Genomic DNA, 277121 nt, shown 5'->3' with positions numbered 1-277121 from the left:
TCGGGATCCGACCCGGCTGGCGCCATGCAAGCGGGGGGCGATTAGCAGAGCCCGCCTGCAGTATGCGGCTGCCATTTGAGATGAAAATGTGGTTGATAGGTTGAATTGTGAGGAATTAACATGTATGATGAAGATGGGCTAATGAGTCAAAAACAATCAACAAAAGGGGGAGAGAGATGTGTATATATGTGAATGGGAAATTGAGTGGAAAACTAAAAATGGAAGATATTCATAAACGAAAAAGGCGGGGAGATATATATTTGGTGGTTGTAATATTAGGAGACAACCAAAAATTATGGCGAGCAGTCCAATTGATATAATGGAAGCTAACTTCTTTCAAAACAAGCAAATACTTAAACCTTTTGAAATAAATAAAAGCAATATTTGAAGTTTAAAAAGCTAAATTAGAGGGAGAAAACAAGTACTTAAAGCTTTAAGAAATAAATAAGAGAGTTTACTATTAGATGAATATTTCTTTAAATTAAGAGAGTTTCGCAAGATTTTTTAAAAAATACACTTACTATTGGATGAATATTTCTGTCAAATAAGTTTCTCATAGTATATAATTTGATATTACTATTTAAAATTACGGTATTTTCCTCTTATAAACTTGTGAAATTGTATGCTCTCCATTTCATAACTCTATTTTCTCTCAAATCTTCAACCGAATATCATCTCAACCTTTTTGTTTCACACTCATTTAATAAGAAAATATTTTATCAGTTTTTCGGTGTGATTGACACAAATTACTATCAAGTTCTTTTTATTTAAGTCCATGCGATTTATGAAAGACGAGGCATTGGATTTAAAGAATTATTGCTTTAATAATAATATTATTAGTAGTATCTTATGATGACGCATTCTTGCGTATGTATGTCACAAAAACAAAAAGCATGTCACAAAATTTACTTATGTGTATATTTTCGTTTGTAATAGAAATATTATCACTATAAAAAACTTATGTTTTAGGGTCACAAAAATTGAGACGCAATTACTAGCGTTTGGAAATTTTTATAAATAACTATAACTTATGACGTAAAAGAAAGTGTCCCTCAGTTAAGGGCAAATTATCTTAATTTTTTATTTTTTTAAGAAGGTTTCTATTTGTGTCCCCTAATTTTTGCTGAGATACTAATTATAAGGGCACTTTATGAAGCGTTGGTGGTATAATTACACGTACAAATTAGTGTCTTCAATAGCATTAAAAAGTGTCTTTACCCGAATTTTTTGTTGTAGTGTATCGATGTGTGCGTGGATGTATTTTATTGCAACATTAACAAATTTTTTTGACATACCTCAAAATCTTACTAAAATGATAAGGTAATTAACTGAGAATGGACGATAAGGTAGTAAATTACCCTTTTCAAAATCAAATAACGTAATTACTCGTATCTAATTATATTCCTATCAATAGTAAACATTACACAAGCACAAAAACCAGTGTACAATTAATTAACTATGAACCCCTTACTCTAAAGTAATGAACAAAGTTGTAATTAAGCTACCATAATCTGTGAAAAACGCGAAGCAAACGTAAATATATAATGAAAATTTTGTTATTCTTATTTATTAAAATGATATTGAGGTTAGCAACGATAATAACATATGCAAAAAGTCTCCTTTGTTGGAATAGTAACTATACATTGTGCTCCAATGGATTTTAAGGAGCGGCTAGTTAGAAGCGTGTTGCAATAGTCTCTGCATTTTCCTCCCGCCCCGACTTCACACTCGACTTTCCCACTCGTTTGACAAACCTTGTTTTCGGCTTCTGGTCTCTCTCTACCTGCAAATTTTATCAACTCATGAGAGATCGAGAGGGAGAGACCGAGAGAGAGATGATGTGCTTACCGGCTGAGGTGAGCGAGAGATAAAGCATGACTAGGAAGAGAGACGCCACGAGCTTAGTCATTACAAACTTGTGATGTATTGTAAGATAGCTAAGCTAGTGAAAAAAAATGCTCTTGTTGAGATTGATTATATAGGAAATACTCTGCTTATTATATTAGATGAATATTTCTATCAAATGAGTTTCTCTATATAATTTGATGTTATTTACAATTATGGCTTTTTGCCTAGTATACTTGTGAAAATTTATTGTCTCGATTTCTTAACTCTATCTCCTCTCAAATCTTCAACTGAATACCCTCTCAACTTTTTTTTGTATTGTTTCATTTACTAAAAAATACCTTATTAATTTTTTCGTATGATTGGCAATTTGGCGCAAATTAATATCATGTTCGTTTTATTTAATTTTGATTTAGTCTCATAAACCCCTAGTCCTAATAAGAAACTTCATTAATTTAAGGTTGAATTGTCCGTAAATAAATGGAGTTCACAAAATTTTAGTTTTTGACTAAAATATTGTGGTAAGAGAAAACAAGTGAATCACAACCTATAAAGCTTGGAAAGTGATATTGCATGAATGTACAAACTCAATAGGAAGAAGTGAAATTGATATAAGATTCAAGTCTACCTAAGGCCACAATTTGAAAGCAATAAGTGACAAAGAAACTAGATGTTTGTATCTAATAACAGCCTCTAACAAGTAATTCACTAACTAAAAATTCTCTATTGTATCTACATGCAGTCGACGGATCAGCTCCAATTCGAGGATTGATGCTGTTATCGTCCACAGCTATATCCCGATTCTGATGGTGGAGTAGTGAGTGCCAATCTCTATGGTTTTACAGCTTCTCGGTTGAAAACAGGGTAATAAGTATCCAGCTCGAGCTGTTCTAGGATCTGCTGCGTGCGCCAAAGATAAGATGAGTGCCCGTCAATAAATTCAGTCGCGTCGACCTATGTTAGATCGGAAAAGAGCAGGATGAGTTGTTATTTGGTGTTCCGAGATAAGCATATCATGTAAAATTTGAACTGAGTTGCAGAGGCCTTTACATTTTCAATGCCCGGGACATCAACCGGCAGAATTCCAGCCAATCCTCTTGTAAGGAGACTGTTCAAAAAAAAGAGAATCATTTGTGTAGTAGATATCATAAGCAGGTTAAACTTTTGAATAATGGTTTGAGTTCATACTTGGCACGAAATGCCATTCCGAGCATCCAATCATTTGTTGAATATACATTGATATATCTCCCGGCCACCATCTGCAGAATAATATACGGCTAACTTCAGACCATGGAGAGTCATTAATGGAGATAGATCTCTTTCGTAAACGACATTGCATCCCTATAATAATAGGTGCCAAGCAACTACCTTTCGAGTAGCTTCCCAGTTTGTGTCTTTAATCGCTATGGGAGCTCCAAGAAGAACAACTCTTTCCACGAGCCCAGCTGATTCAAAATCAAGGAAACGAACAAACTCCGACAAATCAGATATAACAAAGTTTAAAAACAAGAAATAGATAAAGCCAAAGCAGAATGGAGAACATGCCGCCTAGCAATTCAACTGTGAGTGTAGGTTGGAAGAAGTAACTGGATAAGAGTTGGAAGGTTTACAAATGAAAAGAAAAATATTTCTACCGACTTAGCTTTTCTGCTGCACGTTGAAATTAATAAGTCCTTAAGTCTATAGCCGTATTGGCTGGTGCAAGGGGTCTGTTTGGGCTCAAACATGAACAAAATGCACAAATATCAAACCATGACTTTCTTTATATCATCTACATGCTTACCATTAGTTTCACTTTCCGCCAAAGTCTCAAGGCAACTCAGAATCACTCTCGCTCCTAATGAGAAACCCACGAGAGTCACTGGCCTGGAAAATTGTGAACACCATAAATTAAGGTTGGAAGGATAGCAAAAATTACTACTCCGTACTTTTCTTAATGGATATACCTGTGCCCTTGCAAACCCTTCAGTAACACTTCTGCCAGCATTTTTCCTGCCTTATCAGATCTATAAAGTAGCAGAATATCACACACATCAGACTTTTCCACAATATAGGTCCCCTCCTTTTAGTTGTATTGAATTTAGTAAATTATGTACATCTATGTTCATTTGTGTTAAAATTAAGTCACTTGTGTAAGACTTGGCTCCCTATACTGATATTTATGTTAAGTTGGGTCATTATACTACACCAAAAAACAAAGACCTGATTTTTACAAAGGATAGTTTAGAGATGTAACATATACATGAAGCGTGATGATCAAAGTATAACTAATTTTAAATGCATAACTAGAGAACCCAAATTTAGTTCACTATAAGAGCAATTTAGTTCACTATAATGTATAGTGAACGATTTACTCCGTAAAGGATTTAATTCACTATAATGGCGTTTTGGTTCACTCCACGTTTTCAAATTTGTGTTGTGAACTAAAACGTCTTTATAGTGAACTAAATTCGTATTCTCTAGTTATGCATTTAACTAGTGGTTGCCCTATATCACTTCTCTATACATGAAACCTAATAATTATCAAGAATTTCAGCATTATTTGAGCCTACCAGAAACGTCATCTATTTATCTTGACTCAATATGACAAAAAAAGCATCTGAGTTGTCACTATTTTATGACATTGTCAAAGTCAAGTGGGAAGAAAAACCTGTCTATGGCAATTGCCCACTTGCTATCAATAAAACTAGTAAGAGAAAGCAATGCTGCTGGCCATGCCAGTGCTGTCATAAGGGTACTTAATACAGTCATCATGGCGCCTTGTTTCATCAATTCCATGGCTATTTCTGCAGAAAACAAGTTACCATGTTCAGGACTAAGAGTGATTCCAATGGCCTTAGCTGATAGATTTTTTATATTTAACCAGCAGAAACAAAATCATTTACTTGAAGTAAGCCAGTCTTGAATAGCAGTGCTGACAGCAATTAGATGCTCCGACTCCCACTGCAGTGCGTACCTAAAGATACAACAGGTATGCTTTCATAAGAAGTTAAGTATGCTTTCACTGCTAGTGGAATCATAAATGCCCAGAATAATTAAATCTTGGGTCAAGTTTATTACTTTACATACTACTACAAGACAAGCAACTAGATAGATTGTGGTTTAAAGGGCCACAAAATTGTGCTTGGTCAAATTATTTGCATTAGACCACCATAACATGGAATAATACAGGTGAATACGACGTTTAATAATCACGGAAAGCAATAAATTGCAGGAAAAGATACCTTTCCAAGTTTTCATGTTGTGCTTCCCAAGGGCTCAAAAAGTCTTCTTCCTCAAAAACGAATCCTGATATTAAGATCTCAACAGCTAGTCGCTGACAAGAAAATTTGAGTAAGGAGAGTGGATACTATAAAGAAAGGAAGAAACAACACATAATTTAGTTATCTCAGGAATCAAGATAACTGCTTCAATTTCTACTAAACAATCATTAACAAGACAACAAATATTATCATAAAAAAAAAGACAACAAATATTATCATAAGCTATTATTTTTTCTTCTACATTACCAAATTCTATCCAGCTGAAGAAACTCACCCCTTGATTATGGTTATCCCCTATTGTTTTGAACTCAAATTCTTCAACATCACCAATTCTCCTAGCCACTTTGGTACCTGTAAGTCCGGCTCCAGCCGCTGTGCCAAAAGTAAAGGCAGTGAAAATATAAATGGGTAGACAAAATTTGCAAGTAGTTATCAACCAAATTTATTTAGTAGAAAGAAATAGTTAATTTAATGGAGAAAAACACTTTGAAAGTCCATCAAAGTTGATAGATGATGACAACGGTCTCACACCTCCAAAGGAAGCTGCAACAGCCACAGAGCCTGCAACGCTTCCAGCAGCAGTAGCTACTGCAGCAAACCCACCTGCCCCAATAACAGGAATAATGGTCCCTAATGTCGGTGCTAAAGCACCGAACCCAGCTGCAATTGCTGGAGCAGCTAAACCTTCAATGACAAAAACAAACTCGAAACTCAGTATATCTACCCAACATATAAAATTACAAAATATATGAAATCATGTTTGCCATCATCATCAATAAAACAATGAATAAAGAAAAAAAACACACCTCCAGTAATTGCCATCAAGGTACCTCCTGTTAGTGCAGCAGCACCAATGATGCCTCCACGTTTCCACTTCTCCCACGATGTGCCGGTGGAATTTCCTTCTTCTTTGGATTCCTCCTGTTTCAAAATTGCCATCGCAGTACAAGCAACCATAATTTCAATTGCTTCCTGCAATTTTTAGCTAAATTGTCAGAATCATTTAGTTTAGTAAGAATCAGCAGAGAAAAGACCACCGCAGCTGCAACTCGCTCTGAAATGTTGAGAGAACACTTGGAGCTAACAGGAATATACATGAAACAGGTCAGAGATCTTATAGTCGGATGTTCACTTTCTTTAAGAGGGAGATTATTGCATAATAGACTAGCAGAGACCTAACCCTTCAGGAGAAAACATCCTATAACATAAAGCAAAGAAAAGGATCTAATGCTGCGCGGAGATGAACAAATTATTTTTTACATGCAGTCCTACGATGCATGCTAATTTTGATGTGCCATTCCAAGGGATAATTCCAGTATATCTGAGGATCAAAGAAATAAATTCTTTATGCAATACATTTAAAAACCAGAACATATGTAAGTATACCATTTTTATCCATTTGACATCAAACCATGTTGCCAGCAACCTCAATGCTACACGATGTCTGGAATCATAGCCCTTTCTTCTTTTGGCGGACTTTTCGTTATCTTCAGGCAGATCTGCCAGACAAGCTGAAAGAAGCTCATAAAGAACCAAAATTTTCGTCTGGTAACTAACCATTTCTGCCTCTTCCATTGGCCTTCCATCTGATTCAATGATATTTGTTCTGACTGCTTGCTCTGATTTAGATGTAGCAACATCTTTCTCCAGCTGAGAAACATCAGATGGATCCCTCTCTTCTGGTTTCGATTCTTGAGTTTCCTCTGGGGCTGAAAACTTCTCCCGACACGTATACTCATACTTTAGTTGTCTTTGCTTTTTGGAGTCATGGTCTGCAGGCGATAAATCCAATTTCGAAGACATAGCATCGACAGCGTCGACTAGAGCTGTTCCGTTCTTAGCAACTTCTGATGGCACATTACCACTTTCCTCCGCAAGTAACCTCAAGAACTGGCGATAGAGCAAGAATGAAACCAATAGAAATTTAGAACGCACCCACTAATTCCAGCAGATCCCTAGCAACTGAGACAATACTAATACGACATAAGAGTTGTACAATCTCTTAATATACATGGATTACCTTGTGTTATGTTTTTCTACCTAGGCTAATAACTAATGGTGATGTGAATAACACTCAAATCCTTTATCTATCACGACAGAATACTAATCTATGTGGTTTAAGATTAGATAAAGCATCACAAATTTATTAGCTGAGAGTAAAATTGCAGTTGAAAGAGCTAAATCTGAGAAATGAATAAACTCACAGCTCCAAGATGATTCTTTGCTGGTGAAGATCCAGCAGATTCCTCCACCCCACCCCACGATTTGCTATCAATTTCAAAAAACCTGAAATCACAACATCAAGGCATCAACTATTTGTGAAGTAGACATGCATTTATTCAAATAGAAGGTCGGCATTACTACGCTTCTCCGAAAAGGGGGGGAAATTAATTACTGGAAGACAGGTTGAAGGAGGGCGGAGGATCGATTGCCCCAGAGCTGAGGGTCCTCCGACGGACTGCCGTCATCGGCGGAGGCGGGAAGGCCGAGTGGCTGAGTCTGGTGGATCTGCGCCTGGTTCAAGGCCATAGCAAAGAGAGCTGACGCCGAGTGTTTCTGCGGCGGCGTCAGCATCGATTTCGATGATGATGACATTTTTTTGCCGTTTTTGCAGTTCGAATTGGCGCTAATTGGAATTAAACATGCGAAAATGAAGATTAATGCAGAAAATCGAGAGAATTTCCAGAGGTAAATTGATAGGGAATGGTGAGATTATACAAAATATTCGAGTGAATGAAGCATTTGATCAGATGGAATGATGATTCAGCAGTTGATGTGTTCGTTTACGATTTTCTTTGTTTTTCGTTATAATATGAAATTATACTTTCTAGATATACTATAATCTATTATACAAAATAAAAACAAAGACTCTTTAACATATACGTAACCAGATATTTTTCTGTGGTATATAATCCAAATTTTAATTTTTAATAAAAAATTTAGATTTACCAATATTTTACCAAAATAAAAAGGGTAAAAGACATAATAAAGCTAGAAAAGCTCAACAGATATTCCTATTGTATGTTGGTGCAATTTCTATTGCTATACTTCCAATATACTCCATATATTTGGGATAATAGTCCATTTAAATCATAAAGTTTAATCAAATTTTAGTCTGTTTTATAAACTTCATAATTTAAATGGCTATTATTATTTCAATTTCAAAGTTCGTGGGACTTAAATTAATGCTTGACATATATCGGGATACACTAAATATCTACTACTTCTGTTACATAGTAATAGAGTCATTTTGATACGTTCAATAGTAGTAGAGTCACTTCTTTTTTAGTAAAAGTCTAACATATTTTTTATTAATTATTGTACTATTTTATTCTTACTTTATTTTCACTGCTATGGAACGATTATGAGAGGGAGTATTCAGTGCAGGCAAGACGCTTTCAAATGGTCAGGAACGATTATGAAAGTACATATGGAAACATGTGCAGCTCTTACAATTCATAAAGTCATTTGTGAGGCTATCTAATTTAAGACAATGAATAACATTATACTACTACATAGAATTGTGACAATTACCCTTTTCATAGAATTGTGTCTATGTATGTTACAAGTTGAAGTTGAAGAGAATACCAATTAAGAACACAATTACAATCAAATCACTCAACAATCAAAATAGATCACAACAAACTAGTGAGCCACTCATGCCCATCAATGAAACTAAGTGATATAAACGGTTGAGCCTCTTCCTTGGTGAGCTCCCTCGCCCACGTCACCCTCCCTCCGAAACTCGCCCCGGGCCCTGAACACTTGAACTGCCCATAGAACACCGTCCTACACCAAAAAAAATCGTTAACATTAAAATCTGTCTCATTCCCTTAAAAGGCCTTATAGTTAAACTGAAAAGAAATTAATTAATTAATTACATTTGTCTTTGTTTGTCGCCCTAGTCACTCCAACCTCTAGGGGTGATCATCTTATCCATGTAGGTGTAGGCGAAGACGACGCGGGAGAACGTGCCCCATGCCCGGCCAAGATAGGGGCGCCCGACCCGGTGACCTTGCAGTTGACGAAGGAGAAGCCAGTTTCTTCGAGCATGCTTTCCCTCTTCTGCGCTGTTAGAGCGCCGTACTTGTCGGTCTTGGCGTGGAGATGGCAGCTTTCATAGAGAGACAGCCCGTTTCCAAAGATGAAGTCGACCGAGCCTTGGATGTAGCATTTCTTGAAATAGTGCCTCCCCTTGTGGTCGTAGAGAGTGTCTTACGCCCCTACGAATCTGCAGTTTATGAACGCCGCCATGTCGGCCGATATCCGCAGCGCCACCGCCTGCTTCCCCGCCGCCCCTGCCGACGGAGGCCGCACCTTGTTCTTGTTGGGAAAAAATGAAATAAATTAATATTACAATCTCATGTCATATAAAGATAGAATTGAAATTACTATATAAATAAATCTCACTGACTGCCCTATAGTCATTAATTGCTTGTAAGATGGAACCTTACGAACTTAGCATAGTATCAGAGCGTATACAGACAATGGAAAGAAAATGTTAACTTACCCAGTAATATAGTTTGGTCAAAATAGAAAAATAACTAACTCAAAAGTATAATTGAGCTTCAAATTTGGTCCAACCCAAATAAGGAAAAAATGGCTCACCTTAAGATTTGAAGAAGAGTGTTAGACACATAAAAATACAATTAAATATAACAATATTCGACATTAATGTAAATAGAGATTTGGACCACTACAAGTTACGTGGACTATTCTAACTACCCCCATTGATTTTAAGATTAGATCATTCCTTCTATCAAAAGTGAAATCTCATCTACTTATATCGATTCTCTAATTATTCTAACTCATGATTAGCATCACCTTAACTCTTAAATTATGGACAACCTTAAATATGATGTTCTTCGCGACGAAATGAGGCGCGTTGACAGCGAACGTGACAGCGAATGTGACAGGAATTTCAATCTTCTCCCTATATATAAATATACACATTTAACACCAACATTGCACTAAATCTAACAATGTACTACTACAAATTAACAAATGTAAAATTACCTATAGGTCCCTGGAGCAACCGAAATAACTGCCCGGCATGGATTGAAGAGAGGCAGAGAAGCAATGGCGCTCTTGATAGTGTTGAAGTCTCCTTTCTTGGGATTCTTGTGAACCTTAATGTTCTTGCAAGGATGGGAGATGTGGTTGGCCTCCATTGCGATAGAATGGTTGCGGCCGCTCATTGAAGTTGTTGTCGGAATTCGCAGTGCAGTTCATCAAGAAGAACAATAACATGAAGAGATTGAGTGCCATGAATTGTGTCCAAGAATCCATGCTAGTTTTGTAGGATGCTCTTATCCAAGAAAGATAGATGCATAGTCTTATTTTAAGTAGGATGGGGGTGGGGGTGGCTGCAAGGTCTTCTGGTTTTGTATTTGTTAGTTATGTCAGATTTTAGTCCCATCACTTACTAACTGTCAAACCCTGTTTTCTAGTGTCATTTTTGAGGACCAAACTCATGTTGAAATTTTGTATTCCACTGTCAAAATTATAAATCTACAACCTTATTTTACTTGTAGTTTTGGTGTTGATATATCCAACTAAGTGCCTAAGAGCACCCGCAACGCGGTGCCGTCGCCGTTCCTATGCCGTTCCGGAGGAACGGTTTCGCGGCGGCACGCGTTGCAGCGTGCGTTCCGTCGCCATTCCGTGCCGCCACCGTTCCCATGCCGTGCCGCGTTTCGTTCCTCCGGAACGCGGAACGAAACGTTCCGCCACGCGCCGAGGCGACGTGGCGGACTCCCATTCGACGCGTGAAGCCCACTCGCTGCCCCGCGAGTGGGCTTCGTCCCGATGACGCAATAATTCATTTTTTTTAAAAAAAAAATCGAATTTAATAAAAAAAAATAAAATTTTTTTTTATTAACGGTAATGAGACCGTTAATTTTATAGCCGTTTGTTTTTTTTTTATTATTTATTTATTTACTCTATAAATACTCCTATTTCATACTCATTTCAATCACAAACACACATCTATTTCTCTCTATTTCCACCCCAATTTTCATCTCAAATCAACTCTATTTTCCTTCTCCCAAATTTAATCAAACTAATGGATCCTTATGAACAAATGCGTCAAATATTGGAACAATCACTTGAAGAAGATCGACGACGGGAGGCGGAAGAAGCCGCTCCGCCCCAACGTCGCTCCCGTACGTACATCCATCGTAACCGGGAGGAAGCCGCCGCAAGGTTAGTACGCGACTACTTCTGCGATAACCCGGTTTGGGGAGATACGTACTTCCGTCGCCGTTTCCGCATGGGGAAACCGTTATTTCTCCACATCGCGAATACTTTGGCAGCCCAGGAAGAGTTCTTCCAGGAAGGGTTCGACGCGGTCGGACGTCCCAGTCACACGACGCTGCAGAAATGTACTGCAGCAATCCGCCAGCTTGCGACTGGACAAACGGCCGACATGTTCGACGAATACCTCCACATCGGAGATAGCACTGGGCGAATGTGCTTGCTCAAATTCTGCAAAGGCGTCCGGGCAGCCTTCACCGACGAATTTCTCCGGAGGCCAAGCACGGCCGATTGTCAGTTCCTTCTCGACCTTCACGAAACAGTGCACGGATTCCCAGGGATGCTCGGCAGCGTCGATTGCATGCACTGGCAATGGAAGAATTGCCCGGTGGCGTGGAAGGGGTCCTACACGAGCGGCCACAAAGGTACCCACCCAACCGTTATACTCGAGGCCGTTGCCGACTACCGCCTTTGGATCTGGCACGCGTACTTCGGGGTCCCCGGGTCGAACAACGACGTAAACGTGCTCAACCAGTCCGACCTCTTGACCGAAGTTTTGGATGGTAAAGCGCCGGCCATCAACTTCGTCGCCAACAATCGGCTTTATAAAATGGGGTACTATCTCGCCGATGGCATCTACCCGAAGTGGCCTACCTTCGTGAAGACGTGCAGTGGGTCTGCGAACCCAAAGCAGACTCTTTTTGCGCAGAAGCAGGAGGCTGCTCGCAAGGATGTGGAGAGGGCGTTCGGGGTTCTCCAAGCGCGCTTCAACATCATCAAAGCCCCGGCTCGTACGTGGTTCATGGAGAACATGGTCGACATCATGTATACGTGCATAATCTTGCACAACATGATTGTCCAAGACGAAGGACCCGAGGCGGGAAATTGGTTCGACCCCGAATCCCCCGGAAGCTCAACCGCAAGTAGTCCGCCTCGAAGTGGAGCGCATCCGTCTATACAAGAACGGTTATCTATTCGTGCAAGGACACGCGACTCTAGCGCCCACACCCAACTCCAACATGATCTAATTGAGCACATTTGGGCAAACTTTGGCGGATGAAATTATTAAAATTGTGTACTTTTATTTTTTTATGATTTTAATTGTGTGCTTTTTATTTTTTTAAGTTTAAGTTGTAACTTTGTTTTAATGTTGTGTGTTTTTTAATAAAATGTGTTTGTTTTTTTAATTGAATTGAGTTGAAATTAAAAAAAAATGAAATTGAATGAATAGTAATTTAAGGAACGGTTAAGGAACGGTTAAGGAACGAGGGTTGCAGGTTCCGTTCCTTAGTTAAGGAATGGAGTAAAAAAGTACAGTGGGGCCCTCAAATAGTGGTTTAAGGAACGGTTTAGGAACGGTATAGGAACAGCGTTGTGGATGGCCTAATTGTCTTGGTTCCCCATTTTATATGGGTTCATTAACCAGTGTTAATAATACTAATTACATCACATTTCACTTAATTGGATGCAATTTGCTTGAGATATTAATTGTAGGAATTAAGACAACGTCTTGACATTTGTAGCAAAATAGTATTATTCTTTTAATTGTTGGGATTTGTTGTAGGATTCTCCGTTTGTGAAATGACGGGATTTTCCCTCCACCACACCGAAAAATGACATTAGGCAGTTATCGTCTTTTTTCTAAATTACAAAGTTTTTACATGATTGTTACACACACAAATTAATTGTACTCGCAAATGGCGAGCACAACACGACGTTACAAGTAAATTTTGGTAAAACAATAACATAGAGAGCTGGCATATTTACATTATCTCTTTTTCATGGATGGAGCCATATGAACATATTTTGCAGAGATTGAGAGTTGACAAATACATACAAAAAGGTGTCTCAAAAGGGGACCATTCAAAAACAATGCATTTTTCTTTTTGTTTTCTTTTTTGCTTAAAATCAAGAATAAAAATGCACTGTAGACCCAACAAAGGAAATATATAAAAGATTGTGTTAATGGTGTTTGACATGTTTATCATGATGAAGAAGAAGAGAAGCTAGTTAGAATAGGTTGATGCTTTTAATTAATTCGTTTCTTTGTATAGAAAGTAAAGCAAATTAAGATTCAAAGTATGTAAAGGAAAGAAGAAGAGATTGGTTCATTTTAGGTAGGAGAATGATGGGTTGTGACAGAAGCCTGTCATGTTGCAAAACACCATTGTCTTCATCTTCAACTACATATGACATAACATGAGATGTGCTCATCATTGAAAAAAGGGTTTATATTATCTTAATTTATAAGCATGCTACGTGTTTTTGTTTCGTAAAAGTTCTCGACATTGCACCTTCGACTAGTATATTTCTTAGATTCCACAACTCATTGATGCGAAGGACTCGGAGATCAGGAAACCCATAGCGGATCACCATTTCTGGACCGGTGTATACATTCCGTTGTTTGAGTTGTTCTAGGCAGTGCAGCTCCCTAAGAGCATGAATAACCCCGTCCCCAGTTCTGGCCCCAAGTCCCCTCCAAGTCATCATTCTTCTACAGTTGTGGCCCAGGCCCCAACTGCTCTAACCCTGCAGGCCGCAACCCGGGCCGCAACTAATAAATGACACTATTCACAACTTCAACATATTTTACTCGTAAATGCAATACGTTGAACAATTCAAGCCTGGAAAATACATTGTTCAGTCGAAAAAAGAAAATTACAAATCCTAGAAAAAAAATATTAAAAATCCTAGAAATTTTTTTTTATTAAGCCCTAGAAAATAAAAATTACAATTCCTAGAAAAAATAGTGAAATAATTTAGAGGATAGTAATGGAGAAATTGGTGGAAGAATGTTGAATAAATGGGTAAAAATAGACAAAAAAAAAAGAAAAATAATTTTTTTGGGGGTTTGCGGCCCGTCCCGTATCACGCTAACCCTAGGCCGGGTCGGACCCCGAGACCGGCCCAGGCTGTGACTCTCCTCCATGCAACGCTTGTGACGGGCCGGGACTCGCGATTTGCGGCCCGGCCCCTTGCGTTATTCATGCCCTAAGTAACGGCATGGGGTTTTCATTAAGACAGGTATTTACCAGAACCAATACTACCAAGTATTTATTGGCAATTGGTAGCCTAGCTAGGCGTCCATCTAGTCTGAGTTTCTTGAGTCCATTTAGAACACCGATCTCGTCCAAACATGACATGCTTCTGAAACGAAAGCCTCTCAAGGTAAAGTGCCTAAAGCTCATCAACTTAGCTAGTGATGCAAAGAGCTTGCATACATCTGACTTTTCATCAACTTCTTCAACGCCTAATTTATGGAGACGACTCATCTTCTCCACACTTGAGGCCTCATACGTCCAATCATAAATCGAGATGTAGGTTAGAGTCTCAAGATTCTGTAGTGCATCTACTCTCAAAGGCTTCTCGTAAATCACATCAAACATGTAAAGATGACAAAGGTTATCCATTTCCTTGATTATATCGAGAACCGCAAGTTTTTTCAAGTCTCCAAATGAGTATGGAATTTGTTATATGTAATTGTTTTTTTCAATTACATACAACAAATTTGTGGCCTAATCCAGCATCATTCTCAGCTCATTTACTACCTCTTTCACATTCCCTTTATCTATATGGGAAATGCAGCTTGAGGTAATTTCAACCAGGAAACTCTCTAGTGATGGCCTCCGACATGTTTCTGGTCAAATTGCAAAGGCGAAAATTGTAAGATTTTAAAGGCGTATAAATTAATAAATTAATAATTAGCAATGTAACAACAGCAACAAAATATGGTCCAACATAATCATATCACTTTTGGTGGACGGATGGGTATTTTCTACTAAAAATAAAATGTCTCAATTTATGGTGGGATGGAAGCAACTTTAAACAGGCCCAAGATAAACTCCTAAAATTACAATTTCCAAAAACAAAGAATCGAAATTAATTTATACTATTCAAATCATTTTTTTGTTTAGGTGATCAAGTTCTCCCTTATTATGGCCCACTCCACTCTTTGCTAGATTTTAATACGTGGATTCAAATCCATTGTTTAAATTAATTATTAGTAAATTTAAAAATGGTATAGATTTTAATACAAATTTAATAAAGTATAAAAGAGATATAAAGTGACCAAAATAACTATTATTAGTAAAGAATGAGACCAATCTTATTGGAAACTTTTTAAAAAAATAAACTTATTAAAATGTATGTGGACTAATTTTGAATAACTGGATCAAAATGATAAAAATGAAATATTTTTTCGAGCAAGGGAGTGTGTTATACAGTAGTATTTAAATTTTTTGTATTTTTTGGACTTGTAGTTCTGAATGGGAGAGGAAATAACTCTCTCCTATTTCATAGTATTAACATTTAAGTGACAATTAAAAATGATAATGGGCAGGGTTTTGATTGCTGGATCCAAATCTAAACCCTAATTTTTTATATAATTTGGATCCGATCCAGATCCATTGCGTCCAAAAAATGAGATCATATTCAAAAGTCAAAAGTTTCGTGAGTCTAGGATTATATTTTAATATGAATTCATAATATTTCTGTTTCAAAATAATTCCTATATGTGCTCAAATCAGTATAACATCATAACAATCATTTAGAACAATATTAACACTTTAAACCCTAAAACATTACAAGAATCCAAAACATGTCATTAAATAAAACTAATGCTATAAAATTCATTTAATATTGAAATTAAAAACACATAAATTTTGTTAACTCATGACTCAAGTTTATTCAGAAGCTTTAATTTGACAGCACAGTTTTCTTGCAGCTTGATACAACGTTGAATCGTCAAAAAATTATTACTGAAGATTAATAAAAGTGGGAAGTATTTTACCGTTTAATTGGATTGAATACAATTTTTGATAATCATGTGAATTACTGAAACTATTGAAAGAAAAGAAAATACCTTTTTATTGTAAATATTTCTTCCTGTCTTTGCTGGTGTGTGACCGATTTTCCGATTTAACTCTTTTCCTTTATCTTTGCCGGCGAGTGTGATATTATAAATTGATAATGGGATTTAGAAGAACAACTCATAGACTTACACAGTCAAATTGATTGGGAATTAAAAAATAAGCCATGTGAAAGGAAGCATAGCATGTGAATGCAGTCACATGCTATATTATTGAATAATATTGATGTGATGATCTTGGCTGCATCACTAATTAATAAATTAACTTTTAGTAGTATTATATTAATTAATACTCCAAATGTAAAATATATTTTCTACATTTACAAAAAATAGTACTCCTACTAGAGAGATGTTAGATTAGGATTTTAAAAAATTAAAATACTAGTAGTAATGAAAATAAAAATAAAAATATTTTGTTGCCGGGACTTAACCTGAGTCTCTCAGATGAGAGACAAGTATCCTAACCAACTAGACTACAACGCATTGCTGAACTAAATATTAAAATAATATTATATAACAATAAATTAAGGAAGTCTACCAAAAACCGTTCTTTTTTTCACTTCTTACTCTTTTCTCACTCTCTCCTCTCTTTCAAAATCTTCTATCCACTAGAGCGGAGCCTCTTCTCTGCTGCCAGGTACTTCTCTGATTTGTTTAATTTTCATTCATTTTCCCTTGTTTGGATGTGAAAGGTGACTATCAGCCCAGAAAATTACAAAGTAATACAAGATAACAACAGATCTAACTACTCAATCATCAAGCAACTTCAGATCTTGAAGATTCATTTCCTGAAAACACTTAGCACACATATCAAAAGCATTTGGATACAATAATAGTGTAACAGGAAATAGAACTAAAACAGAAACAAGGAAATCTATCGAAGAAATCAAATAGGCTCAAGTTGCACTAGGTACAACTGCACAGGCCTATTTATCTGACCCTCCAGTCCCTTGTTCACCGGTTGATTTGCCACTCAGGGAGAAAACTATAGCTAGGGATGTCAATCGGGCCGGCCCTACTCGGGTTGCGGGCTAATCGGGTTGTGAATTCTTTCGGATTGTAAAACTTCAACCCTAACCCTAAAAGCTCGGGTTTCGGGCTCTCCCAGCAGTTAAGCGAGTTGCTACCGATAAGATTAACATGCGATCAATCCAATTAATAATGATGAAAATTAGTTATATTCATAAAATGTAAAATATTTAATTATGATAAATTTGAGATATATGGTCAAACTCAATCATAAACATGATTAAATACTAATATTTGAGATATTTTGTGAAATTTTAATGCATGTTTTAGAAATATAAATATTTTTTAAGTAAATTTGAAGTTTTTAATTTATTTATCAATTATTATATTAATAAAAATTCAATATATAATTTGTATATTTAATATAAAATTGAAAGTTATTTTTTTAGTTTTCTATATTATAAAATTAATCAATGAAGTGTCGAATTAGGAGTAAAAAATAGAATAATAGAAATTTTATCGGGTTTTCGGGTCTGGCCCTAACGGGTCGCAGGCTAATCGGGTTTTAATTTTATCGGGCTAGAAATTTCCAACCCTAACCCTATAAATTTGGCGGGTTATTCGGGTCAACCCACGGGTTGCGGGGTACATAAACATCCCTAACTATAGCAGTTGACAGATCTGCTCTACCGTATCCACTATAACCCTAGATCCAGCAACTGATCCGCTGCAGAATCAACCTAGGATCAAAGCCACAGCCAAACACCGTACATCCAAGTCTCCAGTACCTCAAGAAACCACTACACTTGGCCTATTGCACCAGACCAGAAACCAGGGGTTTCCAAACACTCCACTCACTCACTGACTCAGTGTATAAACACACGCAGAACAGAGGAAGAAGAGATCAACACTCTCAAGCTCACAACACAGAGAGATCTCAGAAGAAGAGGATGCATCGAAACCTTAATATCATCACTCAAGGTCAAAGAGAAGAGCGAGGCAGAATCGAAAGTGAGGAAGGGAAAAGAGGGTTGGGAGTATTTAAATGACTCAGCTTCAACACCCCACAAGATGCTGCCACGTATCAAGGGTTTCAAGGAGTTGGGCTCAAGCCCAAGTTGCAACTTGGGCTGGTTACTGATGGAGCAGGCGGGGCCACATTTAAGGGCCATACTATTACAGGATGCATTACAATTGTATGGGGCTGCATTTGTAGTGTTATTAATTTAGCTGAATTTGAGGTAGCACAAAGTTTGAAATGTTGATGGCAAAATCGTGAAATTCCAGGTCTAATTTGTTTGCAGAATAAAACTTTGCATCGTTGGGGTCGACGACTTTGAATTCCGACGTTCGTTTATTGTTTGCGGAAAAAGTTCAGCTAGTGAATTAATCGGTAGAAGGAACGAGCATAGAGGTATTTGATAGGAAAACTTTAGAAATTGAGCTAAGCTTACTGGTTGTGAAAATAGATTGGGAAGAAACAAGATACTATTAGAGTTTTGTGGGCTTCGATCTCCGGAACAAAGACTACATTTTGATTAAGGCTTGTTGGAGAGTGAAAGGCTGCAATTATTGTATTTTCTTGTAAATGTTATAAATAAATAGAATAGCATATGAAATTTTCTGTGGTTGAAGGAGTTGGGATGCATTGGTTTGCATTTTTTTTGTATTGTGCTTCTTGCTTATGGAGACTTCGTATGCAATGTAAATGTGTTTGACGTCAAAGGTGAAGAGTATTCATGGCTAGGACTTTAACCATTCAACATGTCAATGACTAGTTAGTTGGGAATGTCTGGCATAATGTTGCATAAATTTTTTACTTTAGGCACAATTCCGTATGATCGATGGGGCATCCCTCTGATGCATGTCGTGTTAGAAATTTTCCCAACTTGTTTAAATTTACCTTCTTCTTGTCTTACATTTTATTGATATCATTGTCAGTACAAGGGCACCTTAGGCTCTTTAACCTATATCTTGCTTTTTTTGTCTTATGGTTGTTTGTGCAGCCTTTCATCTATCACATAAATTATCAACAGCTTACACTTATTAAGGAGCAATGTCATCCGGGTTAACTTGTGGCCCCTTGAGATATAGCATGGGCTTACCTGCAAGAGGGCTACGGTCGCATAAGAAACAGTTCATGTTTATGCCTAGTTTTGGGTCATCTGCAAATATTCTCTTTTTGAAAAGGTTAAGTCATCTGTTCACATGTAGAATTGTAGATTTTGTATGCATAACATGATGTCACTAATATCTTGTTTATACAATCATGTAGAAATGGTTTGGCTGCATCAACTTGGAGATATAAACAGAGAGTGGCTTCTGTTAAGTGCGCAATGGATGCTACCTTTGGGGATTCTAGTAATGAATCAACTGGTAAAATACTAGTAAATTTTATAATTTTCTTCACGGCCCATTATTCTATAAGTTCATAACCTTAGTGATCCTGTCCTCCTTTAAGGAGTTCTGTTTGATACAAATTCCTATCTCTGGAAATTTTCTCAAGTTTCTCTGAACTTCAGGCACAAAGGATGGGTTAGCGCTTTTATACGGATTAAGAAAACTATGCCAAATTGCATTAATATTCAGCCTCTCATTGATTCAAGCAAACAGAAACCTTATTTATACTTTCTACTTTGTTTGTAACTTTTACTTATGGATTTAATCTTTAAGGTCGATGGTAAATTTGGTATCATATGTTTATTGCTGGTCCCAAATGTAATATGTGAAAGTATGCCCGGTATTTCTTAACTATTGAATATAAATGACTGCTAATCGTACATGATCCACTGCATTTACAGGATTCTACTAGCTAGGTTCATATAAAAAACTGTAAAAATCTTTCATGTTGAGGTCCAGATTGTAATACTTGGCATGCACTTCAAATTTGTGTCTTCACGACATGGCTTTTGATTACATGTTTTGCACTTTACTTATTCATCACTGCTTGTTGCACTTGCTATGTAGTCATATTAGAATTATCAATAACCCTCATGTGGAGGTCAGTCTTTCTGAATCTTCGTTCTGTTTTTCCCTGTTGATGCAGTTATATTTCCTAGAATTAATGTCAAGGATCCTTACAAGCGACTAGGAATCAGTAAGGAAGCTTCAGAAGATGAAATTCAATCTGCTCGGAACTTCCTAATGCAAACATATGGAGGAGACAAAGCAAGTGCGAATGCAATTGAAGCAGCACATGATAAGATCATTATGCAAAAATTTTACGAAAGGAAGAACCCTAAGATCAACGTCAAGAAAAAGGTCAGGGAAGTAACCCAGCATAAATATGTCCAGGCTGTCACAAGCAGGTTTAGAACCCCATCCACAAAGGTCGTTGTAAAAACCTCCATAGCTTTCTTGGTACTTGGAGTGCTAACTGTACTCTTTCCAACGGAAGAAGGCCCAACACTTCAAGTTGCTATCTCTCTGATACTCACAATGTACTTTATTCATGATCGCCTCAAGACCAAGCTGCGTGCTTTTCTCTATGGGTAAGTCCTCACTTTTTTCTAGTTGATACAATGCTATTTTTGTAAATCAATTACACAAGCTCACTTTTGGAAACAAATGGTTGGTTTCTTGCTGACAATTGCTTTTATATGCGTTCAGTGCTGGGAGTTTTGCTTTTTCGTGGCTTCTAGGAACTTTCTTGATGGTCTCTGTGATGCCACGAATACTCAAAGGGCCAACAAGCTTGGAAGTGACGACGTCATTGATAAGCTACATTATCCTTTGGGTTTCATCTACTTATCTTCGATGATCACCTCTTTTATGCATAATCAAAGTTTTCCAGATTCATGGTAGCTTCTTGCGGTAATGGAAGAATTGATGCGCTTGCAGTTGGTATTCTTTCGCTTACAGATTGATCGATAGATTTCTCTGCAATTTATTTGAATTTATGACGTAGCGAGGGCAATTTTCCATAGATGAGGCTAGAAGATTGTTGAGTTTTGTTACATGAAACCTTGAGACTACTCTATGTATTAATCTTACTTAATAGAGTTGCTACTATATCACCAAAGGGCTGATTCACTGTTTTGTCTGCGTTTATATCTCTGCAATTGCATCAAGTTTCAACAAGAAACGTTTCTCTTTTTTGTAGGATTGTTTCATCTGTAAGAATATGGGCTTAATTCTATTTTTGGCAACAGAAACATAGGTTATAGTTTGTGGATGATTCTATTTTTTCACATCCAAAATGGGTAGTTCAATATTCAACTTTGCCTGAATCAAGATTCAATTTTTTTATACGAAATCAGAAAACTTGATTTAATATATTTATTCGAATAACTGAGGTGAAAAGGTTCGTTAAATTGGTTATTACATTTCACAATCCGAAAAACCCAATTCCACTGCATTTCCATTCCACATTCAAACTCAATCTCTCTCTTCCTCTCTCTCTCTCTAGCCCTCCATTTTCATAAGGGCTGAGAAGGAGAGGAGTCTGAATCATCATCAACCAGTTTCCTAATACCAATCACAATCCAACATTATATGGAAACGATCTCTTGATCAGACAGACTTTCCCAAGTTTCAGGTAAATTCAATGTTGTTTCAATTTGTTTCTGAACCCCTTGATTCATCACATTTCACATTAATCCATTAATCAATCATCCATGAAATATAGAAATTCACCAAAAACATGCAACGTCGAAAAGGATTGCGATTTCTCATAAACTGCCATGATCAAATTAGTATATTCATGTAATCTTGATTGGTTGTTGCAAGATTTGCATAGTTTTTCGTTCTCGTTGGCAAATTAGTAATGTAGATAATTGTGATCAGGAGTTCAAGGGGAAGAGAGAAAATGGAGAGTGGAGGGGAGTTGATCAAAGGGAATGAGGAAAGGATTTTGGTGTGTGTGAGATTGAGGCCGTTGAACGACAAGGAAATCTCGAACAACGATGTTTCAGATTGGGAATGTGTCAGTAGTGATACTCTTGTTTACAAGAATGTCAGCCATATTGCTTCAGCCACATCCACCTATCCCACATCCTACACATTTGGTAACAGAATCGAAACCCGCCTTTGATATTAGCAAATGATCATGATAGTACTGATGCATTGGTGTTTGATCTTTGATGTCTTTGTAGATCGCTTGTTTGGGAATGATAGCTCCACGAAAACAGTATACGAGCAAGGAGCCAAGGATGCTGCTATGTCAGTTGTCCATGGAGTGAATTGTGAGTAATGTTTTTCTCTTTTTCTGTTTTGGTTGAATCTGTGTTTGATACTGATGAGTGTCTCTCTAGCGACTATTCTCGCTTATGGTGAGAGGAGCAGTGGGAAGACGTTTACGATGACTGGGATCACTGAGTGTGCTGTTGCAGATATATATAATTATATACAAAAGGTGCTCTTTATAATGCTAATATTGCAGATTGAGAAAGTAATGTTTGGTTTGCTTATCTGATAAGTGATGGTTTTCAGCATCCGGAAAGAGAGTTCGTTGTGAAGTTCACTGCTATGGAGATATATAATGAATGTGTCCGCGACCTGCTTAGCACAGATAACGCCCCTCTAAAACTCGTAGATGATCCAGAGGTGAGCCCTCAAGACCTATATTCTCAAACACTACCACATGCATATTCAGTCGTCTAATACACACGGTTTTCTGTAGAGAGGAACCGTAGTAGAGAATCTGACCGAGGAAATCTTGAGGGGCCGAGATCATCTCACTGAGCTGATGTTTATCTGCCAAGGTAAGGAAATTGTTCATTTGTATTTGCAATGAATGATTTGGTTAGAAAGGGACTGAATTTCATCGGCCCAGTCGTTTGCCTCCTAACTCGAAATGGAAGTTAGATTTGTTGGAATAATCAGTACCTTGGATTCTGAATGTTTCTTTCTGTCTACGGTTGCTGCAGCTCTAAAACAGAATGGAGACGCGTCGCCTAATAAACTGAGCCTCCGATCTCACCAGATTATTAGACTGGTATTACAAATTTCTCTGAGTTTCTGCATAACCTCATCTGAAAAATAGTAATAACGATTAACGATGATTGTTTCTGCAGACGATTGAAAGCTCTCCACGCAGCAATTTAGAGTGGGACGGCTCCAGCACTCTTGCAGCCACTTTGGTATGCATTATTCGACAATGAAAGCAGTAGTAAGACTTGATTCATGGCTTCCAGGATTCAATAATTTGAATGTGATGCAGAACTTCGTTGATCTGTTTGGAACACAACGAGCGTCCCAATCATCGTCTACTGGAACAAGGTCTAAAAAAGGCAGACACATTGATCAAAGCTTGCAGACTCTGGGAGCTGTAATTAGCAGCCTGAGGTAGTTAATATGTCAAATATAAACAGTTTGAAAAACAAAATCTGCTAAAATACTCGAATTCTGTTGTTTGCAAACTATACAGCAAGGGAGGAGAAGAAACCGTACCTTATAAAAACTCCAAGCTAACTCGAATCTTGCAAACATCGCTGGGAGGAAACGCTAGAACTGCCATCATATGCACGATGAGCCCTGCTCGTAGCCACATTGAGCAATCAAGGAACACTCTTCACTTTGCGAGCTGTGCAAAGGAGGTACTTACCAATGCACGTGTCAATGTAATCGTCTCCGACAAAGCATTGGTGAAGCATCTGCAGAAGGAGCTAGCAAGGCTCGAGGATGAGATTAGAGGTAGCCCTTCCAGAGTCTCGCCTCAAAATTTCTCAACATTACTCAGAGAGAAAGATGCTCAGATTGAAAAGGTAAAAAGATATCTTGTGACAGAATGCATATATCTTGACAATTTTATACATTATACAAGAAAAAATAAAACTGCAGCTGGAGAAGGAGGTCAGAGATCTGATTCTGCAACGAGATATTTTCGAGTCGCAAGTTAAAGATCTGTCAAAAATGGTTGGAGGCACTGGAAGTTCAATCACACAGGTAAATGCATTAAGGTACCTTATCATGCTTATCTTTTCGAGTTGATGGTTTGTTCGGTGTTTTTCAGCAGTCGGGAGTGGGGAACTATCCTCACTTACGAGTGCAACGGTCACCGGATGCATACCACCAAGAGAAAATCAGTTGTAAATTGTCATACTCCGATGCTGAGGCCTCAGATATCTTCAGTCGCAGCAATTCAGAGTGCCGTCCTGCGAAAGTTGCATATGTTAATTATGGCAACAGCAATGCATCTCCGAACACCCTACCAAGTGCTTCACGCTATACCGAGAGTGAACTGTTTTATGGTTGGCACGAGATCGACAACCAAACTAGTTCAGATTTGGAGGACTTGTGCAGGGAGGTGAACTGCCCTGACAAGGAGTATTGCGGACGCGCAGAGAATAATTCCAAATTCTCGTATTTTCAAGTCGACACTCGATTTCCTGTTGGAAAGGTGCAAGTGCCACCCAGAATAAGGATCTCCAAAGAAGGCGGAGAACGTGACTCAGAGGGAGTGATCAAAGGTGAAGAACCAACTTCAGCAACGTCTGCTAAAGAGAGCGATGATCATAGCTCCACCGAGACTCCTGAGAGCACTGTGTCATCTCTTCGAAAGAATTCTCTTTCGCATGATCAAGCTAGGATCGGATTTATCAATAGAAGTATGCAGTTGGTGAGGAGCCTGAGCTGCAACTCTAGCCATATCTCCGGATCACCTTCTCCATGGTTCAAGATCACAGACTACACACCGGAAAAAGAATGTCAGAGCTGTAAAAGGAAGATGTGTGAATTAAACTCTGGTTCCAGCTCGGAGAGATGCCAATCTCGCCCCAAAGGCTCGTCTGGTATGGAGAGTGCCACACCAGCAAGAGGAACTTCGAGAGGCGGTGAGTGTGCTCCTGACACGAAGGAAAAAGGCAATGATCTTCCCACAACTGAAGGAGAAAACACTAAAAAAACAGTAAGTTCATTTAAATTTCTGAAATTACTATGATTTTTGTTTCTTTTTGAGATGCATGTTTGAGTGCAGGAAAAGGGGAAGGATGTGAAAGACCCCTTCAAATTAGAAGATAAATTCAGAGGTCTAACAAGTTGGCCAGTAGAATTCAAGAGGATTCAAAGAGAAATAATTGAACTTTGGAATGCTTGCAATGTTGCATTAGTCCATAGAACATACTTCTTCATGCTCTTTCAAGGCGACCCCACGGATGCTATCTATCTCGAGGTAGAGATCAGGAGGATGAAGTTGTTGAAGGACAAATTCATTCAAGGGGAGAAGGTTGTTGTCGATGGACAACGCCTATCGCTCTCCTCAAGGTTCGATTTCCAAGTTACCTGACAACACTAGAAAGTTATGAACCGCTTCAAGTTTAGATTGGTTCAGTTTCTCTTTTCTCGTGATGAACAGTGCGAAGGCCCTTCGTCGGGAGAGGCGGATGTTGAGCGACCAGATGATGAAGAGGATGACGGAGAAAGAAAGAGAGAACCTCTTCACAGAGTGGGGAATCGCTCTCGACACCAAAATGAGAAGGCTGCAGCTGGCTAATCTGGCTTGGTCCAAGCCGAGAGACATAAACCACGTCAACAAGAGTGCAAATCTTGTTGCAAAGCTGGTCGGGTTTCTTGACCCAGGCCAGACTCCGAGCAAAGAGGTGTTCGGGATGAATCTAACACCCAAGTACTCCACAGGAATCTGCACTTACAAACCCAGTCTTGGATCTCTCCTATGATGTTCTTCACTACATACGGCTGCATCTGTAATAGTTTATTGGCCTGTAAAATAAGGGCCCTCTAAAATTTTGCACACATTGCTCTTTCTTGTTTTTGCATTTAACAAACATTAAAAATTTTACATAGATTATGCAATGTTGCTTAACATTGTCTGCTTGCGGCAGGAAATAGACAATGGAATAGAAAAAAATAATTTAAATAAACAATCAAAATGCAAATTTTCACACATCAGAACTTGCAGTCTCAATCATGATTAACTAATTCAAAAGATTTTTGCTGATTCTAGATAGGCATAGTGGCATTCCTCAATTACTTTGCCTTCTCTTCTTCAGCTTTAGGTTTTTCTGCATCCGATGCTGGCTTCTGCTCCTCAACCGAACATGCTTGGGGCTCCAAAACATGTTTGTCTTCTACTTTCTCTGATGTTTCAGTCTTGGAATTCTCAGCAGGTTTCTCTTCGATCACGTTCTCATCTGTATCTGCAGCCTTCTCCATCTCAGGTAACTCAGGTTTCTCAATTGATACCTCACATGGCTTCTCTTCTGAAATCTTCTTTTCAGCTTCTGAGGCTGGTTCCTGCTTCTCAGTTGCTATTGTTTCCTCAGGTTTCTCCTCTGGTGTTTCCATAACCTCAGTCAATTTTTCATCGGTTCCGTTCTTCTCAGGTTTCTCACTTCTCTCAGCCTCTGGTGTTTCAGGTTTCTTCTCCGGAGATTCAACCGGTGTAACCTCGGGTGTTTCAGGTACCTCCTCCGGTTTCTTCTCGGGCGTTTCCTCAATCTCAGTCGATTTTTCGTCTGTTTCCTTCTTCTCAGAATCCAGAGCTGGACACTCAGCCTCTGGTGTTTCAGGTGTCTTCTCTGGAGCTTCAACCGTTGTACCCTCAGCAAGCTTCACTTCCTCTACTTTCGTTTCTTCATCCAAAGCTGGTTTCTTCTCCTCAGCCTTCTCCGTCTCCAGAGATTCAGGTGCCTTATCAGCACAAGGTATCTCTACTGCCTTGTTTTCCTCAGGTTTTTCTGTCTCAGCAGGTTTGTCTTCAATTTTCTCTGCTTCCTCAGCAAGTGGTGCACTCTCTCTTTCAACCTGCACTGCAGCATCCGCAACTGCTTCGAGCTTCACCTCAGCTGCATCAACATGATTCACATCCTCTGATTCTTTGTCATTACAATCTGCTGAGCCCTTCTTCTCTTCAACCTAAACAATTCTCTAAATATCAGATTAACCATTCAAAGAAGAGGCCTACAAGGAATCAAAAAAAACCACAACCACATACTTGTTTTTTGGAGAATTCACTTATGAAATTCAATAAGATCGTGTCATGTTTCATTATTCTATATTCAATCTATAACGTAAAAACAACAGAATCCAAAGGATTGACTTGTTTGTCGTCTACCAATCTGTAGCAATAAATAATTTCCAACAGTTGCACAAGAAAAAGACATTGATATTATCCAAACAAGTGATGACTACGCCTTGTTTTAGCCGTGTGTAAAGGCAAAAGAAGACAGTAAATAAAGTTTCAAAAGTTGATGCTAAACTCCACTGACATTCTAATCAAGCAACAAAAGCATGCCATATAACATATAATAATGAGATAAAGTAATACCTAAAGTTGAAAAGCCACAGTAAATCACTTTTGAAATTGGAAACATCACGACTCATGAGAATTGCGTGATTCCTCATTTTCAACCAATCTCAGATTTCAATCGGAAACTTAAAAAACGCACTTCACAGTTTACATCCATCAATCAAACTTAATCTCCGAGCTAATAACAATAAAGCGATAGTGCGAAATCTAATACGGCAGATACAGTAACGAAATAGAAGATAAAAACAGAATACAGTAAAAAAAAATCAAATGTAAACGCATATATTTATACCGATTTCACCTCTTGGAGCAAATGGCCAAGCGATTGACGACGAGTCGCTTCATCATCCACCGGCGGCGCAACATCCTTCTCCACCACCACCTCCTCAACGAGATTCACCTCCCCCTGCTCCACCTCGCACTTCACGTCCGGCGGCGGCGCGGTGGAGGTGTCCTTCAGAACCGCGAACTTGGTAGCACACGCTCCCATTCTGTATATCTGTCTATGTTAACAATTATTTGAATTTGTGGAAACCCACGCAGCTGTGTAGAGAGAGACGAAGAAGATGAATTAGATGAGAGAGAAAGAGAGGAGAAGAGTATATATATAGGGCGCTAAATGAAGGGGTGCAGTACACCTCTCTACTCCGACATACATTCGATAATTTCTCGGAATATAATTGGGGTCACTTTCTTCCATAAATTCATACACTTTGACTCATTCCATTATTTTCATTTTTTCAACCATTTTTCAGCTTGTAATATAAAATCCAGGTAATATTAACCTAACCTATATTAATTTAAATAAAGGTTGCCAATTTTTTACATTGTTTTCAGACTCAACAAACAATTTACGAATAATATATTATACTATATCCAAACGAATTTTCTCTCAATTTGAAAATTTCGTCGTTCATTTACCTCAAAAATGTGACAGTTGGATTTTTGGACTAACATAGAAGTAAATGACTAGTTTATATCCAGTGTGAATTTTCGGAAAAACAAATTGATTTTGCTTGGATTCTCGTATTAATATGGAAGTATTCATAGGATCAATACAAATTGTCAATGATTGGTTTCCAAAGAAAATGACATCCAATACATATATTAGCAAATAGAAATAAAAAAAATATCATTAGCAATAGATCACTATGTGCTGTATAGCTTTAGTGGTATTTCTCTTTTTTGAAAGGATTCCTCTTTCAAAAAATAAAAGATACTACTAGTACCTTTATGTGATGACTACTATGATTTGATTGAATTATATAAATAGCATAATTATATATGTCAATTATAAACTCTTGATAAAAAAAAGAATTTATTTTACAATCCAAACTTTAACATTATTTGTATAAAAAAGTGACATGATCTTTAAAAAATAAAAATAAAAACCTGAGCTTTGATAGTAATTGTAATAATAGGTTGAACCGTTTTTTAAATTTTCATGAAAGTTTAAACTTTTTTAAGATTTATGGTATTTTTACAAATAATTCCAAAATTCAGGCCATAAAATACAATTAACTAGAAAGTTGTTTGAGATATGCAATTCAATTAATTGTATGGCAAAAAAACACTTTAAAACGGCATAGTAATTTATTGGTAACGAAGAGTCACACAAGTTTTCCGACAGAAAACTGATTTTATTAATTTTCTGATAAAATTACAAAGTCAATCATAGTTTTAATTATAACGGTAACAGTTTAAAATTTATTTGTAATCAATACCATTTGCATGACTAAATATAAATGTCGAGTAGTAATTGATAAGTAATGAAGTTGGTTTGTGTAAAAAAGGAATTGCATAAGATATTATTTCAAACCAAAAGTTTTGTGACAATAATGCTAAACCAAAAGTAGCGACACTTTCCAGATATGTGATTACAATGTACCCATTAACCTACTTTTTTCAAGTAATATTAAATATGTTAGTATATTTTATATTATATTATATTATTTTATTTTTATAAAATACAATTCATAAATGTTAGTAGCAATTTGTACCTAAATACTCTTTTCAAGTTGCATAGACTTTTCGTGCTCGCACGACTATCTAGGAAAATAATGGAAGAGAGCTCCAAAATCAACCTTAATAGTCATTATAAATTTATAATCATACCAACTTCATACATCATTATTTTGTATTAGTATTAATTTAATAATAGTACAAAATTTGAACGAGTATGAGTTGGCCATGTTGCTACGGTCGAGACTTCGAAAACATGTTGGTTATGTTGTTGGACCCATGGCCATTTCTTTTGTCAACTGCAAATATGAAATTCTTAAAATAATTAAAATAACATAGTGGAATCCAGGTTGAAATAATTTTATTATGAAAACTGTGACATAAGATTTTGTTATTAATCTAACGATATCTAATAAGCCAGCCCACCTACCCTAATATTTGGGCTTTGAATTGGTCCATTTATGAAATTATGGAATTAAACCCCAATATTCAATTTTAAGATAATTATACTTAATTGACCCATCATAAAGATTCTCTATTTTTTCCTCAATCCTATATAATAGGAAAATTAAATCTCTTTTACATCAAAGTGTACATGTAAATTAATACTCACTTTTTATTTATTTTATCATCCTAATTAAGTAGAACTACTAGTATAAATTCAAATAATATTGATTAGATCCGAATTATGTATATTATAAATAGGCGTTGTGCAAGAGTAACATACTACCAACAATCACATATATGTAAATTTATACACATTTTTGATTCAAAAGAAAAGAAACATTAAATTACACCCATTACATTAGTAGGGATAAACAAGAATCTAAAAAAACACCTAATCTTCATTGTTTAACTCTAATTAAGACTTAATTATCGTCTTTGATTCTTCACCCTTCAACTCTCCACACGCTTTTTCCTCATCAAGATTTTGGTAGTATGCCGCTTTTGCCCTTTGTTCCTCCTTGGTCTTTCCCCACAACACAAAATATAGCCCTCCAACTTGTAAAAGTGCTCCCAAAACACTATCACAAATCAAACACATCAAAATCAAAATAAAAGTCAATATAATATGCATGTGCTCCAAAAAAAAATTGTCTTCTTCACATCTAGATGTAGACGTGACAATTGGTTTAGAAACATCCTCGTATGAAATTTAAATTTCTCCTTTCAAAAAGATTTCCATTTAACTTCCTTTACCTCATCCTAGGATTAATCTTACCCGTTAAGTATTCTTGTAATACTTTTGTTTTGGAGTTGATACAAAGCGCATTCTCATGTATGTAACATTCATTGGTAAATCAGAGGCGGTTCAAATTAGTCAGGATGACCTAATTTCTCTTTAAAATCGGCCGAAAATACTTTAGAAATACAATTTCTCATTAAAGTCAAACAACTTCTCATTTTCATGTTTGTTCACTTCGGGCTACAATATATTTTCATCGAATGAATTTTCCCAAATTATTTTATGGATCCTTAGATAATATTTTCATGTTTGGTAGACTCCCAATTTAACCTCGGTGGTGATTGAGCAATGGAGCCACCCTAAACTATTTAATTAATCTAATTAATTATGTCATAACACATTTCGAGGTGATAATTAAATTTAAGGAAATAAATAATTAAAATTAGTATACCTTCCCAAAGTGATAGTTTCACCCAAGATGAATGCAGACATGATTAGTGTAATAACCATGATTAGAGGAGTGGTCATGGCCAAGAAAACTGGACCTTTCTTCTCAACAACCCATGCAATCATCAATTATCCAATTTATTAGTAATCTTGAAACTTAATTCATTTTTCCAAATTCATTATTAAAAAATGTTTAGCTTTGATCGATGCCCTTTTTCTTTTCAAATAATTAATGTTTATAAGCTGCCAATTATGTCGAAGTGATTTGTGTCCCAAATTTTTTTTGCTTAATTAACTTATCTAAAAGAAGCACTAAGTCAACAAAGTATGATTTATCATGTCACATCCAGAACCTTTGTACTAGTGTCAAGGAGCTTAGACATTATTATATAAAATTGGTCAAATTATGTGGGACGGCCCAAAATGGAAAACTGGGTCAAATTATGTGGGACGGAGGGAGTAGTTGTTTGGTCCACCTCAATTAGTTATTAAAAAAAATAAAATATATGCTAAATTAACCCGTCAAAATTTATTGTTTCATCTATTTTTTATTATATTTATGCATGATTCCCGTTCTTTACTAAATGATTTCTTTGTTCAAGTATATGACTTATTTGATAGTATTATATTTATAGACCGATTCATGCTAGCTCGTTCCTATTTTCAATCTCTTTTAATGTTCGGTCACAATTTTTTTGGTATATTTTAAAGGTCATACCACTTTTGTAACTCGACCTAAAACCTAAATCATAAAGCGTAATTACCTCCTTTATCCAATAACCCACTACTCTAAGCAATTATACATCTAATCAAGCTAAATTTTCTATAATAATCATTAATTTCAAAATATATTATATAGAGCAAGGAACAAGTACTTTCTATTTGATCCGATTATAAACATTTCTTTTAGTTTTCAAATATATATTTTTCTCTCTAGCATTTAATATAATTCTGATATTATTTTATTCATTAAATTACAAACATATCCTCGTTATGATTAACTTTTGTTTACTATTTATTGAGATTAGTAAGATTTAATCTCATCCACTCATTTTAAAATCTAAGGGTGGATATTTGATCTTGATTTTGGATTATGACGCTATAATTAATATAAGACGACTTTAGACGATTATATATTTACTCAACGACTTAATTTGCAAATAAAAATTAAATTATACTCCCTTTGTCCATAAAAAATATGACACATTGTGAATGACACGAGTTTTAATGTGAAATTGGTAAAGTAAGAGAGAAGAGAAAAAAAGTACGAGAGAAGTAGTGTTAGAGGATTGTGGGGTCCATATATTAGTAAGAGAGAAAAGAAAAAAGTAAAAGAGAAGTTGTTGAAAACTTTCCTTTTGTAGATGTGCTCTATTTTTTGTGGACAATCAAAAATAGAAAACGTGTACTATTTTTTGCGGACGGATGGAATAGTCATTATATATATAGTGTATATATGAGAAAAAATTCAGTGGTTCATCCATACTTCAGCATTACGTGGTGGTGATGGTCTATCTATTTTTATGATAACGAAAGGAGTATTTATTACAATTCACTTGTTCTATAAATCAACAATCACTCTTTATTTCCACCGCCGCCGCCTCCTTTCTCCGCCGTTTTACCATCACCAAACTATGGAGGCCAGTGCCCCCTTATTCCGCTCTAGTTCGGTATCAAGGGAAACATTCTCGCCGCCGCCACCTATCGGAATCTCGCCTTGCCACTCTCCGGCGCCGGATATCTTCGCCGGACTGGGGGTCGGGATGGCGGTCACCTTGGGGCTCATAGCATTCGTCTTCATTATCCACGCCTGCTGCTGGAGGCTCTGCCGCCAAGTTGGCTGCGCCGAGGAAGCCTGCAGGAGCGGGCCCACCTTGAACGTCCACGGAGGCGAGGACACGCCGCCGTTTGAGGAGATTCTTGTGATCATGGCCGGCGATACGAAACCCACTTTTCTGGCAACTCCGGCATCAACCACCAACTTTTAGTTTAAGAAACTTACTAGAGTCTCAGGTTCGAGTATATCATGATGCGGCTATTAAATTTTTGTTCAAACTTTTAATAAAATAATGAGAAAGTCGAGATTTTTTTTATTAAGCCTAAGAATGGCATTTTTGTTGATTTTTTTAATGTTAATTTGGTTGAATTTAATCGAGAGAATCATGATTGTTGAATAGTTTGAAGATGTGTATTTGATGTGCTTATGAAACTAGATTTTTATTAACCCTGAGAATGTGTTACGAACTCAATTCTCACATCGGTTGTGAGAACAACTGATGTGGGGTATATAGACTAAATGAGCTCTCTCTCCTAACAGGCTAGTCTTTTGGGATGAGTTCTCATGTTTGGTCTGTATCAATTGGTGCTTTCATTGAGAGCCCAAACGGCTCGGAGTGGTGGCCAGACAGCGAACTCGCCGTGACCAACGAGTACGTTTGGGGCTGCTCGGAGTGGTGACCCACGGAGTGGTGGCCGGGCAAAGAATCCGCCGTGACCAACGTGGCCGTGACCAACGAGAACTCGGAGTGGTGGCCAACGGAGTGGTGGCATGGCAAAGAACCAGCCGTGACCAACGAGGACGTTGGCCCTTAAAGGATGGTCGAATGTTACGGACTCAATTCCCACATCGGTTGTGAGAACAACTGATGTGGGGTATATAGATTAAATGAGCTCTCTTCTAACAGGCTAGTATTTTTGGGATGAGTTCTCCTGTTTGGTCTATATGAGAATGTATGTTGATTTTTTATAGATGTATCATGTATATATGAGTCATCACTGATACTCCGTCATTTAATGATTTGATTCTGTTTTTGGTTTTTCTTTTTCTATTTTTTTAGAATTCTGATTTTATAGTAGCGCTGTATAAAGTTTTTAACACAGGTCCGAACAAATGAGCATCTAAATTGATGTTTTGGAATTCCGAAGATGATATTCATAATAATGTAAAATTGAATTAGTAAATTAATTGTTGTTTATGATTTTATTTTATTTTGTGAAGCCATATTATTTCGTATGATTGAGCGAGGAAGAAAGCGTCGCATAAGAAGAAGGGGAACTGAAATTTTGATTATTTTTATTTTAAAATTGGGGATATTATCAACGGTTTGTAGACAAAACAAGAGCCAAGAGATAAGAGTTGAGACTTGAGATATAAAAAAATTGAAATTAGGGACACCGGTGTTGGCAAATGCACAAATAACAAATAATCACAATCAATATAAAAAAAATTGAAACTAGCATATTACACTCCTACTTTAGAGTAATATATTAGGAGTACATATGATAAATTGGTTTTCACTTGGAAACTCATGAAATTTTATCAATCGAATCGAAACTAACAGTGTTGTTAGTGGTCTAGTTGATAGTAATGATAATTGATAAGATAAAACTACATAAACTTCTAGTATTAATTCGATTAGAACATTTAAAAATTTCATGTGTATATTAGTCAATCTCAAACACAAATAAATAAAATGATAGCAATAAATAATACTCCTTCCATCCCAACTTAAAAGTTCTATTAGTTAGGACACGCGTTTTAAGAAATGTAAATAAAAATTAGTTGAATAAGTTAGTGGAATATTAGTCTCACTTATATATATTATTTTTATAATAAAATGTGAGTTGAATAAGCTAGTAGAATTTGAGGTCTACTTATTATTTATAGTAAAAATGAAATAAGACTCTTAAATTATAAGACGGATGAAAATGACAAAATATAACTATTAAGTCCGGACGGATTGAGTATGATCCAACTTAAATTTTCTTTATCTTCGTGAAAAGATTCCATTTTTATTTTGAAAATGCTACTTTGTTCAAATTGCCTGTTTAACTACAAATATTTATACTTAGTACAGCCGTCGATCCCATAAATCGTGTAGCCAAAAAGCAAACCCGCTAATCACTCAGATCACCATCTCAGCCGTTCATCACCAAAAAATCCAACAGCTCAAAACATTTCCGCCAAAACTCAGAACCTCGAAATTCGGGTAATTCAATTGAACACAAATTGAAATTCCCTCCTTCCCTATCGCCTACAAAACCCTAGAGATCCACACACCAAAATTCCAAGCGCTCCATTTCCCCAAATCAAATCCAAATCTCACACCGAAAATGTCTGGGCGCGGCAAGGGAGGTAAGGGGCTGGGCAAGGGCGGAGCCAAACGACACCGTAAGGTGCTCCGCGACAACATCCAGGGCATCACGAAGCCGGCGATCCGGCGTCTGGCGAGGAGAGGCGGTGTGAAGAGGATCAGCGGCCTCATCTACGAGGAGACCAGAGGTGTTCTGAAGATATTTTTGGAGAACGTTATCAGAGACGCTGTCACATACACCGAGCACGCTAGGAGGAAGACCGTCACCGCCATGGATGTTGTCTATGCTCTGAAGAGGCAGGGCCGAACTCTTTACGGCTTCGGTGGCTGAGCTTTTTTCTAATTTATTGATATTTTGGTGTCATTTAATTTGGTGATTGTGAAACCGGTAAGGTTTGTAGATCTGGTATTTGTTGTTATTTCATCAAGGAAGATAATACCTTCATTAATTTGTTTTAGCACACATTAACGTTTTGAAGATGTAGATTTGATGTGCTTATTTAGTTATTTCATCAATTGGAAATCATTTACATTTACATTTACATAAATATTGATGTCCTCTTTGATGCCAATCATACCATAGAGGAGTACAAAGAAAGGCAAGTGAGATTTTAATGATTTTTAGTATGTACTTGGGAATATTAACTATTTATTCAATTTCATTTTTTATTTTTATTTCCAATAAATTTAATTAATAAAAGCACACTTCATTAAATAAAATAAAATTACAACTTAAAATTCTAAAAAAAAAAAAAAACCACATTAATAAAATCCTAAAAAATGCATAATTTAAAATCTTTTGTTCACTCTCTCTAAATTCAAAATTTCAAAACTTAAAGAAACATAAAAAGATATCATCAGTTACGACGTCTTATTCCGTGGGATCAAAGCTCAAGGCAACAAAAATTTGCATCGATAGACGTGGGGAGGTGAAGGATTTTATTTCGAATATGGGAGAGAGCTCCAACGAACTTTTAGTATGTGGATTCCAATGATACATGGAAATTTAGGGTGTTTGATTTTTTTATTCGACGCATTTGCTCAAATGAATCCATGAATTGATTAAATTTGGGAGAAGAATAATGTTTTGAGATGAAGAATGTAGAGTGTTTGAGTGAGAATAGAGAGTTTTTTTTTATGGTGGATTAATTTGTGGGAATGATTTGATATTTATAAAAGTGATTGGGAGCTTAAAAAAATAAAATAAAAATTAAAAATTTGCAAAAAAAAGCTAAAAACGGCTGGTATATTTTTTGAGATTTTTTTTTATTTTCGAAATTTTCCTGAATTTTTTAAAAAAAATTATTTTTTCGGATAAAAATGATGCCCACTCGCGGGCCGGCGAGTGGGCGTCACGGACGAACCGGAGCTCGCCACGTCGCCAACGCGCGTGGTGAGATGTCTCGCGAGACTTCCCTTCGCGGTGAGACAAGGGACGGGATGAGGACGAGACCAGGACGAGACAGAGCCCGCAACGCTGTCTCGATGCGGTCTCGTCTCTCCGAGACGAGATAGAGCCCGCAACGAGACGCGTTGCGGGTGCCCTAACAAAGATATAGAGAAAAAGTGGACATAGTGTGAGATAAAATTTTCTATTTTTCTCCTTTTTAAAAAAATTGGGCCTAAAACCTCATGCTTATTAATAACTAGTATTCACACTCGAGCTATGCACGGGACATAAGAGTTTCAAATAATGAATATAAAATATAATAAATATATAGAAAATAAGAATTGAAAGCAATATGGAGATTTAAAAAAATATAAATGTACTTATCTTGTCTCACTCAAAATGAAGAATTTACTACTCTTAGTGAATGAAACATTTATGCAATTTTAATTTATAATCTAAGTGAAGTAAAAACAATAAAATTAATGACAAAAATAAGATGTGTGACTAATGATCTAAGAGTATGAATTAATTAGAATAAGATATACAAATAAAGAAAATATGTGTGAGTAAAGATGTTTATTGAAAGTGCTATGCAAGTCATTAATCCAAATAAAAGGCAAATTAATATATAAATTTAATAGCTTAATTTATAAAAAATTAATTTGAGAAAATATATGGAATATTAAACATATCCACATTAAATATATGAATAATTTAAAACTTCTTTGAGAAGTCAAGTTAGAAAATTTGTATTATCCAATAATCACATTTTAGTTGACTGTTTATTTCTTTATTTTAATTTCAGACTATAGCATAACTTGATATACATTGCCAAAGACTAAATGAATTTTTTTATATTGGAAAGAATAAATTTCTTACTTCCCGCCACATATACGTATAAAAAGTAAATTACTACTATCACTTAAAATAACGATAATATTTTATGCATCTTGTTTGTTTTGAATAATGTGAAAATTTACACTACTCTTTATATTAAGAAGTTATACAAACTTTATAAGTTAGATTTAATTTTAAATATATATTATGTCACATTATTCCTTCGTTTAATCTATAAACTTAGTAATATTGTTTAATTAGAAGCGAATTAAAATATAAGAACTAAAAACTTTAATTGAGTAAATATAGGATGGAAATTGTAAGCATTACATATATGTGTTGTCGTTTAGCTTGTGAATTAATTCGGAGAAAAATATTGCAATAAATGATTAAATCTCAATATTAACCTAAATATATGGGAAGCAAACTAAACTCTCTAACACAATTCCAATTTAACTCAAATATAAGTCTAATTAATATATAAATTTAATAACTTAATTATAAAAAAATTTAATGGTAGTGCACTATTTAAATGTGTTTTAAAACTTCTTCAAGAAGTTAGCATTTTATTGGGCTATTATTTGTCCAATTGATTTTGCCTTAAAAAATTATTTTTGAATAGAAGACACCTCATCTTTCCATTTTCGCTCCAAATATGACATTAAGGACTTTTCATCAAATTTGCACTTTAGATTAGGATAGATTACCGGAGGAGTTTTACCAATTGAATTACACTTCAACATCCATTTCTCGTTCCAAGGGGAAGAGAGTATAAGGACGTATTGTAAGAGCATTAGCAATGGGGCGCCCTAAGGCGCGCCCTATGGCGCGCCACATCATCATTTTATTATTTTGTTTAATTAATTTAACGGTTTTCAAATAACAAGTAACGAGTAAATAAAAAACGGTCTAAATAACAAACGACGAAGTTTTAATAAAAAAAAGTTACATCATTGAACTAATAAAAAAAACTAAGTCGGACCAATTCCCAACTTCCGACGCCGCTCATCGAGTAACGCCCGGAGATATTCGGCTTCGTCGGGGTCGGTACACTACTTGAGGGCCCTGTGCGTCTGCAACATCGTCCTTGCCATCGACGTTGTTGCTAACGACTCAAACGCGGTGGCCGTCTAGGTCGGGAGCTCTACCGGGACCGGAGCTTGGGTTGCAGCGGTCGACAATGAGGTCGCGGTCGCCTTCCCCTTGACCTTCGCAGCCTTGACGCCGGGAGGACGCCGAAAGGATACCGGTGTGCCGGAACTCCCTTCATCCACGTACGTCCGGTTGAGGTCAACCGGGTGACTGCCGCTACCGCTGCTCGTATAGTCACCAACTTCGGTGACCTTCGTCCTCTTCGGCGCACCAGTGTGCAGAATTCCACCTTGGAACTTCTGCTTCTCCCTCAAGAGCGCCCAGATGGCCTTGTGCTTGAAATCGCCGAACATCGACCGGTACGACAACATCGCTTTAGTGCGCACATCGCTCGCGCTCTCGCCACTCACCTGTGACCGCGTGAACTTCTCGAACTCCGCCGCGTACAAGTTCACTTGCTTCTTGACTTGATCCCAGTGCTTGCGGAGTTGCTCACGCTTGCGCTTGTACGCGGTCGGCGGCTTGACCGAATTGTAGAGGTCCGCGATGCGTTCCCAGTACGCGATCTGTCCCTTGTTGTTCGCGAATATCGGATCTTCAGATATATCTACCCAACACCGAGCCAAAGTGAGAGTTTCGTCGTCGTTGTAGTTCGTACGGCCGAGGACGTACTCATCGCAATCACCGGGAGGCGGCAACTTCTGCGCCCGCTGCCGGTTCCGCTTCTTTCTGGCTGGGGCGGAAGCGGTCGCGGCGGGGTCGGGATCGGCCGCTGCGGTTGGGCGGTGCGGAGACGGCTCCATGTTAGACAACCCATTCGTAATGGGTGTTGGTGTCGAACGAACGATAATCGCCGGGTTCTGTACTTGGCCAATGCGCCCCTGCGCTAAACGTAGGACTATTGAGGCTTGAATCTATTTCGTAGTAATTATGTAAATGTAAGTTTCGAAAATGAAATCGCGTGAAATGAAATGTTACAAATGAACGATATTTATAAAAAAATGAATCCGCGTGTCATCGTCCGCGGTCGATCGTCCGCGACCTCCACAATGGGGCGGACGATGGATGGCGCGGACGATGCGCCATCGGGCGTGCCATCGTCCGCCCATTGCGGATGCTCTAAGCGTCCCAATCTTTGTGTCTATCCCTTGGCCAAGTGATGGAGGGTGTAGGGTGTTCCCTTCGTGTGCGACAACTCTGTCTCTACAGAAAATTAGAGAATAAATGAGAAGAGAGTAAAAAAATATAGAGAAATCATTGTTGTGGATTATAATAGGAAGGAAATTTAGAGAAGAACAATGAATTTAAAGATACTGCAAAAATTTAGTGAAGAGGAAGCTCCGTTGATGAATTTTGAATTTGAAGAAAACTGCAAACTAGTTGTTTGGAAGAGGAGAGGGGACGGCGATTTAGTAAATCTAGGAATATTTTTTATTTATGATTTTTATTTCATTATTTTTCAGTTTTTATAAGCTGTAAACTAGTAATTAATATATTTAATACTATGTGCTTGCTTATTTTATGTAACTAATTTAGCTTTGGTAAATCCTGTAAATATGTTAAATTTTTAAAAATGTTAACTTGCATAGTTAATTGATTTAATTCAAGTTTTATAAATTTTGTATTCAATTGTAACAAAAAAAACAACAAAAATGATAAAAATAATTATTTAATATATATTATACAATTATTATTTAAATATTAGTATATATTAGTATTGAATTTTCGGTCCGACCCCACGAACTATCTTTTCTGGGTCCGTCATTTGAGTTAGATGACTTAGATCTATGTGATTTTAAGACTAATTAGCTTTAGCAAATATCCTATTTATGTGATCATTCATGAAATATGTGTATGCGTATGCTTGGCATGAATATAGAGATTCATCCTCGCATTGTGTTAGTTCTACTCATTTCAGTATAATTCATATCCACAATTTGTTAATAATGGTGTTTTGTTTATGAAAAATCATTTTTTAATACTCCACAAATATAGTCCACTGAGAGAAGACTGAATCTGTGTTAACCCGATTGAGAAGACTGTGTGTTTACTTTGCCCAGTTGATGAAGATTGTAAAATGGTTGCCTCAGTATGTGATAATTTGCCCAATTCCCACTCAGTGTAGAATGCCAATGTAACACTGTTCAAAGGGCTTCGACTATAGGTGGAAGAGAACGGTGGTCATTTAAATTTATTTGTATTTTGTGATAATTCTACATATATTGGGTGTATATGGAGTATTTTTATGCATTACTAATTTCTACATATATTTATAGGAAGCGGTGGAAACAATTGCTCTATCCCAAAGATAAATTGAAATATGCAAAATTTATCATTTTCTTCAATTGGAATTAATATATGAGAAATTGCCATTTAATTACAAATTATGCTATCATTCAATAATTTAATTTATCATTTTCTTGAAATTAACATACTTCCTTCCTTCTCATAAAAATATATTTATTTCATTTTTAGAAAGTTATATTATTTAAATAATATAGGTCCCAGTTAAATTAATACAGAGTAGTATATTGGAAATTGACGCAGATAGACTATACGTATACCGAAAATTATTAATTTACTTTTTTTTGAAAATGAAATGTTTACCACTGCTCTTGGTTGCACTATAAGAGCATCTCCAATGCTGGCGGACGTCAAATAGCCGTCAAATAGCCTTCACACTGCCACATCATCAGCACTACAATTCTCCTGCCACATCAGCTTGCCACATCAACTGGACATCAAATAGCCATCAAATAGCCTTCACACTACCTATCCACATCACTAATAACAATTATATAATTTAATTTACAATTGTATCAACATACATAATTTAATTTACGAGACAAATACGGAAAATTCGAATAATAATATTAAAATTTAAAAAGTACATTACTTTTAAAAAAAAGTACAACAATTTAAAAAAATTACAAAAAGTAAAAAGTACATTAATTTAAAAAAGTAAAACAAAATCACTCATCGCCGCCGTCCTCGTCTCCGTCGTCGCCCAACGCTTCTTCACTGCCGTCGCCGCCGCCTCCGTCGCCACCTACGCCGCGGCTATTCCCGCCGGTGTCCCTCCTCATCGCCTCCAGTTCTTCACGCTGGCTCTGGAGCAATACGCGAAGAAAATCCTTCACCTCGGGGTCCACCGCCGCTTGGAAGTCGGCTAAGGTCTTCACCATTTGAGCGCGCGTTTGTTGGCGCGCGAAGAATTTGAGCTCCTCGGTAGACCTGCCGAGGGGGGATGCCGAATGGACATCCTGGGAACTCGGTGTGCCCCCCCTCGCAACCTGCTGCGCCCGCCTTTGCCCAACCGGGCGAGGTCGGCGACCGAACGACCGAGGAGTCGGGACCTCCTTGGCCGTCTCGGGGAGGTCTGACGAACCACCGCTGCTGCCGCTATAATCTCCGGTATAGTTCAGTCTCTGCCTCTTCGGCCAGCCAGCGTCGACGCCTGCCCGGAATTTCTCCGACTCGTTGAGCACAACGTAGCAGTTCCAGTAGGTGAACTCATAGTACTTCTTATCCGGATCGGGGTAGGCTCTTTCCGCAATCCTCCTGCAGTCTTCCTCTGTTTGGCCACTGGTCTGCATGCGGAGGGCGTTGGCGTACAAACCCGAAAATCGAGAGACGCCAGCCCTGATTCGGTCCCAGCACTTCCGGACCTCCTCCCCGGTGCACGGTCTCCCTTCAGGGCAAAATGCCCTGTAGGCTGCAGCTATCTTCGCCCACAAGTTGACGATCCTCTGGTTGTTTGAAACGAGAGGATCGTCGCAAACACTCACCCACGCCTTGGCAACCGCAACGTTCTCCGCGTCCGTCCACTTCCTCCGGCCCCGGATTTCGGCGCGGGGCTGCGACGACTCGCCGACCTTCTTCGCCTTGCCCTTCTTCTTACCCCGCCCTACTCCCTGGCTTTGAATGAGAGTTTCAGAAACGTCGTTAATATCAAAACCCAAGTCCGCTAAGGAGAAGGTCTCCGAATACTGTGCATCCGTTGGGGTCGATGTGTGCGAAGAACCGGTGGAAAAATCAAAAGTCGGCCGATAGGCGTTGTCCCCCCCGTGCGTCGCCTGCGACTGTGGAATCATATGTTGCGCCGGTGGCATCATCTGCTGCGCCGGTGGCTGCATGCCGGGTGCCCACCCCGGCATCATCTGCATAGGGGGCTGCATGCCGGGTGCCCACCCCGGAATCATCTGCTGCCACGGGTACACGTTGTAGTACCCGCTCATTGGAGGCCAACCACCTCCCCCAGGAGCCGGGGAAGTATGGGACCCTGCCCCGGGAGTCGGGGGCGTCTGAGACCCTACACCGGGAGCTGGGGGAGTCTGAGACCATCCCCCGGGATTAACTGGAGTACCTTCGTAGTTGTTCTCCATTGCTCGTTATTGATCTTGTACAGAAAGTAAGGTAGAGAGAGAGTACTCGTTAAAACAAGTGGTGCGAATGAAAATGAGGTTCAACGCGCGTATATATTGTGTTTTGCGAAAAAAAAAAAAAAAAAATATTTAAATCCGACGCCGGTTTGGCGCCGATCCGGGAGCCACAATGGCGCCCGTGAGGATCGGCGTGGGAACCGGCGTCAGCGCGGGAATCGGCATGGCGACGCCGATTTTGACGCCGATTTCGCCCACGCCGGTTCCAATGGTTCGGCGTCAAACCGGCGTGGGCGAAAAATCGGCGCTCCGGTGGTGACGCCGACCATTGGAGATGCTCTAAGGCCAGAGCCAGAGAAGATTTTATTCATATCATTTCTCAGAGAGAAAGAGCAGTGAAGGACATCGATGGCGGAATTCAAACAGAAAGCTTTTGGTTTGGCAGCGACAGACACCTCCGGCGTTCTCTCTCCCTTCCATTTCTCTCGCAGGTATTCACACATGTTTTCGCTTCCGTGTGTGTTCACATTCGCAAACCAATCGCTGCTGATTCTAGACATCGAGATAGACTATTTGCTATATGCTTATATCGATGTATAGATTTGAATCGGCACTCTGCATGTTACTTCAATTTTTAGCTAGGTTTACTTTTTCGCTCTCGACTTGTGGATGCTCTTTCCGTTTTTGGCAGATTGTTTATGTTCATTGATTGGAATGAGTTTGTGTTGATCAAATTTTTGGCTGAATTTAGTGTGTATTCATTGAAAATTAGTAGATTACTCAGTTTTGTTTCTGGAAACATCGATTATGTTAGACTCCATGGAATCGTTGTGTAGATCATAAATCTCCAATAGAAACATTTTAGGTGCTAGATAGCGATAGGTGCGACTGATTGTTGGTGCTGCTCTCTGTTTCGTTGATTAATTCAATTCTGGATATTTAGGTGATTTTGTTGTGTGATGTAACACCACTCATTATCTTTATAATAGTACTTACCACTATGTGAATGTGAAAATAAATCGAGACAGGGAAAATGGAGATGACGATGTCACAATCAAAATACTCTACTGTGGAGTTTGCCATTCTGATTTGCACAGTGTGAAGAATGATTGGGGACTCACTCAGTATCCTATTGTGCCAGGGTATGGTTAAATTTTGTGAATACCTTGTTTAAGCCACTTATGAAGTGAGTCTGCTTAGGTAGCCTTCATTTTAATTGTTTAATGTTGGCAATGTTTGTTGCAGGCATGAAATTTCTGGTGTTGTGACCAAAATTGGCAACAATGTTGAGAAATTCAAGGTTGGTGACAGAGTCGGGGTTGGGGTGCTAGTGAACTCATGCAGGACATGTGATGTCTGCCAACAAGACCTTGAGAGCTACTGCCCTAAAATGATATTCACATACAACTCCACTGATAAAGATGGCACGACGACATATGGTGGTTACTCTGATACAGTTATTGTTGACCAACATTTTGTGCTTCGTTTCCCTGAGAACGTGCCATCAGATGCTGGTGCTCCTCTGCTGTGTGCTGGAATCACTGTCTACAGCCCAATGAAATACTATGGAATGACTGAGGCTGGAAAGCATTTGGGTGTTGCTGGACTTGGGGGACTTGGCCACGTTGCGGTCAAGCTCGGGAAGGCTTTTGGGCTGAAAGTTACTGTCATCAGTACCTCCCCGAGAAAGAAAGAGGAAGCCATAAACAAGCTTGGTGCTGATGCTTTTGTTGTTAGTACTGATGCTGCTGATTTGACGGTAAATAGAACTACTACTTACATTATAAATCACTCGCAAACTAGACTAATGATTCATTCAATTTTTGGACAGAGGATTATATGTCCATATTCTATATTTCCAACAAATTAGTTTCTATCTGAGATGGATTAGACAAATCATGTACTATTCTCAAGTATCTTCATTGTTGCAGGCTGCAACCGGCACAATGGATTTCATCATTGATACCATTGCTGCAGTTCATTCATTGGCTCCATTGCTAAGCCTGTTGAAGATGAATGGAAAACTTGTAACAGTGGGATTGCCCGATAAGCCCCTCGACCTTCCTATTTTCCCTCTAGTTTCCGGTAAGAAGACTTGCTACCTTTGAACACAACCATCTGCATCTCCAGATTACATCTTTTCGATGCTATCTCAGATCTGATTAAAAGCACTTGCTGAGAAGCTGAGCTTTCAACTCTGGGTTTTTTTTTCAGGTCGAAAGATGATTGGTGGAAGTGACTTTGGCGGTATTAAAGAGACGCAGGAAATGCTTGACTTCTGTGGGAAGCATGGCATAGCAGCTGACATTGAACTGATTCGTGCAGATGAGATAAATGCTGCTATGGAACGGCTTGCCAAATCCGATGTTAGGTACCGTTTTGTGATCGACATTGGAAACTCCATCAGCAATCTCTGAGATAGGTTCCATGCATCGAACCAAACAATTTATCCGTTTATGAACTCTATCAAAATATTTCCTTTATCATGGTATTTCATCAAGGGTTAGAACATTGCTAGAGATGTTAAGATACCAATTGCTATGAAATCCATAATATCTCGCTCCTATTTTGCATTTTACTATTGTCACGGGTATGATATTATGCAGTAGTGTAAACAACAAACTAAAGTGCTGAAACTGCAAAATGCACTTCTTCTTATGCTCAATTTAGTGCTTGTTTAGAAGCTAGTATAGAAAAATAAAACAACTGCAAAACAATAGCTAATATCACTAAAACTCCAAATCCCTGCATGCCTATCCAAATCATGAGCATCAACATATCTAAGTGGTAGTATCATGTTTTTTTAGCAAAGTTTTACAAAAATGACTTGGTATGGCCCATTACTCTAGAAATTTTCTTACGGAATCCTTATCCACCATATTATTTACTTCTGGCTCTAGTGAACGAATAATCATCGAGTCCTCCCTCTTCTACGAAAAACGCATACAAAGAATTAATCCATTCATCAAATAATAGTTTGCAAAGTATTAATTCATTCATCAAATAATGAAAATTGGAAACCATCGATCACCGCCTACGTAGTGAAAAGTTGAATATTATCCAGACCAATATTACAATAAAGGCCCAATTATGAATTAAAAAGGCCCAATTATGAATGATTCAATATTTAGAGAAGCGCCAAATTCCCAAACCACAACTGAAATCTCAACCGCTTCTCTCTCCACAAACTGCCATGGCGTTTCTCTTCCCTTCCGCCATCCTCTTCCTCCTCCTCTCCTCCTCCACCGCCTCCGCCGCCAATTCCCCCACCAGAACCCGTGAATTCGACGACATGCTTCAATCCCTCCGTAGCTACGGCTACGCCCTCTTCACCAACGGCATCGCCACATCCGATCTCAAATACGAGCTCCTCTCCGCCGCCGCCGACTTCACCCTCTTCGCCCCCCGAGACGAGCTCCTCTACGCCCTCGACATGGCCGCCGACGCCGCCTTCTACGTCAGCACCCTCCGCTACCACGTCATCTCCAGCCGCCACACCTTCGCCGGCCTCAAGAACCTCTCCGCCCCCTTCCTCGACACCCTTCTCCCCGACTACGCCGTTTTGATAGGAAAAGTCCGCGACGTCGACGCCGACAGCGACCGCGCCTCCGTCGGCCTCATCGTCAACGGCGTCCGGATCGCCTACCCGGACCTCTTCCTCGGCTCCAGAATCGCCGTCCACGGAATCGAAGGAATCCTCCTCACCGGTCTCAACATGAGCCGCGATCTCGAGTACGGCTCCGGCCATTTCCCGCCAATCGGATCTCCGGCGCCGGCGCTCCACCCAATTCCTACGCCGCCGTCGAACGAATCGAATATTCCTGCAGAAATGCCCAATTCTCCGACTCCGGCACCGGCGCCGATGATCGGGAATATTCCGGCGAAGGTGATTCGGAAGGCTGATACGCCGTCTCCGCCGGCGTCTACTTTTATTGGGATTATTCCGGCGAAGGGGATTCAGAAGGCTGATGCGCCGGCTCCGGGTGTGACTGGGAATATTCCAGCGCCGGAGATTGGCCGGAATGATGTGCCGCCGGCGGCGTCTCGGGAATGGGCTGCGACGCCGACAATCTCACAGGAGCAGATTGAGAAGATGAAGAGACTGCGCATGAAGACGCCGGGGAAAAGGGGAAGGAAGGGGCGGCGCCGCCACCGGAGGCGTAAGGAGCTCCGTGATCTGTAAACTGCTTGGGTTGTATTGGAATAATCCAGATATCTTGGGGTCAATGTGTCATTTGTTGGATTTGCAAAAAATGGATTCTTGCTTGACAAAATATTTAGTGCTTCTCTTCCTTTCAAAATGCTGCTGAATGTGAATTTTTTAGGATATTGATCACTATGTTCATCTATAATGTTACATCCTCTTTCCAATTTTAGTCTTGTATCATATATTTTGTATTTTATATCGAACTGTCGTACAATATACTCATATAGATTCTTAAACAAAAGGAAATTAAAGAAAAACATATAGAGCAACATATGAATTGATAGCTCATTTGTGCTTAGGAGGAAACATATATTGAGATAATGAAAACAAAATTAACAAAGACAGGTGCAAAGTAGGATTTTATTGGTGAAAATGAAGATGTAATTTAAGTGAGGGCGTCGCAGTAGCCACGAAGAATGTCTCCTTGTTGAGTGGAATAACCAAGAGAGCTCATCATTTCGGGCCAGCAATCATGCTGGATGATTCTTATGGCCTTGCAACAGCCCGGCCCGAGATATGTCTCTCCGTTGAGGAAAAACATGACAACTTCAGTGGTGCAAGACTGGAGGTGGAACATAGACTCCCAACAGCTTGTTCCCTCCACCTCCTCTAGCATTCGGGCCGCGACACACGTCGACAAACAAAGAAGGAGAGCTACGGAGACGAACTTCAACGTGGGATATGCATATGCCATTGTGTAATAGTAGTATGTGTTGTGTGTAGAGAGTTGTTGCCATCGGAGTTATATATAGTTGGATGAGAGAAAGAGAGACATAAATTTATGTGTAGATAGATAGCCAAGGGACACTGCGGTTTTCTTGTAGTAACTGATGATATGAATTTATTATGCAAATTCATTGATTTATCGACGATTCATTAATCAATCAATTTTTTGTATTTAGTTTAACTAAAGTACTCCAATTAATGAATTAGTAAGTGTTTTTTAATGTAAGGGCCCAAGATTATGTAACCACTTCTTTTTACATTGAAGGCCCAAAAGATAAAGCCCAAACCCTTTCTTCTCTCTAATCTCTCTCGGTGTAAACAGGCCGAAATTAGGAAGCTTAGCAATGGGATCGGAGAATCTACCGAGGAAGGAGGCGAACGTGCTCCGGGGGCACGAAGGGGCGGTGCTGGCTGCGCGATTCAACTCCAACGGCGAGTATGTACTTAGCTGCGGCAAAGACCGCACCATACGCCTTTGGAATCCCCACCGTGGATTGCATATCAAGACCTACAAATCGCACGGCCGTGAAGTCCGCGATGTCCATGTCACAGGGTACGGAACCTATACGAGTTGATGTTGGCGTTTTTGTTAGATTTTTTTTGCTACCTTGTACATGCTCCGTGTGTGTGTGGTTTGAAATTATGATTTTGTTTGAAACAGGGATAATTCGAAGCTCACCTCGTGCGGAGGCGATCGGCAAGTGTTCTACTGGGATGTGGCGACTGGTCGTGTTATTCGGAAATTTCGCGGTCATGATAGTGAGGTCAGTTTAATCTATAGCATCTTTGGCGGTTGAATTGGTTTTATGAATTTATTTCTGAGAATTAGGGTTTGAAATGAAATGTGCAAGTGGAGGCATCTCATTTTCTTCCTTGCATTAGTAGTAGGTAAATAAACTTCGTAAAATCTACTTTTTGGAGTTTCTTCTGGTGAAATACTGAGATTGTAATTCGTAACAAATCCTTCTTTCTTCACAACGTGTCTTCTGTGATCATGTATATTGTAGCAATTGGGGAATTGCGTTGGTCACAATAGTAGCTGGAGGTGTTGATAAGACTGCATGTGTGTGTTTTTCAAAAGGATGGTAAAATGGGAGTGATGCATTTCAAATTCTTCATTCGTAAAACAAATATGGACACGGGGATAGATTGATTTTTAGTTGACATTCCTCTACCTTGTTACCAGGTGAATGCTGTGAAGTTCAATGAATATGCATCAGTGGTTGTCTCAGCTGGTTATGACCGTTCATTACGTGCTTGGGATTGTCGATCTCAGAGTACTGAGCCTATTCAGGTTTGTTGTTTTGTTTTTTAAGAAATGAAACTGGCTACCTCTTATTTCATAACAGTAATCATTTTCCTTGTCCTTAAATTCCCTGGTACTTGTGTTTTTTTGGATGTCTCTGCAGATTATTGATAGCTTTGCAGACAGCGTCATGTCTGTTTGTTTAACAAAAACTGAGATAATTGCTGGAAGTGTTGATGGGACTGTTAGAACATTTGATATTCGAATTGGTAGGTATGTTTCTTTAAAAATATGATAACACCTTATGAGTGTGTCTGTGTGTGTTTGTTTTCTCCTCCCCAGCCCGTCAATTGCATAGCTCATTGCTTATCCAGGATCCTTTTCATCCATGATTGTTTGCGATCTAATTTTGACCTATTCATGTATGTAAACAGAGAAATATCTGATGATCTTGGGCACCCCGTGAACTGTATTTCCCTCTCAAACGATGGCAACTGTGTATTAGCCAATTGTCTTGATTCGACTTTAAGGCTTTTGGACAGGTGAATGCTGCCGAGTTCATAAGTATGTAAATGCTTTAGGTCTTAGGTGTTGTTTCTCAAATAGATCCCTCCTGTCACAGATCAACTGGTGAATCGTTGCAAGAATATAAAGGCCACACATGCAAGGTTTTCTGTTTAAACTTTATGACATCTTTCTCGTTCTGATTTTTTACAATACAACCAACAACATATGAAGGCCATCAGCTTGATTTAACGTAGCTCATTGTTGTATCTTCGCCAGTCATTCAAGATGGACAGCTGCCTAACAAACTCAGACGCTCATGTGGCTGGTGGCTCAGAAGATGGTTATATTTACTTTTGGGATCTTGTAGATGCACAAGTGGTGTCCAGTTTCCGAGCACATTCATCAGTGGTAAAATTGTTATTTCATGTTCTTGAGATACTTTCTTCATCTCGGTGTGCTATCATTCATGAGCCAATGCAACTAGTTAAATATAAAGATTGTGAAGAAATTGCCAAATGGCCCTCTACTTCTTGTTTCACATAGATAGATTTCCAATGTTTTTTACTTGACTCATCTCTGTATATAAGGCATACTATAATTTTTGGATGCTGCACACACATATTTCCTAATCTCAGCTCCCCTCATTTATTCTACTGTCTATCTTTGTTTTTGCTTATTGGTAGTTAGTTATATATTTTGCCTGGTCTTTTTTGGCCCGACAGGTAACCAGCGTGAGTTATCACCCAAAAGACGATTGCATGATTAGTGCCTCTGTTGATGGCTTGATTCGGGTTTGGAAAGCTTGAAATGACTACGAGTAGAAGGCAATGAGGAACGTCAGTTCGCCATTGCCTTGTTATTTGGTCTCGACTTATGGTGGCAATTGCTGAAAGTTTCATCCAATCCCTAGTGAAGAAATGCCAAGTTTTATGAAGCAGTTTTTTTATAGCATGGTTCTTGTTTTATTAGTTCTTCTCTATTTTTTTTCCTTTTATTTTTCTAATTTCCTTCTCACTGTTTGCGAGGGTACATTTGAACTTGGTACTTCGTCATATGTAAATGTAAAATCGAAGCTAATGCAACCATTAAAAAAAAACTTGTGGTTTCTATCATATTTTATGTGAATTGAGTTAGGCATGGTCAACTTAGATACTATAAATTTCATTTAAATTTGTGATGTGAGCATTTCTTTTACCTACCGTTTAATGTGTTTTTTCTATAATCCCATGATGAAAAAACAAAGATTTCCATTAAATAAGAGAACAATGTAAAATTATGTTTTAGAAAATAGAAAAATAAAATCATGGCTCAGATTTGTTATACTCCATGAATGATGAAAATCTATATAAGTACATCGTAAAATTTTATAAGGTAAATTTATTACTATCAGTTTTCCAGCTTTAAAGGATTTCTAAAATATTTTATGCACGACTGAGTTGTTGCATTGAAAGGAATTGTAGCATTTTACAAAGAAAACGAATTGAATACAAAAAGAACATTACAGTTAATTGTGGTTATAATTACAATAATACGTCTTTTACATACATAATAATTTACGACAAGACTTGTTTGATTATTTCTCACACGTAACCCTATTAATTTCACATTTTTAAATATAGTTGCTCCCATTTAAAGTCATTTTCCCATAATTACCATACGTTTTGCTTGTAATAGAAGTTGTTGGTTGGAGTAGTTTAAAGAGAAAAACATTGTTATATAGTTCGAGATTTTAATTCATCACTTTACTTTCTTGCTAAGGAAAAACCAAAAACAAAAGAGGATAATAACGCCAATAACCTAGTAGTACGTGTGATTTGGCAATAATTCAATTATTTTTCCTTTTATTGAGTGCAATAGACTTTACTTTGCAACTCAAATTTCATACAACAATTGGTAAATATTTTTACAGATGTCGCATTGCCCTCGACAATTAAAGATCTCACCAAATATTTTCTAGTGGTGGTTAATTGATTAAAAGCAAAAAGGAGAAATAAAAAAGTGTGTGAATCATACAAAATTTGAATCTTCTGTGACACACTTCACTTAATGTTTTAGGTATGTAACTATAATTCACGTTTTCATTATATTTGAATTCTGTTTAACTTTAAATAGGATGGGATTAGATACAAGTAACAAAATATCAAAACAAGTACTCAGAAATTTACTAAATTAGAAATTGAATTGAACTTATTTTGTTAGGGCATCTATGGTGTTTGGTACAAACTACAAAGAGAGAAGTTAAATTACTAGAGTACTATTCCTCAATTCTTTGATTCTAAAAATTTAAAAACGTAGTTAATTATATAGTTAATTCCTAATTAAAGTTAAGTTCGGACTTAGTGATCTCCTAATCATTCATAATTATAATTATAATTTAATTAAACAGTAACCAGGGCCAATTAGGTTAGCGCGTGCTAGTGTAGTCCAAATAAATACTCCCTCCGTCCCGGACTACTTGCACTTATTTCCTTTCTGGGCGTCCCAAGTTATTTGCACTCTTTCCATTTTTAGTAAAAATTATCACCTACAGCCGCAATTGTTGACTTTGCTATACACTCATTCCTTAATCTCCGTGCCGAAAAGGAAATGTGCGAGTAGTCCGGGACGGAAGGAGTATATAAAAATTGGACGTATGTATAGTTTCGATATTATATGGAAAAATATATTGTCTAACTTTACATCATGGACACAATAGGCTTCATTTACAAAAAACAAAATTAGAAGGAACTTAGTAGTATAAGCTATAACCTAAATGAAACTAAAATAATGATAAATGAAAGTAGTCACAACGAGATTATTTTAGTGTAAATATTAGAATACTACAATCAATTGATAAAGTGCACCCACCAATATAGTGGCCAATTTTGGATTTGTATCTGTTGGTACATGTGTGAATTTATTGGACTAGTGCTTCTGTGCAAAACAACAATTGGCAATATATTTTCGAATTAAAATCAACCATGTACACTATTAGATAATGTTCGTCACTTCAAAAAAAAACCCGAAATTAACTAGAAAAAAAATCACAGATTTTGTCACGGCAAAAAGTCAAAACTAGGTGCACATGAAGACCTAGCATTTCTATCTCAATAACAATAAAAGCGGCTCGTGGCTTTTCCCTCATATGCGAGCTAGCTCGGCCTCTCTATCCTAGCCTTTCCACAACGTGTCTCGCATTGGTTCTAGGCTCGTGGGAGGGCCAAAGGCACCGTTGTGGATGTCCTTATATCAATCCCATAAAATATGATCTTCCACAATTTTAAAAATATACCAAAACACAAAAAGTGCTGCCACAATTTTGAAGATCACTGGAAAACACTAAAATAAAAATAGTGAGAGATGAAAGGAAATCACTGCCCAAAACCAAAATTTCACTTTCCCTCCCTTTCTTGCACTCTCTCCCTCCATATTTCATCACACTAGGAAATTTCTCATACCAAAACTGTGCATAAAACAATGACCCAAAGCCAAAATTTATAACAATACTACTCTCAGTAGAGAAATGACAGAGGAAAACAACAAATTTTGTGCTGTACCAAACCCAAAATGCCCACTATTTCTTCTGCAATTTCTACCTCCTCTACATATGTAGTATATATTTGCATACATACACAATCCTTTTTTAAATATTAATGACCATAACCTGAGTGGGAAGCTAACAACATTTCAGACACACCATTATGAATAACTCCATCATGTATCTAAATTTTCTCACATAAAATTACACTTTCCTAATAATCCTTTGTGCACAACTTCTCTCTCTCTCTCTCTCTCTCTATTGATGACATTGCAGAGAGTTAGGTTGTAAAGAATGATGCATCTTTGTTTGCATTTTAGTTAATTAGTTGCCATTTTCAAGAAACACATTAGCCACCTTTTGGTTTACTACGACTTTCCACCCTATTTTATTCACTTCCCATCGTTTTCATCCCTTTTATCTCACCACCTCTTGCTATTTAACCATCACTCTTCCTAAATTAAATGTATTCTAGTCCAATACTCAACCTTTGTGGCGCATGAGCTGCCATTTTCCTCTCTCATTTTACTCAAACACCACAATCTTGGACCTCCATTCTTTGTTTTCTGCTTACTTCTTTGAGTGTAAAATCTCACTTGTTTTATGGCCATTGAAGTACATTTTCAAGGATTGAGTGCTTCTTCATTTCCTTCCGTTTTCTTTTTTCTTGGACTCGAGCAATTAAAAATTTAAGCTTTCGAAGATTGAAGGCTGAAGTAGGCGTTTTTTTGTGCTAATTAAAAAAAAGTTGAGATTTTTATATTGGTGGAAGTGATGAATACTGGAGGGAGGCTTGTGGCTGGTTCTCACAACAGAAATGAGTTTGTTCTCATCAATGCTGATGAAATTGGAAGAGTAAGATTTTTATTGGCCAACATTTATTGCTCTCTGTTTTATTTGGGTTAGTTGTAGAACTCTAGAAGTTGTGTATGGCTCACGTGAGAATTATTTAGCATTTCTTGAAATGCATATTGATGTTAATAAATGTGAGTTCAAGTTCATAGAAAGTGTGCAATTTAGTGTTAATCGATAGGAGTCCCAAATTATGTGCATAGATAATTTGTTGACTTATTTATCAAATGCTTCTTAGATTCAATCCATTATACTAGTAGTACTTTTATTTATAGGTATAGTTTCTCCAAAACAAAAGGTAGAATTTGTTGATTTTAGGGTTAATATACTTGCTGTTACTATTTGTTTATTTTTAGTTTTCTGGGAAAAGTTAATGTGGTTTACAATGTTTAATTAAAAATGTGTAAATACCCTTGAATAATTGTGAGTAAATAAATTACTCTTTATCATGGTTCTTTTGCCTGGATTCTTGTGTTGTTAACTGAACTTTGATTTTCTAATGTCATTTTTTCTGAACTTATCTGTTGCTATTTTTTCCACGGAGATGGAGCTAAAAAAGTGAGCTGAATGCAGTTTAAAGTTATTATCAAGTTCTTTAGTCCATAGCAAGTGATTAAGAAGCTAACCACAGTGAGACTTCTCATGGTTATCTTTTGTGATTCCTTAGATCAAGTCTGTTCAAGAATTGAGTGGAGAAACATGCCAAATTTGCGGAGATGAAGTGGAGATAACTGTTGACGGGGAACTCTTTGTTGCATGCAACGAATGTGCTTTCCCTGTATGTCGAACTTGTTATGAATACGAGAGAAAGGAGGGGAGTCAGGCTTGTCCTCAGTGCAAAACCAGATACAAGCGTATCAAAGGTTAGTCTAACGACTTAACTTTTCCTATTTTACTGTTTGTAAAAGCCATAGATGGTAAACTCCTTGATATGTTTCTGCTTGGATGAAACCACAATCTCTGGTCTGTTTATGCTACAGGTAGTCCGAGGGTGGAAGGTGATGAGGAAGAATATGAGACGGATGATTTAGAGCACGAGTTTGATTATGGCAATCCTGATGCCCCAGGCTTTAAACAAAAAGTGGGTGTCGTACCCTCTGTCCCTGCTGGTTCAACTGGATCAGCCACAGCCTCATCTTCTCAAGAGTTTGAAATCCCTCTTTTGACATATACTGCAGAGGTAGTCCAATAAATAATCACTCCTGTGTGTGTGTGTGTGTGTGTGAATGTTTTTGGCTTTTATGTGATCTGGGATTCTGGTTTCTCTAGGATGCTGAGATTCACTGTGACCAACAAGCTATCATCGTGCCTAGATCTATGGTTCCTGAAAAAGACATTGCCTTATATGGCTATGGAAGTGTTGCATGGAGAGATCGGGTGAAGGAATGGAAGAGAAGACAAAATGACAAACTTGAAGTGATCAACCATCAGCAGAGTAATGACAATGGTGATTTAGATATCAGTGAAATGGATCCTGATTTGCCTATGTGAGTATAGTTTTCTTATCATAGAGAATCAACCTTACTCCTCAGATCATAACATAACAGATATCATATAACTACTTCTCTCACTAAACAGATCTTATTCTCCTGACTTGTGACTTATTTGTCCCTTTACAATGTCTTGCTAGGATGGATGAAGGGAGGCAGCCGCTGTCGAGGAAAATACCCATATCTTCAAGCAAGATAAGTCCATACAGATTGATAATTATACTCCGCCTGGTGGTTCTTGGCTTCTTTTTCCACTATAGGATTCTCCATCCTGTCCACAACGCGTATGGCTTGTGGATGACATCGGTTATTTGTGAAATATGGTTCGCTATATCATGGATACTCGATCAGTTCCCGAAATGGTACCCAGTTGAGCGAGAAACATACCTTGATCGGCTTTCTCTTAGGTATATGTGTCTGCCTCTCAAGAGTCAAGACATCATTTCAGTTTAGATATTTGAGCAGCTGAATAATGATTTAATTTTCAGACTATCAACTGTCTGTGTTACTTACAGTAATCACAGTTTCTGGTATTCGACTGCTTGATGGTGGATGACTTATTTGGCTTCATTTTTTTCAGGTACGAAAGAGACTTTGAAGGAGGAAAATCCTCGGAGTTAGCAAGCGTAGACATCTTTGTGAGCACCGTTGATCCCATGAAAGAGCCTCCTCTGATAACAGCAAACACAGTTCTCTCCATTCTTGCAGTGGATTATCCAGTCGACAAAGTCTCTTGCTATGTTTCAGATGATGGCGCAGCAATGCTTACATTTGAAGCACTTTCCGAGACATCTGAATTTGCTCGTAAGTGGGTTCCTTTTTGTAAGAAGTTCAGCATTGAACCTCGAGCCCCAGAATGGTACTTTTCACAGAAGATGGACTATCTGAAAAACAAAGTGCATCCTGCATTTGTGAAGGAAAGGCGTGCAATGAAGGTTTGTAGTCACACGTGAACAAACTCATATCATATCCATGCTCATGAACATAAAGAAAAAGATCGAGAAGAGGTCATTAAGGCCAAAACTTTTTCTAACTTTTTCATGTATTTGTTTGTTTTGGTACCAGAGAGAATATGACGAGTTCAAAGTTCAGATCAACCGTTTAGTAGCCATGGCAGAAAAGGTCCCTGAGGATGGCTGGACAATGCAGGATGGAACACCTTGGCCAGGAAACAACGTCAGAGACCATCCTGGTATGATCCAGGTTCGTGACACAAACCTTGAGTAGTATCAGTTTGCAGTAATCAAGCATGTCACATGAATATGGAACCAACTTGGAAACTTCATCGAATATTCTTAGTTATGTTTTACCATGTTAACAGGTGTTCCTCGGTCATGATGGCCTTCCTGATGTGGAGGGGAATGAGCTGCCTCGTTTGATGTATGTTTCCCGTGAAAAGAGACCTGGCTTTGAGCACCATAAGAAAGCCGGGGCCATGAATTCTCTGGTAAATATCAACTGTATATTACTGCCTTCGTCCCAGAAGCACAGTTCACTATTCCTATTCATTTTACCTTTTCACGTACATAAACTTACTATGTCCGAAAATGCGAGGTGGACTATTTTTGGGATGGAGGGAGTATTTTTTTATTTAAATTATTTCTCCCCTTTCACTTTATTGAATTCTGCTGTTTGTAAAATGTCCAGGTCCGGGTTTCGGCTGTCCTGTCAAATGCTCCTTATCTTCTGAACGTCGACTGTGATCACTACATAAACAACAGCAAGGCACTGAGAGAAGCTATGTGTTTTATGATGGATCCCACTTCCGGAAAGAAAGTAGGCTATGTGCAGTTTCCCCAGAGGTTTGATGGAATAGATCGCCATGATAGATACTCAAACCGTAATGTTGTGTTCTTCGATGTAAGTGTAGCTCATTTTTCCGGTTCTATTGCTCTCGTCATCATCCAGCAGTTCTGACATCTTCAACTCTAAATAGATCAATATGAAGGGTTTGGATGGTTTGCAAGGACCTATATATGTTGGAACGGGGTGTGCGTTCAGAAGACAGGCTCTTTATGGATGCGATGCTCCTACAAAGAAGAAGCCACCAAGCAAGACTTGTAACTGCTGGCCAAAGTGGTGTTGTTTGTGTTGTGGTTCTAGAAAGAAAAATGGAGGAAAATCGAAGAAAGACAAGAAAAAGAAGACGAAGCAGAGAGATGCCTCCAAGCAGATACATGCTCTTGAAACCATTGAACAAAGGATCCAAGGTCAAATTTTTTTTTCCATATGCATCTTTCTTCTAAATTTCTTACTTGTTGGCACTTAATGAAAAATCGGAACATCTTTACGACAGAGCCAAATATAGCAAGTCCAGCTCCCATCTCCCAGGAGACACTCGAGAAGAAGTTTGGGCAGTCGCCAGTATTTGTAGCTTCAACGCTATCAGAAGATGGTGGTGTTCTGAAGGAAGTTAGTTCGACATCACTCTTGAAAGAGGCCATTCATGTTATAAGCTGTGGTTATGAAGACAAGACAGAGTGGGGAAAGGAGGTGAGTCGTTTAGTTTCTTGTTTTTGGGTATACTGTGACATGTTTTCAAACGACCGTCTAAATGTTAACATGCTAAACCAGGTTGGCTGGATTTATGGCTCTGTCACGGAAGATATACTTACAGGGTTCAAGATGCATTGCCGTGGCTGGCGCTCAGTTTACTGCACGCCTAAGAGGCCAGCATTCAAGGGATCAGCTCCCATTAACCTCTCTGATCGTCTCCACCAGGTTCTGCGATGGGCTCTTGGGTCAGTCGAGATTTTCCTGAGCAAACACTGCCCAATCTGGTATGGCTATGGAGGTGGCTTGAACTGGTTGGAACGGCTTTCCTACATAAACTCTGTTGTATATCCATGGACTTCTATTCCACTGATCGTGTACTGTACATTGCCCGCCATCTGCCTTCTCACTGGAAAATTTATTGTACCCGAGGTATATGATGCTATAAAATATATTACTATGATTCTCTGTTACAAGCATATTTTATACTAATCACTTTTCATAAATCCCTTATACCTCAACTTGCAGATCAGCAACTATGCCAGCATTGTATTCATGGCCCTCTTCATCTCCATTGCCTTGACTGGTATTCTTGAAATGCAATGGGGCCGTGTTGGCATTGACGACTGGTGGAGAAACGAGCAGTTTTGGGTTATAGGAGGAGCTTCCTCGCATCTCTTTGCGCTTGTTCAAGGATTACTCAAGGTTTTGGCTGGAGTGAGCACCAACTTCACGGTAACCTCAAAAGGAGGAGATGATGGAGCTTTCTCCGAGCTGTACTTGTTCAAGTGGACATCACTGCTGATCCCACCTACTACATTGCTCATAATAAACATCGTTGGAGTTGTGGTCGGGGTTGCAGATGCCATCAACAACGGATATGACTCTTGGGGTCCGTTGTTTGGCAAGCTGTTCTTTGCGTTTTGGGTCATAATGCATCTCTATCCATTCCTCAAGGGATTGACCGGGAAGCAAGAGAGGTTGCCAACGGTTATTGTGATCTGGTCGATTCTGCTGGCTTCGATAGTAACCCTTTTGTGGGTGCGAATCAACCCCTTCGTGTCGAGAGATGGGCCTGTACTCGAACTGTGTGGACTTAACTGTGATGACTAAGACAACATTTGCACACAGTTTACTAAGTAGTGATGATGGAGTTTTGTGTAGTGTAGATATGATTCTTGGTGTGTGTTTGAAAAATGGTTCTATTCATTATTTGTTAGATATATTTATGCTTCGTTGTGATGGTTCTATTGATTTTGTTTTTCTAGCTAGTTATCTTAGTATTCAAATGAGGTGACAAGCCACTAGTATGCATAAAGCTCTATATCATTCTTTGTATTATTACTTTGATTTTTATATTGTGTTCCTTAAGACTTGGATTTTTCTTATATGTGATTCTAATTTAGAGTAATTCTAGTGTTTAAATTTCAAGTTCCATGTTGATACTGTTGCATATGACTGATTAAAAAGATACTAAGAGGTGTGAAGAATAAAGTGGAATATTAAAGTATTTATTGAGAAAAATACTCCTAACAAATTTTACTAAGGGAGCATGTGAAATAAAATATATAGTTGTATTGGATAGTCAAGCTCAACTCTGACCCTCTAAAATTATTTCGGGAAGCGTGAAAGAGGAGATGTACATTTGATACTTAATTACCACACTAACACGTGTTTAATACCACAAACACATTTGATACTTTAACACAGTCTTAGACTCTATTTTCACTGATTATCAAGCAAAATTTCTAGCACTTAAAATCTGATTTTAAAAATTATAGAAATAAGAAAAATATGAAATATATGTCAATGTCAACTACTATTATACTAAGATTATCTTCTGTAGAAACACGTAATATTATTTAATGTTATTGTTTGATAAATGAAATTAAAATTAGGGTTGGGTCGATTCGGTATATTGTATTGAAAATTTTATATGGTTATCGTATTGAAAATATCGATATGAAAGAATTTCATATCCTATCGAAATTTCGGTATGAATAATATCTATACCGTTACCATATCAAAATTTCGGTATATCGTACTGAACTACATTAAACCGTTCTGAACGGTATAACGAAATTAAATGAATATTTATTTATGATTTTAGGGTTTCCAATAAATATTTTGTGAATATATAAATAAATTAAATTGATATCTATTTATGATTTTAAACTTTTAATCTTATAAAAATAAATTTTATTATTATTATAATCAATACGTATATCAATATTATCGGTATATCGAAATATAAACGGTATGTATCGATAGTTCTATACGTATTGATTTTTGATATATTTCGATATACCGATAATATTGATATATATCGTATATTCAATATAAAACGGTATACCGCGGTATAAGAAAAAATTTATATCGTTATTATATCGAAAACTTACGATATGGTATTGTATCGTACCGAAAATTCGATATTTTTTTGGTACGATACGATCGATATACCGTTTTTTCTGTGTATTGATGCGAAGCATATTTCCTATATTTTTTTCCCTTAGACTATACATTTGTATATAAATTACGACTCATCAAATCGTGTTTTCATTGAAGTTTAGGATGTAAAAAGCTGGAGGTTCGCCAGAAGTGCACGCTCAATGCTCCCTGAGGATTCCAGAACTAACACCCGGTCGGGTGATTTCGCTCCAATAAAACACCCGGCCGGGTGAAATTTGTAAAGCATGCGGAGTCCAGAAGCTTCGCCAGGTCGGGCGATTTCATGTTTCGAAACGCCCGGTCGGGTGATTTGACACCACAAAACACCCGGTCGGGTGAAATTCATACGAGTACCCAGAAGCAATTTGCCCGGTCGGACGATTTTCATTTTGATTTCGCCCGGTCAGGCGTTTGGAACTCCAACTGCAAATTGGCAGTTACTGGAGCAGTCCGGAGAAAATTGAGAAAAGATGGGAGACGGTCCAGAAGAGAGGAGAGAGTTTTTGGAGGACGAAAATTGAGAGCAAAAGGTTGAATTTTGGAAAGAAAATTGAAAAGAGAAGGAGACGCAACTGGAGAACAAGGATTGTCACCAAATTGAGATTTCATCAAACAATTCATCTTCTCTGAATTCGCTCCATGGTTTCAAGGATTTTCATCTCCATTATCTTTGTTCTTAGTTTGATCATGTTAGGCTAAGAATTTTGTGTTGCTCCAAACATGTTGTTAGACAAATAAATTTCATGATTTATCCTATGTTCGTTTCTATTTCGTGATCGTCTTTGCTACTTGAACATTGAATGAAATTATCTCTCAAGGTGCATCTTTTGTGATAGTTACTTTCTTATTTTGATGCCTCTTTAGCTTGAAATAAGATGGACCAAAGTAGTATCGAATTATCATTTGGACTCGTTTAGATGACAAATTGATAATGGATGTTGAGCTTTTTTAAAACTGTTCTATGAATCTAGCGCTTCCGTAGGATTTTTAGAATTGTGAAACTTGGTTTAAGAATATGTGTTTAGCTATTCTTTGACCATTTGGGTTTAGCATGTTTATTGTCTTCACCTTAGTTTGCTTTTAATTGTCCCGCATGTTGTGAGATAGAAACGAATATATAAGATAAATACTCTTGTTGTCTACAATTGTTTGGAGTAACAATTTCTTCTCTTCATTCATCTTGCTCATTTTATTTTTTGTAATTGTTGTTGCATGATCTTTAATCAAATCTCCAATCTAAAATACTTTTTAGTATATGTTTTGTTTGTTTTAAAGTTAAACAAACTTACCTTCCATGTGGATCGACACCTTAAATAACTACACACGAAGTTGTAATCTTGCAGTGAAGTAGTAATATTTGGGCTAATTAATTGAACTTGAGGGCAAAATTATCTTGTTGTGATAGACCCTGTCCCAACTTCTCTCTTTTATTCCCCTGCGTGAGTGCGTCAGTAACTGCCAATTTGCAGTTGGAGTTCCAAACGCCCGACCGGGCGAAATCATAATGAAAATCGCCCGACCGGGCGAATTGCTTCTGGGTACTCGTACGAATTTCACCCGACCGGGTGTTTTGTGGTGTCAAATCACCCGACCGGGTGTTTCTTCTGGATTCCTCATGCCTTACGAAAAACACCCGACCGGGCGTTTCGAAACATGAAATCGCCCGACCGGGCGAAGCTTCTGGACTCCGCATGCTTTACAAATTTCACCCGGCCGGGTGTTTTATTGGAGCGAAATCACCCGACCGGGTGTTAGTTCTGGAATCCTCAGGGAGCATTGAGCGTGCACTTCTGGCGAGCCTCCAACTTTTTACATCCTAAACTTCAATGAAAACACGATTTGATGAGTCGTAATTTACATACAAATGTATAGTATAAGGGAAAAATATAGGAAATATGCTTCGCATCATGTATTTACCCAGCTCTAATTAAAATGTCAACAAGAATGTAAAAAATATCCAAAATTTCTTTTGTGCCTTTATTATTGATTCAATTGCAATTGTCACACTTTAAGGGAAATTTAGATGTAAATATAAAAAAAACAAATTGACTCTTTTGCTCTTATTACATTAATTAAAGAAATAACACAACATCCATTAACTATAATTGAGTCGTATTATTTTGAAATAGAGCACTAGTCGGTTTACGTCGTCGACCAATTTGAACATGGGATAACTGCATTAAAAGTCACCAACTTTGCCCGAATTTCGGTTTTTCCCACGAGCTTTAAAATTGGCGTATAAAGTCACGAACTTTGCATTTAGTCGCCGATTTCCCATGATTATTTTTCCGGCGAAATGGTGAGCTGACGTGTCGTTTTTAAATGATGTGGCGTCTCGTGGCCGCTTACATGGACATCATGTAGTGACTGTGAAAAAATTAAAGAAATAAATTTAAAAACAAAATTCAAAAAATAGAAAAAACTTAAAAAAACTTAAAACACAAAATTAAAAAACTTAAAATTTTAAAAAACTTAAAACACAAAATTAAAAATACTTAAAAAACTTAAAACAACTACTCCAAAAAAGTTTAAAAAACTTTAAAAAACTTAAAACTTAAAACACATAATTAAAAAACTTAAAACACATAATTAAAAAACTTTAAAAAAACTTAAAACACAAAATTAAAAAACTTAAAAATTTTAAAAAACTTAAAACACAAAATTAAAAATACTTAAAAAACCTCTACCAAGCCTCTTCCAAGCCTCCGGCGAGGCCGCCGGCACCTCCGGCACCTCGGATTTTGACCCTCCCATGGCCACATTCCTCAAACGATGCTGTAGTCCGGAGGTACGATCGGCTGTGTGCTGGAGGACGATGGCGGCGGCGGTGGCGTTGTCGACGATGAATTGAAAACACTGCGAGCTCTATCAGGGAGCCCACATTTCGCATAGAAATCAACCAGGCTCGACTTAACAACATCGTTATCTGCAAAACTCGACGCAATAAACTGCGCGTGCGATTGCTCGCCGACTTTCAAAGCATTATAGCCAGCGCAAGCGTTAAACAAGGTGGCGTAGATGAAATCGTCGGGCTGGAGATTTCCTCTAGAGGCGGCGGCGGAATATAAGAAGAGAGTTTTTTGGGGGAGATTGGCGTGGTTGTGTGAGGTGAAAATGGAGGCCCAAGAAGCTAGGTCTCTGTGGGACATTTCGTCGAACAGCTGGAGAGCGTCTTTTAGAAAGCCACATTTTCCATACATGTAGAGTAGCGTCATTTAGAAAGCCGCATTTTCCAGCTGGAGGTCGAAGCCGGATTTTCGAAGCCGGATTTGATGACATGGGCGTGGAGTTTCTTGCCCTCTAGTGGGAGACGGAGCTTTATGCATTGCTTTATTTGATGCAAAATCTCAAAATGATGATTCATTCAAATGAGGAGCGTGGCTGGTGGTGGCATTGTCGACGATGGAGCTGGTGGCGGTGCTGGGAGGCGGAGGAAGAGGGTTGGCGGAGGAAGGGAGGAAGAGGAGCTGGAGGCAGGGCAGCAGCTGCGTAAAACGACGTCGTTTTACGATTTTCCTATGCCGGACACGTCAATATTCAGGCATGCCACATAGGATTTTGAGTTGCCGGAAAACACAGGGTCGGGTCGGGTTGGGAAATACCAGACTAAATGCAAAGTTCGTGACTTTATACGCCAATTTTAAAGCTCGTGGGAAAAATCGGAATTCGGGCAAGTTTGTGACTTTTAAGGCAGTTATCCCTTTGAACATAGAAAATCGAACAACATTAAAATTAGATCAAGTAATAGTATTTCCAGAAGGTTCAAATAGCCAATTCAAGATGAGAGCATATTAATATGACAAAAAAGGTGTAGGAAACCAAGCCAATGGGAAAATGACCTCTCATCTGCTGAAAAAAGAAGATTATTGCATCTCCAATTTCATCAATCACAGACACTATCTACTAAAAATATTAAAACTCTTCTTTTGATGACCAAAATTTCAGATTCTCTTGTTAGTTTGGTAGTGTTATCATCCTGCTAGAGTAACTTCTCCACGGGCATGCTTGCAGCATCTCTCGTTGCTGTCAGGGCATTCAGAACAAGGACGGAAAATTCGAAAAGGTATCAACAAACTTGTGCAGAAATGAAAACTCAGTAGCACGGTTAACCGGTTGTAGAATAGTCGAAAATCATAAGCAACTTGTCTCAGTGACTCAACATAGTTCGTAAGTAAAATCCTACACAAACTTAGATATTTTGAACTCTAAGGGGTTGCCGGAACTTCAAATTTTGAAGTATATTAGAATATGTTCAATTTTCAGTCACAGAGAAATTATTGAACTTACAATTAAAAAAAAAGACTACTACTATAGATGACAGAAGAAAGGTAAATTTTTGCATTTTAGAATGACTATAATGAACCAATCATAAAACTCTAAAACTTGGCATCACAAAAAGGAGTCCATCCCTCAATAAAGCACACTGGCATAACAAATTCTTTGAGCTCTAGAACAACTACATTAGCAGTAAAAATATGACTTACAGAGGTTATGATTTAAAGACAAGAAGGAACATAAAAAAGAATTCATGTTGGAATGAATAAATATACTTCTTTGAGCCCTAAATCATCATATTATGGTATCAAGACATCAGTAGAACAGATAAAGTTGAGACTTACAGTTCGAGGACAATGCTGGATCGATCTTCTAGCAGACTTTGATTCCTGGAGGTCCAAATCTGGTAATGACGGCAAGGAAATTGCCGTCATTAACACAGAATGCTCAAAGAAACTACAAGGAAATGCTCTGATTAGCAAATCAAATTTATTTATCCGGTCCCAATTTTCTATTCAGCCAAAACAGTATATACGAACTCACAATTACATAGCAAATAAAGAGCATGAACTGCTTGGTCTTGTACAGAGAATCCAGCTTCCTTCCTCAATGATTGAGGTCAAGTATGAAACACTAATTCCCCAGCAAACCTGTTTCCAGAGGCCTCTCTATTCAGAATATCATATAAACAACAAAATGATTGTACCGAGCAAAAGCATTCTACTTACTTGTCTCTCTCCAAATAAGCATTACGTCTCGTAAGAATCAGATTCGTGACTGAAAGTGCCTCGTGTCTTACTAGTTCATCATTGCTTTTAGTAGCAATTGCGCACATACGTTCAAGTAAGGACATTTGATAGACAGCAGATACAGATGCTACACAGCTATGATTAGCAGACCCACTAAAACCAGAGGTTTTATCATTTGACAATTTGAGTGCAGATGGAAATTGGCCCTGCTTCAACATCTCTGCTATATAGCCTTCTTCCTCTGCACCACATCTATTTGTATCAGATTCAGCATTTCTAGAGATGTATACATTTACCCTGGAACATACACTAGAGAAATCAAAGAAAGTAAAAAAAGAGCATTAACACCTGAGACATATCAATTTTTTTATCAATTTCTGGGACGAAGTAGAAAGAGAAACTATACAGCAAAGATTCAAGCTAGAAAGGAGAGAACAGCTTCAAAAAGGAAGCTCAGCCTAAATGCCATTAACATGACAAGGACATATGAAAAACTCAAAAAAGCAGTAGCACCAAGAACTATCAATGCATGAACCCACAACATTCTTCACAAGCTTACCACTCCACTCATAACAACTAAAAGGAATGTTAAGTTGAGTTTTCTAAAATCAAGCCAAGGAAAATATCCTAAACCACAGAATTCAGTTCCAATAATCTCTTCTAACACCACACCAGCTATTTATCAGTATTTATCTTCCTAATGGGTAAGCAAACTGAGTTGTCAAATTCTAGTTTTGCATACACCTGTAAAATATGTGTGTTAATGGCTAAAATGTTGATTTGATCTGATTTTGCAACCGAAGAAATATTTGTGTATACATGGCTTGATGATTAATTGAAATGGCATATTCATGAAGGAGAAGATCAAGTCTACCATGGAAGGCCGGAACACCATCCTTCACAAACACATAGAAACGTTCTCAGCAAGAACGAGGCAGTAAACTCGATTTCTGATGCAGTCCAGTGCTACTATTGAGATGGGAGCATACGATGCCTGGAATAGAAGGCAAACCACAAGCTACTATAGAATAAGTGAAAAGTTTCGCTTTTTCTTTGAATGTGTCCACATCTGTCGACATGTATAACTGGTTTAATATACATCCAACTCACACAACATATATTCAACCATATGAAAGTGAAAGTAGTTATTATGCATGCTAGTGAGTTAAGAGCAAGTACTAGAATCCGGATAGTCAGTTATTCACAATTCTATAATCTCATTAACCACATTATAAATTTATAATCATCGAAGAAAAGTCATAATTTTGTTGTTTAGATAAGTCTTGAGCAACTAAAAGAAAGCTTTCAATACATTCTATGTTGATATTGTAGCATATGACTGAATGTAAAGCCACCTCACATTCTCCATATATTCCTGGATTAAAAGGATACTAAGAGGTGTGAAGAATAAAGCGGAATATTAAAGTATTTATTTAGAAAAATGAAAATGTCATGACTAAGATTCATCACAAGAAGAAATGTCCATATCATCTTTCAACTGTAAAACTAAGTAATCCAATGTCTCAAATATCCTACACCTATTAGGATGGAACCGATCCTCAACTGTAAATGAATAGCATTTCCCATCAATATGTACAACACTTTGGCCAGGGATTTTGGCCACTTGCTTGGCCTTCATCTCCATGCGCATAGCAGCTACCCCACTCCACTCGTTAGCCAATGCATATACATTAGCCATTTCAACGTAAGGTGCCGCAGCTCGTGGCACCAGTCGAAACAGATGACGTGCTGCGTGCTCAGCAATCTCTAAGTCGCGATGGATCTTGCAAGCACTAAGCAAAGCACCCCAAATCCCTGCATCTGGTGAGACAGACATCTCTTGGATGAAATGCAATGCTTCTTTAAGCTTCCCCCGACGCCCAAAGAGGTCGGCCACGCACGCATAATGATCCAACCCGGGATTCAAATGGTACTCACTAGTCATCATGTTAAAGATCTCCCACCCTTTCTCCAACAATCCAGCATGAGTGCAGGCTTGAAGAACAGCAAGGAAAGTTACATGATTTGGCTTCTCACCAGACTCCAACATTCGATCAAAATGATCCAATGCCTCTCGGGATCTCCCATTAAGGGCGAATCCAGATATGAGAGTCGTCCAGGAGACAACATTCTTCTCATCCATTGCAAGAAAGACGCTCTCAGCGTGTTCCATGCTTCCACATTTCGAGTACATGTCTATCAATGCATTACAGACCATCACATCCTTCTTTAGTCCCTTTGCAGAGCTGTAGGCATCGATCCATCTCCCAACATCAAGCCCTCCGACTTTACCACACGCTGCTATGAGATGGAAAACCGTGACTGAATCAGGCTTCTCGCCAGCAGCCTCCATCTCATGGAACAGGGATAGCGCCTCATCCAAATCACCCTTATCTGCATACGAGCCAATCATCACAGTCCACGTAATGCAAGATCTCACACTCATGCAGTCGAATATATACCTCGCGGATTCAATGGCACCACACTTTGAATACATGCAAACAAGGGTGTTAAGCACGGTGATATCCGCATAACACCCAATTTTCACTCCATGGGCGTGAACAAGCATCCCACAGAGTAAAGAATCCGACTGTTGAGCCATGGATGAAAGCAAATTAAGAATCGTGCTTGCATCAGGCTGGTATTCATCACGAAGCATCCGGATGTATACCTCAATCGCCTTCTCCCACTCTTCAAAATAAGCAAATCCAGCAATCAAAGCATTCCACGAAACTACACTCAAACAATCAGAAGCAATGCCAAGGAACACCTTCTCAGCCAAGAACATTTCGTGGCACTTGGCATAGCCAGCTATCAAAGTGTTGGCGACCAAGACATCCTTTTCGACCCCACATTTCATCCCAAAGCAATGAACACCACCCAATAACATTGAATCCTTCAATCCAGATATCAAATGAGTCAATCCCATCAGAGTAACCGCATCTGGCATAACGCCGGCAGCCCTCATTCTACTGAACAGCAAAGAAACCCTATCAAAGATGCCCGCTCGAGCGAAACCCACAACCAACGCATTCCAAGAAGCTACATCACACACAGGCATTTCGTCGAACACACCCTGCGCGCAACCCAACCGACCACATTTCACATACATATCCACTAGTGCAGTATGCACATACACATCCCAACAGTAGGGCTTTTTGACAACATGGGCATGAATCATTGTTGACAGATTGAGGTCTGATAGCTTCGCACATGCTTTTGCGATAAAAGGATAAGTTAAATTGTTGGGATGTAAATGAGACTGTTGTTTCATTTGGGCAAAAAGAATAAGCGCTTTGTGAAAATCACCATTGTTGACTGCTTGCCTTATGCAGTAATTCCATGAGGTGACTGAGAATCGGTTGAGAAGAAGAAGGGTGTGGTTTGATACCATGTCCCACTGTTATCTAAAGCAGCATCCAAAAATCAAAGTAAATACCTGTCACCAATTCCATTGATATATTGAATCGGTTGATAACTAACAATGCAATTGATCCATAAGCTTCTGTTTTTCATGCATTTAAATCTTTGCAAACAGAATTTGCTCATCAACTATCGATCCATCCATGGAACCATACCACTTTACTCTGCACTCAGCCATTCCCAAAGTTACTAAATTTGTCACATAATGTGGAATATACTACCTTTAAACCCAAAATGCCTTACTGGAATCACTTATCCTTCGCCTTCTCGTTGCCAGTGCTATCTCTCGGGGAAGAATTACGTAAAGGAATTACAAAAATATCCTAGAGATGCCGGAGTTCGTCAACGGCGGCGGAATCGGCCAGATAAACGCTATACAGAGAGATGAAAGTATGCGTGGGTGTGTAGATGAAGAGAGAGGTGTTCAGACAGAGAGAGACAAGGAGGGGCTGCCACGTTTGACAGAGGAAGGTCTTCGCCGTCGGAGGGCTGTGTGTATGCGAATGGCGGTGTGTGTGTGATGATTCCCGCAAGTCCAAACCCCTTTTTCTTTAATCTTTATTTCATTTTATTTTTAAAAAAAATCCTATACATATAACTTGGATATTGTTTTCTAAAATTAATATAATTACATTTCTAATCTCTTTACTTTCCTACTAACCTTTATTCTAATTTTAGGTTTACATAATTTCATTTTTAGCAAACATTTTACTATCTTGTATTTTCTCCACTCTAACCTTTATTACATCAATTTTTAAATCTCATGCTATATTAGGACCAATATTAGGACGAAGGGAATATTTCTCTATAAAAAATATCATTTAACGGTGCAATTACATGACAAAGAATATGAATAACGAATGTTAACAAATACTAGTAGTATCCAGTATAAAATAAACTTTCATATAAACTTTTCCTGAATAATTTCTTAACCTAATGAAACTAAATTCGCAACAAAAACCAGCTGCACAATGGAATTAGTAATCAAAGCTGCCTTCACAAACAATATCCATTTAAATGGAGGCTCAATTCATAATATTAGAACTGTAACGGAAATCTGGAAAATTACAAGATTATATGATCTGGAACGCTTAGAACTAAGCCTAGCATAATCAAATTCAACATGGTGTTGTTTCGAGGATGGGGACCCGGACGTCAAACACAAGTCGCAATTTCACCGGTAGACTTGATCAGGGAGCACCTTTGAATTTGGCATCGTATTCATAAGGTTGCTGCATCAAAAAATACAAGAACCATAACAATTAGACCAATAACAACATTATAATATCACGAGTGCACATAAAGAACCATATTCGAAAAATAAACCCCAGAAAACTACTGTCACTAGGATCACAGTAGTGAAGCAGCATAGCAACAACAGGCAGTCCCATCTGGATTTATCGCATTCTGATGAACTACATAACTTCCTTCCGCAAGAGAGAATTGTTTGTCTTACTCATCAATCTCCAAGGCGGAAAAAACTTGTTTGCGCGGCTATTAATACGTTATGAACTTCAGCTAAGCTAAATGCATGAAAGTAAGACTTCCACAAGTATCTTAAAATATACTAGTAGAACTAACTATATTGAACAGAAAATCCAAATTCTTCTTTATTCTGCAACTAGAGTCAAGGCATCCTTTGGAAGAGGGTTGAGGTACGGTTGAAATTTTTTGGTTCTGTATGAAGCTACACCAAATGGGCTTTAGCTTCTGAAGACTTTTGAATGCTGTACGAGGACGGACAGAGATATGCATGTCTCTATTCAAGTGACGAAACATGATATCACCACAGACTAGGTAGGTCATTAACCTAAGGATCAACTCCACATCTCCCCCCCCCAATAAAAAAAAGAATGAAATCAATTCAGACAGTAAATGGGACCCAAGACATTTTACATATATATCACACATTCAAGGAGAAAGATGGGGACTTGTTGCAGAAAACTACCAAGAATATGGCCGAAATCAATCTGCGAGCAAACCATCTCTTGTGCATTGCCTGTTGGGCACGTGATGCAGCTTCCACACTTTCAAACCTCAAATAAACATAACCGGCACTGTTCCTGTTAAGTAAACCAAGGTATGATTAGATTTCCAGCGCAACAATGGCTACTTCAATATAACCATGTGCAGGTTAATACTAGGATCAATATGCAACAACTGAAACCTGAAAAAAGGAATTAACAACTAAAATGATTGCTCGAATTGTACTCGAATCTTCAGAGATTAAAAAACACATCATATGGAACAAGAATTTCTCTTTTTCAGTAATTTTGGGCTGAGATTGCTGGAGAGGGGGAACGGGAGAGACCACTGTGCTCATTTTCATTAAAATCATGGGGTCGACAAAGTACAACCTTTGGAAGTCAATCATGCCATTTCAAAGTAAGTGTAAAGTCAGTGAGTCCCCTTACTTGTCAACATATGCATGCTTCACACGACCATACTTGGAACATTCTTCTTGCACATCATCTCTAATGTCCAGATCAAACTCAGGATCAGACTGCAATATGATAACAAAATAAATCACTAACATGCAGCAAGTAAGAAGAGATGCAAGTCTCACTGAGACCAGAAACATACAGCAACACTAACCTCAGTGGCTGGATCGAACATATTCTTCAACAACAAACATTCACTGGGTGTTCCAATAGGTTCTGGAGCCATGGAAACAGCCTGGGCAGGAAGGACTGCATTTGGAAGGACTGCTGTTGGATTGATGGGCATGGTGATAGCTTGCTGTGAAGGAGCCGCTCCATTGAAGGCAGGCACTCCAAGGGTCCCTACAACACTGTGGAAGAGATATCAATTCAACATTCAACATAAACCAGAAGGAAACTACTGATCAAACAAAATCCTGCATACGTACCTTGAAGCTATACCACTGCGGTCGAGCTTTGCCATGAGCATAGCTCTGGATTGAGCATTCAGAGCCTGCAAAGATTAGACTTGGCAATGAGACAACCATATAAAAAGTTGTTACCAGGTTCATGTTGGAAGGAGCAGCAATAATGATCATTCCTTAATAACTCCAAAAGAAACTAACAAACAATTCCAACACCATGCACAAGCAGATATCAATTTAAATTGCCCGGACATGAATTCTTAGTGCAAAATTGATCATTCCTCTAGTTTACATTGTAGTTGTGATTTTTCTTTGGTAGTCACTCACCAGAAGAGCATCTGAAGAAAAGATGTCTCCTCTGGATAAGTAATTTGGTTTCCACATTCCACCATATTCAATATACACCATTAAAGTATTAATGACTTTTTTTCGTAACGGGGCTCTGTAACATTGTAATGTACAAAAAATCTTGATTCAAAGATTAGAAGAAATGACGAGGACGTACATCAGGGCAAGTTAAGACTAATTCGTCATTCAAAATTCAAAAGCGCAATGTTAACTAGGATATGTTAGGAGCCGCCATTGCAAACCTAAGAACAATAAAAAAATATTTCAAAACAATATTATCACCCAGGAAATGCGATAAATATTCACTCACCAAACCACCTCCATCATCATCATCAAAATCTGCAGTTTTTGTTCCAGAATCTTGAACTCCGACATGATCAGTAACTGAGGATACCTGAAATTGACACAAAAAAAAAGTGTGACAACCAGAAACTGTGCATAATTGTCTTCCTAAAACTTATAAGTTGTTAGGTGACACAAACTGTTCTGAAGAGACTGTCAATACCATTCAAAACATGGAAATCTAACAGCCAGCCCAATTACCTTAATGGTCCGACCAGCAATATCTAGCTTCCCATTCAAACTTTGTGCCGCCTTTGCATGTTCAAGTTGCCCAAACTGTAATAATGTTTAGATAAGTAAACCAGATTTTAAATACATAGAACATCCCATCGACAGATAAATAATTCAGTCAATATGCAGGAAATACTGACTTGGACAAACCCGAAACCTTTGCAATGTCCAGTCTCAGGATCTGTTGGTAGTTGAACAAGCTCAACAGGCCCAAAAGCCTCAAAAATCTGCAAATGATCAAAAGTCAATAGTTACATTTACAAATAAATAATAATAATAATAATAAAGGGTGATTAACCAAAAATAGGCCAATAGTATCAAAAATTAATATTTTGGACATTCCAAGAGATGACACAAAGCAACAATATGCAACAGCTTCAGATATCTACAAGAGTATTAAAGATCAATCTTTGGACATTAGAACGAAAAAATATATATTTATAGGACCGGCTAAAAGATATTACAGACAACAAAATGGATAAGACCATAGCAGAACAAAAAGTAAAGGAAACAAATCTCCAAGTCCCACAAATGGTGGGTTAAGAAGGAAAAGGTTATTCATTAGTCGTGGTAATGGACCTAATGGTAGTACAACCAAATGCATGACAGATAAATTGACAACACCAGGAAGAAGCATAAAGATATTACCTGTCTGAGCTGAAACTCTGTCATGTTGAAATGTAAATTTCCTACATAAAGCTTCCTGTCTGTTGCACCATATGGTCCAGTAACTGACCCACCAGCAGAAGTGTTTGATTGAACAAGATTCTTTTCAGCCTCTGAAGGTTTCACCATTACAGGTTGTCCAAGAAATAGGTGCCCAGATAAAGCTATAGCCATTGGTACAGACATAGCATCATAAAATTCAATGTACCTGCAATCACAGTAAACAATCTTAATTGTGTGGAACAGACGTTTACAAGTAAAGGCTATGACGACTTATAAACACAGTACATTTAAGCCTTCTTGCAAAATAAATGATTTACTTGATTTTATTTTATTTTTTATTCTAAGTCCAGTATCAGGCTATCAGTAGAGGAACATCCCGCATAAGCAGAAGATGGACATCCACATCAAGCTTTTCCAGCATGCAGGCAGCAGGTTAAGGAATGGACTTGGACATAGAAAGATACAATACTGAACCTTATTATCTTCATTTGATATAGTATAAGAGTGGAAGTATCAAGTCTTCAGAAGTAAAAGGCATCCTATCCATAAAAATAACTGGAAAAACAACAATTCATACTATAACACAATATACAAATTTAATAGTGTGAAATGAAAAATCAAATTAAGCATTACATACCCAACTCCTTTGGATCTCCTCGAGTTTCGATCCATAATCAATTTAACATCCCTGACCTGAACATACAAACAGACAAGCATGATATAATTGCATGCTATCGTATTATCAAAATGGGGAAAAAGATGTATTGAACTTGGAGGTCAACAAAAATATAATACAAGCTTTAGAATACAAGGTTCAACACGGGGAAATTCGTAACCAATTACATGAGCCAATTGCCTCAGGTGAAATCATATTTTTGGGGATTTTCACATTTCTCAGAAGAAAAGTGTTAAAAATCACCAAATGGTGGCATTACAAGGTGGAAACTAAAGGGAGTTCTAGATCATTAAATCAAAAGTGCCCCTATCATCCTTAACCAACCTTTCCAGCTTGTGAAAAGAACTCAAATGCATCCCTCTCGGTCGCCTTCAGAGGCATCTACAATTAGGGAAGAGAGAAGAAAAATGATTAGAAATGATGAGATAAACAATAATGCAGGATGTATGAGGATTTCAGCATAGGATTATTGAGATATACACAATTACAGCCCAAGTAATACCTGATACACGAAAACAGTTCTCTGGTCCCTCTCTGGATCGGCTTCAGGCTCTACAGCTTCTCTTTTGTCCTTGAATCTCCTGCACAAATGACTCCAAGTAAAATGAGAACATATATAATCATAGAAAAAGGTCACCATTCCAATAAATGCAGCCTTATTAGTGTCTTTGAGAATATAATCTCAAACCCATCCTTACTCTCTCCCAAAGTTCATGTACTTTCACCCCACACACTCGTGCCAGCACCCTTGTATGAGTTCCAAAAACAAGGCTATTCTTAAAGCAGACCAGTGGTTTTAATATCAATTCAACGAAAACAAGAACTAACTTATACTTTTACATATTACATGGTGAGCCTCTCCATCAGACACCAAAATGTAGACATCATCTCAAGCACACCAATATATCAGAACTATAAAATCGCAACTATTACAAGTCTACGTAGTTTAGAAATGCAGGCTTAGAAGCTTTACAACATTGCCCCCCATAAAAATTTGGGATTATGGCATGTATATTCATAGATTACTATGCTTTGTCAAATGACTGCAAATTCCAGAAAGGTCATAGATTAAACCTAATCGCAATATCTTATATACACATTCACTAAAATCCCTGTTCAGAGCAAAAGGAATGCCACAGTTATGGAGATAAAGCATTTTCGTCTTCGAAGTGAAGAAAAGGATGGAAAACTGATACAGCTTCACCACAAGCCTTGCCGACCTAAAAATTGAACACACCATCGGTCAACATCTCAGTTTAGAGGCATGAAATTAACCTTAAATCCAGCTGTGCATAAACATTAGAAGGATGGAAGGGTGAGCCAAATCTAATAGCCCAAATCAAAGAAACAAACAGACCTTATTGGACCCATTATGTGGTAATTCACTTTCTTCTTTGAAGAAGCCTTCACAGGGTTTCCGCATTGTTATCCCATTAAGATGCAAATAATCCATCTACGAGTTTAACTCAAGTTAGAATGCTAAATCCTATATGATAAACTCACTATTCGTTTCTGCAGAATATCCTTAAATGTATTTCCCTAAGATTACCATTTACAACTCTCCCGAGAGAGTGGAAATTTTTTAGTGAAAAATAGATAGTGCAGCAGGTCGTGTTCAATAAAACCATGGCATATATAGCAGGGGCCAGGGAAGTAACTAGTTATTCTGGCTTCTACTATACATGATTGCTCCATTTGACCAAGGCCTTAACTCAGCTGCTAGCTAGTCTTGAGGGCAGTGAAGTGTAATTGAAATACAGAAATAAAAGGATAAGGACACTCAGAAAATTAAAGTAAAATTTAAACGTCCAGCAGTTCAAGAACTCACGACATTGGAATCAAACAATCCACTTAAAATGGATAAAAAATGAAAATTGTTGCATCAATAGTAACCAATCAAAATGACATCGGTAAACCAGTGTCTTCAAAAGTTAAGCCCCGCCATGTTCCTCAGGAAAAAACCAATGCAATATGATATCCAACATAACACCCGTTTACTTAACAACATAGTTTTGTGACCATACTGAATTTCAGTTGCTAGGCATTCAAGGGCAGACCACACGATGGAAAAACAACACTAGTAACAGAAAAGAAACAATAAATTAAAAACAGAACCAAGAGAAAGCTGCAAGATATCACCTGCTCTCCTCACGCTCCTTATCCCTCAACAACTCCCTCTCTCTTTCACGGTCCAACCGACTACGGCTGCGGCTCCTCCTCTCCACGTCCCTCTCTCTGTCACGGTCTAACCGACTCCTGCTGTGGCTCCTCCTCTCCCTCTCTCCGTCACGGTCTACCTGACTCCTGCTGCGGCTCCTCCTCTCCCTCTCCCTTTCCTTATCCCTATCTCTCCTCTCTCTCTCCTTTTCCTTATCTCCATCCCTCTCTTTCCTCTCCTTGCCTCTATCCCTATCCCTTTCCCTATCTTTATCCTTCTCCCTCGAGCTCCGCCTCTCTCTCTCTGAATCCCGTTCTCCACTCCGATGCCTCGAGCTCCTTTCTCTGTCTCTGTCTCTATCCTTATCCCTTTCTCTGTCCCTGTCCCTGTCCCTGTCCCTGTCCCTATCCCTTTCTCTTTCGCGATCCCTATCCACGTCCCTACCTTTATCCTTCTCTCTTTCACGGCTGCTGTCACCATTCCTCGATTTCTTGCTACTGCTTCTCCTCTCCTTCTCCTCTTCATCGAGTTCATCATCTTCACTCCTGTCTCTCCTTCTGTACCCCTTCTCGCTCCTCTCTCTCTCCTTCTCTGTCTCTGGAGTCTCCTTCGGTGAGCCATTGGTTTCTTCCACCGCTTTCTCGAGGTAGTCGTACTCGTCGAAATCCATCCTGATCGGAAATTTTCAAGCTGCCGGAGGTGATAACTCAGCCACCACACTTGAAATGATTGGATTGTGTTGTCGAAACCCTAGCTAGTCGGGAGTAAATTAGGGCTTTTGAGAAGATTGTAGAAATGATGAAGGACAAAATCGTAAAATGCAATTCTGGTTACTTAGACATTAAATTTTGTAAATATAGATCAAAATATATTAGTGTAATTTACATTCCAAATTTTTCATATTAATAAAATAAATCATACAGTATTATGTCTATTATGTAAATATAATTTAGTTTTATAATGCGGAGCAATAAATTTAGTAGTACTACTCCCGTCTATTTTAAAAGAGAAAAAAAATATATAAATGCGAAGAATTATGAAATTTATCGGTTACAAAAATGATGATTGCATCATACGCCCTTCATATTCTAAAGGGCAAAATAATCATTAGAAATATTTTATATGTGATTTTTTCTTACATGATTTTTCCTATTTCGTGAACCTAAAAAATGCAAATCTTATTTTACAAAGACTAATTTTGAATGTTTACTCTGATTCTAAACAACATGAGGTCTGATTGACATTTTAGTTTCTACTGGTATTAAGGGGTGGGTAGGTACGGTATACCTTATCGAAACCACCATACCGTATAACTTACCGTAAATTCGGTATGCGAAAAAATCATACCTTTATCTTACCAAACTTTTCGGTATACCGAATTTCGATATACCTTCTTTTCAGTATGGACAATTTTCATACCGATATCATACCTCATTTTCGGTATGCCGTACCAAAGTTCGGTATACCATACTTTTACGGTATACCTTACTTTCAATATCAATGAAAATTGAATATTTGAGTTTTTAGAATACTATTTATATTTTATAGTAATTTAAATAATATACGGGGTATTAAATACTAGTATATTTTATTCATATTATATTATATTTCACAATAAATTTTATAATTTAAAAATATATAAAATACTTTATATATTATTATATTCATATTTTACGTTATATACCTTAAATTACGGTATATACCAAATTTCGATATGCCGCGATATATAAAAATTCATACCCTTACCTTTCCGAAATATTTCAGTAAGGTATCATACCGTACCGAAAATTCGGTATTTTTTCGATACGATAAGGCCGGTATTTTGGCATTTCGGTATTTCAGGAAATATGTCAAGAGGGCTCGAACTCGGCACCTCATGCAATAATGTCTAAGCTCCTTGCCGCTAGGACAAAGGCTCCGGACTAGTTTCTATGATGTGTTTATGCGACCTACCTTTACTTTTTTGTCACATAGGAGACTAAGGAGACTACAATGGAAACATGGGCTTCCAATATTTGAGACACTTAAATAACACATGAATAACACGGCTTGGACTTATAAATAAGGCGCTTAATTCCATGTATTGGTCTATGTTTAGTACTAGTATTTGTTTTGAATGGATATTAGTTTATATTTCAAAAAATAATTAGAATACGTACAAAAATCAGATAAGACCAAATATATGTAATAAAAATACACTTTTTTTTATAACTCCAACATTAAAATACACATTTAATAGTATGATATATGTCATCACTTATAGATTTAATATTCATATATTATGAGCAATGATAATGATGCACACCTTATGTGAGCTTCTCATGTGATCATCATTCTTGTTTAATGTACATTTAACGTTGTTCGTTTTAGTTTATATACTTAGTTTGATTCTAATACATTAAAAAATGTTATTGAAAATTTTAATTTTAAAAAATCATAAAAATCAAAGCTTGATTTGTTATTTTATTAAGTTATTTGAAAATATAGAGAAAGCGAACAAATCAAGCTTTAATTTTTATGAATTTTGTGAAATTAAAAATTTTAATAATATTTTTTAATGTATTAGAATCAAACCAAATACATAAATCAAAACGAACAACACTGTATAAGATATCATTCCTCCATATATGATTATGTAAACAAGAATCAATTGGCTTCACACTAAAATCTGTAACTGTATGTCCGTGCTCAAGCAATTAAAATCAGTACTATCATTCGAAATTGTACAATTTTTGAATTTAAAACGAGAAACATATAGTCTATCGACTAGTTCAGCCGACATGTTACCGCGTGCTATTATAAGATGCCCGTCCACTTCTTCCCATTCACATTACAACATTAATCCAAACAACTTCTTATTTTTTTGGGGTTATAAACTCCTTATAAATTATAAATTGTTTCTTATAAATTCATCCCAACATTCCAACCAACACTTGTCATCCATTCCCATATTTCCGAACCCACATTCTTTTTATCGAAGTAATCAAGAAACCGACCCTTTAGAGATCGACCAGTTTCGTTTTGACGGCTAGTATATATGGGTAAATTTACTATTTATTTCCCCTTATTTAGAAACTTCAAAGTCACCACCAACTTGCAGTCGGCTAAAGAAGCTCTCTAAAATAACTTCTAGAATAAATAACTCTTCGTATATTGTGTTCGAGAATGTTTCCTCATATTTTTGTGAAATGCTATATTAAGGAGTAGTAACTTTTCATTGTAGTGTTTCTTTACTTGAACATTTTGGCTGTGGTGAAGGTGGTGAAAAGTCCGAATATAGGTGATGAAACGATGGATTCTTCGTTGTATTCTCCGATGCTGTATGGATTCGATAGAGAGCAAGAGAAGTCGGTCATGGTGTCGGCTTTGGCCCATGTGGTGGCCGGAGACGAGGCTGTGGGAGGAGGAGGAGGCGGCGACAATGGCGGTGGCTCGTCACGTTTGAATGACCTTGAGCAATATGGTGATTTTCACTTGTGGAATACCAACTCTATGTCACCTTCAAATTCACCTGGTAATTAACTACCCAATATTTATTTCTTGGTTTCATTGAATATAAGAACATACGTTAATAGTGGCATGCATGTTATTCTTTAAACACATTAGAAATTCATGCAAAAATAGTTTCAACTTATGCTCGTGTACAATATGTAGAAGCTGGTTCAAACATGAATACTTCAACACAAGCAACAACAGCAGCAATTTACTCCTACTCTCCAACACCACCGCCTTCAAGTGGCGGTGGAGGAACTTCGAGAAAGTACCGAGGAGTGCGGCAGCGGCCGTGGGGGAAGTGGGCCGCCGAGATCAGAGATCCCCACAAAGCAGCCAGAGTGTGGCTGGGCACCTTCGACACCGCGGAGGACGCGGCCAGGGCCTACGACGAGGCGGCCATCCGTTTCCGAGGCAACAAGGCCAAGCTCAACTTCCCTGAGAATGTCACCCTCATCCACCACCCTCAGCCTGCAATGGCCTACTCATCACCCTCTGCATCCCAGCCACAATTTCTGTGGACTTGTTCCAGTCATCAGGATAATTCAGCCGCTCATAAATGACTAGAATGTCATGCTCATCTTTTTTGGTTGAATTAGTCACTTTACATTACATGAAATAAATACTGAACTTATTATCTATGAATATTCTGCTTCCGGTCAAAGGCATTTAATACACCATCAAGAGATCTTCTTTGTCCACAATCCTTCACTGGAGAACAGTCGAAAATCAACTTTCACAACACACACATTTGGAAAGCATGAATTTTTCAATCAAATTAGACAGGACCCAGAAAAGGAATAATAAGAATGTAACATGAGTCAAGTTAAAGAAAAATCATAGCCAAGATCAGAGTTGGATTACAAGCTTGAACTATTTGAGCACATAACAAGTAGTGCAAGTGTGATGAGAGAAGTAAATGTAGATCTTAGTTGACTGAGCAATTTCTGAGTATCAACACGTCAGGAAAGACTTTTGATATCAAAACCAAAGGATGGACAGTGCAGGTCCATCAACGGTTATGTTCCCTGCCATTAAAGTAGAAACTGCTTCTGGAAGGCCAAAAAGCATCAGGAAATATGAATGAACCTCTCCACTTCGGTGGCCAGTTTTCAAGCTCTAAGTGCAGCTTTGTGAACCATCGTCTCCTTGTGAATTTGATGGCAACTTTTCTCTACGAGCTCGAGCAGCTTCTCCAAGTTCGTAGACCATGAATTCAGGATCTCATTGCTGTCCTTGGCTGTCTGGAAACATACCACGCCCATAGGTCTGTCGATCTTTGCTACTAGCGCTTTGGAGACAACCATGTCAGAGAGATGTTTCTCGGCTTCCTGCATCGTGAAAGATGATCACATGCAAAATGCCAGAGCATTAGAACGAGAAAAGAGAATTAGATAAAAACTAAGGTAGCCGGCATATTATAGATGTCCAAGATACTTTAAGGAGTGCGGACTAAAAATTCGAAGACTGAAATTAAAAAATAATATATGCAGTATATAGCTAATTTTGACCCAAAGTAGAGGCTTAAGAAAAATAAATTATTTACTATTACTAATATGCTCATGTTAGAAAAGTCTACTAAACCCCAGCCCTACCATGCCGTTTAGAAACAACAATTCTTTCTCTGATTCAGTATATCAGTTTCAGTATCAAATGAAACATTGATGATCTTATTAAATATTTATGAGAAACCAAAACTAAAACTAAAGTTACACAAAAGTTTACAGGTTCCAGGAAATAAATTGTTATACAGAGAATGAGAAAGACCTGGAGGTTGAGGCATAACAAATCTGCCAGTCTCTTCAAGGTTACCCGGGAATAATATTTCGAAACAACATGGATATTCTGCAAGAAATCACAAAAAATAAGACACAGGAGCTATAGAAGGAAACTTGCAATACTATCACAAGAGTCGGTATGCAGAAAAAGAACTCGACAAACACCAAGTATTGGTTATCAGGAGTATTACATGTTCTATCACTCTAAGTCTGAGATCTTCAGCAGCCTTTTCCCCCAGTGAACCGCCAAGCATATTCTTCTCATTCTCAAACTCATCTTTGAACGTATTCCATAGAGATGTCCATATAATGACCTCCATGGTAACCAACTGCTTCAATAGTAACCTAGTGGCAGGGTAAACAATTAATAAGACCGGTTCTTACTCCATGCGGACGTGGTAGAAACAAAATGAAACCAAAATAAATAGCAATATGGATTTATAAAAACTTACCTGAAATGAGGAATTTCGGAAAGGTTCTTATCCTCCAGGGTTGAGTTGAGGAGGCTAGACTGCATAGGGTCATGAGGTGACAGCACAAGATACCAGCATATTTTTCTCAGCACCTTCAGTAAAAGCAACAAACACAAAATCAATTAACACCACAGATAGGAAAACATCAATCTGAAGCAAAAATTTAACCATAAATACATTATGATAACATGAGAATAACCACAGAGTAGATGTTTTACTGGTATCCAATGGGCTGGGTCCTCTTTCACGGATGGAATCTCATATATTGATTTGTAACATCGGCATATTTCAAGGTAATCATTGTTGTGCGAGTAATACCTACACAATTGTAGTTAATCATAAGATTTGGAGCACATGCCAAACTTTAGATAGATCTAGAGTATTTAACATCACGGGTTAAGACAAACAAGGATAGGAGGCAGGATCAGCACCAATGGGAGAAGCATAATCTGATTCAATCATTTAGAACCATACTTTTTAGGAAGTGTCTATAGAATCAAAGCCAAAATGCAACAATTTCAAAGTGTATACATCCATAATAGTTTATACTCACATTAATCGGTACATATGTTAGTGTATTCATCAAGATATGTATGAGGGAGATCAATGATTGATTGATTGTTATACACTGTTCATGTCATAAAGAAACATTCTATTGGAGGATCCTTACACAAAAGTACAGAATCATAGGGAAAAGAACCTGGAGTAAAACAAAACAAATTGGTATATACCGGATCATTAATTGGTAATATATGCGCTTTAACTCCAGCAATGATGGAATATCAGCAGGAGCCTCTTCAACAATACTCTCGCCTTCTTTGGTCTTCTTTTCTTTTGAAGGATCAGCTTCAAAAACTCTAGGACTTATCTTCCTTGCAAGTATTTGTGCACGCACATAATCCTGGCGATCTAAACACAAACGGACCTGCAGAAGAGGAAAAGTAGACATCACATTAAGCCATATCAATTGTCATGGGGTTTCATTAATCCCAGCACATATTCAACAGATATGGAAATGAGAGAAACCACATACTTGCTCGAGAATGAAAGCTATTTTTTCAGTTTTTGCCATAGCGCCAAATGTCTCAACCTGTAGTTCAAATAGTAAATATATATATATATATATATATATATATATATATATATATGGAATGCCGATAGTCAAGTATGTTGGTGAAATCAGCTACAATGTAATTTAACATATCATGAATTATCCACCAACCGCAATTTCTTGCATCAAATCTGCAGCTTCAGCTATCTGCCCTTGTTCTTCCTTGATCTTTGCAAGCTTCTTGATCAACCTAGCCCTCTCTATCTCAACATATATCTGTATAGTGAAATAAGAACATAGAAATAAAGTAGAAAACTTGAGGTCCGAAGACAAGGTAGATGTAGAAAAACTGAGTGTAAAAATCACCTTCCCAGCAGATACACTGTTAAGTGTCTTTATAAGCTCTATTTTAGAATCAAGATTTGGTGTTTTATCAATATATTGCATAGCTTGATGGACCATTGCTTGTACAGCCTGCATAATAACAACAACAAAAATACAGAACAAATAATTATTCTCCAAACGCAGACACAAACGTAAATCAGTAAATATGAGAATTCAATCTTTTTATAATATAGTAATTGATATGACTCAGCATTTTGGATATGTTCGGTGGCTGAAAGAACTTTGCGCAATAGAAGCTAAAAGTGCATTCATTTCTTCAATCTACGTGTGTATCCATATTTTACAGTGAAGAAAGACACGATAGGCAACAGATGAGAGCAACAGAAGGCTAAGACATGTTAAACGTTTCAGTTACTTGAGAGGCAGCACAAAATGTAACCTGCATCTTTATTCTTTCATCTTCTGTTTCATACAGCGTGTCTAGAAACCTCTAAAAGCTGAAAACTAGATTTTAGCCAGTAGTTAAAGCACAAAAAAGTTGTTATTCTAAGTGTTTTCTCAGCTGTTAGCTTTTGTCAACTGAATACAAAGTAGAATCTGCTAATTCCCACACTGTTAGCAGCACATTCCACAAACTTGATTTTAAAGTTCTCAAAATACACAGTAGAACACAGGCTAAATTGTCATTCAGATGTAAAAGTGACGTTTTATGGAAAATCTATTTACTAATTTTTCAGCTTTTCACTTCGTTTAAAATGCTACTTATGCTTTGAAGCAATTATTACATACTCTACCTGTACGATCAGTAAACCAAATTACCAAAAACACATTTTTCGAACAAATCAGACATATGAGTGAACCATCTGTACTTGGACGTCTGTCACAAGGTAGAGCTACAGTTAACTGACCATATCTAAGATATCACCTGATCTCCACTGGAAATGGTATGCAGCAGCAATCTCAAGAGTTACAAATATCACAATGGTGCTATTATGCAAGCTACCTAACTTGACTCAAATAGCACAACAAATCGCAAAATAAACTAGGGTCGCATTCAACACCCCTCAGTCATTCCAGCTATTTCAAATTCAAATCATTCAACTTTAACTAAACAACATACTATAATCATTATGAACGTAATATCAATAAATATAAACACGATAAAATCGAAAATCAGACCTGCTTTAACTGCCCCCGGCGCTTCGAGATAAGCACAATCTGCTCGTTGAGCGTCGCCCACGCGCCGGCATCGATGCATAGCTGCAGAATATCAGTGACAGCCTTCCTTGTTCCTGCCACGTCGCCGATTTGTCTCATTTGTTTCTCCACATTCAGCAACGCCTCTATTTTAGCCTCCAAACTGTTCCCTCCGTTTTCCTACCAAAATTCAATCAAAAGTCACGCCGCGAGATCTAAATTGAGAGATAATTGTTCAATTGAAACTCCGTGATTAAGAACAGCTAACCATTTTGAGTGATTGCAATCAAGGATCAGAGGAGATTGTAGCAACGATTTGGAGAATGAAAATTGTTAACTCTCTTTTTCGGATTTTTATCAATCTTTATTTTCCTATTTCTTGAATAGAATCAAAATTTCTTGGAAGAGGGGACACTTACTAATTGACCCCCACACAAATGAAAATTAGCATTGAATGCCCCAGACTTTAAGCAATTTGTGTTGAGTCCCCAAATATATGGGATTTAAGACAAATCTCCCTCGAGCATTATCATGTTTGAAATAATTGCAATCCAAAACTCAAATTGTGGATAAATTACAAATTATATTCAACTTAGAGCATCTCTAATGGCGGCGAGCAGACAGACTAGCAGATTCCCGGCATTGGCCGGTCCGCTCATCGAACCATTGGAACCGGCGAGCTCCATTTCGGCGAAAAAATCGGCGACCCGACGCCGATTTTCGGGCGCTGGCCGATCTGCTCGCCGGTCGGCTGGCCGCCATTGCAGGCTCTCGATCGGCGAACGATCGGTCAGCTCAATATTTTTTCGAAACACTATATATACGCGATTTGCACGTCATTTTCATTCGCACTGCTTGTTTTAACGATTTTTCTCCCTCACTTAATTTTTGTACAAGAGCAATAAAGCAAAATGGAGAATAACAACGAGTCTACTCCAGTGACGAGCGGGTCTCAAACTCCCACGGGTACTCATGGGAGGTGGATGGGGTCCGATGGCCGGGTACTACAACATGTACCCTTGGCAGCAGATGATGCCCGGTATGGCAACCGGGGGTAGTATGCCGGGATGGCAGGGGATACAGGGCGGGCAGGGGTACCAGGGATGCAACCCGGGATGCAGATGATGCCGGGGTGACAACCCAGGATGCAGGGGACGTCGGGGGGACAATGTCTATCGCCCCAGTCTTGATTTTTTGACTGCTTCTTTGCACACATCGACCCCATCGAAGACGCAGTTCACTGAGTGTGACGGACACTCCCGTTCAAACGGGGGGAGTAGGGCAGGGTCGGGGCGCACCAAAGAAGAAGAAGGGGAAGGGGAAGGGGAAGGGGAAAAGAGTGGTCGGCAAGTCGTCGCAGCTGGCTGATGGAGGAAGTGGTTGGATGCGGAGAACGTCGCGCTGTCCAAGGCTTGGGTGAGTGTTTGCGATGATCCCCTCCATTCGAACAATCAGATGATCGTCAACTTGTGGTCTAAAATATCAGCAGCCTACAAGGCTTTTTGCCCGTAGGGGAGGCCACACAGCGGGGAGGAGTGCCGGAAGGGGTGGGACCGAATCAGGGCTGCGGTCTCCCGATTTTCAGGCTTGTACACCAACGCCCTCCGCATGCAGACCAGTGGTCAAATTGACGAGGACTGCAGGAGGATAGCGGAGAAAGCATTCCCCGTGCCCGGGCTTTATAAGGAGTTCACCTACTGAAACTGCTATGAGGTGCTGATGGACTCCGAGAAGTTTCGGGCAGGCGTCGATGCTGGCTGGCCGAAGAAGCAACGACTGAACTATGCCGGTGATTACAGCGGCAGCAGCGGCGGTTCCCACAACCTCCCCGAGGATGTTCAGGAGTTCCCGTCCCCTCCATCGTTTACTCGCCGCACTCGCCTGGTTGGTCAAAGGCGGGCGCAACGGGTAGCGAGGGGGGTCGCCCAGGGGTCCCAGAAGGTCCAGTCGGCATCCCCCCTGTTGGCAAGTCGACAACCGAGCTCGCCTTCTTCGCGCATCAACAAACGCGGGCTCAGATGCACAAGATCTTAGCTGAATGGAGGGCGACAACTGACCCGTGGAGAAGAGGTTTCTTCACTCAATGCTCGAGAGTATGCGAGTCGATTTGGATGCCGTCTCGGCACAGTTGGGGGCTCGGACACGGGCTCAGATGCCGCAGTTTTGGGGGTCCCGGATAGCGGCGGCGAGGAGTGAGGCGGAGGCGGGGGCTCGTGTGTGGAAGAGGGTTTTTTTTAAATTAATGTATTTTTTTTAATTTTACTATTATTATTGAATTTTTCCGTATCTGTCTCGTAAATTTAATTCCGTATTTTGTGTGATTGTTAATTATTTGTTTTTTATAATTTTGTGTATTGTGGCTAGCCTATTGATAGCATATTGCTTGTCCAGTTGCTTGTGGTAGGAGGAGTTTTTAGTGTTGATGATATGGCAGAAGAAGTTTGTGGTTAGTCTATGACTGGCCTATGAGTGCCTATTACCACTGGACTCTTAACAGCTTTTTAATAATGTACACTATTTTTAAAAATCTATATTAAATCCGATATTCAGTTTGTTCCACGAATTTGGAATTATCCTACATTCAAAATTGATTATTAATCCTAAATTTTGAAATTTATTTTGACCAAATGAAGCCCAATTTTGATCCCGCGCAAACGCAAGCAAATTAGTCTCAAAAAAATTCAGTGTGTTTTTGACGACGAAATGCAGCAGCCAATTCCCGTCGACATTCTCTCCGACTCCGATTCCGATTCCGAACCCGGCCGAAATCGCCGGAGTCTCCGAGACGAAGCCATTGACCTCACTACGCCGCCGCCATTCCCTCAATCCAAGAAGAAACAAAAAACCGACACCTTTTCAAACCCTAGTAACTCCACCGTCTTCATCATTGACGATGACCCCACGCCACTCAAGTCAAATACTCCTCTCTTCGTCGCCGATACGCCATTCTCCGATGCGTCCATCCTTAAATGCTCTCGAGGAGTATCCTCCTTTTCAGGTAATTTCCCAGTCCCCCTCGTATTTCTGAAAATTCAGGATTGGGCGTAATTGGATTGTGGTATTTGAGTTGCGTGCAACCAAATATCGAGGGAGTTCAATCTGAGTGGTATACAGTTATTCTTTTTGTAAAGACAATGCTTTGCTGTTTAGCAACTTGAAGATTCTTTGGTTTCTGCATTTACCGGCTTTCGTGTTTTATGGCACAAGGTTTAGCACCTGAGGAACTTGTAGTTGCCGAAACTCCAATTTCTGAACTCCCGAAACCTAAGGTTGCGATCAGCACAAGAATCTCCACTGTCGAAGATGCTCGTCCGTTTGTTACAAAACACAACTCTGGTGGTGAGTTTAAATTGTTCCTATTTGCTAATCCAAGTATCAACTTTGCATATGATGTGCTTTCTTTCAAAATATTACGTGCTTGTGTACATGCTTTGGCTTACGCTTGGTCACTATCGTAATTTTCTCAAAGCAGTAGTTTGAAATCCTTATGCATAATCCTTATGTTAAGACAATGATCTGCTGTTCAGCAACTTGAAGATTCTTTGTTTATGCATTTACCGGATTTTGTGTTTTATCGCACAAGGTTTAGCTCCTGAGGAACTTGTAGTTGCCGAAACTCCAATTTCTGAACTCCCAAAACCTAAGGTTGCAATCAGCACAAGAATCTCCAATGTTGAAGATGCTCGTCCGTTTGTTACAACCCACAACTCTGGTGGTGAGTTTAAATTGTTCTTGTTTGCTAATCCAAGAATCAACTTTGCATATTAGGCCCTTTCTTTCGAACTATCACGTGCTTGTGTACATGCTTTGGATTACGCTTGGTCACTATCTTGTAATTTTCTCAAAGCAGTAGTTTGAAATCCGTATGCATAATCTCTTCGTTTAATAAAGGATGCTTGATATGGAGAAATTTCCCTGAATCACGCTTAAACAACCAAATGAATCTAAAATGGATTATGTACTTGCAATTCTTGTAATCATATCTATGTCTTTTGTTTTAGAAATCAAGGGATGGATATGTGTAGATTCAGATGATGAATCTGAAGATTTTGGTCGAATTGGAGCTATGGATGATAATGCAAGTAGTTTTGCTGCTAGATTGGCAGATGAGACAGAAATTGCATCAAGATTGGTTGAATCCTCGTCATTTTCTTGTGGTACCGATATCCATCTGTTTCTTGATGCTATCATATAATTGAAAGTCACTCTAATCAAACCCTTTTTTCATAAAAAGGAGAAAGAAAAGAAAACAAATCATTGAGTTGCTCATAATTGATTTTCAGGGACTTCCTTTCAACTTCAAAAGAAAGACACACAGAACTCAGCTAGAATGCATATTTTAGAAGACTGTTCAATTCCTGGAACATCAGAAGATGGCATATCTGAGGTTAGTTACTTTGAAATGCAATTTCATGCTCTTAATGATACCTCTCCTGAGTCTCCACTCTCCTCTATAGTTTAAAATTGAAAACTCCGATGCTCGGAAATTGCATTAGTTGACACCTACTGCCTCACAATTTCCCTTTTCTTTTGTTCATATCCTGCTAAGCACACTTGTCTAGTTTATGCAGATAGAATTAGGAGACTTATGAGAATACAACTGCAACTTCCTTTTGCAATTTGCTATATCTACTGCTGCTGTTTCTCTGATTTTCTATGGCCATCTACAGATATGTACATTGACAGCATACTGAAGCAACTAGGATCATTTGTGTGAATCATTGATATTGTATCCTGCCTCTGCCTCAAGCTATAATTGTGTTAGTGATAGTGATGCTTAATATGCCTTGTTGAAAAAAATGGTTTTACTTCAATACTTCTGTTTGAGATGTGTTTATCCTTCTGAGTGGCTTTAATAAAGATATAATGTAGGCACATGTCAGTCATGATGACAAAGCTAGTAAACAAGATGATACAGATCAGATTTTGAATCAACAGGATAGCAATACATGCTTCTTGAAAGAGAAAAAGAAAAGAAATGACACAGTGAAAAAAAAGGGAACAACCAAGGAGGAAAGACTTCGTCTGATGGAAGAAAAGAAAAGGCTCAAAGAAGTAAGTCCTTGCACACAATCTCTTATTAATATCTTAAATAAGAGATGGCTCTCTTTCTTCTATTGAAGTTATCATATGGTTAATAGCTGCACCACTTGATTTATCTTAAATAGCAAGAGAAGATGCTTAAAGCTGCTTCAAAGGCTGAGGCTGCTGAGTTGAAGAAACTGGAGAAGGAAATGCAGAAATGGGAAAAGGGTAAATATGCTCTCAAATCCATTGTTGCTGAGATTGATACTAAAGTGATTGAACTGGGAGCAATTGGAGGTAGGATATTAGTTCTTTTTTCAAATAATAATCTCTTGTAAAGATTGCATTTTAGTATTTGCTTATTTTTCTTTACTTCTATACTTAAAAAACTCGGGTTACTTAATTTTGTTAGTTGCCTAAGTTAGTTTGTTACTTTCTAGTATAGGACATCTTCTCACTAGATTTGCTGAAAAGGGGCTCTCATATCGGATAACATCAAATCCAGTGGAAAGAACTATTGTATGGAATATGGCTGTTCCTGAAGAAGTTTCTCTGGTAATTATTTGCTTCACTACTCAGTAGCTCTTCTATTACCATGAAATCTATGTACATACTGGACTTTTCTGATCCCTCTCCTGCTCTAGTTTCTTGCTATTGTCTTCTGATTTAGTTGAGCTCTTGATTCCACAAGAATAAACAGGATAGCATGCCCCTTTCTTCGATATTATCTATATGTCTAGCATCACTCGAGAAATCATGAAGATGTCATTACAAGTGAATGTTAACTGTGAAACTCTGGCTTAAAACACGAAGGAAACTTGCGTGTTTTAAAACGCTAAGATGGCATTACAAGTGAATGTTAAGTGTAGTTCCATGTTAATTAAGATGTTAGTGACATTGCCTTATGATTCTGTTGGTGATCACTGCAACACTCCTACTTAATTTATATCTCGTCATATAAGACTGTATTACTCCTATAGCATTATTAATGTGTATTGGAGGTTAAACAACTTCAATTCAATCAAGATTGACTCTAATTATTTATTGGCAGATTGCTCCTGAAAGAATTACGGTCTCTTATATTCTAGTTGTATATGAAGCTGAAGAGTTCTGTAACCTTGTCGTGAATGAGAGCCTGATGAATCATGTTCAGAGTGTTCAAAATCGTTATCCTCATCACACTGTATGTTACGTCACAAATAAGCTTATGGCCTACATCAACAAAAGGTTAGCGGAGTAGAAGAAAGTGTGCATCATTTTTTTTTTCTTACATGGTCATTTTATTAGGAATTCATTCAAGACATCTAACAATGAATAACCTGAACATATCATAACTACTAATATTATGAGTTTTGTTTGTTCCCCTCTCCCCCTGAAAAGAAAGAAATACAGAAAAAAAACAAGAAAAAGACATGTAATGGCCTTCTCGGTTTAATTTTTTTTATTTATTGCACCCCTAAATGATTTGCACATTTAAATTCAATCTTGTTGTATCCACTTAAAGATATCTATGGTGTGGCTGGTGTAGGGAACAAGCACATTACAAGAACCCTGCTAACAACCCTGGTTGGAAGCGACCTGCTGTAGAGGAGGTTACAGAAAAACTATACTTTGAAAGAAATGGAATGATGTGCCATAATTTGGCTTATCGGATTTTCGAACTGAATAAACCTATTTTCTTTTTTAGGCCTTTGCGAAATTGACCACCCATTTTTCTAAAGTACATTCAAGGCAGTGTGTTGATGAAGCTGAATTAGCTGAACATGTGGTCGGTCTAACTTGCAGCCTCGCAAATTGCCAATTTAGGTTAGTCGCAATTGATGATTTTTGCTGGCAAAGTAAAATATATGTATGCATGCTGGGCTGCATCAATATGACTTTCAATATGAGGATGAGTTTAGTATGCAGTGATACTTGTATTGGTACAACCAAAGTGAGTGCAAAAAATTCATCATTTGGTTGTTTCAATACAGTGTGATGACTATAAGCATCAAACCAACTCTCCTTAGAAGGCTTATTATTTTAATCTTGGCATAATTAATTCGTTCACCCTAAAGCATCCAATAAATTTAGTGGTAGAAATTGACTATCGCTAGTGTGGATTATACTTATAATTATGCTTAATCTCATATCCTCCGATTTTTAATACAGGAAAAGACTGACGCGGTTTTCAGTTAACGCAAATGGATCTGCTATCCCTAGAGACTGTGTGGATAGGAATTTAATTAAGAAAAATTTGTGGTAAATACCTTCATCCAAACCAAATGATCAAGTATTTACTTTTTCGTCATTCTCAGGAAGTTCTGTATCATAAATACATAGTATTTTTTTCAGAGTGTTGGAATGACCCCAAGTTTTATTGGAAGAATTTGAATACATGCACCTTTTTAGCTAGATATAGAGTTGTCATCTTATGCTTTTGCAAGAGCATGCTGTTTGCCTATATTGTCAGTTTTTAGGTTAAGTAAATATTGTTGTAACCTTTAATCTGTACTTTAACTCTTGAGGCTTGTGGGCTAGGCATACTTCTCTTGAATTTAACTGTGTACTCACTAGAGGTAATGGTTAAAGGTAACTGCGTATCAGATTAGTTAGGCTACTTATTACTAAACATTCGGTCAGTGAACTTTAATTAGCACCTGCTGTAACTCTGGTTGGAGATTTTTATGGTTAAAAGATTCAAATTCTTGAAACTTACCTAACTCTATTGACCTTAGGTTTTCGGACTGGGTTATTAACTCTACTCAAAAGAAAAATATAACTTAACTCAAAAGTCCCTCATTGAATCTGTAGCATGTGTGTGTGTGCGCTTTTGCTATTGTTTTGTTGTCAGGTAAGAGGATGGTATTTACAGTTTATTTCATCATGCAGGCTAAAGGTATTGGTGGCTATCCCTAAGGTGCAGCCACGGTTCGCTATAGCTATATGGAAGAAATATCCTACAATGAAATCTCTTTTAAGAGTTTACATGGATCCAAGAAAATCTGTGAGTCTTGCTCATGAGAAAATAAATGTTTTCTCCTTGTCATCTCTCGCCTTATTTACTTAGAAAAATATACTATTGCTGCTAAAATTCTGAAAAATGAACTTATCTTTCCGCCAATACTGTTTCCTTTGATGTAAATAGATGAGTTTGGACCGTCGAAGTTTTAGAACAATGTTATAGAACGCTGTTTGTGTATCGCTTTTCAGTTAATTATCTTGGTTATGCAAACCTTATTTATCTTTTCAAAAACTCTCAGGTTCACGAGAAGGAATTTCTGCTCAAGGACTTAACCACAGAAGGCTTACTCGGTGATGATAGACGACTCGGCGAGGTTTGTTCTAAGAGAATGTACAGAATCCTTATGGCTCAATCCGGACACATCAAGGCAGACGATGTTGAGGATGGGGCCGATTTCTTTAATCTCTAGCGACGCTATCGATAATCAGATATGCATTATGGGAACAGTTGAGGCCAGCAACTTCTGTATATGATCACGTGTTTCGAAATTCAAATCAAATCTATGTTCTCTTTCTTTAGCTTCTGTGGCCACTGTGTATTGCAAAAATCCCACAATGGCCCCTCTCAGACTCACTCAATGCTGCTCGAAATCAACGACAAGATCAGTGTGATGCTAACCCTTCACCATGGGAGAGTCTTGTAACTTTAGAGACATACATCTCTCCATGAGCTGCTATTGCACTAGAAGACATCTTGGCTTTGCAAAGTGAAGCATGTGTTATACCCCACCAACTGATCAAGCTAGTTTCTTCACACACTGCTGTGTGATGGTTTCTTTGGAGACACAAGATTCAGAAAACAGAGGACAGGCTGGCAGGCAGGTGAGAACAGTGTGGACCCCCCTCTCTCCCCTTGAGGATATAGTCTGGTTATACTATTTGCTGAGTAAAGAGGATGCTTTGACCTGCTTTAAACAGAGCATGCTTGTGTGGTTAGGAAGGGCTTGTGACTTAGAAAGTGACATTATGGATTATTCATTTCAGCAGTTTCTGTTTATTTCTTATGACTATAGCACTATAGGGGTGACTTAGCATTGTCATGGTTTGAATTCTACAGTATATATGAAGTTACTCAGAGTTTATATATATGTTGCGACTGTGGATTACTGTTTACTTTCTTATTAAAAAAGTACAGGATGGGGCTGGTTGTAAGGCCACCTGCATCGCGTCACGCGGGTGGCTCGTAACCCGTCATGCCGGGACGAGACGGCGGCGAGACGCGTTGCAGCATCCCGTCTCGTCCCCAGCATGCCGAGACGGATGGCGAGCCGTCTCGCCACGCGCCAGCGCTCCGGCGCCATGCGTGACGCCCACTCGCCGGCCCACGAGTGGACATCGTCACGCTGGCGCAATAAATCATTTTTTTAATTCGAATTTAAAAAAAAAATCGAAAACGGTAATATTACCGTTTTTTCTTTTTTTATTTTATTTTTTTACTCTATAAATACTTCTAATTCATCCTCATTTCACATACAAATACACATCTATTCTTCCTAAATCATCTCCATTTCCTCTCTAATTTTCATCTAACCTTTTATCACAAAATGTCCGGCGACGGAAACTCTGGCGATGGCAGTGGCGGCTCCGACGGGTTTGACATCAACGCGTTCGGCGACTGGGGGCATGTACAATGTCCTGGGTGGTGGTTCCAGTTCGTCGACGCCGGGGGTACCAACCACCCCATTTTGACGTGGATGCATACGCCCGTCCCTCCGCCCCGAGGTATGCGCAGGGATTATCCCAGATTCAGGAGGATTATTCGGCTGAACCCACTCCGGAAGGAGGCCGAGGCGGTGGAGGCAGCCGAGGTGGTGGAGGAGGAGGCCGAGGCCGTGGAAGCTCCAGGGCGGAGGCGGACGAGGAGGAGGAGGAGGATCTAGGCCGACATCCGTACAACCCCAAAGAAACGCTAGCTGTGTACAACGCCTGGATCAGCGTCTCGTACGATCCCATCGTCGGGAATCAACAATCTCGGAAGTGTTTCTGGGAAAAGGTCACCGAGGCCTACCACGTGATTAAGCCGAAGGGGTCCCGCCGCCACACATTTAAGATGCTCCGCGCTCACTTTGACCGAGTCGTTAGAGAGGTCAAAAATTTTTGCGCCATCTACAAGAGTGAAGCGGCTCATTACCAAAGCGGAGCCACGGGAGCCGACATTCTGAGGTCGGCTTTGCGAGTCTACTTCGACGACACCGGCAAACAATTCAAACATGTCGATGTTTGGGAGGTCGTCAAAGACGAGGAAAGGTGGGCCGGCGGTGTCCGGTCCAACCCGGGCTCGACCTCGAAGCGCACGAAGCACACGGCGGGTGGCCAATACTCGTCTAGTGAGGGCGGTTCGGGCAGCGCCGCACAAGAGTTTGCCTCGCAGGAGGTTGAGGGCACGGCAGACGATGTCGGGGAGTCCTTCCGTGGGCGCCGTCGGCCGCAAGGGAGAAATGCGGCGAAGGCGACTAGAGGGAGGAGGGGCCGAGCCGAATCAAGCCAGGCGGGCTCAGGGGCACCTTCGAACTCCCTAATGTCCATGTACATGACCGCTACAATGACGGACACTTCCCACATGACGCATCCCTAATACTAAGCCTATCTTGCCGGAATTGAGTTTATGGCAAGACAACTTGGTATTCCGCCTCCAAGTGGCTTCAGTGTACCTCCACCGCCTTCGGGGGATGATTCACTGGAGGAGTAGTTTTTTTATTTTCTATAAAATTGTATTTTAAATTATGTAATTTTTATTTTTTTAGGATTTTAATTATGTATTTTTTTTATTTTTTTGAATTTTAAGTTGTAATTTTATTTTATGTTGTAATTTTATTTTATTTAATGAAGTTTGTTTTTATTAATTGAATTTGTTGGAAATAAAAATAAAAAATGAAATTGAATGAATAGAAATTTAAGAGACGGTTAATGGACGGATAAGAGATGGAGGGTTGCAGGTTCCGTTCCTTAGTTAAGAGATGGAGTAAAAAAGTACAGTGAGGTTCAAGAATAGTAATTTAAGAGACGGTTAAGAGACGGATAAGAGACGGCGTTGCAGATGGCCTAAGATTGGTAATAAAATATATCTATTGTACTCCCTATTTATTTAGATATATTCGTTGTATTTAAGAAGTTAATATCATACACAAATTCAAATTGGTCCCAAGTGCAATGAAGTAGTAGGACCAGATTTAGGTGGCCACTGAGGAGAAGTAAAAGGATCTCTCTTTCAATTGGTTATGAAAATCGCAAATTATGATGGCCATTTGTTTTGTAAATTTTATGTATAGTGTGAGAACCATCGTATTCATGCTAAATAATATTCATCTTCCTTAAAAAAGAGTGAACCTCACATTCTATTAACACTCAATTATAAAAAATATTGTCTTCTTTAAAAAAAGTGAACCTCACATTGTATAGTGGTTTTTCTAATAATTTTTCATTTAGGAAACACATGCTAAAAGTAAATAAGACTCTTAATCGTGGATAAAAGGAGTATACTCCGACTCCTAGTGCGGCACCTGGAAATCACTTGATTGGAAATGGTAGGAAAATGGGGGGGAAAAGAGTTAGGAGACAAAACAAGGGCAACCAATTTAAGGGTAGAAAACATCCCCATTTGCCTGATTTAAAAATGGAGGGTTTACACTCCCACTATTGTTGTCTCTATATTAAAAGCCCTTTGGGCCCCACCACCCCATCCCTTTCACAACTCACTAAACCACTATTTTTAATTTACTTCACCCAACCAACCTTATCATACTCATACAACTCCCACTTAGGCTTATCATTTCACATAATCAATCAAGTGCTTAAGCATATATATATTCATTTAAACAATTTCATTAAAACGACTCAATTGTCTACATATCTAGGTCATCATTTACTATAGACCTTATTATTCGTGGCCTTCTGATTTGATGGGGTAGACTTTTTTGGGTGTATACATACACCTCAATTCATACAATATTTCCATTTAGATCGTCCATTAAAATTAGTCTCTATTTTATTTGTAGTAAATTTCTTTTATTTAATAAGGTGGGTGTCATTTTCACTAACAACATCCACCACTTTTTTCTCCCTATTTCCCTCTTTACTGATTTTGCATTAAAATATGTATCGTCCACAATTAAACCTTTTTGTGGAGAGAAGTATGATTTAGTACATAGGATTGCTTCTTAAATAAATAAATAAATGAACAATAGAAGACAACTAAGTGCAATAGAGAGATGATTAATGGCACACATGAATCTTTAGAGAAATCTTTCTATTTTGAAATCAAGGTCACAGTCATGGACCATGCAAATGCAACCCACCCACACTAACGTACGCATTTGTCTCACCTTACTTCCATATATTCACTTGCTTCCTCTCCCAAATACTAAACCATTTGGCTTCTTTTCAGAAAAAAAAAATTTGATGGAGAAGAGCAGGTCATTCCCTTATTACTCTTCTTCATATGCAGAGGCAAGATTCGACTTTGAAGATCGGGCCAAATCGTACAGCTTCAACGGGCCACCCGACAACCCGGAGGTGAAGAGGAGGAAGAGGGTGGCTGGATACAATATGTATGCTGTTGAAGGTAAGCTCAAGTCATCCCTCAGAAGCAGCTTCAAGTGGATCAAGAGCAAATTCACAGAAAACCACTGTGATTCTTGAACTTCATCATTACAAAGCCAAAGACAAGTGGTCTTTTCTTTCCTCCATTGTTCAGAATTGTAATATTATGCTACTACTTGTTTCAGCTAGAATGAAGTGGGAATGTGGGATTGTGTACATATCCTTTTCTCCTCCTGGCTTTTTTACAACTGATGATGATTCTATATGAATGAATAATGTCTTCTTGGCTTTACTCATGTGTGTATTGATGAAATGGAATTAGACATATAAGAGTCAAAAATTATCCAAGGCAGGTCAGACTGATTTCATGGCTATAAATCTGGAGTTGAGTAACAAAGATAGAGATCAAAGATGTGTACATTATTTTGTTGGTTTCAAATGTATTAAAAAAGACAGAAGAGAATATGGAGTTAGTGTTTAATAACAAAAAATTGAATCCCATACGGAAGAAGCTCATCTTATTGTGAAAATCATATGCAGTGTGTACCTTAAGTAAACAATTTTCTAAATAGAGAGAGAGTTTGAACCATTCTTCTGTCTCAACCAAAACACATCTTGCTCAAGAGTGTTGAACAAATGTAAATTTACTTGAGAAGAACCGGCATTGCATTAGAAGCTCCTCGATGATTCCAATTTAAGACCACAGCAAGTTTCTCCTCTTGATTGCTTTCTTGGAGAATCAAACATCATATTTACGCAGATTAATGTTGTCTCAACCAGCTCCAGCTGCATTCAATAGCCAATCGAAGGGTCATTCTACCAACATACAAATGTATACTTTGTTAGTTTGTAGACTTTACTTGTAAGAATGCATAATTAGTTAGTCTGGAGTATGAAGACTCTAGCATTGAGAGAACTTTAGTTATTTCAGCAATTGATAAAGAGAGAACTGCAACCTGATTGATCCCTGAAAGGCCACAGTCTACTATCCTCATCAAAGGTTTCTACCGGACGAGCCAAGCAATCTTTGTCCAATCCTTGACAAGAAGAATCTTTGGGAAAAAGCATTCCATTGATCGTCTACAATGAACAAAGATAATGTTCATTTATTACCTTATCACATATCAACCATAACATGATATGCAACTCCAAAAATACAAAGAGTAAAGATAGCTCAATATGAAACTAAGAAGGCTTCCATTGATGGAAAAAAATTAAAACTTGAGAATTCAGCTTTTATCAAGTTGTCAGAACCTTCCATTTTTCAAGGCATGTATGTTGATCAAGCTATATTTCAGCAATTGATAGTAACCATAAAATTATTTCCAGCCCCAGTTTTTCACTGTTCGGATGGTACAGAGAACCATTTCCACTGTCTAGAGTCTCAATATCTTGAATGATTTGGTTATGTTAAGCATTTAGTTGCTTTTGTACCTTTAGACTTACATACATGTGAAACTAACAATGTAGTTACAATTAAAGTTCATCAAGGAATGAGAGCTGGACATACCTTAGCAGCCCTTGGAACTTGTGATTGTTTTGACCTTGTACCAATTCTGCATCCATCTGCACCAACTCTTCCATTTGAAATTGTGACATTTCTGTTTGACTGAAACTTCTGAATGGGAAAAGCATGGCATGTCTCTTCAGCATCTAAAATGGATAAGTTTGCCTCATGCGATGGTTTTGGCTTTTGGGAAGGTGCAAGACGCTCAAAGCTTGATTTGATCTCTTTTAATTCCACCTTACTACCTGCATTGGCCTCCAACGATGCCTCAGATAACAAGCCCCCAATGCTTAAGGTAGTAAAATTATCATCCCATGGAGATTGGAGTGGTGCAAGACCTGCTTCCGCTGATTGTGAATCTGACTTTTTCAATTTTGCAAGTAAAGATGCTTCAGAAAATAATCCTCCAATGCTTACATCACTGGATCCAAGAAAAAGAGGTTGCAAGGATGATACATTTTCCTGTTGCGTGCTTGGACATCTCATCTTACCCAAGAAAGAATCTTGAGAGAGCAGATCAAGGATGCTCAAGTCAGATGTTGGTGCAATTGGCTGCACGTTAGATCTGCTTGTAGAACTTGGATATGATCCACTAATTTTCCTTTGCAATGATATTTCAGATAGGAGGCCTCCAATGCTCAACATGGTCATATCGTTATCCCAAGGTACACTCGGGCAAACTGGATCAGTCTCAGTCGTCGCTTTATCATCCTAAAAAGAACAAATACAGACATTTATGACCTAATAATCTCTCCAACAAGGATTATAGTCTAGAAAGTATCCATCCGCCAGTACTACAATAAATATGACTAAATGCAAATTCAGTACATTTCAAGATGCAAGGGTAGAAAAATTCAAGATAATTCTAAGTGGAATAACAGTATAGAAACATTCAGACAATTTTTTGAGATATAAGTGGCCGAGATAATTCTTCCTGGCTACTACCAATCTTCATCATATATCTGCAACTCCTAATTCAACATATTCAGATTCCATTTCCTTTCTGTAATTCAATAACATACATCCGATTATATCAGCAATTTTGAACTCTATAATACATCGAATATTTTACCCAGGTCAAGGAAGTGTCCCATTTCACCAATCCTACACAATCCACTTTCTATGAATCTTCATCAAAACTATATACATGTACCTATTTTATCATCAAAAGCTCCATTCTCAGAACAAATAGACGCAAACAAACATACGAATTGTGATTAGATGGACATGAAAATTACCACCAAACCAGTATGTGCATCTGAAGCTTTCAGCTCATTCACATCTGAACGCAAAGTTCTATCAGCATTTCCTTGTATTTTAAGGACATCACAAGATTCATTTGTTTGTGCCTTTTGGTGATTTGGGATCACCAAAATTCTGGGTGAGCCGTTTTTGTCCTTAGAACCTGTATGAGCCTCTGGAAGACTAGAATTGCAAACTCTGACAAACATCTCAGGCTGATGATTGCACAACCAACCATACCTGAAAATCAAAACAATAAAGTTGCATATTCAAACTCCAGGAAAAAGGTTTCTACACTGACTACACAGCAAAACGATCTGGGTTCACACCTTAGGCGGAAAATGGAAGGACTGCCCACATCAATATACACCTCCCATACACTGACGGCACTGTCATTCTGTGTCCATCTTCTGCATGATTCCAACTGTTCCAACTTTGTATTGTAGGGAAAAAGCATGAGTTGACCTGTCACTGCACTTGAAGAGCTCCACTTAGTATTCAGGTGCCTAACAACTGATGATATCCTTTTCCGAGCACTTAGAGTGAGCTCTAGAAATGGATTGTGTCCATCCTGCAATAAACCAACAATGCAGTGCATTTTCTCATCCAATTTTATAATTTCTTGTATGGAGGTGGGGCAGTCGGGCAAATGAAACTTTTCATACCTTCTCTAATCCTAAGCGAACCTGTTCATTTATTGGGAAGAGCTGCAGCTTAATTTTTCTAGATGGAACCTGCAGTTTAATTGGATGATCTAAATGTGGCCTCGTTAGACACTCTGCAGTAAAGACACAATAATATGAGAGCCTTTAACCATAAAAAACAGACTAAATAAGATAAACACGAGCTCCCAACATAATAAATCTGGATTTTTATGAAACGATGTTAATAAACGCAAGAAAGCCTAATTGAGCATAAATACAATCAGGATTAGATTCGCAAGAAATAAGACAGGATGAAAGGTGTAAAAAAAGCTGCTGCCCATGCCATGTACAATACACATGTTAGTTTATCCAGTTGCCTAACCTGGAGAGCTCTGAGGCTCCTGACCAGTTACATTGGCAGGTTTCTTTACACTAACGCCTATGCATTCATCCTGGTTTATGTTTATATCAACTCTCTTTCTCTTTTGTGGTCCATATGACTTCATGGAAGATTATCTGCAAATGAAATCAGTTGTTTGAGAATAAAAGTAGACAGGCTGAGAATTTCTCATCTTTCACTGCAATGACACCACAAGGTTAGCCCCAATTTATCTCGGAGTTATTTATACATTATCAGATTTGTCAAGCGTGTATGCAAAAAAATTATCTAAAAAATTAATCAAACAATACAGGGCTCGCGGACAGAAGCATCAGCTACACCACTTCCAGTTGCTTACAGTTGAATTGGCGAAAAACGGTACTGATGTTTACCATAATTCGATTAAAAACGGAGCTATGAGAAACAATTCAAACCAGATGATTGATTAATTAATAGATCGCCTCTTTCGGATTTACACTTAAACCAGCAAATTAATACAAATATAATTTGATCAAAGGTTATGCCGGCAAAGGGCATTTTATAGGTCTGCCATGAACAGCCACAGATGATTAATACAAAATTCGCATATACAGAGATCGGGATACGCGAGTTACCTTGACGAGGCATGTACAGCGATTCTGTTCGGTGATAGCAGGCGTAGATCTGGATGAACTGTGCTTGGATGCGCGGAGTGTGAAAATCGGCGGCGGCGGGAATTATTTGGAATTTTGGAAGTGAAATCACCGCCTTAATTTGAATTTTATTGGAAAGAAAAAGAAAGAGATGAATAAAACGAGATAAAAATACAATACTCTTGCGTAGGGATTATTCAGTTCTAATTAGATTATCAATTGCTATTTGCTAATTCACTCTACAACTAATTTAAGACCATAGGATTTTAGAAATCTAGTAGTCTAAAATTTGACAAGTGTAATTTTTATTTTTATTAATTAAATCAAAATAGATAAAAAAACTACCAAATTAGAGTTTTGAATGAAAATGTCAATATAATGTTTTGAAAATATCAACACAATGCTTTGAGAATGTCAACAGAATGATATTCTACATGTATTATATTGATATATTTTATATACTGGGTTGACATTTGTTGCTGACGAAAAAATTGAAAATTTTCAAAAAAATTTGATCTCGTTAGAATCCTTATGAAATTATCATTAATTTGATATATGTTGTGCGAAAAAAAATTTAAATCGAGAAAATTAATGTGTTTTAAAGTTATATAATATTTTTCAAAAGTTAGTTACGACTAATTTATTATAAATTGACTTTAGTACCCTTATTGACGTTTTATGTTGATCGCATTGATATTTCGGGACCCTTAATTTAAATATCTGAGGGTTATTATTTAATTGTAGTTAGCAATTAAGTATTGAGTTAACAATATAACACTCCCCGATAATTAGGGTTTCAATAATGTGAGATAGGAGCATAGTGCCTTCCTTACCTTGGTGCTTTCGTGGAAGTATGGGAAAGAAATTAGCAATAGCGGAGACCTCGTTGCATAGAATTGTGACCATGTTGAAGAGATATATTTTTTGTATTCTTAATCCTTATCAAGCAAGAGCCTCCAAATCCTTTTCATGTATCTGCGAGAGACTTGAGTTGTGTATATTTTTTGTAAATTTTCAAGTCCGATCAATCTCAAGTCTGACTTCGCGGTCAAGTCCATACTATATAATTTGATTAATTTTGTGGTTGAATGATACTCACTCAAACAATCGAGTCGTTAATCACTGTTTGACACAAATCAAGGAAACAAGATCCAATTTTCCCTCCCAATTGTAATTGCACTAAGAGCATTCACTATAACACGCCCGCGGCTATAGCCGCGTTTGGGGCGGAAGCGGGGCGAAAGCGGGGCGCCTTATAGTGGCGGAGTTGTCCGCCCCGGAGGTGGACGCGGCGAGGGGGGAGGGAGGCGGCGGACGCGGGATAGCCGCGTGCGGGGCGAGGACGCGGCGATGGAGCTATAGCCGCGCCTATAGGCGCGGCGCCTATAGTGTAACGAGGAAGAAGCCGCGGCTATTCGGCGCGAATTTTTTATTTTTTTTTTACATTTCAATTCACCTATAAATACATCTCACTCCATTCATTATTTTCACACCATTCGATGAATACCTACAGATGGGTGAGACGACTAGCCTCACGGTGCTTAGGCAGTTCTGTAAGGGGATCCGAGAAATTTTCGGTGGGGAGTTTCTACGGAAGCCCAACCCGGATAAGTGTCAGCGCCTACTTGATATGCACGGGTCGGTGCACGGCTTCCCCGGAATGTTAGGAAGCATCGATTGCATGCATTGGGAGTGGAGGAACTGCCTTGTGGCATGGAAAGGTCAGTTCACTACTGGATTCAAAAGCAAACATCCAACGATGATACTGGAAGCCGTGGCAAACTACCGTCTGAAGATCTGGCATGCGTATTTCGGCGTGGCAGGTTCGAACAACGACATCAATGTTCTTCAGTCGTCGCCTCTCTTCAACGAGGAGTGCCGGGGGAGGGGCCAGAAATCAGCTTCGTAGCCAACGGTACGCAGTATAGTAGGGGCTACTATTTGGCAGATGGAATTTATCCGCGGTGGCCCGTATTCGTGAAGACTGTCCGCCAACCGGTAGGACCGAAGAAACAATATTTTGCGCGCAAACAAGAGAGTGCTAGGAAGGACGTTGAGCGGGCTTTTGGTGTCCTCCAATCGCGGTGGGCTATTATACGGTGTCCGGCACGAGTTTGGCACGAAGATGATGTCGCGAATATTATGTTAGCCTGTATCATATTGCATAATATGATAATAGAAGATGAAGGATTTGCGGCAGAGCGATGGGCGCCGGAAGAGGGTGCAAGTACAAGTCACGGTGTCGCCTCCGCGCCGATCCAGATGGGCGTACCACGGAGCAATGAATATTTGATCCAACGCTTCGCTGATATGCGCAGGACCATATCACATAACACACTGCAGGCCGATTTGATTGAAGAAGTATGGGCACGTAGGGGAGGTAGTGGCGTTGTGTAAACTTGGTAGTGATTTGTACTAGATTCAATGTAGTGTGTGATTTTAATTTTAATTTAGTGTGTAATTCTAATTTTAATTTGTATTGTATTTGTATTTGTATTTTTATTTTTATTTTTATTTTTATTTTTATTTCGTATAGTCGGCCTTTCTTAATCCACTAATTAGAGCCCGATAAATTTGTTAATAATTACTTGATATATTATAAAATGAAAGTTGATTATAAAATTTTGGGGCTATTGGAGTTGTCCACTATAGTGGCGGAAATAGAATTTTGGGGCTATGGATAAAAAATTGGGGCTATGGACAAAAAACTGGGGCGGGGCTATTGGGCGTGTCCACCTTATAGTGGACACCCTAATACACATAGGGGTGTGTTATATTGCTAACTTTTTAAGTTGCTACCTTTGCTAACTCATCAACGCAGTGTATTAAAAATGTCAACACGGTGACATTAAAATGTCAACACAGTATATTGAAATGTCAACAGAATTATGTGTTCACATATTAATGCATTGTGTAGATATTTTTAATACACTGCATTGATGAGTTAGCAGAGTTAGAACTTAAGAAAATTAGCAATTAATCACACCCACGTATCAATCAAACCAGATCCAATTCCCTCTCCTAATTGCATATGCACAAATCCTAAGTGATACACACACATCAAGGAAACCAGATCCAGTTCCCTCTCCCAATTGCAATTGCACTAATTAATCCACACACATACATTAATTCTATACTATTATGGTTGATAAACTAAAATTTACATCATTTAATGACTTGCAAAAACCGTCAACCTCAATCCCTCATTCATTATAAATCACAAACCCCTCTCAACAAAAATCACCACACATAAAATTAAACTTTTTTTTTCAAAAAATGGAGAAAGCAATTATTTTCATATGCATGCTACTCCTCACCACATGCACAACACCAGCGCAGTCAAAGTACTACGGCAAAAGTTCGACGTACAAACCCGCCAAGCTGAAAAAAACACACCTCCATTTCTTCCTCCACGACGTCCTAAGTGGTGCCAAGCCCACGGCGGTCCGCATCGCGGGGCCGAGGACACTGATGGCGTTCGGGTCGGTATATGCCATCGACGACGTGCTGACGGAGGGACCGGAGGCAACGTCGGAGGTCGTCGGAAATGCTCAGGGGATGTATATGTCGTCGAGCCAGGGAAAGAATCTGACGTTGGTGATGTGCATGGATCTTGGATTCACGGCAGGGAAGTTCAAGGGGAGCTCGCTGAGCGTGTTATCGAGGAATCCGGTGACAGAGAGCCACCGTGAGCTTGCAGTGGTCGGAGGCCGGGGGCAGTTTAGAAGGGCTCAAGGGACTATTTTTGTGAAGACTCATACTGTGAATTATACTAATGGAGATGCTGTGCTCGAGTATAATGTGGAGGTAGTTCATCTTTGAGGGCTGGTTTTGAAGCAAATTGTAATGTAAAACTAATGATCAAGAACATCAACTCATTATTGATTGAGCCTACTATAATATCAAATTCAAACCCAAAACTATGATTTGAGTTTCACCAAGTACCAAAAATCAGTGACCACAATAATCACTGAGACAAGAAAAACTAAATGAATATATCTATATAAAGGATATTTCGACACATTCGATGTTCCAAAAACATAAGAAATGGAGAAGGACAATACTAGACAAACATAAACACCAATAGAAACCATGTCTCCCTTCAAACTATTTAATCCCTTTTCAACTTCAATACCCTCTTTTTCACACTTCAATCGATTTCTTTTACACTCCCGACTTCGCACTTTGCTTCTTTTAGTACCACCAACGTCATCATATTTCATCGCTTTCTCATCACCGGAGGGGATTCTCCTACTCCAAAACATACATTGGACTTCTTCAGTAAGGAGAGTCGTGACCTGGACTATCAGAATGCATATCCATTAAAGTGTCGTTGGAACTGAGAGGGTTGGCGTCTCTGTGTTGATTGTTGCTGTTCTCATTGTTCCGTGTGGCATTGTTCGAGGAGAAACCACCTTGTGATAAGTGATAGTGCTGGAGAGTGCGACGAACTGGACTAGAGAGAGCATTTGAAAACACATAATTCTTACTTTGATCTAAATTTCCTGCGCGAAGTCCTTGTCCAGTAGTTGCAGGACCAAATGCATTAGAAGATATGGGAATTCCTGTTTGCGGTAACTGGATTAAATTATTAGGCTGTTGTTGAGGTTGAGGTTGAGGCTGCGCTTGCTGCTGCCTATGGGACGGGGGAGGTTCTTCTGTTCCATAATCAAGTTCGTTCTGCATATGTTGAAAAGAACAAAACAGTGTCACAACGTTAGTCCATCCAGCCTCTAACTAAGCTTCCATATTAGAAATCGGCTAAAACAGAAAATACGGGGAAATGACAAAGAAAGAATCCAAGCTACTTGAGCTTCAATAGCAAACTCTGAGCCATCTACCAGCTATGAGACTTCATGGTAATAGCAGTGATGTCAGTACCTTCTTTCCTGTCACAAGTTATATTTCCGAAGAAAGGGGTCTCATTTCAACCACAAATCTAAAAAAAAGAAATGATGGACCAGACAAGACAACTATGACAGAAATGTACTCCCTCCGTCTTACAATAATATGCACTCTTACCTTTTTAGTCCGTCCCACAAGAATATACACTTTCCAATTATGAAAACTCTTTTCACTCTAATGAGGTGGGACCCAATGTGGACTAACAATACTTTAATTACTTTTTCTCTCTAGCTCTCTCTAACTTTCCCAATTATGCATTAAAATCTGTGCCGAACCCAAACGGCATATTCTTTGGGGACGGAGGGAGTACAAGACTATATTAACTACCAGCTGAACAATAGCATCTGAATTTGTTTTGTGACCTTCACCACAAACATATATATTTATAAAGAAGTAAAGACGCGCATCAAGTTAGTACAGGTCTGTATCTCTCAAAGTCACTCTCCCTGCCAGATACCAAACTAGTAACAAGCTACAGCAATTGAAATAAATTGTTGTATTCAAAATACCAATAAAAATTCATCAACATAGAAGACAATGCTTAACAGCATCAGCAGTCACAAATATCCTGAGATACTTTTATTAGTCTGGAGAAGACTTCCATGGTTCTCAGACAGAACTCAAAACACCTGAAGTTCATAACTGTATTGATTTCATTCCAACATAAGAATTAGCAAAGTGAAAAAACAATGTACTTGCATATGCACATGTTTTGAATTGAAGCTAACAAATCAGCAGTCACATGGCTTTGAATTCAAAACTACTAGCCACAAGAAAACCACCCAGGTTCAATGCTCAGTACTGTAGAAGACTACTATCATGATCACATTCTTGGATTATTTATCCAGCTTTGCGCCAGAATTCAACACCACAGACACAGTTACAGCTCATATAACTGATATTTAGATACACTACAAAATTATAATCAAGAATAGAAACAATGATAAAGCAACATATAGATATATTGATAGCATCCCCAAGCCACATTCAATGTGTGAAGAGTACAATTCAATAAGCACCAAGAACTGATAAAGTACACTAGCCTTAACAAGTGTTGAACACATTATAGCAATTTCCTGAGTTGAAGAATAAACCTGCAGATATGCGAGTATGTCGCCACCCATCACTCTAACCCCTTGCTCTTGCTGCCTTGAAATCCAATTGTAAAGCTTTTCCTACATTGGTAAATCAACAAGCAAATAATGAGCATTGCAAGAAGTATATAATCACAAAACCCATAATCATCATTCATCAGTGCTCAGTTATGACTACATTATTCAATACAGTTTAAGCAAGAATACCAATAATAACCCCAAACGACACAGCCCCCAATACCCCCAAAAAGGTAAAACCAGAACCCTTTGATCAAAATTCATACACATAAGAGGAGTATCAGCCATACTAATTTACTCAATTCACAGGGGTTCATCAGCCGAAAACCGTGTAACTACTGTAATAACATGAATATATTTAAATAGACGGATAAAAGTAGCATCCAAACCACCACAAACAAGAGAAATAATCAACAACAAACAAAAACAATTGATTATAAAATTAAAACAAAAAAGAGGGAGAGGCAGCGGCAGAGACCAGCGAGTGGCGTTCACCGGCTTGAAAGGAGAGGCGCTGCTGGTGCATCGAGTGGGTGTAGAGCTGGGAGAGGGAGTTGGCCGCGCTGCAGAAAGTGGTGTACATCCCTCGATCGACCTCGTCGAGGCGCGACGCTTCGGATTTCCTCTTCTTAGCCATTCGATTGAAATTGAAATTGAAATTGAAATTGAAACGAAAACCCTAGAAAGATATACACACAAAATTGATGTGCGTGTATCTATCTTTGTAGGTGGTGGAGAAAGAAACAATTTTTATACAGGGGAGATGGAGAGAGGCAGTGACGGAGTTGGAACTTTTTCACGAGCCACGTGGATACACAGGTGGCATTTTTATTCTTTTTTGTTTTCTTTTTGCATAACTGAATTATTTCAAAATAAGAAAAAATCTGAATAGTAGTTCAATTTGTTTATTTAAGATATTCGGTTTGTTGAAAAACTACAAATTCGTTTTTTTCAATGATACTCCGTAGAAACGGTTTTACAAAACCTTCGACCCAAAGAAAATAATTAGGTAAAAATACGGAAACATTCCTAGATATAAATAAAATACAAAATAATATAAATAATTGGATTGGATATGTAAACTGTCCCAGTTTTTTTCACTAGTGTTTTTGCAATTCACCAATCCAGATTTTAGGCCCGTAATCAAAATTGGGCTTAAAATTGCACACAAGTAGTCTCAAAATCTCCATCCCTTGTCTATTTTGATATTTTTAATGTTTCTCAGCTTCTCTAATTATATGGCAACACAAAACTCTCAGCTAAATAGATGTTCAATTAATGCTTTAAGTTAGTTCATGGAAGTTTAGATTGAATCAGATATAAGTACAAGGTTGAGATCAAATAATACCATGACTTGATGAAATACTAGTTGAAAATAAGGTTACAATGCAAGCCCACTCCACTAAACATGTTAGAAGAGTTCACATACATGATAGTAACTACAAAACAGTGGCAGCCCACTAAAATGAGGGCTGCATAAACGACGAACGATACCCTCTATCTCGTATTGTATTTCAATCTCGTACACGCGTAGGCATAACAAACGAGTTACACCCAGTAGCGGTTATTCGTGGAGCAAAATACGAGATTGAAATACCATACGAGAAGGAGGATCCGATTTGCATAGTGGTGGTGCGCATTGATACGATATCATATGAAATTACAATGTTTCTATCCCTTTGGAGTGTCGTTATTCCGAGGTTTCTTAAGTATAAGGCAAGTAAAAACACAATTGATACAACCGTGGAGATCTATCTCCATGGCATTACCAGAAGAAGTTGCCGAGTTGGGAGGCACCTTGAGAGTCCTCCTCGTCGTGTGATGGAGAGTGGATGTGCCTTCCTTCGTACGATGTTATAACCATCCTGGGATCGTCTGCTAGTCTCTCTACGCGCTTCTTGACACGACAATTGTCTTGTGTGCATCTATAGTAGCTCCTGAATACATAAAACATCTTCACATCAAAATAAATTTTTGCTTACAAATGATGCATTGATAATAAGTACTATAGCATAGTGAAAAAACTATGTATATATGTATATGTGTTGTGTACATTATTAGGTGCAATATTTTATTGGTAGACTAAGATTTACACCAATGGCCCAAGATATATCACTATGCACAAATGTGGTAGGGTGCCACTCTGGAAAATCATCATGGGTTTTTCTAGTACAAGAAAAAAAGAGAAAAAAAAGGACAATGAGAAGAAAAATTGAGGTGGCAATGGGCATAGTAGTACTGCAATATCAAACTGGCAATGGCTGGATTCATGATCAAAACATTTTGCTTTAATAGACAGAGTGGGCTCTCTTGGATAGCATATAAAGTTTGCACACTTTGGTAATTGAGAGCAATGGCTCCTACAAATTTAAGAGGGGAAAAAAAGAATATGTACTGTAATCATTTGGTAATAAAAAGTTGGATTTACTTTTTAACCCTAAAGCTAGATCATGAAAAAGGGTATCCTCATTTCAAAATATATGTAGCAAGAATGGAGATATGAGCATAATAATTGTAGTTATTATGACCATTATTATTAGGGTTTTCCCACTCATTCAAGATTCGAGTTTAAGATGAATTAACAACAACATTGTACTACAATAATGCATCAGTTATTAGTTACTACACACAGTCTGTGTTTTGCTGTAATTAGTCACCAATTATACTTCACTTTTTCCCTTTCTTGTTGAGCATTAACAAAAATTAATCAATTGGTAAATTGATTAATAATGAAAGAAACAATTATGCAAACACTCGATTGCTCATGCATGAGATCTGACATTTCCCAACTCATGAACATTCTTTCACAAAAGTCATGCTATCAGCAATCAATTAAAACAATTTGAAGAAGAAAATCAATCAATTAATTACCTTGGATGTTGAGTGTTCTTGACAACCTTCTGCCCATATTTTCTCCATTTGTATCCATCATCAAGAACATCCACATCGCTCATGGTTTTGAAGCAAAACCTGGGCTCTCTCACCTTTCTCCTTGCCTTGATCTTCTTCATCTTCACCGCCGCCACGCCGAGGTGGTGGTGATCCTCCCCTCCGCCCCTCTTCATGCTCATGCAATCACTCAACCCACCCCATGCCCTAAAATCAAAACTTTCCATCAAAAAATGCCTAAAAATCAAATCTTTCCATCAAAAAATGCCTAAAAATCAAATCTTTCCATAAAAAAATGCCTAAAAATCAAAACTTTCCATAAAAAATTGCCTAAAAATCAAAACTTTGGCATGTGTGTGTGTTTTTACCAGTGATTTGAAGCTGATCTTTGCAAAGAGAGAAGCTGAGGGAGTCCGGAGAAGTGAGGTGGGAAGTCTTCCTTCTGCTTAGTGAGTGTGGAGTGATCAGAAAGAGTTGTGAGAGGTGAAGGAGGAGAGAGGGTTTTGAGGGGCTGGTTGAACCCTAGTGGGAAATTAGATGATGCCATGTTTGTGTGGAAAGGGAATATCCCAAGCTGTGATGACATTATCATTTCTTGCTCTTCAAACAAGCTCTGATTCAGAGATGCACCAGAAGCCATCTTCACCTCCTAGTGTGTGTTCAAGATCAATTCTTGCTGCTTTTGCTCAATACAAACAGCACACAGGAAAAGGGCTTGGAGCAAGGATTTGGGAAGAGATATATATGGGGAAAAAAGAGATTTTTTTTCTGTTAAATGTGAACAATACCATATATATATACAGTAACATACCAATCACTCATGCCACATCCACCATCCGCCACTAGATCCTCTATTAAAATAGTTATCATTTTTTGTATTTTTGTATTTCAATCTATATTATGACACTCGTGTATAAAATGACACCACTTAAAAGAAAAGAAAAGAAAAGAAAAGAAAAGAAAAGAATGGCCCTTTTCCTGTCCTTTCCACTACTCTTGGCAGCATTCAATCTGAGAATAGAGAAATATACATATCTGAATGTAAACAGTCTGAGCCCACACACTACAATGAGGAGGCCTATGAAAGCTGTCTGTGATGTTACTTTAAAGATAAAGTTAATCCCCACATTTTTTTCAATTAATTTATTGATTAGGAATTAATTATGGAATTTAATATTGACATCCTATTTTCAACCATAATATAAAAAAGTGAGATACTTTTATCATTGTATTGAGTGATAAACAGTGTCCCGTGGACTTTGCTGCATATAGATGGACTTAAGTCACTCAACCTACATAATACAAATAATTAAAGAAGTTTGCACACCATGAGATCTTTTAAAGTCGTGAGGCTGAGCTATGGATATTGTCGAGACGAGGGAGCGAAATGCAATCCCTCGTCTTTCGTACAGTGGTGGATCTAGGAACACAATATATCCACTTTTTATTAAATAAGGTAAATTCTTTCAATTGTTGTCATTTTGTACTAGGTAAAATACAATAAGGTCTTTGACCTGGTTCTTGAAACTAGTTGCTTGAGCACTATATGTACTATTCATATGTTTTTCCACGTTATCCACAATCATTTAAAGTATAGTTTATTAAGTACTACTACTCTATTCATATATTATTTCCTATTCATCATTTTTAATTTTTTAAAAATTTTTAACTTCTAATTAAATTATTCTACAAATAAATGACAAATTATAAAATTTCATTCAAAAAATTACACAATCAATTTCAATTGAAAGTAAAAATACATATATGAGACTCCCAATTTGACTTTGAGCATGGCCACAAACCGACACATTCCTTGAAGTTGGTATTGGACTATTGGTAAGGGTGTTTGGACCCACAGTAGAATTTGGATAAAATTTGGAAAGAATATGAAGAGAAGAGATGTACTCCATGAGAGTATGATCCGGAGATGTGTAGAAATCTAAAGGTATTTATATAAGAAAAGTAGGTACAATTAAATTATAAAAGAAAAACAAAATGGAAGTTAATTTTTAAAAGCAGCCGTTAGATTTATAAAAAATTAAATAAAAATATGAATCACACCAAAATCCTCAATAATACTTTTCATATGTACATAGTATTATGTATTTCTTTAATCAAAGTGGGATTTGTATTGTTGCAACTGCCATCATTAACCCAAAATAATATAGCCTTTTTTTAAAGAATCATTGATTCATAATATAGGCTTATATGTATTTGTTAAGATGAATTAAAATTTTGGGATAACATATGCATTTAGTAGATCATTATAGTAAACACCAAAAAGGTAGAAAAAACGCAGACAAAAACAATAGGAATGTTGTAGGATTGTTTGAAGTTAGAGGCTGAGTTGTCTAACATTATTCTTTAAATTTGTTTTCTTCTGCAAATGGACTGTCAACTTTTTTGAGCACATGACTCACACCAAATATCTACTCATTTTGTGGATCCTATGGCAATAGTATCTCTGCTACAAAATAGCAAACAGTAATATACTTTAATTAATTCATCTCATTTAATTAAATACTCCGCCATCTTCAAATTAATTTACTAGTTATAAGGTTCCCAAAATCCCAGTTTACTTTTTCTGATATGCATGAAATCATCAAATCATTACATGGCACAAGTGTAAATTCTTTTTATTTCTCTTATTTTATTGTTTTGGACTATGCCAGTTAAAAGTGATTATATTTATTTTCAGAAGGCCCAATAGTTAAAATTGCATCACTAACTTCTCAAAACCTTACTATAGTAATTCATTTTTTTGTTAAAGAAACTAAACACCATTGATCTCTTGAGATATATACAAATCAGCATTCATTTTTTGAAAAAATGGGAGGTGTGAATAAATCTAGGGTTTCTTTTAGCTAGGGTTTTCTTTTTGCCTCCAAGAAAAACCAAAAATAATAGTAATAATTAATAATTAATATAGGCAATGATGATGAATCTTGGTTGCAAATCTCTTCCATTCTGAATCATGAGCAGTAGAGATATGATTGTGATTATTGATGGTAGGAGGGGCCTATTTGACTTTTGGCAAGAAAAAAGCTTGTTACCTTTCCACTCTCCTTTTATATCACTTTCCAACCCCACTTCTACCCACCATATTTCCCAAGTTCCAAACCACCCTATTATATTGTTATGATCTCTTCAATTGCAAACATTAATCTATTATTTGCTTTGTGCTCTAAATATTTGATGGTGGGCCTCAAGGGGCATTTGTGTGTCATCATTCCATCTGATTGCATGACACTAGCCATTGATGAAGCAATTTTCCATCTTTCTCATTCAACAAGTGTCACCACCGTCGAATCTTGAAGTTGATGGATTCTACTTCATCGAGTAACTAATGTTAATTCACATTTATGTATAACTATTGCTATATACAGAATGTCTTTATTTAAGTATTAATTCTTAGGTTAGGGCAATGCTTGCCTTGTTTCAGCGAAACAAGACAGCATTGAGCCGCTCACCACGTACGCATCCTGCTTAGCCAATCATTTTGGCGCGCGCATCCCACACGCTAGACATGCAATGGATTTTAATTTGGCAACTTTTTTGTTCTGTTTTTATGAATAAATGAACATAAATTTACAGACTTCAACACGTTTGAAAAAATCTAAGCTTTGAAAGAATCCTAGTATATATCCCACCACACACACATAAGAAAAAATGGAGCGGTTTAAGCAAGGCAAAATATGCAATTGCAAATTAAGAGAAATAAGAAGAAAAAAAAAAGATATAAGATCCATGTGACACTTATAAACGAATCAAGAAAAGTACTTACTAAAGTCGTATAGTCACTATTTGAGGACGCAAATTGTGAGTCATGTTAAGTCAATTAATTTGTACACAAATTGAAAGATGATGAGATTACTATAACATTTTAAAAAGGATTTATGATTGCAAAACTGACTAAAAATTCGTGTTATAGGTATCTGTTCATCCTAAATTATTTCCAAATCCTAATGTAGTGCTGTGTGCGTGTGTTGAGTGTGTGCATTCTAAAAGTGTTGGCATTTTCTAGGTTTTCTTAAAATGTGATATCATGAGATAGATAAAGATGGACCAATCAAAACTTCACGTGATTGAGTAACAAATAAAGGTTAATAGATGCATTGTATCTCCCTAATCCCATCAACATTTCAGTTGCTAAATGTAACTATCAAGCATCAATTAGGATAATGCACAATTTAAGGTTTTAGATACCTCTCCAAATTCCTAAATTATCTAGTTTGAATCATAGTAATTGAAAACACTATACAACTTTTATCTAGTTTGATATTTATCATATTATTAACTACACAATAGTGAAAGTGAGAATTTTCTCAATAGACATTTATGTGAAGTGCAAATCTTTAATGCACTTTTTACAATATGGATTGATTCCTTTTACATATAAGCACTTATTGCATTCCTATGTCACACACACAAAAACACATTATATATTCATGAGTGATTTTATGTTTCATTGGTTAAACACCCAACATTAGGTTTATCTTATTATGACATCTAGAACAAAGTCCTCAATAATGTTTTCTTAACAAAATTCTTAATCATGAATTAACTTCAAATTTAAGTTAATGATGAGGAGGAAAAGAAAAAATAAACAGAAGCATAACATGTGACATGTCCCCACCTCTACTGAACTTCACAAAGGGAGCCCAAACTCCCACTATACGAAATTATAAATGAACATGATATGTCAATTAAATAATAAAAAAAAGGATCAAGATCAGTGTATTTTGTTTTCCCTTGAAGACATTAAGTTAAACAAATTATAGAAGGACAATGACAATAATTTTGGAAATACAGTATTATATAAATAGTTGAAACATTTTAATGGAAAAATAGAAATCTAGAGGGAGTGTTTGGTGGCGTTAGACATACGTATGCATGATGTAAGTGGGCGGTGCATAGGTTTTGGTGAGAGTGTAGAGTGTTGGCAAACAAGCATCATTTCTTTTTTTGTTTCTACTCTCCATAGGTGCCCAATGCCAATCATGCCTCCAACAATTTTAAACTTTAATACTACTACAAATATGTGTACATACAAGATCACAGCCATGTTTTAACTATTTTTTGATCCCTCAATTTTCGTATTGAAGTGGTATGAACTATTTTTTCATTATTTAAAAATTTTTGGATGAAAATACTCTCAAAGCAATAAAGGACAATTCGGCTTATTTATTCTCTATTTTTTATTAAAATATTTAATTTTTCTTTCTTTCTTCTTCCTCTTAATAGGAAGTAAGTCTTCACAAAAAAACAAAGGAATAAAGAGGGAAGAAGGAAGAAAGAGAAATAAATTAAATATTTTAATAAAAAGATAGAATAGACAAATAGAATTGGCCTTCATGATATTGCAGTAGAGATCTCCTATTATATTTGGTGTTTCATTTCACGCACTATAAAATGATAACTTATAGTTGAGGGTATTTTGATCCAATTTTTTTTAAACATTGAAAAAATAGCTTATATGATATTAAATTGAAGTTTATGGACATCAAATGCTATTTAAAACATTACGGACTAAAAATAATATTTTGGCAAAGTTTACGGAGCAAAAAAAGATATGCACTCTAAAATAAATTTATTATGTGACATAAACTTCGATTTAATATCATACGGGCTATTTTCATATAATTATGACTCTATGCAAGCTACACTAAAAAAACACCAACACTACCGATGGAAAATTCCGTTTTTCATCGGTAAACATTTTTACTGGCGAAAATTTTCCGTTTGTAATTTGCTTGTCGGTAATTTTTACCGACGGATCATAGTTCGTCGGTAATTTTTCTGACAGCATCTCCGACAGAAAATGACGTTGATAAATTGAATTAGAAAATCTGTTGGTAAATTACTAACAAAAAATTTCCGCCAGTAATTCTTGTGCTTTTCTTATTTCTTTTTTGATTCTATTAATCTTTATACAACGATATCCTATTTTCAGTTATATTATCAAATTAAATAAAAAATTATATCCAAAATAGGAATCCAAACACTAAAAAGCCCAAAATGGAAATTAATAGGTAAAGGTACTACGTAAACACAACCAAAGTACAGAATAAAAAAACACAAACACAGTATCTAATTTTGTGATTAGTTTATGATAAATATCAAATCGAGTTCATCTTATCAAATATCGTCGCAAAGTCATTTTTCATTTTCGCTCTTAGCATGGCTAAAAATCCTTTTAAGGGGTGAGTGACCCATTTTTAATATGGCATCAAAGCGGGCCCAAATCTATAAGTCGATGATGGATTTTATCTCTTTATCTCTTCTCTTGCCTACCCAAGTGATGGAAGTACGATGTGTCATTCAGACCAACACGTGATGGGGCGTGTTAAATTCTCTTAAATTTTGTCTCACATCGACTTGGTAATAATCATAACTTGTCTATATAAGTATGAATAACCCTTCCTCTTAGAAGGTCTTTCAAAGAGCGAGTTGCTCATTTTTAATAGCTAATTTATTTCTTGCCACAATCAATCTCGCATGGAAGGATCTAAAGCAGCTAAGGTAAGTCCAACATCCAACCCAACGACTATACAAAATAAGTAAATGAACAAATCACAAATTCTAACTAAGAGCCGGCTGCTACAAGATTAATGTATAAACATTACAAGCTAACTGAGCTTTTCAATTTATAAAGGTGCATATTAAAAGCTTGTATTGCATGTGTACTTTACAAATCCCACTAGCAACTACACACTTAAAGAGCAGGTAGACGTCACTAAGGTTCGGGAACCGGCGGTTCACGGTTCGGAACCGCCGGTTCCGATTCAAAAAACAAGTGAACCTGAACCGGCCCGGCCAAGGTTCGGCGGTTCCGGTTCCTGAACCGTGAACCGCCGGAACCGCCGTTGCATGTCCGGTTCCGGGCCGGTTCGGCGGTTCATTTTTTTTTATATACATTGTGAATTTGTAATTCAAGTAAAAAATGTAAATATATTTGTATAAATAAAATTAGAATAAAGCGATGTACAAGTGCAATTTTATTGATACAAATTACAACTTTAAAATTGCAAATTACAACTTTAAATTACAAGTTACAACTAAAAATTTACAAATTACAACTTTAAAACTACAAATTACAACTTAAAATTTACAAATTACAACTTAAAAATTATAAGTTACAAAAGACTTAAAGTCTTGATTACAATTTACAAATTACATATTCGAAACAAAGGGGGAAAAAAAATAAAGGAAAAGGACTTGAGCTCAACTTAAATTTAAAATTTAAGTTGAGATGCCTACGTATCCTCAATGCTCAATTGCATTTTGGAATCAAAGTCCACGTAGTTCTCTTACCTTGCTTACCTATTTGGCTTGATCGTAGGAATTGGCAGCGCGCCTACTCTTCTTCGTCGGGGAAGTAATCTTGGTCGGGTTGTACTACTTGATTGTTCCAATCCGGTTCTTGGTCTCTAATTTCAGCGGAACACCAATCATCAAGTAACATGGTGGCTTCCATGTTTTGCCCGGTGAGTCTACTTCTTCTGTCGTCCAAGACGTTGCCTCCAACACTAAAGGCGGACTCGACGGCGACAGTGGAAGCCGGAACCGAAAAGATCTTCTTGGCCATTGATGCAAGGATGGGAAAATCTTTCTCGTGTGATCCCCACCAATCTAGGACGTCGATTTATTGGGGAACGAGACCTCATTCTTCCTCATTGAATGAAAAGTGTGAGTCAAAATATAAGTCTAACTCACTTGTCGAATTTGCCGTCCTTTCTCCGCTGCTGAAGCTGTATAGGTCCGCCAATTGGGATTGGGCGTCGGGGTCATCAACTTGGAAGAAGCCAAAGTTATGTGTTTGACGGGGGGTCTAGGTCTCACTTGGTGGGTACGGTTATACTTGGCTTCGTAATCGTGAAAGAGAGCCCGCAAGTCGAACTCAAAACTTCTTTGGAGGCTTGGGAGGTGGGGGAGGTTTATTTGGAATGTTTGGGCTAGGTTTATGTAGTTGTCGTCCTCGTCAGTTTGCAAAGCTCGGAGTGGTTCAAGATCAATAGAAGCCAAATTGTTGTAATAAAATTCTAAAATTTTGAAAGTACCAACTAGTTTCCACTTTGGATCCAAAACTTTGGCAAGCAAAAAAACCGTGGGGATCTCGTTGAAATACTTGAGCCATTTTTCAACCATGTAATATAAAACACACATTAACTCAAGATTGTTTGTGGAATTTTTCATTGCAGTTTTAAAACCAAGTGATATGATCATGCAATGTTCTAAAACACGAACGGATGTGCAATAATACACACCCGATAACTCAATAATGGCATTTCGAAAACCTTTGAATAACTTAAACAAGCTCATGCATTGATCCCAACAAGAAGATGTTAGATATAAATCATCAACAGGGTAAGTTCTATAAAAATCAACTAAATATTCTATATGCTCCAATGTAGAATGCAACATATCATATGTAGAGTTCCATCTAGTAGACACGTCTAAAGTAAAAGTTGTGTACCTTATTTTCTTCGTGTGCCAATACTTCTTCCACATCTTACCAATTTGAGGCTTCCAGTGGATCAAGGATACAACTGTAGTAATAGGTTGAATATGTCTTTGCCATAAAGATAAAGCATCTTGTACACATAAGTTTAAAATATGACAAATACATCGTTGGTGAAAAATACTTACCACTTATCGCCGGGGAGCAAGCCGCAATTAAATCGGATATACTTGCGGTGTTAGCGGTTGCGTTATCAAAACCAACCGAAAATATCTTGTTGCATAACTCATACTCATTCAAAACTTGAATAATTAAAGATGCAATTGCTTGTGCGGTGTGTGAGGAAGGAAATTGTCTAAAACCAATTAAACGCTTATTTAAAGACCAACTATTGTCTATAAAATGACATGAAATTCCCATGTAAGAATTTCGTTGGAAAGAATCCGTCCACACATCGGAGCAAATATTAACTTTGTGCCCCAAGGTGGATAGAAATTTTTCAACCTCTCTTTTTTTGCCAAAAAACTGACGGTTGTTAGATCTTTGAGCAGTAGATGAGGGAATTCTCTTTGTAGCAACATTAAAAGCGGTTTGCATAGTAACTTCATATTTTTTGTCATTAAAAAAATTTGAACGGCAAATGTTTCATTGCCGCCCATCTTACCATAGCATCGGTAACATTTTTCGGATCATATTTAAATAGCGGCGTACCTGCTTGAGACGATGAGCCGGCGGGGAAGTTTATTTGGCTTTGGGACTTAGAATGCCCATATTCCACGGGGTGTTTTGCCTTCAAATGGCGATGGAGAGTACCATATCCCCCACCGATAACAAATGGATAGACTTTATCGCAATAGTTGCAATATGCTTTGAACTCACTTGTCTCAACGGTAGTGGTCGGATCATTAGGATTTGAAATTACCACCGGGATCTTCTTGAAATGTTTGGTGAAAATCTCGGATTTCAACTTGGGAGGCATCTTTTTCTTTTGTCGTCCTGCGGGAGGAGAAGCATCGGCCTCCTCCTCATCATTGTCGCCAACTTGGTCGGTGCTAGAAGGGGGGAATTGATGCGATCCATCATCGCCTTCGTCCGACGATAGATTCACATCATACTCGAAACGCGAAGCCGAATGTGAATGCCCCCCTTGTTGGTCGTCGTCGGCGAGGGCAAGTAACAAGGCCGCATTTCGATCTTCTTCCTCCTACGAAAATTATACAACTAAGTAAAAATACTAACACAAAAATAAAAACACATAGACACATATATGTTGAAAAATGAAATTATGAATTTAATAAAAATGAATTAACAAAAAATTAAAACATATTATAACTTACTTGAGCTCGAAGAGCGGCTAGCCTTCCCACCTCCTCCGCAACTTGTGCTCTAGAAGGGGCACGTCGACGACCAGTATCACTTTGATCTTGGGCAATTCCCTTGCCCCGATCACCACCACGACGAGATGAAGACATGATATAAATATTTATGGAAATTGAAAGTGGAGAATAGAGAGTAGTGTGATTGTGTGAAGATGATAACGTGAACAACGTGAGTAAATTATGAGCGCAAATAACGTAAACAACTTAAGAGAATGAGGATGGAGAATAGAGAAATTGAGATTGAGAGAGAAATTCTTATTAACACAAGAATGGGGTGAGTAGAAATGAAGAGGAGGGGGGGTATTTATAGGGGAAAATTGTGAAAAATTTAAATTTTGAAAATAACGGCCGAACCGCCGGTTTACCGCCGAAACCGCCGGTTTTCGGTGGAAACCGGCGGTTTTTCGTCAATTTCAAATTTCAAATTTTTAAAAACCACGGCGGAACCGCCGGTTTACCTCCGGAACCGGCGGTTTTTCGATCGAAACCGGCGGTTTCCGTCAACGGTTTCTGCCCAAACCGGCTGCCGCGGGAGCGATTTCTGAAAAGGCTAGGAAGTAGGCCTGAAAAGGTGTCGGGAGTTGTCGGGAACCGCCGACCCGGCGGTTCGGAACCGGCGGTTACGGTTCTTCAAAATTCGCAAACCTGAACCGGCCCGTCGGAACCGGCGGTTCCGGTCCCAGTTCGAACCGCCGCCGACAGTTCCGATCCCGGTTCGGAACCGCCGGTGACGGTTCCGGGCCGATTCGTCCGGTTCGGTTCGGTTTGGAGACCTCTAAGAGCAGGGTGCTACAAGATTAATACTCCTACTATATAAACATATAGACTAATTGAGCCTTTCAATTTATTGCCTAAATTGTATGGGTGGAATTAGTATTAATGGATTATGAGATCCACTTTCTAGAATGAAGAAATTTTATTTTAGGACATAGACAAAAAAAGAATTTTTATTTTTAGAAAAAGAAAGAGACAGAATGATATACATATTCCAATATTTTGAGAAATCCAAAAAATAGAAATATGTGTACAAATCTTGTCAACAATATACTACCGTGCTCTAATACTCCAGAATTAACAAAATCAACTCCAGTTCTAACTATACATACTATATAATTTAAATATAGATATATTTATAAAATATGTTATAACCAAAAAATTTATTTATAAAGATAATATTAAATAATTTCAATCTCCACTAAAGATAATAAAATATATTTAATAAATTAATATATAAATTTAATTACTGAATTTTAATAATATAAAGTTTAATAAATTAGATGTCTAAATTAAAATCTAACTAGACATAATAATAGAGTCCATCGAAATTAAAACTCTATTTAGTTAAATAAAATTTCAACTCTAAAATTCTACTTAAGTTTTAAAAATCTAAGCCATTGAAAGCCTGATAATATAAAACCCAAAGCCCAAATAATTTTAAGTTTAAATTATTCACTCAAACCCTCGCGCCTCCATCTTTCTACCACAGCTCTACCCACTCTGCCTCGCCGGCTATCCACCGCCCAGCAACGCCAGTTTCTTCGCCGCCTGCCTGCTTCACCTGCCTCGCCGCCCTCGCTGGGTTGTGCTCCAGCAGGTCTTGATTTGCTTCAAATTTCTTAGTTGATTTGGTTCTTTTCTTGTTTTTTTGTTGTGATAGTATATTTCATGGAACTTGTAAATTGGTGTTTTTAGAGAAGTCTCGGCATTGTGAAGAGTCCGTCAAAATATCATTTTTTTGCTCAGACATTTCAATCTTTCCCAGTAAGTTATCAACTAAAGATTGTATTTTGCCAGGTGAAGTTTCTGGCGTTGGGTTCAAGATTCAATTTTTATATAAAATAGTTGGAGTCAGGGCCTTAGAAACCAATGAATAGCTGTATTTTTTTAGGCTAAGATAAAATACCTTTTTTTAAAAAAATTATAGGATGCATATAATATAAGCTGTAAAAATATTACAAAGATGTCTTCTGCCAAAATGGTTCCTAAAAACTCTCTTTCTATATATGTATAGATACATTCACAATGAAAAAGAAGGTCGACGAACGAATTAGGACCCTAATTGAAAATGGCGTCAAAGCTCGTCATCGCTCCATGTTCGTTATTATTGGTGATAAGTCACAAGACCAGGTGTGTTATCCGAAAATTGTTAATGTTTTTGTTTACATTTGACTACTTTTTATCCGTGGCGATGTCGGGTGAGCTGAATTTGTTACTTTTTTTTGTGAGAACAGACTGTGAATTTGCATCACATATTGAGAAATTCAGTGAAGAAGTCAAGCCCGAATGTCTTATGGTGCTACAAGGACAAACTCGATCTCAGCAGGTATTGGAAATAATATGATGTATTATGATCCACACCTTTTTTTAATCCTACTACGTTGCTGAGGATATGCTGATTAATTATTTGTGTAGGTTAATATTTTTTTTAATTGTTTTTACTAGTTGATCTTGGTAAAGTAAAATTAAAATAGAAACTCCATTGGGACTTGTGATTGGGAGCGGATAATTGTTTAGATTATACAGTTAGATATCTACATATTTGTAACAAAGGAGTACTATTCTTCCAACATATTTGAATTTCTCTTTGGAGCTGTAAATATCATGTGGAGCTTAGCAAGTTGCGTATAAGTTTTTCAAATAATTTGTCATGGAAGAAAAGTTTGTAAATTCCAAGAATCTTTAGATGAAATCAGACTCTTGGTGTCATGAATTCCTGTGTGAAGGCTAACCTTCAGAATATGTCTGTAGTGGTGATTAGTTGCTATACCGAGTTTGAGTTCATAGCATATATTGTGTGAAGGCTAACACTTGTCACACTAATTGTCTGAATACTAATATTTTTTTAATAATTTAGTCACAAAAAGAAGCGGGCGAAGCAAGTAAAGAAGCTAATGCAGAGGGGCTTGTTGGATCAAGAGAAGGCTGATCCTTTCTCACTTTTTCTTGAAACTACTGACATAACATATTGCCTATACAGAGATTCTGAAAGAATTCTTGGTAACACTTTTGGCATGTGTATATTGCAGGTACAATCTGAATAAAGTCAATGCCATTTGTTAGCAAAGAAGTATCAGCTGATATAATTTGAATTTTTCTGTTTCTTTACTTAGGATTTTGAAGCTTTGACTCCAAATCTTCTAGCAAGAACTATTGAAACTGTTGAAGGTGGTGGATTGATATTATTGCTGCTCCGCTCTCTTTCCTCACTCACTAGCCTCTACACCATGGTTATGGTATTGCCACAAAAATCAAGTTCAATTTTATGACGTTTTCGACAGGATAAATAATTCAGAGAATAAAGAATCTGAAAAGAACAAAAACAAGCACAGCAACAAACAACAGAGTTGCTTTTTTCATGGACATGAGTTCACTTTTATCTGTATTTTTATTTTCTCACACTAGTATTTTAATTCACTTACTAGACTTGATTAATGTCAGGATGTTCATGAGAGATTCCGTACAGAATCTCATTCTCTTGCAACCGGGCGCTTCAATGAGCGCTTCTTACTTTCACTTGCTTCCTGCAAATCTTGCATTGTCATGGATGATGAACTAAACATATTGCCGATTTCTTCCCATATGAAATCAATCACACAGTTACCGGTTCAAGAGGTATATATGTTGCTTATAGAATTATTTTAACGTTAAATAAATAAAACCATAACCTTTTGCGGTAGATCATCTAAAGCAAAAATGTTCCGCAGAGAAATATTATTCTATGTTGCAGTGGCACATATGCTGCCAGTACCTCCTTCTGGCTTTAGTTCCTTTTGGATATCTGCATAAAATGTATATCTAGCTATAAGAAAACTTGTTGCCCTTATGTGATTGTTTGCTGTTAATATTTGGTTATGACAGGATTCTGAAGGACTTTCAGAAGCTGAAAGAGAACTGAAGAGTTTGAAGGAACAACTGAATGGTGAAACTCCTGTTGGTCCTCTAATTAGAAAATGTTGCACAATGGACCAGGTAATATTTATTTTGTTGTCGGTATCAACAACCATTTTTTTCAGTTTGATACTTTGATATATATTACTCTTGTCTTCCCAATAGGGTAAAGCAGTTGTTGCATTCCTTGATGCAATTCTGGACAAGAACCTCCGCAGGACAGTAGCCTTGCTTGCTGGTCGTGGTCGTGGGAAATCAGCTGCTCTTGGTCTGGCAATTGCTGGAGCTGTTGCAGCAGGGTAATGGATTGTACAAATATCACATATTTGATGAGCTTCTTCCTTGTGCTCCAATTTTCCGGAACCCTCTATGTTGAGCCTGAAATTACTGTTGACTGTAGATATTCCAATATTTTTGTCACTGCACCAAGCCCAGAGAATCTGAAGACCCTGTTTGAATTTGTATGCAAGGGATTTCATATGCTTGAGTACATGGTATGTGGCCCACACTTCAATTTTTTATTGTTCAAAAGTTTTTTTTTGTTTTACAATGTAGTAGTAGTTACTGACCTTATTTATCTAGTATGTCTGATAGCCTGTTATGGAATATGTATGTGAGGAAGTGTATTCTGTTGAGTCTTTACATCCTCGTGAGTTGTCCTTATAGGAGCACATGGATTATGATGTGGTGAAAAGTACAAACCCGGATTTTAAGAAGGCAACTGTGCGAATCAATATTTACAAACAACACAGACAGACTATTCAGGTACGTAGAAATGTGATTGTAAAATCTTTCATTCCACTTTTACAAGCAATGTAGAGGTCATATCTGCTGGTCTTTGGACTACTTGTATGATTCCTATCATTTTCACATTTTATTAAGTTAGTAGAAGTTCTATGCTTTGATGACATGGACTTTTTATTTTTTATTTCCTGCCATTACCGTTGTCGGTAAAGTATGCTACTCAAATTAAACAAGAAAAGAAAGGGCTTCTATTGTTTAGTTCTTTTTTGGGTTATCTTATCATTTACTCGAAACAAGGAAATGTTGCAAAATAACTTTAATCTTATGAAATTACAGTATATTCAGCCACATGAACACGAAAAGCTCTCACAAGTCGAATTGCTGGTTATTGATGAAGCGGCGGCTATACCTTTGCCAATTGTGAAGTCCCTGCTTGGTCCTTATCTTGTATTCCTTTCATCAACAGTGAATGGGTATGGCATATGGTGCTTACATTTGTTTATGTAGTATTTTTTTCTGCTTTGTTGTTTTTTATCTTTGAGCACTTGCACTTGCTATTGCTAAAGGCGTTAAATCTACTACTTATTCATTTTCTCTCGTTTTCTAAAGGTATGAAGGTACAGGGAGGTCATTATCTTTAAAACTGCTACAGCAACTCGAGGAACAAGATCGGGTTTCAAGCAAACGTGTGGATACTACTGTTTCAGGTCCAACATTTCTTTCCATTCATGATCCTAGTCAATCTTGCGTTTAGATTACCTGTCAGTGACAATGGTTTCTTTGTACTTTTGACTTGATGACAGGGTGACAGTCTGTTTTATTTCTTTGCCCATGCATTTTCCATTAATAGTTAAAATGAACTGCCACCTCTATTTCATTACATCATCATTAGTGGATTTCCACATAATAGCCTGTATTTGAAATCTTAAAGACTTGTGGAAGCATTGACTGAAACTAAGAGCATAAAGACTTCCTTTGGAAGTTGGATAGGCTGCGGAAATGGTGGAAAGTAGTTTGAATATGAGTGGCCACTTCCAGTCATGAATCTGGATTCCTGTGTTAGGGAATGGGTAACTAACTTAAGCTACAAATTTAAAGCTCTAGTGTCTTGTATACCTTCCATTATGATATGAACAAAGAAATCATATTACCATATTAGTAATAAAATGGAGCAGAAATTGCTATTAAGATTGAGTTATGCAGTTTTATTTATTATTTGATCTTAGTGCAATAGTTTGTTGTCATTTCTGATCAATATCCTTTCTGGTATATGCAATTTTACAATGGCTGACTATTGACACTTTATGTAACATGGTATAATTATGTTTGTGAGTTCTTCTCTGAAATCGTTAACATTTTCTGGAAGACAATATTGCTCTACTACCTTGGTATTTCTTAAGTAGCAGCTATGGACTCTATTATCATTTTCCGGAAGGCAATATTGCTCTACTGCCTTCACTCATATTTGTTATTTTTTGAAAAAGCAATATGGTCTTATCTGTTGGAAAAATATTCATTGTGTTATTTTATGGTTTTCATGCAAGTAGTTGCCCTAATGTCAACAAACTTCCCCTGTAGGCCGATTCAAAAAGATTGAATTGAGTGAAGCAATCAGATATGCATCTGGCGATCCAATTGAATACTGGCTTCATACTTTGCTGTGTCTGGATGTAACAAATTCCGTTCCTAGTATAAGCAGGTTTTGTTTTATATGTTGTCAATTGAGTTCAGGTGGAAAACATCCTGTTTTTGTTGAGCTAATTGAAATTCTTTGTGTATTAGGCTACCTCCACCTAGTGAATGTGATCTATATTATGTCAATCGGGATACACTATTCTCCTATCACAGGGACAGTGAATTATTCTTGCAGGTAAGCATACACAAACATAATCATCTGTTTTTATATATATTTTCTCTTGTATATGCTTTACATGTCTTCTAACCAATATTTGTGTTCAGAGGATGATGGCTCTATATGTTGCTTCCCACTACAAGAATTCTCCAAATGACTTGCAATTGATAGCTGATGCCCCAGCTCACCACTTATTTGTGCTACTTGGTATGGATGCTTGTATAAATTCATTTGTTTACTGTTGTTACTATGATCAGTAGTATATTTACTCTTAATCGCACAGGTCCCGTTGATGAGTCCAAAAACAATCTCCCTGACATTCTGTGTGTAATTCAGGTATGCTGTTCTATTAGTTTGTTTCTTGTTCATTAGGTGATATAACCAAACTATCTGAAATAAAAAATTACTAGATTAATGTGCTTAAACTTCACATTTCCTTATTGTCTTAGCTAGAAAACCTTGTATGAGTTTCAGATTGATACTTCTGTTGTGTCTTCAATGATAGCTATGCTTTTCTCACTAGTTAGATATATACCTGACTTGTATAGTGACAAGGGAGCATTCGTTGTTGTAGATACCTTGCTGTGAAGTTTTCGCATTATAAATGCTGTTTCTTCTGGTCGGTGAAGGCTTTTTTTTTCTCTGTCCTTGCCCTGAATTAATTCATGAAAAGTCAACTACTTTGTCCCTTTTCATTTCAGCATATGTTCTTTAGGTTCTTTGCTGTCTTTACTTGTATGCCCAATTTTGTTCGTTACATGACTATTTCAGCCTCCGTTCTGTTTTCTTTGTATATATCTATATGCTTTCGGACAACCTTTTTCCTTCCCCAGCTCCAAGCTTTTATGGCTCTGTGTCTTTTCCTAACTTACATTGTTTGGATATTGTTAAGGTCCAATAAGTCTGATGGTCTAGAACCATATTTCTTAGTATAAGTAAGTGGCTCTAGTCTTTGGTAGAATACAATCTTTCCTTCAATCAATACGATATGAGAGGAAATGGCTGGGATCCTAGGTGCAACCACTTTGTCTATTTGTAGCACTCTTTGGTTTTGTTTCTTCTTTCTGTAAGTTAAAAATCGCTCTCTGATATAGCATTGATATTTCTGTAGTATAATCGTTTACAATTAGGACTAATTACTGTATTCATACTGGTGGTGATATTTTATAAACTTGTGCGTAGGTTTGCTTTGAGGGGCAAATTTCTCGCAAATCTGCCCTTAAAAGCTTGAGTGATGGCCACCAGCCATCTGGAGATCAGATACCCTGGAAATTTTGCGAGCAGTTCCGTGAGACTGTTTTCCCAAGTCTTTCAGGTGCTCGAATTGTACGCATTGCCACACATCCTAGTGCAATGAGGGTAAGTTCTAGCACCTCTTCGTATATGCACAGATAATGTTAAGTGTTCACCCTCCTCTGAACAAAATGTTCTATATATTTGCAGCTTGGCTATGGTTCAGCCGCAGTTGAACTTTTAACAAGGTAAGCTTATTTTTCTTACAGTGTTTGCCTTTTTCTCATTTCGGTCTTTAATGATCAGTCCTAAACTTAGTAAATATAGTTAAAGAAACAAAAGGCTCTTTGGCATGATGACTAAGCTGCTTATGCATATGAGCATGTAATACCTTTGAGATGTGAGCCTTTTAGAAAAATATCCTGATTGACATGCAACACATTTGTGTTTTCAAATTTGTCATTATATTTAGTATGCAGCTTATTACCTCATGGAACTGTGTGAAGAAATTGACATGCTCAGACCTATAGGGGTGTTAGTGAGATTCAACCTAAGAGCTAGGTTGCAGGAAATACCCACTTTACAACTAAGCCATCCCAAGGGGATGGGGGATGTATTTATTTAATATGGTATATGAAGATATTTGTTGCGTTATGAAGAATTTTCGAAATATTCAATCATATTCCTCGAATGGAAATTCAAAATTTGTGATCATTAATTTAAATTTCTTTTAACTTGTTGATTCAAAGGGAGACAGAAGCTCCAAGTTAAATTCATGTGATCTTTTTATGATTAGTAGCAGTTTATGGAAGAACATATAATCTTCCTTATTATGCCAAACGGAGGAAAAAGTCCTTTAAATTTAATTGGAACTTCTTTTTATTGATATTTAGAACTTCTTTTTTATTGTGTGAATATGTAATTACTGATGTTATACTGCTTAAAGGTATTTTGAGGGCCAACTGACCGCAATTTCAGAAATAGAAGCAGAAGAACTTTTAGATGATTCTCCAGTCAGAGTTGTTGAGGCTGCAGAGAAGGTTTCATCTGTTCCATACTTATTCTTTCTTGGTTTTGTGGTTATATTTTTTGGTTTACTTTTCCTATTCTTGCATTGCTTATGTTTTGAAAATTTGAAATTGTTAAAAGGATACCTACTTGATATCATGGCATGATATTTTGAAATTATTTTGTCATATATACTCCTGGGAGTTACTGTTTTGTGGTAAACTGTTTTATCATCTTCGGTGTGAATCTATGTTATGTCCCGTGTGTGAAAAATAAGTTGTGCTAACGTTATGCACAAGCACAATAGCTTCACAATTAAAGGAAGCTGCACATAAAACTACTATAAGAGGTGTATGCCTTTCAAGTTCTGCTTCCCCCCTTATAATTTAGGGGGAGCCTTCTGGAAAATATTACTCCAACTGACAGTTTTTTTAAAGTTTTGATGGTATTCATCTTTGGCTAATCTTTATCTACCTTTATCGGGATATAACTCCAAAAATAACATGTCTGCAGGCATCTCTGCTGGAAGAAAATGTGAAGCCTAAAACTGATCTACCCCCATTGCTTGTACCTCTCCGTGAGCGTAGACCCGAAAAGCTCCATTACCTAGGGGTCTCTTTTGGGCTCACTCAAGATCTTTTCCGCTTTTGGAGGAAACATGATTTTGCTCCATTCTACATTAGCCAAGTTGCGGTGAGACTATTGTCTTTCAATTTGTAGTTTTTTTATTTTCTGTTCTTTCTGCTTTTATATATTTCAATATAATGATAAGTTAGCTAACGAAATGGTTTATTATTTCTGTAATCAGAATGCTGTTACTGGTGAGTATACATGCATGGTTCTGAAGCCATTACAATGTGATGACATTGAATCTAATAAATCAGATCCTTTGGGCTTCTTCAGCCCCTTTTATCAAGGTCTGTCCGAATTGATACCACAAGTTCATTGCAATCAGAGTTAGATTCTGTAATTTGAGATCCTTATGTGCTCCATATGTTCTCAGTGTTCAGGAAGAAATATACCAAGTTCCTAGGACGTGCATTTCGTGAAATGGAGTACAAGCTTGCTATGAGGTATACTTGTGATGTTCTGTAGTCGTCTCTGAAGAGCATTCTTGAATAATTTTATGCTCATGGCTTCTGCAGCATCTTGGATCCAAAAATCAACTTCTCGGATGTGGATACAACACCCTCTTCCAGTGGAAATTTGAACTCAATTAGTGAAACACTGTCATCCTATGCTATGATGCAACTAGAAGCATATACAAATAACCTTGTTGATTACCGCATGGTAAAATCTCACTTACAGATGCATTTACTTTTGATACATTCCTTGGCTGTTGGTAGTAAAGGTGTATCTGAGATCATTTTTCCATGTGTCAGACTGAGGATTTTGTGGATGATCTTGCCCGTGCATACATGCTGGAGAAGATTCCGGTTTCATTGTCATATGCCCAAGCTTCTGTTTTGCTCAGCATTGGTCTGCAGGGAAAAGATATCTCTCGTATCGAGGTACTCAACTTTATTTCCAATGCATTCATTGGCACCCTTCGATCGAGATATGTTGGGCATATGTTCCTTAGAACAATTAAATCAATAGTTTATTTCAGAAAGCTCACCATGATGAGTTAAAATTGCTTTTTAGATATGGAAACATCTCTATCTCACAGTTTTTGATCTAACCAGAACATGTTTTGATATTTTGCTTCATTTGATCTATAGACGGAGATGAATTTGGAAAGGCAGCAAATATTGTCTTTATATATGAAAGTCATGAAGAAGTTCTACAAATATTTGAGCAGTATTGAACTGAAAGACACTCTTCCAACCGTGTCCCGCCTAAAAGACGTAAGTGAACTCTACGATACCTTGATGCAGACCATCTTGTTTTTTCTCTGCTTTTGTTTCTCACCGTTTGTTTTCAGATTACGATGGAGCCACTCCCCGTATCTCTAGACGATGATCTTAACGATGCAGCAAAGCAAGTTGAGGTAGGTGAAATTTTTGGCTCTTGGTATTTTGATTTATATATAACACAATTAGATATTCATTAGTGTATAAATTCAGGAGGAGATGAAATCCAAGGGTGATGGAGGGCTCAACCCCGAGTTTCTTCAACAGTATGTCATCGTTGACAAAGAGGCGGATTTCGAGAAAGCTTTGCAAAAGGGGTCTGGCAAGCTCTCCTCCGGTGCTCTCGTTAGCATAAAATCTGAGAGGAAAAAGATCGACAAGCAAATCGATAGCGAAAAGAAGAGAAATAAACATGATCGAAGCAGCTCCAAATCAAACAAGAAGAGGAAAACCTAACTATATATTTATGTCCTTTTATTTTTCAAGCCTTTCACTGCGAAAGGTGTAGTTTTGTATTGTTAGTAGTACAAGATTTTATCGACACCTTCTTTAATTTAAATATGTTGAAATTTTGAATGATTGTTGGTGAAATTCAATTTTGTTTATTTAAATCTATGTACTAGTATTCTAATTATTTTTGTCTAGTCAGTTTTAAATTTGGTGCAAATTTGCACTAAATTATGTTAATGTATACCTAATTATGAATTGTCACTGTACGGCATTTTTTTGATTTAAAGGTGTACAATATCCCACCTCTTAGCTCAAACTAATGAAATAAGAGAAGAAAATCCCACTCCTTTCACATGTGAAAATGTGAAATAAAATCATGCATGCTAGTGATATGACTTCATTTGATAAAGCATCCATTGCTGGATATTAGAAAAAAAGGTTAAAAATTATATGCAGTGGTGAAAATCAAATAAAAAAATTGTAGAAACATAACTGGTTATAATGCTTTCTTCCCAACAAATTCCAGAGGCATTTTTGAGTTGATAATAGCATGAGTAGCATTCTACTGAGTAATAAAGCAGCACTAAGGAATGCAGTAACAAGCACAACATTTAGATCAAACCAGTTGTGTATATGATACCAACATATAAAGTTCCAACTACAATGTCTTTGCTATGGTGCTGTATACATGTTGAATATTCATTTTTCCGAGAAACCAGAAGATTACATCTCCGCAGCAAATGATTTACCACACCCGCAGGTTTGAGTAGCATTCGGATTCTTGAAGTTAAAACCTCCCCCGATGAGTGCATCACTGTAGTCTAGTTGCATACCGAAGAGAAAGAGAAGGCTTTTGGGATCACAAACTGCATGTATGGTCAAAGATAGAAGCAAAACTCAGAAGAGTAAACAGGATCATTAAAAAAGGGTAAGGGTAAGGGTAAGGGTAAGGGTAAGGGTAAGGGTTTTCATAATATATAGATTGACAACTCATGAAAATCTCAGTAGTTTTTTGCTCTACATCAGTACGAAAACCTGATGATATCGAAGATATTCAATTTCTTTTACCTATATTGAAACCATTATATTCCATGACTGAATCATCAGGTCTTGTATTTGCTTTGCTCTCGAACTCCATAGTGTAAGACATACCAGAACATCCACCTTGTTTGACCCCAATCCTGAGGCAAAGATCTTCATTGCGCTCAGATCTCATTTGATTTAAGTGCGTCAGTGCCTTGTCCGTCAAAGCAATAGCAGGCGCTAGTCCCCCAGCTGCTGAGGGAGCTACATCCATACCAAAAAAGATAACAAAACTTTAATTAATCTCCTAATGTTCAATCAAGTCAGGTCAATAATACCATTTACTTATCTGATCATAAAAAGGACTCATGAATCTTCCTGTAAAAGAAACCATACTCTATTCCATGATTTCCATCACACACTTGTCACATTTGGGAAGGTAACTAGGTAACAGACCTCGGTAGTATGTGAATGTATCTTTTGCATATTACATCATTGTGGTATATACACAATCAAGCAATAAGACTTACATGACAGTCTAATGCTAATAAAAATAACAGGTCAAAACACTTCAATCCACATTAGATGATATAGGTAAGTTAAAACATGTACTAGTACTTATCACTCAGCAAAAGCATTGGGAGGTCACAACATAGTGTATTCCACAATCCTTCCCTAAGACTACTATTCAACCGATCCTGCGCACCGTTGAAGGAAAAAAACAGAGGAGTGACCAATAACAACCTATAGCTAATCCAGTACCCCAAGACAAGAATTTTATGATAAGCTAATGGAGTAGTATATAGGTATACTATATGTGCTCACGAGTAACGACTACTGAGTACTGTTGCATCGAATTAGGTGCAAATTCAAGATTCAAATTCCAAGAAATAACCAATCCAAGGCAAGCTCAAATATCCAATCCCTAATTCAAACATCAAACATCACACATAAAACCTCCCAAACTAATATTAATACTCCTACTATTTTCGACTGATATAACCAATTTTAGCTGCCCTAATTCCATCAAATAGACTCTGTTCAACCTCGATAATTACAAGCTATGAGAAAAAACACAAACTCGTGAACAATTCTCCCAAATACGTAAAAATTCAATTAGCAACACGATAGATAATTTTTTCACTTTAACAACCCAAAATGAAAAAAAAATAAAAGGCTAGAAATTCGATAATTGTAAATAAGAAAAAAATTGTACCTTCCACAGAGGCCGACTTAATTGACAAAAAGGGTTTCTTGCGGTTGAGAAATGAAGGGGAAAACCGGAAGGAGAGAGAGGAGGAAGATGAAGGGAGGGAAGAGAATCGAACTGGGGTTGAAGATTTGTGTAAGCGAACAAGCGATGGAGGTTGCAGAGATTGAGAGAAAGCCATGTTTCTGCTGAGAATTGATAGTTTCAAAGTTTCAGGTACAAATCCACAAATACTACCAAAGAGAAAAATGGAGAATACCAAGGAATAAATTCTGCAATTTATTCAACTGTATTTAATTGATTATATTATTTTATTTTTATTAGTCATCTTATTTGAATAAAATAATAAAATATATGAAAGAAAAATTAAAATTTGTTGAAGTAGCGTCAATATTGCGGTGATTTGTTTTTCAAAAATAGGAGTAGATTTTGTGGATGGACTAAAACAACTTAAAAGAACTATTTTTCTTGAACGAAGTAAATATAATTTATTTCATATGACCAATTTAACAAATAAAGTCGTGGGGCGAGAAGTATCGAAGACGATTGTTTTTGATATAGGAAGATAAAGGTTGTACAACAACTCCTAAAATTGAAATTAATGGAGTTTTTCGACCTTTATGAGTCGACCGTGGATTTTATTGATCCTGTGACCCAATCTGAATATTTTATTTATTTTTAATTAAGTTTTTGTTAAGAAGTACTTCTCTGTTCCACAGAAATATATGCATTTTATTTTGAATAGTCATTTTGGAAAAATGATAATAAATGATTAAAGTAGAGAAATAGTAAAGTAAGATAGAGAATATGGTAGATAATACTTTTCTCTACACTATTCTCTATCTTACTTTACTTTTTCTCTACTTTAACCATTTATTATCATTTTAAAAAAATGAGTGCTCAAAATGAAATATCTTTATTACTGCGGAACGGAGGGAGTACTACTTACTAGCATGTTGTTGGTTGTTTTGTTTCTTTTGCTTTCTCTAGTTGCATTTTGGATTCCTTAATCTTTGTGGTCGAGCAACTTGCTGGTTTCACCCCATGACATGTCTTTTGGTAATTCGTCGATTTTTCGCTTGAGTATTAATTTTTTTTATAAAAAAGAAAGTAGCATGTTGATTTTTCCATTCAAAATAATAAAATCTGAAATAGTATCAATTTAAAATTCCCAGAGAAGTAAAACCTATATTTTGCCACCCAAGTGATCTTAATTGAGGGCATATTGAAAAATCGTTTTATTTGTAAGATTTGCATTGGACCAAAAATAAAACACAAAGCAAACAATACATGTGCTTGTCTTCTGAAAATTGCAAGCTTTCACATTTAATTAATGATCAAATGTACATTAACGATGTGATGATGCACTGAAAATGCGAGAATTGTAATAATACACACAACTCCTATTATTATTAATAATCAGAAAAATGGACTTTCCTATCAACATATTAAGCATATATGATGATAAATTAATTAGCAAGCACATCCTCCTCTAGGCAGATCAGCTCCTGTCATTGATTCTTGAATTCTTTCAAGATCACTGCAAAAATTTAATTAATTAATGAAGTAATCAATCATCAAGACTTATATTTATAGTGCTTTTATAAAGAAAATAAGAGTTGCATGGATGGAGGCTCACCAATGGGATGGCATCTCTTCATCAAGAGGCCAACTGAAACAAAAAAAAAATGATGTGGAATATATAAATTTATGGCAATGGTGCTCATGAAAAATTTAAATAATAATACTAGTATATAAATTCTAGATATTTGTTGTAAATAAACTAGATTTCCTTATTAAAATTGCAATAAGAGTAAAAAAGAAGGTTTCATGTTCATATGAAAATCAAAGTTCACGCGATAGTACATGTTAATGGGATGAGTGGCTAGTGCAATCTGGGCACAATTGATGAATGCATCCTCAACATTGTAGTCTTCTTTGGCTGATGTCTCAAAATAAGGTATATTCCCTTTGGCCTCACACCACTCTCTAGCCGTCTTCTCTGACACCACCCGGCTGTTTCCACCATCAACGTCCACCTTGTTCCCGATCAACACGAACGGGAACTTCTCCGGATTAGAAGGATCAACCTTCAACACACACACACACACACAAGCTATTAAGATAATCATATATAAAAATCCATTTCGCGCTAGCAATAAAATGACTAAAATACCCTTTTCGGTTAAAAACAGTTTTATACCTGTTTGAGAAAATCTTGGTGCCAAACTTGAAGAGTCTCGAATGACTTGAGCACGTTCACGTCGAACACAAGAATGCAGCAATCCGCGCCTCTGTAGAACGCCACGCCCAAGCTCTGGAACCGCTCTTGCCCAGCCGTGTCCCATATCTGCGCGTTACAAAATTATAAATGGGGAACTATTATTGATCTGTTGAAAAAAAAAAACCGGCTTACTTGCAAGGTCACAAGTTTGTCATCAATCTGCAACTCTTTAGTCACAAAATCAGCCCCAATTGTTGCCTTGTATTGCGCTCTGAATTTCTTGTACACATATCTAGGAAGATTATGAGTTAAACCAACAAATATATACTATGTAATAACAATTAGTACTATCATCATTTCATGTTAAGGATACTGGTTCATCAAAGATGTTTTTCCCACCCTACAAGATCATCACCATTAATCAGATTTTTGTCAAATAAAAAATATAAGATTATATTATATATATTGATATTGGAAAAAAAATAAACATACCCACTGTCTCCAAGGAGGATGATCTTGAGCAAGCTTCTTTTTGGTGTAGTCATTGCAAAGATTTTTTCCAGACTTTGTGCAGATTAATCTTGGACATATATGGACTATATTAAACCTTGATTGAAGTTTGAAAAGAAAAATTAAATAATTGTAGGTGGTCATGGAAGAATCGTGCAATGCATGTCTGTAAATTGTGGTTGATTAGTAGTGGTGTCTGTCAATGAAGAAAAGTTGTGAGACAGCTTAGATCTTTGATTTTTTTAATGATCACATGTGGTGTTCCACTTCTTTAATTCTTGGTGGTTGTTCTTGCATGTAATATTTTTACAAACATGTAGGTAAATTAATAGTAGTATTTTATTTTCTCCCATACACAATGGACTATGTAGGAAACTATAAGGTATTAGTCGTTTTATTATTTGAAAGATAAATGATTGAACTATTCATTTATATAACTAACATGGTTTCATGACTTACTTACGTGGTATGATCGGACGTCAATTAAAATGAATATGCAACAAAATAACATCGTATTGTACTAAATTAAATAATTTTATTTGTTGTACCCTATCACATCTCGTTTCTCATTTTCTCCATTCTATCTCAATATAGACCTTAATTCAACAAATGAAAACATTTAATTTAGTACTATACTACAATGTGTATTGGCTACCTGCAATGTGACATTGTTTTGATTAACGTCCAAAAATCCCACATAAATAAAATAAGTATTCAAACTATGTCAGTGCCAAATCTTCATTGTTTGTAAAATCATAGGAGTAACAAATACACAAAATATGGTTGTAAAATCAAAACAAATCATTAATTTGGTAATTTCATGTAGATTTCAAAACTGAAACGCAACATCTAAATTTATCGAAACTTTTGGAAATTTCGAGTAAATTATCCTTATAAAAACAAACAAAATACAGTCATTTTGTCTGTTTTACATAATCAGACAAACAAATGTATTCGTGCAATCATGCTTGCACAAATATACACTCTTCATAATAAACTGATTCATTTTATCGATAGGTATTTTAGTAAGTAATATATATTGACTAGTTGCCATTTTTAAAGTGACACCTTATAAATCACGAGTAAGAAACATTTTCTAAAAACTATTTAAATAAATGTAAAATATCTTTTTATTTTATACTACTACTTTTATAATAATCTTGAAAATAATAATGATTAATTAATATGTACTTGTATACATATATATAGGGCGTTTCTCGACCATACGTGTGACATCAAGAATCAAGATAATAATTTCTCCAGCAAAAGGTCGTAAGAAAAAGAAAAGGTTATCTGGAACTTTCTTGTGAGTTCAAAAGTAAAGTAGATGAAAATATTTACAAAGTTTTGAGATTGAGATGGACACTCTATACTTTAAAAGTCAACCCCATGAACATGGTTCAATTGTAGATCAAACATTTGGAGCTTGTGGATCTTTATAAATGTTAAAAACAAGAAAATAAGCTGTAATCATTAAATAGATATGCTATGTGTGCATATTGGAGTATATGTATTATTAATTCTTTGTTCCAGCACAGCACAGCACAGACAAATTGATGCGAGTGAGGCCATGGTGAAGACAACGAAATATTGCGTTGAAAAAGATTTTATTAATTAAGAAAAAGGAAAACGGAAAAGAAAAAAAAAGAAAAAAAAGGGGAAATGTTATGCTAGGCCAAACCTAGAGATGTCACTTGTCTTGTATTCCATGATATTTAATTTAAATATATAAAACGGTCTAGGTTTGTGAAACAACTTTTTTTTATATAAATGTGAAACAACTCGAACCTTATACTCCATATAATTATAAAGTTGTATTTCATTATATTTAATAATTTTGTTAAATGAAATTGTACTACGTTTTAAAGTTGTATTTCATGATATTTAACAATTTTTCAAATGTGCCGGATGGCATCTCAAAAAACTGTCACTTTATATATTTATAGATATCTATACTAGAAATATATAAACCGGGCTAGGTTGGTATAATAATTTTTTCTTCTAGATATAATCAATAACATTCTACTCCTATTTAAGAATTGAGCATCAATTGATCACAGAAATATTATGTTTGTGATTTAATTAACTGTAGCTCTTATTTTAGATTTATTGATGTTAGTGCTATCTTATTGGATTGTTTTGTTTTGGGCCTTAGTGAGCCAGAAAGAAAGTAAAGCCCACTAACTTTGCAATACATTTCCTCTTTTATACACACAAACTATGTGTATATTGATTCCATGTTTTGTCAATCTGAATTACATGTTTTCGTGTTTTTGATATAATGCGCAACACGATATAAATACGCACGGATTATTATTATTATTATTATTATTATTATTATTATTATTATTATTATTATTATTATTATTATTATTATTATTATTATTATTATTATTATTAAATTTATGATTATGTTTTTAATTTTTACTTTTCATGTGACTCCACAATTCCTTGTTTTCACCTTCATGACTATACTACAACGTCATCCGGTCATATCTCATTTGCAACACGCAGGGGCGGACGCAGAAATAAATACGAGTAGAGGCTAAATTTTTAAAATTTTATTTAAAAATAAATTTACAAGTAATTTAGATTATCAATAGGGGCTTTTATACTATAATATGTGTAAAATATGGATACATTTTGAAACTTTATAATAGAAAATTTTTAAAAAATTAGATTCATTAGGGGCTAAAGCCCTACCCCATTTATATGTAGGTTCGCCCCTGGCAACACGCATGAATCATTTTCGTGTTGTCGAGCTCGTATCGTTGTCATATTCTTATTGTATCGTGTTGAAATAAATAAGACCAAGTTGATGATGAATTTATACGGGGTGCGGATTTAAATATGGATTCGATTCGTGTTTATGATCATAATTTTTTAACAAGTCACATTCAAATTTTTGTCTTTATAATTGGATCGATGCTGTAATAACTCTAAAATAACTCAACTTATGCAATTTGCCTGGCCTAAACGTAACGTTTAAAAACCACATAACTTTAGCCCCCGTCGTGTATGGCGATCCCAGCTATGACGTATGTCCGCCAAATCTTATCGGTGGCTTCAAAATCAATGACATCAGCAGCCGACGTCACCTAACTATTATCTTAACGCCACGTGTCTTCTTGCAGCTTCATTCTCTATGGCAAGAAAGGCCCCATGAAGCTTCAACCCTCACTTGTGAGACAAAGAGATAAACTTTCAATTTTTTTGAATAAAAAAATCTATAATATTAATAAAAAGTGACTATTTCAGCAAATCAAACCAATTATTTCCCTTCCACTTTTGTTCAACACTGAAAACATGTTGAAGCTAAAATCTACAACAAACACTACTCCTCAATCTCAAAACCCTAATTCTCTCAACCCTAATTGTGATCATCCACCTTCATATGGGAATCAACTCGACGATCCTTTCTACTTCGACATCGCTAATTATCTCGTGTTCGACGAAGATTTTGGCTCAAACGACAATATTTCTTGTGAAAAAAGCCAAGGTGTCGTGGATTGCTCAAATGGATCTTTCACTTCACCACCATTTGCCAATAATATGTTAGTTTTTCCTTTTGTTTGATGCCTTTTTTCTTGATATTAGATGGGATCTATGATTCTATGGTGATAAAGTTATTCTAAAGAATCTAAATATATAGATCGAATATGTTGATAATTATTTAAATTTTGGTGTTTCTTAGAAAGCCAAGAAGAGTAATGAACAAGTACAAGGCACAAGATGATTGTAGATTTGCATTTAGAACAAAAACACAGCTTGAAGTAATGGATGATGGGTATAAGTGGAGGAAATATGGAAAAAAGATGGTCAAGAACAGCCCCAATCCCAGGTATATTTATTTGTGTGTTGGCTTTAACTTTTAAATATTTAGATCTATGTTCATGTAATGATTTTACTACTGTTTAGGTATTATACATTTTATACATATTAATATATTTGCATTCAAATGATGTGAACTGGTTTGATCATATTGATTTTGTTAGTAATCTAGTGATAATTTCATATTACAATACACTAAAAATAGAGAATATAACATAGAGTTTAGGGTTTTCATGGTGGATTTGCTATATATATATATATTGATTATTGAAGAATTAAGATGGAATAAAATTAATAGAAGAGACATGAGAATAAATATAATATCAAATCACATTATATATGGATATAGTACTAGTGTTTGAGTAGGGCTCACACACAATGTCAAGTTGGAATGAAATATCTCATCAGTTTTGGCATTTCACCTATGAAATATTAGTTGCTCTTAGCAGCATGTTGTAGTTCAATTATTTTCATTTTTTCTCGTTGATATAGTTGTTTATTAATTTTAAATTTTATGTTCCAAATGAATTAAACAGCAGATTATTGTAGTGTACTGTTTAAATTAATTATCATATGTAAAATATATCAATGCAATCAAATATATTTTAAATGGACGATCTCTCACTCTCTCTAAAAAAATGTAAATAGTAGTATTAGAACTTAGAAGTGATGTCTTAGAGAAAGTATATGAGTTGGTTTTTGATAAATGACAACATGTATAAAATGTGTAGGAACTATTTCAAGTGCTCAAGTGGAGGATGCAAGGTGAAGAAAAGGGTAGAGAGGGATTGTTTGGATCCAAGTTATGTGATTACAACTTATCAAGGAACACACAATCATGCCTCATCTACCTACTATTGCACTTCTTCTGCAATCTGATTAACTAGCACCACTGCTTAGACAGTCTTAATGTGCATATTTGCAATATAATTAATACATTAGTATTTATTTGGATGCTATTTGTAATTTTTTTAGCTATGAACATCTTGCGATATATATGGAGAGTTATTAGAATGAATGAATTATAGTCCATATATAACATGGAATCTTGTGTGAGACAGTGAGACTGCACTAAGATAAAATGCGAAATCAAATGCCAACAAATTAGAATTATATAAAAAAGTTAATTAAGAATTTTGTACATATATATTTAGGTTTAATATATTCTGATAAAAACTAGTAGAATTTTTTTATATATGAGAAAATCAAAATTATAATTGAATTGTTTTGATATATACAAGTTAAAAATCGAAATGCAAGAGTTTTGTCTTAAGTTGGTAATGTTATCAATCGCTAAGATCCTAAATTGATTGTGAATTGACAAACAATTGACATCTACTTTAGAATTTAATTGCTCCATAATTAAATAAATTAAAAGTGATACGATCGAAATATATATACAGTGTAAAATTTAGTAAAAGTTCCATCAAGAGAACAATTGGGTTGATACTGATAGGGGTTTGACCAAATTGTTGAATCCCAATATAGACTAGGATTATGCACTACAACAATTAAAGTTTAATGAAAAGAAATCCCAATTCGGTTGATACTTATAGGTGATATAATTAGACACACAAATTAACATTCTTAATAACATTAAAAAAAATCATTAGTCGTTTTATTTTAGTGCATGTAAAGTGCAACTATATTGTGAAATTTAAAAATGTCACAAATTTTTTTGACAATTCGATCTCAATCACTCTTAGTCAAATATGCCTTTTTGGGCATGCACTCTTAAAGCATTAATGTGGCTGTCCTTGCATTGGCCTAAAGCAATATCCTTTTTGTGTTGTCTATAATCATTTTACTTAAGTGTTTGTAACATTTCTCATTTAGGGTAAACTCCACTCTTGTTTTGAAGTGGTAGGAGGTTGGAGGGCTTGCGTCTTGGTGGCTCGGATGGGGAGACGTGATCGTAACGTGTTCGCGAATGACTCGGAGGATGGTTCGAGGTTACCTAAGGGTTAGAACGAATTGATTTCGACATTTTAATGAAAAGAAGTTCCATAAATGAGTATGATACGAAAATCATACCATTTAATTTTTAGAGTATTGCGGGAACGGGTTCTTAGTTGTTAGTACAATATATATACTAGTATAATGTTAGTATCACTAAGTTTTGCTGCATCTAATTATGGTTCAGCAAATTTGATCACACTGCGTTAGTAAAATTATGTTTTTATTTCAGTAGAGGAGGAAATTTTTATTTGAAAATGTTTGAAATAAAACTTCAATATAATGTAAATTTCATAATCAATGCCGAATTACTATTTTCAGTTTTTCACACCAGGAATGGCATTTGTTATTTTCAAAGCATGTTACTCCCTCATTCCACCATTAAATAGTGTCCCATTTTTAGCGGCACGAGTTTTAAGAAATGTTAAAAAAAGTGAGTGTAGATAAGAAGAAAGTTGTATATTTATACATAATATGACTACATTTTGCATTTATGTATACTCGTGGTTAAATTTATCTTCGCTATAGCAATTAATAATTTTTATTAATTATACTATATTATTTATAGGGTAAATAGTCATTTGAATTTAAGTTTTGTCAAACTCTAATCATTCACATAATTTTTAAAATTAAAATATTAAATTATGAAATTTCAGTTTTTAATGATGTGTAAAATATATATCTTCTTTTACTTTTACTTTTACTTTTACTTTTACTTTTGTTTATATTTATATATATTTTTATCCTATTAAAAAAATGTCGTTTTTAACATTGCAAATAGATATCAATTTGAATACAATTATGATGAATGAAAACAAATTATCACTTCATAATATAAATTTTAAAAATTATCGTATTTTGAACCAACTTCATAATTTAAACAATTATTTAGGGGTAGTTGTCAATTACAATAACAGGGCATATTTAAAATGCCGAAAATTCCTTTCAACAGAGTCAATTTAATTGCAGGAAATGTATTTTGCGTTGATACCAAGATACCATGTCATTTAATTGATCGAATATTTAATAATTACAAACCGATTACTACTATATTTGTAAGAGCATCTCCAGTGGTCGGCGAGCGAGCAGCTCGCCGATTTTTGGCGCTCGCCGAACGGCTCGCTGAACTATTGCAGCCGACGAGGGTACGCCGATTCCTGGGCGCTCGCCGATCGGCTCGCCGCTATTGCAGCCTCCCGATCGGCGAGGAACCGGTGAACGAATTTTTTTTTAAATTTTCGAAACACTATATATACGCGATTTGCAAATCATTTTCATTCGCACCACTTGTTTTAACGAGTACTCTCTCTATCTTAATTTTTTGTACAAGATCAACAACGCGAAATGGATCTCAACAACGAGCCAACTTCAGGGTCGAGCGGGTCTCAAACTCCCGCAGTCCCCGTGGGAGGTGGATGGAATCAGATGCCCGGGTACTACAACAACATGTACCCTTGACAGCAGATGATGCACGGGATGACATCTGGTGGTGGTATGCCGGGATGGCAGGGGATGCCGGGGGGTCGGGGGGGACCGGGGATGCATCCCGTGATGCCGATGATGCCGGGGTGGGCACCCGGGATGCAGGGGACGCCGGGGATGGCGGGGATGCAGGGGACGCAGGGTCACCGTGGGGGTAGGGGACGCCGGGGGGCTCTGACGTCTATCGCCCCAGCTTTGATTTTGGTACTGCTGCTTCGCACACATAGACCCCAACGGATACGCAGTTCCAGGGGATTGAGTCCTTCTCCTTAGAGGAGTTGGGTATAGATCTCAGGGCACCGGACACTCCCGTGGGGCGGGGTCGGGGCGCGTCCAAGAAGAAGAAGGGGAAGAAGGTGGTCGGCGAGTCGTCACAGACGGAGGTACGAAGGAAGTGGATAGACGCGGAGAACGTAGCACTGTCCAAGGCGTGGGTGAGTGTTTGCGATGACCCTCTCGCCTCGAACAATCAGAGGATCGTTAACTTGTGGGCTAAAATAGCAGCAACCTACAAGGCATTTTGCCCAGAGGGGAGGCCACGCAACGGGGAGGAGTGCCGGAAGGGGTGAGACCGAATCCGGTCTGGGGTGTCCCGATTTTCGGGCTTGTACACCAACGCCCTCCGAATGAAGTCCAACGGCCAAACTGACGACGACTGCAAGAGACTGGCGGATAAAGAGTTGCCCCTGCCGGGGCTTTACAAGGACTTCACCTACTGGAACTGCTACGAGGTGCTAATGAACTCCGAGAAGTTTCGGGCAGGTGTCGACGCGGGCTGGCCGAAGAAGCAGCGCCTGAACTATTCAGGTGATTGAGTCGGAGGTAGCAGCGGCAGTTCCCACGACCTCCCCGAAGATGCTCAGGAGACCCCGTCCCCTCCCTCGTTTACTCGCCGCACTCGCCCGGTTGGTCAAAGACGGGCGCAACGCCCTCGCCAGAGGTCCCAGGAGATCCAGTCGGCATCCCCCTGTTGGCAGCTCGACAGCCAACCTCGTCTTCTTGGCGCGTCAACAAGCGCGGGCTCAGATGATTAAGGTCATAGATCAATGGAAGAATGCAACTGACCCCGAGGAGAAGAGTTTTTTCACGCCGTGCTCGTGAGTATGCGACAGGATTTGAATCCCGGCGCGGCACAGGTGGGGGGCTCTGACGCGGGCTCAGATGCCTCATATTTGGGGGTCCCGGATAGCGGCGGCGACGACGAGGAGTGAGGCGGCGCCGGAAGGGGTGGGCCCGTGCGTGGGTTAGGATTTTTTAAGTAATGTAATTTTTTTACTTTTTTAAATTAATGTATTTTTAAAAATTTAATATTATTAGAAAATTTTCTCGTATATGTGTCTAAATTTAATTCCATATTTTGTATGATTGTTTAATTATTTGTTTTTAGTGCTGATGATGTGACAAGGCTATGGCTTGTCCAGTTGCTTGTCCCTTGATGTGACAGGAGGAATTTAGTGTTGCTGATGTGGCATGGCTGACCTATTGCTTGTCCGCCGACCAGTGGAGATGCTCTAATCGGTTGAATGATTTTTCGCCAATATTTTCCCCAAAAAATTAGTAATTTCAAGCTATTAATCTTCCTGTTTGAAACATCTTCAATTACGATCACTCGAACTGGAACAAATTCTCGAAAAAGCCCTATTCAGTGCCCCTTTTCGATCTCACCGCGCTTTGTGTCTCATTTACGCAGCCGATTTTGAGATTTTGGTTTGATTTTTGGAATTGGGTTTGAGTTGAGGACCTATTTTGAGATATTGCTAGTTTTTGTGACGAATTTTAGAGTGTAGGATTCTGGTGGCTTAGAGAGAGAGAGAGAGATGTTTTGGAGGGAGAGTATGAGGGAGAGCGGAGAAGAAAACGGTGGCCCTCCTAGCGGCCAGGTCAGAGTGCTAGTTGTTGGAGATTCAGGTGAGCTATTGTTGTTTCTGAAATTCTATCTTCTCGTTTGTGATTCATCCATGCTTTTGTTGTTAGCGTGGTTGGATTTTGAAGCATATTCTTGTTTTGATGATTTTGAGTCATAATGTTTCTTAAACTCTCCCAAAAAATGGTTGAAATTCATTTGTGTAGTTAAATTGAATTGTTTTTTCCTTTATTGAGGTTGTAGTTTGAACTTGCCTTTGGTTGTTTCTTTGCTGGTTGATGGTGAATCGGTGATCCAATATTAGAAAGTACTCCATATACAGCTATTTTGATCGATCAAAGTAGTAAATTAGCTATGTAATCGTGAGAGGTCTCGAATTGCAAGGAGTTGATTGTGTTTAAGGTTTCAGATCATGCTGTGACAATGCATTTTGATTGATGTGTCCTTTTAGGTGTGGGGAAAAGTTCTCTTGTTCATCTGATTATGACGGGGTCGTCCATTGCTCAACCTCCTCAAACAGTAGGGTGTAACGTTGCTGTCAAGGTAATACTTGCGTATAGATTCTTGAAAATGAATCTATTCTGTATACTCTGGATTGAGTTGATGTATTTCCTTTCCCGTATGCAGCATGTTACATACGGAAGTTCTACGGGCTCATCAAATAACATTAGAGGCAACTTCGAGAGAGATTTCTTTGTTGAACTCTGGGATATATCGGGGCATGAAAGATACACTGACTGCCGGTCTCTTTTCTACTCTCAAGTTAATGGTAGATAAACAACATTTTTCACTTAATAATTTCTTTTAATTGAGTAATTTGTGCCTATCTGTTCAGCTGATCTTTCTGAACAATTCCTTGCTATTTTAAGTTGATTACTCTTTTATGATACTGGTTTTCTGCTTAGTTGATTTTAATTGATTGTAGTACTCCATTGAAGTTTAGTTTGATTAAAATTTTAATAAGTTTAAATGTTTGATTCTTGACTATAAGTCCCTTTTTCTCCTTTTGTCACATGATCTTTGATTTTAGGTGTTGTGTTTGTTCATGATCTTTCTCAAAGAAGGACCAAGAGTAGCTTGAGCAAATGGGCAGCTGAAATTTCAGCAACTGGTACATTCTCGGCTCCTTTATCATCTGGAGGTCCTGGTGGCCTTCCTGTTCCGTATATTGTTATCGGAAATAAAGCAGACATTTCGGCAAAAGAGGGTGCACGAGGTAGCAGTGGTAATCTTGTTGATGTAGCTCGACAGTGGGCTGGAAAGCAGGGCTTGCTCCCTTCGAGCGAGGAACTTCCTTTGGCTGAGAGCTTCCCTAGCAGTGGAGGCCTTCTGGCAGTATGTCGATGTTTCTTGCTGCGTTCATTTCAATTCATTTATCTAGTTGATGAGTTTCCCTTGACGGTGCAAAATTTCTACTACATGACATTTGTTCATGAAATCAGATAGTAATATAATTTGTGAATAAAGGAAAAGGAAAGTTCACAACCTTTTAGATCTAGGAAAAGTTCCTATTGTTTGACTACAGAGATTGAAAGTTAATCTACTTTGTGACAAAAGCATTGCAAAACATATCCGTTTTCTCTACTCTGCTATAACTGTGTCTTTAGTTTTAAGGCAGGTATATGATTCAAAATCATTCAGTGTAATAGGTTCGGTAGTTGAGTTGGTGGCTACAACATTCGAAAATTAAGAAGGGGTTTTTAGTTTTATTAAGTTGGTAGCTATATTGAACATAGTAAAAGGGCTTGGTGATATCAGTTTAATTAAACTAGTATGTCTAACTATGGGGGTATGTCTTCTAGGCTTCCAGCACTTCTTAATCTGATTTCGGAGTTTGTAGAACCTATTTGTAGTGTGTTTGATAATGTAAGTATCTAATTTATTCACTTTCTTAATTTCTCCCAGTGAACCAAACAAAAGTCGGCATTGATTTTATGAAAATAAATGGGAAAGCAAGGGCTCTCATGAATATGATTTTCGGGGTTTCAAGTTTCAACCTCATTACCTTTTGGAGAATAGATTATATTTGCTTATATTGCCATGGTTTTGATTCCCAGTAGGATGGTTAGAATGGTTCATGTGTAATATGATAAAATCCGCCTTACTAAGTTCATACTGACTTGTTATCAATTTTTGGTCTCTAAATGCAGTCTGCCAAGGAAGCCAGATATGACAAGGAAGCCCTGATGAAATTTTTCCGAATGGTTCCGTACTTGTCCTCCCACTTGATACTTATATGTCTGGTGCAACACTTTTGTTTAAATAAGTTGTATATTTTGCGTGACAGTTGATCAGGAGGAGATATTTTCCGGATGAATTGTCTAGTTCAGCCCCGTGGTCTGCCCAAGTCAAAGGCTCGTTTCCAGGTCCTGGTGAGATTTCCAGCGATGATGACCAGCAGTATAAAAATTCAAGGTATCATATACACAACACAGCTAAGCATCGCATGTTCGATTTGCCTCAAGTTTTGTACTCATTCTTCTATGTTCAGCTTAACCGCATATGATTTTCATAAATATTTTCGTACATACTAGACGAGAAGAAACAAATAGCATTGTTGAACTATTTTCTAGTCTCCATATGGCGTACTTCTTACTCATCTTATTCTGTTAGTAGCGCTTTAGGTCAGCCGTACGTACTTCCTCCACTTCCTGCTCAGCAAAACTTGACACCGCCTCCGACACTTTATCCTCAGCAACCTATGTCGAAACCAGACAATTACAACATCCCAGCATTTGCCAGGACAAATTCTGAGGATATTGCTCGTGCAAGATCAAGGCGTACCGATATTAACGTGTGATGTGATCGTTTCGGATTACTTTTGTTTAACAGATAGTACTTCTTTTTCGATCAGATTTATGCTCACATCTGACAACGTGTGTAGGCTAAAATCGATTACTCGTTTACACCTTATGTATATTCGATATCTATATGTAATCGGCTTTAGTCTTTTTCAGTATTTACAAATCGTATGAAGTGTGTTCTAAATCAACCTTTGTAGGTCCTCGATCAAAAATGATGCTTCCTCTTTGAAATATAGTGAGCTCTTGAAAATAAAAATGGCAAGTGCTTGTTCTTTGATTTTTTAGTTACCAAGAAAGTAACATATGGCCTCATTTTAATAAAATTCTCTGTATTATATAGTAATAAATTATATCTATAGATTATTATCAATCATTTTTTTAAATTACAAATACAGTGAAAAAGATGTTTTAATTTGGAATTCAACCTAGCCAAAGCACTATGTTTCTCGATTTCATAGGTATAGAAGTATTTTTCTTCCTCTGTTTTCCTTTTTCTAAAATTTTCAAACACTATGTTTAACCTTAATAGCTTGTGTCGTGAAAGATTAAATCGTCGATTGTGGAATAATAGGAGAGGCCCGCTTGAATATGAGATTATAAAATGCACACAACAAAAATGGTTGTCCCAAGCTTTCACGAAGAAGAAGACTAGGTGACAATAAAAAAAAATGAAATAATATGATACTACTAAATGGCTTTGCTATTACGCTTTCACATCTTTAATATTAAAATTATAAATAACGTCGTGACTTGAATAAACTCGAGAAGATAGTGACATTTAAAAAAAATTTATACTGACTTTTTAAAATGTGTGTGAACCAAAATATATTAGTTAAAGATAAATCCAGAATTATATACTCCCTCCGTTCTTATAAGGTCATCCATAGTGGGGCGGATGACGGACGATGCGTCGTCCGCGCCCTACGCTTAGTCCGCGGACGATAGGGCATCGTCCGCCCACTGTGGGCGCCGCGGACGATGACGCGGACGATACAATGCGTTTTTGTTTTTTTTTAAATTCAAAATTTGTCTATTTAAACCTTGATTGTCATTCTATTTTTCATACGAACATTTCTCGCATCTCTCATTTCTCTCATCTCTCACGTTTCTTTGTAATGTATTGTAATCCGTATTTTTCCCAATTAATTTTGCGTATTTTTGCGTATTTTTCTCAACGTTTCTCTCAACGAGTTTGCGTATTTTTTTGTAATCCGTACTGTGATGTATTAATTTTATAAATGAAATGAAGGTTTTTCCCAAATTTTGTAGTTATTTAAGTATTCAAATAGAAGAAAATGCTGAGGGCGCGCCTTAGGGCGTCCCACTGCAGGTGGAATGGCAGGAGGATAAAATGTTGACGTGGTGGTGCATAGGGCGGGATTTAGGGCGCCCTAAGTGTGGATGCTCTAATTTGTCATCATTTGATCCGGCATGAATTTTAAGAAATATAATAGAAAGTGAGTTGAAAAAGTTAGTGACATGTGAGTCATAATTATACTCCCCCCTCTCCCCGTCCACGAAAAATAGGACACATTGTGAATGGCACGAGTTTTAACGTGAAATTGGTAAAGTAAGAAAGAAGGGAAAAAAAGTAAGAGAGAAGTAGTGTTCTTGGAATGTGAGGTCCATATTATTAGTAAGAGAGAAATAGTGTTAGTGGAATGTGAGGTCCATATTATTAGTAAGAAAAAGGGAAAAAAATAAGATAGAAGTTGTTGAAAACTTTCCCTTTTTAAATGTGCTCTATTTTTTGTGGACAACAAAAAATGACAAATATGCTTTATTTTTCGTGGACAGATGGAGTAATAAAATGTGGGTGAGAATGAGTAGGTAGAATGTGAGGTTTACTATAATAAATGGTAAAAGTAAAATGTGACGAATTTTTATGAACCGATAAAAATGAAAATAAGTGACAGATTTTTAGGGACGGAGGGAGTAAGAACGTTCCAATGGTTTTGGAGATTTCTGACCCATAAACCAATGGTTCCGGCTATTTCTAATTTCTGACCCATAAGCCAGTGGTTGATGCCTTTATGGGCTTCATGTTTAAAACCACGCTTAAAACTCAAACATCACTTTTACTTTATTTTCTTTCTACTTTAACTATTTATTACTACCATTTCTTTTTAAAATTGAGTGAATAAAATTATAGTTGAACGGAAGCTTAATTTCATTAATTTGTTTAGGATCTATCTGTAAAAATAAAAGTAAAATTATTTATTTAAATTATTAATTGGGCATATCTATATAAAAATTTTAGGATAAGTTTGACTAAAAAACCCTGATTAAAAACCATAATTACAAAAAAATACCCAGATTAAAAACCTTATTTGCGAAAATAACGAATATATTAATAACGAATGCAAACGTTCATCAATTTATAAATATTCGTATCACATAAACCATCCTCTCTTACGAAAAAACAGATTAAAAATAAAAATTATAATTACAAAAATAGGACTAGCATATTAACAAATACTCCCTCCGTCCGGCAATTGGAGTCTCATTTCTCCAGGGCACGAATTTTAAGAAAGTTGTTGGAGTGTGTAATAAATGAGGTGTGATAGTGAAATTTGGGACCCACCTAAATTATTTTAAATTAAACAAGGGCATAAGCAATGGAATGACAAAGAAGCCAATTAAATTGATGGCTGCCAAAATTTAAAAAGTCAATTAATGCCAAATCTGAATTCAATTCTAACCGATGATTACACTAAAATTTCCAACAATTTTGGATTAATGCAACAAATCTCAAACAAAAACATAGCACAAGGAAAAGTCAACAAATCGATCGAATTAGAAATACCACCTGCAATATCAGGGTAAAATTCTCCCCCTATTTCTTCTGGAACAACTTGCTTTTGTTGTACTTGAGTTTAATCCAATTGACGCCGACGGTTTCCCCCTCCTTCACTTTCTTCGCCGCTACCTTGGTCTTCGCATACCCCACCGCCGCCACAACCTTAGTTTTCTACCATTCGGTGGCGGTCACTTCCTTGGTCTTCACGAAACTCTCGCTGAATTTCTTTGACAGCTTCTGAGCTCCGTCGCCTCCCGCGGTGTTGCTTCCGCTCCATGAATTTCCGTTCGACGCCATCTCGAACTGGGGTTGGGGTGAGTGTAATTGAGAGAGCGGCGATTGGGAGAGGAGGAGGAGGAGGGCGGCGATTGGGAGAGTGAGACCGAGAGTGAGGGTGAGAGAATAAGAGTGAGAGAGTGAAATTAAAGTTGGATGGGGGTGTTTTTTTAATGGCAATCGTGTAAATTAGTGAGAAGGGGGAGGGTAATTAAATTGTCCAAATATGGTAAGCGAACCGGGACTCCTATTCACGGACGTCCCGAAATGGAAAAATGGGACTCCTATTGTCGGACGGAGGGAGTATAATTGAGGCAATGAATAGATTAAACACGAATGCAACGGTCATCAATTTATGAAGATGAACAGTAAAATCCCTTCTCTCTTAAAAAAACTCATTCACCCTCATATTTTATTATAAAACTAATATATAAAAGTAGGACTCACATGCCACCAACTTTTTCAACCCACTTTCTATTACATTTCTTAAAACCCGTACCAGATCAAATGATGGCGAATTATTAGGGATGGAGGGAGTACTATTTACTTAGTTTAATAGAATATTTAGTTCTAGTCTAATATTTTAAAAAAATATTGATATTATAGTTGTATAAAGATATAAAGCTCATAGTTAATTTGTTTAAGAATCATAACAGTTATTAGTGATAATTCTTTGGAGGTGATTAATTGCTAATTTTTATAGTGTATTAAAAATGTCAACACGAAGATATTAATATGTAAACATATAATTTGGTTGATATTTCAATATATTATGTTGACATCATGTGTAGACATTTTAATGTATTTGTGTTGATATTTTTAATACATTGGGTTGATAAATTAGCAGAGTTATCTTAGTAATATAATTAGCAACTTATATAATTAGCAATATAATTCAGCCTGATAATTTGTGTAGTCTAATTTGTAAATTCAAAGTCGTGTTTCAAGCAAACAATTAGATTGTGGTGGATATATCCATAAGACGTGTAGTAAAATTTCAATTTATAAATGGTATGATGGAGTTCTTTCAGAATGAACAAAGGCTTTTTGAAAATCCACTTCTTTACTATATCTTTAAATTAGTTCAATTAAAGGGTGAGGTGTGGGACATTTTAGCAAGGTTTTACCCACCAAGCCTTTCTCAGATACAACCGTCAAATCCTCGACAGCTTTGTAAGTTCATCCATCCAAATATATACTCCTAACTAATTTTATTCATTCCGCTGATTTACCCAATTAACTTGAAATTTTTCAAAATAGTAAAATGACTGTATTAACATGGAACGAGAGATGTATATCTTTAAATAACTTAAGGTTGAGGTGTGGAATATTGAACAAGGTTTACCCACCAAGATACAACTGTCAAGTCCTCGATAGTCTCTTTGGACCATCAGAACTTGCTTTCCTTTAAAGCTTATGATCTGTTTGACGAGGTCTATGAGGAACATGCACTGGATAGAGCATTGGTTGCAAATAGAGAAATCATTGTTGGCATGGTATGGTATAAATATTTAATGATTTAAACATAATATGATATTATACGATTAGACCTGATTTACACGACCAGATTTACACGATTTAAATCTGATTTACATAAAAATAGATAACAAGATTTAATGGGTAATTCGAAATTACCAATTTTTTAACGGGTCAACCAGATAAGAGCACAAACTAATTAATTTTGTGAGTATTTATGTTGTGTCGAAAATTATCTGGAAGGTCCAAATTTATCAAAAGAAATCTGGCTAAGTACAACCCACTTCAGTCATGAGCTTGGGTCAAGCCCGACCTCAGCCTGCCTGGCTCGATACAGGCCTGGGCCGGCTGGGCAAGCCCAACTCTTTTGATAAGTTCCAAATGAAGGTAAAGACAACTAAAGAGCCTCACAGCTAAGCAATGGAAGCACTAGAAAAGGTGAAGTTTCTATGATGCAGCCAAACCGTGTTAAATTCCAGGGGCGATATTGTGATTAATGCTCCATATTTAATTAGATTTTCACACAGTCACACATCATAGTTGTATTAAAAGGGCAGCCGTGTTTAAAAGCCATCTGTCTTAAAACCTGTGATTACTCTCTCTTCTGCCCACCACAATTCCACCACAATTCCGCTTAATCTTGGGCACTTTTTTCGATTTCTTGAATCTTTCTTCGCTTGCTCTATTTTCCAGTCGTAATTATATTACCCCAAAAAGCTATCTTTTTTTTTTGTGGAACTGCTTTTTACAAGATTTTGGGTGGCAAAAAAGGGTGCTCGTTTGATTCAAGAAAATCCCAAGATTTTTAGTTTTATCTGATGGAAGATCGCAAGGAGGTAAGTGGATTCTCGGATTTTTCAGTTATAAAAATCGTATCTTTTTTCCGTTTCTAGTGTTTTTTTGCTGTATGAAAACAAATTTATGGGTTTTTAATGTTTCTAAGCGTATGATTGTGTGTATCTGTGTTTGATGCTTGAAAGAATCTGCACTAGAACTCAGATTTTCTGATTTCGTTTAATTTTTCCTTGTTTGTAGTTATCTGATTGTTGTTTTACTGTTGTTGCATGCACATCTATTATTTTAATTCTTGTTCTGTCTTAATTGTTCATATTCTTTGTAAAGACTTGATTTTTTCTAGATTTTTTTGGGCTGTGAATTAAACTGATATACTTTGTTGAAATCTACTTAAACAATTGTTTTTAAGCATTTGTGTTTCAACTGAAATGATGAAAATCAAATTGTTGAATTTTCTTTGGGAGTAATATTCTTGATGAAGTCAGAATTATAGATATTGTTGTTTATTATTTCTAGCTATTTTTTATGTTGGGATAGAAGAGTCCAGTCTTAGTTGTGAATGTTACTGTTATGCTTCTCTGCCTTTGAAATAATGTAAGATGCTTCAGTTTTCTGCAAAAAAAGGAAAAAAAACTTTATTTTTTGATCTGTCTAACTGTCTTCATTCAATTCAGAAGCACATGCTTAAAAAAGGCATGAGTCAATTATAGAGATTAACAACTGTATTTGAGTAGTCATTATGTGGCTTCCATATTAAAATCAGATGTTGATCTGCATATGCTTTTGGACAGCTATTGCCAATAGACCGATTTTTTTTTCTTCGTCTTTGAGCATTCGTATAACCACAGTCACTAGTTTTATTTTTAAAATCAACAATGATATATTGTAGATGCAATGAGGATGAGATTGATGATCATGAGATTTGGCTTAACAGTGAAAAAGGTTGGATTTTGATTGTTTCCTAATCACGAGCTTTTGGGGATTGTGTAGAGGAATGCGCCATGGCTATCCGTCCCACAGTTTGGGGACTGGGACCAAAAGGGACCATTACCCGACTATTCTATGGATTTCTCGAAAATAAGAGAGATGAGGAAGCAAAACAAGAGGGACCCTTCAAGGGCTAGTCTTGGGAACGAGGATGAACTCATCCCTTCAACCACACGAGGCACCACCGTAGCACCTAATGATCATCGCAACTATCATCAGAACAACTCCCCAACGGTACGCTTCTGTTCATATAGTATACATGTGTTAATGGTCCACTTAAGTATCAGATGATGTGTATTTAGAAGAGTCGAAAAAGTTATGCGCAATCAACCTACGCGTGATTTGAATGAATTGGTTATTTTGGGAAATGTTGTGTATACCTATTGCTTAAGGTCCACAAATGATCCAAGATTTTGAAGGCATGTGGTGGTGGTGTCATATAGCATCGGAGTCATGTAGGTCGAATAGGATTGGGGCGGGTCCCTTGATTTCGTACTTGTGTTGGAAATAATTGTGTTATGTCTGGACCAATAGAATCTACTGGTGTACACTTGCTATGGATGAATGAATAAGCCATGTGATGCAGAAAGCAATGTGTCGAACGTATTGTTTAATTCATAAGAAGTGTCACTATGCAAACGCTTAATTGCTTATGCTTATCTCCCGGCATGGTGCCTCATTGGCATTAGTTCTTTTTCTTCGAGTCGTGGTTTCTGTTGTTGCTGACATTGTTGCGTGGTGCAGGCGAGGCGGAGCATCTTCAGCTACTTTAACTGCTGCGTCAAGGCTTGATTCGCGACGGGGTGCTCTGCATTTCTAGCAGTATGTTTGATGGTGTAATGAAATGGTGTTATTTACCTTGGGTTTTGACCATTGTTTATGAAACAGAGTCATTTGAACAGAGCATGATTAGTTAAGATTGCTTGTTAAACTTTATTACTTGACTTAAATTTGATAATAAGGTTTTGGTAATTAATGTGTTATAATTATCTCCAATGCTTCATCTCGAGCTTTCTCATTTGTTATTCTCTAAGTTGATATTGAGATGATATTCATATATGTAATCTACAGTATCTCATAAGTTAAGTGTGTCGTGATAAAAAAAAACACGAGATATTTTATGTTATAGGAATATGGTTATAACTTTATAAAACAATCTTACAATTTTCTCCATTATATGGCTATATTACACAAATTTTTATATGATTATTTTTTTTATAGAAGATCAATTTGACTGGTTTGCACATGGCCCATATTATCCTTGTCCCACATGGTGTATAAAATTGGGAGTTCACACTCTTCATAAACATAGTTATAACACACACACACACACACTGCATAATTTGTTCAAATTCAATATCGTATTAATTACATTATATTTTTACCAAACAAATGATTTCAAATTGAATTGTAATTCTATTCCTTCAAATTCAATTCAATCCAATTCCAATTCCAATTCCTCTCACTTTTTTATTTGATTACTTTTTAGATTTGGGAGAAATTGATGAAGAAAGTGTTGTTAGTGATTCTGTTTCAAAAACCTTAACAGGCAAGTGAATGCAATAACTTTTTTTGCATTTTTGATTCATTAATAAAAAATCTATTTAAAGAATTTTGCTTGGTTTTTTTCGTGTGCTTGGGTTCATATTATCCTTGTCCCACTGGTCTCCTTTTTTTCCCATTAAATCATAAAAACGCTCTGGCACTAGTGGGTAAACTTAAAGTCCTATGTCATAAATAAATGTAGTTAGGTGAGAAATCCAATGGCATGTGATATTTATAATAGTATTTGATTCGTATATTCTTAAGACATTCTAAATTAATTAATTTAATTTTTCCTTTAACAAAAAGTTACTGTGTATTCTCTTTTATTACATTTTCTTTCTTCATTTAAGTTGGAACTTCACACTTCATTTATTAGTATGATAATATAATAATATGGACTAATGTTAGCAAATACGGTTTAGAAAATAGTGTTATTAAAGCTATAAAATTGTGACTCAATCATGTTACGGCGGTGGTTGTTTGTGGACCGCATATGCTGAAGTTGGATTTCAAATCAAACAAATCGGAAATTCGGAATTGGCATAGCAATATTTTTTAATAAAAAGTTAAAAACTGTCACGTCTAATATTAGTAGCATGAAACAAAATAGAAAATCCCATGGCATGGGCAACCTCTTCTGATTGGATACATCAATAATTCACCGCACCTCTTAATTAAAGAAATCAGCGGCGATCATTGGTCCACGGCGGAGTAGTCGTGGCGGAGCTTGTGGGAGAGCTGATAGAGACCGGTGCAAGCCATGGCGGAGTTGACGCCGAAGAGGTTGAGATTCCATGGCTTGATGACGAAGCAATAGCGCGACCAGATGACGCCCGAGATGGCGATCACCGTCTGCTGCGGGTACGAGAGCGTCTCCGGGGGCTTCGAGAAGTCGGAGGCGTTGGCGATGCTCAGCCCCCACTTGAACGTCGGCGCCCAGAAATGGATCGTCTTCGGCCCCGCCGGGTGGTTCCACAGATGCCGGAGCTTTGAGTTCATCTCTCTCTCTCTCTATCTATGTGTGAATAGGTGTTAGTTAAGTTATAAATATCATCCTATTTTGTAGTAGTTGGTGCGGTGCGTCTTTAAATAATACTCCTATGTCTTCCATTAAATTGTTTCAACTATTTGATGTGTATGTCTCAATCGGATTTGGCTTTGCTTCATGGAAGTTACCTATTTCAACCGTAAGTGTCTTAATAATCTTATCCCACATACTTTCATGGAGTATTATAATCTAGGTATGTCACCGGTTCGGTTCAAATCAGCCGGTTTTTGAACGGTTTTTTCAATAAAATCTTTTTTACCCAATGTATTTTTATTTCAGTGTCTTTCTGAGTTTTGCGCCAAAATGATGGTTCAAAATTTCTAAAATTGAAACTGAGCCATAGTATTTCAATTTCGGATCAAACATACGAAAGGCGCGGTTCCAGTTCAGAATCATCAATTCAGTTCCGATCATAACGGAGTGTCAACCAGATATCCCTAATCTAATCGTATTCACTATTAATTTTAATATACGAAATGTAAAACATGAATGATATGAGTTTTAGTGTAGAATTAGTAAAGTGAGAGAGAAATATAAAATGATAGAATTATTATTGGTGAAAATAAGCTAATGTTAAAAAGAAATAAACTCTACATGATACTCATCTCTGGATAATATTTATGTGCAAGCTAATTGATAGTGGGTAACAAAAATTTCACCATATTTAATGTAATATAGATAGGTGGAGTTCCATTGTGGCGGCTGTAAAGTCTGTTTGGTCTTATCTATCCAACGTTGTGGGATTAAAATTATTATTCATATTGGATAGTTATACTTGTATCCGAGTCATCGCTCTTTGCCTTTATCCCAGCCCCCCCGGATTATATATAAATATATTCATTAGTTTCTATATATACAGAATTTATTGTTAATTTGTAACCTTGTAGTATTGTTTATGTGACTCGGTCAGGCCATATTATTATTCAGTAATGAAGCTAAAAAATCATTGAAAAATTTATTGTAACCTTGTAGTATTGTTTATGTGCCTCGGTCAGGCCATATTATTATTCAGTAATGAAGCTAAAAAATCATTGAAATGGTGATCAATTTGTGTGAGCTAATGTGGTTGAGGACCAACTCAAGTGGGCAGATATTAACTATGATGAGGAACAGAAAGGAGCCTATCTATGCTATTAGTTGGTCCTGCACATTAATTAAAGTAAGTTAACAACATTCATTTTTACAAAGGAATGCACATCCAACCAAAACTCAAAACCAGTTTAACTGAAGCTAGCTCGTACGCAAAAAACTACAGACTTACCAGAGAAGCTACATGCTTTGCTTTGTGGCTGTAGAGATATACGGAATACAGGTTGGTGCTGATCAACAGATGCTCTTTTCTACTTGAAGGTGGAGAGCCTTGGAAGTTTGTCCCGCAAATAGTAGAGCCGCGCCCTCCTCACCTTCCTGTGCTTGAGTACTTTTATCTCTTTGATATTCAGTGAATATCTGTACAACACCATGCAACACAAATCAATTTCTCTATGAATTGCTTTCAGATACAATATAACAGTTGCTCCAGCACAAAATGCAGGTCGATCTCAAATGAACATGTTTAATCGAACCTCTATAGTTTGAGTATTATCGACAGCCGGTCAAGAAATACAAGAATAATACCTTACACAAGTATAATCAATGCTGTAGTGACAAAAAAAAGAAAATCTGATATAGATATATTTGCTGCACTAACTAGACAAAATATTCCAATGCAAGAAAAGTTGAATATACTTGCCAATGAATTGGCATCTGCTGACGGCAATTTATTTATATAATGAAGTCCACGTTTGCAAAATGAGCATATGAAAAACACATAGTGAGGCCCAGAAACCTTAATTCATAATCCATTCCACATCTCCAAGGTTCAGATATTCACTTGAGACCAATGCACAAGTTTCTCATCTTACAGACATGCTGATTATAACCAAACATACCTATCTAACCATTCTAATAGAGGTATAAAGGTAACTTAAACTGGATTGTAGTCCTTGTAGTTGTACCTACTAAGTAACACTCCCTTTCTTTAACCATTTTTACTGTTCCTTCTTCAATAGTAAAGATAATTACTTGAGTCTCTAATAAATCTCACAATTGTAAATCATATTCAGGGACAAGTCTATTTTTTCTAGCTTCTTTTGTTATCCTCTTGCAAGACTTTATAGAAGTACTGAGAACAGAATCCTTTGAATCCCCAATATAGTGACTATTCTATTTGGAACAAAGTTTTTAAATTGATGAGGATTACCCAAAGAAAATCCTACTAGTTAAATTTTATCACGAGCAACAAATATTGAGTACTTCTTTCTGATCATTCTCAATGCAAATTTAAAAGTGGAAGAACCAATACTTACTCCCCAAATTGGAGCTACAGCAAGTTGGGAACATTAAAGCTGCACTCCACTATTCTTCTCGCACCAAAAATTATTGTGTTTCACTTCAATTTATTACTAACACCAAAATTACACTGAGAATTTTTAAATGAAGAGAAAACAAGGACAAAGTTTCTGCTCCTTGAACCAGCATAACATATCACCTAATGACTTGTAACATACTTTAAAGTCAGTTTAAACATGATTTAACATTTAACTATACATTTCCTTCCAATTGGAGTTACATCCATTGCTTCATCCTCACGAAAACAGTTTTGGGCTTTTATCCAAGACAAGAAAAATCTAATGAGATGGACTTGGTGTGAATGACAAGATAATGTGACATTTAACTAAAAACAAGAAGTTCATCTATCATATTTCTTAACAAAACATAGTAAAGCATACAGGTGTACTCACAAGTCAGTCCTCAAGAGCTTGTGTTTTAAAGAGAAAATTGTGGTTTTCTTAAAGCTATCTATCAGATGGTGTGGTCAATGTTTTTTACTCCTATTAAATAAACAAAAGTAACAGGATATAGTAAAAAAACCAGAGGAACTGGAGAAAAGAACAGAAATGATGACCAAGATAATACTGAATTTTTCATTGGCCGAAACCCATCTAAAGTTGAATTATTCAAGACATTTATCATTAACAGAGAGGTCTGGATAATTGGCCAAGTTCAGAATTTCTGATATTTTCTTGGTTTCCTAACGACCCTGTCTCTGTTAAAAGTTTATATACATCTCTGCAAACAAGTCTTGTTGCAATTATTAGTTTATTCTCATACAATTAGAAAAAAATTCGGTAGATTAAAACAAAAACATGATGATAAGTGCTTTTGATCATATGTGTAGACTACTTACACTGGGAACACAATCTCAACTCCAACACCAGCAATAATACGTCGAATGCGAATCGTTGTGTGGATGCCAGCATTTTGCTTTGATATAACTATACCTTTGTATATAGACAATCTTCGTCTGTTTTCTGGAACTTCCTGTAAACAAATAGAAGTTCTTGCTTTCACACTGAAACTTGACAAAATTCGGCAGGTAACATTAGAGATAATTAAAAATTCCATGGAAAACTTACCAGCTTGATTTCCACGATATCTCCAGTACGAAGATCGGGGATAGGCCTTTCACTGTCTGACGCCTCAACTGCCTTTTTGTTTAGTATCTGGTTGTGACAAGCAAATGTGGAAGTCTTACACACCACTAAGTAAAGTCCTAATTTTAAAAACTTCATAGGGATGCAAAACTATTTGACACAAGAGATGGGTAGAATATAGAACATTAACTAATACTCCTACTATAAAATGAGCCTAAAGTTTAGTATTTCAAACACTGCATCATTTATTGGATTCCAAAACAGTTTTCAGACCAATTGAGCTACACCAGAGCCAATTTTCTGAACCAATACAAAATAGTGCAACTTTTACACTTCCACTGGTTATAGTTAGTTTGCAACAACAGAATACGGAACAAAAATTGCATTTATCAAAGATTTGTGTAAAGTAGAAGAAAAATTCATCAGTTGCTTCATGTTAGGGCCTTTTTGATACCTTGGGCTTAATTTGCACGAAACTCTGCATACTCTCCACAATGCCCCAATTTAACCTATACCTAATCTACTCATGTAGAAACCAGATCTCTAGGATCCTTTAGGTATTCCTAAGCCACATGATATTGTAAATATTAAATGAGGACGCCATCTGTTCATGACTCAACCTAATCCAAAGTTTCCTTCATCTCCCAGAATCAAAAGTATTGAAAACCAGCAAAATTGTACATAGTTTTTCTCTGGCTTTATCCCAGAATCAAAGTTAAACGAAGAATTAAGCAACGCTGATGAATTGAGAAAAGTGAAAAGTACCCCCATTATGTCGCCGAGCTTTATCCTAGGTTTGAAAGGCGGCTTCTCAACCTCAGCCTCTTCAGACTCCACAATATCCACATTTTCCTGGCTCTCTTCAGCTACCGCTTCTGCTTCAGGATTGGTTTCCGCCCTCACCAAAAAAGACATTTTTTTATCCTTCTCCGCGAAATTAAATCCAAAAGGCCGCGCTACAACCAATCCGGGGCGCCGCAAAGAGAGTGCTGAAAGCGCCACTTTCCTCGGTTGGCATTGCGTCGAACATCTGGGGACCGTGAACAGCGTCTGCGCATATATATATATATATATATATATATATATATATATATATATATATATTGAAAAGTAAAAGAAAAGAGAAATATAGTTACATAAAAGAAGAGTTTGATTATTGAATTGTGGAAGGCGATGAATGCAGAGAAAGGGGAAGTTACCTGAGGAAGAAAATTGGAGGACATCATTGGAGAGATTGATGCAGCGATTCGGAAATGATTTGATATCTGTTGAAGATGAACTGAATATGTGAAAGCCTTATCCGTTATATTTTGCTTAGGGGTTGAAATTTTACAGTGGGCTGAAAAGTGAAGTAATTTTTGAATTTGAGGTTTAATTAGTTCATTAGTTAGGAGAATTAAGTTTAAATTGATTTGTTTAAATTTGAGGTTGATTAACTTATGAAATGATCGTCAGAGCTAACTTTAAATTGTAATTGATTGGACACACCACGTGCACTATGTTACATTGAATATCATTTTTCACGAAACAATGATCACGTCATCTTTATTGGGCTTCTCTTTACCATCCAAAGACAGCAAAACACCAACGAAATCGGAACCATCATAAACACCATTGATGTTGCGGCTCTTGAGTTTGTGCTCTTCGATGATGGAAGACACGAGTTTCCTAATGCGGGGTTCAAGGGCTTTACCACGAACAACCAAGGGCGAACGCAGAAATAATTATCTATAGGGGCTGAGATTTCTAAATTTTATTTTGATGTATATTTTTGAATAATTTAGATAATTTGTAGGGGCTTTTACACTATAACTTATGTTAGAAGATATGCAAATATCACGGAGTTAATGCAAAAGATTACAAGATCAATTACGGAGATCCCTCCCCAATTATAGCTAGGGTAAATCGTGCATGTATCTTACCATATGTAAATTCCCTCTCTGCCTATTAAGGCATGTTATTTCCTCTACTGTAAACATACAATATATGAATATATTTTCTCCCTTCAACATGGCATAAGAGCCACCTAAAATTCAAAGAATTCAAGGGCTCAGAATATAACCTCATCACTGCCCAATTACATTTCCCGACCAGAAGGCGGTGACGGACGAATCGAAACCTGAAATGGCAGAAGGAGAAGACGTCAAGACTGGCGATCTCAAACTAAAGGCAAGCAAGAAGGTAACAGTTGCATTCAAGCTAAATGGGAGAAATTATGCACTATGGGCCCGACTGATGCGGGTAGCCATCGGAAGCCGACGAGCACTGTGGCACATTACCGGGGTACCGGAACCCCCGAAACCTACCGATAAAGAGTATCTGGAGTGAGAGGAGACCGATTTAGTGGTCTTCTCCTGGATCGTTGACAATATGGAGATTGAAATCGTGGCAGATTTCGCACACCATCAAAGTGCGAAGGCGATTTGGGATAGCTTGGCCATAACGTACCAGAGTACGTCGGACTCTTACCTGATATATGACCTGGAGGACAAGGTCAGCCGGATTGTCCAAGGGGACATGGATCTGGAGAGTTACTGGAGAACACTACACGGGGTGTGGATCGAGATTTATCGATGCCAAACCAAAACCATTACCTGCTGTGACAAGGGAATATGTGAGTATCGAGAAATCACCAATCAAAAGAGATTGTACAAGTTTCTGGCGGGATTGAACTCCCAATTCGAAGGAACAAGGCGAGACATCCTCAAGGAGAGTCCAACCCCCCCAGTGGACGTTGCCTACGGCTGGATCAAGCGAGAAGCCGTCCGGCTCAAGATCATGCCGTCGGTCAATACCGACACAACCACAGCAGCAGCCAACGGGGTGGGACTCGGATTTGGGGCTCGACAAACTCGATTCCAGACCCATCCCCAAACACAACCAGCGCAGCCACCACAGAACCGCCAAATACAACCGTCCGCAACCACCAACAGCCGCCGCCGAGCCACCAAGCCAGACAAATCCAAACTATGGTGTTCGAATTGTGGGATGAACAAACATACCCGTGAGAATTGCTTCAAATTGATCGGATTCCCGAAGTGGTGGGAGGAGAGCCAAAAAGGGAAGGCCAGATTGGCTATCGGCATGGAGGAAACGAGTGGAACAGAGAATACCACCCGTGGACGGAGTACTGACGGTGTCACTCCACGCGGCGGCGGCGGCAGACGGACGGAGGAAGTCGGCCAGGCAGCATTCGCCGGACGAGTCGGCGAAATTGAGAGAGGCAACGAAGGAGGTAATGGGCTAGGGTTTTCTAAACCTAGCCCATATTATTTTTCATATATGCCTCAAACTTTTGATGAATTACACATTGAACCCCATTCTATGCAATCCGCCCCCCAAACTTTGGTTAATTCGAATCAGGCCCCATTCGACTACAAGAATTTACAGTCTGCCCCCCGAAATGTAGCTAATTCGAAAACAGACCCCATATTGTGTGATGAGTTGTATGTTAGCCCCAATAGGTTTGAAATTTTGCATGACCTGCCCATTGCATGTGCGGTGCGACATAAGTCTAGGGAAAAAGATAATCGGTGGATTTTTGATTGCGGGGCAACTGATACTATGACTCATGATAGGCAGGATTTTGTGGAATTTTGTGGAACTATGAAAAGTCAAATAAAGACTGCTGACGGGGAATTTACTTCAGTAGATGGGAGTGGAACTATTGAAATTTCTCCGACACTGACATTATCAAATTGTCTTTATGTGCCCAAGCTGTCTCATAAATTGATGTCGATTAGTCACGTCACAAAAGAATTAAATTGTACACTACTGATGCATCCAAATTTCTGTGTTTTACAGGATATCAGGACGAGGAGGATAATTGGGCGTGGCACTGAGCGTCAAGGCCTCTACTATGTCGACGAGATAGCTCACGGATCTGCTACTCGAGACGCTTGGGTGTTGCACAGACGTCTAGGTCACCCATCTCTTGGTTATCTTAAACTTCTTTACCCGAATTTTTCGCATATTAAGGATTTTGATTGTGAGTCATGTGTTTTGGCGAAAAGCCACAGACAGTCATTTAAATCTACTGAAACTCGTGTTAAGAGTCTTTTTTCACTTGTGCATGCTGATGTTTGGGGCCCTGCGCCCGTTACTGGGGATCATGGTTTTCGATATTTCGTATTATTTGTGGATGATTGCTCAAGAATGACGTGGGTGTATTTTTTGAAAAATAAATCTGAAGTCTTTGAAAAATTTGTTTTGTTTTTCAAACTAATCAAAACTCAGTTTCAGACAACTATAAAAATTCTTAGGTCTGACAATGGGAGGGAGTTCGTTAACAAGGACATGTCAAACTTTTTCACAGACAACGGGTTAGTTCATCAAACCTCGTGCCATTATACCCCCGAACAAAACGGAGTAGCCGAAAGAAAGAATAGGATTATTTTGGAAATCGCACGTGCCTTATTTTTTGACTCAAAAGTTCCAAAATTTTTGTGGCCTGAAGCTGTTGCTACCTCTGTTTATTTGGTAAACCGTCTCCCTACAAAAATCTTAAACATGAAAACCCCATTAAACCTCTTGTCTTCCCTAGCCGATGTGCCTGAACCTCTTACCCTACCCCTTAAAATCTTTGGATGCTCGGTGTATGTCCATGTCCCTAAACACGAACGAACAAAATTTTCCGCGTGCGCCCTAAAATGTGTTTTCTTGGGGTATGGAATAAATCAGAAGGGATATAGGTGTTACGACCCATCGTCTAGGAAGATTATAACGACAATGAACTGCAACTTCTTAGAATGCGAATACTTCTACACCAATTTTAGTGGTCAGGGGGAGAGTGGAATAATTGATAGGTCAAGTGGACCCCTAAATTGGTTTGTGCCACTATCAAGCGAATCTGTGGTGGAACCAACAAAGACAACTAGCGCTGTCGCCGAGCCCGTCTTGTCACCGGCGGAGCCTCCCCAGTCACCCACGTCTGAACATCCTCCTCCGGTGATATCCAAGGTAAACACTGAAACCAATGTCAATAGTACAATCGTTCCTAACGATGCTGATGTAGAACCCACGGAGAGTGCTGCAATTGATGGGGACACAGGACAGTATATACTTCCAGAGAGGAGTACAAGGGGTGTTCCACCTAAACGATACAGTCCCGAGCGTATATCAAAGAAGAGCAGATATTCAGTGGGAAACTTTGCATCGGCAAATCTGACCAAGATGGCAAAGGCTTTTATGACCGCTTTGTACGAGGAAGAAGAACTTCCCCGGACTGCAGAGGAGGCAGTAAAGATCCCACATTGGAAGGAAGCGATGATGGTGGAAATGAAGGCACTAATGAAGAATAAGACATGGGAAGTCTGTCGAAGGCCAGAGGGATCTAGACCAGTGGGGTGCCGCTGGGTCTTTACAATCAAGAGGAAACCAGATGGATCAATTGATCGCTATAAAGCGAGACTGGTGGCAAAGGGATATACACAAACCTATGGGGTAGATTATGCCGAGACCTTCTCACCAGTAGCAAAGATGAACACGATCCGCGTATTGTTCTCTATTGCAGCAACAAAAAACTGGCCCCTACATCAGTTTGAGGTTACCAATGCGTTCTTGCATGGAGAGCTGACATGACCAATCTATATGGAAGCTCCACCAGGGTTCGATGGAGAGTTCAGAAGGGGAGAAGTGTGCAAACTCAAGAAGACGCTGTATGGTTTGAAGCAGTCACCAAGAGCATGGTTTGGAAGATTTACAGAGGTGATGAAGAAATATGGATACGAACAGAGTAACTCTGACCATACTCTGTTCATAAAAAGGAGGGAAGAGAAGATCACATGTTTGATTATTTATGTGGACGACATGATTCTTACTGGGGATGATGAGGACGAGATCAAACGGTTGAGGGATAATCTATTCACCGAGTTTGAGATTAAGGACCTGGGCCTATTAAAATACTTTCTGGGCATTGAAGTAATGAGATCGAAGAAGGGGATCTTTATAAATCAACGGAAGTATGTTCTTGATCTTTTGGCCGAAACAGGGATGCTTGACTGCAAGCCTGCAGAGACCCCGATGATGCAGAACCACGGTCTGCGACTGACAGAAGGAGCTGAACTCACTCATCAAACAAGATATCAGCGACTGGTGGGTAAGCTTATCTATCTCTCTCACACGAGACCCGATATTGCATACGCCGTGGGAGTAGTCAGTCAGTTCATGCACAAACCTCAAGTTGATCACTGGGAAGCAGTCTTGAGAATTGTGCGCTATTTGAAGGGAACACCGGGGCACGGAATTCTGTTAAAAAATCATGGGAACTTGGAGGTACATGGATTTACAGATGCAGATTGGGCAGGAAATCCAAATGATCGGAAATCAACTGCTGGATACTTTACCTTCGTTGGAGGTAATCTGGTGACTTGGAGAAGCAAAAAACAGAAGGTGGTAGCTCTATCCAGTGCAGAAGCAGAATTTCATGGAATTAAAAGTGGGATAACAGAGATATTATGGCTGAAGAAGTTACTGACGGAACTCGGCCTGATGTCCAATGAGCCGTGTAAATTGTTTTGTGACAACAAAGCAGCCATCAGTATATCTGAAAATCCGGTACAGCACGATCGAACGAAGCATGTCGAGGTGGATCGACATTTCATCAAAGAGAACATAGAAGGAAGAGTGATAGATCTCCCGTATGTCCAGTCGAAGGATCAGCTAGCCGATATCCTCACAAAGGCTGTTGATGCAAGAAGCTTTAATGAAGTATTGGGCAAGTTAAGAATGAGAAATCCCCTTGCTTAACTTGAGGGGGAGTGTTAGAAGATATGCAAATATCACGGAGTTAATGCAAAAGATTACAAGATCAATTACGGAGATCCCTCCCCAATTATAGCTAGGGTAAATCGTGCATGTATATTACCATATGTAAATTCCCTCTCTGCCTATTAAGGCATGTTATTTCCTCTACTGTAAACATACAATATATGAATATATTTTCTCCCTTCAACAACTTACACTAAACTTGACTAAATTTTAAAAAAAATAATAGAAAAAGTTTTAAAAAATATTTCATTGAGGGCTTAAGCCCCTCCTCCTCAACCTTTGGTTCCGCCCATGCGAACAACAATGCCTAAAGGATTGTAATTCATAAAACTATGAGAGCCAAGAGAGATTATCAGAGTGGTTGAAGGCGCCCAAGAGGTCGAAACCTTCCATCACGTTGAGCTCCCTGAAATTTGGTGCCATTATAGCGTTTGCCGAAGACACTTCCCGTGATGTTGTTGAGAGTTGCGTCTTGCAAGTGTTGTCTCATGATCACAAGTCCGTTAAGATTGAACCTTGCCATATTTGAAAATAGATTTAAACTTTATAAGACTAAAATTTAGCCAAACTTCATAAACTTTTATATATAAATTGGAAACTACTAATCTAATAGTACATTAGTACTATAAAACTATGTTTTGTAGTACAAAGTAAGATCCTATACATTCTTTCAACTAGAGCAATGAAAGTTAACAGGATTGGCTACTTGCACATAAATCAACCCTCTGACCCAAGCTTGGGAGATTTCAACCTAACCTAGTAAACATACATTCACAAGTGTAAGATCCTTGCTTTCTCCATCGGAACCAAGTCGGTGCACCTAGTCTATCGTGGCTCCCGACTAATTCTTAAGGCATCGCAGAACGTGAGTCTTGCAGGAAATCTGTACGAGTTGGACCATCGGTTTACAAATCGTGATCTAAATTGCACTGAATCTGCAAAACAACATAAAATCAACACGAAAAGCTTGCCTAATGCATAGCAATAGCAAAGTGTATCTGCTGCCACATTTAAGTACAAACTTGAATCTGTTAACATAAGTGTAACTCCACATTTTGGTTCGAACCTTGAATCTCCGAGCCAATTAGCTTTACTCGGAGTTTGAATATTATGTGGACAATATTCCACCAAAGCCGGAATGGAAAATACAAAAATCAAACAAATGGAATCATGGAGATCAATCTTGGTTATGTAATTCATCTGGAAAGTGATGTTGATCTATCAGCATATATATATATATAAAGTTACAACTTCCAATACTATCTACTCCCTCCGTCTATGAAAAATATGACACACTATAAATGACACGGGTTTTAATGTGGAATTGGTAAAGTAAGAGAGAAGGAAAAAAAAAGTAAGTGAGAAGTAGTGTTAGTGGAATGTGAGGTCCATATTATTAGTAAGAGTGAAGAGAAAAAGTAAGAGAGAATGAAAAAAATGTAAGAGAGAAGTAGTGTTAAGAGAGAAGGGGAAAAAGTAATAGAAAAGTTATTGAAAATTTTTCTTTTTTTGAATATACTCTATTTTTTGTGGACGGAAAGAGTATTATTCTATTTTAAACTTTGAAAAATATAAAATATATAATTAGAAGAGAGAGAGTTTTGAGATTCCACAAAGTGGGAAATGAAAATGGAAAATTTTAGTCAATCAATGAAAAGAAAATTTGACTACCAATTTATGCAAGGGTATCCGCCCAGATTTTATACCAACAGTATTCGCGCGAATTCCAATCATAAAATCAAGAATTTGATTATCAAATAATCTCGAATCTAGCAAAATATTTTGATCCATTTAATCATCCCATGTAACCGATGATTACGCCAATGCAATCTATCCATGGACCATGTGTTAAGAATTGACGAGGAAGATTAGAAAATCGTATTAAAACATAGTACTATATAAATTTATTTTAGAAAGTTCAAAACATCTTTTATCAATATTTTCAGGATAAGTTCCATGTTACATATATGTGTTGACTGTTTGAATGTTTGAACGTTGAAATATAATACAAATACAAATACAAAATAAAAAATCAGTTTATTCTCAACATTTGAACGTTGAAGTTGTGGTACCTTTTTAAAAAAAAAAATTATTTGGGTCCATAGAACGATTGAGTTTAAATCCTAAATTATATTGTTACATTCAGAAAATCGTTTTGTTTGAGGTCATTGAAGTAATGTGTGCCTAAGATATACTCACTCTACATTAAATAAGTTTCATATTTACCGTTTTTATTTCTTAATAAGTATACTCGTTTCGAAAATTGAGAGCATAATTAATTACTCATTCCGTCCCCAAAAAATATGCACTTTGGGTCCGCACGAGTTTTAATGTAAAATTAGTAAATTAAGAGAGAGACAGAGAGAAAAAATAAATTAAATATTGTTAGTGGAAAATGGGTCTCACCTCATTAGAGATATAAGAATTTCTAAAATTATAAAGTGTGTATTCTTGTGGGGCGGACTAAAAAGGAAAGAGTGCATATTCTTGAGGGACGGAGAGAGTATATACTAATATATTTCTCATTGTATCCTCATTTAACTATTAAATAGTTTTTGAAATTTGTTAATTAGTTGTATATATGTATTTATTGAAAAGGTAACAAATGTGGCCGAATCGGCTTTGTTTTAAAAAAGGGTATTTAAAATTTGTCAAAAATGAAATGGGACTATTTTGTAAGAATGAACCAAAATAAGTCCCATGCATTTAATAACCCTAATTAACAACTAGTTATCCTAATTATAGTTAATGATTTTAAAATAACCATAGACGCGCGCCTACACAAGTTTTGTTTTAAATTATAGTTAATGATTTTAAAATAACCATAGACGCACGCCTACACAAGTTTTGTTTTAATTAATAATGCAATTAACTCAGTTTAACTACCTACAGCCCCCTATGTTTTTTTAGTAGTGGACCGGGATCCCGGCCATGAAATTACACACAAACAAAATACCCCCTATAATATTTACATTTGTAACCTTTTCAATAACTACATAAATACAACAACCTTTTCAATAACTACGTAGTTATTGAAAATGTTACAAATGAAAATATTACGGGAAGCCGGATCGGAAAATGAATATTATTCCTTCGTCCGTCATTAGGAGTCTCCTTCCTTGGCAGAATGAGTTTTAAGAAATATTAAGAAAAGTGAGTGGAAAAGAGTTAGTGAAATATGTGTTTCACTTGTATATACTATTAGTTTTAAATAAAATGTAAGTGGAAAGAGTTAGTGGAATTTGAGACCCAATTATCATTTATGATAAAAGTGAACCGGGACTCCTATTCGTGGAAGGACTAAAATGGAAAAACAGGGCTCCTATTCGCAGACGGAGGGAGTATTTATTTAATAAAAGTATACACCATCCGTTATTTATAGTCTTATTTTTCTTTGGCATGAATTTTAAGAAATTGTTTGACTTTATGAAGAAAAATAAGGCAATGAGTTAGTGGAATGTGGACCCCACTTTTATATATTGATTTTATAATCAAATTTGAGTGTAATTAGTTAGTTGGATGGAAGGGTCTTCATATCTAAAATGGAAAAAAAAATGAGACTTTAAATTGCGGACATCCCAAAATAGCAAAATGAGACATTTTTTTTATGAGCAGTACTCCACAAAAGGTCAAAATAAATAACGTAAGTACTTCCTCAATCCCATTAAAAATGAAACATTTTTCTTTTTTGTTTGTCCCATTAAAAATGAAACGTTTCCTAAAATAGAAACAATATTCTCTCTACTTTTTTATCTCTCTTATTTTACTCTCTCTTCATTAACTAAAAAAGAAACACTACATAAAATTCCGTGCCGAAATCCAAATGTTTCATATTTATTTTGGACGGAGGAAATAGATAACTATAAAAAATGAAGATGGATGGACTCATTGAAATAAACAACCACAAACTAACAAGGATTCGTTGAGATCAACATTTATCTTGATACTTACATTGATCTATCCGCTAAACAAGTAACTTTACGATACTAATTTTTGTTGTCTAAATTTTTTTACTACACCAATTAGGTTATCCTCACACGTTAAATATGCCACCACTAACAAACCTCACGATTCATAAATCAAATCACCACCCGCCAACTTTTAACAACTTGTTCAACACAGACAGAGATATATCGCAAAAAAATGGCATGGCTATGGGCGGTTTTATCAGCAACCCTACTTGTTTATTTCCTCCAACAACTTCTCGGCCCGAAAAACAGAAAAAAACTGCCTCCGGGCCCGAGAGGCCTTCCCTTACTAGGCCATTTCCACCTCCTTGGCAAGAATCCCCATGTCGACCTATGCAATCTAGCCCGAAAACACGGCCCGGTCATGGGGCTAAGCTTCGGCCCTGTGCCCGCGGTCGTCATGTCATCCCCGGCCGCGGCCGAGCTCGTCCTCAAGACCCACGACCTCGTCTTCGCGAGCCGGCCCCCTCACGACGCCGCGCGCCAGCTAAGCTATGAGCAGAGGAACCTCGTGTTCGGGCCGTACGGGCCGTACTGGCGCAACATGCGGAAACTCTGCACGTTGCAGCTGCTGAGCGGTTTCAAGATCAACCAATTTTCTTCCATGAGAAGGGCCGAGGTCGGGCTTCTTGTTGGCTCCCTGAAGCGGGCCGCTGAGGGGGGAGAGAGCGTCGATCTCAGCGCGGCGATCTCGGCCGTCAACGGCGACATGAACTGCTTGATGATTTTCGGAAGGAAGTATTCCGACGGGGATTTTGATGAGGAGGGGTTCAGAGCTCTGTTCATGGAGACGGTGGCGGTGGCGGCTCAGTTCAATCTCGCGGACTTCTTCCCCTACGTCGGGAGTCTTGATCTGCAAGGGCTGAATCGGAGGATGAAGCGGTTGAGCAAGGCGTTTGATGGATTCTTGGAGAGAATCATCGACGATCACGTGGCGAAGAGGGGGGAGGAGGAGCGGAGCGAGGACTTCGTTGATACGATGATGGCGATCATGGAGTCTGGGGAAGCTGGGTTCGAATTTGACCGGCGCCATATTAAGGCCGTGCTACTAGTCTGTCCCATGTTACTCGAGTCTTTATTATAGGCACCCAAAATGAAGTATAGTTTTATCATTTTTCATTCTCAGTGATAAAGAAACAAATTTTTTTATACATTTGGTGCAGGATTTACTCATAGCAGGAATGGATACATCTGCCGCTGCAATAGAATGGGCAATGTCGGAGCTGATGAGACATCCAGCAGTGATAAAGAAACTCCAGCAAGAACTGGAATTAGTGGTGGGATTGGATCAAATGGTTGAAGAATCACATCTCGACAAACTCGAATACTTGGACTGCGTGGTGAAGGAAGCCCTGCGTCTCCACCCTGTGGTGCCCCTCTTAATCCCTCATGAATCCATGGAAGACTGTGAGGTCCAAGGTTTCTACGTACCAAAGAAATCAAGAGTTATCGTGAACGCATGGGCTATAGGAAGGGATCCTGATGTTTGGGCTGACCCAGACTCTTTTACACCAGAGAGGTTCATTGGTAGCGAAATAGACCTGAGAGGCCGCCATTTCGAGCTCATACCGTTTGGTTCGGGTAGGAGGGGCTGCCCGGGGATGCAACTAGGACTGACCACGGTGAAACTAATGGTGGCGCAATTGGTGCACTGCTTTGATTGGGAGCTTCCGGATGGTATGAAGCCCGGTGAAATAGACATGTCTGAGCACTTTGGTTTGGTGACGGCTAGAGCTAAGCATCTCATGGCCATTCCTAGGTTTCGACTACATGTGTCTTCAGATACATCTTAATTCTTATGTATTAGCAGTATGATAAATAATTATGTTGAAATAAAAATGTCGTGCACGTGTAATTTGGGCTGTCATCGAATTTATTCCATCATGGAGTTTGTACTTTTATTAACATTGAGAATTTCTCATTAATAAGTTTACATTTCCCTTTCTAAAATTATTTTAATTAGGGGAAATGGCCAAAAAAAACATGATGTTCGGTCAAAATCTGATCTATCCCGCAACTTAAAAAATGACATTATTTCATAACTTTGATATTTTTTTCAATTCTCCAATAGCAAAATTCATCATGCTACGTTTTTAAATTTATCAACGTAATTCGTATATATGGAAAAATTAAAGACATAAATGACTAAATGTATTAAATGACCTCGTTTGAATAACCAAATGTTTTGTACGCATATATTTTTCATTTGCCAAAAGCAGTTTGAGACTCAAATAAGTGGGAAAATGAAATGAATGAGTGGATCTTTTGATAAGCATGAAATACTAGTGTAAATCCACTAAAATCTATTCATTGTAGTGTTGATCTTTTGATTTCTTAATTCGACTCTAATAAGGAAGATACCTTGTTCATTATCGTCACGGTCTCTTCTTAATTCTTCATTCTTGACTCGGTCTCCTTTTGTATATTCTCTATTCTTGCCTCTCTGTTTCAACCGTTTATATGACAAAAGACCATGAATTCCACACTTCAATTGTCATATCGTAAGCACCAACAAATGAACAAACCACATTTTTGCCGTACTTCTTAAAGTCAATATTTTACATGGGTGGACCATCAAAGATTTTATCGTAATATTTCCTATGTATGCTAATAAATGTTTCATTCTTAACTGGCTTGGGTTTAAAAAATTGTTCGATTTTATAAAAAAAAATACTCTCTTTGTTCTATAAATATTGTATCACTTTGATCCGGCACGGGTTTTAAGAAATGTAATGAAAAGTGAGTTGAAAAAGTTAGTGAAATTGAAGTCCTACTTTTATATATTAGTTTCATAATAAAATATGAATATGAATGAGTTAGTGGAATATGTGGTCCACCAACAAATATGGTAAAAAGTGAAATGAGACAAATTTTGTGGGACGGACGGAAATAGAAAAATGGGACAAACTTTTAGGGATGAAGGGAGTAGTACGAAAAGTTAGTGTAACACGTGACAACTACTTTTATATTGATTTTATTATAGAATGTTACTGAATTGAGTTAATATAATTCGAGATTCACTTTTAAAAACAAAGTAAAAAATGAAATAAAATATTTATTAACAAATTAAAAAAATTACATCTTTGACGTACACATAAATCACATGGGTAGACCGTTGAAAATAGTACTATCATTATGGCAATTAGGGATGTCAATGCAGCCCGCAACCCGTGGGCTGACCCGAATAACCTGCCAAATTTATAGGGTTAGAGTTTAAAATTTCTAGCCCGATAAAATTACAACCCGATTAGCTCGCACCCGATTAGCCCGCACCCGATTAACCCGCAACCCGTTAGGGTCAGACCCGAAACCCGATGGGCTAGCCCTAAAACCCGATAAAATTTCTATTGTTATATTTGTTTGACTCCTAATTGTACAATTTCATTGATTATTTTTATAATATAGATAACTAAAAAAATAACATTCAATTTTATATTAAACATATAAATTATATATTAAATTTTTATTAATATAATAATAAATAAATAAATTAGAAACTTCTAATTCATTAATAAATATTTAAATTTGTAAAACATGTTTTAAAACATGCTTTAAAATATTTAAATTTATGTTTTATTTTACACAAATCTCAAATATTAGTATTTGATCATGTTTGTGTTTGAGTTTAAGTATATATCTCAAATTTATCATAATTAAATATTTATATTTTATAAATATAACTAATTTTCGTTATTATTTATTGGATTGATCGCATGTTAATTTTATCGGTAGCAACCCGATTAACCCGTTGGGCCAGCCCGAAACCCGAGCGTTTAGGGTTGAACTTTTATAACCCGAAAAAATCTCAACCCGATTAGCCCGCACCCGATTGACCCGCAACCCGAGTAGGGTTGTCCCGAAACCCGGTGGGCCGGTCCGATTGACATCCCTAATGGCAATACTATACTAGATTCTAACAACATTTTCTTGTACGTTTGTATTTATATATACCCCATTTTCATTTTCGGAAAGAGTCACAACCTAAATAACAAGCTTCACAAAAAATAGAGAAGCATAGTTAAAATTAAGTTGAAGAATGGCCATGATTTGGCTAGTTTTATCACTAATTGTGTTTATCTATTTCCTCCAACAACTTCTCGGGCCAAGAAACAAGAAGAAACTGCCTCCCGGCCCGAAAGGCCTTCCCATATTAGGCCATCTCCACCTGATGGGGAAGAACCCTCACCGTGATTTGCACCGCCTGGCCCGAAAACACGGCCCGATCATGGGCTTGCGCTTGGGCTTCGTGCCAGCACTCGTCGTGTCGTCTCCCGCTGCAGCCGAGCTCGTCCTCAAGACTCACGACCTCGTCTTCGCCAGCCGGCCTGCCAACGAGGCCGCCGCGTGCATACTCTACGACAAGAGAGACTTGGCTTTCGGGCCGTTCGGCCCGTACTGGCGCCACATGCGAAAACTCTTCACGTTGAAGCTGCTGAGCAACGTGAAGATCGGCCATTTCCAGCCCATGAGACGGGCCGAGGTCGGGCTTTTCGTTGCTTCGCTCAGACGCGCTGCTGAGAGGCGGGAAGCGGTCGATCTCAGCGCTCGGGTTACGGCCCTCAACTGCGACATTAATTTCCTGATGGTGTTTGGGAAGAGATATTCGACTATGGAGGACAAAGGATTCGAAGAGGCGATCAAGGAGGCAATGGTGATTCTCGGGAAATTCAATCTGGCTGACTATTTTCCGTACATCGGCGTGCTCAATCTCCAGGGATTACATGGCAAGATGAAGAGAGTGAGCAACATTATAGATGGGATTCTGGAAAAAATAATCGATGATCACATGAAGATGAAGAGGCAGGAGGAGCAGACTGCAGACATTGTTGATACACTGATGGAGATTATGGAATCCGGGGAAGCAGGATTCGAGTTCGACCTTCGCCATGTCAAGGCCATTCTCCTCGTAATAATAATATATATTGTGGCTCTTTTAATAATACTAGTGTGAATTATATCAAGAAACTGAATATTCACGTTTAATTTTCTTTTATGCATAAGGATATGGTGGTAGCAGGGATGGATACGTCATCAACAGCGCTGGAGTGGGCAATGTCGGAACTGATGAAGCATCCAGCGGTGATGAAGAAACTCCAGGAAGAACTGGAATCAGTGGTGGGATTGGATCAAATGGTTGAAGAATCACATCTTGGTAAACTCAAATACTTGGATTGTGTGGTCAAGGAAGCCCTGCGTCTCCATCCCGTGGGGCCCTTCTTGATTCCTCATGAATCCATGGAGGACTGTGAGGTGGGAGGTTTCCACGTGCCTAAAAAAGCTAGAGTGATGGTGAACGTGTGGGCTATCGGGAGGGATCCAGATGTGTGGGCTAACCCGGACTCTTTTACACCAGAGAGGTTCGTTGGCAGCGAGATAGACCTGAGAGGCCGCCATTTTGAGCTGCTACCGTTTGGATCGGGCAGGCGGGGCTGCCCCGGGTTGCAGTTAGGACTGACGGTGGTGAAATTGGTGCTGGCACAGTTGGTGCATTGCTTTGATTGGGAGCTTCCAGATGGGATGAAGGCGACTGAAGTTGACATGGCTGAGAATTTTGGTTTGGTTAATGTTAGATTGAAGCCTCTCGTGGCTGTGCCCACTTATCGTTTGCATAAGCATTGAAAGTTTGTGTTATTATTTTTAGTTTGTTTCTAGCATGTGCTATGAAACAAAAAGTTAATCATGAGATGTAATACTACCATGTATGTTGTATATCGCCTCCTACATTCTTCAAATATGTAAACCTGTTTTGATCATAACAATATATGCGAATAAAAGAATATAAATTTAGTAAGTTTGGAATAATTTAATATACATATGTATGATTTTAATAAATATTATCACCATTCAAATCAAATTAATAATTTTTAAAAAAACATTTGACACCATTTAACAATAAATTTATTAGAATCATAAAATTTCAATAAAAAAAATGACTTAAAAATAGATTTCCTAGGTGGGCTGGCTTAGGCTAGTTGGAGAAGTGCCACTTCGCATAGGGCTGTATTTTCTAACCAATGAAGTTGCTTTTTAACCACTCAGTTTTCGTTTTTTTGTTACACTCCCTCTATCGATCAATACAAGACCAATTTGATCGAGCAAGTATTTTAAGGAATATAATAAAAAGTGAGTGGAAAATGTTAATGGATGTGGTCAGTCCTATTTTTATATACTCTCTTCATCCCAGGAAAATATGAACATATTTGGTTCGGCATAGGTTTTAATGGATAATTGTTAAAATAAGAGAGAGAAAGAAAACGTAATTAAAGTATTGTTAGTGGAGAATATGTCTCACTTTATCAGAGAGAAGTGAGTTTCCGCAATTAAAAAAATTCATACTTTTCAGGGACATACTAATAGTTCATAAAGTACTTTTCGGGGACAGAGAAAGTATTAGTTTTATAGTGAAATGTACTCCCTCCGTCCCAATAAATATGAAACGTTTGTTTTTCGGCACGAGATTTTATGTAATATTATTTTGTGAGTTAAAGAAGAGAGAGTAAAGAAGAGAGAGAGAAAAGTAGAGATAATATTATTTTTATTTTAGGAAACGTTTTATTTTTAATAGGATAATCTAAAAAGGAAAATGTTTTATTTTTAATGAGACGTAGAGAATAAATAAAATAAAGTTAGTGGGACGTAGAGTCAATATTAAAAATAAAAAAAATTAAAATATTTATTGATGGACAAATGAAATTATGAATGAACTATCAATTGCCACTCACTTTTCTTTTTCTATTATATGAATTGTTTATAAGACTAATTTATGTGATACATGAGACTCTAGGATGACAAAGAATTTATCACCGCAAGTGTCTTATCACCGCTAGTGTCTTGTCATTATCTAATGAGAATGAACAAATCACATCTTTGCCGCTTTCTTTTATCTATTACTCCCTTTGTCCTATTAGAAATGAAACGTTTTCCTTTTTAGTCTGTCCCATTAAAAATGAAACGTTTCTAAAAATGGAAACAATACTCTCTCTATTTTTTTTTCTCTCTTACTTTACTCTCTCTTCATTAACTCACCTAAAAAATACTACATAAAATTCCGTGCCGAAAAGCAAATGTTGCATATTTAATGGGACGGAGGGAGTATATCAATTGTTTATATGACTAATTTACGTGATCCATGACACTTTAGGATGACTAATAAGAATTTATCACCAAGTGTCGTATCACCACTAGTGTCTTGTCATTATTTAATGAGAATTGATGTAAATGAAATAATGTTAATTCTATTCAAAGATTTCTCCGGATTTTTATATGAAAATCATCTATCAATTAATTATTGAAGTTTAATTATTATATATTAATTGATATATTTTTATGTAGAGTGATTTACGTGGGGGTGCATAGCAAATTTTGAATGACTAAGTTGATCTTTATTTGTTTTGGCAGCAAAGTATACAAGTGGGCCTATCAACTATTTAAAAAAAATAAAAGAGGCCCAATTTACATGAAGTAGGCGTGACCTATTTGGAAAAGCATGAAATCAAAATATAAAACCACAGTGTATACGCCACTTTTGACCGAGACGACACTGAGAGAAAGAAAAAAAAACGACAGAAGCTTTGGAGGAATCCAACGGGAGGAAATTAAGAGAGAAGAGAAAGGAGAAAATTCCAGCCATCATCTACTCCAAATTTACTCCATGGTTTCTAGGGTTTTATCTCCATTTATCATTGTTCTTGGTTTAATTATGTTAGGGTAAGAATCTTGTGATACTCCTAACACGCAGTATGACATTTTGATTTCGTGATTTCTTCTATGCTCATTTTTATCTCATATCCGTTATTACTTCTTATTTAATTGATTGAATTTATTATTTTAGGTGCATCTTTAGTGATAATTCTATAGTCTTGATTTAATGCCACTTTAGCTTGAATTGAGATGGATCGTGGTGGTAATGAATTATCAATTGGAATTGTTTAGATGACAATTTGATAATGGATTTTGATTTTAATTGCAATTGTACTTTGAATCTCGCTCTTCCGTAGGGTTCTTAGGATTATTGAATTTGGTTTAAAGTGTTTAGCTATTCTTTGACTAGTGGATGCTTAGCATGTTTAGTGCTTGCAGGTTGAATAATTTTAAATTGTCCCGAACGTATGAGATAGAATTGAATGCATAGGATTAATCTGTGTCTTGTTTACAAGTGTTTGGAGTAACAATTGTCTCACTTGTGTTAATCTGAATTCAACTTTATTTTTCATTATTTTCAGAAAACAAACTTCAAACAAAAACATTCATCTTTACTGTTATTTTTATCTATTTGGAGTTAAACGAATTTATCTTCCCTGTGGATCGACACCTTAAATTACTACACACAAAGCTGTACTCTTGCAGTGAAGTGGTAATATTAGGGATAATTTTGTGAACTTGAGTGCATATCTATTCTGATTTAAAAAGACCTAAAATCACACATCAAGTTCTGGCGCCGTTGCCGGGGAAGGCAATATGTTGTTTAACTTTCTGTTTTATTTTTATTTTTATTTAATATTTTTAATTTTATTTTGTAGGTACTTAATTCGTGTTCTTACGGGTGATAGCCATCTACCACGTCTGGACTCGAAGACGAAGGAGTGTTTTATTTGTGGTAGTATCTTTCTAACTCCTTGTGTTTTTTTTAAAGTTTGCTAGTACACATTCGAGCACACACTTTTTCTAAGACTAACCCCGAAGTTGTCGAGAGTCTCGCTTTCGGTAGAATTGTTATATTTGAGTTGTGCTTGGTTTCTTTTCTGTTGTGTAGGTGTTCTGGAAAATTGAAAACGGAAAAATAAAAAAACAGTGGATGCAAACCAGATCTAAGGGTACACCGTAATTTGGGTTATTGATACATCATAGAAGAGGACAGAATTCAGCTGTGATTGATACACACTGGAGAAAAAATCCAAATTTTGAAACAAATTTTGAGAGTAGGAGTCGATGGCCGAGAACAATGACAATGCTCCTCCTGTGGAAAAGTTTGGAGATACTGTCAGATCGGGAGTTGATCATCCGGGAAATTTCGCCTATGCTACGGATAACATAAGCATCCCACCTTACTACATCAGCTTGGTGAATGGTGGCACCTTGTTCCATGGTCGTGAAGACGAAGAGCCCATAAGCCACCTCAATGCATTCTATAAGTTGACCATGAACCACAGACCTGCAAATGTACCACATGATAATATCAAGAGAGCTCTCTTTCCTTTTTCGTTGAGAGACAAAACACGAGAGTGGTACGACTCACTTTCGGGGTACAATGTGGCGACCTTTGAAGATCCGAAATCCAAGTTTCTCCTGGAATATAATTCACCAATGAAGATCGAGAGATTGAGGGATGCCATCACATCTTTTCAACAGCAAGATGATGAATCTTTTGCTGAAACATGGAAAAGGTTTACTGAGATGTTGAGAAAGTGTCCCAGCCATGGTCTTGCTCCTGGTCGTGATCTTGTCAAATTTTACCAAGGCTTAAACAATGAAAGCATGGGACTTATAAATGCAAGTACTGGTGGAGATCTTGATAATAAGACACATGAGGAAGTGAGGACCTTGTTTCAAAAACTAGCAGGTAATCAAAGAAACTGGTACAATCCAAGGAGAGTGGTTGAGAAGAAAGGAAATACCTTTGGAGCTTCAGTAGAATCTGAAAGAATGACAGCGGTTGAGGCACAACTAGCTAATATTAGCACCCAAATGGCATCGGTGGTTAAAGCAGTATCTTCCATTCAGCTGAACCCACAACCTCAAATTGTTGCAATGGTTAAATGTGGACTGTGCCAAGGTGGGCATCACACAGATCAATGCCAAATGATCCAATCCCAAGAAACAGTTGAAGATGTGAATTACATAGGCAATAACCGCCAAGGTTTTAGCCAAGGGTGTCAATTCAATAACAATCCTCAGAACTGGAAGCCTCAACAATAAGATAATTGGAACCAAGCTGGGTCAAGTAACAATGGTGGGAACCAATGGCGAAACAACTCCCCCTGGTTTTGATAAGAAACCTTCACTACAAGATCAGATGGGACAGATATTCGCTTTCATGTCAAAGAGTCAAAAAGAGAATGATTTCTTCAAAGAGAAAACAATTGAGAAGTTTGGACAGCTGGAGGCCTCTATGAGGAATTTGGAAACACAAATAGGGCAGCTTGCTACAGCTTCTCATACAAGAACTCCCGGCACCATTCCAAGTGATACAGTACCCAACCCCAAGGGAAATGAACATTGCAAAGCAGTCACCCTGAGAAGCGGAAGAAATTTGGATTCAATGCCTTTAATGGACGACCAAGGTACTTCCGGCATCTCGCACGCAGGGGCGGACGAGATGTTAGGCTTGCATTCCTCGCACGCAGGGGCGGACGAGGCATGTAAGGGAAGTCCCGCGTTGGTGCAGGATGCCCAACATGGTCAAGAAAAGGCTGCATCCGGCAGCAAGGAACAAGACGATGAATCTAAGTTAAATGGAAGACTTACATCAGGAGATAAAGACAAAAAGGTCAATGAGACAGAACCTAAGAAGAGCAAGTCCAGTATTCCTAACGACATTCCACCGCCTCCATATCCATTCACGAGAAAGAAGCGAGTGCGGCAAGAAAAGTGTTTTGAGTAGATGGTGAATGTGATTAGAAAGGTAAATGTAGACATCTCATTGGTGGATCTTTTCACCAATTTCCCAAGATTCTCCAAGTTCTTAAAAGACATGATGGCGAACAAGGAGAAACTTTAGGATGGGGGGATTGTTGCATTGAGCACGAATTGGTCACAGCTGATATCTTGAATCATGCCGACGAAGAGAAGTGATCCAGGAGGTTGCATCATACCATGTGAAATTGGTAACACGATTTTCACAAAGTGTTTATTGGACCAAGGTTCAGGGATCTCACTGATGGCATTGAAAACTGCTCGTGCCATTGGTTTGGAGGAAAGAATGGAGCCTATTGACATCGCTCTACAATTGGTTGATCACTCCATAGTGAAGCCCACTGGAATTGTTGAGGATGTCTTGGTTAGAATCGATAAGTTCATCATTCCCTTTGATTTTATTGTGCTCGACATGCCAGAAGATAAAGAAGTGCCAATTTTGTTTGGTAGACCATTTCTAGCAACGGGAGATGTATTGCTTGGAGCAAAGGATAACTCTGTTACATTCAGAATTAATGGTGAGCAACTGACCATCAATGTTGAGAAGACCTATGTTGGTGGTGAAAGTGGTAAGGAAGCAAGAGAGGTGGTCACACTAAAGAGTCCGAAAGTGTAGGCCGAGGATGAAGAAGGTCGAGCCAACGACTATAAAAAAGGGCGCTGATTGGGAGGCAACCTAAGTCTTTTATTGTTTTTTTTTGTTTTTGCTTTCATATATTGGGGGTTTTATTTGCTCAATTCTTTCCCTCAATATTTATTTTGAATTGAGCATTTTTTATTTTTTTTTTGTTTTTTTTTTGTGTAGGAGTGAAGATGGAGGTCGTATCTCTGCTGATGGAAAAAAGAGTTGACCAACCCACCCACCCATGAGCTTCACAATGAAAGGGGAGTATCTTTATACCCACCTTATATTTGTCTTCTACCTTGGGGACAATGTAGAATTTAAGTTTGGGGGAGGGTTGAAATTCTGAATTCTGTGTGTGCATGTTAGAATGATTTCCTATGGATTGGTACTTGCTCATACTTGTTGGGAGTCACTAAGTGGACTTAGCTTTTCCTGTGAACTTGTGCTATGAACTTGGTTGTCACTTATTTGCTTCTGGAGAACAAGGAGTCTTACTTGTTAATTTAGGAAAGAGTAGTGTTCTTTGGTGTCCGATTTCTTGAGCTAAGGAGAGAGAACTATTTCGGTTTTGAAAAATGAGTTAAAAAATCTATATGGTTAATTTGCATAATTTGAGTTGGACTTGAATATATTTTGTTGATGTCGATGCACAAAAATGATCTAAGCATTAGGACTAAAAGCTTCATTGCCAAAATATCACATGTCTGACCCTACATAAACCCCTAGCGAGCCAGTTTGAGCCTTATAGCCTAATTTCTTTGTTAAAATTTTGAAGTCACTATACTAGCCTACATGATATATCATGTTGTTAGCCCTTCTTTTCAGTCCTTGTCACTAAAATTGAGGTGCTAGCACATCTTCGGGTAGTTGTTGTTGATGGCAAGAAAAAGGTCATAAGTTTAGATGCTTGTTATGTAATATCCAATTTATGCTTGAGAAATAAAGTGCAAAGTTGCTAAGTGAAAAAAAAGGCAGCCCGTTCATAGAGAAAAAGCCAAGGTAAAAAAATAATAATAAATAAATAAATTTAGTGCTCAAAAGAAAGAAAAAAAATAGTAACTTGATTTGTTATGTTGAAAAATCTTAAGTTCGGGTGTGGTGAGCTATGGAAATTTCATGCTTAATTATTATGAAGCTTTGGGAGATGTTGTCCTATGGGATGTGCTAGTATTCTTGATTTTGGTGGAATGGGCTACTAACCAAATTTGATATCTCACCTTAACCAAAAAGCCCCATTACAACCACAAATAAAGACCTTTTGATTTGTGCAAAGGTATTAACATTTTGTTGATGAGTTCTGCTTTGAGTTTTGTGGAAAGACCTTATATATTTAAAATAAAGAATAGTCGAATGAACATCTTTTGACGATTTAGCAACGATGGTTTGAGACACTAGAGTCATTGCTTGGACTTGGATTGCTTGTTGGATAACTAGATCTTAGGGAGCTGGTTTGTGTTCATACTTTCATTCTAAATCATGTTCAAAGGAGAATGTGGAGTTAGCTTAGGTAATCTCTTGACTTGTGAGAATTTTTATGATATGAATTTGAGGATTTTATGAGTCTCGTCATGATTTGAAAACCTTTGTGCTTGATTGCTTATATTGCTCGAGGACGAGCAAAACTTAAGTTTGGGGTATTTGATGTAAATCAAATAATGCTAATTCTACTCAAAGATTTCTCCTGATTTTTATATGAAAATTATCTATCAATTAATTATTGAAGTTTAATTATTATATATTAATTAGTATATTTTCATGTAGAGTGATTTACGTGTGGGTGCATAGCAATTCTTGGATGACTAAGTTGATCTTTATTGGTTTTGGCAGCAAAGTATACAAGTGGGCCTATCAACTATTTAAAAAAAATAAAAGAGGCCCAATTTACATGAAGTAGGCGTGACCTATTTGGAAAAGCATGAAATCAAAATATAAAACCACAGTGTATACGCCACTTTTGACCGAGACGACACTGAGAGAAAGAAAAAAAAACGACAGAAGCTTTGGAGGAATCCAACGGGAGGAAATTAAGAGAGAAGAGAAAGGAGAAAATTCCAGCCATCATCTACTCCAAATTTACTCCATGGTTTCTAGGGTTTTATCTCCATTTATCATTGTTCTTGGTTTAATTATGTTAGGGTAAGAATCTTGTGATACTCCTAACACGCAGTATGACATTTTGATTTCGTGATTTCTTCTATGCTCATTTTTATCTCATGTCCGTTATTACTACTTATTTAATTGAATGAATTTATTACTTTAGGTGCATCTTTAGTGATAATTCTATAGTCTTGATTTAATGCCTCTTTATCTTGAATTGAGATGGATTGTGGTGGTAATGAATTATCAATTGGAATTGTTCAGATGACAACTTGATAATGGATTTTGATTTTAATTACAATTGTACTTTGAATCTCGCGCTTCCGTAGGGTTCTTAGGATTATTGAATTTGGTTTAAAGAGTAAGTGTTTAGCTATTCTTTGACTAGTGAATGCTTAGCATGTTTAGTGCTTGCAGGTTGACTAATTTTACGTATGAGATAGAATTAAATGCATAAGATTAATCCGTGTCTTGTTTACAATTGTTTGGAGTAGCAATTGTCTCACTTGTGTTAATTTGAATTCAACTTTATTTTTCATTATTTTCAGAAAACAAACTTCAAACAAAAACATTCCTCTTTACTGTGGATCGACACCTTAAATTACTACACACGAAGTTGTACTCTTGTAGTGAAGTGGTAATATTAGGGATAATTTTGTGAACTTGAGTGCATATCTATTCTGATTTAAAAAGACCTAAAATTACACATCAAGAATGAACAAATCACATCTTTGCCGTGCACAACTTATAATATACTTCCTCCTAATCTCATTAAAAATACTCATTTTCTTTTTTAGTTTGTTCCAATTAAAATAATTTATTATTAAAATTAGAAACACCTTTCTCTCTACTTTACTTTACTCTCTCTACTTCACACACAAAATAAAGTTGCATAAATTCGACTCTGAAAGAGATAGGGATCGAAGAAGTGATCAAGGAGACGTTGGAGATTATTGGGAAATTCAATCTGACTGACTATTTTCCTTACTTTAGCGTGCTTAATCTTCAGCGATTACATGGCAAGATGTAGCGACTGAGCAAATTTTTTGATGGGATTTTAGAAGAAATAATCGATGATCACATGAAGATGAATAGGCGGGAGGAGCAGACAGATGGAGACATTGTTGATAGAGATGCCCACCGGTTCCGGTTCGGCGGTTAACCGCCGGAACCGGAACATGAAGTTCCGGTTCCGAACCAGAACCGTGGTCATTTTCCCGAACCGGAATCGTCGGAATTCGGGTCGCGGTCCGGTTCAGGTTCAAAATATTTCGAACCGGAACCGTCACCGAACCGGCGGTTCCGGACGGTTCGGAACCGGCGGTTTGGGCGCGTATATCAAGGCATGGGGCCGACGGCGGCAGCTTTTTAGCTGAAAAAACGGCGGTTTTTGGGACGTGAACCGGCGGTTAACCGCCGGTTCAGTGGTATCCGGTTGCGGCGCGAGACACGAGGAGACATTGCGCAGCTTTTGCAGACGGTTTCGTTGACCGAATCGGCGGTTTTGTCCCGGAAACCGGCGGTTTTGCCCGGAAACCGGGGGGCGGTGAACGGCGAGCACGGCCGACCAAATAGATAAGCAAGGTAAGAGAACTACGTGGGCTTTGATTCCTCAATAAAATTGTGGATACGTAGGCACCTCAACTTAAATTTGAAAAGTTTAACTTCGAAAGTTTAAGTTAAGCTCAAGCCCTTTTCAATTATTTTTTTTCCCCTCCATTTCATGTTTTTTTATTTACGTTCCGAGTCCGACGACACTTGTAAATTATATTACATTGTTGTATCACTGTATGTATTGTAATTGTAATGTATCGTTGTTGCGGCTAAGCTGTACTTGAAGATCATTAAAATATATTCCCCATTTGATAAGTATCTTATTGGTGAAAAAGTGGGTATCTTTGGGGCAGATGGTACTGGAACACAAATTTATATATGAAATCTGGATGAATGGGGATCAGATTATAGTTTAAAATGGGAAGCTGGGTTAACTGGCCGCCAATGAACCCAGTGAAACGAGGATTTTTTTTTATCGCGTGTGCACAGAAATAGATCACTGCAAGCGCTTGGTCAAGACACCACGCTCCTTAAATCCACTAGAGCACAAGGTCTAGGAACTTAAGAGAACATAAAGTGCTTGGTCGTTGGACACACATCGACTCCCCTTAAAAAAAAAATATAAATCCCTCAACCCGAATACTATGAATTAGTATAGGGAAGTGGGGTCGATCCCACAGAGATGGACTCGCAAAGTAGTGCTCAGAGACTTTGGACAGACAAATGGCTGCTGCCACGCAACAAAAGGGTTGAGAATTTTAAACTAACTCTAGACCTAGGCAGAAAATGTAAATGCTAGACCTAGGACATGTTAAACTTGTAAATTCAGACTTCGACAACAAGAAACATAACCACTTCCTAGACAGTGTAAACAACTACCTAATCTAGCTAAACAGAATATGACTGAAAGTGGGGACCATAATTCCAAAAATGGCAAGTACGGAAAGAACTGCAGATTAACAAACTCTGACGCTAGCTCGCAGCAAAATGCATCCTCTCAACCAAATTAAACTTGCAGATGAACAAAACAGAGCAAAAAGCGAGATTCGAACAGAATATAGAGATTTGGTCGTCGTTATCTTGCTGCAACTCGGAAACACATCAGATCTGCGTACACTAGACGGAATGAAAGAAAAACACATAAACTAAGCATGAAAATCAGATCGAAACTACTCAGATTCACGTCAGAATACTTGATCCACTTCGGATCCAAGACATCCGAACCCAACAACCAACAAATCCAGCAAATCCAACCAAAATTCTTCCACAATCCAACTCCAATCTCCCAGATCTGACCATTAACCTACAATAACTCAGTAAACAGCTGCGAAACGCATCCAACTCAGACAATTTAAAAACTCCAAAATCTCAATAAGCGAAACGATCAAACCAGAAATCAACACAATCGCCATAACGGAAAATCAAACTTGCATTTAAACCAGAAACTATTCGGTGAAAACAGCGAACCGAGCTTCGAACAACGAAGCTCGGCAGAGTAAGTAAAATGCGGAAAGCGGAAAATAAATTGTTTCTTCGCTCCTAACAAGAGCGGTGTTACACCATATCGGAAGCTAAGATGAAACCCGAACGTGCGAACTGAGATCTCCTCAAAACTAGTATCAAGTGTGTGTGTGGGAAAGTGAACTAAGCAACAGGCTGTGGTGAGGTCTCCCCCGGGAAGATCCCTCCAGCTTGCATGCTTCTGCCTTTTATAGATGCGGACATAGCCCTTGAGTCTTCGTAGAAATCCCTATTCTACCCTTCAACTCTGGAGCTTCCTCCGTCGAGCAATTCTCTTCATAATCGTTCACTAAATCGCCAGTTCCTCGACCTTGTGATTTTTTGGTCTTCTTTCCTGGACCTGGCGAATTCCTTCACACACCTGGCTTAAAACGTGCGTTAGTCCTAGTAAAATCACGAATTAAATCCCTAGACCCATGCATGAAATTAGCCTTATCAAACTGCTCACACTTAAACCATGCTTGTCCTCAAGTATGAAAGACAAGAAAAAGAAATAAGGTGAATTTCAATGCACGGCCCCCCCCAAGTACTATTCTACAAACAAAACAGACTCCTAGACCTAGACAACTACAACACGAAACACATAAAAATCACAAAAGAAAAGAAAACACATAAGCGCATAAACTGGTATTTTTCCTAGCAGCCATCCCCACAAGTTTAAGGTCAATCCAAGCGTTTACAACCTCAGATTCCTCCCCCTCCCTTCTTCTGTCTAGTCAAGTTGTCAGTTCGTCAAGATAGCCTTCTGACTTCCCAATTGTTAGATTCACTCGATCACTCATTCCTCACCAGGGATGTTAGGATCGGATCGCTCTTAAGTTAAAGTTACTCCACTGATGCATCGGGTTATGAGAGTTTCTCCTTCCTACCGTCTCCTTTTTATTCCTGGGTCTGGTTACTACTGCTTCCTGCCCTTAAATTTTTTTTTTTTTTTTTTTTATTTTTTTTTCCCTGGACTTCGTCCAGCTTATACCTCCGGTTTTATTATTTTAACTCCTCCCCTGGACTTCGTCCAGCTTATACCTCCGGTTCCTGGACTTCGTCCAGCTTATACCTCCTTTTCCTGGACTTCGTCCAGCTTATACCTCCTTTATTCTCTACTCCCTAAGCATCAAGTGGTAGCCCATTCTTTTTACAAGTTAGCTCAAAGTGTATAGGCTTATAACTCGCTCTTATAGTAGGGCTGCACAACTGGGTTATCTAAGGCATCCTCTATCGTTCTTACTTCATCCAACTGACTTTGATTTATTAAGAGAAAAGGATTCACAATTTAGCATGTATTTTCTCTTCAATTACTCTCCCTAAGGGGCTTTTTGCTATTTATTTTACCAGTTATGCAAACACGAAACCTAAAAAAAACTTCTACAAACTCCTAGACCTAACAGAATATGTACAAGACACTAACTGCACTAACTGCGTCCCCCCTCCCACTTCATTTATGCTTGTCCCCAAGCAATCCGTATGAAGTGGAAAGCAGGCCAGTTAGTGGCGACATGAAACGAACTCAACAAAACACAAACTTCTCACACTTAGACCAAGCATTGGGCTAAGTGGGGGAAGGAACAACATACAACACAAAACATGTTATGACATATAACCCCTTCTCACACTTAGACCAATGCTTGGTCTAAGTGGAAGGGTTCAACACATATATACAGAACCTAGCATGCTGGCAGGTAAAACAGAAATAAAACGAAAGAACTGTTAAATAAAAGAAAGAAAAAGTTACTTGGGTTTGAGGGGAAATTCAATTCGGTGTCTGGCCCCCGTGGGAGCCAAACTTTGGTGGCACCGTCGGCTGGGTCACCTTTGCTTTCTTCCTGGCCGGCATCTCCGGCTTCTCTGGTCTGTCATCAGTAGGTCGGGGTATGGCTGTCCTCAGGACCACGGGTCTAGCGGAAGAGGGGGTGATGTGAGGCCTCGGGCCTTGTGATGGCTTTTGCGCGGATACACTTCCTGGACTTAGCGTTGTAATGTTGCCGCTAGACCCAGGAATAGTTTCTGATGCATCCGGGAACTTTTTGTGCAGCCATTTCAGCATGGTCGTCATCAAAGCAACACCCTCCGCCATCCTGTTGGTTTGCTCACTTGACGAAGCCACCCAATCGGTGATACGTCCCCTCAGGACTGCGGCCTCTTCCCTGCTTTTTCCGAATTCCCTTCGGATCTCAGTCATTTCCTTGCGTACCCCGTCGATTCCTTTCCTTACCTCCTCAACTTCTTTCTGGACTCCCTGAACCATCAGCCTGACTTCGTCCTCAGTGGCTTGATCCTTTACCTCCACACCATCGGGTTCCTGCTTGACTTGTGCCTCTGACTTACCGACCTCATAAAAACACACCTCCTTCCCTCGGGCGATCAGCAACCCCTTGTTGAAAAAAAAGTCGAAATTGAAGACTTCCGGGGCTGAGCACATCTTTACTACACGGCAGGCCTTGCTGATTTTAATTACAATGTTGCGCTGCAAATAGGCCCCGAGAAGATGGCACGTGTACAGATGCCTGGACGGGTTGGAGGTGACTTGATGGCAGGCTTGGGCTAACCAATAACCCAAATGAACTCGTACTCCTGTGGCCATGCACCACGTAAAGTATAGGTCGGCGGTCGTCAGGGCGTTGTTGGCAGTGCCCATCAAGTTGTAGCTAACAAAAGTTTGGGCGAATCGCAGGACCCGATTTTCTATATGGTGTGCCTTCGAAAAACTTGTTTTAAATTGACCCACTCTTGAGTGAGTCAAGAACTCCCACGCACCTTGTGCCTGAAATCCTGGCGTCAACTTCGGCGGACCAACCATTCTGTCGTTCCACAGGCCCTCATCATCTTCTGTTCTCGTTAGCAAGCCCATCCGCAGCGTCCACTCCCGGATACTCATCCTATGTTCTTCATTAAAAAGCCTGAAAGCTATGGAATCCGCATCCAAATCGGCGGTGGATTTGAACCGGAAGGTGGAAAAGAATTCACGGGCCGCGTCGACTGGAACTTCGAAAGTGCTGTGCTTTAGTAACCAATCAAAACCGATTGCATCTATATACCCCCTGAACTCATCGTTAGAGCTAATATGTTTGAGTTCCGCCGGGTGGTACATTTTTCCGGACTTCGCCACCTTTCCCTCAGCACTCTTTTCCTTGTATATGGCCACTCGTTTTGGATCGTCAAATCTTCTCATATCGTCTAGCAGCTCGTTTGTAATCCAAATCTCCGTCGGCTCAAAGTTCAGTACATCCTCGTCTTGCTCCTCCTCTGAATCACTGGACCTGGCAGGATTCTCGGGCTCTGTGGCGTATGGTACCTTGGCGGGTGGAGGAAGTGGAGATTCAGTAGATTTCCCCCTCTCCTTCTCGGTCGAGGAGGAAGCAATTTGTTTCCCTTTCCTCTTCTTAGCCCTCGCGCGGCGCCCCTCTTCGTCACTCTCCCTTCCACTCGGCCTGGGGGAGTCTTCCTGCGCAGACACGGCTGTCGCTAGGTCCAGCGTATCCTTTTCCTTTTGTTGGGCAGATACGTCAATGTCATCAAGAATACTCCGACGTGTCCGTCTCCTTGTTTCCCTTAGATTAAGCTGCGAATCGGCCTCCTCAGAGACCTCAGTTAAATCCACTATCATGTTGAGTCCTGCATCGACAGTTTCTTGAGCACCCTCAGAATCGAGTGCTCCACTTTCCTCTGCTAACAATGGGGTTGCCCCCGTGATATAAACAGGGGTTTCTAACCCCGTAAGATTTCCTTCAGGTTGGGCTTCAGTGCCCACAGATTTTTCGGGAGTCCTTCCCGCATCAACATCTTCCTCAGTAAATTGGGCTTCATCGCCCCCAACTACGTCTAGGGTTTCCTTTTCTACATCCTTCTCAGAATTTAGGGCTTCTCCGCCCACTTGAACATCATCATCATCAACAACGGCATCCCTCTCAACAGACGCCTCCAGAACAGGGGTTTCCCCCTCAACCCTACCAACAGTAATAGCGGTGTCTTCAACTACCGCAACAAGATCATCTACCCCCCCAACAACACTCTCCACCAAATTCACAGCAGAAATATCAAGGTTTACTCCCTCTGAAACACCATCACCTCCAAACTTTAAAACAGGGGATTCCTTCTGAGAATCAGAACCTAACCTGGGTTCACTTACGGCCAATAACGTCAGTCCCGCGGCCAGATCTGTCTCTACTTCGCGAATCTCCGCAATGGGTGATCCTGGAACGTCGGGCACTGCATCGTCCTCCGGCCTGGTGGCGGTTTCTGGGACTGTGTCCTGGGCAGAGGTGGTTTCTTCTGGAATAATGGTAGCAGCCTCCGGCGCGGTTTCTCGACAACCTCCGGTTGTGTCACGGTGGTTGTTGGAACGGCTGGCATGGGTTGTCCCATTGCAAACATCGCGAACGCTTGCATCGCTTTATCGGCCCCTCCGAACTTCTGAAATAGTTCATTCATGAACTCCGCCGCACTCTTCTCGGCGGATCCAGAAGCGCTGCTGGTTCCTTGTTGGTTATCCATGGTATTCTGCAGAAAATTTTGAAAAGAACTTGGGCGAAATTTTCAGATTAGGGTTAGAGAGAGATTGAAATTTTGGGTTTTTGATTTGGGAGAGAGAATATTTGGAGAGAGAATGAGTAATGAAAAAAATAAAAAGGCCAAAACCGATCATAGTGTAGGCATTGGAGAGGACAGTTTCCTTTTGCAGGCGGGTGCAGGTGGTGACGCTAGCGACCGTACGCCTCCCCATAAAGTGCTCTTTGAAATCCGGACCGGTGCCAACTCCCTCCAAAACTCTTTTACCCCACAATTCCTTGCTCAAGTAAATTCCTTCTGCCAAAACACACTAAAAGAAAACATCAAACTAAAAAAAAACAAATATGAAACGCCAAACTCCCCGGGTCTAGGATATGACAGCATCAAAAACATTCCCGATGGGTCTGGTGTTTCGAAAATATTTTTGGAAGAATAAAATTTTTTTATTTGTTTGGATTTTTCTTGATTTAAAGAAAGCAATTAAATATTTACAAAATTGTTGTCAAGTGTTCTCAAAATATCCTGGATCAGGGTATGGTCAAATTTTTAATTACTAGACCAGGAGATATTTTAAAAACACTTCCTTCCTAGACTGGTTAGGTGATATCAAAGAGTGCGCGTAGTGGCACTTCGTCCACTACACACAACTCTGAGCTATCCCTAAAGACCTTTATCCTATGTCCATTGACAAGAAAAGGTATGGAATTTGGTGCACTTCCCTGGATTTCAACTGCTCCGTTTGCTCGAAGTCCCATGATGATGTAAGGCCCAATCCATTTAGACTTTAACTTTCCAGGCATCAACTTGAGCTTGGATTGAAACAAAAGGACTTTCTGTCCTACCCTGAGTTCCTTGACCCGGAGATTTTTATCATGCCAAAGCTTAGTTTTTTCCTTATACCACATGGCAGATTCATAAGACTCAAGCCGTAACTCTTCCAGTTCCTGGAGCTGCATCTTCCTCTCTTCTTCACAAGCCTGCGGATTCATGTTGATCTCTTTGACCGCCCAGTATGCTCTGTGTTCGATTCCCACGGGTAAGTGGCACATTTTTCCGAATACCAACCTATATGGTGACATACCAATAGGTGTCTTATAAGCTGTCCTATAAGCCCATAATGCATCATCCAGTCTCTTACTCTAATCCTTCCTAGACGGGTTCACCGTTTTTTCGAGAATGGCCTTTATCTCCCTATTTGATATTTCTGCCTGGCCGTTGGACTGAGGATGATAAGGTGTAGACAACCTATGGTAGACTCCGTATTTCTTCATGAGAGCCTCTATTGTACGGTTCTTAAAATGGGTTCCTTGGTCTGAGATGACAGCCCTAGGGATCCCGTACCTGTTGAAAATGTTAGACCGCAGAAATTTGGCTACTTCCACAGCTTCGCAGGAGGTCGTAGCTTTTGCCTCTATCCATTTCGAAACGTAGTCCACCGCCACAAGTATGTATGTATTCCCATATGAAGATGGAAATGGACCCATAAAGTCCATACCCCAAACATCGAAAATCTCACAAACAATCACCGGAACTTGTGGCATTTCGTCCCTTCTAGAAATTCCTCCAATCTGCTGACACCTTTCGCAATTCTGGCAGAATTCGAATGCATCCTTATGTAATGTAGGCCAGTAGAAACCACTGTCTAGAACCTTCCTTGCAGTCTTCCTAGGTCCAAAGTGACCCCCACAAGCTAAAGCATGGCAATGATTCAGCACATCCCTTTGCTCCCACTCCGGAATGCATCTCCTAATTACCTGGTCAGCTCCCATTTTCCACAAATACGGATCGTCCCAAAAGTAGTATTTGGCTTCACTTTTTAATTTCATCTTCTGGGCCCGGGAAATTTCGTCGGAACTGGGCACTTCTCTAGTGACCAAGTAATTTGCTAGATCAGCGAACCATGGCTCTGCATTCGCCTGGCATTTCCTTTTTTCAGCATCTCCTGGACCTGTTGCTGCCATTACTTCTTCCCAATTGATAGGTCTAGGAGAATCGTTAAAATAATAAAGGTGTTCTTCCGGGAACGCATCAGGTATTGCTTCATCCGTCTCACCTTGGTAAATGCGACTCAGGTGATCAGCCACCTTGTTCTCCGTCCCCTTCTTGTCTCTGACTTCCCAGTTAAACTCCTGTAACAGTAACACCCATCGGATCAACCTTGGCTTAGACTCCTTCTTTGCCAGTAAGTACTTTATCGCAGCGTGATCTGTGAAGACTATCACCCTCGACCCGAGCAGATATGGTCGAAATTTTTCAAAAGAGTACACGACTGCCAACATTTCCTTCTCCGTGGTGTCGTAATTTTTCTGGGCTTGATTTAGCGTTTTTGACGCATAGAAAATCACGTAACTTTTTCCATCAACTCTTTGACCTAGCACCGCCCCTACTGCATAGTCACTCGCATCGCACATGATTTCAAACGGCAAACTCCAATCAGGTGCTCTGATGATGGGGGCAGATACTAGTCTATCCTTCAGCAGCTGAAAAGCCTTAATGCACCCCTCATTAAAAACAAACTCAACATCGTTATGCAACAGATGAGTGAGTGGCTGAGCAATTTTGGCAAAATCCTTTATAAATCTCCTGTAGAATCCTGCGTGACCTAGGAATCCCCTCACTTCCTTTTGATTTGTCGGGTGGGGCAGTTTTGATATCACGTCCACTTTTGCTTGGTCCACCTGTATGCCCCTTTCTGATACTACATGCCCCAGGACAATTCCTTCAGGGACCATGAAGTGGCATTTCTCGAAATTCAAAACCAAGTGCTTCTCTTGACATCTTCTCAGCACTACATCCAAGCTCGCCAGACATGAATCAAATGAATCCCCGTATACAGTGAAGTCGTCCATAAAGATCTCGATGCAATCTTCCAGCAGGTCTGAGAAAATACTCATCATACATCGTTGAAAAGTGCCTGGTGCATTGCAAAGGCCAAACGGCATTCTCCGATATGCATACGTTCCGAACGGACACGTGAAAGTTGTCTTCTCCTGGTCCTCGGGGTCCACGTAAATTTGGAAATACCCACTATATCCGTCCAAGAAACAGAAATATTGCTTGCCTGCTAATCTCTCCAGCATCTGGTCAATGAACGGAAGGGGAAAATGGTCTTTCTTGGTTGCCTCATTCAATTTTCTGTAGTCAATGCACATCCTCCAACCGGTGACTAGCCTGGTCGGTACCAACTCATTCTTGTCGTTCTTGACAACCTGGATTCCCGACTTTTTGGGTACCATGTGTACTGGGCTAACCCATTCACTGTCTGGTATGGAATAAATGATTCCTAGGGATAACAACTTCAATACCTCCTTCAATACCTCTTCCCTCATATTGGGATTCAATTTGCGTTGAGGGTCTCTGCAGGGTTTCGCTCCTTCATTTAATCGAATGTGATGCATGCACAGATCAGGGCTAATCCCTACCAAGTCAGAAAGTGTCCAACCAATAGCGTTCTTGTTCCTTCGGATGACTTTCAGCAGCTCCTCTTCCTGTTCCTTGATCAAGTTGCTGTTGATAATCACCGGAAAAGTCTCATTCGCCTCAAGGTAAGCATACTTTAGGCCTGGCGGAAGTGTTTTCAACTCCTTCTTGGGAACATCTTTTTCCTGGGGCAGGGGGTTCTTTTCTGCTGCTCCAGTCGTCATCCCCTTAGTCGATCCAGGAAGATCTTCCTTGCTTGCCCCATAAAGTGTCTCCCTCGATCTGGCTAGCTCGGGCTTGGTGCAAAATTCCAGAATTGCTTCTGCTAGCTCTTCATCTGACAACTTGCTCGTATTCATTGCTTGGCACCAACTGGCCACCTCCCTATCAACAGCATGACTCATCTCTGAGTTCTCAATCTGTCCCTGCATTAATTCAGTCTCGAGGTATTCCTGGACCAAGGGGTTAATGATATCTACAGAATGCATATTTTCAACATCAAGTGGCTTCTTCATTGCCTCATCTATGCTGAATGTATATTTATCCCCATTGTAATCGAGACAGATAGTACCATCAAAGACATCAATGATAGTCTTAGCAGTTCGCAGGAAAGGTCTCCCCAATAATACTCCGCCAGACTCTACAGACTCATTATCGCTCATCTTAATCACATGGAAGTCAGCCGGGTACAGGAAGTCGTGTACCTTGACTATTACGTTCTCGAGCACTCCTTCAGGGCAGATGCATGACCTGTCCGCCAATTGGATCACAACCTTCGTATCCACCATACCTACTCCCACTAACCTCTTGTATATGGACAGGGGTAACACATTTATGGATGCTCCCAAGTCACACATAGCATGCTCAATTTTTACATCGCCGATGGAAATAGGCAAGGTGAACATACCTGGGTCATTGCATTTCGAAGGCATCCTCCGCTTCTGAATTACCGCGGACACATTCTCGCCTATCAAGATTTTTCCACTAGGTCTAGCCTTCCCAGCTATAAACTCTTTGATGAACTTGCTGAAAACTGGCATTTTCAAAGCCTGTAAGAAGGGTAGATTTATCTCCAGTTTCCCGAAAATATCCATAAGATCCACTGGCTCATCCTTCTTTTTCTTTGTCTCTCCTCGGTTTGGGAAAGGTTTTGGTCGTTTCCCGGTTCCGGAACATTCACCTGCTGAAGATTCATCGACTCTTTTTTTCTCTACCAATTCCGGTTCTGGATCTAGGAAAAATGGTTCGATTGTCCTGGGCAGCCGTTTCTCTAAATCTCCTGCCTGAAGTTCATCTCTAACTGCAGGGTTGCTTTCAACCGAGTTTCTTGATTCAGTGGTTTTTTCCTCTGTTTCCTTATCCTTAATGGGGGTCGTGACCTCTCTGTACCTCATGACCGGCCCTTCGTACTCCTTCCCAGATCTCAGCGTGATCTGGCTAATATTGGCTTTGTCAGGTGGTCTTACCGATGCAGGAATCTTGCCCTCGTTTCCCCGCATATCACTCAAGGAAGTAGCTATTTGAGACAACTGTTTGGCCAACATATCCATTGCCGCCTTCTGTTCTTGCTGCGCATCCTGAAGCTTGTGGACCACATCATTGTTTGACTGTAAATTGTTCTGAATGTGCTGCTGGGAACTAACGAGGTCGTGAACCATCTCATCAAGGTTCCTTGGTCTAGAGCTTGGCTGACTAGGGCCTGGCCCTATATTTTGGTTTGTTCCACTTCCTTGGCCTGGGCGAATGTGCCCTTGACCTCCTGGATTGTTGTTGAAATTACTTCCTTGACCTGGGTAAGGTGCTTGGAAATTCCTTTGATGTGGTGGTACATAAGAATTCCCTTGATAATTTTGATTCTTGTTTCCCCAGGTCGAGTGATCTCCTTGATTACGGTTGTTCCAATTTCCTTGCCCCTCATGATTTCTCCAGTTACCCTGCCTCTCGGGCTGCGGTGCGGACTGTATACTCAGTTGGGGTGCTGGCTGGCTTTGCTCGTTTTCAGACCATCTAAAGTTCGGGTGATTCCTCCAGGGTGCATCTCTTTGTCTTCCTTGGTTCCAACTTCCATCAGGATTCCAACTTCCCATCGCGTTCGCCTGGGCCTGGTAATCACCTTCCTGAGGTCCGTAATATTGCTGGAGTTGATTATCTACTGGACCTAACAACTTAGCCGTTTCCTTTGGTGCGGCTGTATTAGTTTTTCCGATAGTATTCAGCAAGGCTTTCTCCAGCCTATCAATCCTTGCTTCAACTTTGTCATCCTCCTGCTCCCTCAATGCATTCACAGAGCCTCTTCTCACAGCATTCCTCGTACTGTCATACGCCTTCTTGGCGTCGATTAATCTTCCCAAAATCTCTCTTGCCTCACTTCCTCTCTTTCTTGTAAAATTCCCCCCGCTCGAGGAGTTCATCAAATCCTTAGACTCGGGAGTTGCCCCTTCATAAAACAGAGAGTAGGTCTCTGCCTCTATCATCCGATGATTCGGGCATGCGTCCAGCAGTCCCTTGAACCTTGACCAGTATTGGCTCAATGACTCATCGTAACCCTGCTTGCATTCCACTATCTCCTTCTTCAGAGCGTTCGTCTTGTTGGATGGAAAGAAGTAATCTAGGAACTCCAATTTAAAGTCCCTCCAGGTGCGGATAGAATCCGGGGGTAATCTCAACAACCATGTATTTGCCTCCCCCTTTAGAGTGAAAGGAATCGCGCGCAAGCGATAGTCCTCCTCTGTCGCATCATTAGGCCTCTTTTGAATGCCACATAACTTGCTAAACTCGTTCAAAAACTCGTACGGGCATTCACTCCTTCGCCCAGAAAATGTTGGCAAGACACCTAACACATTCGTTTTGATCTTAATAGATCTCTGACGTGGGTTCATCACTATTGCGTGTGCTGGTTCTCCATCGAGATGAGCCGTTAGTGACCCTATTTCTGGATCTGGGTCCGCTACGTGTGCCATCTCAACTTCCTCTTCCTCCCCTGTTTCTGACTCTGTTTCCGATTCTGGTGGGGACTCCGGATCTGTTCGTCCTGAAGATTCCCAGGATTCGTCACTCAAAAACTCAGTCGGGAACGGATCTCCCGTCGTGAACCCTGATCTGGTAGTCACGGTGGAGGCTGTATCCTTGATCTTCCAAACGAACTGACCGTATTTCCAACCAGACGAGTTACTCCGGTGGAAGCTCCTGCTCATGTACTACAAAGAAAACGGAAAGAAAAAGTAAATTAAAATTATTCACACCAAAAACTCTAGGCACTAACACAAAGTACGCCATCCATCCCCGGCAACGGCGCCATTTGAAACGAGGATTTTTTTTTATCGCGTGTGCACAGAAATAGATCACTGCAAGCGCTTGGTCAAGACACCACGCTCCTTAAATCCACTAGAGCACAAGGTCTAGGAACTTAAGAGAACATAAAGTGCTTGGTCGTTGGACACACATCGACTCCCCTTCAAAAAAAAATATAAATCCCTCAACCCGAATACTATGAATTAGTATAGGGAAGTGGGGTCGATCCCACAGAGATGGACTCGCAAAGTAGTGCTCAGAGACTTTGGACAGACAAATGGCTGCTGCCACGCAACAAAAGGGTTGAGAATTTTAAACTAACTCTAGACCTAGGCAGAAAATGTAAATGCTAGACCTAGGACATGTTAAACTTGTAAATTCAGACTTCGACAACAAGAAACATAACCACTTCCTAGACAGTGTAAACAACTACCTAATCTAGCTAAACAGAATATGACTGAAAGTGGGGACCATAATTCCAAAAATGGCAAGTACGGAAAGAACTGCAGATTAACAAACTCTGACGCTAGCTCGCAGCAAAATGCATCCTCTCAACCAAATTAAACTTGCAGATGAACAAAACAGAGCAAAAAGCGAGATTCGAACAGAATATAGAGATTTGGTCGTCGTTATCTTGCTGCAACTCGGAAACACATCAGATCTGCGTACACTAGACGGAATGAAAGAAAAACACGTAAACTAAGCATGAAAATCAGATCGAAACTACTCAGATTCACGTCAGAATACTTGATCCACTCCGGATCCAAGACATCCGAACCCAACAACCAACAAATCCAGCAAATCCAACCAAAATTCTTCCACAATCCAACTCCAATCTCCCAGATCTGACCATTAACCTACAATAACTCAGTAAACAGCTGCGAAACGCATCCAACTTAGACAATTTAAAAACTCCAAAATCTCAATAAGCGAAACGATCAAACCAGAAATCAACACAATCGCCATAACGGAAAATCAAACTTGCATTTAAACCAGAAACTATTCGGTGAAAACAGCGAACCGAGCTTCGAACAACGAAGCTCGGCAGAGTAAGTAAAATGCGGAAAGCGGAAAATAAATTGTTTCTTCGCTCCTAACAAGAGCGGTGTTACACCATATCGGAAGCTAAGATGAAACCCGAACGTGCGAACTGAGATCTCCTCAAAACTAGTATCAAGTGTGTGTGTGGGAAAGTGAACTAAGCAACAGGCTGTGGTGAGGTCTCCCCCGGGAAGATCCCTCCAGCTTGCATGCTTCTGCCTTTTATAGATGCGGACATAGCCCTTGAGTCTTCGTAGAAATCCCTATTCTACCCTTCAACTCTGGAGCTTCCTCCGTCGAGCAATTCTCTTCATAATCGTTCACTAAATCGCCAGTTCCTCGACCTTGTGATTTTTTGGTCTTCTTTCCTGGACCTGGCGAATTCCTTCACACACCTGGCTTAAAACGTGCGTTAGTCCTAGTAAAATCACGAATTAAATCCCTAGACCCATGCATGAAATTAGCCTTATCACCCAGCTTCCCATTTTAAACTATAATCTGATCCTCATTCATCCAGATTCCATATATAAATTTGTGTTCCAGTACCATCTGCTCCAAAGATACCCACTTTTTCACCAATAAGATATTTATCAAATGGGGAATATATTTTAATGATCTTCAAGTACAACTTAGTCGCATCCTGAATGATCTATGAAAATTCTTCTCGGAATCAACCATTTTTTCTTGCAAAATGTTGCCCATTTTCTAAGCAAACACATATCAGCACGCCATATACACATTGCTGCATTTCTAATAGGGGCAATTTGATCTTCCAAAGCAATCAATGCATCTCGAACACACATAGTCAGAACATTATTCAAGCATCTAGCATGGAAAAAATCAGAACAAACTATCTATTAGTGCTAATTTTTTCCATGCTAGATGCTTGAATAATATTCTGACTATGTGTGTTCGAGATGCATTGATTGCTTTGGAAGATCAAATTGCCCCTATTAGAAATGCAGCAATGTGTATATGGCGTGCTGATATGTGTTTGCTTAGAAAATGAGCAACATTTTGCAAGAAAAAAGGGTTGATCCCAAGGTAAGAGAACTACGTGGGCTTTGATTCCTCAATAAAATTGTGGATACGTAGGCAACTCAACTTAAATTTGAAAAGTTTAACTTTGAAAGTTTAAGTTGATCTCAAGCCCTTTTCAATTTTTCCTTTTTCCCCCCCATTTCATGTTTTTTTATATACCTTCCGAGTCCGACGAGGCGACGACACTTGTAAATTATATTACATTGTTGTATGTTGTTGTATTGTATACTTATGTATTGTAAATTGTAATGTATCGTTGTCCGTTACAACTCAAAATCAATAAAATTTATTTCATTTTCTCCTTATTCGTCTTATTTGTGCTTGAATTATGTATTGTCTTGTTCCGATTTGTTGTATAAAGCCAAATTTCAAATTTTAAAAAAAAATAATTGAACTGCGAAACCGCCGGTTCGAAAACCGGAACCGCCAAAACCGCCGGAAAACCGGCGGTTCCGAACCGGAACCGTGAAATAGCCTCACGGTCCGGTTCCGGTTCCGCCTCCGCCAAAACCGGAACCGGCGGTTCCGAACCGGAACCGCCGGTTTTCGAACCGTGGGCAACACTAATTGTTGATACACTGATGGAGATTATGGAATCCAGACAAGCAGGATTCGAATTCGACCGTCGCCATGTGAAGGCCATTCTCATCGTAATAATACTGTCTTTCGTTTAATAATACTATTAGTATGCATATTATTTAAATATCCACGTTTTATTTTATTTTTTTATAAGGATATGATTGTGGGCGAGACAGATACTTCATCAACAGCACTCGAGTGGGCAATGTCGGAACTGGTGAAACATCCAGCAGTAATGAAGAAACTCCAGCAAGAACTGGAGTCAGTGGTTGGATTGAATCAAATGGTTGAAGAATCTCATCTCGACAAACTCAAATACTTGGACTGTGTGGTGAAGGAAGCCCTGCATCTCCATCACATGGGCCCCCTCCTAATTCCTCATGAATCCATGGAGGACTGTGAGCTCGGAGGATTCCACGTGCCTAAAAAAGCAAGAGTGATGGTGAACGTGTGGGCTATTGGGAGGGATCCCGATGTTTGGGCTAACCCTGACTCATTTGCACCAGAGAGGTTCGTTGGTAGCGAGATAGACCTGAGAGGCCACAATTTTGAACTGATACCATATGGTGCTGGCAGGCGGGGTTGCCCTAGGATGTAGTTAGGATTGACGGTGGTAAAACTGGTGCTTGCGCCATTAGTGCATAGATTTGATTGGGAGCTTCCAAATGGGGGATGAAGGAGAGTGACGTAGACATGACTGACAAATTTGGTTTGGTTAATGGTAGAGTAGATATTGAAATTTGATGTTACTATTGATAGTTTCTACTTTCTATCATGTGTTATGAAACAAAAGGTTAATGATATATACAAATATATTTATGACCGTGTAATTATTTTGATGGTTTTTTTATATATTGCTCCTTCCGTACACCAATATTAGGAAAGTTTTGATTCGACATGAATTTGAAGAAATGTAATAGAAAGTTGGTTGAAAATATTTGTGGAATGTGGGTCCTATTTTTAAAACTAATTATGTAAGTGAGATAAAATTAGTAGAATGTGGTGTCCATTACCAAAAATAGTAAAAAATAAATTAGAAGTTTATTGATGGATGGACGAAAATGAGAAATGAGAAATTTATTGTTGATGAAAATGATAAAATGAGAAGTTATTGATGGATTTACTCCAATGCGATAAATAATGGTTTTCTAGAAAAGGAAGAATTAAATCTGTTAATTAATGACATTCTATTAGATCATCGTGAATCGAAGAACTTCGACATATACCGAATAGAAGAATTCCTCACCACAATTTTCTTATCTTCAACTAAATTGAATGGACATGCCACTTGTATTTGCCGTATACACCTTATAATCACATGGGTGGACCATCATTTTAACGCACGTTTATATGATAGTAACATTTTCATTTCAACACATGACACTACACTAGAAAAAAGAAAGTGTGACTACTTCACCGATCACCAAAAGAGAGCTCAAATTAAGTTGAAAAATGGCCTTGATTTGGCTAGTTTTATCACCGATCGTGTTCATCTATTTCCTTCAACAGCTTCTCGGGCCGAGAAATAAGAAGAGGCTGCTGCCTCCCGGCCCGAAAGGCCTTCCCATTCTAGGCCATTTCCACCTGCTGGGGAAGAACCCTCACCGTGATTTGTACAGCCTGGCCCGAAAACACGGCCCGATCATGGGCTTGCGTTTCGGCTTCGTCCCAACCGTCGTCGTGTCGTCTCCCGCTGCAGCCGAGCTCATTCTAAAGACACACGACCTCATCTTCGCCAGCAGGCCTCCCAACGAGGTTGCCGCATGCATACTCTACGATGGGAGAGACTTGGCTTTCGGGCGGTACGGCCCGTACTGGCGCCACATGCGAAAACTCTGCACCTTGAAGCTGCTGAGCAATGCGAAGATCAGCCAGTTCCAGCCCATGAGATGGGCCGAGCTCGGGCTGCTCGTTACTTCTCTTAAACGGGCCGCTGAGAGGCGGGAAGCCGTGGATCTCAGCGTCCGGGTTACTGTCCTCAACGCTGACATGAATTTGTTGATGTTGTTTGGGAAGAAATATTCAACTATGGAGGAGAAAGGGTTCAAAGATGTGATCAGAGAGTCTATGGAGATTGTTGGAAAATTCAATCTGGCTGACTATTTTCCGTATATTGGCGTGCTTAATCTTCAGGGATTACATGGCAAGATGAAGCGGTTGAGCAAGATTTTTGACGGGATTTTGGAAGAAATAATCGATGATCACGTGAAGATGAAGAGGCAGAAGGAGCATACTGCAGACATTGTTGATACAATGATGGAGATTATGGAATCCGATCAAGCAGGATTCGAATTTGACCGTCGCCATGTCAAGGCGGTTCTCCTCGTAATAATCTTCTCTTTCTTTAAATAGTACTCAGCTATGAAGGAACGAAGGCAGTATGCGTTATATTGAGAAACTAAATATCCACATTTAATTTCTTTTTTTTTCAAGGATATGATCGTAGCAGGGATGGATACGGCGTCAACATCACTCGAGTGGGCAATGTCGGAACTGATGAAACATCCGGCAGTAACGAGAAAACTCCAGCAGGAACTGGAATCAGTGGTTGGATTGGATCAAATGGTGGAAGAATCACATCTCGACAAACTAGAGTACTTGGACTGCGTGGTCAAGGAATCCATGCGTCTCCATCCCGTGGCGCCCCTCTTAGTCCCTCACGAGTCCATGGAGGATTGCGAGGTCGGAGGGTTCCACGTGCCTAAAAAAGCAAGAGTTATAGTGAACGTGTGGGCTATCGGGAGGGATCCCGATGTTTGGGCTAATCCCGACTCTTTTACACCAGAGAGGTTCATTGGTAGCGAGATTGACCTGAGAGGCAACCATTTCGAATTGCTACCATTTGGTGCAGGAAGGCGGGGCTGCCCCGGGATACAATTGGGACTTACTGTGGTGAAATTGGTGCTGGCGCAGTTGGTGCATTGCTTTGATTGGGAGCTTCCCGATGGTATGACAGCGACTGAAGTTGACATGACAGAGAATTTTGGCGCGGTTACTGCTAGAGCTAAGCCTCTCGTGGCTGTACCAACTTGTCGTTTGCATAAATATTGAAATTGGATGTTATAATTGCTAGCTTTGAGCATGTACTACTAATTGATGAGAAATGGCAGCAACGAGAGATGTTTTGTGCCTTGTCTATTTTAATTTCTTGGTGGGGCAAAGGCTTGTTTGGCGTGGGTGCTCTTTATTTTTTCTGTTGTAGGGGCTTACATGAGATATTTTTAATCAGTGCATCGGTAACGAGTTAAAGGAAGGTATCGGATCACTCGGAGGGGCGCTGTCTTCGGCACCCACATTGCTAGAGAGTTGAGGTGGGGCACCGGGTTCGGGTAGGGCAGGGGACAACGCAGTGGCGGATCCAGGAATTTTCATTTGGGGGTGCGACAAACAATTATGATTTTTTAATTATTAAAAATGCGAAGATGTGCATCAGAAGAAAATCGAAAAGATAAAAACAAAGAGAATTAAAATCCTTTTGAATATTTTAAAAATATATATAATGATAAAGATATAAGAAAATGGGTCAATTTTTTTAGAAATAGGAAATGATTGGTTTTAAATGCAATAGAAAAAACTATAAAGAAAAAAAATATGTATAAAATACATAAGTTCGAAAAATAGAAAAATAAAGATAGATAACTTAAATAAGTTTCTATATTCGAAAGCATTTTTGAATATTTAAAAAAGAGAGAAAAGTATAAATATGAGAAATGTAATAGTACTACTATTTGCATAAATAAAAGTGGAAAGAAGTGAAGAACATAAAAGATGAGAAGGCGCCACTAATAAGCTTCGAACCCTTTGTGTAGATAATATTATCGGTATACATAGAGTATACCGATAATATTTGGGGTACAGCTGTACCCCTTTGTTCCACTGGGACGACGGAGAGAGGAAGGTCTACACAAAATTGATTGACTTTGTTTATTTTATAAATGTATAAATTTCGATGAAAAATTGAATGATTTTTTTAATAAAGTATTTATCCTAAAATAGCTATAGGGTAGAGAGGTCTACACAAAATCAAATCTTATTACATTTAATCAAATATATTATTTTACTAATTATCACAATCACAAATAGATATAAGGTAGAGTGTGCCGTGTGTGTATTTATGTATAGTATATGTATTTTGTGTAAAGTGTGTGCGAGTATGTATGTTGTGTATAGTGTGTGAACAAAATTTTCAAATTCAATTTCATATCAATTAGTATTTAATTTTTTCAATCATAGGATTTGGAATTCAATTCCTTCCAATTCAATTTCATAGATTTCCAATTCTGTGTACCAAATGAAGCCTCAATATAATATTATCCACGTTCATAAAATAATGACTATGATATCATAGTTTGTGTTAATTATATTAGTAAGTGATGCGTTTCACATTTTAATAAAATAAATTAAATTATCTTTAATTTATCTTTGATGCAAAGATTGAATATCATATTAAAATATTTTATAGAAAATAACCTCGATACTCCCTTCGTCCCACGGTAATTGTCACTTTTATTGTTGGCACGGGTTTTAAGAAATGTAAAAAAAAATTGATTAGAAAAGTTAGTGGAATGGAGACCAACTTTTTTATATTGATTTTATAATAAAATGTGAGTAAAGTGAGTTAGTGGAATGCATGACCTACTTATTATTTATGCTAAAAATAAAGTGTGACAATTATTATAAGACGAACCAAAATAAAAAGAGTGACAATTATTATGGGACGGAGGGAGTAATATTTATGCATAAACGGAGAGTGAAAAGATAAAGACAATCTAGTAATTTATTCCACTATCTTGGTTTAATTTTCAAAGTTGTTAGTCTAACTAGCAACTTTTAATTTGTGGGTTAATTTTCTTTGCTGAAACATGGGCATCAAGACAATTTTTTCCATTCCATAAAAATAACATGGCTATGAGCATCATATGCATGATTAAAACTTGTAATTTGCTCAAGCATAGCTATTAAGGAGTATGTTGATGAAGAATTGGATGCACTTCATTAGAAAAAAAAAATACTAATAGAAAAAAAAATTTACTAATAGAAGTTAACTATTTTTGTTGTACCAACTAAAATGAAAAGAGTTTTTATTTTTATTGAGGGATGTAGAATGTATTAGTTGGAACAAAACTTGCGTAGACGCGTGCTTTGATGCACACTAATAATTGGCATTACGTATGAGAGTTAGAATATTATTTAAATCATTAATTAGGAAATTAACTAGATGTAATTAGGGTTGTTAAATGCATATTTTCTGTGGTGTGCACGTAATACAGACCACATAGGACTATTTTGGAGCATTAATATATTTTATTTTTGACAAATTTCTCTTTTACTCCAACCATCTTTTCAATCTTCCCCCCTAATACAAAATTTTTGTATTAAAACTTTAATTGCATTACAGTTATGCAAATTATTACTCATGATTACACCTATAAGTTGTTATATTTCCAATTAATTTTAATTTTAGATCACGAGATCAATTGTCCATCTCGGTTGCATAATCCGTTTTAATTTTGCAAGATAAATAATCTAGCATACAAAAATGAAAATCTGACAATACTTTTAAATTTTGCTAATAAAAATGTTACAAATATATAGTATGTGTAATTTATGGTACGCTTGATAAAAAAAAACATAGGGGGCATTAAATTGGGCTAATAGCATATTAATAAGAACAAAACTTGTGTAGGCGCGCGCGCGCTTCCCTTAATTATCATTAAGTAGACGTAAAATATTAAAAGCGTAAGTTTAATTAGGACAACTAATTGTTTATTAGGGTAATTAATTGGATAAATATCATGTTTAATTAGGACAACTAATTGTTTATTAATCGAAGAATATCACACCTAGAAATTACTCATTATTTTATAGTTATTTTAATTTTAATATTAGATCACCAGATCAATTATCTGTCTCAGTTAAAAGTATAAGAATATACATGATAAATAATTTAGCACGCAAAATAAAAAATTTGACATAACATAAAATATTTACAATTTTTTAATTATATTGAAGTAAAAATTTAAAGAGAGTGAAACTAAGCCGTTTGGTTTGTTGTTCTATATCTAAAATCAATCATAGATCCTCTAATCTTATAGACCACATTTATCAAGGACCAGACAAACCACTCATCAACTAACTCTTTAAATATTTAATTAGTTTTCTCAACTTTTATATTATCAATATTATTATTTTTCAACCAATCATATCATTATATATCATTATTATATTGTTTTCAATGATATTGATGATCTTGGATAAGATTGAAAAAAAAATATTGAAATCCCGAAATACTGAAACACCATATTTATTGTGAAGAAAATACAAATTTTTTGGTATGACAGCGATATCAATTTTTCTATACTTGGTATTAGTGGCAAAGCCACGTTGGGGCCAGGGGGCCCCGATCCCTCATCAATTTGTCAATCAACTATATATAATATATGTAAACTACAATGAAAGTATATTATCTCCAGCATAGTTGATATGTGGATTAGTCTTGAAACCCCGCAATAGCAAGTTTGATTCTCAGCGGCGTCATAATGCTAGTCCTTTTTCTCTATTCTAATGTATTTTTACACCAATAATTATATTAATTTTAAATTTTTGTCACTTCATAATCGAAAATTTGTTTCCATCTATACAATTCTTACATAAAAATTGAAAAGATATTAAATAAAAATTATTTCGAGCTTCCGACATTACCGACATCGAATGAACCCTATAACTATTAACAGTGACTTGGGCCCCCGTCATAAAAATCCTGGCTTCGCCACTGCTTGGAATACCACATACATGGTACATGTCGAAAATCGATATACCACAATAACGGTACTATAATTGTATCGAAAATTTATCACACCGAATTTTTGTTATACCAGATTGTGGTATAACAAAAAATTTGTATGGTATCAGTATGATATTTTGTCATATCATAGTTTTCGATACAACATGCGGCATAGGGTTCTCGACCCACCCGAATGATACCGCATATTTATAACAATTATAAATACTTGTCATAAAAATAACTAAAATATTGTCCAGTTGAAATATTATTTTCAATAATACTATAATTACTATTAATAAAAATAATTAAAATGTTAATCCAATTAAACTAATTAATTATTTAAAAATGAAATATACCTTAAATTTGTAATAAAAAAATTCAAAAAAGTCAAACATATAAAATTATAAAGTACCACAATTTAAATATTTCTTTATTACTACATCATTTAGGTTATCCTCACACTCACACGTTAAATATGCCACCACTAACAATTAACAACCCACACAGACACACACAATACATATATCAAATTACAATACACCAAACTTCATCATATTAACAACTTATTCACTAGGAAAATGGCATTGTTATGGGCGGTTTTATCAGCCATCCTACTTGTCTATCTCCTCCGGCAACTACTCGGCCAGAAAAACCGGAAAAAACTGCCTCCAGGCCCGAGAGGCCTTCCCATATTAGGCCATTTCCACCTCCTTGGCAAGCATCCCCATGTCAATTTGCGCAATCTAGCCCGAAAGCACGGCCCGGTCATGGGGCTTCGCCTCGGCCCTGTGTCCGCTGTCATCGTGTCGTCCCCGGCCGCGGCCGAGCTCGTCCTCAAGACCCACGACCTCGTCTTCGCGAGCCGGCCCCCTCACGACGCCGCGCGCCAGCTAAGCTATGAGCAGAGGAACCTCGTGTTCGGGCCGTACGGGCCGTACTGGCGCAACATGCGGAAACTCTGCACGTTTCAGCTGCTGAGCGGTTTCAAGATCAACCAATTTTCTTCCATGAGAAGGGCCGAGGTCGGGCTTCTTGTTGGCTCCCTGAAGCGGGCCGCTGAGGGGGGAGAGAGCGTCGATCTCAGCGCGGCGATCTCGGCCGTCAACGGCGACATGAACTGCTTGATGATTTTCGGAAGGAAGTATTCCGACGGGGATTTTGATGAGGAGGGGTTCAGAGCTCTGTTCATGGAGACGGTGGCGGTGGCGGCTCAGTTCAATCTCGCGGACTTCTTCCCCTACGTCGGGAGTCTTGATCTGCAAGGGCTGAATCGGAGGATGAAGCGGTTGAGCAAGGCGTTTGATGGATTCTTGGAGAGAATCATCGACGATCACGTGGCGAAGAGGGGGGAGGAGGAGCGGAGCGAGGACTTCGTTGATACGATGATGGCGATCATGGAGTCCGGGGAAGCTGGGTTTGAATTCGACCGACGCCATATTAAGGCCGTGCTACTGGTCTGTCCTATGTTACTTGAGTCTTTCTTTTAGGCACGGGATTTTAAGAAAGTTTGTTTTTATTGAGTTAATGGAAAAAGAGTAAGTACGAGGATAAAATAAAAAATTAGTTACTCAAATAATGTGATGTAATGCAGGATTTACTCATAGCAGGAACGGATACGTCTGCGGCTGTAATAGAATGGGCGATGTCGGAACTGATGAGACATCCAACAGTGATGAAGAAACTCCAGCAAGAACTTGAATCGGTCGTGGGATTGGATCAAATGGTTGAAGAATCGCATATCGACAAACTCAAATACCTGGACTGCGTGGTCAAGGAAGTCATGCGTCTCCATCCTGTGGTGACCCTCTTACTCCCTCGCGAATCCATGGAAGACTGTGAGCTCCATGGTTTCTACATACCCAAGAAATCAAGAGTTATCGTGAACGCGTGGGCTATAGGAAGGGATCCTGATGTTTGGGCTGATCCAGACTCTTTTACACCTGAGAGGTTCATTGATAGCGATATAGACCTGAGAGGCCGCCATTTCGAGCTCATACCATTTGGTTCGGGTAGGAGGGGCTGCCCGGGGCTGCAACTAGGTCTGACGGTGGTGAAACTGGTGGTGGCGCAATTGGTGCATTGCTTTGATTGGGAGCTTCCAAATGGTATGAAGCCTAGTGAAATAGACATGTCTAAGCACTTCGGTTTGGTGACGGCTAGAGTTAAGCATCTCATGGCCATTCCTAGTTATCGACTACATATGTCTTGAATTTCTTTTGAATCGTATCTTATGTTATTTTATTTAGGGATATATCTTACGGCTGCTAGTATAATAAATTATTATGTCGAAATAAAAATGGTGTGTATTGTAGAATTAAGAATGTAATCGAATTTAGCCAGTTATCGTAATTTTGGTGTATTTGTATTAATCGAGTATTAGCGGAATAAAAGTATCAAAATTCAAAGATCGAATCGAATACAAATTATTTGAACAGCTTATAAGCCTAACATAGATAATGAAGTGGGATGTGTTGTTTTTACTTAAAAAAAGAAATTGAACATTGAAATAATTTTAAAAGAAATATCAATCACTTACTCCATCCATTCCCTAAAAATAGAAAGTTTTGAAACGACATGGTTTTAATATAAAATTGGTAAAGTAAGAGAGATAAAAAGAAAAATATGTCAGTGAAAAATGGGTCTCAACTTATTAGAGTGAAAGAAATTTCCTTAAAATATTCAACCATGCGTCTCCATCCCGTGGCGCCCTTCTTAATTAGTTCCTCACCAATCCATGGAGGGTTGCGAGGTTGGAGGATTCCATGTGCCTAAAAAAGCAAGAGTTATCGTGAACGTGTGGGCTATCAGAAGGGATCCCGATGTTTAGGCTAACATGGACTCTTTTATACCAGAGAGGTCCATTGGTAGCGAGATAGACCTGAGAGGCCACCAACATTTGGCAGAGAAACTGGTGCATTGCTTTGATTGGGAGCTTCCTGATGCGATGTGATAAATAGTGAGAAATGTGAGCAATGAGTGATGTTGTGTGCCTTGTCTCTTTAATTAAGTGCTTGATGCTCTAGTTTCATGGCTCGTTTCTTGGTGTGTATGGGGATTGTTTGGCGTGGGTGCTCTTTATTTTTTCTTGTGTGGGGGCTTACATTTTTCTTTTTTTTCTTTTTTATTTTTGTGTAGGGGCTTACATATGAGGTTCTCACTTTTCTAATCAATTAGTAGATGCTAAAAACTAGCAATAATAACACGAAATTTCAATACTTATGCAAACTACAAGTGGGTACAATCACAAGAGGCTTTAGCTCTAGCAGTAAGTACTCCAAGTTCTCAGTCATGTCCATATCACTCCCTTCAATCCATATGGATCCCTCTCGATAGCCCACTAACTGCCAACGAACTCTGAGAAATAATTCAAAGAAAATACTGATTCATGCTTGTTATACATTTAATCTTACATATCTAGAACACATTTAATTGTACGTATAGCAAATTAAATCCTAAAACATGCATTCAATATGTCTATCGATGTCTCAAATACTTTGGAACTGTATGCAACCCTGATACAGACCAAACAGGAGAACTCAGCCCAAAAGACTAGCCTGTTAGGAGAGATAGTCCATTTAGTCTATATAAGACACATCATTTGTTCACAGCCGATGTGGTAATTGAGTCCGTAACATTCGACCCTCCTTTAAGGGCCAACGTCCTCGATGTGGGAATTGAGTCCGTAACATTCGACCCTCCTTTAAGGGTCAACGTCCTCGTTGGTCACGGCTGGTTCTTTGCCAGGCCACCACTCCGTGGGCCACCACTCTGAGTTGTCGTTGGTCACGGCCACGTTGGTCACGGCGGATTCTTTGCCCGGCCACCACTCCGAGCGGTCCCAAACGCACTTGTTGGTCACGGCGAGTTCGTTGCCCGGCCACCACTCCGAGCCGTTTGGGCTCTCAATGAAAGCACCAATTGATACAGACCAAACAGGAGAACTCATCCCAAAAGACTAGCCTATTAGGAGAGAGAGCTCATTTAGTCTATATACCCCACATCAGTTGTTCTCACAACTAATGTGGAAATTGAGTCCGTAACAAACCCCCTTACTCATTCTCTCTAAAATAATTGAGTATGTTCACCTTAATTTGCCCCATACACCATACTAATCAACATATCACTTGGTATTTATCAAAATAGTAGGCGTAATATATTAATTCACTGACAATAATATGTAACTAATTAGTCTGTTTTCCCACGCACGTTTGGTTGGTTTTATCAGTGGTTTGTAAATCCATTTCTATGCAACATCACCACATTTGTAATTGTCTCATCTTTATGTGTAACGTCACATTCGCCTGCAACATCACTACATCAGTTGTTCTCACAACTAATGTGGAAATTGAGTCCGTAACAAACCCCCTTACTCATTCTCTCTAAAATAATTGAGTATGTTCACCTTAATTTGCCCCATACACCATACTAATCAACATATCACTTGGTATTTATCAAAATAGTAGGCGTAATATATTAATTCACTGACAATAATATGTAACTAATTAGTCTGTTTTCCCACGCACGTTTGGTTGGTTTTATCAGTGGTTTGTAAATCCATTTCTATGCAACATCACAACATTTATAATTGTCTCATCTTTATGTGTAACGTCACATTCGCCTGCAACATCACTACATCAGTTGTTCTCACAACTAATGTGGAAATTGAGTCCGTAACAAACCCCCTTACTCATTCTCTCTAAAATAATTGAGTATGTTCACCTTAATTTGCCCCATACACCATACTAATCAACATATCACTTGGTATTTATCAAAATAGTAGGCGTAATATATTAATTCACTGACAATAATATGTAACTAATTAGTCTGTTTTCCCACGCACGTTTGGTTGGTTTTATCAGTGGTTTGTAAATCCATTTCTATGCAACATCACCACATTTGTAATTGTCTCATCTTTATGTGTAACGTCACATTCGCCGTATGCCCACCATATAATCAATATATCACATGTGTAACCATCCGAAATATTATAATATTATTTATCTCCATAAAATAATACTCCCTCTATTCCCAAAGAATATGCACTTTTGGGTCGACACAAGTTTTAATGTAAAATAAGTGAAGTAAGAGAGAGGTAGAGAGAAAAAGTAAATAAAATATTGTTAGTGGAGAATGAGTCTCATCTCATTAGAGAGAAAAGACTTTGTAAAATTAGAAAGTGCATATTCTTGTGGGACGGACTAAAAATGAAAGAGTGCATATTCTTGAGGGACGTGGGGAGTATCTCATTTATGATTTCGAGATGTTTATGTTAAAATTTTATTTACCTTTTTCTATCTTAAGTACATAACATAAATCTCACACTCCTACATAGGTCCTTCACGATATGATGGAATATGACAGAGTATGAATGGAATGGAGATAGGTAGGACTGATAATTGGACGGTAAGTATAATACTCTATTAATTTCAATAGCTAGTAGTATATGACTTATAATTGGACGGTAGGAGTAATATATTATTTAATTCCCATTCATGTTTGTGTATATATATTGTACTAATACTAGTCTTATTTTCATCGCAACACATGCCACAAGCAAAATAAAGAGCACTACATAATCACATTGGCTTCACAAAGAGAAAAACAGAGGGAAGCAAAGTTCAAATCAAGTTGAAATATGCCCTGGATTTGGCTTGTTTTCTCAATGATTGTGTTTGTCTATTTCCTTCGGCAACAACTCGGGCCGAAAAACAAGAAGAGGCTGCTGCCTCCCGGCCCGAAAGGCCTTCCCATTCTAGGCCATTTCCACCTGCTGGGGAAGAACCCTCACCGTGATTTACACCGCCTAGCCCGAAATCACGGCCCGATCATGGGCTTGCGCTTCGGCTTCGTTCCAACACTCGTCGTGTCGTCTCCCGCTGCAGCCGAGCTCGTTCTCAAAACTCACGACCTCATCTTCGCCAGCCGGCCTCCCATCGAGGCCGCCGTATACATAGCGTACGACCAGAGAGACATAGCTTTCGGGCCGTACGGCCCGTTCTGGCGCCACATGCGGAAACTCTGCGCCTTGAAGCTGCTGAGCAATCAGAAGATCAGCCAGTTCGAGCCCATGAGACGGGCCGAACTCGGGCTGCTCGTTGCTTCTCTCGAACGGGCTGCTGAGAACCGGGAAGCTGTGGATCTCAGCGCCCTGGTTTCTGCTCTCAGCGGCGACATGAATTTCTTGATGCTATTTGGGAAGAAATATTCAACTATGGAGGAGATCGGGTTCAAAGATGTGATCAGGGAAACAATGGAGATTTTAGGGAAATTCAATCTAGCCGACTATTTTCCGTACATTGGCGTGCTTAATCTTCAGGGATTACATGGCAAGATGAAGCGAGTGAGCAACATTTTTGATGGGATTTTGGAAGAAATAATCGATGATCACATGAAGATGAAGAGGCACGAGGAGCAGCAGCAGACTGCAGACATTGTTGATACACTAATGGAGATTATGGAATCCGGACAAGCAGGATTTGAATTCGACCGTCGCCATGTCAAGGCTGTTCTTTACGTAAAAATGTTACCGTTTTTTTAAAATTATGAAGTTTGGTCTAATTCTGTTGTAATGAGAAATTGAATTTAATTTCTTTTTACAAGGATATGATCGTAGGAGGGATGGATACCTCATCAACAACACTCGACTGGGCAATGTCGGAACTGATGAAGCATCCGGCAGTAATGAAGAAACTCCAGCAAGAACTGGAATCAATGGTGGGATTGGATCAAATGGTTGAAGAATCACATCTTGAAAAGCTCCAATACTTGGAGTGTGTGGTAAAGGAAGCCATGCGTCTCCATCCTGTGGGCCCCCTCCTAATTCCTCACGAATCCATGGAGGACTGTGAGGTCGGAGGGTTCCACGTGCCTAAAAAGGCAAGAGTCATCGTGAATGTGTGGGCTATCGGGAGGGATCCCGGTGTTTGGGCTGACCCTGACTCTTTTGCGCCAGAGAGGTTCATTGGCAGCCAGATAGACCTGAGAGGCCACCATTTCGAACTGCTACCGTTTGGTGCGGGTAGGCGGGGCTGCCCCGGGTTGCAGTTAGGATTGACGGTGGTGAAACTGGTGCTTGCGCAGTTGGTGCATTGCTTTGATTGGAAGCTTCCAGATGGGATGAAGGAAAGTGATGTGGACATGACTGAGAAATTTGGTTTGGTTAATGTCAGATTGAAGCCTCTCGTGGCTGTGCCCACTTATCGTTTGCATAAGCATTGAAAGTTTGTGTTTCTAGCATGTGCTATGAAACAAAAAGTTAATCATGAGATGTAATACTACCATGTATGTTGTATATCACCTCCTACATTCTTCAAATATGTAAACCTGTTTTGATCATAACAATATATGCGAATAAAAGACTATAAATTTAGTAAGTTTGGAATAATTTAATATACACATGTATGATTTTAATAAATATTATCACCATTCAAATCAAATTAATAATTTTTTAAAAAACATTTGACACCATTTAACAATAAATTTATTAGAATCATAAAAATAGATTTCCTAGGTGGGCTGGCTTAGGCTAGTTGGAGAAGTGCCACTTCGCATAGGGCTGTATTTTCTAACCAATGAAGGTTGCTTTTTAACCACTCAGTTTTCGTTTTTTTGTTACACCCCCTCTATCGATCAATACAAGACCAATTTGATCGAGCAAGTATTTTAAGGAATATAATAAAAAGTGAGTGGAAAATGTTAATGGATGTGGTCAGTCCTATTTTTATATACTCTCTTCATCCCAGGAAAATATGAACATATTTGGTTCGGCATGGGTTTTAATGGATAATTGTTAAAATAAGAGAGAGAAAGAAAACGTAATTAAAGTATTGTTAGTGGAGAATATGTCTCACTTTATCAGAGAGAAGTGAGTTTCCGCAATTAAAAAAATTCATACTTTTCAGGGGCATACTAATAGTTCATAAAGTACTTTTCGGGGACAGAGAAAGTATTAGTTTTATAGTGAAATGTACTCCCTCCGTCCCAATAAATATGAAACGTTTGTTTTTCGGCACGAGATTTTATGTAATATTATTTTGTGAGTTAAAGAAGAGAGAGTAAAGAAGAGAGAGAGAAAATGTCACGACCGCCCATACTAGGGGTGTTACAAACGAGGCGATCGTGACCAAGGACAAACATTAAGAATAGCATTTAAGGATTTCAGTTCATAAGAAGGACTCCATTAGCTTAAAAGAATAGTATTTTAGTTCAAAAATATAGCAGCGGAAATAAGGTTTCAAAGAGAGTCAAGGATGACGCCTGTGTATGAAGACACAACGCATCCATATTCCCTATGCCGACTCAACATCCACCGCAACATCCCGCTCAACCTGCACATAGGGAAAACACATGCAGGGCTGAGTACTTGTTGTACTCAATGGGCTCATGCCGAAAACATTTTCATAAAAACAGTTATGTCATCCATACCAGTGATCTCGAGTTTTATGAAGTTAAGAAATATCACGAGAACACAAAAAATATTTCAAAGTCTGGCCAGACAATCAATCTCCCCACTTTCTCATCAATCATTCAATCACATTCTCTTTCCATAGTGCGACGAAAGTGTGGCCACACTATTCGCCCACGAGACCGGCCGACTAGCAAGGACGGCTCACGATCCCACTTGTGTACACAGCCTGATTGGGTTTGCGGCCCTACTCAGACCCGAATTCGTTTCATTCATTCATTACAGCCATATAGCCTAACGGAGCAAGTTCAGACGAACTAGGCATCAGGCAACAATCTCATAAACAAAACATCATGGCATGACATAACACTTTAAACCACCCTTATTTCTCCATAATCATACTTTTGAAAGCGTAAAAGAGTTTAGTAAAAGAAAGTCCACCTCGTTCTCTTAGCAATTCACACCCCAACTTAGCAACTCTCGATCCTCGAGTTCACGAGTACACAACACCCTTGTCAATGACAACACAAGTCAGCCTCACACAACATCATCTTACTATGCATGTCCTATCGCTTCTCTCTCATCGTTTTCCTCAATTTCCCAAACCCAACATACGTCACAAAGGTGTAAGACACGCGTAACACATTTCAACTGATCACAAGTGATTTCAACGTTTAAACACGTTTCTTGGACATACATGCATCATATAACACTTTTAAATCTTGAAACTAGGTGTCATTTTAATAAGGCAGAAAACTGGCAGAATTGCGCGACCGTTTTGTAAAAATCACTATAAAATCACCCGACTTCCGTTGGGGCTAAAACTTTACCAAAATGCAGTAGACTCATCAAATAACTTCCAGTTTAAATTTCATATCAAAATACCCCCTTTTGGTCGGTCAATTCGGAAACGTAACCTACTGGTCGAGAAAACATTTTCTGGCAGAATTGCACAGTCAACTTCAAAAATTCACCAAAAATTCATCCTTCCTCATATGACGCTAAAATTTGGTCACAACATATTAGACACATTCAAGTTCACCCAGTTAAAATTTCACATCGAAATCATATCATTTGGTCAGTCAAAACATTTATGCAACTCTCTGATCGGAACATAAAATTCTAGCAGTACTGCGCAGTTCATTTGAAAAATTCACCGTAAATTCATACGATGTCCAATAAGGCTGAAATTTTCACAAGACTCAGAAGACACTTCACATTTTCATCTAGTTCAAGAATCACATCAAACGGAGGTCATTTGGTCGGTCAAACAGATTTCGAAACATTCTGGCCGAGAACACACGTTACTGGCAGAATTGCGCAGTCGACTTCAAACATTTTTCAAAAATTCATTTTTTGACAAAAAGGGCTGAAATTTATACGAGACACAGAAATCACCTTGAAATTTACTCAGTAAAATTTTCGTATCAAAATTCGACCGTTTGGTCATTCAAATACACGTCGGAATCCACTGTCCGAACACCACAAATTTCATACTCAAAATTTCGAAATTTGAGTTTCTTCCACTATCATCCAAACAAAATTTTCTCATGCTTATAACACACAATCATGCTTGATAAGACTCTCTTAACATGTTTGCACATAAACTTAGATCATTTGCCAAGGATTCAAATCAAACTTCACACAACTTAATCAACAATCGTATAACTATCAAAGTTCTCAAGCAAACTCACTTTCCCACCGATTAACTTTGCGATCTATGAGTCCTACACCCTCTATATGCATGTAGGATTCAAGAATAAAGTTTCAATGAAGGAGATGAGAAGAAAATCTTAGTTATACCTTATTGAATCAAGAAAACGAACGGTAGAAACAAACGTTGACACGATTCGTCCCTCTCCCTTCACCGCTGCCGCCGCTGCCACGAATTCGACTTCGCGGATCCGCCGCCATCGGCTCCTCCTCTCTCTTCTCTCTCTCGGATTCTCGATTGCGAAAGAAATGAAATGAAATGAAATGAAAGGAGGTTGTATTTATAGAAAATTTTTTCATAAAAGACAAAAATTCACGTCTTTTCGTTTCGATGTGACGCGTAATTAATGCGGCGTTGAAAAACATGCCTGATGCGACGTGGTTCTTATCCACTTGGAAAACGTGCCTGATGTGACGCGGTTCTTATCCAACTTTTCGTCTCGATTTGTTGTCGAAAGTGTAATTGATACGTGGTTTATTCTTTCGTGTAAGTAACGATTTAGCGGGTCGTTACATTCTACCCACCTTAACTGAAATTTCGTCCCGAAATTTGATCGTCGTACATAAACAACTCGGGGTACTTTTCTTTAATTCCATCTTCTAACTCCCACGTGGCTTCCTTGGAACCATGGTGTTTCCAACACTTTCACGAATGCTATCGACTTGTTTCGCAACTCTTGTATCTTCCGATCTAGGATTGCCTCTGGCCTTTCCTCGTAGCTCATGTCGGGGTTTAGGATCACTTCTTCTTGACGAATCACATGCTTGGGGTCAAACACGTACTTGCGCAACTGCGACACTTGGAACATGTTGTGCACATTCCCAAAACTGGGAGGTAACGCCAAACGATACGCTACAAGACCTACTTCATCGATAAACTCGTACGGTCCTACCAAGCGCGATTTCAACTTGCCCTTCATTCCAAACCTCACAACTTCTTTCGTCGGGGATACTTTCAAGAACACTTTATCACCAACGTCGAATTTGATTTCCGTTCGACGCACGTCAGCACACGACTTTTGCCTATCTTGAGCTTCCTTGATCCTTGCGCGGATTTGATGCACAATTTCGGTCATTTCCTTTATAGCGTTGGGTCTTAACATCTTCCTCTCGCCAACTTCATCCCAATATAGTGGGGATTGACACTTCCTGCCATATAAAGCTTCATGCGGAGCCATATCGATCGTCGCTTGGTAGTTATTGTTGTAGGCGAATTCAACCAACAGCAGAACAGTTTCCCAACTTTCCCCTCAATTTAAGACAACGGCTCGTAGCATCTCCTCAAGCGTTTGAATCGTCCTCTCTGACTGTCCATCCGATTGCAGGTGATAAGCAGTTCTGAAGTTTTGTTGTGTGCCCAATTCCCGTTGCAAACTCATCCAAAACTTTGATGTGAACTTCGTACCACGGTCGGACACAATGGTCTTTGGCACCCCATGTAAACGCACAATCTCATTCACGTAGAGCTTTGCTAGCTTGTCCGCGCCATAAGTAATTCGAATTGGTAAAAAGTGCGCGCTTTTAGTTAGTCGATCGATGATCACCCAAATCGCAGTGTTGCCCTTCTGTGACTTTGGCAAACCTGTCACGAAATCCATAGCTAGATGCTCCCACTTCCATTCGGAAATCTCGAGCGGTTGCAATTTCCATATGGCCTTTGGTGTAAGGCTTTCACTTGTTGACAAGTTAGACATCGTTCTACGAACGATACTACGTCTCCTTTCATTGCGTTCCACCAAAAATGTTGCTTCAAATCTCGGTACATCTTCGTACTTCCAGGGTGAGCAGTGTAAAGTGTGTCATATGCTTCACTCAAAATCTCATCTTTCAGTGTCTCGTCTTTCGGCACACATAATCGTCCATCGAACGTCAAAGCATTGTTCGCCTCTTCACGAAAATGGTCATGTTTCTCGGTTCTCACCTTCAAGCGTGTCTCTTTCAAATTTCTTATCACGTCGTTGGGCTTCTATGAGCTTGGTTCTCAAATCTGGCTCAATCACTAGCGTCACTATTTTTCCTCCTACTGTCTCGGGCGCTTTTACTATTTCCAATCTCATTCTATCGAATTCGCGAATCAACACTTCCTCTTGTGTTAGGAAATAAGCCAATTGCAGTTGGTTCTTCTTACTCAAAGCATCGGCTACTACGTTCGCCTTGCCCGGATGATAGTGATTACCACAGTCATAGTCTTTCACGACTTCTAACCAACGACGTTGTCGCATGTTTAGCTCCTTCTGCTCGAAGTACTTGAGACTCTTATGATCCGTATAAATCTCACATCACACTCCATAGAGATGGTGTCTCCAAATCTTTAGTGCGTGCACTACTGCTGCTAGCTCCAAATCATGACTCGGAAAATTAAGCTCATTCGGTCTCAATTGCCGGGAAGCATACGCTATCACTTTCCCATCTTGCATTAACATGCATCCAAGTCCTACTTTCGACGCGTCGGTATAGACGGCGAAGTCCTTGTCGCTAGGACAGGTGCTGTAGTAAACTTCTCTTTCAACAGTTGGAAACTCGTCTCGCATTCCGGCGTCCAAACCACTTTGATTCCTTTCTTCAATAGTTGCGTCATCGGTCTCGCAATTTTAGAGAATCCCTCTATGAAGCATCGGTAGTATCCCGCCAATCCCAAAAAAAACTGCGGATTTCACTCGGCGTTTTCTGCGATTTCCAATTTTGCACAGTCTCAGCCTTTGCAGGGTCTACTTGAATCTCATTTGCCGTCACGATATGACCAAGAAAGTTCTCTCGAGTCAACTAAAATTCACACTTACTAAACTTGGCATCAAGCTTCTCCCTTCGTAACGTTTCCAACACAGTTTGCAGATGCCCTCCATGTTCCTCCTCGTTCTTCGAGCATACTAAAACATCGTCGATGAAGACTAACACGAACTTGTCAAGATACTCGTGGAAAACTCGGTTCATCCAGTCCATGAAGACGGCCGGGGCGTTGGTCAGCCTAAATGGCATCACTACGAATTCATAATGGCCATAACGAGTGCGAAAAGCAGTCTTAAGTACATCCTCTCGTCGGACCTTTAGTTGATGATATCCCGACCTCAAGTCCATTTTTGAAAATATGTCCGCTCCTCGAAGTTGGTCAAACAAATCATCAATCCTCGGCAGTGGGTACTTATTCTTCAAGGTCAACTTGTTGAGCTCACGGTAGTCGATGCACATCCTCATCGTTCCATCCTTTTTTTTTCTTTACGAACAACACCGGCGCTCCCCACGGTGTCACACTAGGTCGGATAAAACCCAAGTCTAACAATTCTTGCAACTAAATCTTCTACTCTGCCAACTCTTTAGGGGCCATTCGATATGGCGCCTTCGATACTGGCGCAGATCCTGGTTCCAAATCAATAGTGAACTCTAATTGTCTGTCGGTTGGCGGTCCAGGCAAAGCTTCTGGAAAACACATCAAGAAAATCTCGTACTACTGACACTTCTTCCACTCTCAATTCCTTCCTTTCCTCTCCGTTCAAGTACACAAGATACGCCGGACGCCCTTTCCTTATCATCATGGTTGCTCGCAATGCGGAGATTATAGAGGTTTGTCGATTTAAAGAAATCCCATACAAAATAGTCGGCTCGTCGCCAGGGGTTTGAAAAGAAATTTGCCTTTAGCTGGTGCATCACTTTTACGCATGTCTGAGTATAGAAACTTATTCCCCCATATGCATTCGAAAAGCTCAACCCCACCCTTTTTTTTTCCAAGTCTAGTATCAAGAACTCGAAAATTGATCAAACAGTCTTACTTGGATATGAACTGAATTCAAAATTGTAGCAACACTGCTGAAGGTGTCTTAATCAGAAAGGTTGTAGAATTAATCAAGAAAACGAGAACAACACTTCTAGTTCGATCCTTTTAGATCTCATTACCAACTTGTAGAAATTGGTTTGAAAAAAATAAGGCAGGGTCTTAGTTTCATTTATCTTGATCATGTTCATTCTGGAAGTTAAGGTTTCAAATAAACTCATAAAGGTTGAGACTTTACTTCTGACGAGAGCTCGAAAGAATATGAGATAGGCCTTGAAAACAGGATGAAACTGAATCATGTCTCAAATTCCATAGTAGGCTGCCAAATAAGATATTTCAATTGTCAAATCAAATTTGCAAAATTTTGGCATCAATGAATGATGGTTCAAACATGTCATGACATGAGATGGTCAATCGTGTAAGGATTTAGAAGCATAGACAATGTCATGAGGTAGCACTGATCATGGTTCGACGACATCATGTTACTGAATAATGATGTCATATCAATGGATTCACAGAGTTGCAACCAACGTGAAGTGAACTTTTTTAGGAAGATCGGCTAAATCAACCACGTTAAGGAAAAAGAGACACAATAGCCTTAACTTGGTGTTGCAGAAAGAAAATCATTGAGCATGAAACAATATGTGTAGTGAAACTGAGCTAAAAATTTCACTTCTGCAAGGAAGAACTTGCCGCATGCATAGTTACGAAATAAAAAGGTGTACAAAAGTTCCAAGAAGAATATTCCATCATTTGAAGAAACATGTTTGGGAATGGGATCGTACTGAAGGTCATAACTGCAAACAACTTTAGAAATGAAGTTCAAAGGCGGAAGTTCATAAATTCAAAATATTGTCCTTACAAAAGATGAATCAAAGAAGACTACTAATCAAGATGTCCAAAAATGACGAAGGCAACCACAAATTTTCAAGAACTGAAAGTGAGTCATGACTCGATATAGGAAAAGAAATAACTTGCAATAATTGCGAATTGTGAGTCAACCAAGGTCGTAATTAGACAAAGGCTCACCGTTAATTGAAAGATTCCAAAAAGAATTTCTTATAATCCAAGTAAGTACTGTTGATTAAAATCATTCATTCTAGCTACGAGGGTCACGCTCTCACGTTCATCTTTCTGAGGCCGAACATGGAAACATCGTTCTACGAAACTGTTGATTCCAAGTTAAGATTCATCGTGTCGTTACAACTAATAACAGTATTCGAAAGCCATATCTTCATATATTCCTTGCACGTGATAATCGTCATTTTCTTAAAGCGTTGTAGTTATACTCGCGCTCTCAACATGATATAACGGTCGTTTTCGCCGCATCGCCACTTTTGACCGAAGATCGGATTTATCTACTAGATCGCAGGTATGGTCTCTACATCCGTTGTAGGATTACATCATTTCGCGTCTCTTCTTGCCTCGAACATTTCTCGCTTGGAACATCTTTTCAATTTGCACTTCTTCTTTTCTTAAACTCTTTATCATATGCTACGTCTTTTCGCATTCTCCTTGTTCTCGTCATTCAGGAAAAAAAATTTTTGAATTTGTAATCATTCGATAAAGTTCGAGTTCACACCACATATTTCCATTTGTCCTATCACTCGGAAAAGTGATCTTGCAGTTGTCAACAACTAACTTCGATATCATTCAATCTAACATACTTCTTAGGCACTCTATGTTCGCATACAAGGTTCATAGCGTCATATTTCACTCCCACCAACAATTTCATAATATACCTCATACTTCAACGTCAATAGACCATTAATTAATACGCGTTTCACACATTAAGCTTGCTCCATTAGTTCGCGTCATTCCAAGAAATAGAAAAAATTTCATGGTCTACCGGTCTCCATCCTCTATCTCGATACTCTAGTCTCATATCTCGATAATTTGGAAATTTCGCCCTACTTTTCATTCTCGTTCGTTTTCATTGCTCGGGAAAGCAATAGGTGAGTTTTCAAATTAGAACTACGGTCCGCGTGGTCAACTAGGTCTACATCTTCGGCACTCTAAGTTCACAACACATTTCATCATCTCGTAGATAGCAAAATATCACAACAAGTACTATAACACACGACATTTTCACATCTCAAAGCAAAACACTTTCACACTTCTCATTATCATTCAAAACTTTTGAAATAAAATTTTCTTCAGACTCTCACACTTTCCTCAAAATTTTCACATCTCACTTTCAACTTTAGAGTAAAAGTTTTGACTCAAAACTCAAAACATACTTGAACATCCACTTTCATCACTCGTATAAAACACTCCATAGAATAACGCTTCATACTTCGCACCTCATAACATATATAACATCACACTTCCATGACTAAATTTTCCAATCGAAAATGATTTTTTTTTTTTTCAACAACCTTCCACAACATAAACATTTCTCCTCAATCAAACTCCACTAGAACAACGAGTCATTAATATTACGAAACATCATAACACATTTGTATTCCAAACAAAACACTCATACACTTCACATATATGTTTGAAACAACATTCTTAAATTACTCATTTATTTTCAAAAAAAAAAAATTTAACATTCTCAAAACAACTCATCAACTTTCGTCCTTCATGTAAAACACTCCATCATCCTATGTTCACATGCTCACGTCGTAGTACTTTCACACATATAAAACATACTTAGTCATCATACTAGTCTTGCTCATGCTCCATATAATCACATCATAACAATCTCATGATCAACATACCACACGTGCTTAGATCATCTTGTCAATCATGCGCATACTTCACATAATCATACTATCACAACATCGAGTTCACATATATAACACGTGCTTAAATTTTCAATGTCAATCTTACTCATATTCCACATAATCATATCATCAAAATTCAGCTTCACGTATAACATTCATTCACATGCGTACACTTGCCAAAACATCCTCATCATATCATCATCAATTTCATACATCGATCTCACATTCTTTCAACAACTTAAAACATACCTCACTTTCTTTGGTTGAGCGTGATGCTTTGGATGTTGTGCCTTCGTGACACTTCCAGTTTAAGGTTTACCATTCTAGACTTAAGGTGAAAGAAGACTCTCGGACCAGAGCGAAAGAACGAAGCTCTGATACCACTCTGTCACGACCGCCCATACTAGGGGTGTTACAAACGAGGCGATCGTGACCAAGGACAAACATTAAGAATAGCATTTAAGGATTTCAGTTCATAAGAAGGACTCCATTAGCTTAAAAGAATAGTATTTTAGTTCAAAAATATAGCAGCGGAAATAAGGTTTTAAAGAGAGTCAAGGATGACGCCTGTGTATGAAGACACAACGCATCCATATTCCCTATGCCGACTCAACATCCACCGCAACATCCCGCTCAACCTGCACATAGGGAAAACACATGCAGGGCTGAGTACTTGTTGTACTCAATGGGCTCATGCCGAAAACATTTTCATAAAAACAGTTAGGTCATCCATACCAGTGATCTCGAGTTTTATGAAGTTAAGAAATATCACGAGAACACAAAAAATATTTCAAAGTCTGGCCAGACAATCAATCTCCCCACTTTCTCATCAATCATTCAATCACATTCTCTTTCCATAGTGCGACGAAAGTGTGGCCACACTATTCGCCCACGAGACCGGCCGACTAGCAAGGACGGCTCACGATCCCACTTGTGTACACAGCCTGATTGGGTTTGCGGCCCTACTCAGACCCGAATTCGTTTCATTCATTCATTACAGCCATATAGCCTAACGGAGCAAGTTCAGACGAACTAGGCATCAGGCAACAATCTCATAAACAAAACATCATGGCATGACATAACACTTTAAACCACCCTTATTTCTCCATAATCATACTTTTGAAAGCGTAAAAGAGTTTAGTAAAAGAAAGCCCACCTCGTTCTCTTAGCAATTCACACCCCAACTTAGCAACTCTCGATCCTCGAGTTCACGAGTACACAACACCCTTGTCAATGACAACACAAGTCAGCCTCACACAACATCATCTTACTATGCATGTCCTATCGCTTCTCTCTCATCGTTTTCCTCAATTTCCCAAACCCAACATACGTCACAAAGGTGTAAGACACGCGTAACACATTTCAACTGATCACAAGTGATTTCAACGTTTAAACACGTTTCTTGGACATACATGCATCATATAACACTTTTAAATCTTGAAACTAGGTGTCATTTTAATAAGGCAAAAAACTGGCAGAATTGCGCGACCGTTTTGTAAAAATCACTATAAAATCACCCGACTTCCGTTGGGGCTAAAACTTTACCAAAATGCAGTAGACTCATCAAATAACTTCCAGTTTAAATTTCATATCAAAATACCCCCTTTTGGTCGGTCAATTCGGAAACGTAACCTACTGGTCGAGAAAACATTTTCTGGCAGAATTGCACAGTCAACTTCAAAAATTCACCAAAAATTCATCCTTCCTCATATGACGCTAAAATTTGGTCACAACATATTAGACACATTCAAGTTCACCCAGTTAAAATTTCACACCGAAATCATATCATTTGGTCAGTCAAAATATTTATGCAACTCTCTGATCGGAACATAAAATTCTAGCAGTACTGCGCAGTTCATTTGACAAAATTCACCGTAAATTCATACGATGTCCAATAAGGCTGAAATTTTCACAAGACTCAGAAGACACTTCAAATTTTCATCTAGTTCAAGAATCACATCAAACGGAGGTCATTTGGTCGGTCAAACAGATTTCGAAACATTCTGGCCGAGAACACACGTTACTGGCAGAATTGCGCAGTCGACTTCAAACATTTTTCAAAAATTCATTTTTTGACAAAAAGGGCTGAAATTTATACGAGACACAGAAATCACCTTGAAATTTACTCAGTAAAATTTTCGTATCAAAATTCGACCGTTTGGTCATTCAAATACATTTCGGAATCCACTATCCGAACACCACAAATTTCATACTCAAAATTTCGAAATTTGAGTTTCTTCGACTATCATCCAAACAAAATTTTCTCATGCTTATAACACACAATCATGCTTGATAAGACTCTCTTAACATGTTTGCACATAAACTTAGATCATTTGCCAAGGATTCAAATCAAACTTCACACAACTTAATCAAAAATCGTATAACTATCAAAGTTCTCAAGCAAACTCACTTTCCCACCGATTAACTTTGCGATCTATGATTCCTACACCCTCTATATGCATGTAGGATTCAAGAATAAAGTTTCAATGAAGGAGATGAGAAGAAAATCTTAGTTATACCTTATTGAATCAAGAAAACGAACGGTAGAAACAAACGTTGACACGATTCGTCCCTCTCCCTTCACCGCTGCCGCCGCTGCCACGAATTCGACTTCGCGGATCCGCCGCCATCGGCTCCTCCTCTCTCTTCTCTCTCTCGGATTCTCGATTGCGAAAGAAATGAAATGAAATGAAAGGAGGTTGTATTTATAGAAAATTTTTTCATAAAAGACAAAAATTCACGTCTTTTCGTTTCGATGTGACGCGTAATTAATGCGGCGTTGAAAAACGTGCCTGATGCGACGTGGTTCTTATCCACTTGGAAAACGTGCCTGATGTGACGCGGTTCTTATCCAACTTTTCGTCTCGATTTGTTGTCGAAAGTGTAATTGATACGTGGTTTATTCTTTCGTGTAAGTAACGATTTAGCGGGTCGTTACAGAAAAGTAGAGATAATATTATTTTTATTTTAGGAAACGTTTTATTTTTAATAGGATAATCTAAAAAGGAAAATGTTTTATTTTTAATGAGACGTAGAGAATAAATAAAATAAAGTTAGTGGAACGTAGAGTCAATATTAAAAATAAAAAAAATAAAATATTTATTGATAGACAAATGAAATTATGAATGAACTATCAATTGCCACTCACTTTTCTTTTTCTATTATATGAATTGTTTATAAGACTAATTTATGTGATACATGAGTCTCTAGGATGACAAAGAATTTATCACCGCAAGTGTCTTATCACCGCTAGTGTCTTGTCATTATCTAATGAGAATGAACAAATCACATCTTTGCCGCTTTCTTTTATCTATTACTCCCTTTGTCCTATTAGAAATGGAACGTTTTCCTTTTTAGTCTGTCATATTAAAAATGAAATGTTTCTAAAAATGGAAACAATATTCTCTCTATTTTTTATTCTCTCTTACTTTACTCTCTCTTCATTAACTCACCTAAAAAACACTACATAAAATTCCGTGCCGAAAAGCAAATGTTGCATATTTAATGGGACGGAGAGAGTATATCAATTGTTTATATGACTAATTTACGTGATCCATGACACTTTAGGATGACTAATAAGAATTTATCACCAAGTGTCGTATCACCACTAGTGTCTTGTCATTATTTAATGAGAATTGATGTAAATGAAATAATGTTAATTCTATTCAAAGATTTCTCCGGATTTTTATATGAAAATCATCTATCAATTAATTATTGAAGTTTAATTATTATATATTAATTGATATATTTTTATGTAGAGTGATTTACGTGGGGGTGCATAGCAAATTTTGAATGACTAAGTTGATCTTTATTTGTTTTGGCAGCAAAGTATACAAGTGGGCCTATCAACTATTTAAAAAAAATAAAAGAGGCCCAATTTACATGAAGTAGGCGTGACCTATTTGGAAAAGCATGAAATCAAAATATAAAACCACAGTGTATACGCCACTTTTGACCGAGACGACACTGAGAGAAAGAAAAAAAAAACGACAGAAGCTTTGGAGGAATCCAACGGGAGGAAATTAAGAGAGAAGAGAAAGGAGAAAATTCCAGCCATCATCTACTCCAAATTTACTCCATGGTTTCTAGGGTTTTATCTCCATTTATCATTGTTCTTGGTTTAATTATGTTAGGGTAAGAATCTTGTGATACTCCTAACACGCAGTATGACATTTTGATTTCGTGATTTATTCTATGCTCATTTTTATCTCATGTCCGTTATTACTACTTATTTAATTGAATGAATTTATTATTTTCGGTGCATCTTTAGTGATAATTCTATAGTATTGATTTAATGCAACTTTAGCTTGAATTGAGATGGATTGTGGTGGTAATGAATTATCAATTGGAATTGTTTAGATGACAATTTGATAATGGATTTTGATTTTAATTGCAATTGTACTTTGAATCTCGCTCTTCCGTAGGGTTCTTAGGATTATTGAATTTGGTTTAAAGTGTTTAGCTATTCTTTGACTAGTGGATGCTTAGCATGTTTAGTGCTTGCAGGTTGAATAATTTTAAATTGTCCCGAACGTATGAGATAGAATTGAATGCATAGGATTAATCCTGTCTTGTTTACAAGTGTTTGGAGTAACAATTGTCTCACTTGTGTTAATTTGAATTCAACTTTATTTTTCATTATTTTCAGAAAACAAACTTCAAACAAAAACATTCATCTTTACTGTTATTTTTATCTATTTGGAGTTAAACGAATTTATCTTTCCTGTGGATTGACACCTTAAATTACTACACACAAAGCTGTACTCTTGCAGTGAAGTGGTAATATTAGGGATAAATTACTACACACAAAGTTGTACACCTTAAACAAACCACATTTTTGGCGTACTTCTTAAAGTCAATATTTCACATGGGTGGACCATCAAAGTTTTTATCGTAATATTTCCTATGTATGCTAATAAATGTTTCATTCTTAACTGGCTTGGGTTTAAAAAATTGTTCGATTTTATAAAAAAAAATACTCTCTTCGTTCTCTAAATATTGTCTCACTTTGATCCGGCACGGTTTTAAGAAATGTAATGAAAAGTGAGTTGAAAAAGTTAATGAAATTGAGGTCCTACTTTTATATATTAGTTTTATAATAAAATGTGAATATGAATGAGTTAGTGGAATATGTGGTCCACCAATAAATATGGTAAAAAGTGAAATGAGACAAATTTTGTGGGACGAACAGAAATAGAAAAATGGGACAAACTTTTAGGGACGGTGGGAGTAGTACGAAAAGTTAGTGTAACACGTGACAACTACTTTTATATTGATTTTATGATAGAATGTTACTGAATTGAGTTAATATAATTCGAGATTCACTTTTAAAAACAAAGTAAAAAATGAAATAAAATATTTATTAACAAATTAAAAAAATTACATCTTTGACGTACACATAAATCACATGGGTAGACCGTTGAAAATAGTACTATCATTATGGCAATTGGCAATACTATACTAGATTCTAACAACATTTTCTTGTACGTTTGTATTTATATATACCCCATTTTCATTTTCGGAAAGAGTCACAACCTAAATAACAAGCTTCACAAAAAATAGAGAAGCATAGTTAAAATTAAGTTGAAGAATGGCCATGATTTGGCTAGTTTTATCACTAATTGTGTTTATCTATTTCCTCCAACAACTTCTCGGGCCAAGAAACAAGAAGAAACTGCCTCCCGGCCCGAAAGGCCTTCCCATATTAGGCCATCTCCACCTGATGGGGAAGAACCCTCACCGTGATTTGCACCGCCTTGCCCGAAAACACGGCCCGATCATGGGCTTGCGCTTGGGCTTCGTGCCAGCACTCGTCGTGTCGTCTCCCGCTGCAGCCGAGCTCGTCCTCAAGACTCACGACCTCGTCTTCGCCAGCCGGCCTGCCAACGAGGCCGCCGCGTGCATACTCTACGACAAGAGAGACTTGGCTTTCGGGCCGTACGGCCCGTACTGGCGCCACATGCGAAAACTCCTCACGTTGAAGCTGCTGAGCAACGTGAAGATCGGCCATTTCCAGCCCATGAGACGGGCCGAGGTCGGGCTTTTCGTTGCATCGCTCAGACGCGCTGCTGAGAGGCGGGAAGCGGTCGATCTCAGAGCTCAGGTTACGGCCCTCAACTGCGACATTAATTTCCTGATGGTGTTTGGGAAGAGATATTCGACTATGGAGGACAAAGGATTCGAAGAGGCGATCAAGGAGGCAATGGTGATTCTAGGGAAATTCAATCTGGCTGACTATTTTCCGTACATCGGCGTGCTCAATCTCCAGGGATTACATGGCAAGATGAAGAGAGTGAGCAACATTATTGATGGGATTCTGGAAAAAATAATCGATGATCACATGAAGATGAAGAGGCACGAGGAGCATACTGCAGACATTGTTGATACACTGATGGAGATTATGGAATCCGGGGAGGCAGGATTCGAGTTCGACCTTCGCCATGTCAAGGCCATTCTCCTCGTAATAATAATATATATTGTCGCTCTTTTAATAATACTAGTGTGAATTATATCGAGAAACTGAATATTCACGTTTAATTTTCTTTTATGCATAAGGATATGGTCGTAGCAGGGATGGATACGTCATCAACAGCACTGGAGTGGGCAATGTCGGAACTGATGAAGCATCCAGCGGTGATGAAGAAACTCCAGGAAGAACTGGAATCAGTGGTGGGATTGGATCAAATGGTTGAAGAATCACATCTTGAAAAGCTCCAATACTTGGAGTGTGTGGTAAAGGAAGCCATGCGTCTCCATCATGTGGGCCCCCTCCTAATTCCTCACGAATCCATGGAGGACTGTGAGGTCGGAGGGTTCCACGTGCCTAAAAAGGCAAGAGTCATCGTGAATGTGTGGGCTATCGGGAGGGATCCCGGTGTTTGGGCTGACCCTGACTCTTTTGCGCCAGAGAGGTTCATTGGCAGCCAGATAGACCTGAGAGGCCACCATTTCGAACTGCTACCGTTTGGTGCGGGTAGGCGGGGCTGCCCCGGGTTGCAGTTAGGATTGACGGTGGTGAAACTGGTGCTTGCGCAGTTGGTGCATTGCTTTGATTGGAAGCTTCCAGATGGGATGAAGGAAAGTGATGTGGACATGACTGAGAAATTTGGTTTGGTTAATGTCAGATTGAAGCCTCTCATGGCTGTGCCCACTTATCGTTTGCATAAGCATTGAAAGTTTGTGTTTCTAGCATGTGCTATGAAACAAAAAGTTAATCATGAGATGTAATACTACCATGTATGTTGTATATCACCTCCTACATTCTTTAAATATGTAAACCTGTTTTGATCATAACAATATATGCGAATAAAAGACTATAAATTTAGTAAGTTTGGAATAATTTAATATACATATGTATGATTTTAATAAATATTATCACCATTCAAATCAAATTAATAATTTTTTAAAAAACATTTGACACCATTTAACAATAAATTTATTAAAATCATAAAATTTCAATAAAGAAAAATGACTTAAAAATAGATTTCCTAGGTGGGGGCTGGCTTAGGCTGGTTGGAGAAGTGCCACTTCGCATAGGGCTGGTTCTGACCGTCAGACGACGAAGTTATACTGTGAGTTGACTCCGGGCATTTTGAGCTGCTACCGTTTGGATCGGGCAGGCGGGGTTGCCCCGGGTTGCAGTTAGGATTGACGGTGGTGAAACTGGTGCTTGCGCAGTTGGTGCATTGCTTTGATTGGAAGCTTCCAGATGGGATGAAAGCTAGTGAAGTGGACATGACTGAGAATTTTGGTGTTGTTACTTCTAGAGCTAAACCTCTTGTGGTTGTGCCCACTTGTCGTTTGCATTAATATTGAAATAATTAGTTTGGTGTTATTATTGCTACTTTATGGCATGTGGGATAAAATAAAACACTAACAAGAAAGTTATAAATATGACCCTGTAATTATTTTTATGGTTTTATTTTCCAATTTCTTACTCCAGAGAAATGATTTAGAAACATAATGGCATTGCCATCATAGGGCTAAAGTAGTAATTTGATTAAGGAAGGTGGGTGTCTTACTGAGATTTGTGTCTAGCATTTAATTACACTTCAAAGATTTTTATTTCATTTTTTTATTAAGTTCTCTCTCCTCTTCTCTAATTATATGTCTATCAATAAATTCTCCCTTTTTTCTCTAATTATAATTCTCCATCAATAAATTCTCATTTTCTTTTTCTCCAATTATAGTTTTCCATCAACAAATTATCTCTTTTCCAATTTGCTCATTTCTAATTTTCTATAACAATAAAAAAAAATTAATTCACATACAGATTACAATACGCATTTGATTAATTCCCTTTGCTTTGTCTCTTCACAAAATTAATACTACTAACATTTTGTTCATTAGAACAAAATTATTTATTGATGAGAATAATAACTTTATTTCCAAAATAGTAACTTTTATTTCCAAAATAGTAACTTCTATTTGCAATAACAATAACTTCTATTCCCAAAACATTAACTTTTATTTACAAGGATAATAAATTTTATTCATAAGGATAATAACTTTTATTTATTGGAACAATAATTTTATTTAACTAGAACTATAACTATTATTTGTTACAATAATGCTTTTATTGATTATATTAATAATATTTTATTAATTAAAATGATTATTTTTTTAACAATTATAATAACTCTTGTAAAATAGCAAAAATAAATAATTTTTGTCCGCAATAAATAACTTTTATTAGCAACAAACTATATTAGAGGAATAAATTTATATATTAAACACTATGATTTTTCATAATAAATGTAAATTTTATTCCCAATAACAATACTCTTTATTCTATGATGATGTACAGTTAAGTAAATAACAAGCTCTCTATCTATCCAATAGACATAAAGAATTTGAGTCATCACATATTAAATAGAAAACTATTATTGAGCCTTTTAAAATAATATATTTTATTCAAAAAACAATAACTTTTCTTGAAAATAACAATATATTTTTATTTATTAGATAATAAATTTTATTTATAAAAATAATAACTTTTATTAATTAAAATAATACTACCTCTGTTCCACATTAAGTGTCACATTTTGTCATTTCGGTCCGTCTCACAATAAGAGTCACATTTCACTTTTGCCATAAATGGTAAGTAGTCCTTACATTCCACTAACCAATTCTACTAACATTTTATTATAAAACTAATATATATATATATATATATATATATATATATATATAAAAGTGGGACCATAGTCCACTAACTTATTCAACTCATTTTTCTATACATTTCTTAAAATCCACGCTCATCCTAAATGTGACACTTAATGTGGGACGGAGGTAGTAGTATTAATAAATTAAATTCTCAAGATTATAATTTTATTAATAAACTGATAAATTTTATTTGCAAGAACAATCATTTTTAATTTTATATTTTTCCAAAATCACATGAGTATCTTCTCATAAAATTAAATGGTATGTACAAAAAATATTCTAATTAAAATTACAAATACTCTGATTAAGACTTTAAGTACTTTAATTAAAATCATGAATACTATAAATATGAGCATAATAAGCATGCTTAGTTTAATTATCATAATCTAAGATATTTCTCTCCAAAATAACATAGGGGCATTAAGGCATGGAGACATTATGTCTCTTAATTCATGCCCTTTTCTCTATTGCCAATATCGAAACTGCTTCCAGCGACAAAACAAAACACCGAAAAATACTCTTGTATTATTAATCTCCAATGTCAAAATTCTTGTGCTGCCAACTGTTGCAACCATTAATTGGAGAATGGGTTTTACGCCACTTGACTCCATCCCCATCCACGCCGACTTATCATCTTTGGCGTTTGTAATTAAACTCCTCACCACAATTGTCACATCTTTAGCAATAAATTCAATCAACATTTATCTCTTCCCTATAATCCAAACAATCAATTTTTCACTCATTTTTCTAAAATCCATGACAGGAAGAAATGAGATTCATATCTGTAGATGGAGGGAGTAAATAATAAAAATAGTGCGTTCTCGATCACGTGTGTGTATATATATGTATATACTTCTTCTTTCTGATTATGACATATGCACAAACCATCTACATTCGCCAAGACAAAAGAAGCAAAGTTCAAATTTAAGTTGAAGAATGGTCGTGATTTGGCTAGTTTTATCACTGATCGTGTTCATCTATTTCCTCCAACTACTTATCGGGCCGAGAAACGAGAAGAAGCTACCTCCCGGCCCGAAAGGCCTTCCCATATTAGGCCATCTCCACCTGCTGGAGAAGAACCCTCACCGTGATTTGCACCGCCTGGCCCGATCATGGGCCTGCGCTTCGGCTTCGTGCCAACACTCGTCGTGTCGTCTCCCGCTGCAGCCGAGCTCGTTCTCAAGACTCACGACCTCGTCTTCGCCAGCCGGCCTCCCAACGAGGCCGCCGCGTGCGTTTTCTACGATCAGCGGGACTTGGCTTTCGGGCCGTACGGCCCGTACTGGCGCCACATGCGAAAACTCTGCACTTTGAAGCTGCTGAGCAATGTAAAGATCAGCCAGTTCCAGTCCATGACACGGGCCGAGGTCGGGCTGCTCGTTACTTCTCTCAAATGGGCTGCTGAGAGACGGGAAGCGGTCGCTCATATCACTTATACATATAATTTTAAACACTATTAATAATGATGATCATACAATCCACCGGTACCACTCCTATTACCTTGTCTCTCTTACTTTATAAATTTGCATTAAAACTAGTATATCGTTTCAAACAATGCTATTTTTAAAGGTCTTTATAAATTGTGCATTAAAACTTGTATATCGTTTCAAGCAATGCTATTTTTAAAGGTCAAAGGTAGTATGTTGCATGTGTAACCATCTAAAATATTATCAATATGGTACTACCTCAGTTCATAAAATAATGTCTCATTTGACATTTCAACACGTCAACTAGACGTCCCCAAACCGAACCGAACCGGACGAACCGGCTCAGAACCGGAACCGTCGGCGACGGTTCTAACCGTGACCGGAACTGCCGGTTCCCTCGGGCCGGTTCAGGTTCCAATTATTTGCAAACCGTAACCGCCGGTTCGGCGGTTCCGGCAGCTTTTCAGGCCTATTTCTGACCTACACAATAGCCTTTTCAGAAACAGTCAGCGGAACTGCCAGTTTTCGTTAGAAACCGTTGACTAAACCGGCGGTTCCGTCCAAAAAACCGCCGGTTCCGGAACCGCCGATTTTTTGAAAATTTGAATTTTTGAATTTTTTTATTATTTAATTTAATCACATTTTTCCCCTATAAATACCCCCTTCCTCTTCATTTCTACTCACCCCATTCTTGTGTTAACAAGTCTTTCTCTTCTCAATCTCAATTTCTCTATTCTCTATCATCATTCTCTCTAATTGCTCAAGTTGTTTACGTTATTTGCGCTCATAATTTACTCGCATTGTTTACGTTATCATATTCACACAATCACACTACTCTCTATTCTCCACTTTCAATTTCCATTAATATCATGTCTTAATCTCGTCGTGGTGGTGATCGGGGCAAGGGAATTGCCCAAGATCAAAGTGATACTCGTCGTCGACGTGCCCCTACAAGAGCACAAGTTACGGAGGAGGTGGGAAGGCGAGCCACTCTTCGAGCGCAACTAAGTTCTAATATGTTTTTGTTTTTTTAAATTCATTTTTATTAAATTCATAATTTTATTTTTTAACATCTGTGTGTTTTATTTTTGTTAGCATTGTTACTTAATTGTATAATTTTCGTAGGAGGAAGAAGATCGAAATGCGGCCTTGTTACTTGCCCTCGCCGACCAAGAAGGGGGCATTCACATTCGGCTTCGCATTTCGAATACGATGTGAATCTATCATCGGACGAAGGCGATGATGGATCACATCAATTCCCCCCTTCTAGCGCCGGCCAAGTTGGCGAAAATGTGAGGAGGTTGATGTTCCTCCTCCTTCAGGACGACAAAAGAAGAAGATGCCTCCAAAGTTGAAATCCGATATTTTCACCAAACATTACAAGAAGGCCCCGGTGGTAATTTCAAATCCTAATGATCCGACCACTATCATAGAGACAAATGAGTTAAAAGCATATTGTAAATATTGCGAGAAAGTCTATCCATATAGAACCGGTGGGGGATATGGTACTCTCCATCACCATTTGAAGGTAAAACATCCCGTGGAATATGGGCATATTAAGTCCCAAAGCCAAATTAACTTCTCTGCCGGCTCATCGTCTCAAACAGGTAAGATGCCAAAAATGTTACCGATGCTATGGTAAGATGAGCGGCAATGAAGCATTTGCCGTTTAATTTTTTAAATGACAAAAAATATGAAGTTACTATGCAAACCGCATTTAATGTTGCTACAAAAAGAATTCCCCCCTCAACTGCTTAAAGATCTAACAACCGGCAGTTTTTTGATAAAAAAAAGAGAAGTAGGAAAATTTGTATCTACCTTGGGACACAAAGTTAATATTTGCTCTGATGTGTGGACGGATTCATACCATAGAAATTCTTACATGGGAATTTCATGTCATTTTATAGATAATAGTTGGAATTTAAATAAACGTTTAATTGGTTTTAGACAATTTCCAACACCACACACCGCACAAGCAATTGCATCTTTAATTATTCAAATTTTGAATGATTATGATTTATGCAACAAAATATTTTCGGTTGGTTTTGATAACGCAACCGCTAACACTGCAAGTATACTCGAATTAATTGCGGCTTGCTCCCCGGTGATAAGTGGTAAGTATTTTCACCAAAGATGTATATGTCATATTTTAAATTTATGTGTACAAGATGCTTTGTCTTTATGGCAAAGACATATTCAACCTATTATAACAGTTGTATCCTTGATCCACTGGAAGCCTCATATTGGCAAGCCGTGGAAGAAGTATTGTCATTCGAAGAAAATAAGGTACACAACTTTTACTTTAGATGTGTCTACTAGATGGAACTCTACATATGATATGTTGCATTCTACATTAGATCATATAGAATATTTGGTTGATTTTTATAGAACTTTCCATGTAGATGATTTATATCTAACCTCTTCTTGTTGGGATCAAAGCATGAGTTTATTTAAATTATTCAAAGGTTTTAGAAATGCCACAGTTGAGTTATCAGGTGTGTATTATTGCACATCCGTTCGTGTTTTAGAACATTACATGTATATATCACTTGGTTTTAAAACTGCAATGAAAAATTTCGTAAATAATCCTGAATTAATGTGTGTTTTACATTATATGATTGAAAAATGGCTTAAGTATTTCAATGAGATCCCAACATTTTTTTTGCTTCCAAAAGTTTTGGATCCAAAATGGAGACTAGTTGGTACTTTAAAAATTTTAGAATTTTATTACAACAATTTGGCTTCTATTGGTCTTGAACCACTCCGAGCTTTGCAATCGAATGACGAGGACGGCGACAACAACATAAACCTAGCCCAAACATTCCAAATAAACCTCCCCTACCTCTCAACCCTGCAAAGAAGTTTTGAGTTCGACTTGCGGGCTCTCTTTCACGATTACGAAGCCAAGTACAACAGTACCCACCAAGTGAGACCTAGACCCCCCGTCAAACACATAACTTTGGTTTCTTCCAAGTTGATGACCCCGACGCCCAATCACAATTGGCGGACCTATACGGCTACAGCAGCGGAGGAAGGACGGCAAATTCGGCAAGTGAGTTAGATTTAAATTTTGACTCACACTTTTCTTTCAATGATGAAGAATGAGGTCCCGTTCCCCAACAAATCGACGTCCTAGATTGGTGGGGATCACACGAGAAAGATTTTCCCATCCTTGCATCAATGGCCAATGAGATCTTTTCGGTTCCGACTTCCACTGTCGCCGTCGAGTCCGCCTTTAGTGTTGGAGGCAACGTCTTGGACGACAGAAGAAGTAGATTCACTGGGTAAAACATGGAAGCCACCATGTTACTTGATGATTGGTGCTCCACCGAAATTAGAGACCAAGAACCGGATTGGGACAATCAAGTAGTACAACCCGACCAAGACTACTTCCCAGACGAAGAGTAGGCCAATTCCTCCGATCAAGCCAAATAGGTAAGCAAGGTAAGAGAACTACGTGGACTTTGATTCCAAAATGCAATTGAGCATTGAGGATACGTAGGCATCTCAACTTAAATTTTAAATTTAAGTTGAGCTCAAGTCATTTTCCTTTATTTCTTTTTTCTCCCATTTGTTTCGAATATGTAATTTGTAAATTGTAATCAAGACTTTAAGTCTTTTGTAATTTATAATTTTTAAGTTGTAATTTGTAAATTTTAAGTTGTAATTTGTAATTTTAAAGTTGTAATTTATAATATAGTTGAAATTTGTATCAATAAAATTGCATTCGTATATCGCATTATTCTAATTTTATTTATGCTAGTATATCTACATTTTTTACTTAAATTACAATTTTAACAAAAAAAACATGAACCGCCAAACCGGTCTGGAACCGGCGGTTCCGGACCTTGACGTGAACTGCCGGTTCATGGTTCAAGAACCGGAACCGTCCAAGCTACGACGGGCCGGTTCTGGTTCAAGAAAATCTTGAACAGGAACTGGCGGTTCCGAACCGTGGTGACGTCTAACGTCAACGGTTTAAAGTTTATATTTTTATTTTGAGTAAGTAGCATGAATCTCACACTCCACTAAATACTCGTGTCATTCTTGGAATGAAGATATAAATGAAATTACCTTTTTTTTTGCATTTTTTACATTTTTATTTCATTCATTCAATATCCTTAGTACGGAATTCTAGTAACTAAGAGCATAAATAACGCGGCTGGCCGGGCTGCAATTCGCGAGTCCTGACCCGTCCCGCGCGTTAGACGGAGGCAAGCCGCGGCTCAGGTCGGTCCCGCGGCCGCATTCCCAGCCTGGGACGGCGTTAATCGCGCGTCGTGCCGCACCGGCGAGTCCCGGCCCAGCGTTACACGAGTCTCGGGCCGGGCCGCAACGCCAATATATTTTTTTTTATATTTTTTTTGATTTTGTGTCTATAAATACGAGCATTCCATTTGTGCATCAATCTTACGTGCATTCCATTTCAATCTCTATTATACACTTTGAATCGGCATCAATGGATTGGTTCAACAGCGATGAACGTGAGATGGAGGAGTTCGTCAACTCGAACAATTGGTACATACCGGGGTCGCAACCATCGCAGCCGACGCCTAGTCCGGGAGTCGGTAGCAACGTCGACATAACCTCGCCGGTCAACACGGAAGAGTTCGAAATCAGTGAGATGGAGCCCGCTCAAGAGCGGGGCAAGGAGAAGGTCGGCGAGGAGGATGGGCCGAAGAAGTACACTCCACATGAGACAATGTGGCTTGCGAGGAACTACATCGACGTGGCCGAGGATCCTATCATCGGCAACCAGCAGACTGGCAAGGCTTTCTGGGAGCGGATTGCTCAGAAGTATAACGCTGGTCGTCCTAAAGGGTCGATCGAGCGTAGCTACGTGAAGCTGCGCAAGCATTGAGGCCGGGTCCAGGCGGATATGAGCAAGTGGAACGGAAAGTGGGCCAACGTATTTCGGATGTGGCCGAGCGGGCACAGCGAGGCAGACCTCATCGAGAAGGAGAAGGATGCGTTCTTCACTGACGGGAAGAAGGCCTTCAAGTACTACGAGGTTTGGAAGCTTGTCGAGAAGAGCCCGAAGTTCACCAGCGGTGCCGAGCCGGCGGCAACTGGGGCGGCGAAGAGAACTAAAGTTTCCGCCTCCGAAAACTACTCTTCGAGCGAAGGAGGTCCGACAATCGACCTCAACGTGACGGACGACGACGTCTTCGTCTCCTCTCCTAGCATTCAGAGCCGCCCGATGGGAACAAAGGCGGCCAAGAGGAAAGCAAAGGGGAAGGCAACTGCGAGCAACTCCGCTATGGCCCCGACCAATCCGTCTCTGGATAAGATGTCCGACACTTTGGCGGAGATGAATATTACATGACGGATGAGCCAACTGACGGAGTTGACATCGAAGATGTCGGACGAGGAGCTCGAGTTGCACCGTGAGATGATCGCCTACCTTCGCGCCCAAATGAAGAAGTAGTAGTCGTGGCCCGGGTTTCTTGTATTTTAAATTTGCTTCGTCTAGTAATGCAATGTTAATTTCTAATGAACAATGCATTTTCCCGTTTTTAATTGTTCAACGAATTGCGTTTACGAGTTAAATATGTTGAAGTTGTGAATAGTGTCATTTATTAGTTGCGGCCCGAGTTGCGGCCTGCAGAGTTAGAGGCTTTTGGGGCCGGGCCGCAACTGTAGAGGAATGATGACGTGGAGGAAACTTGGGGCCGGAACTGGGGACGGAGTTATTGTAAACATGCCAGTGCGCCGCGTCGCCACGGGTCCCGAATTTTTACTCATTGCCCCAGGTTGTTCCACACCCCTAACAACACCGGTGACACTAACATTGAAAAATACTCGTAATTATTATTTCCCAATGTCAAACTTCTTGTTTCGCCACTAGTTGCAACCACTTGAGCCCATCTCTATCCAATCGACTTATCATCATTGGCGCCCATCATTGGCGTTGTAAATATCTCACCACAGATTGTCTCATATTTAGCTATAAAATTGAATGAACATTTAACCTACTTGGCTGTATACTTCCATACAATTAATATATCACACGTGTGTGGACCATCTAAGAATAATTAATACGGCGTAGTATAAACAGGCACGTTAAATTGTGTGTATATTTATATATATATACCTCTTCATTCTCATACCGAAACATGCACAAACAATCTAGATTCACCAAGAAAAAAAAAGAAGCAAAGTTAAAATTAAGTTGAAGAATGGCCTTGATTTTTCTTGTCTTATCGGCTATTGTGTTCATCTATTTCCTTCAAAAACAACTCGGGCCTAGATACAAGAAGAGGCTGCCTCCCGGCCCGAAAGGCCTTCCCATATTCGGCCATTTCCACCTGCTGGGGAAGAACCCTCACCGTGATTTGCACCGCCTAGCCCGAAAACATGGCCCGATCATGGCCTTGCGCTTAGGCTTTGTGCCAACTGTTGTCGTCTCGTCTCCTGCTGCAGCCGAGCTCGTTCTAAAGACTCATGACGTCGTCTTCGCCAGCCGGCCTACCAACGAGGCCGCCGTCTACATAGCCTACGACCAGAGAGACTTGGCTTTCGGGCCGTACGGCCCGTTCTGGCGCGACATGCGAAAACTATGCACCTTGAAGCTGCTGAGCAATCAGAAGATCAGCCAGTTCCAGCACATGAGACGGGCCGAGGTCGGGCTGCTCGTTACTTCTCTCAAACGGGCTGCTGAGAGGCGGGAAGCCGTGGATCTCAGCTCCCGGGTTGCTGAGCTCAGCGGCGACATGAACTTCTTGATGGTGTTTGGGAAGAAATATTCGACTATGGAGGAGAAAGGGTTCAAAGATGTGATCAGAGAGTCTATGGAGATCGTTGGAAAATTCAATCTGGCTGACTATTTTCCGTATATTGGCGTGCTTAATCTTCAGGGATTACACGGCAAGTTGAAGCGGCTGAGAAAAACTTTTGATGGGATTTTGGAAGAAATAATCGATGATCACGTGAAGATGAAGAGGCAGAAGGAGCATACTGCAGACATTGTGGACACAATGATGGAGATTATGGAATCCGGGCAAGCAGGATTCGAATTTGACCGCCGCCATGTCAAGGCGGTTCTCCTCGTAATTATCTCCTCTTTCTTTGAATAGTACTATGCGTTATATCGAGAAACTGAATATCCGTATTTAAATATTTTTTTATAAGGATATGATCATAGCGGGGATGGATACCTCATCAATAGCACTGGAGTGGGCCATGTCAGAACTGATGAAACATACAGCAGTAATGAAGAAACTCCAGCAAGAACTGGAGTTAGTAGTGGGATTGGATCAAATGGTTGAAGAATCACATCTTGACAAACTCGAATACTTGGACTGTGTGATCAAGGAAGCCATGCGCCTCCATCCCGTGGCCCCCCTCTTAGTTCCTCACGAATCCATGGAAGACTGTGAGATCCAAGGCTTCTACATACCCAAAAAATCAAGAGTTATCGTGAACGTGTGGGCCATCGGGAGGGATCCAGATGTGTGGGCTAACCCGGACTCTTTTACACCAGAGAGGTTCGTTGGCAGCGAGATAGACCTGAGAGGCCGCCATTTTGAGCTGCTACCGTTTGGATCGGGCAGGCGGGGCTGCCCCGGGTTGCAGTTAGGACTGACGGTGGTGAAATTGGTGCTGGCACAGTTGGTGCATTGCTTTGATTGGAAGCTTCCAGATAGGATGAAGGCGACTGAAGTTGACATGGCTGAGAATTTTGGTTTGGTTACGGCTAGAGCTATGCCTCTCGTGGTTGTGCCCACTTTTCGTTTGCGCTTATATTGAAATTTGGTGTTATTAATGCTAGTTTTTAGCATGTGATGAGTAATGAGAAATGACAGCATTGAGTGATGTTTTGTGTCTTCTCTTTTAATTAAAGTAACAACTTGTATATAAATGAATATTTTTAAATGTGAATAATAACAAGAATGGCATATAATTTAAAATTAAAGAGACAAGAATAGAAAACCTCATCCAGTTTTGTGGAGGCGATCTTATCTTCAAAATATATTGTAGTATTACTTAATTGAATATTTTAAACGTAAAATAGAAAATATTCGGATAAATTCATATAAAACACAATTCAAAAGATTTACTAGAATGAAATTTGATCAATTCTAGGGATTGCTTGTGATGGGTAATGGCGCAAGGAAGATCCGGTCCCTAAACTGCCAAGAACTAGGGAAATAATTCAAAGAAAATATAAATTGATCATGCTTGTATTAATCTTACATATCTAGAACACATGTAATTGTATGTAAAGGAAATTAAATCCTAAAACATTTTAGCATTCAAGTCCCAAATACTTCAAATTGGAATTTGTATGCAACCCCCTTTCACATTCTCTCTAAATTAATAGAATGTGTACACCTTTAATTTGCCGCATACACCATATAATCAGTATATTACGTATGTGGACCATCCAAGATATTGATCAAAATAGTAAATATTTTATTCACGGTACCTAAAGTCTGTTTTCCCACGAACATTTTGTGCTTGTATAATCTATTTCCACATGCAAATTAAACAAAGAGTCACTACTAAACCAAATACTCCTAAGAAAAAAAGTAGAGAAGCAAAGTTCAGAGTAATTTGAAAAATGCCCTTGATTTGGCTAGTTTTACCATTGGTTGTGTTTATCTATTTCCATGCAACATCACCACATTTGTAATTGTCTCATCTTAGGTAATTCAGTGAACAAGTGTAACTTCACATTTGCTATACACACACCGTTTTTATTTCTATTTTGAGTAAGTGGCATGGATCTCACACTCCGTTACACACTTGTGTCATTCTTGGTAGATAGACTAGAATAGGAATGGAATGAAGATACAAATGAAATTATATATATATTTTTTGCATTTCTTACTGATGCACTATTTATTAGCACTAAAAATACCTGCAAGTTTACAGGGTAGAACTAGTATAGCTAAAGGTCAGTACCGGGATATCGAACACAGGGAATAAGATTGCAACTGGCTATCATATACTCAGCGTCACATACTATTTAGAGACATGGAGTTTTGGGTTTTGGTTTTATAAACTAGACACAAATAAAGAAGTATAAAAAATAAAATATACAAAGCATGCTAAAGAATGTAGAGTTTTAGGATACAACTACTACGACCTAGTGATGATTAATCTCACAGAACCTTTACCTTTATGTGTCTCTAGGATTATTAGGAAAGTCGCGATTCTAGGATATGCCCTCTCTCGAGTGCACTTATCCAGTATATTAGACTCTAACTATCAAAGTCTCCTTCCAATAGATTATATTCTAACTCCTTAAGTTCCTAAGACTCAAGCCCTCACAAAGGGTCCCCTCTCTCGAGTGCAGATAAACCTATGTGTTGTACTCGTTCCTTTTACCACGTAAAACTAGATATCTCTCGATTAATCTAGTTAGACGGACATAGTTCTAAAGTTGGTCAGACAAAATAACAATAAAAGCACAAGAACAAGCAAAACAATCACAAGAGCTAGAAAAATGTTCAATTCAATAAATCAAAACATATTCATAATAGTTTTCACCAAAAAAAAACTACAAATGATGTTTAACTACTCATAGACAAGTAGTAAAAAAAATAAAAGTATAAGACATGAAAGAAATTGATAAAACCCAAGGTTGAATCTTCAATATTCAGTCTTTTCTTGTCTGGATCTGCAAAGCTCCGCTCTAATGGAAGATGGATGAATTAAGTGTGAAAGATGGAATGGAAGAATGTGTAGAGGGGGAGGATTGGAGGCTCTAAGATCAAAATTATAATTTAGGTTATGGGTATTTACAAGCTAGAAAAAGATTTAGAATGGTAAAAAAGTATCCTCCAATTAATTGAAAATATAATATTTTCGAATCTGCAATTAAAAGGAGGGATTTGGGCAATAATTTCTTCATTCCTTTAATTTTCTCCTAATTTCCGCCAGCTTTGACTGCACTGCGCAATGTTCGTATAATTGTCAAAGCTTTCTCCACAGAACTCCGATTGAGACATGCAAGATATACACGCGAAGCTATTTCGAAGACGAAGAGAATGGCATGTAGTAAGCACTGACTGGACTTCAAAATCGCTGGCAGAATGGGCTCGAACAGAGGCTGCTGCACTTTGGCCTTTTTTCACCTTTTTCTATCTTTTTCTATCATTTATCAACAAACACGTCAAAATACAAAATGTATAACATATGTAATTTAAGAACATAATTTGCATGATTGACATTTAAAACAAGTCAAATCTAATCCTTAAAAACATGCAAAATCCGTGTTTGTCACTTACCGGACAGGAAACCTAGTAACTAAACATGCTAGTGCGCCGAATTTTTTTTAACTTATTTTTTATTCAGAGTTTTTCGATTTTTTTTTTCATTTCTTTCTTCTACAACAATTCATTGTTTTTGTTGATTTTCTATTATTAAAAAATCGATTTGTTTTTTTTTAGATTTCTTCTACGACTATTCATTATTTTTTGTAGTTTTTTATTGTGTTTTTTATACTCCTATTTCTTCACAGCAATTTTTTGTTTTTATAGATTTTTTTAATTTTGCTTTTTCAGATTTCTTCTGTAACAACATATTGTTTTTGTAAATTTTTTCAATGTGTTTAAAACATAACCGGTAGTCACAATTAATATAATTAAATATATTTACTTGCAGCATAAATGGGTACGAATGATCTTATTAGGCATCTTATTCTTCCTGCCAAACAAGCACTTTAGCTATAAAATTGAATGAGCATTTAACCTGCTTTGCCGTATACTCCCACATAATAAATATATTACACATGTGTGGACCATCCAAGAATAATAAATACTAGTACTAGTATGTATACCTCTTCATTCCCATACCGAAACATGCATAAACAATCAAGATTCACCAAGAAATAAAAAAAAAATAAAAAAGCAAAGTTAAGATTAAGTTGAAGAATGGCCGTGACCTGGCTGGTTTTATCAGCTATTGTTTTTATCTATTTCCTTCAACAACAACTCAGGCCGAGAAACAAGAAGAGGCTGCTGCCTCCCGGGCCGAAAGGCCTTCCCATATTAGGCCATCTCCACCTGCTGGGAAAGAACCCACACCATGATTTGCACCGCCTAGCCCGAAAACACTGCCCGATCATGGGCTTGCGCTTCGGCTTCATTCCAACACTCGTCGTGTCGTCTCCCGCTGCAGCCGAGCTCGTTCTCAAGACTCACGACCTCATCTTCGCCAGCAGGCCTCCCATCCAGGCCGCCGTATACATAGCCTATGACCAGATAGACATAGCTTTCGGGACGTACGGCCCGTTCTGGCGCGACATTCGAAAACTATGCACCTTGAAGCTACTGAGCAACGTGAAGATCAGCCAGTTCCAGCCCATGAGACGGGCCGAGGTCGGGCTGCTCGTTGCTTCTCTCGAACGGGCTGCTGAGAGCCGGGAAGCCGTGTCCGGGTTTCTGCTCTCACGGCGACATGAATTTCTTGATGGTGTTTGGGAAGAAATATTCGACTATGGAGGAGAAAGGGTGGTTCAAAGATGTGATCAGAGAGTCTATGGAGATTGTTGGAAAATTCAATCTGGCCGATTATTTTCCGTATATTGGCGTGCTTAATCTTCAGGGATTTTGATGGGATTTTGGAAGAAATAATCGATGATTACGCTGAAGATGAAGAGGCAGAAGGAGCATATTGCAGACATTGTAGACACAATGATGGAGATTATGGAATCCGGGCAAGCAGGATTCGAATTTGACCGCCGCCATGTCAAGGCGGTTCTCCTCGTAATTATCTCCTCTTTCTTTGAATAGTACTATGCGTTTTATCGAGAAACTGAATATCCGTATTTAAATATTTTTTGTAAGGATATGTGTCAAAATAAAGGAGAGAAGATTAAGGGAATCATTGATTTGATTAGGATAAATTGATTTGTAATTGATCGTTTTCCTTAGTTAGGAATTATATTTTTACTATATAATGGGAGATTGTAAAACACTACACATACAGATAAGGAATAAACGATTCCTTCTCTCAAATTTTTTTCTCTCTTCATTTTGCAGAGCCACAACATCGCCTCTCTCGATTACCATCGTTAAGATGGCATCAGAGCTGGTCGCTGACTGTGAGTCATATTTAACTGACCCAGCAGTATATCTAGGCTGAAACCGAAAAAAATGACTGACCCAACATTATAACTGGGCTGAAATTTTGGGTCAGTGGTCTAACCGATCGAAAAAAAGATTGGACATATTGTCCAATCGATCATAAAAAAGTCCAACCCCTTCAAGATTCACCTTGAAGGGTTTGAGGGAGGGTGTTAGCAATTGAAACATAAAAATGAATATAATAATATCTCACATCGGTGTGCACAAAGAGCTTAATCCACTATATAAGTCTCATGGGCCTCTCCTCCTATCACAAATTGGTTTTATGATAGAACCCTTGGATTTCTATCAATATGATCATAGTGGGGATGGATACCTCAAGTAGGCAATGTCGGAACTGATGAATCATCCAGAAGTAATGAGATACCTCATCAACAGTACTCAAGTAGGCAATGTCGGAACTGATGAATCATCCAGAAGTAATGAAGAAACTCCAGCAAGAACTGGAATCAGTGGTGGGATTGGATAAAATGGTTGAAGAATCACATCTCGACAAACTCGGATACTTGGACTGTGTGGTCAAGGAAGCCATGCGCCTCCATCCAGTGGTGCCCCTCTTAGTTCCTCACGAATCCATGGAAGACTGTGAGCTCCAAGGCTTCTACATACCCAAAAAATCAAGAGTTATCGTGAACGTGTGGGCTATTGGAAGGGATCCGAACGTTTGGGCTAATCCCGAATCTTTTACACCAGAGAGGTTCGTTGGTAACGAGATGGACCTGAGAGGCCGCCATTTTGAGCTGCTACCGTTTGGATCGGGCAGGCGGGGTTGCCCCGGGTTGCAGTTAGGATTGACGGTGGTGAAACTGGTGCTTGCGCAGTTGGTGCATTGCTTTGATTGGAAGCTTCCAGATGGGATGAAAGCTAGTGAAGTGGACATGACTGAGAATTTTGGCGCGGTTACGGCTAGAGCTAAGCCTCTCGTGGCTGTGCCCACTTTTCGTTTGCGTTAATATTGAAATTTGGTGTTATTAATGCTAGTTTTTTTTTTTCTTTTAACGAACACACTGCTGTGTTCATGTATTAATGCTAGTTTATAGCCCGTGGTGGAATGCCCTAAAAATAAAATATTAATAAGAATTGTTAATTATTTGTGACCGTGTAATTATTTGATGGTTTTATTTTTCAATTTCTGACCCAACATTTCCATTCCTTTCATCGCCTCTAACTCCATTGCGTCGCGCCCTTCGGGCATGCACTACGGAAAGTGCATCTTTTCTTGCGTTGCTACTTTCTATTGGTTGGCTCAAGTGGTTGAACTTATGTTATAAACTTATACTCCTTAGTTTGTAGTATTTGATGGGGTTTGTGTTCACACGTCTCCACCTAGTTCATCAATTCTATTTTCTTTAACATTTTTATTTGAATTATACTAAATCTTTTTTTTATAATAATGCAAGCACATAATAAAATCATTCGATTTTGTTTACCTGAATTATTTATTACGAACCCAATTATGCCAACCATAGTACTATTTAATTAAGTTGAAGATCACTAGCTATCTTCGCCATCATTATAAACCTTATAGTATAGCCCCAGATTTACATAATAATGTGCTAGAGCAATTAAGTCACTACATTACAAATTAAGGGCGAAATTCTATTGGTAAATCTACTAATGTCAAAATCAAGTGCCTTTGACATTCAGAGATTTACCAATAGAATTTCGCCCTTCATATGTATTATTAATTTAATTATAAAATAGGATTAAAAAAACTTCCGACTCTATAGTAAAAGACAATTAACACCCCCTAAATCTGTCACCGTTTGATTTGATAATCATGGAAAGACGGAAAATAACAAAGTACTAGTGAATATTTCAATTGTGTCCTGATTTTTATCCGACTCAAATATCAGGCCTATTAATTAGACAAATCTAATCTCCAAAATCTTCTTTCGCTTTTTGGGATTATTTATTCTAGATTATTACTAGTATGTAACAAAATATGCACTCACAATCTAATTTCTACTTTCATCTAGAAACAACAATTAAATATGAAATATATTTTTAACTATGTACATTACACAACAAGTTCTATTATCTAACAAAATATAAATTCATACATTTTTCAAGTTGATTATTTCACCTCGCAATTTTCTTACATCGATGTGTTGAAAATTTGAAATAGTCAAATGGGTTATTTTGTTGCCTTATTTAAAATTTCATGTTATTACTATAATACACTATTTATCTTTTTAAAAAGAATGAGATCTAATCTAATGAATCGGATGAACTATCGCATAATATTTTGTATCTGAACGCAATAATAATTTGACCATTTTAATCCTACCATACGTTGTAAAATAAATTTGAATATTACAATAATAAGTCCTAATTAAACATTTATACCAAAAATATCAAATTTTTAAAAATTGCTCGTCGCGTAATATCCACGCGCGTAAATGGTAAGCTGACACGCTCACATATAAATGCTGTACGCATTTTCATTCAATCCACCATTTTCCGCCATCCAATTTCACATCCCTCAAATTCAAATTTTGGTACCTCTCTTCGAAAACCCTAGCGCTCTCCATCCATCTCCCGCTCACTCTCTCTCTCTCTCTCTCTCTCTCTCTCTCTCTACAGAGGCGATGAGGAAGGGAACCAAGCGTAAGGCTAAGGCCGAGCCTAAGGCCAAGCCTGAAGAGGATCAGAAAAACGAGGCGAGCCAATCGCCAGCTGAAGAAACCAACTCGGAGGGCCCCAGCCGCAATGCTGAGCTGGATCCGAGCAGAGGCGCAGCTGGAAAGGCCGGCCGGAAGCGAGCTAAGGTTGCCAAGCCGGAAACCGAGACTGAGTATTTCGCTGAGAAGCGCAATTTGGTACGTTTACAGTTTCTGCTTAGGATTCCGAATTCATTCTAGGTAATTGGACTTGTTTATGTTTTGTTAAACATTAAATTTGGATTTAAAATGTGCTTCTAGCAACGGATCGTTTATCTACTTCACTGTCAGGATGTATAATTTGTATGATGTTGCTTATTTTAATGTGACCTAGCTTCTGAAGTTATACTAATCTATAATTTGTGTAAATAAGCTGAGATGCGTTCACCTCTTTCATTATGTAATTTGAAGATAAATGTACATGGCTTTGCATTGGTTGCTGATTGTATGTGCTACTATGTGTTGTGCAGGAGGATCTCTGGCTGCAGGTTTTTCCGGTAGGCACAGAGGTAAGAATATGATTTCTGTCTAGTTTAGCTATTGTTCCTCTGTCTGATTTATGATGATAACGGATTTGATTTCTTTTGTTATATGTGATTTTAATTGACAGTGGGATCAGTTGGACATGGTGTATGAGTACAAATGGAACTTCACTAATTTGGAAGTGAGTAGCCAATAACCCTTACATTCTCATTCGTTAACATGTGAAGGTTTTCGCTGATTTGGTCCATATAAGATCTCTCTCTCTCTCGTGAAAAAAATTAAAAGCATCGGGTGCAAATATTATAACCAGAATTGGGCAAGTTACAGAACAAGTTTGACTTTAATTCTATTAATGTGGCAGGAAGCTCTTGAAGAAGGTGGAGAGTTACATGATAAGAAGGTCTACCTCTTCGGCTGTACAGAGCGTAAGTAGCCCTAAGAATATAGATCTTCCAATTTTTTGCCGACTAAAATTAATCTTACAAATAAAGCTAGTCCATCCTGAAAATATGGAGGTGTACCATGATGATACTAGTTAATTTTTTCTATGGTTTCTTAGTATTTTGGGATCATAAATTTATCTTGCTACTATTTCTTAATGCTACTATTTATCTCTGCAGCTCAATTGGTTCCTTTCAAAGATCAATCCAAAGTTACAATGATACCTGTTGTGGTTGCTGTAAGCCCCAATACTTTTCTCTTGACATTTGACATTTTAATTTTATGTGTTTTGCATTGTGTGCTCTTGATTGTATTGTTTTACTGTCACAACCATTTAAGTTGGATGTTAGTGAATCAATTATATTCTTGGAAATGATCTACTTCCTACTCAAACTATTTAATGCTATATTATTTCTGCTAGATATCGATTCCAGTTCACTACTAATTGTGCATCTATTCCTTAACATTATAATTTTTTATGTGCTTTTTCTATTCCCTCCCAAATATCTTTGTTCACTCCTCTAGTTATATCTTAGCTGTAGCAGTAGCATCATGTCTTTATGGTAATCATAAAATTCATCGAATCTAAATTTGTGAAATTATTAATATTTTTATGTGAATGATCTCAAAAATGCAACTAGTGAATGGTTCTTCTGCATTGGCTAAAATTAATGTTCTTTGTGCCATCTCCCTTCACTCATGGTGGATGTTAGGATATGTGATGCATTCACAAATCTTAAATGGATGGTATGCAATGACATAAAAAAGAAAAACGATTGTTATGTATTGCCTTCTTGAGCCCCCTTTTATCTGCTCTCTAATTACTGTGAATTTTACCGATTCATGGATATCTTCGAATGAACAGGTGGTATCACCTTTTCCCCCATCTGACAAAATTGGTATCAAATCAGTCCAGAGGGAGACTGAAGAAATAGTGCCCATGAAGCAGATGAAAATGGATTGGGTCCCTTATATACCTCTTGAGAAAAGGTATCATTTTTCCCTTTGGTTTTTCTCCTATTGATTCTCTCTGCCAAATTGTTGATAACTTTTCCATTGCATTTACTTATAGGGAATCTCAAGTTGAAAAACTTAAAAACTCTCAGATTTTCATCTTGAGCTGTAACCAAAGGAGGTAATGTGTGCCTACTTTCGCCTGCTATTTTTTTGGATTTCATGAATATCTGTATAAATATACTAGTTTTTTATGGTGAAGGATTTGTGCATCTGGTTATGTTATTTGTTTTGTACTTGTATCAACAGAAGTTTTTGTTTATGACTTAGTTATCAACTATTGCTGCCTGCCTCTTTTGCTACATAATCCACTTTCATTTTCTTATATTGACATCTTTTGGCTATTTAGTTTGAATATCAGATTTTTACTTGCATTCATAACCCACCATGTTTAGTGGTGCTGACTAGTGCAATATTTTTTACAGTATAATTTATAATCATTAATTTCCATTACGGAACATGGACACTGTAACAGGAAAATTGGCTCAACTGCTGTATTTTCTCTTTAAAGCAGCAATTGTCTCTTCAATAGTCACTTTTATGTTTTAAATACTTTTTGGAGACTTGTAGTTGAAATAAGTGTCAAAATTTTATGATGGAAATGGTAAGGGTTGTAAAAGGAAAACTTGCAAATTTTGCTTGTTAATTAACTTATATTCCTTATGTTGAACTGATTAATAACACCAGGATATTAGCCACTTGGCTTTGCTCTTGTTTTGTTTTCCTTTCAGTGTAAGGAAATTTCATATACAAATTGGCTAAGTGATTTATTATTGCGTAGTTGATGAGAATGCCAGGTTGGAGACGACAGTACCCTCGTCGATCGTATAACACTAATGTCTGAGAATTGCTTCTTGCAGGGCTGGTTTAAGACATCTGAAGATTGAGCGTGTAAAGAAGTTTGAGTACTGCTTACCTTGTGAGTTAATATGATATATTTTATTTTCTAAAGGATTTCTATTGATTCATTCATTGTTGTACACCAATTCTTGCAATTTCTGGGTCTAAAGGAATGCTTTATATGATTGTCTTTCAGAATTACAGAAGTTCTTTCTTGTGAAATGTTTGCATTTTTCAAGCCTTTCTGGGAACCGCTTGATCTGAAATCCTTGTCACCGCCTATCAGAGCATAGAGTTATTATCATGATTGCAAAATCAGCTAACCAGCACTTGATCACATTGTTGCACTTTTGGTTACGATTGGAGAATTTGAATGTCTTTATAATAATGTGGATGTGTTCATCTTTATAATAATGTGAATGAGTTAACTTCCTGCAGGTTAGCTGATTTTTAAAATTCTCCAATCGTAACTGAGTGCAACAATGTACACATTTGGTTACTACTAATTATTAAGTGCTGGTTACTCTTGGTCATAGGTTTGTTGACAGTTTAACTGCAACACGTTTAGTTGACAAGATGGAAATTGTAATAATGATTTATCCTTTTTGGTCTCCAATTGGCAATCAATATTTTTCTTTCCTGCTAGTATGATGTGCTGCTAATGTTGTTTTGTCATAAACATTGTGCATGAATACCATAACTTCTAGCAGTTTTCTTTTGTCGATCTGATATTTGATTATATATATCTAATTATCTATATCAGAGTTACTCTACATAGCTTATATAGTCCTTTCTTGCTTAATGGTGTATCTTATGGGGTCCTATTGCATGAATAATTGTGATGATCTATTGTTATGAGGTCTTCAAGAATATTACATTCTTTGTAAAGACTGAGTTTTCGAAGCGCAGTTGAGCCACTTATGTGCATTACTTTAGCGTATTTTGTGAACAGACTTCGTAACCATTGTATAGACAATTGTGAATATCTTCCTTACATATCCCCTCACATTTTCACAGATTTCTACGATCCCCTTCAGGAAGATGAACTAGAGCAAAGCACAGTGGTTGACCTTTTATTTCCTATTGATCCCAAGCCGGTATGTCTGTAACTGCTATTTTATCATATTGTGTCAAGTGTTTTGGCTATTTGTACTAAATTTAGAAACGATAGATTAATTGAATGCAAACCTAACTTAACTTCTCCTCCACCTCAAGGTTTTCTGCGAGTTTGATTGGGAACTTGATGAGCTAGAGGTACTCTTGCATATCACATTAATCAGTTATGTTTCATGTTACATAACTGATTCTTTTAGTTATTAACTTGCATACATAGCTTCTTCAAGCAGATCTATGTATAAAATACTGTTAATGAAGTTATATAACAAATTATCAGGAGTTCACTGATAATCTGATTGCGGAGGAGGAGTTGCCTGCAGATCAAAAAGAGCCCTTTAAGGTGGATTATTACTGATGATTGTGCATATTGCTTATATCTCCAGTCTTTCAGTATTCATTTTCCTATCTTCTAGTCTCTACCTAACCATTTTTCTACCTCAGAACTATGTGAAGGAGAAAGTTCGTGAAGCTAAAAAAGCTAACCGTGAGGTACTTTCTAAACAAGTCCAGTGTAATAAGTTTCTTGTTATTTATGTATCTCAGACTCTCATGCCTGTTGACTGCATTCTTTGTGTAGGCAAGGGAAGCCCGTAAAAAGGCACGGGAAGAATTGAGCCAAGAAACAAGGAAGGCATATAAGGATATGAAATTCTACAAATTTTATCCAGTACCTACACCTGACACTCCGGATGTATCTGGTGTGAAGGTGAGTATCATCATTCATAATGTCTTTACAGAAGCCTTATTGGAAGTTTGCTCTGCAAAATTTCCTTGCTTTCTATGAACTGACCATCTGCTTGATTTTCTTCCTCTGCAGGCTCCCTTCATTAACAGATACTATGGGAAGGCACACAAGGTTATATGACATGCTATACGAAAAGGGAGCAACAGTTAGCTGATGTTCGTTGTCAGTCTGCTTAGAGATGGGAGTAAGCTCAGAAATCTGCGGGGTTTCCGAATGCCATGGGCAATTTATTGAGGCCGGAGTTCATAAATTCGTCCTTTTATGGTGTAAAACTATTAGAAGTGAAGAGAACTAGAGAAAATCGGTACCAAACAGCCAACTTTATCTCCGTGTTGGCACTTTCACATGTTTCTGTATTGATATGAGATGTCAATTAGTAGCGAACAATTTTGACAGTTTGCAGTCGATGTAGTTTTTTCCTATTCCTGTTTGTAGTAGTATACTGAGTTGTCAGTGATCGGTTGTTTTAGTGTAACGAGAAAGAGATGTGTTTTCATGCTATAATTGATCTTGAAATTCCTTCACGAGTGATAGCTTCTAATGCTTCATGCCATGTTTGTTTCTGTGTGAATTTTTGTGTGCGATGTTTCTTTCATTGTGATATGGTAAAAGCCATGAAGGAGAAGAAAGCTAACAGATATATTTTCAAATATAGTTGATTGATTGAATACTTTGTAGTACACTGTATTTGTCGTGTTATATACTCCACTCTATTAAAGTTTTTAGAACCCCTTTACAAATTTTGTAACCACAATGGAATCAAATCGGTCGGTCTCTATCCATTTCCCTTCACCACATCACACCGCGAGTGCTTGTAGTCCTTCCCTCGAGCTGGAGCCTTCTCAGCAATGCATCGACACTTTTAGCGCACCATGAAGTCAGGTTGTGCCCTATATATGTGCAATATCCACTACTAGATCCTCTTGACTGCTCTCCAATTTGTGTCAATAGGTGAGCTCCTGTACAGTTTTTCACCAGTCGACTTGCTTAACTCACTGCTAGACACCATGGATGTAGGTACGACACTTTTATCCAGTCATATCCTTATACAGACTATCAGCTTGCTGCTTGTGTGATCATCTTTCCGTCATCTCGAGCATGGTCTCCACTAGTATTTTCTTACTTGTCAATCTTTCAATACTTGCATTTGGTAATGTTATTAAAACAAATGACATTATGATCTACCTAGTCTAATTTGATATAGTATTGAATTATAATAAAGACTAATTGCTATTCAGAAAAAGCACAACTGAGGAATTAGAACAAGGGAAGGGTATCTTTTATTGCAAATATTGGTCTTTTACCTTTTCCTTAACATCGTTTCATTAGAAATGTAAAAGTAACACTATATAGAAGAGAAACAATGGAAGGCAAGATAATTTCACATTCCACAAAACAGGTGGTAATCTTGTTATAATTAATTTTGCATGTATATCACCAAATCTACACTTCCTCAGTTACATAAAACACTACAACACCTAGTTGGAGAAATTATATGATACATTGATGGTGGTGACAGGAATAAAATAGGGCCAATCTACAACAAAACACTGCTTTATGCTCTACTCTCGGAGCAACTATCAATCTTCTTCAAATGTCAAGACATCTACCTCCTGCGACGTAAAATGCTTAAACCAATCCAAAGGGCTCGCAAAGGGCATGAGACCACACAGCAAAGGGAGAAATAGCAGCGTAGCATAGAAGAGCAATCTTCTCATCCAGTAAGGAAACCCGTGATTGTGGTCGACCCTTTCAGCAACTATGATAGGCCCATTGAGAATAATATATAATGTAGAATTGAATGTGTTGGAGAAGAAATGCAGCAAGCATAGGGCTTCCCAGTAGAATAACCAATGATTTCCGCTGCCCCCTAATGTGTCGATGCAGAACTTTCCAGCATAACCACATCCCACCCCTAAGAGCAACAGTATGACAGTGACTGGCATTGTCTGATGAGAAGACGATGATCTCTGAATGAGTAAGAAGGCAATTGCCGCGATCATTATCATACCAAACAACATGCGACTGAAAACTTGAACTTGACATCTCAATAGCTGCAGGCCAGAGTTGAAACTTGACACTGCGTTTGGCATCCACCAAGATTTAGACTCCTGGAGAAAGGAAAGGCATGTTGAGTTAAAATATAATGCTGCAACAGAGCCCATTCAGAAACAGAAATGGATCGAGTAACATCACTTCAAGATAATGTTCAGAGCAACACGTTTTCCACAAGTACTAGTAACGCTATCCCAGTATCACGGAAAATACGTTTTATAGTCTTGGGAAGAACTCATCCCCAAATGCGAGAAGGTATCCAGTGGTCATAAGCCCACATCAAAGCCCATACTTAGCAATGTGAAACATCGACCAGGAAAATAAAAGATGAAAGAACAAAGAAGCTGCACAATGGTGGAAGCCAGAAAATTAGATGAAACAAACAGAAAAAAAAAACATATAACAATATATAGAGAAATATAATGCATGTCTACTGGCACTTTTGAAAGAATAGTCCATTACATAAATTTACTCTTTGAACTTGATCTTATAAGATGCATCTATAAATATTTTAAGGTACTTGAAAATCTTACGGCCATTTACTACTAGTGGATCCCAAATACTAGTGCAGAATGGAACTTTCGGGAAATCACTTATAATTGAAGTCCATTCAAAAATTACCAAGAAACACAACTTCAACAAATATTCTTCCATCACAAATAGCACATCTGACATGGATTACCAAACAACCTCTTAATTTCTTATACAAGGCATGTATCATGTATGGCACACGTACTACTTGATGTTCGTGCTAGAACTCATTTTTGAAATCCAATCATAATAAAGGAGAAACATAGTGAAAGATAAACAATCCAATTGGCAAGCTTCGATGACAGCATACATGTAAAACCAAAGATATAAGTCGAGGGGATATAATCATGAGATAAGCTAGAGTAAGAATAGTTTGTACCATGTAGGGAGAGCAAGCTTCAGTAGCTTCGACAATTCTTTGGTGCGAGTAGACATATGTTCCATATGCAAGCGTGAACAACATGATGATTAGACCACCTACCAGAAAATCTAAGCACTTCTTGAGTAGCTCCACTTGTCTTGTATCTTGCATCTCGGTTTTGAACTTTTCAGCTTTGAAAGAAGCCTTTGAGATACCCATTGAAAATTTCCATCTCTCGAGAATATTGGCATTAGAATTCAGCTCTAATTGTCTTTCCTTAAGCTGTAATTTTTGCATGATAAGACCAATCTCAAATGCCTTTAGCTCATTAGAGCGAGTCTGCTCCTTGACCGATTTTTCAATCGTGCTTAGCATAGAAAACTGGTTCAGATCAGGAACAGAAGAGGACCTATGAGAAGCACAAGCTAACTGCTGCTCAGTTCTATTATCATGCAGAATAAGTTGTTGACTTATCATATTCATTTTTTCATTCTCATTCATTTCTGAGTGAGTATGGCATTCTCCGTCTGTGCTAGTTCTGCGGAGAAATGGCGCCGGGACATCTCCATTATTTGAAAGGCATGACATGTCACCTATTCTACAATCAGACGAGAGGTTCCCAGCTTCACAGGTATTGCCCTGATATTCAGAACCTTGCTGTTCAGTGATATTTGCACGCACACATAATTCTTCCTCTGTAGCCTCAGGAGGATGTGTAGAACCCTTATATATGTTATCACACGTCATATTGCTTGTCACTGAGCAAGAACGCCCTGCAGATCTTGCTCGCCGGAGTTTTTTACCATCATCTTGAGATGAATCACTGATTAACTGCAAAGTCATCAATGTACTCCGAAATGATGTCTCAAAATTCTTCACAAAATTATTAAATTTGTCCCCAAAAACCTGCATACAATCGATGGAAAAAGAGTTACTACTTACACATTGGCTACACGGTTCGGGACAACAAAATAGTTCAAGTAATGAAAGCAAGGTTACGACAAGACTTACATTTCCCAGAGATTCCCTTACAGCCAGACCACAGATCTGTAAGCAACACGGAGAGTAACTATATCAGTTTTGCATACTCAGAACATATAAAATATAAAGATCATAAAAACAACAATAGTTGATAAATACGATCTCATCAAATGAATATGAATTGTTTCACCATATGTTATGTTAAGCTGCTAAATCATACGACAATGTAAATTCCGAATAACTCACAAATGACTATATTTTTTATAACAAACACATACTATAAATTAAGCAACATATATTCATTAATAAGAGTAAAGACTGTACCGCAGAAAGATAATCCACCGACATATTTTTGCCAGGTACATTTTTCTTCTCCAAGACCTGAAATTAATATGCAACAATACCACATTAAAGATTGACTTAGCTCGTATTAATTGAAAAATTATATACACATGCAAAAAAACTCATCTGTTATATCCACAGTCATGCATAATTCAATAAATTATGCAAATTGTTTATTAAGAAGCATGAATACCAAAAAAATAAAAAAGAGAAAAACAAATTATCGTAGAGAAAAGTTAACAACATGATAGCGAACAACAGCTCAGCATCGGGTATCAATGTTAAGCTATTAATGGAATCAAAGTAAGCCATTTCTTCTTAAGAATATATTCATATTAAGAAAGATACATCTCACACATTTATGATGTGTCTAATATGGTATCAGAGATATCAAAACACAGATTGTAGAAGTGGGAATTATCCATAAGTAAACTCGTAAAGCTACCTATCCATAAAAAAGATGCCAATCCTATTTAAAGGCCAAAACTTTATCACATCAACCACCTATTCTAAACTACTGCACATGTTGAATTCATTTAACTATTCTCAAACAACCACAGCTCTTCTACAAAATCAGCAATACAAACTGAGACAACAACACAATGTGAACCCTCCAGCAAAATAAAGAATCTCATTAGTAAACATTCTCATATTTTCACTAATTGAAGTAACCTCCAATCCAAGTAAGATATAAATTCCACTAAGGACATCAGTAAAAAATTCAGAATCAATACAAAATGGGTAAAAAAATAAGCCTAATTTTATGCCAAAAAAACTCAACTTTAATAATTAAACTGAATTAAAATACCTGAGCGACTACAGCGGCAATCGACATTCCGAGAGGGAGGCCGAGGGCGTCAACATCACTCATCCCGACATTTTTCGGGCCCGCAGTCAGCGGCCCGACACGAATTCGCTTGGGAAATCTGGGAATTTTGATACCCTTTTTCGGATGCGACGCCGCAGAGCTACAATTACTCGAAGAATCTAATGATGCATTGTCCGAAACTACTGTTTGTTTCTTCTTCTTAATCTTCCTTCTTGCTGTCGATTGCGGGCCGTCGACTGTGCGGCTGCTTGATGCCTCCGGAGGGATTGTCACCGCCGGATCACTGGCGGCGGAGCTCTCCGGCGATGTGGCGCGGCGGTGGAGAGAAGAATCCATGGGAAATGTTTGGAGGTTTTGTGATTTTGAGATTCGGTCAATTAAATATATGTTTAATAAATTTGAACGATTTTGGAATATTTATAAAATTCTACATATTCGTTTTTGACACGGGACTTCTTTATATCGTTGTTTGTGGCCCATGCTTTTCCTGTATTTGAAATTTTGAGACGTTAACAATTCTATTTTAATCGTTTTTTAAATAAATGGGAGTAATTGATTTCAAAAAGGAACAATTATGTATTAATATGCGAATTTATGAAGCGAACTATTTTAGAAGACTTTACTATTTAGTTTATGGGTTTATTAACTTTTTTTACTTGTTGATACGATGAATGTTTTTGAGCGTTGGTCGGAAATGATTCAAAATTTTGCTCTTGTTTTGAGTCTTTATTTTTCCTGTTTTTAAATAAATGGGAGTATTATGTTGGATTGATCAAAAATCGAGATTTGAGATTATGGAAATCAGATTATCCTGAAATTTGCAAGTTAATAAAAGTAATCCTCCAATTAGAAGGTCATTATAAGAAATATCTTGAATCATAAAATGCTTTAAAATTTATCGAATTGTGTCTATATATAATTTTAATTTATTTAAAATTTTAAATTGGATTTCACGTAACATATTTATCTTTTTAACAATTCAAATCAAACGTCATTCAGTTTTGATACAAGTAATATTTAAGCATATTTGATTATTTGAATTCAAGAAATATTTCAAAATTCACCAATTTAGTATTCTCCCTCTATATATATGATATATATGGAGATGATCAAAGTATAACTAATATTAAGTGTATACCTAGAGAACAAATCTCAGTCATTAGATCAAAACGATCTAGTTCACTATTTGAGTGTTGCAGTTCACAATATGAATTTGAAAACAAGGAGTGAACAAAAACACCATTATAGTGAAGTATTTACTCCATGAATGATTTAGTTCACTGTAATGACGTTTTGGTTCTCTTCTTCGTGTAGTAAACTATATCACTCTTATAGTGAACTAAACTGCTCTTATAATAAACTAAATTCGGGTTCTCAAGTTATGCATTTAAGTAATGATTTCCCTATATACACGCGTGTGAAGTAACACTAAAAATGGAATGTATTTTCCTTTGTATAAATACAAACTTTCACGTTTTGCCACCCTAATTAGATCACTGTGCTCATCAAATGATGGCCGTTAATGAATTGATTTAATTATATAAAGTACGCTATAGTTGTCTTAATTTTGGCACTTAATATTTGTTACTGAAAATTCGTTTTGAGAATTTAATGAGTTGTGACTTCAAATTACTAGTATTATTTATTTTATTGTTATCCATCATTTTCTTGAATTGCTTTTTAGTTAATCATGCATATGTCACCAATCAGTTCATCTTTGATGATAAAATAATGAATACAAATATTCGTCTTATCGTTTTTCAACGCTATTTGTATAATTTATCTTTATATAGTATAAAATAAGTTAAACAAATCGATCACTTCATTTTCATAGAGACATTGAGCCATCATTGCATTTTCTTTTTGACCAGGCGTGATTTGGTCAAAATTCAGTAATGGAGTAGTAAATATACAATCCAATAAGAATGGTTCAATATTGTTACCTAATGATGCACCACATTTGATTCACTCTTCTTCATATCATATCATATCATATCAATAAGAATATATGGTATGGGTATATTTGCTTGTATTTAGCCAAACAAGACGTGTAAAGGAGCATCCACTAATCACTATGGTGCTTTGAACTATTTATCGTCCACCCACTATTAAGACATACTAAGAAAAAAGTAAAGTGAAAAGTGATTAGGTCAGAAATAATGCATAAAAGTTAAAGAAGAAAACAGTGTACACAAAGTTAAAGATCAGAAAGTGAAAGAAAGCAGTCAAGGGAAAAGAGGAAATAAAAGGTAAAGTGTCTTTATTATCGCGGAAAAGAATGAGAAAAGACAGAGAGAAAAGAGACCTGGCTAGATTGTAGCTCAGCATTTCACATGTATGTGATTCGATACTAGACGAGAATTTAGCGATGGGGAAAAATACCAAATATGGGGTTTATCATACTAAAAAATTATAAAAAAGCCCTGAATTTTTGGTGTGTCATGCTTTTTGATACGATATGATATATTCCCAAAAGATATCGGTAGAGTAACCATAAATTTCATATACTGCGGCGTATTGATTTTTTCATATATACCCGAAATTATGGTGTATACCATAATTTACAACAGGTGACATATATGTGATTCAATACTAGGTGCGATTATATCAAACTACTACACCGTGTGGTCGAAATCTCGTAGCCAAGTGATTGGCCAATGGCTGATGGGGGTGAAGGCAAGACTCGCATGTGTAACAGCCGGCTACAGCTATACACAACAAGACTCGCATGTGTAACAGCCGGCTACAACTATACACGAGTTGTCTCACCATATTTTGTGTATACTCCATCTGTCTCATGTAAATTGAGGCGTTTCTTTTAGACACGAAGATTAAGAAATTGTGTTAAATGGGTTGAGTGAAGATAAAATGTAATATGAGAGAATAAAATAGAAGAGATAAGAGAAAGGGATTGGAAAATACACAGCAGGGATGCAGTGTAGATCTAAACCATTCAATTATAAATGAAAAAAATAATAATACAAGTATGTGGAAATCAATAGAGGATGTGGATTTGCACAACATCCCCTGCTGCGCATTTTGCCACAACCAGGGTGGAGCCAGGATTTTATTGGAGAATGGGCAAAAATATAATACATAGGAAACTTTTATGTATTTGAGAAGGGCATTTAGTGTGATTAAAGTACAAAATTAAAATTTTATGTATAAATATATAAGAGAATTAATGGATGAGGAGGGGCAATTTGCCCCATGTCCTCATAAGGTGGCTACGCTCCTGGCCACAACAAAGAATAAAGTAAGAGCGATTAAATGTTTGTTTTTTTATAAAAAAAATGATTCTAACTTTGTTGAAAATTTAGCAAAGAATAAGGCTCATTTTAATTAGGACGAATTGAGTACATTTTTTTTATATTTACTACATTCAATAAGTGTGATAATAGTGTAAGGTTATTAGTCATCCTTTTCAAATCCAAATATGAGTACCTTATTGGTACGAGTTAGATGACAATACATATTTCAAGCATCACTAATGATATTAATAATGCTGCTACCATTGTCATCATGCAACAATGATATGGAAGCATTTGAATCAGAAGTCCATCTTCCTTCTTCATTTCCAGCAACATACGCTGGATAATTAGGAATCTGCAAATGCTCGACATCACCTTCTAACATATCCACTACCTTATTCATTGATGGACGATTATCTGGAATCATTTGTATGCACCATAACGCAACAATAGTCATCTTCCGAACAATGTTTCTGTGATAGAGGAAGTTTAGAACGGGATTCGGATAGTAGTACAGACTAGTAGTAAATTCGAGATATGAGGAATGGATGGGGAAAGAGCAGATGTCGTCGTTGTTTATGGAAGCATCGACCAGCCTGATGGTGGAATTTTGGTAGTCGATATGTTTGACATAGAGTTGTGATAGAGGAAGGTGACATTGTTTTCATATATGGAACGGCCGCTGGTCGCTCTTGAGGCGGAAAGGGATGCTGATATTGCGAATAGCGCCGCAGGCTGAAGGATTGCATTTCTTTGCATCAGCAGAAGGGAAGAAATGAAGGGAAGAGGAAGGTTATGAGCTTCTGAGTTGTGATCATGCTTGAATGTAAACTAGTGAATCAACAACTGATTATGCAATACATTTATTGAGTCTTCTTCAAATGATCAATAAGAATAATAAGATCCAAAGCGATATTTAAACATGCAGGCCGGCAGAAACGACTTCAGTTATGGACTTATAGTAAAGGTCAAAACATATCAAAGGAAACGTACAATAATTAAGGTGTCTACAAACGAAAGCCTTCCAGAAACACAGAATATTAAGGTGTATTGAACAATGCTTTTCTATGCTCCCTTAACTTAGGCTATTTTCAAAACCAAACTGTCTCTGATTTTGTCTCCTTATAAGATAAGTTTGTTGTAATGTCTCTGCCTTTCTTTCATTATTAGTAAAAGCATCGTCGAAATTTCTCGATATTTAACGTGAATCATATGCAAAATCGAACGAACCAACATAAAATGTTAACTGAATTCTTCACTTAGTACATACTAAAATCAAGAAGTTGCACATTATCACATCAGTTATAATTTATAGAACGAGTAATATTTCTTACCACTCAACACCACCACCTTCCGCCACACCTCTCCCGCCGCCGAATTCAATCAGCACACCACCACCACTCCCAAAACCCTGCAAAAAACTAGGGTTTGAAATTGAAGCGATCTTCTCAGCATCAAAATCAACTTCACAAGGAGACGAAGCAGAAGCAGAAGAAGAACGAAAGACTCTTTCGTTCTTCTCATTCTTCTCCCTCGTCTCCCCATCGCTCTCTCGGTAGGTGCTGAGGTAATCCTTGAGAGGCACGACATAGTCGTCGAATCCAAGAGTGGTCATGGCCCACAGCAGGTCATCGCCGTTGACAGTCTTGCGCTTCTCCCTCAGGCACTTATCCGAGGCCTCCCCCGTCACGAAGCTGATGAACTCCGACACGCATTCCTGCACGCTTTCCTTGGCTTCCTTGGAGATCTTGGCGTTCGCGGGGAGGGTTTTCTTCATGATCCGGCTCACGTTCGCGATCGGAAGGAGCCTCTCCTGGTCTCTGACGCAGCCGTCTTGTGATGGTGGTGATGAGGGGCTGTTTGGGATTCTTGCTCCTCTCATTTGGAAATGGGATTTTGAGTTTTTGCAGTGTTTTTTATGGTTTGGACGAGAGAGATATTAATAGTGGAGAGGCGGTTTTGATGGTGACACAGATTGGAAATGTTTGGTCTAAGTTGAATTTTTATATTTATAAATTTGGTTATAGTATTATTCATTATTTAGAGATTGGTAATACATAGTATAGGTTAGCGTTAGGGTGACACAACGGCCTTACATGATAACTAACACTAAATTTCGATCATATCTGTTTATTTACAACATTTGAGAAAAATCAAGAAGTATTATTAATAATTATTTATTATTATTTTTGAAAATGATTCGGCATCACCAACAATTTAAAATTTCAACGCAACAACTATATCAAAGTAAGAATAAACCTTACAACAATAAATAACAGACCAAATGAATTATGATAATATGGAGCTTTCTGAACCAAGTGTTACTCAAAATTATGATAATATAGAGATTTTTGAACTATTCAATTTTTTTTTATCATAGTTACTGAAACTATCGAATTATACTAATTAATAGACTGTCAATTATTTCGAAGCACTATGCTCATGTAAATAATCATAAAACATTTCCAGTATCATAAAAAGACTAAAATGATTAAACTTTACACATGTGGAATGTATATATAATTTTCACATCAGATCTTATTAGTTAAATACATGAACATAATTGAAATTTAGACATATCTATAATTGACTTCCTTTTCTTTATTTATTTATTTTCAGCCGGACGCATGAATACTTGAATATTCTATATATCTACGTCGTTAAACAATATAATTAAAGGTTGTATCTGACTAATGAATTGTAAAATAGAAGCAATTATAGTTCAATTATAAAAATCCAGCGTATGTATATGTGATTAAAAGTCAACTAAAACAAGAAAGAAAATTTCTAGCCCGTAGCTCAAAACCATGTAGATGTTCGCCAAATGGCACAATTTTGTATAATAGTCGTATATTTACTAAATACTTTTGATGCAATACAATAGCTGGTTTTACTCAGTTCATACTAATATTGATGATTAAAAGTTATAGTAAAAAAAATCGTTTTATATGCTAGTATGATTTTAAAAGATAAAAAAATGATACTACGCTATATAATAAATACATATCACTACTACGTATGAAAATGTTTTCAATATGGACTTATACTACTTCTTGATTATAAGTATGATTGGTTATGTATAGGATCTGATATTGAAGAAACATCCAAGTGAAAGTGATTAATCACATCGATACAATTATTAGGGTACCTTAGATTAGACCATATATGCTCACTTCATCCTACTTGGGAAAAAAATGAAAAAGGATAAAATTGATAATTAGACACTCATGTAAATTGAAATTCAAAGTGATTCGTCCTATTATATACTATTATTAATTTATCGTTGAACAATTGTTGTTACAATTGTATAGGTGCAAAGACATAACGTCGTCGTACCAAATTTTATATACTCAATTGTTGGAAATGCAATGAAGAATTAACAACATGAAAGGATAGTCCGCGACAAAATGTGCTTCAAAATCCTATGGTCATTTTTGAGTCTCTATGTCAAATGAAGGATTCTCAATTTCAATATTGATGAAAAAGTAGGTAGGAAAATTGAATCTTCAGTTTATCACTAAGTTGAAAATATTTGTGTTATCATGTTGAAAACAATGATTTGGACAGTTTTGAGAAGTTATTTTTGATAGTCCATTGTTTGGAAACTATATTGAGAAGATATCATCTTTCTTTTAAGGTCCGAAAGTATGGTGTTATTATTCGTTAGTCCACCAAAAATATATGATGTTTTCTTTTTAAGACATAACTAGTATTTGTATTTTATCATCATTCACATCTAATATCTACAAAAATCCATTACTTTTTACTTTTTTTATACCACCCCTCAACCTATACTTGTCCAACACCTAATTAATATCTTTGAAATACATCCACCACTAATTTGAATATTGTTCTCGGTTTAATTTAGGTGATATTGTACCTAGTGCGACTTCCGAAATATTCAACAAAAATGATACGACCTATGAATTTTATTATTTTTCTCAAAACACATTTGCAAAATCATCAAATTGAAACATGTATGCACCAAATTAACACATTTTTTAAAATAGGAAATCAAGATATTTTTTATGGGAATATGGAAAAAAATGTTACTCCCTCCATCCCTGAAATTTTGTCACATTTTTTCATTTTCGTCCGTCCCACAAAATTTGTCACATTTCACTTTTTACCATTTTTGGTAATGGGCCCCATATTCCACTAACTTATTTTCACTCACATTTTATTATATAATACTTTAAAAGTAGGACTCACATCTTACCAACTTTTTCAACTCACTTTCCATTATATTTCTTAAAATTCGTACCCGGTCAAACAGTGACAAAATTTGGGGAACGAAGGGAGTAAAATTTAAGATTTTTATGGTCAATTTTCGAAGTTGTAAAACATACTAGAATTTGATCAAAGTTAATTTTCGTGAGAATTTATTTTTTATAAGTGTGAATGAGTTTAGAATCTAGATTATTATCTAGCATTTGACTATTTTTTGTATCATACCTATGGTCATAATTATTAAAAGAAAAACTATGACAACTTAACTTCAACACTAATAACTAAGCATATATTTATTGTTAAATTAATCAGAGCTAGGTGATCTACTATCGTCATCTTTGGACCGTGAAGCACGCGCCTACGTGCCGGCCATTTTGCAAATTCATGTACAGTTTGACACTAAATTAACTTAATCTAGTGCACACACATGAGTTTGTAAGACTGAATTATTATTATTTTTTTCTTCTTTTAGTTAGGGAATAATTAATGAGCATTGAAATTGAATTCGTGTTTTTGTTTCAGAAAGTGTTTATATAGAATTAGGTTGGAAAAGTATTTAATCGAGCTAATCACGAATTGAACACAAATAATTTTCTTACTATAAATTAAGATGATCACGAGTAAAGATTTTCTCTAAATCTATTAACTATGGAACTAATTGATTTGCCAATGCATAAAAGGCCCAATAGCTAAAAGATACAAATATACAAATCTCTTGTCGTTATGTGGTTGTGTTTTTTGGCCTATCCTTATAATTTTGTCAATGTAACTAATTCATCCAAAATAAAAAAATAGGAATATATAATGTTCCATGAGTCAAATTTTAAACCTATGATCTGACGCACACAAATAAAATGTAGTACTATATCAATTAGACGCCAATAATTATAGAAGTATAAAACCAAATAAATAAGCAAAAAATGACAAATATGCATACATCTAGGGATGCAAGGCCGGGTCAGCTCGGAACCTGAACGGGCTGAACCAGTCTCGGTTCTAGCAGACCAGTTTCAGTTCTAGAATTTCTGGAACTATAACGGACAGTTAACCGCAGGTATTCGATGAATACCAGGATCACCATTCCTTATTCTTTACTAGGCCGGTTATGGTTCCAACCGACGGTTCTGATTGGTTGTTGAACCGGCAACATTCCTATATATCTACATTGAGCATGAACAAGACAACAACCTTCAACCTATCCTAAATTTTACTATTTTGGCAAAATTGAGAGTATCGGCCAAAAAGAAACAATCAAAAAGTAAACATCCAAATATGTTCAAATTTGTTCTTTAGATTTATCATCAAGTATGTGATGTTAACTGCCACAGCCACCATATTCGGTCACCATTTACCAAGAAAGCTAAAGATGAAAACTCAAAAAAAGAAAAGAGTAGTTATCCATAGCTACAAAAGGAACAGCAACAAGCACAACACAACAAAACCGAAGACTTTTGCTGCTCAATTATATGCAAAAGAATTGGAGTTTAGCATTACCGTATTGAGTTACAGTTGAGTACAATGAGGCTGCCTATATACACCGTCTAATCACAAGTTCGTGGGGAGGGCCTACTGAACTATGCGCTGCTCCTAATCTTATCACCATTATGGATGATCGCCAAAAATGTACATGCCTGCAAAACACCAAAATCAACCCTTGTTAGTTGTTATTCAAACATATGGCGAAGGACACTGAATTTCATGATTCGATTTACAGCTCTTAATATTGTTTTTGATGTGTTACGAGCACTGAATTTATTTTCTTCCTATAGATAACCAGGCTAGTTTTTTCAGTGCATGCATCTTTGTTTTAGAAAAGCGAAACCCGAGAGATAGAGTATAAAGCATACATTACTCTTGTTTATCATGCTGATCGCTCCTCCTGGAGGGCTCGGAGCTAGAGTCCAAGCCTAAACACTTGAGAACTGCTCGTTTTGCTACATCAAAATAGTTGCAAGGGTGGTTAGGATTTCTGAAGATTCTGAGAAATGAAGAATCCTTAGAAGAAGACTCCTCCCCATTTTGGACTTCTCTGGTAAATTCTGCAATGCTTGCTCTATCCCTTGTAGTCCTCCGAACTTCTGCCTGCCACATCCACAGTCCAAAAAATTATCACAACAGCAAAACAATATCATAAGGTCGATTCAAATATATCCTCATCAATATAGCAACAACATATCGTACACAGATAACAGAACTGATGCCTTATAAGGTCGTTTATCTATTATCCATGGTTTTGGGATTGAACTTGAGAAGAGTGTTCTTATTTTCAACTCATTCAAATGAAGACATGAGAAGAGGGAAGGTCTCGGAATCACTAATATTCCAATTCTGAAGGTTCCGAATCAATAATATCTATGTTAAACAGTAAAAATAAACTCAAATATAGATTCAATGAATCTGGATGATAAAACCCAAACAGACTAGGCCAAGAAGAAAGACCACCACATGACAACCTCTAAATGAATTTACAAAATTACGTCACAAAAGATGATCTATGGCCGTAGATTTCCACTTTACGTAAATCTCATTATCTCGGTATGGTGGCAAACGTGTTACTCTCGAAAAATAAGCATCTACAATGCTTTCCACTTACATAGATACGTCAGCTTCAACTGCAGAACATGAAATACTGGCATGATCACATCAGCAATGTTTATGTACCAGAAACTTGAATTCTTACCCATTACGACTGAATCATAAGTATAAGAGCACCTAACGTCAGTATCAGAACACGCATAGACATAAACTCACAACTTTTCTTCTCAATCTTTCGGATTTTTTGAACTTGGAACACAAAGATGAGATATGATCTTTCCAGTTTCCATTTCCCGAAACCATAGCTTTCGCCACACCAGCCCTCCATCCCTACCACGATCCGGAACTTTGTAGAAGTAGTAAAATGGCCTTTATTTTTTTATCACTAACCCCAGACCTTTACAAATTCCTAAATGTAGATACATGTTCGGTTCTACTATACACTGAAGCTGCATTTCTAAGGCATAGAAAAGGGATTAACTAAGTCTAGAATAAAATTAGCAGCTAAACAAATGCGAGGAAGAAATTTACTAAACAATCGCTCAATCAAAAGCAACTACTGTAAATGCCACCAATCATCAACTTGAAGGAAATTCAAATTAAGGCAAAATGACAACATTTTAGGTTTCATTTGCTTATGGAATTCCAATCACCTATCTAATTCATGCTGAATCGCAATTTGATCAGCCATTCATTTCATTCCAAGCCCTAAATCAAAACAGAGATTCAAACCAACTCAAAGATAGCAGTAATTCTCAATTCACCCAATTCTCAATTAAAGACTATAATCTTCGCCTAAGAAATACTAGCAGTTTAAGAAGAGTAGGAATTCGATTAACCACCTTATCTCTCCTACGAGATGAACTGGGATTATTGAGATGAGGCGGCGGTGCGGCGGCGGCGGCAGTGGACGGCGAAGCGGTTGAGGAACTGGAAGGTTCAAAAGTAAATGCGCTGAAGCCAAAGAAGAGGAGAATGATGAGAAGAAACATCACTACAAGTTGGATCCAAATTAGCCACGCAACTTTGTAGCTTTCTATGATAAATTCTTCCCCCAAATCCGACATTTCTTGCTTGTCAAATTAATACTAGTATCTTTTTATGTAATTAGGCATACAGTCAACTTGATTGAGGGGAAAACAGAAATAGGAGAGATAAAGGTAGAGAGAGGTGGAGGGCATAGAAGCGGTGAGGTGAAGAAGAAAGTTGAGAGAAGATTTGGAGAGAATTGCAGCAGAATCGGAGAAAAAAACCTCTGAAATTATATTTGAAATTTTCACATGTAGTAATTAATTAATTAAATCAGAAAATTCCATAATTTAATATTCAATTAAAAAACCGAAATTGGGATTAATCCCTCATTTTTGTTGCCATTGTTAATTATCTTTTTATCCAAGATAGGTTACCATGTATCGTTTTGGCATACAAAGCCCACAAAGTTGTTTCGTACGCCACTCTAACCTACATGGTCATGTCGTCCAATTTTTCTGATGTCGCATTGCTCGAGAACGTCGTGTTGTCGCCCACTGACGATTCCACTTGTGTTCGCTTAGAACAGGCTCGCCGTCCCCACTTGTGTTGTATTTTGGGCGGGGTAAATATACCGAAAAAACGGTACATCGATCGTATCATATCGAAAAATATCGAATTCTTGGTATACTGAAATTTTCGGTATGATACAATACCGTCGTAAATTTTCAATACGATAACGATATGAATTTTCTAATACCGCGGTATACCGTTTTATATCGAATATTTGATATATATCGATATTATCGGTATACCGAAATATATCAAAAATCAATAAGTATTGAATTATCGATACATACCGTTTATACTAATTATAATAATAATAATATAATTTATTTTTTAAAGATTAAAAGTTTAAAATCATAAATAGATATCCATTTAATTTATTTATATATTCAAAAAATATTTATTGAAAACCCTAAAATCATAAATAGATATCCATTTAATTTCGATATACCGCTCAGAACGGTATACCGAGGTTTGGTACGATATACCAAAATTTCGATACGGTAACGGTAAAGATATTATCCATACCGAAATTTCGGTATACCGAACCTTTTGATACGGTAATGATATGAATTTCTTTCATATCGATATTTTTGATACGATAACGATACAAAATTTTCGATGCGATATATCGTATCGACCTACCCCTACTTGTATTGGCCAAAGATGTCTTCAATTCTTCGTTTCTTTGCTCCACCCTAACCTCCATTGCCCGACCATTTTTTAGAGTCACACACTTTTTCCCGTTGAACGTGCTTGAAAGGTTTATGATTAGCTTTCTAATAGATGTTTCACACTTCCTTTAGAATACTAGTTTTACTTGAACCATTCATCTATTTCAACCCCAATTCAACTTAGAGGCTAAAAATGTTTTTTTTTCAAAATTTAGAATATTAAGCATCCTAAAATGAGTGTAAAAATAACATTCATTTCAACTTTATTAATATTGATTATTCTATAATTAGGATACATTTTATATTTAATCTTCCACCCAATTCACATTGTACTAATTTTCTCAAGAAGAAACAGAACACCTAAATTCCTCTGAAACCACATTAATTGGCGGATCCTCTCATTGAATTTGATGGGGGATCCTCCACCACCTCCGCCGCCTCCGCCAATGACCCTGGCCCAGGCCGCCACCCACCGGAAGAAGCACATGCACAAGCCCAAGGTGATCCGCGCCGTCCGCAACGTCTTCCGATCGCTCCCCATCATAACCCCCGTCGTCAAGATCCCGGGCGCCCGCCTCGCCGTCGACGTGGGCAAGCACGGGGGTGGGGCCCACGTGACGGGCACACTCTTCGGGTGCCGCAAGGGCCACGTCACCCTGGCCGTGCAGGCCAACCCGAGCACGGTGCCGATGCTGGTGGTCGAGCTGGCCATGCAGACCCAGGCCCTCCACAAGGAGCTGAGCCACGGGATGCTGCGGATCGCGCTCGAGTGCGACAAGAGGGGGAAGGAGAAGAGGATCAACCTGCTCGACGAGCCGCGCTGGACCATGTACGCGAATGGGGTCAACAACGGGTATATCGTCTTGAACCTTTTTTTAGCATAAAATTTGATCAAATTCTGGTCAGTCTAATGCTATTTTAATATAAATTAAATTATAAACGTTTTAGTTTTTCAAAACTTTATAGGCATCAGAATTTGACAAAGTTACGTAATTTAAATGACTATTATCCTTATTGATTTATTGGTGCATGTAGTGCTGGCGTGAGAAGGGAGGCAACCGAGGAGGATTTACACGTGATGGAGTTGCTAAAGGGGATGTCGATGGGAGCGGGGGTGCTACCGCCGCGGACGGAGGCAGAAGGCGGCGACGGGGAGATGTCGTTCATGAGGTGGCAATTTGATAGGGTGGTGGGATCCAAAGATTTCGAGACACTATACATGTTGAGTCCCGATGGTATCGGAGATAATGAACTCGACTTGAGTATTTTCTTCATTAGATCATGAACTAATAATCTATTTTGCTTCACATCGAGGCAAAATATATTACTATTAACGTTTTTTGTACTTTTATTTCCTTAATTTAGGTTTATAATAATAAGAATTTTGTTCTTCATCATTTTTAGGCAATGAAGAAATTAATTGTTTTGCTAGTATAATCTTTTTTGCCGGATGTATAGATAATTTCTTATGGTCTTTCACAATAAACCTTTAATTTAACAAATTTTCACTTGATCATGAGGCGTGTCCATGTATGTTTTTCTTTATAATTTTTTATAATATTAATATATTAATTTTTTTGGTTATTCGCTCCTTTTCATACCTATAATCGTTCGTTGCTCATTCCCTGGGTGGGTGGGCATGGTCTATAATTAATAGAGTAGTATCATTTCTTATAAATTATTTTAACTCCTGTTTTAATTATTAGGATTTGCTTGTGTGTCGATTTTTTACTTTTGAGAGATGGGACATTGTATAGGCGTTGTGTTGTTTGTTGTTTGAAATTAGCTTGATATCGTGTTGTGTCGTTATCATGTTGTGTCCACATGAATTATTTTTATATATGTATCTGTATAATTATGTTTGTCCTATTGTATCAATCCTAAAAAAATCCGAGACCCACAAATTATTACAACTTATTTGAGTTGTCCTAAACCATTTAATTAAAGTCATGAAATAAACAATTATGGCTACTTATTTGATAGACAACTTATTATATCAATCCTATAAATTATGACACTCTAATAATGTGGCAGTTGGGTTGGGCCTCTCCCCATGTTCCTATGCCCACAATCTATGCTTTTATGTATTTTGTGTGTGTATTTTATGTATGGAGATTTTATAACCTACCCTAATTAATTTAATAAAAATATTACCTTAAAAAAATTAGTGTTCTTATGAGAGACTGCAACATGCGAATCGACTCAATGAAGCGAGCCTATAGTTTGATATAGGGGAATCCGAAGCTTTATTGCAAAATTTCATACATATAATATTTTTTATATGCACGAATAATATATATATATATATATAATATTTTTTATATGCACGAATAATATATATATATATATATATATATATATATATATATATATATATATATATATATATATATATATAGTTTATTTACTTAAAACCATTATACCAATCTGTTGCATCTGCCTTATACCAACCCTTTTCTTCTAAGCAACAAAAGCAGACAAAAACAAAAAGCATGATTAGAATTTCGGATCTCATAGAATATTTTTATTTTTTCTATTTACTTGTTAAATTATACTCCTACTATAATAATTAATAGTATTATTATTACACTTGTAAATTGTTTTATAAATTAAATATATTTCATAAACTGACATTTGGTCATGCATGTACAGCTATTTTTCAAGAAAAATGTTTATATAAATACCATGTTCTAATAGAGAAATAAACTCATTCAACAACATTTTTTTTGCAAGAAACCTTCTCTCTCTCTCTCTCATTAGAAAGTGGAAATGGTTAAGATTGTGGAAAGCATGAAGAAAGGTTTATTTAATCTTGTTGACATAGTATCTTGTGGAAGCAAAGGAGGTAACAACATTTTCCTTTTAAATATTCTCATGTCAAATTATTTTCTGTAATCTTCATTATCTATTTTTCAGCTAAAGAAAAACATGAAGAGGAGCCAAAGCTTAACGTTGAGGTATAAATTCTTCTTTAACATCACAACTTATTGTTTAGACACATGAAATTCACATTATATCTTTCTAGAAGTTTCTTTGATTAAATTTTCTTTCCAAAGAGATTTAACAATAGGGATTATTGTTCCTATTATTTGTTTATTCTCAGACAAAATTACAAGTGACAACAGCAAGAGATCCAGCAGAATCAAATAAACCAGGTGGTCCTTCTACTGAATCAACTTAGAAGTTGATATCTTGAAAGAACAAAAAAAAGTTACCCCATTCACCACTTCCTCAATTTGTTGTTATTTCTATTTAATGTTTATTTGAGTTATTTTAAATATCTATATTACTGCAATATTTCGAGATTTCCACGTGTTGTTTGTCATCTTATCGAACTTTCAATTTTAGAAGATTTCATATACTCCCTCCGTCCCGCACTACTCGCACTTATTTCCTTTTTGGGCGTCCCAAGTTACTTGCACTCTTTCCATTTTTAGTAAAAAATTTCACCTACAGCCGTCATTTTTGACTTTCCTATACACTCATTCCTTAATCTCCGAGCCGAAAAGGAAATGAGCGAGTAGCCCGGGACGGAGGGAGTATATTAGAAGCATTTAACTCATAGAATTATTTGTCCCATCTCAAGTGACTGGCTGCTTTTCAGCACGTGTTTGAAGAAAATGATAATAAATCGTTAAAGTGGAGAGAAAGTACAGTAAGTAAGAGAACAATGTAGATACGACTCTCTTCTATATTATTCTTTTTCTTATTTTACTTTCTTTTCACTTTAACTATTTATTATCGTCTTCGCAAAACAACGACCAAAAAGAAATCAGTCACTTGAGTTGAGCTGGGACGCTTATAGTTGTTCGGATTTTTCTGTAAATGAATTTAAAATTAAGCTCCCTTAGTTTCATGATAATTGATAGTACTACATATTTTGGGCGTTGAATTATTATAGCGATTTTAAGCGATCTGGTAGAAAGAATAAAATAAGACAAATGAATAAAGATGTAAAATAAAAAATTCTTATTAAAAATTTAATTTTTGTTAGAAAAAAATAACTCAATTTAAAGGAATCCTACTCAATTAATATGGGAACTTAAGAGTAAACAAATCAAGATTCAAGGATAAACAAATCTAGAAAAAATAGAATTGATGTTTATGGAAAAAAAATCCACATAAGCCCACAATTGCTACTTCGATGCATCGTAGTTTCCTTGTCAAAATGGGCCACACGAATTGTTCTGGGCCAACATATGTAATCAGTCGGGGTACCCAATAATATCTATTATTAATAAATTTTGTCATATTTTTTTTTATTTTGTCCGTCCCACAAAATTTATCATATTTTATTTTTTATCAATTTTTATAGTGAATCTCATACTTTACTAACTCATTTCAACTCACATTTTATTATAAAACTAATACTCCATATAAAAGTATGACTCACTTTTTATTAATTTTTTCAACTCACTTTTCATTATATTTTTTAAAACTCATGCTCGATCAAAGTGTGACAAAATTTAAGAGATGGATGGAGTATTTCATTTATTTTCGGTGAAGATGATAATAAACATTATTGTAGTATATGGTAGTCGTATTTTATTTGGATTGGAGTGAAAATTGGAATCTATTTAACCCACATATTATTAATTGTTGATCTTCAAATTTGAATGAAATGAAGTTTGATATTCATTTTATAGTTCTAACGTTTAATCATATTTTTAAATTTTACGTATTTCGAATGATATCTCATGATGAATATTGATTATATTTATTTAGGTGAAAATCGAAATAACCAAAACCAATACTTCATCCATTTCCTAAAAATACAAACTTTTTTCATTTTTGATCCGTCTCCTAAATATAGAAAAACTCCATTTTAGGATAGTTCTTCCTGTCGTGAGCTGGACTCATTTTCCACTAATACACTTTTTCTTTCTATTTCTCTCTTACTTTAACAGTTTTGCATTAAAATCCGTGCTATTTTTCAAAAGTTCATTTTAGGAAAACGGAGGGAGTATTCAGTTATTCCGGTTCAA

The 277121-nt window shown here is 37.8% G+C and overlaps 40 protein-coding genes, 3 long non-coding RNA genes and 2 pseudogenes across 59 annotated transcripts in view; 27 read left to right on the top strand and 18 right to left on the bottom strand.

Annotated features, from left to right (window-relative positions):
* LOC121786528 (protein FMP32, mitochondrial-like) overlaps positions 1–127 on the bottom strand; it is a 2193-nt gene extending 2066 nt beyond the window's left edge. Inside the window, exon 1 of the mRNA XM_042185164.1 lies at positions 1–127. This exon is cut by the window's left edge and continues 102 nt beyond it. Coding sequence (XP_042041098.1) covers positions 1–75 — 75 coding nt within the window. The 5' untranslated portion in view covers positions 76–127.
* A 2324-nt stretch (positions 128–2451) lies between these two features.
* LOC121787545 (transmembrane and coiled-coil domain-containing protein 4-like) lies at positions 2452–7897 on the bottom strand. 2 transcript variants are annotated; one of them, XM_042186312.1, is made up of 15 exons: positions 7504–7897; positions 7313–7394; positions 6495–6998; positions 5915–6080; positions 5640–5792; positions 5383–5480; positions 5070–5161; positions 4731–4801; positions 4496–4631; positions 3792–3851; positions 3629–3711; positions 3214–3290; positions 3034–3104; positions 2896–2953; positions 2452–2799 (listed from the first exon to the last, which is right to left on the bottom strand). In XM_042186312.1, exons 1-15 carry the CDS (start codon positions 7701–7703, stop codon positions 2677–2679), a joined length of 1974 nt encoding a protein of 657 aa, XP_042042246.1. In that variant the 5' UTR covers positions 7704–7897; the 3' UTR covers positions 2452–2676. The 2 variants fall into 2 exon arrangements, with proteins under 2 accessions (XP_042042246.1, XP_042042247.1); XM_042186313.1 differs by having other exon boundaries at positions 7470–7590.
* An 836-nt stretch (positions 7898–8733) lies between these two features.
* On the bottom strand, positions 8734–10467 carry LOC121787547 (annotated as a pseudogene).
* A 6261-nt stretch (positions 10468–16728) lies between these two features.
* On the top strand, positions 16729–21237 carry LOC121787548 (protein CHAPERONE-LIKE PROTEIN OF POR1, chloroplastic-like). 4 transcript variants are annotated; one of them, XM_042186319.1, is made up of 6 exons: positions 17729–18395; positions 18504–18613; positions 19206–19389; positions 19475–19575; positions 20246–20690; positions 20809–21237. In XM_042186319.1, the coding sequence occupies exons 3-6, from the start codon at positions 19256–19258 to the stop codon at positions 20957–20959; spliced, it is 831 nt and encodes a 276-aa protein (XP_042042253.1). In that variant the 5' UTR covers positions 17729–18395; positions 18504–18613; positions 19206–19255; the 3' UTR covers positions 20960–21237. The 4 variants fall into 4 exon arrangements, with proteins under 4 accessions (XP_042042254.1, XP_042042253.1, XP_042042252.1 ...); XM_042186318.1 differs by having other exon boundaries at positions 18487–18613; XM_042186320.1 differs by lacking the exons at positions 17729–18395; positions 18504–18613 and adding an exon at positions 16729–16867.
* Positions 21238–21578: 341 nt separating this feature from the next.
* LOC121787543 (kinesin-like protein KIN-7E) lies at positions 21579–25815 on the top strand. 2 transcript variants are annotated; one of them, XM_042186311.1, is made up of 14 exons: positions 21579–21736; positions 21985–22205; positions 22293–22382; positions 22452–22552; positions 22630–22743; positions 22820–22901; positions 23067–23134; positions 23214–23279; positions 23360–23484; positions 23567–23903; positions 23980–24084; positions 24155–25045; positions 25115–25401; positions 25493–25815. In XM_042186311.1, the coding sequence occupies exons 2-14, from the start codon at positions 22007–22009 to the stop codon at positions 25812–25814; spliced, it is 2787 nt and encodes a 928-aa protein (XP_042042245.1). In that variant the 5' UTR covers positions 21579–21736; positions 21985–22006; the 3' UTR covers position 25815. The 2 variants fall into 2 exon arrangements, with proteins under 2 accessions (XP_042042245.1, XP_042042244.1); XM_042186310.1 differs by having other exon boundaries at positions 24152–25045.
* Positions 25816–25913: 98 nt separating this feature from the next.
* LOC121787546 (protein TsetseEP-like) lies at positions 25914–27986 on the bottom strand. Of its 2 annotated transcripts, none has more exons than XM_042186314.1 (2): positions 27699–27986; positions 25914–27012 (listed from the first exon to the last, which is right to left on the bottom strand). In XM_042186314.1, exons 1-2 carry the CDS (start codon positions 27894–27896, stop codon positions 26125–26127), a joined length of 1086 nt encoding a protein of 361 aa, XP_042042248.1. In that variant the 5' UTR covers positions 27897–27986; the 3' UTR covers positions 25914–26124. The 2 variants fall into 2 exon arrangements, with proteins under 2 accessions (XP_042042248.1, XP_042042249.1); XM_042186315.1 differs by having other exon boundaries at positions 27708–27986.
* A 7019-nt stretch (positions 27987–35005) lies between these two features.
* LOC121786508 (histone H4) lies at positions 35006–35544 on the top strand. Its single transcript, XM_042185143.1, has one exon. The coding sequence runs from the start codon at positions 35115–35117 to the stop codon at positions 35424–35426; it is 312 nt and encodes a 103-aa protein (XP_042041077.1). The 5' UTR covers positions 35006–35114; the 3' UTR covers positions 35427–35544.
* A 7614-nt stretch (positions 35545–43158) lies between these two features.
* On the top strand, positions 43159–45461 carry LOC121788016 (probable mannitol dehydrogenase). Its single transcript, XM_042186868.1, has 5 exons — positions 43159–43287; positions 43825–43938; positions 44042–44555; positions 44728–44881; positions 45011–45461. The coding sequence occupies exons 1-5, from the start codon at positions 43205–43207 to the stop codon at positions 45211–45213; spliced, it is 1068 nt and encodes a 355-aa protein (XP_042042802.1). The 5' UTR covers positions 43159–43204; the 3' UTR covers positions 45214–45461.
* Positions 45462–45953: 492 nt separating this feature from the next.
* On the top strand, positions 45954–47076 carry LOC121788017 (fasciclin-like arabinogalactan protein 19). The gene has a single exon (XM_042186869.1). The coding sequence runs from the start codon at positions 45990–45992 to the stop codon at positions 46977–46979; it is 990 nt and encodes a 329-aa protein (XP_042042803.1). The 5' UTR covers positions 45954–45989; the 3' UTR covers positions 46980–47076.
* Positions 47077–48021: 945 nt separating this feature from the next.
* LOC121788018 (WD repeat domain-containing protein 83-like) lies at positions 48022–50596 on the top strand. The gene is made up of 8 exons (XM_042186870.1): positions 48022–48282; positions 48391–48493; positions 48916–49023; positions 49139–49248; positions 49410–49517; positions 49598–49643; positions 49759–49890; positions 50205–50596. The coding sequence occupies exons 1-8, from the start codon at positions 48074–48076 to the stop codon at positions 50286–50288; spliced, it is 900 nt and encodes a 299-aa protein (XP_042042804.1). The 5' UTR covers positions 48022–48073; the 3' UTR covers positions 50289–50596.
* Positions 50597–53375: 2779 nt separating this feature from the next.
* LOC121787759 (cellulose synthase A catalytic subunit 2 [UDP-forming]-like) lies at positions 53376–59222 on the top strand. 2 transcript variants are annotated; one of them, XM_042186600.1, is made up of 13 exons: positions 53387–53854; positions 54519–54714; positions 54832–55031; positions 55121–55338; positions 55482–55748; positions 55922–56276; positions 56407–56544; positions 56663–56788; positions 56989–57201; positions 57278–57551; positions 57638–57834; positions 57916–58266; positions 58363–59222. In XM_042186600.1, the coding sequence occupies exons 1-13, from the start codon at positions 53774–53776 to the stop codon at positions 58945–58947; spliced, it is 3201 nt and encodes a 1066-aa protein (XP_042042534.1). In that variant the 5' UTR covers positions 53387–53773; the 3' UTR covers positions 58948–59222. The 2 variants fall into 2 exon arrangements, with proteins under 2 accessions (XP_042042533.1, XP_042042534.1); XM_042186599.1 differs by having other exon boundaries at positions 53376–53854; positions 57638–58266.
* A 3092-nt stretch (positions 59223–62314) lies between these two features.
* On the bottom strand, positions 62315–64019 carry LOC121787061. The gene is made up of 2 exons (XR_006047262.1): positions 62970–64019; positions 62315–62649 (listed from the first exon to the last, which is right to left on the bottom strand). It is a non-coding gene; the product is annotated as an uncharacterized LOC121787061 (long non-coding RNA).
* Positions 64020–66714: 2695 nt separating this feature from the next.
* On the bottom strand, positions 66715–69253 carry LOC121787679 (pentatricopeptide repeat-containing protein At4g19191, mitochondrial-like). Its single transcript, XM_042186486.1, has 2 exons — positions 68973–69253; positions 66715–68893 (listed from the first exon to the last, which is right to left on the bottom strand). The coding sequence occupies exon 2, from the start codon at positions 68698–68700 to the stop codon at positions 66763–66765; it is 1938 nt and encodes a 645-aa protein (XP_042042420.1). The 5' UTR covers positions 68701–68893; positions 68973–69253; the 3' UTR covers positions 66715–66762.
* Positions 69254–69706: 453 nt separating this feature from the next.
* LOC121787078 (RNA-binding protein 39-like) lies at positions 69707–76786 on the bottom strand. The gene is made up of 13 exons (XM_042185697.1): positions 75980–76786; positions 74343–74421; positions 74165–74221; positions 73802–73857; positions 73144–73369; positions 72636–72722; positions 72466–72540; positions 72233–72316; positions 71599–71663; positions 71325–71520; positions 71144–71232; positions 70678–70792; positions 69707–69961 (listed from the first exon to the last, which is right to left on the bottom strand). The coding sequence occupies exons 1-13, from the start codon at positions 76666–76668 to the stop codon at positions 69920–69922; spliced, it is 1860 nt and encodes a 619-aa protein (XP_042041631.1). The 5' UTR covers positions 76669–76786; the 3' UTR covers positions 69707–69919.
* Positions 76787–78913: 2127 nt separating this feature from the next.
* On the top strand, positions 78914–80135 carry LOC121785794 (ethylene-responsive transcription factor ABR1-like). Its single transcript, XM_042184235.1, has 3 exons — positions 78914–79039; positions 79257–79512; positions 79653–80135. Exons 2-3 carry the CDS (start codon positions 79290–79292, stop codon positions 80051–80053), a joined length of 624 nt encoding a protein of 207 aa, XP_042040169.1. The 5' UTR covers positions 78914–79039; positions 79257–79289; the 3' UTR covers positions 80054–80135.
* Positions 80136–80240: 105 nt separating this feature from the next.
* LOC121785793 (26S proteasome non-ATPase regulatory subunit 12 homolog A-like) lies at positions 80241–84758 on the bottom strand. The gene is made up of 11 exons (XM_042184234.1): positions 84603–84758; positions 84317–84514; positions 83159–83266; positions 82964–83068; positions 82775–82831; positions 82473–82666; positions 81960–82059; positions 81721–81833; positions 81460–81613; positions 81258–81335; positions 80241–80821 (listed from the first exon to the last, which is right to left on the bottom strand). Exons 1-11 carry the CDS (start codon positions 84603–84605, stop codon positions 80603–80605), a joined length of 1329 nt encoding a protein of 442 aa, XP_042040168.1. The 5' UTR covers positions 84606–84758; the 3' UTR covers positions 80241–80602.
* A 2187-nt stretch (positions 84759–86945) lies between these two features.
* Positions 86946–93450, top strand: LOC121786997 (crossover junction endonuclease EME1B-like). 7 transcript variants are annotated; one of them, XM_042185588.1, is made up of 14 exons: positions 86946–87332; positions 87548–87673; positions 87918–88049; positions 88336–88491; positions 88618–88721; positions 89207–89389; positions 89503–89656; positions 89805–89914; positions 90411–90586; positions 90888–90951; positions 91047–91165; positions 91511–91600; positions 92231–92345; positions 92602–93450. In XM_042185588.1, exons 1-14 carry the CDS (start codon positions 87038–87040, stop codon positions 92770–92772), a joined length of 1995 nt encoding a protein of 664 aa, XP_042041522.1. In that variant the 5' UTR covers positions 86946–87037; the 3' UTR covers positions 92773–93450. The 7 variants fall into 7 exon arrangements, with proteins under 7 accessions (XP_042041522.1, XP_042041526.1, XP_042041521.1 ...); XM_042185587.1 differs by having other exon boundaries at positions 86947–87332; positions 87542–87673; positions 87924–88049; XM_042185586.1 differs by having other exon boundaries at positions 86947–87332; positions 87542–87673.
* Positions 93451–97300: 3850 nt separating this feature from the next.
* On the bottom strand, positions 97301–101444 carry LOC121787719 (TSL-kinase interacting protein 1). Its single transcript, XM_042186538.1, has 8 exons — positions 101288–101444; positions 100677–100810; positions 100316–100428; positions 99980–100221; positions 99647–99890; positions 98412–99119; positions 97858–97981; positions 97301–97687 (listed from the first exon to the last, which is right to left on the bottom strand). The coding sequence occupies exons 2-8, from the start codon at positions 100798–100800 to the stop codon at positions 97674–97676; spliced, it is 1569 nt and encodes a 522-aa protein (XP_042042472.1). The 5' UTR covers positions 100801–100810; positions 101288–101444; the 3' UTR covers positions 97301–97673.
* A 3137-nt stretch (positions 101445–104581) lies between these two features.
* Positions 104582–105127, top strand: LOC121787858 (dirigent protein 4-like). The gene has a single exon (XM_042186701.1). It carries the CDS (start codon positions 104582–104584, stop codon positions 105125–105127), a length of 546 nt encoding a protein of 181 aa, XP_042042635.1.
* Positions 105128–105276: 149 nt separating this feature from the next.
* On the bottom strand, positions 105277–108092 carry LOC121787468 (signal transducer and activator of transcription C-like). The gene is made up of 3 exons (XM_042186199.1): positions 107801–108092; positions 107305–107385; positions 105277–105985 (listed from the first exon to the last, which is right to left on the bottom strand). Exons 1-3 carry the CDS (start codon positions 107957–107959, stop codon positions 105584–105586), a joined length of 642 nt encoding a protein of 213 aa, XP_042042133.1. The 5' UTR covers positions 107960–108092; the 3' UTR covers positions 105277–105583.
* A 572-nt stretch (positions 108093–108664) lies between these two features.
* Positions 108665–111089, bottom strand: LOC121787467 (probable WRKY transcription factor 13). Its single transcript, XM_042186198.1, has 3 exons — positions 110580–111089; positions 110194–110418; positions 108665–109259 (listed from the first exon to the last, which is right to left on the bottom strand). Exons 1-3 carry the CDS (start codon positions 110849–110851, stop codon positions 109088–109090), a joined length of 669 nt encoding a protein of 222 aa, XP_042042132.1. The 5' UTR covers positions 110852–111089; the 3' UTR covers positions 108665–109087.
* Positions 111090–121487: 10398 nt separating this feature from the next.
* LOC121787680 (RNA cytidine acetyltransferase 1-like) lies at positions 121488–131263 on the top strand. Its single transcript, XM_042186487.1, has 27 exons — positions 121488–121645; positions 122063–122178; positions 122283–122374; positions 122906–123077; positions 123162–123284; positions 123490–123663; positions 123910–124020; positions 124105–124238; positions 124340–124433; positions 124606–124704; positions 125020–125156; positions 125293–125390; positions 126262–126382; positions 126466–126553; positions 126643–126742; positions 126819–126871; positions 127718–127894; positions 127979–128016; positions 128715–128808; positions 129290–129469; positions 129585–129693; positions 129780–129849; positions 129922–130066; positions 130159–130287; positions 130498–130623; positions 130701–130766; positions 130843–131263. The coding sequence occupies exons 2-27, from the start codon at positions 122074–122076 to the stop codon at positions 131083–131085; spliced, it is 3078 nt and encodes a 1025-aa protein (XP_042042421.1). The 5' UTR covers positions 121488–121645; positions 122063–122073; the 3' UTR covers positions 131086–131263.
* A 426-nt stretch (positions 131264–131689) lies between these two features.
* Positions 131690–133568, bottom strand: LOC121785816 (iron-sulfur assembly protein IscA, chloroplastic-like). Its single transcript, XM_042184264.1, has 3 exons — positions 133319–133568; positions 132148–132366; positions 131690–131945 (listed from the first exon to the last, which is right to left on the bottom strand). Exons 1-3 carry the CDS (start codon positions 133491–133493, stop codon positions 131803–131805), a joined length of 537 nt encoding a protein of 178 aa, XP_042040198.1. The 5' UTR covers positions 133494–133568; the 3' UTR covers positions 131690–131802.
* A 1045-nt stretch (positions 133569–134613) lies between these two features.
* Positions 134614–136256, bottom strand: LOC121786048 (ras-related protein Rab7-like). Its single transcript, XM_042184564.1, has 7 exons — positions 136029–136256; positions 135910–135936; positions 135729–135828; positions 135516–135662; positions 135179–135402; positions 134952–134984; positions 134614–134852 (listed from the first exon to the last, which is right to left on the bottom strand). Exons 1-7 carry the CDS (start codon positions 136079–136081, stop codon positions 134786–134788), a joined length of 651 nt encoding a protein of 216 aa, XP_042040498.1. The 5' UTR covers positions 136082–136256; the 3' UTR covers positions 134614–134785.
* Positions 136257–139304: 3048 nt separating this feature from the next.
* LOC121786252 (probable WRKY transcription factor 45) lies at positions 139305–140895 on the top strand. The gene is made up of 3 exons (XM_042184853.1): positions 139305–139600; positions 139741–139887; positions 140609–140895. The coding sequence occupies exons 1-3, from the start codon at positions 139353–139355 to the stop codon at positions 140754–140756; spliced, it is 543 nt and encodes a 180-aa protein (XP_042040787.1). The 5' UTR covers positions 139305–139352; the 3' UTR covers positions 140757–140895.
* A 3926-nt stretch (positions 140896–144821) lies between these two features.
* LOC121787941 (small GTPase LIP1-like) lies at positions 144822–148138 on the top strand. Of its 2 annotated transcripts, none has more exons than XM_042186785.1 (7): positions 144822–145223; positions 145631–145722; positions 145807–145948; positions 146210–146514; positions 147330–147383; positions 147467–147594; positions 147796–148138. In XM_042186785.1, the coding sequence occupies exons 1-7, from the start codon at positions 145133–145135 to the stop codon at positions 147977–147979; spliced, it is 996 nt and encodes a 331-aa protein (XP_042042719.1). In that variant the 5' UTR covers positions 144822–145132; the 3' UTR covers positions 147980–148138. The 2 variants fall into 2 exon arrangements, with proteins under 2 accessions (XP_042042719.1, XP_042042718.1); XM_042186784.1 differs by having other exon boundaries at positions 147793–148138.
* Positions 148139–153005: 4867 nt separating this feature from the next.
* LOC121787943 lies at positions 153006–155289 on the top strand. Its single transcript, XM_042186787.1, has 3 exons — positions 153006–153371; positions 154321–154551; positions 155062–155289. The coding sequence occupies exons 1-3, from the start codon at positions 153354–153356 to the stop codon at positions 155107–155109; spliced, it is 297 nt and encodes a 98-aa protein (XP_042042721.1). The 5' UTR covers positions 153006–153353; the 3' UTR covers positions 155110–155289.
* A 1087-nt stretch (positions 155290–156376) lies between these two features.
* On the bottom strand, positions 156377–161719 carry LOC121787942 (50S ribosomal protein L19-1, chloroplastic-like). Of its 2 annotated transcripts, XR_006047544.1 has the most exons (6): positions 161586–161719; positions 161152–161436; positions 160369–160455; positions 160140–160273; positions 158172–158359; positions 156377–158053 (listed from the first exon to the last, which is right to left on the bottom strand). XR_006047544.1 is itself a non-coding variant. In XM_042186786.1 (5 exons), the coding sequence occupies exons 1-5, from the start codon at positions 161610–161612 to the stop codon at positions 158251–158253; spliced, it is 642 nt and encodes a 213-aa protein (XP_042042720.1). In that variant the 5' UTR covers positions 161613–161719; the 3' UTR covers positions 156377–158250. The 2 variants fall into 2 exon arrangements, 1 of the variants encoding a protein (XP_042042720.1); XM_042186786.1 differs by having other exon boundaries at positions 156377–158359.
* Positions 156556–156861, bottom strand: LOC121787856 (mitochondrial pyruvate carrier 4-like). The gene has a single exon (XM_042186700.1). It carries the CDS (start codon positions 156859–156861, stop codon positions 156556–156558), a length of 306 nt encoding a protein of 101 aa, XP_042042634.1.
* Positions 161720–171253: 9534 nt separating the features above from the next.
* LOC121786182 (cytochrome P450 71AU50-like) lies at positions 171254–173027 on the top strand. Its single transcript, XM_042184758.1, has 2 exons — positions 171254–172173; positions 172286–173027. Exons 1-2 carry the CDS (start codon positions 171298–171300, stop codon positions 172913–172915), a joined length of 1506 nt encoding a protein of 501 aa, XP_042040692.1. The 5' UTR covers positions 171254–171297; the 3' UTR covers positions 172916–173027.
* A 2055-nt stretch (positions 173028–175082) lies between these two features.
* LOC121785913 (cytochrome P450 71AU50-like) lies at positions 175083–176913 on the top strand. The gene is made up of 2 exons (XM_042184395.1): positions 175083–176028; positions 176124–176913. Exons 1-2 carry the CDS (start codon positions 175159–175161, stop codon positions 176739–176741), a joined length of 1488 nt encoding a protein of 495 aa, XP_042040329.1. The 5' UTR covers positions 175083–175158; the 3' UTR covers positions 176742–176913.
* Positions 176914–178540: 1627 nt separating this feature from the next.
* LOC121787200 lies at positions 178541–184568 on the top strand. Its single transcript, XM_042185874.1, has 2 exons — positions 178541–178829; positions 179642–184568. Exon 2 carries the CDS (start codon positions 180051–180053, stop codon positions 181035–181037), a length of 987 nt encoding a protein of 328 aa, XP_042041808.1. The 5' UTR covers positions 178541–178829; positions 179642–180050; the 3' UTR covers positions 181038–184568.
* On the top strand, positions 181069–182370 carry LOC121787855. Its single transcript, XM_042186699.1, has 2 exons — positions 181069–181402; positions 181982–182370. Exons 1-2 carry the CDS (start codon positions 181069–181071, stop codon positions 182368–182370), a joined length of 723 nt encoding a protein of 240 aa, XP_042042633.1.
* An 18206-nt stretch (positions 184569–202774) lies between the features above and the next one.
* Positions 202775–204570, top strand: LOC121787937 (cytochrome P450 71AU50-like). Its single transcript, XM_042186781.1, has 2 exons — positions 202775–203751; positions 203860–204570. Exons 1-2 carry the CDS (start codon positions 202879–202881, stop codon positions 204475–204477), a joined length of 1491 nt encoding a protein of 496 aa, XP_042042715.1. The 5' UTR covers positions 202775–202878; the 3' UTR covers positions 204478–204570.
* Positions 204571–208696: 4126 nt separating this feature from the next.
* On the top strand, positions 208697–210622 carry LOC121785750 (cytochrome P450 71AU50-like). Its single transcript, XM_042184171.1, has 2 exons — positions 208697–209664; positions 209802–210622. Exons 1-2 carry the CDS (start codon positions 208789–208791, stop codon positions 210417–210419), a joined length of 1494 nt encoding a protein of 497 aa, XP_042040105.1. The 5' UTR covers positions 208697–208788; the 3' UTR covers positions 210420–210622.
* Positions 210623–213584: 2962 nt separating this feature from the next.
* On the top strand, positions 213585–215583 carry LOC121788030 (cytochrome P450 71AU50-like). The gene is made up of 2 exons (XM_042186883.1): positions 213585–214724; positions 214811–215583. Exons 1-2 carry the CDS (start codon positions 213846–213848, stop codon positions 215426–215428), a joined length of 1497 nt encoding a protein of 498 aa, XP_042042817.1. The 5' UTR covers positions 213585–213845; the 3' UTR covers positions 215429–215583.
* Positions 215584–230337: 14754 nt separating this feature from the next.
* On the top strand, positions 230338–232150 carry LOC121787755 (cytochrome P450 71AU50-like). Its single transcript, XM_042186594.1, has 2 exons — positions 230338–231282; positions 231378–232150. The coding sequence occupies exons 1-2, from the start codon at positions 230413–230415 to the stop codon at positions 231993–231995; spliced, it is 1488 nt and encodes a 495-aa protein (XP_042042528.1). The 5' UTR covers positions 230338–230412; the 3' UTR covers positions 231996–232150.
* Positions 232151–241529: 9379 nt separating this feature from the next.
* On the top strand, positions 241530–243229 carry LOC121786431 (cytochrome P450 71AU50-like). Its single transcript, XM_042185068.1, has 2 exons — positions 241530–242463; positions 242546–243229. Exons 1-2 carry the CDS (start codon positions 241594–241596, stop codon positions 243161–243163), a joined length of 1488 nt encoding a protein of 495 aa, XP_042041002.1. The 5' UTR covers positions 241530–241593; the 3' UTR covers positions 243164–243229.
* Positions 243230–246248: 3019 nt separating this feature from the next.
* On the top strand, positions 246249–248462 carry LOC121786432 (annotated as a pseudogene).
* Positions 248463–249980: 1518 nt separating this feature from the next.
* Positions 249981–255335, top strand: LOC121787717 (protein HEAT INTOLERANT 4-like). Its single transcript, XM_042186535.1, has 14 exons — positions 249981–250331; positions 250643–250681; positions 250783–250836; positions 251017–251080; positions 251276–251334; positions 251962–252086; positions 252169–252231; positions 252971–253029; positions 253968–254047; positions 254166–254204; positions 254344–254406; positions 254508–254555; positions 254644–254772; positions 254884–255335. Exons 1-14 carry the CDS (start codon positions 250101–250103, stop codon positions 254929–254931), a joined length of 1101 nt encoding a protein of 366 aa, XP_042042469.1. The 5' UTR covers positions 249981–250100; the 3' UTR covers positions 254932–255335.
* An 855-nt stretch (positions 255336–256190) lies between these two features.
* Positions 256191–260312, bottom strand: LOC121787620 (protein CPR-5-like). The gene is made up of 5 exons (XM_042186408.1): positions 259890–260312; positions 259064–259120; positions 258770–258805; positions 257777–258664; positions 256191–256922 (listed from the first exon to the last, which is right to left on the bottom strand). Exons 1-5 carry the CDS (start codon positions 260244–260246, stop codon positions 256392–256394), a joined length of 1869 nt encoding a protein of 622 aa, XP_042042342.1. The 5' UTR covers positions 260247–260312; the 3' UTR covers positions 256191–256391.
* Positions 260313–263231: 2919 nt separating this feature from the next.
* On the bottom strand, positions 263232–265119 carry LOC121786154 (nuclear transcription factor Y subunit B-1-like). Of its 2 annotated transcripts, none has more exons than XM_042184706.1 (2): positions 264496–265119; positions 263232–263896 (listed from the first exon to the last, which is right to left on the bottom strand). In XM_042184706.1, the coding sequence occupies exons 1-2, from the start codon at positions 265041–265043 to the stop codon at positions 263680–263682; spliced, it is 765 nt and encodes a 254-aa protein (XP_042040640.1). In that variant the 5' UTR covers positions 265044–265119; the 3' UTR covers positions 263232–263679. The 2 variants fall into 2 exon arrangements, with proteins under 2 accessions (XP_042040640.1, XP_042040642.1); XM_042184708.1 differs by having other exon boundaries at positions 263820–263912.
* Positions 265120–268825: 3706 nt separating this feature from the next.
* On the bottom strand, positions 268826–271173 carry LOC121786156. The gene is made up of 3 exons (XR_006047123.1): positions 270769–271173; positions 269239–269473; positions 268826–269022 (listed from the first exon to the last, which is right to left on the bottom strand). It is a non-coding gene; the product is annotated as an uncharacterized LOC121786156 (long non-coding RNA).
* A 1319-nt stretch (positions 271174–272492) lies between these two features.
* On the top strand, positions 272493–273573 carry LOC121786155 (protein MIZU-KUSSEI 1-like). The gene is made up of 2 exons (XM_042184709.1): positions 272493–272989; positions 273172–273573. The coding sequence occupies exons 1-2, from the start codon at positions 272547–272549 to the stop codon at positions 273419–273421; spliced, it is 693 nt and encodes a 230-aa protein (XP_042040643.1). The 5' UTR covers positions 272493–272546; the 3' UTR covers positions 273422–273573.
* A 1289-nt stretch (positions 273574–274862) lies between these two features.
* LOC121787059 lies at positions 274863–275441 on the top strand. Its single transcript, XR_006047260.1, has 3 exons — positions 274863–274981; positions 275053–275093; positions 275240–275441. It is a non-coding gene; the product is annotated as an uncharacterized LOC121787059 (long non-coding RNA).
* The last annotated feature ends 1680 nt before the right edge of the window (positions 275442–277121 follow it).

The sequence above is a fragment of the Salvia splendens genome, chromosome 22 (genome assembly GCF_004379255.2).
Source record: "Salvia splendens isolate huo1 chromosome 22, SspV2, whole genome shotgun sequence".
NCBI lineage: Eukaryota > Viridiplantae > Streptophyta > Magnoliopsida > Lamiales > Lamiaceae > Salvia > Salvia splendens.
The sequence above is the reverse complement of the archived record's forward strand: the minus strand, read 5'-3'. Positions and strand labels throughout refer to the sequence as shown.

Bases quoted from the DNA above. Each gene is read 5' to 3' on its own strand.
- LOC121787545 (XM_042186312.1), bottom strand. From the start codon at position 7,703: ATGTCATCATCATCGAAATCGATGCTGACGCCGCCGCAGAAACACTCG. The intron at 6,999-7,312 runs GTGAGTTTATTC...CTCTATCGCCAG, and splicing joins CAAAGAATCATCTTGGAGCT to TTCTTGAGGTTACTTGCGGA. The intron at 4,802-5,069 runs GTATCTTTTCCT...TTGTATCTTTAG, and splicing joins CAACATGAAAACTTGGAAAG to GTACGCACTGCAGTGGGAGT.
- LOC121787548 (XM_042186320.1), top strand. From the start codon at position 19,256: ATGTCATCCGGGTTAACTTGTGGCCCCTTGAGATATAGCATGGGCTTA. The intron at 19,576-20,245 runs GTAAAATACTAG...CTGTTGATGCAG, and splicing joins TTCTAGTAATGAATCAACTG to TTATATTTCCTAGAATTAAT. The intron at 20,691-20,808 runs GTAAGTCCTCAC...ATATGCGTTCAG, and splicing joins CTGCGTGCTTTTCTCTATGG to TGCTGGGAGTTTTGCTTTTT.
- LOC121787543 (XM_042186310.1), top strand. From the start codon at position 22,007: ATGGAGAGTGGAGGGGAGTTGATCAAAGGGAATGAGGAAAGGATTTTG. The intron at 22,206-22,292 runs GTAACAGAATCG...ATGTCTTTGTAG, and splicing joins TCCCACATCCTACACATTTG to ATCGCTTGTTTGGGAATGAT. The intron at 23,135-23,213 runs GTATTACAAATT...TTGTTTCTGCAG, and splicing joins CTCACCAGATTATTAGACTG to ACGATTGAAAGCTCTCCACG.
- LOC121787546 (XM_042186314.1), bottom strand. From the start codon at position 27,896: ATGGGAGCGTGTGCTACCAAGTTCGCGGTTCTGAAGGACACCTCCACC. The intron at 27,013-27,698 runs GTATAAATATAT...AGAATTGTTTAG, and splicing joins TGCTCCAAGAGGTGAAATCG to GTTGAAGAGAAGAAGGGCTC.
- LOC121786508 (XM_042185143.1), top strand. From the start codon at position 35,115: ATGTCTGGGCGCGGCAAGGGAGGTAAGGGGCTGGGCAAGGGCGGAGCC.
- LOC121788016 (XM_042186868.1), top strand. From the start codon at position 43,205: ATGGCGGAATTCAAACAGAAAGCTTTTGGTTTGGCAGCGACAGACACC. The intron at 44,556-44,727 runs GTAAATAGAACT...TCATTGTTGCAG, and splicing joins CTGATGCTGCTGATTTGACG to GCTGCAACCGGCACAATGGA. The intron at 44,882-45,010 runs GTAAGAAGACTT...TTTTTTTTTCAG, and splicing joins TATTTTCCCTCTAGTTTCCG to GTCGAAAGATGATTGGTGGA.
- LOC121788017 (XM_042186869.1), top strand. From the start codon at position 45,990: ATGGCGTTTCTCTTCCCTTCCGCCATCCTCTTCCTCCTCCTCTCCTCC.
- LOC121788018 (XM_042186870.1), top strand. From the start codon at position 48,074: ATGGGATCGGAGAATCTACCGAGGAAGGAGGCGAACGTGCTCCGGGGG. The intron at 49,518-49,597 runs GTGAATGCTGCC...CTCCTGTCACAG, and splicing joins ACTTTAAGGCTTTTGGACAG to ATCAACTGGTGAATCGTTGC. The intron at 49,644-49,758 runs GTTTTCTGTTTA...TATCTTCGCCAG, and splicing joins ATAAAGGCCACACATGCAAG to TCATTCAAGATGGACAGCTG.
- LOC121787759 (XM_042186599.1), top strand. From the start codon at position 53,774: ATGAATACTGGAGGGAGGCTTGTGGCTGGTTCTCACAACAGAAATGAG. The intron at 55,749-55,921 runs GTATATGTGTCT...CATTTTTTTCAG, and splicing joins CTTGATCGGCTTTCTCTTAG to GTACGAAAGAGACTTTGAAG. The intron at 56,789-56,988 runs GTAAATATCAAC...TAAAATGTCCAG, and splicing joins CCGGGGCCATGAATTCTCTG to GTCCGGGTTTCGGCTGTCCT.
- LOC121787679 (XM_042186486.1), bottom strand. From the start codon at position 68,700: ATGGTATCAAACCACACCCTTCTTCTTCTCAACCGATTCTCAGTCACC.
- LOC121787078 (XM_042185697.1), bottom strand. From the start codon at position 76,668: ATGGATTTCGACGAGTACGACTACCTCGAGAAAGCGGTGGAAGAAACC. The intron at 73,858-74,164 runs GTTGGTTAAGGA...TTGTATGTTCAG, and splicing joins TCTTTTCACAAGCTGGAAAG to GTCAGGGATGTTAAATTGAT. The intron at 71,233-71,324 runs GTTAGTGTTGCT...ATCATATTGCAG, and splicing joins TGTTCGATCCAGCCACTGAG to TCTGATCCTGAGTTTGATCT.
- LOC121785794 (XM_042184235.1), top strand. From the start codon at position 79,290: ATGGATTCTTCGTTGTATTCTCCGATGCTGTATGGATTCGATAGAGAG. The intron at 79,513-79,652 runs GTAATTAACTAC...TACAATATGTAG, and splicing joins GTCACCTTCAAATTCACCTG to AAGCTGGTTCAAACATGAAT.
- LOC121785793 (XM_042184234.1), bottom strand. The intron at 81,614-81,720 runs GTAAGTTTTTAT...CCCTGCCACTAG, and splicing joins TCCGAAATTCCTCATTTCAG to GTTACTATTGAAGCAGTTGG. The intron at 80,822-81,257 runs GTCTTTCTCATT...TTCACGATGCAG, and splicing joins TGTTATGCCTCAACCTCCAG to GAAGCCGAGAAACATCTCTC.
- LOC121786997 (XM_042185586.1), top strand. From the start codon at position 87,038: ATGCAGCAGCCAATTCCCGTCGACATTCTCTCCGACTCCGATTCCGAT. The intron at 89,915-90,410 runs GTAATTATTTGC...ATTTATTGGCAG, and splicing joins TTCCTGAAGAAGTTTCTCTG to ATTGCTCCTGAAAGAATTAC. The intron at 91,601-92,230 runs GTAAATACCTTC...TTCATCATGCAG, and splicing joins TTAATTAAGAAAAATTTGTG to GCTAAAGGTATTGGTGGCTA.
- LOC121787719 (XM_042186538.1), bottom strand. From the start codon at position 100,800: ATGAAGTCATATGGACCACAAAAGAGAAAGAGAGTTGATATAAACATA. The intron at 99,120-99,646 runs GTAATTTTCATG...TGTTCTTTTTAG, and splicing joins ATGCACATACTGGTTTGGTG to GATGATAAAGCGACGACTGA. The intron at 97,982-98,411 runs GTATGTCCAGCT...TGTTCATTGTAG, and splicing joins AAGTTCCAAGGGCTGCTAAG to ACGATCAATGGAATGCTTTT.
- LOC121787858 (XM_042186701.1), top strand. From the start codon at position 104,582: ATGGAGAAAGCAATTATTTTCATATGCATGCTACTCCTCACCACATGC.
- LOC121787468 (XM_042186199.1), bottom strand. From the start codon at position 107,959: ATGGCTAAGAAGAGGAAATCCGAAGCGTCGCGCCTCGACGAGGTCGAT. The intron at 107,386-107,800 runs GTCTCTGCCGCT...TTACCAATGTAG, and splicing joins CCGGTGAACGCCACTCGCTG to GAAAAGCTTTACAATTGGAT. The intron at 105,986-107,304 runs GTTTATTCTTCA...CAACATATGCAG, and splicing joins ACATACTCGCATATCTGCAG to AACGAACTTGATTATGGAAC.
- LOC121787467 (XM_042186198.1), bottom strand. From the start codon at position 110,851: ATGGCTTCTGGTGCATCTCTGAATCAGAGCTTGTTTGAAGAGCAAGAA. The intron at 110,419-110,579 runs GTAAAAACACAC...TTTTGATTTTAG, and splicing joins AGATCAGCTTCAAATCACTG to GGCATGGGGTGGGTTGAGTG. The intron at 109,260-110,193 runs GTAATTAATTGA...TTATGTATTCAG, and splicing joins AAGAACACTCAACATCCAAG to GAGCTACTATAGATGCACAC.
- LOC121787680 (XM_042186487.1), top strand. From the start codon at position 122,074: ATGAAAAAGAAGGTCGACGAACGAATTAGGACCCTAATTGAAAATGGC. The intron at 124,239-124,339 runs GTAATGGATTGT...TGTTGACTGTAG, and splicing joins GCTGGAGCTGTTGCAGCAGG to ATATTCCAATATTTTTGTCA. The intron at 129,470-129,584 runs GTGAGACTATTG...TTCTGTAATCAG, and splicing joins TCTACATTAGCCAAGTTGCG to AATGCTGTTACTGGTGAGTA.
- LOC121785816 (XM_042184264.1), bottom strand. From the start codon at position 133,493: ATGGCTTTCTCTCAATCTCTGCAACCTCCATCGCTTGTTCGCTTACAC. The intron at 132,367-133,318 runs GTACAATTTTTT...GTATGGATGTAG, and splicing joins TAAGTCGGCCTCTGTGGAAG to CTCCCTCAGCAGCTGGGGGA. The intron at 131,946-132,147 runs GTAAAAGAAATT...CCATACATGCAG, and splicing joins ATATAATGGTTTCAATATAG to TTTGTGATCCCAAAAGCCTT.
- LOC121786048 (XM_042184564.1), bottom strand. From the start codon at position 136,081: ATGACTACACCAAAAAGAAGCTTGCTCAAGATCATCCTCCTTGGAGAC. The intron at 134,985-135,178 runs GTACTATCGCGT...TTTTTGTTTCAG, and splicing joins GCCACTCATCCCATTAACAT to TTGGCCTCTTGATGAAGAGA. The intron at 134,853-134,951 runs GTGAGCCTCCAT...AAATTTTTGCAG, and splicing joins GAAGAGATGCCATCCCATTG to TGATCTTGAAAGAATTCAAG.
- LOC121786252 (XM_042184853.1), top strand. From the start codon at position 139,353: ATGTTGAAGCTAAAATCTACAACAAACACTACTCCTCAATCTCAAAAC. The intron at 139,601-139,740 runs GTTAGTTTTTCC...GGTGTTTCTTAG, and splicing joins CCACCATTTGCCAATAATAT to AAAGCCAAGAAGAGTAATGA. The intron at 139,888-140,608 runs GTATATTTATTT...TAAAATGTGTAG, and splicing joins AAGAACAGCCCCAATCCCAG to GAACTATTTCAAGTGCTCAA.
- LOC121787941 (XM_042186784.1), top strand. From the start codon at position 145,133: ATGTTTTGGAGGGAGAGTATGAGGGAGAGCGGAGAAGAAAACGGTGGC. The intron at 145,224-145,630 runs GTGAGCTATTGT...GTGTCCTTTTAG, and splicing joins GCTAGTTGTTGGAGATTCAG to GTGTGGGGAAAAGTTCTCTT. The intron at 145,723-145,806 runs GTAATACTTGCG...TCCCGTATGCAG, and splicing joins GGTGTAACGTTGCTGTCAAG to CATGTTACATACGGAAGTTC.
- LOC121787943 (XM_042186787.1), top strand. The intron at 154,552-155,061 runs GTACGCTTCTGT...TGCGTGGTGCAG, and splicing joins ATCAGAACAACTCCCCAACG to GCGAGGCGGAGCATCTTCAG.
- LOC121787856 (XM_042186700.1), bottom strand. From the start codon at position 156,861: ATGAACTCAAAGCTCCGGCATCTGTGGAACCACCCGGCGGGGCCGAAG.
- LOC121787942 (XM_042186786.1), bottom strand. From the start codon at position 161,612: ATGATGTCCTCCAATTTTCTTCCTCAG. The intron at 160,456-161,151 runs GTACTTTTCACT...TGTCACAACCAG, and splicing joins AGCTCGGCGACATAATGGGG to ATACTAAACAAAAAGGCAGT. The intron at 158,360-160,139 runs GTAAGTAGTCTA...GGTGTTGTACAG, and splicing joins GTTGAGATTGTGTTCCCAGT to ATATTCACTGAATATCAAAG.
- LOC121786182 (XM_042184758.1), top strand. From the start codon at position 171,298: ATGGCATGGCTATGGGCGGTTTTATCAGCAACCCTACTTGTTTATTTC. The intron at 172,174-172,285 runs GTCTGTCCCATG...CATTTGGTGCAG, and splicing joins ATATTAAGGCCGTGCTACTA to GATTTACTCATAGCAGGAAT.
- LOC121785913 (XM_042184395.1), top strand. From the start codon at position 175,159: ATGGCCATGATTTGGCTAGTTTTATCACTAATTGTGTTTATCTATTTC. The intron at 176,029-176,123 runs GTAATAATAATA...TTTATGCATAAG, and splicing joins ATGTCAAGGCCATTCTCCTC to GATATGGTGGTAGCAGGGAT.
- LOC121787200 (XM_042185874.1), top strand. From the start codon at position 180,051: ATGGCCGAGAACAATGACAATGCTCCTCCTGTGGAAAAGTTTGGAGAT.
- LOC121787855 (XM_042186699.1), top strand. From the start codon at position 181,069: ATGGTGGGAACCAATGGCGAAACAACTCCCCCTGGTTTTGATAAGAAA. The intron at 181,403-181,981 runs GTACTTCCGGCA...TATTGGACCAAG, and splicing joins GCCTTTAATGGACGACCAAG to GTTCAGGGATCTCACTGATG.
- LOC121787937 (XM_042186781.1), top strand. From the start codon at position 202,879: ATGGCCTTGATTTGGCTAGTTTTATCACCGATCGTGTTCATCTATTTC. The intron at 203,752-203,859 runs GTAATAATCTTC...TTTTTTTTCAAG, and splicing joins ATGTCAAGGCGGTTCTCCTC to GATATGATCGTAGCAGGGAT.
- LOC121785750 (XM_042184171.1), top strand. From the start codon at position 208,789: ATGGCATTGTTATGGGCGGTTTTATCAGCCATCCTACTTGTCTATCTC. The intron at 209,665-209,801 runs GTCTGTCCTATG...GATGTAATGCAG, and splicing joins ATATTAAGGCCGTGCTACTG to GATTTACTCATAGCAGGAAC.
- LOC121788030 (XM_042186883.1), top strand. From the start codon at position 213,846: ATGCCCTGGATTTGGCTTGTTTTCTCAATGATTGTGTTTGTCTATTTC. The intron at 214,725-214,810 runs GTAAAAATGTTA...TCTTTTTACAAG, and splicing joins ATGTCAAGGCTGTTCTTTAC to GATATGATCGTAGGAGGGAT.
- LOC121787755 (XM_042186594.1), top strand. From the start codon at position 230,413: ATGGCCATGATTTGGCTAGTTTTATCACTAATTGTGTTTATCTATTTC. The intron at 231,283-231,377 runs GTAATAATAATA...TTTATGCATAAG, and splicing joins ATGTCAAGGCCATTCTCCTC to GATATGGTCGTAGCAGGGAT.
- LOC121786431 (XM_042185068.1), top strand. From the start codon at position 241,594: ATGGCCTTGATTTTTCTTGTCTTATCGGCTATTGTGTTCATCTATTTC. The intron at 242,464-242,545 runs GTAATTATCTCC...TTTTTTTATAAG, and splicing joins ATGTCAAGGCGGTTCTCCTC to GATATGATCATAGCGGGGAT.
- LOC121787717 (XM_042186535.1), top strand. From the start codon at position 250,101: ATGAGGAAGGGAACCAAGCGTAAGGCTAAGGCCGAGCCTAAGGCCAAG. The intron at 250,837-251,016 runs GTGAGTAGCCAA...TTAATGTGGCAG, and splicing joins GGAACTTCACTAATTTGGAA to GAAGCTCTTGAAGAAGGTGG. The intron at 251,335-251,961 runs GTAAGCCCCAAT...TCGAATGAACAG, and splicing joins TGATACCTGTTGTGGTTGCT to GTGGTATCACCTTTTCCCCC.
- LOC121787620 (XM_042186408.1), bottom strand. From the start codon at position 260,246: ATGGATTCTTCTCTCCACCGCCGCGCCACATCGCCGGAGAGCTCCGCC. The intron at 258,806-259,063 runs GTACAGTCTTTA...TGTTGCTTACAG, and splicing joins CGGTGGATTATCTTTCTGCG to ATCTGTGGTCTGGCTGTAAG. The intron at 258,665-258,769 runs GTAAGTCTTGTC...GATTGTATGCAG, and splicing joins TAAGGGAATCTCTGGGAAAT to GTTTTTGGGGACAAATTTAA.
- LOC121786154 (XM_042184706.1), bottom strand. From the start codon at position 265,043: ATGAGAGGAGCAAGAATCCCAAACAGCCCCTCATCACCACCATCACAA. The intron at 263,897-264,495 runs GTAAGAAATATT...GCAATCCTTCAG, and splicing joins GAAGGTGGTGGTGTTGAGTG to CCTGCGGCGCTATTCGCAAT.
- LOC121786155 (XM_042184709.1), top strand. From the start codon at position 272,547: ATGGGGGATCCTCCACCACCTCCGCCGCCTCCGCCAATGACCCTGGCC. The intron at 272,990-273,171 runs GTATATCGTCTT...TGGTGCATGTAG, and splicing joins GCGAATGGGGTCAACAACGG to TGCTGGCGTGAGAAGGGAGG.